The sequence below is a fragment of the Barbus barbus genome, assembly GCF_936440315.1.
Source record: "Barbus barbus genome assembly, chromosome: 31".
Taxonomy (NCBI): Eukaryota; Metazoa; Chordata; class Actinopteri; order Cypriniformes; family Cyprinidae; genus Barbus; species Barbus barbus.
In genome coordinates this window covers 3,194,170-3,482,527 of record NC_136759.1, presented here as the reverse complement: position 1 = coordinate 3,482,527, position 288,358 = coordinate 3,194,170, and the positions used below count along the sequence as shown (strand labels likewise).

The window sequence follows — 288,358 nt, the reverse complement described above, 5'->3', positions numbered from 1 at the left end:
CAACCAGCTTCAGCAGATTTTTGAGTTCTCTCAACTTATTTTTGTAGGAGATTCTCAACTTTTTGTTGTATAAACTTAAAACAACAAGTTGAGAAAACTCAAAAATCTGCTGATGCTGGTTGCCTTTGTAACGCGGAGTCAGTGACGTTATGATCCATGTGCAGCTTTATTAAAACAGAATGCAAATCAAACAAGCAGAGTTCAATCACGAACTTCAAACACAACGTAGGCAGGGCAGAATAAAAGTCAGAGTTCAGGCTGAGGATCAGGGCTGGCGGCAAACACACAGGATAATCGAATAACAATGCAGGTTGAATCAGAATAGGCAGGCAGCAGAGAATCAGAGTCCAGGTCATACACGGGGACTCATACATGGGAAAAACACTCTGAAATGTTTGCATAGCAAGACAAGACTTCGCAATGAGGAAGCTGAGGGAACAGTTTATATAGATCAGAGTCAATGGGAAACACCTGTGAGTGTAATCAGCCACATGTACGGGGTATATGGGAATTGGAGTCAATGAATGTTAATATAACGGAGGGAGCCACAGAGGCTGAATTCGTGACAGCCTTAAAATTTTAAGTTGGCTTTTAAGTGCAGTAGTACATATGTCTGTCAGCTGAGAAGTCATTGTTACTTTAACCTTCTGAACTAAACAACTATTTCTGAATATAAGAAAGTCTGTTAAAATGATGATAGCTGCAGAAGGGAAGTCGTTCCTCAACATCTACTCATCTCAGTTAGACTGTCAAGGTCTATTAAGCAGCTTTTATGATTGTAGGTTCACTGTAGAGCATAAAACTACTAAATCAGCAATTGCAAAATTCATGAAGCGTCGTTCAGAGGGCCTGTAAGTGAAGTCAAACACCTCGCTGCCATCTGCACAAACGGCCACATGTTGGCTCTGGAGCTGGTTTTGAACACAGTAAATCAAGATGATGCAGAAAAATTCAATTCTCACCTCTGCCTCGCAGTGTGTCGAGTGCAGAACTGAGTTTTTTTCCTGGAGTTCAATGAATGTTGTGAGTTTGTGAAGTGTGAGTGAGTGAAGTGACATTCAGCCAAGTATGGTGACCCATACTCGGAATTTGTGCTCTGCATTTAACCCATCCAACGTGCACACACACAGCAGTGAACACACACACACCGTGAACACACACCGTGAACACACACCGTGAACACACACCCGGAGCAGTGGGCAGCCATTTTATGCTGCAGCGCCCGGGGAGCAGTTGGGGGTTCGGTGCCTTGCTCAAGGGCACCTCAGTCGTGGTATTGAGGGTGGAGAGAGCGCTGGACATTCACTTCCCCCACCTACAATCCCTGCCGGCCCCAGACTCGAACCCGCAACCTTTGGATTACAAGTCCGACTCTCTAACCATTGGGCCACGACTTCCCCTTGTTAGACTAGCAGTGACATTAACTCTAAATCTGTTAATTTCTTCTTCCCATCCTGAACTTCACAATCACAATGCAGGTTTTATTGTTTATGTGATAAAATGATGTGATATTGTTATTGTTAAAATGATAAATTGCATTCGCACAGATCTTTGTGTGCTCACAGACGGAGAAATTATTGTGTGTGTGTGTGTGTGTGTGTTTCAGGATCTGCTGTGATGGTGAGGATGAAACTTGAAAATGCCCCCAGAAGAAAATCAGAAACAACATGCCTAGAGTTGTGGGTGGTCTAGTTTATGTTAAGAACAAATGCTGGGATATACTAAATTACGTACTGTAGGGGAGACCGGGGCTAGTTGTCACAAGGGCATTTTTCCTTAAAGTCTAATTAATGCATATTAAAATGCAGAAATGCTGTTTTTTTTTAAGTAGTTATAAATAAATAAAGTTTAAATAAAGTCTTAAAATAGGATAATTTGTGAATATTTTCCTCCCAGAAAGTAGTAAAGCAATATTTGATATAATAATTATACAGTAGTTGTTTAATTTTATTAATGTGTTTTTTAATTTAACTGTTTCAATTTTATATTTCATATTATTTGTATAATTAATAATAATATATAATAATTATTTTATATTAAATATTGCATATTTCAAAATAACACATATGATGGCAAAATTATATCTAACCTAGCCCTAAAATCATCCTTTTCTTATTTATTTCATATTCTTCATATTTCTTTTTTTTTAACTCCCTAATACATGGGAAGTCGTGGCCTAATGGTTAGAGAGTCGGACTCGTAATCCAAAGGTTGCGGGTTCGAGTCTCCGGCTGGCAGGGATTGTAGGTGGGGGGAGTGAATGTCCAGCGCTCTCTCCACCCTCAATACCACGACTGAGGTGCCCTTGAGCAAGGCACCGAACCCCCAACTGCTCCCCGGGCGCTGCAGCATAAAATGGCTGCCCACTGCTCCGGGTGTGTGTTCACGGTGTGTGTGTGCACGTTGGATGGGTTAAATGCAGAGCACGAATTCCGAGTATGGGTCACCATACTTGGCTGAATGTCACTTCACTTCACTCACTTCACATATCTGTCATTTCTCTCATTTTGCTGGCAGCTTCCTCATACAGAATCCCATTCATTCACATTAAGCATCAAATATTAAAAGCTCTATTAATATGTGATGAAATCGAGGACCTGTGTTCTCTTTAATCAGTTCAGTGACACAATAATTACTCATCTGTTTCATCTGTGGGGGTTGTGAAGATTTACTGTTGAATTGTACAGTGTAATGACTTCAACCTTTGCATTAATCCTGTTAATGAGCATTAATTAAGTATCCTAAATATAGCAGGACCCTGACACTTATAGTTGTGATAGAAGGGCACATGAAGATCGTCGCTGTGAATTCTAGAGCAGCTCTTCTGTTATTGTACAGTGTCTGTGCTGTACGTTCACAGTGTCCTCTCTCTCTTTTACTAATAATGATCTATGTTTAGCATATGCAAATGTTATTCTATTTTCCTGGTGATTAGAGCTCAGCATGCTAATGTGAAGCCTTTGGCTTTTCTTACTGCTATCATGTGATGTTTCCGGTCTCAGCTGTTGAAATTATATTTGAGGATGAAGCAAATCTAAAAATAAAAAAAAAACACTGCTACATAATGTTGCTTTGATCCTGCAGTTTAAGAAAATCAGCTTAATTACTTGATGTCAAAAGTGGAGCTCAATATGAATTAATCAAAACATTGTTGCCTGAAACACTTGCACTCTGTCATGAGACACTTGTGTCATTAGCCATTTTTTAAACATTAGATGTTCTTCTCTCATCAGACAATATTTTATCATCAGACCCTCTTCCAGCATTAGATGCTCTCCCAGAACCAGATGTTGGTCAATCGTCAGATGCTCTTTTACCATCAGATGCTCTTCTACTATTAAATGTTCTTACAGCGTCAGATGATCTTGCATCATCAAACATTCTTCTCTCATGAGACACTCTTCAAGAATCAGATGCTCTTGCAACATCAGAAGCTCTTCCAGCAAGAGATGTTCTTGCATCTTCAGACATTCATTTGTCATGAGACACTCTTCCAGAATCAGACGTTCTTTTCTCATCAGGAGCTCTTCTAACATCAGACATCTGACACCCTTCCAGCATCAGAGCCTTTTCAAGCATCAGGCATTTTTCCATCATCAGATGCTTTTCTGTTATCAGGCTTTTCTTCAAGAATCTGACACACTTCCATCATCAGATACTGTTCAAGCATTAGATGCTCTTGTGTCATCAGACGTTTTTTCAAGAATCTGATGCTCTTCCATCATCAGACGCTCTTCTGTTAATCAGACGTTTCTTCAAGAATCTGTTGCTCTTCCATCATCAGATGTTCCCCTTCAGGAACTCTAGCTACGTCGAAGCGCTATGGGAACGCCTTCAGTGTGACCGCGCTCTGAATCACATGTATAATCTGTCCAATGCATGGGCGAGACGTCACAGGCAGGTGACGTAATTGGCCAGGAAGCATAAAAGCACGTTGCTCTCGGAAGGCTCTCTTTGAGGAGTGAGCTTTCACTAGCGTTCCTCGCGGTGCCGGTCTTCTGCCGAGGCGGAACAGCAGCTGCACTCGTGGGAATGGCAGATGGATCAGGTGGAGGGAATGAAGACGAGCGAGCCCCTATCTTCTTCCTTTCCCATCAGATCCAGCGCCCGCTCTCTGGGATCGGAAGCCCGCCTTGCGGTTTCTTCCCCCCAGAGAGAGGGCTCGACGCTCCACCTGTCTTCCTCTGAGGAGGTGGGCGTGATGGACGTCGATGAGCTTTGTAAAGCTGCAGTGTTTGCACAAGCATACTATGAATGACGACATCATTATAGGAGCGTAGAAATGCTAGAATGTAGTTCGCGCTGTCAGGTCTAAAGAAAAGTGGCTGATTGTGCTTCTCCCCACCGTACGATCTCGCGGTTCCACTGCTGAGGCACAGCGGCGAGTGAGATCGCGGGGATCGCAACATGGATCTGGCGGACGAGTTGGAGACGAGGTCACCCTATCTCCACCTGCATTCCCCAGATTTAGCGCTCTCGCTCGGTGCTGGAAGCACACGGTGCGGTTCTTCCCCCTTTGAGTGAGAGCTCGCTGTTGCCGTGTGCATTACGTCATTCTCATTTTTATTATGAATCCTTTCATATCAGACCGTGTTTACTCGTCTGGTTGTCTTTCTGCATTTAATTTTGAGGAATTAAATGAAGTATTTCATCTACCTCTCTTCCTCTGAGGAGGTTGAGGTGGTCAGCAGGGGCTGCTGGGCGGAGCAGCCCCAACCGTGTTCCAGCTCCTCATTTAGGGAGTGTCACTTCTCGTACTCCCCGTAATATTGGAGTCAGAGTGGCGCTCCCAGGCCGAAGGCGGATCCGCGGACTGTCATTCTCGCTGGATAGTCTTCGGCTATAACATCCTGCTGCCCATGGCCCAAGACTTCGGAGGGCCGGCCCCTCTGGGGAAGAGTGGCGTACACCGCGGTACACGGTGCCTGTCTCTCCTCAGTGCCCTCAGGAGATCGGCCTGCCAACCCTGCCACGTATGGTGTTCCAGGGCACAGCAATCTCCAGCGAGCACACATCTCAGTTTCTTCCGCCCGGAAATGTAGCGGAGCTGAGATGCTCGCCACCCCTTCGGGGGTCTCTGGAGCAGCTAGTTTGGCTTTCTCCTGCCGGTGTGTCCTTCCAGGATACCGAGCTAGCCACTCTGGTTACACCAGAGTCCAGTCTCCAGAGACTGGTTCCCTTAGTAGGCACCTGGCGGTGTGGGAGTCCCTGCTAAGCGTGTCTCATTGGGTCTCCTGCCTGAGCAGGCTCTGGTTCTATCAGTCTAGTCTTCCTAGAAATGATGCGGGTCTGAGGATCGTCTTTTCTATAGAGACTTCAGCTGAGGCAGTCCTGATGCTATGGTCCAGGACTCATGAGGGCAGGCCCCTCTGGGGAAGATCAGCGTACACTGTGGTACACGGTGTCTGTCTCTCCTCAGTGCCCTCAGGAGATCGGCCTGCCACGTACGGTGTTCCAGGGCGCAGCCATCTCCAGCGAGCACACATCTCAGTTTTTTACGCCCGGAAACGTAGCGGAGCTGAGATGCTCGCCACCCCTTCGGGGGTCTCTAGAGCAGCTAGTTTGGCTTTCTCCTGCCGGCGTGCCGTTCCAGGATACCGAGCTAGCCTCTCTGGTTACACCAGAGGCCAGTCTCAAGAGACTGGTTCCCTTAGTAGACTATTTGGCTGCGTGGAAACTACTGCCAAATGTGTCTCCATGGGTCCTGCATACTGTAGAGAGAGGCTACAGAATCCAGTTTGGTTCTCCTCCGCCTCAATTCAACGGGGTTAATCCCACTCTGGTGGGCCCCGAGTAGGCTCTGGTAATGGAACGAGAAGTAGAGTACTCTCTTGAGGAAGGAGTTCATCGAGGTGGTCCCTCCTCACGAAAGAGAGTCCGGGTTCTACAGCCGGTACCTCATAGTTCCCAAGAAGGATGGAGGGTTGCGTCCCATTTTAGATCTGCATCAGTTGAACCACTCAGTCAGCAGACTGAAGTTCAAGATGCTCAAACACGTCGTGTCTCAGATCAGGTCCAAGGACTGGTTTGTCACGATCGATCTAAAGGATGCACACTTCCACGCCTCCATCCTTCCCACTCACAGGAAGTCCCTGAGGTTTGCTTTTGGGGCAAAGCTTACCAATATCGGGTTCTTCCCTTTGGCCTTGCACTCTCACCCCGCAGTTTTACATCAACGATTGGTTTATTCTAGCTCATTCGGAGCAACTGGCGATTCGACATCGAGATGTCGTTCTCGCGCACATGAAAGAACTGGGGTTGAGACTGAACACCAAAAAAGTGTGCTTTCTCCAGTACAGAGAACCACTTATCTAGGCGTGGTGTGGGGTTCGACCACGATGCAGGCACGCATGTCCCCTGCTCGGATCGAGTCGATCCTCACAGCAGTCAAGAGAGTGAAAGAAGGCCAGTCACTCACTGTCAAGCAGTTTCAGAGACTGCTGGGTCTGAGGGCAGCTGCGTCCAACATGATACCTTTTGGCCTGCTGTACATGAGACCCCTACAGTGGTGGTTCAAGACCAAGGGGTTCTCCCCGAGGGGAAACCCACTCCGCACTTTCAAGGTCACAAGACGATGCATACGTGCCTTAGACATGTGGAGGACCTTGGTTCTTGTCCCAGGGCCCGGTGCTGGGAGCTCCTTGTCGCTGAGTAACATTAGCGACGGACGCGTCCCTCACAGTTTGGGGAGCGGTCATGAGTGGCCACCCTGCCCGCGGTCTGTGGAGTGGCCGCCATCTGACATGGCATATCAATTGGCTGGAGATGCTGGCCGTGTTTCGAGCACTCAAACACTTCCTCCCAGACCTAAGAGACCACCACGTGTTGGTGCGCACTGACAGCACGTCGGTGGTCTCGTACATAAACTACCAGGGAGGTCTGTGGTCACGACCCTTGTACAAGCTGGCGCAGCAGATCCTTGTGTGGTCCCAGGGCAAACTCCTCTTATTGAGAGCAGTGCACATTCCTGGGCATCTCAATGTGAGAGCAGACATTCTGTTGAGACAGGGGCCGAGGCCCGGGGAATGGATGCTTCACCCCGAGGTTCCACCGCACTTGCTTTTATGCTTCCTGGCCGATTACGTCACCCACCTGTCACGTCTCGCCCATCCATTAGATAGATTACACATGTGATTCAGTGCGCGGTCACGCTGAAGGCGTTCCCATAGCGCTTCGACGCAGCGTTTACATGCGTAACCTGAGACGTTTTCAAGCATTTAATTCCCTTTCGTCATCAGATGTTCAAGCATTAGTTGCTTTTGAGATCTTCTTCAAGCAATAAATGCACTTCTGTCATCAGATGTTCTTCAAGCATTAGACACTCTTGTGTCTTCAGGTGTTTTTTTTCAAGCATCTGACACTTCAAGAATCCAATGCTGTTCCAACATCAGACCCTTTTCACTCTTCAGACTCTTCTGTTGTCAGACATTTCTTCAAGAATGTGATGTTCTTCCATCATCAGACATTTTCAAGCATCTGGCATTCTTCCATCATCAGATGCTCTTCCGTTATCAGACATTCTTCAGACATGTCAGAAGTTGAAAAGCATCAGACATTCTTCAGTTATCAGACATTTTTTCAAATATCTGACACAAAAAAGGACACAAGCGTTAGATGCTTTTGTGTCATTTGTTTTCAAGCATCTGATGATCTCCCAGCATAAGACCATTTTTAAGCAACAGACGTACTTCCGTCATCAGATTCTTATCTGTCTTTAGACAATCTTCCCTCATCTGATGTTTTCAAAAATTGAATGCTCTTCCATCATCAGCTGCTCTGCCATTATCAGATCATTAGACGCTCTTCCATCATCAGGCGTTCTTCAAGCATTAGATGCTCTTCTGTCATCAGATGTTTTTCAAGCATCACCTGCTCTTCTTCATCAGACGTTCATCAAGTATCAGACTCTCTTCAGAATGAGTGTCTCTTTAAGCATCAGACACTTTTCCAGCCTCATGTCTGTAAAGCCATCATCAGATATTGCTCTAATCAAATAGAGTGTTTCAGCATTATGGGTGGGAGAAATGAAGCAACTGTTAAGATCTCTAAGATGGAATCTATGGCTTTCTCAAATCACATCACCTTCTGTGTGTGTGTGTGTGTAGGTGTGTCTCAGAAAGAGACTGTTCATAGATTGCATTATAAATTACATTTTCGAAGGCCTTGTAAAAAATAAGTGCAAAAAGTTAGAGTTTGAGTGTGTGTTTCCTATATCGAGATATCAAGTGAGACTGGCTGTAAAAAACAACACTCAATTCAATGATCTGTGTGGATGCATACAGCTTGTAAGAATTAATGATGGAACATCAGGGTTTTCCCAGAGGCCTTAGAAGAATCAGAGGAAACCACTTCTCATTTAAATTACCTGAAATAAAGCCAGGAGACAATCGCTTGAGACATTAGCTGCATGTTCTCTGTGTTTTGTAAACACTGCAGTCGCTGCCAAATGAAATGATTGAATAGCCAAACAGTGCAGAGAAACAAATACCTGTGTAATGTTTGGATGTGCACAGGCTCAAGGGCCGGTCACACAGATTTTAAGCATGTAAAATTACAACCCGAATTCCAGAAATGTTGGGACGTTTTCTAATTTGAATAAAATTAAAACAAAAAAAAAAACGTTCAAATCACGTAAGCCAATATTTTATTTACAATAGAACATAGAGAACATAACAAATGTTTAAACTGAGAAATTTTACAATTTTATGCACAAAATGAGCTCATTTCAAATTTGATGCCTGCTACAGGTCTCAAAGTAGTTGGCACGGGGGGCATGTTTACCATGGTGCATCATCTCCTCTTCTTTTCAAAACAGTTTGAAGATGTCTGGGCATCGAGGTTATGAGTTTCTGGAGTTTTGGTGTTGGAATTTGGTCCCATTCTTGCCTGATATAGCTTTCCAGCTGCTAAAGTTTCTGGTCATCTTTGACGTATTTTTTGTTTAATGATGTGCCAAATGTTCTCTTTAGGTGAACTTTTTTGACCTATTCAGTACCCGGACTCTTCTACTATGAAGCCATGCTGTTGTAATAGCTGCAGTCTGTGGTTTTGCATTGTCCTGCTGAAATACACAAGGCCTTCCCTGAAATAGATGTCGTCTGGAGGGGAGCATATGTTGCTCTAAAACCTTTATATACCTTTCACCATTCATAGTGCCTTCCAAAACATGCAAGCTGCCCATACCGTATGCACTTATGCACCCCCATACCATCAGACATTCTGGCTTTTAAACTGAACACTGATAACACACTGGAAGGTCTCCCTCCTCACACGGCGTCCATGATTTCCAACAAGAATGTCAAATTTGGACTCGTCTGACCATAGAACACTTTTCCACTTTGAACCAGTCCATTTTAAATGAGCCTTGTTTCACAGGACAAGACGGCGCTTCTGGACCATATTCACATATGGCTTCCTTTTTGCATGATAGAGCTTTAGTTGGCATCTGCAGATGGCACGGCGGATTGTGTTTACCGACACTGGTTTCTGGAAGTATTCCTGGGCCCATTAAGTAATGTCAATGAGAGAATCATGCTGATGAGTGATGCAGTGTCGTCTGAGGGCCCGAAGACCACGGGCATCCAACAAAGGTCTTCGACCTTGTTCCTTACGCAGAGAGGTTTCTCCTTTTCTCTGAATCTTTTAATGATGTTATGCGCTGTAGATGATGAGATTTGCAAAGCCTTTTTAAAGTATTCCACAATCTTTTTACACATTCTTTCACAGATTGGAGAGCCTCTGCCCATCTTTACTTCTGAGAAACTCTGCCTCTCTAAGACATCCCTTTTATAGCTAATCATGTTACAGACCTGATTTCAATTAACTTAATTAGATGCTAGATGTTCTCCCAGCTGAATATTTAAAAAAAAAAAATTCAACCCTTTGTTGTCCCCGTGCCAACTCTTTTGAGACCTGTAGCAGGCATCAAATTGGAAATAAGCTCATTTAGTGGAAAAAAGTGTACAATTTCTCCATTTAAACATTTGTTATGTTCTCGATGTTCTATTGTGAATAAAATATTGGCTCATGTGATTTGAAAGTCTTTTAGTTTTAATTTTATTCAAATTTAAAAACAACCTAACATTTCTGGAATTCGGGTTGTACTTCAGACCCTGCAATATGGACAGAAGGATATGTCATGGTACAGGGTTTCTGTTTTGAATAAGTAATAAAATAGAATAAATTAACAATGTTAAAATATCTAATTCTCTGCAGCTATTTTTTTTGTAATTTATTATTTAATTTAAAAGTTTGTATTCTTCTTAACTTCTTGTAGTGCAAAACCACCAAAATAAGAGGTTGCTGCATGTATAATTTTTAGCCCAAATCCTCTGTTGTTCTTTTCACACCACAGATTTGACAAATATTGTGTGCACATGCTTGTGCATATTAAAAAAACTGTTCAGCTGGAGATTAGCGATTAACACACATACACTAGACTCAAGGAGAGAGAAATAAAAACAAGCTTGCATGAGGTCTCAATCCCATAACTTTCTTACCATAATTTCCTACTGTCTTTATCAACAAAAAGCTGCAAAATCAGGCATTATTCACAGCTTTTGTGCACATAAATTTGACTCAGAAGTATAACAGAAACCATGTTCCTTCCATCCTTCATCACAGACCCCTTTAGCGACGGTAAAATGCTGTTAGTGTATTATATTCTTGTACTCAAAAGCTCAATTTAGGTTACGAGTCCCAATTCAGCAACGTAAAATGTCACAGAGGGTTTTTAAAGCACACAGTAAATGTGTACCGACATGCTCAGTGATGCACGCCGGGCCTGTAGCTTTCATTTGGACAGCGACCCTGATGTCTGAAGGGAGGAATGGGATTTCATCTGGATAAGTTCCATCAAGGAAATTTCCTAGTTAAAGGCTTATTATGTCAACATGTGTAATATTTTGTATTGTTTATACTTGAAAACAGTTCAGAATAGTTACATATTGAAAATCCTTGTTTATGCATGCATTTTAATTTTTTGTATTTTATGTGGTAACAGACAGTCTGTAGACAAAGCTTAAAGGGAGAGTTCACCCAAAAGTGAAAATTCTGTCATTAATTACACACCCTCATGTCATTCCAAACTCGAAAGACCTTCGTTCATCTTCGCAACACAAATTAAGATATTTTTGATGAAATCCGAGAGCTCTCTGACCCTGCATTGACAGAAACACAACTGCAATGTTCCCAGGCTCAGAAACGTAGCAAGGGCATAGGTAAAACAATCTATGTGATAGGGGTTCAACCGTAATTTTACGAAGCTACGATAATACTTTTTGTGCGCAAAGAAAACAAAAATAATGTCCTCCTCATCCCATGTGCTGCCATTGTGGAGACAACATTGGTACAAGATACAAAATGGACTGACAATGGGAACTGGTTAACTAAAAGCTCTTCTAAAGAGAAATGTTTTCAGGCTGGATTTAATAGCAGATGAGTCTATAATGACTGTATGTGTAGTCTGCAATGACTCAGGTTTGAAAAGGCCTCAGGTTTCTCATTGCTGCACATATTTATCAGATGACTCAAGGTCAGTGGCTGAAATGAGACATGGCTGAGTGTTTCCAGAAAGCATTTTGGTAAAATAAAGAATTGTGTTTAGCCTCACCGTGGATTAATTGCTCTATCAGTGCTAGTCTGAATAGTTGCATGTAACTTGCTTATGTAAGAGTGAATTCTCAATCTGTTTGAGAATAGCCTGAAAAGAAATGCTGCATCAGTGTGTGTGTAATATGTGTGCTGTGGTTAGTGCGCACTGGCTTTGGCATGTGAGTGCACTTGCTGAAACAGCTAAATGGATGAATCACTGCGCACGTGGGAATGTTTGTATGTGTGACAGAGGAGAATGGGTGCCGTCAGAATGAGTCCAAACAACTGATAAAAACATCACAATAATCCACACCACTCCAGTCCATCATACCATCTTGTGAAGTGAAAAAACAAGATAAAAGTTTTGGAAAAGTTTTGGAAAAAACAAATCCATCAAGACATTTATTAATACGAGTCCTCTATCCATAATTTACTGCTTTCTCCAGTGAAAAAGTCGTCTCGTCTGAACCAAGTGAGAAATCTGCACAGATCAAGCACCGTTTACAAGCAAAAACAGTTGTAAGCAAATATATGAGTGGATTTTGATTTTGAGAGGACAACAGGGGATGGACTTTTTCACTGGAGGAAGAGTTATTATGGAGGAGTATTTTGGCCAGAAACAACAGTTTGAGGTTAAAATGTCTTAATGATGTATTTGATTTTTACAAACACTCAGATTTTCACTTCTCAAGATGTTAACTGATGGACTGGAGTGGTGTGGATTACCTGTGGTTTGAACATTCTGATGGCACCCATTCACTGCAGTGGATCCATTGGTGGGCAAGTGATGGAATGCTACATTTCTCCAAATCTGCAAAAATATGCTATATATATATATATATATATATATATATATATATATATATATATATATATATATATATATATATATATATATATATATATATATAAACTAAAAGTTGGCTCAATTTTATTTAAAAAATGATATTTTTTATTAATTTTTTTCCTGATGATTTTGAGGTGAAAATTTAAGTTTCATCTAAATATTTGCAATATCCTTTTTTTTTTTTTTTTTACTGACTTTCTGACTGTCTTTCTGCTCCATTTCTCTATGATGGATCACCCTCACCAGCCCTTTGCTGGGTCACTATGGAAACGTCCCAGTTGTGGGGGGAATATCTATGAGCCGGACCCCAATACTGATGCCCAGCTCTTTCTTTCTCCTTTTAATGTGCTTTAATAGCATGCTAAACATTGCAAAAACAGATGCATACATTATATGCAAACCTATTCAATTGCATTCAGTTTTTCAGTTTCTCTCTCAGTGTCTATAATTCAATATTCTCATATGCAGTTCACTCATCTGACATCTCCAAAGCATCTGTTTTGTACCTCCCTTAATGTGCCATTTTAAAAGAAACATGAGTTCTGCGCAGGTTTCGTTCCTGAGCCGGTTTTGCAGCAGAAACCAACACAGCTTCTGCATCCTTTTTATTTTAGCACATTATGACTCAGGCTTTGCCAGGGTGCTATATTGGGGGGATTCGTTCTCCGCAGTTGACAAGCCTGCAGTCATACGAATGGCGGTACGTCAGGAGAGAGAGAGATGCTCTGGTAATGAGGGGAAATGATGGGGTAACCCACTAACCTCCGTGCAACCCGTCACTGCGTGAAACCCGAACACAAAGCCGCTCTGTCTGTCTGTTTAGTATTCTGAGCAAGACCAGAGAGAGCAGCTCAAACTTTGTTTTAGACACAGAGCTGCTCTGTGATGGAATAAGGCCATTTAGAAAGAGACAATAGGAGGAAAAAGAAGGACGAGTGAGTATGGATAGCATGCTCTGAATTTAGAAACATCTAAGTGTCTGTAAAATTATATTTAAAGAGAGAGAGCGAGCAGGCGCCCACTCGCACTCGCTGTTCTGCTATAGATCAGCATTAGATTGAGAGTGTGCCTGTTGGAAAGAAAAATCACTAATGAAATGAGGAAAAACAACCCAGTAATCTCACAGTCTCTTCTCTAGAGTCCCAAATGGGGCTCAGATGTGTCAAGATATCAAAGTCTGCTGTCAGATTGCTCAAAGTTTGCTCTTTTATAGCTCAGGAGAGTTAATGGAGTTGTTTGTGAAATTTCTTAGTAGTACTAAACAATGTTTTATTGTTCACTAAGCTATTAAAAATAATTTTTGGTAATTGAAACAAAGATGATAAACTAAAAAATATATATAATATTACATATTTAAAAATAAAATATAAAATAAAATATTATAAGCATAAATTTAAAAAACACATTACATTTATACTAAAACAAGTGTTCATTTTTGGTAATTGAAATAAAGCTGATTTTATATATATATATATATATATATATATACACATATAGGCCTTTATTTATATATATATATATATATATATATATATATATATATATATATATATATATATATATATATAAAGGCCTATATGTGTATATATATTTGTAAAACATTTTAAAAAGTGTTTAAAAAGTATTGTTCACTAAAACTAACTATTAAAAGTAATTTTCGGTAATTGAGAAAGAAGATAAAATAAAATGTAAATATTAGATAAAAACAAAACTTAAATGTAAAAAGTGTTTTAATGCTCATAAAACTTTAATTATTAAAAAGTAATTTTTGGTCATTGAAACAGAAAAATAGAAATGTTTTATTGTTTACTAAAATGAGTGTTTTATTCTTCTCTAAAACTGTAAGTATTAAAATACTTTTATATAGTGTGCAAATCACTCACGTGAAGATGTGAAGAACAATGTTCAAATGAGATCTTGTAAATATCAAACCCCACCCAAACAGACAACGGTGAGATGAAATAGAGAACAAATTCACAGATTTTCTTGTGATCTCAGTATAAACTCAAACACTTTGTCATCACTTGTTTCTTATCCATATTCATTTGAAAACTCTCAGCTCATTTCATTTGATTTTTTTTTCTTGTTGCATAGAAAAATCTGAGACAAAGTTAATGTTTGCAGTGAAATATAAATACCTTATCTCGAGTCTCTAAAGCTGTGAAAGAGCAACATCTGTGCAGTAAAGTTTCCTCTGGTTTGCAGAACGGTTTTTGAGTATTTGAGCTAATAAAAGCCTTGCATACACAGATGTCCCTCTCTGAGACCTGTGGAGGACATAATCCTCCATCCTGGCAGCATTTATACGCTTATTTCATTGTTATTTGACTCAAAGGATCAATGTCATGTTGCTAAGCTCTTTAAAAAACATCACGTCCATCATCATCATCAGCAGCTTGTTTTCCTTGTCACCATGTTTCACCTTAAGAAAGCAATCATTTTCATTGCCTACGCAGCCTTTCATTCTACCAATGTCTGTTTTTGCATCTCACATTTTTTTTTTTTATAATCACCTACTTGATTTACTCTGCTATAAAAGCGAGCTGTACAGAGCTGCAGCCTGGAGATATTTATGTTGGATTGTGAGCGCTGCGTCAGATTTGTTTTTCTGATGATGACATTTACAGATGCATTTTCATAGTTTCTTCTCTTTTCTTCACTCTTTTCTTTCCAGGTCACCTGGTGGGTTGGTTCCTCTCCGTCTTGCATCACCTCCTTTTTTTCTTCTCCTCCTCTGAACTCCGAAGCGCTTTGAGGAGCAAGGCCATGGCACCGTTTTCCTCTCCCATCCTCCTCCTGTCTCTCGTCCTCTTCCTTTCTCTGCCTCTATCCTGTTCTCCTGAATCCCAGCGGGAAGAACCGTCTCTCCAGCCCTCCATCGCTCCAGAAGCTCCATCAGAACTTTACAGTAACCTGACCGATGACGGCGACGGCACCACTCCGAAAAAACCGTGCTCCGAACCGGTTGAATGCAAACCTGGAATCATCCTACCCGTGTGGAAGCCCATCAATCCCAGTCTGGGAGAGCAGATTGTCCGGGCTGTCCTGTATTTCGCCTCTCTCATGTACATGTTTCTGGGAGTGTCCATCATCGCTGATAGGTTCATGGCATCTATAGAGGTCATCACGTCACAGGTGAGTCTTATCTTGCAGTTATTGGCTAATTTCATTCACAGAATCAGACAAAAGGGTACAAAAACTTTCAGAAAAAAAGTACAAAAGCTGTTGCTGGGGTCAGAAGGTATACTTTGTAACATATTTACCCCTAAAAGGTGCATTTTAGTACTAGGATTGGGTATTGAGGAGCAGTTCTAAATTTCCAATTTACTTTGTGTGCATTTTAATGTGATTTTAAGCCATTCAAGCGTAAGATGATGCGAAAGAGAACACTTTGGCACTCTCATGTGCACAAAGGCTGAATTTAGATCTCTTGAGGGTTATCTTGCACTTGAATGGACAAATACTCTCAATATTATGTCAAATATCCTCATAAACACGGTCGGATTTGTCTTATGTGAATGAAAATGCATGTGTAACAGTACTGTATATTGGATTTGTGTATTAGGTCTTAAAGTGGCAGCAGCCTAATATTCCTGCTGGCATCTGTCTTATAAATGTTAATCAAAGAACAAAAGGAACAGAAAATCACTCTCTGATCTTGACTGAAGAACTTTTTTGAAAATAGGCTCATTTTCCAACTCCCCTAGAGTTAAACAGTTGAGTTTTACCGTTTTTGAATCCATTCAGGCAGTCTCTGGGTCTGGCGGTAGCACTTTTAGTTTAGCTTAGATCATTGAAGCTGATTAGACCGTTAGCATCTCGCTCAAAAATGACCAAAGAGTTTTGATAATTTTCCTATTGAAAGCTTGACACTGAGACGGATGAAAAATGAAAAGTTGCGGTTTTCTAGGCCGATATGACTAGGAACTATACTCTCATTCCGGCGTAATAATCAAGGAACTTTGCTGCCGTACCATGGGTGCAGCAGGCGCAATGATATTACGCAGCACCTGAAAGTAGTACCCAGCTAGGTAACTAGTTATGATATAGCTGGGTACTACTTTCAGGTGCTGCGTAATATCATTGCGCCTGCTGCACCCAAGGTACGGCAGCAAGGTAAGGCATCATCTTTTCCGTCTGTCTTAGTACACGATGTAACTACAGAGGAGTCAAGCTTTAAATAGGAAACTTATCGAAACTCTTTGGTCATTTTTGAGCGAGATGCTAATGGTCTAATCCGATTCAATGATCTATGCTAAGCTAAACTAAAAGTGTTATCGCCAGACCCGGAGATCGGCTAAATTGATTCAAAAACGGTAAAGCTCAACTGTTTAACTCTAGGGGAGTTGTAAAATGAGCCTATTTTCAAAAAAAAGTGGAGTGTTCCTTTAACAAAGGCTTCTAAATGTGTTATTTAATACATTTAAATGAATTATTTAAGTAATTACATTAGACGCTATTTTTATGACATATTTGTATTTAATCATAAAACACAGAATCCCCCCAAAAATAGAATGAAAACACAGAATATAGAGAAAACTAAAATAGATTTCATGGGGTTCTAAATTACTCTGTGGAGTTTAAACAAACAAGTTATGTTTGCATTCATTCTCAAGGTCTAAGACATTTGAAAAGCATTTCCTTCTTCATGAAAATTGTGAGAAATATCAATTTCATAAGACATTCATAAAAATATTGTGGTAATATATTTGTCCATATCAACCTTATCGCCCTTCCTTAAAGAAGCTCATTATTTCCTTGTGAAAGGATACCACCCCAGTTACAGCTTTTGTACCTTTTTTTCTGAGAGTGAAGTTCTCGTCTACAAGCATGGTGGGTTTAAGATTTATGATTAATTTTTCCAAAGGTAAACAGGTTCTTATGCCTCACTTTAGAAGTTGCATGTAGTGCTTCTGCTAATTGACTAGTAGTAAATCATTTGACACAACCTTGGATGTTTTATTGTTGGGTTCATTAACCAAACAATATTGTTGAACATTTTGTGCATAAATGTTTAATTTATCATTTCTTAAAGAAATGGTTAATGTTTTTCTTATTTTTTATGCATTCTCATGTCCTTCCAAACCCAGATGCTGTTTTTTGTTTTTTTCAAAATGAGCTTTTTTTATAGCATCGTCATGCAAAATGAAGAATATTAACCAGTTGAAAGTGAGCATGACTATCAAGAAAGGACAGAAACATTTTCATGTCTTCTCAAACTGGTGTTGAAACTGGCATGGTGGTGGCAATGCCAAGGTCATGGGTTTGAGTCCTTGGGAAATGCTAAAATGCACACAATGAATGCAATGTATAGTAAGTTGATTTGGATAAAAGTGTCTGTCAAAAGCATAAATGTAAATTTGAAATTTAAGTTGGTATTCACTGAAGTTATACATGTTCAAACTAGTGCATTTGGTCATGACATTTGTGAATTTGTTTTAAATTATTCTGAATAATATCCTCATGCAAAGCAATCAAATGAAGACTTAGTATATAAATAGTGCATGAGCCATATGGACAATTTTATTTTATGGTTTATTTTATGTTTTTGGAGCTTGACAGCCCCTCTGGACTGTTTTTTATGACAGTGAAGATTCATGAAAAGTTTTGCAAACTGCATGCTTGTTTGGATCGACATGAGAGTGAGTTAACAATGACAGGATTTTCAGTTTTGGGTGAACTCTTTCTTTAAAAGCGTAACCTTCGCCGGAGCTCAATTTAGCTAATTGCTGTTATTAAAATGAAAACAATCGTGACGGTTTCTGCAGCCTCTGAATGTTTCATGGGATGCAAATGCTTGCAGTGTGCTTGATGTTTTTTTCTTTCTTTCTGCTAAAACGACTGACTCGTCAACACTTGTCAAGGGTAGATCGCCTACTCTTATCACCTCCGCTGACTCATGCGCCATAAACCTGTCGAAAGAGGAAAATTAGCCAAAGCGCTTTTAGAAAGGAGCCTTTTCCTTTAGTTCTTTTATTTTGTCAGTAATTTAAGTTTCTCAGCCAGAAAGTAAATAGCAAAATCTAAATCTCTGTCTATATACCGTATTACAAAGAATTTTAAATGTTGCCAGATGTAGGAAATGCACTAATTTTCACACAGCTAGCATCAACTCCAAAAAACCTTTATAAACAAATCTGAAATACAGTTAAAAATGAGAAATGCTGCATCATCATGGCACAGTCACAAACATTTGCTTTCCAGTTGGTCAGTGTTGCTATTGTTAACAAACTCTGAAATAAAAATAAACCTATATAAAGTATAATAATTATAATGCTTATATCAGAATTAATTTGTGCTTCATCATTGTCGGCCTGTGCTAAATAACCAAGCTAATCATTTATATCACATAATAAACTGTATTACATTGGGTTTTAGGAGTAATATATAATGTCACATTCACATTTATCATTATTTTTCCATCATCACAAACCCAGGGGAAATGTACAAAAACCCTCAAAATGTTGACAGATGAATTAATTCATTTTATTTTTTGATTAAATTATTGTTAGAAATCAAGTAAACATTAACTGAAATAAAATAAAATATGAAAAAGTAGCACTAAAATAATTAAAGCTAAATTAAAAATTAGTACAACTATACATGTATACAATTACACAACAAAATTACTAAACATTAGCTAAAAAATGGAATGGAAAACATAAAAGCATTCAAAATATTAATTAAAGCTGTAATAGTATATAACTGATATTAACATAACATTAATACAAACAAAATAACATAAAAATGTTCTTAAAACAATTTTTTCATCTTAATACACTTGTGATGTTTCAGGTAAAAAATGTCCAGATTATTATTTTTTTTAAATTGCATATATAAATGTCTTGTTATGCCATATAAACTTGGATTCAATCTTTTTGTCAACTTTTTTTTCCGAGTAGGCAAGTTTTTGCATTTCTTTTTGTAACCGAATGATTTTAGGCCTCATTCATCTGAACTTATGTACTTCAAATTTTGAGTGAACAAATTAGCCCATTTGTCTCACTGAGAAACGGAGGTGCACAAGCTCAGATCAATGAGACCTATGACCAATCACTTCCAAAAATAAAAATAAAACCTATGCTAACTGAAAGACATGAGGTTAACCCTTAAAGACCTAGAATATTTTTGGGGCACCTGACACGTCTGTACTTTTCTTTGTTTTTGCAGACCTATTCTAGCAGTCAGCATCAATTGCCATATATCATTATAAACAGAACTTGAAGTTTCAGTCTAGCTAATTTAAAGTCTCAATTTTCCCTTTGTGTTTTCTAAGAATGAATGAATTTCCAGAATTTTAAGAAAAACGCAAGCAATAATTGGGTGTTTTTACTGTGTACTCAAACAGAAACTTTTTTCTTTAAAAAGTTGTATCTGTGTGTTTTACACTTCAAAATAAAATGTTGTCTACATATAACATTCACCAAGCAAGTTATAGTCATTTATTACAATATTGTTATAGGCGCTTTTCAGTGAAAAACAGAAAAACAGGTCTATTTACTTTACTAACAATATAGATGTATCCAAAAAACCTTTAGGGAGTAAAGAAAATGGAAACTGTGTTATATAATAACAAAATGCAGTAAAAAATGAACTTTCTTTTTAATAAATTTTCAATCCGAGTATGAACAACAAACACAAACAGTGCAGCAAGTTGTGAAAAAAAATGTCTTGTGCAACAAAAATACAAGCAGTGCAAATGAGTCACAAACTACACACAAAATGGGTGAGAACTATATAGAGTGCAATAGAAAAATGATCTTTATGAACTATATAAGTATTATTTACATAATAAAAGAGCCAAATGGATCGATCCGCTGGCTGCACTTGATTTTACCGGGACATCGCATCGCTACTTGACACATATCCGATATGTACCGCTTTTTCATCCTTGCTTTTGATTTATTTTATGCCAAAGTGCTCTGTCCTGTGTTTTTCTGGGCTTTTTCAGAGAGTGCTCTCATGCAAATGTGTTATTTTGTGTTTGTTTTCATGCACGCACGACACCCTTTACTTTCACTTTGCGTTTGCTCAAAATCCGACACTCGCATCTCCCGGAAATCCGGTTTAATTCAACCAGTCAGATTACGACTTCGACATTCCTGAAGTGTTTCCAGAAAAGTGTTCCATATGCATCAGACCTTTAGCCAACGTCTGAGGCTGAGACTACTGAATATCCAACTGAGACAAACGCAATATCTCCAAAAAGCGGAGAATCAATCTCTGCTTTACGACACTTTTTAAAGCATTCAGATAAGATTAGCAGTTCAAAAGTTATTAAACATTTAAGAACAATAGTTAATTTTAGCCACGGGCGGCTGTATCGGTTTTTGAGGGTTAAAAAAAAAAAGATTGAATGCGAGATTTGGTGATAATATAGCACAACTAGAGAATTACAAACACAAAATAAGGTAAAGGATTTTTAGCACACCAGTGCTGGCCAACGTAGATCTTTTGTGAGGAGCCAGTGGCTCTCTTTCTCTCTGCGGTGAGTAAATCAGCCTTTTGTCCTTTGCAAAATCAAAGCCAACAGCTTTTGAGTCTACCTCATTAATCAAAGCGTCCCCTAGAAACAAGCCTCATACACCCTTATCAAAACATGAGGACGCGTCTGCTGGGTCGCGGTGAATGCAAGTGTGAAAACGGCACCAGAGACGACCAAAATAGTCGGGAGATGTTAGCAAAGGAAGGACACAAAGAAATGTTGTAGAGAGTGTGTATGGCCTGTCAGCGGCTGCGTTCGCACCACGAGGCCTCGTGCACACAGCTAATATTTGGAAACATCTCTGAACTGTTTATTATGTTAAGAGGTGCACATTTTGAGCATGCCAAAACTTACCGTCCTAAGTGTTTTTGCTGTCTCTATCCATTAAACAAGATCAGAATTGGTGCATATTAACACTGATGATGCACACTGTGCAACTCTGAGTCATAAAGAAAATAAAAGAATCCAGCATCAGTAGTCTGTGTCCTTTCTTGCCTTGAGTCATCTCATATATCTGTGCACAGATCGCTTTAGATGCATCACTGTGAGCAGTAGTCATTATTTCTAATATGCGAGTTGCAAATTATTAAAGGAAAAGCATTTCCAGCTCTGGATCAGAGGCTTCGCCACACACACTTTTGAACCTCCAGGCTGAAAAACTAGACTTGAACTATTCCATCTTAAAAGAAACAGCTGAACCATGACAGTTTGACTGACTCTAGTGGCAATGAAAGTCTTAACAATAAAAACACAATGCCAGAATTACGAGCTCTGACAGCAAACCGGGTCAATTTTCTCCTGAGCTTTGATGCAAAATAACTTCATCAGTTTACGTCAGAAAGATGGCAGCATCATTATTTTATTTCCACACAGTTATTGGCATGCATATTAGTGAAATATGTTGACTTTGGTGCTTTATATGCCAGTGGTAACAGTTCAAAAATGGGAAAAATTTCTTTTTCAGTTTCAATGCCTATAACTAAGGAAGTATAAATGATATCTCAATATCCATTTATGTTCTAATTGTTAACAAACTTTTCTTGTGGTATCTTCTTTCTTAAGGCTCCATATGCTTCAGTTCCTGAGATACAGAGATCTTAATGCGACTTCAGGTGTAAATTGTACATATTTTCAGTGGTCAAAAACCAGATGTAGCTCACTTTGCATACAGTTGTTACAAGAGGAATGTCTGAAGAAAAAAATAATGTTGAAACAAGAAATGTGTCTTCTTTCGCTGTCAAAACAATTGCATAGAACACTGGAATCTGAGTTCCAAAGATATGATTTTTTCAAAATGTGCAAGTCTGTAACTCCATGTATAAATCTATGTACTCTAATATGATTTTACATTCTGGTTCTTAACAAACTTTTCTTTTGGAATATCCAATTTTAAGGGCCTAAAAGGTTCATTCCCGGAATTATTGGGATCTCAATGGGACTCCATGAGTAAATTGTAAAGTTGTGCACATTTTCAGTGGTCAAAAACAAAATATGGATCACTTTGCATATTGCTGATTTATTTATTATTTATTTATTTTAAAAAGGATTGTTTCAAGAACAAATCATTTTAAACTAGAAATGTATCTTGTTTCCCTCTATCAAAACAAAAAGGCGCCAAAAATTTTGTTTTTCCAAAGTTTGCATGCCTGTATCTCCAGAAGTATAAAAATATCTCAGTATCCTTTTAGATTCTAATTATTAACAAGTTTATTTTGAAGGCCCTATATTGTTCAATTCCAGAGATGTGGAAATCTAATTGTGCTCTATGTGCAAATCGTTGAATTTTATGCATTTTCAATGGTCGAAAAACCAAATTTTTCATAGTTGATACTGCATTTAAAGAAGACTGTCTGAAGATCAAATAATGCTGAAACTAGAAATGTCCCTTTATATATTCACATATAAGCCGTATATGTACTTATGTATTTAAAATTCATGAATGCTTCCAATTTCAAATTTGAATGGCAATTCTGAATCCTGTTTGCTACGTTAATTCAAATTCAAATAAGACCTGAATGGTCCTTGACCCTGCTGCTAATACCTGTCAGTCTTTTACTTAACAGTAATGACTAGCTGACTGCATCCTTAATATGTTCCTCTCTGATCCCTCAGGAAAAAGAGGTGACCATCACCATGCCAAGTGGAGAAACGTCAGTGGCCACTGTCAGAATCTGGAACGAAACCGTGTCCAATTTGACCCTGATGGCACTGGGATCATCCGCCCCTGAAATCCTCCTGTCGGTCATTGAGGTGGGTGAGACTTTGCAGTTTTTTTCAGCTGCTCACACACAAAATCTTTCAAACAGCAGAGGCACACACCAAATCTGCAGAACCATACACTAATTCTCGGCCTTTGACTCAGTTTTCAATTTCGTAAAACACTTTTTGTAAAACACAATGCGCAATTCTCTATGTAACACACAGCAATGTACAAAACAGCAAAAACACAATATATAATATAGACAATTATGTGTGTACAGGTCTGATATGTGCAAATTTGAAATGAAAAAAATAAGTAAGTGTGGTGAATAAATAATAGAGTTGTGTGTTCCGCATTTTATTGTCAAGTGTTCATGAGATGGATTGCCTGAGGGAAGAAACTGTTCCTGTGTCTGGTCGTTCTGGTGCTCAGAGCTCTGTAGCGTCGACCAGACGGTAACAGTTCAAAGAGGGAGTGTGCTGGATGTGAGGGGTCCAGAGTGATTTTACCAGCCCTTTTGCTCACTCTGGATGAGTACAGCTCTTGGAGAGTGGGGAGGGTTGTACCAATGATTCGCTCAGCAGTCCGGACTACCCTCCGTAGTCCTTCTTTTATTCTTTATGAAGACCTGGCGCACAACTCCTTCGCTTATCTGAATTGTAGGTGTGAGGGAGAGGGGGGTTGCTGGAGGTAAGAATGGTTGTGTGGAGAAGTGTCCGGGGAGGGTGTGGGGTGATTTTTCAAACCAGCAATAAAACTCGTTCAAGTCGTCCGCCAGGTGTTGATTCTCCAGAGTGCAGGGGGATGGTGTCTTGTAAATGGTTATATATTTCATACCTTTCCACACTGAAGCAGAATCACTGGAAGAGAATTTGTTGGTAAAAGTTTTTGTGGGGTGTTCTGCCAAATGTTCAGCAGGTCATCCCTGGTAAAACTGATCATATTTGAGAAACAAAAAACAGGAAAAACAAACAAAAACAGTACAAACACTGAAGAGCAACGCACAGTAGCTGCCATCTGCAGCGCAATCATAGTTGGTAAAAAATCTAACAGGAATTAATATTATGGCAAAGGTGTTTGCAAATGTTTGCCTTTGAGATGGATTTGTGATATTTTGAATGCAGTTCTTCATTTAGCAAGAGATGTGAGGCACTTTGCATTTTGTGTGTGCAATTTTTGGATTTGTGTGTAAAGTTTTGATAAAAAGAGGCAAAGTTTTAAAAATGTGTGTAAGCAATTGAAAAAAAAATAATTGACAATGTAGTTGGGAAACCCTTTGTAACAATTAACCTCATAACCACTAATTACATTGACAGCAGATGGATAAACCCTCATTAGCTTTGCCTGAGGTTTTACTATTTCATTAGCAGCGTTAGCACTCATAATTTAAGTGGTGCTTTGTGTGATCATTCCGTTTATATTGAAGCATGATCTATCCATAATTTATAGACTTGTGTAATTAAAATATACATTTTGTGGCTTTTAGCTTTGCCTTTTAGCTATGAGAACGTTTTGCAATTTAAAATGTACAGTGATTCATCTTGCTCACTGCTCACAGGGGCACTTTTTTTTTTTAATACAATAAACTTTCTAAGGTGAGAAAGTCCTAATACTACCTGCTTCCAACTGCTTAACACCATAAAACACACACAACAAAATTACAGAAACTTTAAAATTAAAATAAAAAACAGAAAATATCAAAATTAAATCTAATTGAAAATATTAATGAAAACTATAACAAAGAATTTAATCAATTTTTAATATTCAATTAAAAAAATAATAAATTATTTTGTTATGTAATAAATAATATAAAGAATATTGTAGTATTATTTGTTAAAATACTATTTAAGTTTTTCCACTTTAAAAAGTTTAATTCACAAAAAACTTAATTCACTTGCTGTTTGTTATTATAGTTAAGTAAAACTATTTTAAAAAAATAATAATTTTTGTTACTTGAAATAAAATAAAAAATTAACTGAAAAAATTTAGTATAAAAATTATTTTATTTCAGCTGTTTTCTAAAGTTCTCACTTTCATTTTGATGACTAAAACTAAAACTGGAATAAAAATGTTTAAAAAAATGTATATAGACATTAAAAAAAAAATATAAAAAAAATAATAAAAATGAAAATGGAAAATATAAAAATATAAACTAATTTAAAATATTTTAAAAAAGTAAAATAACACTGTTTCTTTGTAATTGTTTGTAATCTAATTTTTTTTAACTGACACAAAATAACACTTATGTGACTTGAACTACACGCTCAGGCATCTTAAACCAGTTTATGCTGCTTTATCAGTCTTAATCTGGTTTTCTACTTTTAGAGGGGTTTTCTCTCTTTTTGTCATTATTTTTTACCAGGGCACTTAATGTTTCAGTAGCCTGTAAAAACAGGACCATAAATTGTGTTTGTTAAACCATTCTGATGAGTTCAACAGCTTCTTGGCCCTTCAAGATGGAGATAGTTAGCATGACGCATGCTGTGTAAGATCTGGCCTGCAGACCGCAGCTCCCGCTAATGAGGGTCCAGATCATGTTTATTAATGAGACATAACTTTCCTGGTTTGTTCCTCATCATCCACCGCGTGTAATCGACACATCCACAGCCTCAGATCTGTGTAAGTCTGCCAGCAGGAGACGTGCACCGCTGCGTCGGCCAACATTTAGCATGTCTAGCTGAGCTTTATTGCCTCACATTTGTCTCTCCACGTGGTTTGTCACTCTGCATCATGAGATCTAATGTGTTAGGACATCCGTCAGGCCACAGCGCTTCACTCAAGGGTTTCACGCACACCGCGGGATTATTGTTGTATGGCTGATGCATCACAATGCATCGTTCATATTGAGATATTGCAGACTTCAGTGAAAGTGAAGCAGTCAGGCAGAATATTCAGTGGAGTTTTGGCGTCAGAAGTGTGAAATCTCATCGCAAGCCCAGCTGGAAGGCAGGCACGGGGTGAATTATCTGTTTGTCGCAGACCGATCCCAAAGGCTTGCCTCTCTGTGCTGGTGTTGATATAGAGAGATATCAGTGATAGAGGCACACGCGTTGATAACCAACACCTGCGTGCTTCTTATTTCATTCTTTCTATTTTATCTTACTCAAGGACGTTTGCTTTGTTTTTAAGGATATTCAGTGAATGTGAGATATCTTGCAGGAGCATTAAATACTATTGAATGCGAACAACTGTAGAAACTAGATTTTCTTTAAAATATACTTTAAAATACGCTATTAAGGCTTCTGGAGTCGTTTTTGTGAGAGAATTTTACTTCCGCATCTGAAACATGCCAAAACCGGAAGTGACGCATCAAAAGGGAGAGCGGTCCATTTAAACCACAGGAAAACAATGGATCGCAGACCGTTCGGACGCTGAGGAAGTTTTAAATGTGTATTTACACTCGTATGATGGACCACAGATAAAATGATGAGCCTGCTATGCAGCCAAGAGAGCAGGACAGGCCAGGATTAGACAGAACAACGGTCAGAGAAGACAGATTGAGTTGATGTGAGGAGAACAGGGCAGGTGTTTGGTGAGAGATCAGTGTTAGCTTACAGATATACACACGCTAGCTAATAGCAATGCTAGTATTGATACTACCAGTAATAGAAACTAATAAGCGTTGATCAGGCGTGTCACACTCGTTGATATCCCACACTAACGTTAGGTGATAGTGGTTTCTTATCACCGATAAACACGTTTTTGATTCATAGGTGCTTGTGTGGGAAATGCGAGGAAAGCATAGACCTCTCCAGGCCAGCAGACACATGTTTTAGGGCACAAATAATTTATTACTCTAAGCTAAATACTTGTATACATGTATAAATACATTGTTAAAGATTTTAATATTAAAACAGTCTGAATAATTTTGATTCTAAATTACAAGTTAACTCTATTTAGGTCATGACTACCTATAAGTAACACTTTTTGATGCCATTGGTATAACACAATCAATAATGACAGCATACAGACAAGTTGTCCGCTGGGCCTATGTGTTGTGTCAGCCATCAGAAGATAGTTTACAGAGGAAGGAGGACTTTATAAAGGTTTTGAATGGCCCCATTTTGTTGACAATCAATAAAAAATAAAATCACAATCAAGCAGATCTGCATTTATGGTTAATTCAATTCAGTTTTATTTATACAGCACTAAATCGCAAATATTATTTCATAGCACTGTTAATACCCAACTCAAAACACAACATTTCAACCGTTAATATATATATATGTAGATGTAACAAACATATACTACCAAAAGAAATACCATCTGACCCATTTAACAATCTTTCAGTCTGGGTATCACACTAATGTGTTGTTAAAGTGTGTTAAATGGTGAAGGCTGTGCTAGATATACACCAACAGCCTCATCATGTTGATCCTCTGACTGGAGGGATCTGGAGAGAGGAGCAGGTGTAGTGGACATGACTGGAGAGATCTGGAGAGAGGAGCAGGTGTAGTGGACATAACAGTGCAGTGTTCTCCTGGAGCCTGTGGTGACCTGCAGTATTTCTCTCTCAGACGGCATATGCTGGGAGAAGCAAACACAAGTTTAGATCACATTCACTGCTGACCATGCTTTTCCACTTGACCTCCATCACATCTGTTAAGTTACACACCACCACGGTGTTTGAAGCAGATGCATTAGTGAAGTCCCATCTCTTCAGCTGCACTAACGCACCGAGGCCCGGAAGATACCGTCCTATTTCTTGTTAGGAAACCTGTGGACTCGATGTCCTGACAGGCTGGAGTTTGTGCAACCTCCACAAACACAATAATTTACCATGACAATGATAAATTGAAATAAAAATAACTACCGAAAACACACTGACTTGCGCGCGCTCAAAGCAGAGTGCGGCACACGACTCCCTTATGTGACGTAATATGACGCGATGTTGAAAAAAAGCTGTTTTTGAGAACTGTCCAGGAAAGCCTCACTTTTTTATCTAAATTTGTGCCCTCGCGTCTTGTAAAACATTTTCAAATCCTGCATTAACGGTTCATGTGATTATATATTCATTTGAAAAAAAAAATGTTTCAGGAGGTAGGGGTTTGCATGGGGTTTCAGAGGGGGCGGGGTGGTTTGAGTTCAGGGCTCTCACAGCCTGGGGGAAAAAGCTGTTGAGCAGTCTGGCGGAGCGGGCTCTGATGCTCCGGTACCGTCTTCCTGATGGTAGGAGCTGGAAGAGACTGTGGGAGGGATGGGTGGAGTCCTTCACGATGCTGTTGGTTTTGCTGGAGCATCGTGTAAGGAAGATGTCCAGGATGGAGGGGAGAGGGGCACCGATGATCTTTGCAGCTGTGTTCACTGTCCGCTGGAGGGTCTTGCGGTCAGCAGCACTGCAGTTCCCGTACCAGACAGTGATGCAGCTGGTCAGCACACTCTCAATGGCGCCTCTGTAGAATGTGGTGAGGATGGGTGGAGGGAGACTTGCTCTTTTCAGCCGGCGGAGAAAGTGTAGGCGCTGTTGTGCCTTTTTGGAGAGTGACATGGTGTTGGTGGTCCAGGTGAGATCTTCTGTGATGTGCACCCCCAGGAATTTAGTGCTGCTGACTCTCTCCACAGTCGAGCTGTCGATGGTCAGTGGGGGGTGGTCAACGGAGTTTCTCCTGAAGTGCATCACAACCTCCTTTGTCTTCTCCACATTGAGGGGCAGATTGTTAGTGCCACACCATTCAGCCAGCTGTGCCACTTGCCACAAACTGTGTTGTGGTGAATCTTCTTAACTTAAAACTAACAAATTAATCTGAGTTCTGTCTACTTAATTTTCTCAAGGCAATGGGTTTCCTTAATTTAATTAAGTAACCACAATTTATTATATTTGTGTAATTACAATTCACTTGAGACTGATTTGTTGTAATCTTATTTTACTGATTTCTTTCACGTTGAAGGCTACTAATACAATTCTCAAAAATGCTAAATTGTTCAAAACAGACTGCACACAAACATCAAAAGCAAGTCAACTCACCCTTATTTATACATAGCACTTCATACACTACAGATGGTGTCAAAGCACCTTTACGTTGTTTAACAGGAAAATAGTGTCAATAATGCAAACAAAATTCAGTTATGCAGTAAACAGCTCTAAAAAGAGGACAAAAGTAAACAGTCAATAGTTCAGTTAAAGTCAGTTCATCGTTGATTCAGTGATGTCATCATCATCAAGCTCAGTTCAGTTCCCTTCAAATAGTGTCTCTGCAATCAAGTCATTAATATTCACAAAAATTAAGTGTCCCCAAATAAACAAGCCAAAGGTGACAGAAATGGAGAAAACGCCTTGGTAGAAAGCAGGCTCAGTCGGGGAGCCAGACGAACCAATATGGTGTTTGTCATTGTGGTCTTTGCTGAGGTTTTGTGCCAATGGCCGTATAGTTGATGAGGCCTTCACTGGGGATCTGTCTTGGGGGCTCATCTAGTTGACATGGTCTCCGCTGATATTCAGGGCTATAGAGTTGTCTCCACCATCTGATCTGGATACAGACTGGATCCGGGTGGCTACGGTGACCTCAGAATAAGAATGAAACAGACTAATATTAGCATAGATGCCATACTTCTTACGATGTAACAAGTACATCAGGTGTTATTGACATTGTTATTGTTAGTGAACACTTTCAGAATGAGACGTGGCCTTTTTGGGACTAATTTAACAGACACTTCATACATTACAATTACACTACCTTTTCTTTACATATTGCAAGACTCTCAAAGTAAATAACTTACCACAATTCAACCACATGAATAAAGAATGCATAATCCACTGGTTTTCGCTGACACTTCTGCTTAAGCATATGAATGAGCCTGAAATGATATGAGAGCCATTAACACAAACTGGTTAACTAGGAATAACCGCAGTCTCATTTAGACATCATTTATACTGCTTGACAAAATGAACACTTAGGCTGCATTAAATTAAAACTCATGCAAATCAACTGTGTTTGTATAAAAATCAAGAAAATAAATTGACAATTGACAAACAATTTAGTTTAGTTGGGTCCATAAAGAACAATATAGTTAAAAGTTTTTGAACAGTAAGGTCTGTGTTTTTTTTTAAGAAGTCTCTTCTGCTCAACAAACATTTCAAAATATTTAAATATTTTTTTATATATATTTAAAAATATGTTACTATATTTGTTGTACTTAGAATCAAATAAATGCAGGCTTGGTGAGCATAAGAGACTTTTAATTCTTTTTTTAAAACTTACTGTTCAAAAGCTTTTATGTTCACCTGTTGGAGCTGAATTGGGGGAACATTTCTAATTCATTTTTATTTCAACTATTAAAATTCTGGTACATTCATTATTCATGCAATAGTCAAGTGTTCACATACCTGAATAATACCTGCATGCATTGCACAATAATGAAAAATACACACATAAGGGCCTCCATACAGAGTCTGATGATGCAACTAGAACTCACTTCATGAACTGCCCTGAAACACAAGTCTGTCAGAAGCGCCAGCAACCCGCCAAAATAAAAGCCTGCTGATTTTAAGTTTGAAAATGATGAAAATGCATATAAAAAAAAGAAGTAAATCTTAGCATTTTATTTTTAAGTTTACTATATAATAATTGTATTTGTATTTAATACTCACTTTTTATTTTACAACATTTTAAATGATGTATTATAGTATTATCTCACTTTATTATTTTGTTTATTGTTATATAAAAAAAAACTAAGTATATAAAGTGCAATAATATTATCTCTATTATTTGAGTTCATTTTCAAAATCAGATAACTAAATTTTTATCAATTTTTAAAAATCGTGTTTTTTTCATTGTGCATTCCAATTAATCTCTTTATTTTATTATTAGGTTAAAAATAACTAAAAAATACAGCTAATTAAAACAATGAAACACAATAAAAACATAAGTTTACATAATGCATGTGTACTGTGTATATTTATTATGTACACAAATATACACACATGCAATACATATTTTGAAAATATTTACATGTAGCTATATATATTTATATTTTTATAAATTGTTATATATAAATATATTTAATATATAAACATATTTTTCTTAAATATATACATGCATGTGTTTGTATTTATATATACAAAATAAATACACAAAGTAGACGCACATATATTATGTAAAAAAAATTTTTTATTTTGAATGCGATTAATCGCTGTTAATCGTATGACAGCACTAATTTATTTAATTTAATTCTTTTTTTTTTTTTTTTTTTATGTGGCACACTATGCGCAGTGTAAGGACCAAACCAAATCTCCATGTTCTCTTATGAGAACCAGGCTGAAAAACGAATGTGCACCTCTGTCTATAACATGTCATGCACAAAGAAATTAATTGAACACAAAGAAATTCAGTTTATTGAACTTAATTGCAATGCTTTAAGTAACAGAAAGTAATAAAAACTCGCTCAAACTGAGTAATGTCAACAGAGCAGAAACAAATAAGTAAGATGAACGTAATTTTACTAAGTTAACAGTGCATTATCGTTTACGGTACTTGTTTTCTTTATATTTATAAAAAATGAACCTCTAGCACTTGTGACCTCTATTCTTTTTCTATTGTTTAGACTTGTTTTCTTTATATTTATTTTAAAAAAATTAACCCTCTAATACTAGCATTCTCTATAATTTTTCTATTCTATCTACTTGTTTTCTTTTTATTAACTTTTAAAAACAAAAACAAAACTAAAAACCCTTGCAACATGTACTGCATTAGACTAACCGAGATTGTCACAGCACTTACAGTACATACAGTATTATTGCTCTTTTGTTGTTTTGATTGCTTCTATTGTCCTCATTTGTAAGACTAAATGTAAATGTAACATCATAGGATATATAGATACTAAAATAACACTGGTTTCAATCAATTGAAAGCTTTTATGTTTGCAATTCGAGCAATTAATCCTTTCTCTTTTCTGTTAATTTAATTTAGTTTTAAACAATTGCCACGTAAAACACTTCACAACAATTTTGCCAGTCACTTGGTTTCTATTTTGTTGTCATGCTGAGTAGCCCTGCCCTCAGTGAAATCTCACTGGTCAAAACGCCATGTTAAGCATCAGATATGTTGTGATTGGTATGTGTATTTCAGGTGTGTGGTCATGGGTTTGAGGCCGGTGAGCTGGGTCCAAGCACCATCGTGGGCAGCGCTGCCTTTAATATGTTTGTGATCATTGGAATCTGTGTGTGGGTGATTCCTGACGGTGAGGTGAGGAAGATCAAACATCTGAGAGTCTTCTTCATCACCGCCTTCTGGAGTATCTTCGCTTACATCTGGCTCTACCTGATCCTGTCCGTCATCTCACCTGGAGTCGTGGAGGTGTGTGTGTGTGTGTGTGTGTGTGTGTGTGCGTGTGTGCGTGCAAATGCTTTTCTGTATGAGAGTGAATCTCACAAAACCTGTTAATATTAGGTCTGGTTCATATTTCACCCCTTAAATGAACATCATTATTGACTTTTTTTCAGTTTTAAACTGTCCACATCTATTTATTTATATGCAAAGTAACATACAGTACATGCATAAAATACAAAAAAAACAACAACAAAAATTACACTCAAAGAAAAAAATATAGATGGATGGATAGATAGATTGTGTGTGTGTATGTATAAATATAAATATATATGGGGATGTGTGTTTGTATTGTGTGCGCGCGTGCATTCGTGTGTGTGTGTGTTTGTGACATATGAGGACTCAAATTTGTATAATGACATGGGTATGACATAGGTATTACAAGGAGAAGGTGATTTATGAGGACATTTCCCCATGTCCCCATATTTCAAAAGGCTTATAAATCATACAGAATAAGTTTTTTTTTTGAGAAAGTAAAAATACACAAAGTTTGCTGTAAGGGGTAGGTTTAGCTGTAGGGTTGGAGTAGGGCGATAGAAAATACTGTTTGTACAGAATTAAAGCCATTACGCCTATGGAATGTCCTCACAATTCACAAAAGCAAACGTGTGTGTGTGTGTGTGTGTGTGTGTGTGTGTGCGCATGTTTATGTGGTTTATGAGGACACAAATGTGTATAATGACATGGGTATGACAGAGGTATTACAATATGAAGGTGGTTTATGAGGACACTGCCTATGTCCCCGTAATTCAAAAGGCTTAAAAAACATACTAAATGGTGTTTTTTGAAAATCTAAAAATGCACAAAGTTTCCTGTGAGGGCTAAGTTTAGGTGTAGGGTTGGTGTAGGGCAATAGCACACACAGTTTGTTCAGTATAAAAACCATTACGCCTATGGAGAGTCCCCATAAACCACAAAAACCAACATGTGTGTGTGTGTGTGTGTGTGTGTGTGAGTGTGAAAGAAAATGAACCCTTTTTTAGAATTGTGACATTATTTTCATGACAGTTAAGATAATCCCAAATCTCATTAGTGAATGACTAAAACATCTCTTTCTCATTACTGAAATGTGAAGAATAATTATATACAGTAATGAGAATCACCATTGAGAACATTGAGAATTACCGGAAAACCAAAGTGACTGTCTGGACACATTATGTTTATGAGAATTTGGCAGGGAAATGTGCATAAATGTAATGAAAATAATGAAAAACAGTATTAACCTCCCTAAAAATTTAATTTTAAAAAACATGGAAAACATTTAATTTTGTTTTAAAATTGATTTTTACAATTATTTAAAATTGAAATGTGACCCAACCATGTTGGGAAATTTGCTCATATTTACGAGTACAATATTTGTGTGACAAACAGTATCTACTTTACCAAGTCACATAAAATGAGTATAAAAGTTGTTTATCTACTGGTACTTCAGACAACAAGGCCATATTGAGTCATTTGTAATGGTGAAGCAAGCTGGTACCATGCTGTTTGTCTCTGTCTGTAAAAGTTTAATGTAGCAAGTGCTTTTTGCTTGTCTTCTTGTTTTTTCTCTTTTTATTTTTTTGACTTGCTGTGGTCTTTTCTTTTCAAAGCACTAATCTGTTTACTTTGTGTTTGCTGTATTGACGTGTGTTGTAGGTATGGGAAGCTCTGGTCACTCTCTGCTATTTCCCCTTTTGTGTGATTCTGGCCTGGATTGCTGACCGGCGCCTCCTTTTCTACAAGTACATGTCCAAGCGCTACCGTGCCGACAAAAGGACAGGGGTTGTTGTGGAGACCGAGGGGGACATGACCCCCAAAGGTATGGAGATGATGATGGACGGTAAGTTTCCACTGAGGGGCGGAGCCATAGGGATCAGCACACAGGAACATAACCAGGATGGAACCAGCAACACAACAGGCACCATGGCAACCCTACCCAACTCCAACAGCACGACCGTTTACATGGACAGTGCCAAGGACCTGGACGAGAGTCGTAAAGAAGTGAGAAAAGACAAACAGAGTTATTTAAACATAAATATACATCAATACTCACACACACAGTCATAAATACAAGGGAGTTCACCTTCGTCCACATGTTTCTCATCCTGGCAAACCGAGACACTGTGCTAAAAAGTATGGAGCCCCTAAAGAGATATGGTGATGGGAGGAAAAATTATTTCAATGCATTTACGTTCTCTCGTAAAGTTTTTGCCTTACCCCAAGAAACTTCACCTATCCCCATAAAGCTGAGAAACTTTGCATTTGCTTGCAATATTTTTCTGATAAAAAAATATGAGATGGGAGGAAAAAATATATTTCAATGCTTTTGCATTCACTTGCAAAAGATTTGTTCTTTCGCAAAATTTTTCAATTCTGAGTTTCTTTGAGGAACGCAATACTTTTTGTGAGACAATGTGAAAAGTTTTGCATTCAAATGCAATTTTTTCTGAGTAATCCAAGAGAATTCAATACTTTTCCAAGAGAACGCAATGCTTCTGTGAGAGAATGCAAAAGCATTGAAATGCAAGTTTTTTCATTTCCAAAAATGAATAGTTCAACCACAAATTAAAATACACACATTTTTTTATTCACACTAATGTCGTTCCAAACCTGTATGACAAAAACAAAAGGTGATGATGAACAGAATTTCCAAATTATTGTTTTCAAAAAGAGTGACCAGCCAAACCAGAAAAGAAAATAGCAAAATTATCCATAAAAGAAGTCCATACAGCTAAAGTGCTATATTCCAAGTCTTCTTAAGTAAATGGAAAGCTTAATGTGGGGAAGTTGTTTGGACAAAAATATTTCCTCACTGTAGTTCTAATGTAATTCACAATTGTTGATGAATCGTGATGTGTGAGAGCCAATGTTGTTTGGTGTCATTGAGCATGCTGACATGCACACCAGTAAACTGATCACTCACAAATATCAGCTTATTAAAATAACCAGGTTTCCCCATTTACATGCGCATCAGTAACCTGCCAACGCAAGTAAGCTGCGTTTACATGACTTTATTAATAAATCAGGTTATTTCCCTTTAGTGACATCAAAATATAATCATTTGCGTATCTGACTAGTCCATATGTTTGTCAGTTGTGATGTTAAATAAAGCTTGCAACATGTTAGCGCAAAACTTACATCTCATATAATAAATGCAGCGTTTTGACTGAACCACTTCTACTCCTGCTGCACGAGATGAGAACACTTTTATCATTTTCATGAAAGAGTTTGTGATGTATTCCTTCTTTCTTTACTTGCAAACGTTTGCTCTGTCTAGATGTGCTTAAATCTGCACTAACGATGCGTTCCTGTCACGTATCACAAATGCTCACTTCATAAGCTGACAGAAAGCAGGTTATTTTGTTTACATGCCACGCGAAATCGGGGTAAGAGGCAAAAAACTACCTGTGTCGACCAGTTTATGCTCACGCTGTTTATGACCTTACCTGTTTATTACCGCATTTACATGACCACGTACATTTTCGGATTAAGCATAATCGGCTTAAGAACGAGCATGTAAACATGCTCATTGATGTCAAATCTGGCATATTGGGTCTTAAGGGATCAAGTTTGAATAATCACAAACTTTTAGATTTGAAAGCTACTTCGATTTTCTGGTTTGGAGCAATGTGAGGGTGAGAAAATGATGACAGAACTTTCATTGCACAGCGCTTTCCTTGACCTTTTAATGTTTCTTGGCAGGTGATCCGTATACTGAAGGACCTGAAGCAGAAATATCCAGATAAGGAGCTGGATCAGCTGGTGGAATTGGCCAACTATTATGCCCTCCTCCATCAGCAGAAAAGCCGCGCCTTTTACCGTGTCCAGGCCACACGCATGATGATTGGGGCTGGTAATGTGCTGAAGAAACATGCAGCAGATCACGCTCGCCGTGCTGTTGTGGTGGGCTGCGAAGAGGCTTCGGAGGAGGATGACCTGGCCGTCTGCAGCCACATCTCCTTCGAGAGCACACACAGCCAATGCATGGAGAACTGCGGCACCGTCATGATACCCGTGGTGTGTCGAGGAGGCCTGGGGGAGAGCACTTTCTACGTTGACTACTGTACGGAAGACGGCACGGCCAATGCCGGCTCAGATTATAAGTACTGCGAAGGAACTCTGGTGTTCAAACCAGGAGAAACCAGGAAAGAAATTAAGGTGAGGAGGCAAGGCAAGGCAAGGCAAGTTTATTTATATAGCACATTTCATACACAGTGGTAATTCAAAGTGCTTTACATAAAAGAAAGTGAAATAGTCATTAAAAATAATAATCACAGCAATAAAAACAGGGAATTAAAAATAATAATAATTAATAATTAAAGCAAGGAATTTTAAAATGATATAGAAATTGATTTAAAATTAATTTAAAACAGTTAAGAATAGAAAATTATTACGTAAAATACAGTGCAGTCGGTTCGGACGTAGCACAGTGCTCAATCAACAAATGCACAGGTAACAGATGAGTTTTGAGTCTGGATTTAAATGTGGCTAATGTTTTAGCACATCTGATCTCTTCTGGAAGCTGGTTCCAACTGTGGGCAGCATAATAGCTAAACGCGGACTCCCCTTGTTTTATGTGAACCCTTGCAGCTGTCTAATGGTCTTGTTGGGAAGGCCGGTGAGGAGACCATTACAATAATCCACCCTGCTGGTGATAAAGGCATTAACAAGTTTCTCCCAGTCTTGACTGGAAACAATCTAATTCTTGCAATGTTTTTGAGATTATAGTATGCTGATTTAGTTGCTGCTTTGACGTGACTACTGAAACTACTGACTACTTTTTAGATGTTTGAACCCTAGAGTCAAGGTATGCATTCACCTTGAGAACTTCATCTTTGTTTCCAAATGCAATGATTTCAGTTTTCTCCTTGTTTAACTGGAGAAAGTTCTGGCACATCCAACTGTTAATTTCATCAATGCATTGGCAGAGGGAGTAAATGGGGCTATAGTCATTTGGAGATAAGGCTAGGTAAATCTGGGTATCATCAGCATAGCTATGATAGGCAATTTCGTTCTTCCTCATTATCTGACTTAGTGGGAGCATATACAGGCTAAACAAGAGCGGTGCAAGAATTGTGCCTTGTGGGACTCCGCATGTCATGGCCGTCCACTTAGACTTATGCTCTCCTATACTCACATAATAACCTCTCCCTTCTAAGTATGACCTGAACCATTTGAGTGCCATCCCAGAAAGCCCGACCCAGTTTTCCAGTCTCTCTAGAAGTATGTTATGATCGACAGTGTCAAACGCAGCACTAAGATTTAATACCTAATCTAATACCAGCACTGAGATTCTTGTCATTTATTATCTTAATGAGTGCTGTCTCTGTGCTGTGATGCGCTCGGAAACCAGATTGTCCAGGTATCCATTTGAGTTTAAGTATTTCTTCAGCTGATCAAAAACTACCTTTTCAATAATCTTACCTATGAAAGGAAGATTTGATATCGGTATATAGTTGCTCAACATGGTGTTATCAAGACTGCACTTTTTCAGAAGGGGCATAACAACTGCAGTTTTAAGGGAGTTTGGAAAAGTCCCAGAAAGAAGTGAGGCATTCACCACTTCTAAGAGAAGCACACTTTTGAAATATGTGGGAAGTGAGTCAAGATAGCAGGTTGACGATTTAAGGTGCTGTACTATTTCTACATATTTCTAGTGCTATCAATTGCTTTAAAGACAGACATAGTCACATCTTTTTGAAATTGCGGTAGAATCTGTGTGATCTCTGCATAACTTGAGGATGTGCCAATCTCCTTTCTGATATTATTGATCTTCTCAGAAAAGAAGGAAGCAAGCTCATTGCATTTGCTGTAGGAGAGCATTTCACTGGGAATCTGACTTGGGGGGTTTGACAGTCTCTCAATAGTCGCAAACAGAATGCGAGTGTTGTTTAAGTTACTGTTTATAACGTTTGAGAAGAAGGTCTGTCTAGCTGTGGCTAGTTCCACATTGAAAGCATGAAGGCTGTCTTTATAGATGCTATAGTGAATTTCGAGTTTCGTCTTCCGCCACATCCGCTCAGCTTTTCTGCATTGTCTTTTCATACTCTGAACTGCTGTTGATTTTCTCCAGAATGATTTTTGTCTGCCAGTCTTCTTGCTGACCTTTATCGGAGGAATAACATCAATAACATTCCTAACTTTTGAGTTAAATGAATCCAGGAGAAGATCAACAGAGTCTGCAGAAATGCTTGGTGTTAGAGATATTGCCTTCATAAATAGCGCACTAGTGTTCTCATTAATGTATCTCTTTCTGGCAGAGACAGATCTAGATTCAGTGGTGACAGAGATCAATATATCAAAGAAAATACAGAAGTGATCAGATAGTGCTACATCCTTAATAACAATGGATTGTAAGAAATTATAGTGTGCCTCGACCCAGCTTCCACTGCAAATGGTGTAAACCATACTCCTTTCCCTACAAAGAGCTTAATTATCTTAGGGGTAGTTCTTTCCGTTTAAATAATATGTAAATAGTATCTCCGGAGTGATAATTCGTCACTTATAGCATGAGAACGGCAGTAGGCCATCAAGAACCATCTGCTGACCAAAAGGGTACAGGAAACAATTGATAGGGATTCTATTTGATCTTATTACCTTAACATTTGGTCGTTCCCACCTGAAAGTCTACCAGAGATGTGGGAACGGAAGGCTATCACTTTCATGGTTATCCGCAATTTACATTTAAAACGAAACTTAATTTACATGTCGAGCGGGAAGAACGTAATGCAGTATAAAATGTTTTAACTTAGGATGTAGGGGGCTCATTCCGACTCCGTTGAACCCAAGGTACTACTTGTACTTTGTCACTGCTATGCTGCAATAAACTTCTTCATCAAGATCTTCAAAGTCCTCTTCACTTTAGACCTCTACTGATGAGTAAATCTAGAGTGTGTCCACGATTGTCTGTGGGTCCATGCACTTGCTGACTCAGGTCAAAAGTGTTTAAAACAGTTATAATTTCTTTTGTAGTTTTGATTTCTGCATTATCTATGTGAATATTAAAATCCCCTGCAATAGCAAAACAGTCAAACTCTGAGGAAATCATGACAAATACTGACCAAATGACACTTGCTTGCATTGATAAACATCTTTAAACAGAGCAGCTACACCTCCACCTCTCCTAACAGTCCTGCAGACACTTATAAAATTAAAGTTAGGAGGGGCTGTTTCAGTGAGGACTGTTGCACTGCAGCTGTCTTCAAGCCCTGTTTCATTTAGAAACATAAAATCCAGGTTGTTTGTGGTTATTAAATCATTGATCAGAAATTATTTCTTTTTTAGTGAGCGAATATTTAAAAATGCTAACTTGATGGAATTACATTTTGTCTCTACAGCAATCTTAGATTGATGCATTATAGGCCGCAGATTAGATGCGTCAGCCGTACGGCTTGAGAAAGCCTTAGACTTTCTATCACGTGATAAAACAGAAATAGAGGAGGCTACAGGCACACTGGGTTCCGACACATATCACTGAGAGCTGTCATCAGTTGTTTTTGGTTCACCTACACCAGATGGAGGAGGGTTTGGGCCCTGGCGTTGTGGCAGGGTTCGGAGAGCTCTCACAGGAGGAGGAGGGAGAGCTGGGCCTGCAGTCTTTGGTGGTTGGGGGGCCCACAATTTTTTAGTTGATATCTGGGGGCTTGCAGCGAAAGAGTGGGAGAGTTTTGTCCCAAGATACACCAGTTCCTCCATTGTCTGTGAGAAGCTTAGAAGTGGAGATGCTGGAGAGAGGGATAATGTTTCCGGTGACTGTGATATGTTGTCCTGGCTTCCCTGGCTTGTTTCCAGAAAGTCATCCTTGGGTGCTGAGTCTTGGAGCTGTTGTAATACGTCACAGTCTGCATGTGATGAGCTCTGTGGGCAGGGCTCAGCCGGGAAGTCAATGAGCAGTGTTTGTTTTGGCTGCGTGGTGTTATCGGTGTCCTTGTGGGATGAGTCAACCACATGATGACTCGAAAGCTGATATGAAGTCCTGTGGTCACTCATATTCTGTCTAGATGTGTGTGTGCCATTCAGGCCGAGTGGATTGGCACATACCACTGAAGGATGACGGAGGGAGAAATAGATATTGTCCTTTAGCACTCTTGCACCAAGTTTGTTTGGGTGAAGGCCATCCAGTCTAAATAGTTGTCTGTGGCCCCAGAAAAGACTGAAGTTGTCGATGAAGTTGACTCCTTTTATACTGCAGGTTCTTTGTAGCCATGTATTCAGCCCAAGCAACCATGAAAACATACAGTATTAGTTCCCCTTGCTGGGAGTGGTCCACTGATGAACGACTGAACTTCAAGTCTTTGAAGAGTTTCAAAGAGTTCACTGAAATCCTTCTTAAGGAGTTCTGACTGCTCTTTCCGAATATCATTCTTCCCCACATGGATGATGACTCGATTTGCAGTCTTGTGCTTCATCAGAATGTTCAGAAGTTCCTTGTTCACATCAGAGACAGTTGCTTGAGGAAAGCAGCATGTAGTTGTAGTCCTGCTACTGATGTTTCTGATAATAGAGTCACCCACTATCAGAGTCTTGGACTCGGCTGCACTCTGAGCTGAATGCCGCTGTCTGCTCGACTTCGAGCGCCTGTTAGTAGCAATGTTAGCTGCTGGCTGATTCGATCTGTGTTTTGTCACATTTGGGGATTCCTCACCCACATTCATTAATGCTTCAAATCTGTTCTCAAGATGTATAGGGGGTGGTAGAATACCAGTGTTTACAAGTCTTGTCATAGCCGTATCTGGGGTAGAGGATGCTATGGCAGCAATACAATACGATACTCGTGACAATCTGATGTCTCGAGTGCCTTTGGGTCTCGCTCCCTGTTTGTGCCATCGATTTGGCTGTCGATCAGTTTCAACATTTTATATAAACTGTTGAGATTCACTAGATTCACAGGACTCCCTGGCTGCATGCTGAGGGGGTCCGTGATGACCATCTGCTGTGTGTTCCGCCTGTTTTGGAAGTCCAGCAAGTAACTTTGTTTCAAGAACCGCAATCCTTTGTAGAAGTTTGTGGCAGTTCATGCAGCAAGTAGATTCCACGAGAGGCATTTTCACTCGTCTGTTTGAATGTGGACAGCTGTGTTTTTCCGTCTCTGGAATGTAAACTGCTGGCAGTGGGAGACAAAGTCTTCTTTTTCCAAAAACTGTGTTGTTTGAGCATTGTGCTGATCTGCTGAAGTTAAAATCTTAGAGAGATCTGAGAAAAGTACAAAAATAAGGAGCAAAGCACAGAGCAATAAGCAAGAACGTCCGAACAGTAGCAAAGCAGGAGTGAAAGGAGAGAAGAAAAAATAGCTTAAAACTAAATCCATCTGACAACCTTACCTACCAGGTGAAACCCTTATACCTTGTTCAAATGGATAATTTATGGTCATTAGTTGGTCCAAGCTTGTCTAGATGGTTAATTAACTTGATTACCTGCCAGTTCATGGGTTGTCCAGTGCTGCTCCTGGAAGGCTAATGTCCTGCAGAGTTTAACTCCAACACACTTCCCTGGAAGTTCCTAGTGAGTGTGAAGACCTTGATTAGCTTGAGGTATGCTTAATTATTGTTGGAGCTAAACTCTGCAGGTGAGTGTACCTCCAGGAACAGGTTCGGACACCCCTGCGCTTGTGGATCTGGTATTGACTGGGATGGTCTCAAGTATCCAAATTTTGCATGAAAGTTGCTTTCTATGTTTGTTTTTAATTACATGTCCACAACATACAGTTTGGTCCAGATGAAACTGATATATTGTAATTAGCTTGTCCAAGCTGGTATAAAATGGTTAATAAGTTGAACTACCTTACTAATGGATCTGTTCTTGAATAGGGGTGTCAAATATCTGAATACTGTGAATAAGCGACACCAATCATTGATCATTAAATCAGTATTTGTGTGAACTTTGAGGTAATATAAGTTGCTTTGTACATGTGTTTCTAAGAACATTTCCACAACATACAGTTTGGTCCAACTGAAAGCAGTAGAGTAGGTGGTTTTACATGGTTTCTACATAATCCAAACTGATCATTTATGGTCATTAGCTGGTTCAAGGTGGTCTAGCTGGTTAAAAAGTTGAACTACCTGCTAGTGGATCTTGACTCAACTGGGATGGTCTCAATTATCCAAAGTTTGCATGAAAGGTGCTTTCTGTGTAAGTTTTCTAGGAATACTTACTATGAATACTGCATTTCCACAGCAAACACTTCGGTCCAACTTAAACCAGTAGATGGGTTTACATTTTCTACCTTTTCCAACTTTATGGACATTATCTGGTCTAAGTTGGTGTAGCTGGTTTGTAAGTTGAACTACATGCCAGTGGACCGGTTTCAACTGGTACGGTCTTAAGCATCCAAACTTTGCATGAAAGTTGCTTTCTTTGTAAGTTTTCTTACAACATGTCCACAACATACAGTTTGGTCCAGCAAAGTTCTTCGACCAAAACGTTTAATCTATAGTAGATTCTTGTACATCCATTAATAGGAATCTATTTGGACAGGCAAGTCCCAAGGTCAGTGCTTTAGTAGCTTAACAACAGCTTCCAAAGACAAAAAACTCTGTCTCTCATGTAGTACACTTCATTTTAGACAAATGTCCACTCCACTGAGATGGACAGGGCGTGAATCCATACAATCTAAAAATAAAGGTGCTTAAAAGGTTCTTCACAGCGATGCCATAGAAGGACCATTTTTGGTTCCACAAAGAACCATTCAGTCATCTCTTTCTTAAATTTTTTTTTTGTGAAACAGAAAGGTTCTTCAGATGTTAAAGGTTCTTTATGGAACCATTTAGACAAAAAAAAAGGTTCTTCTATGGCATCGTGAAGCACCTTTATTTTGAAGAGTATAGCGTGTGCTGTAATGTCTGTCATTGGTTGAGTGGCAATGATTGACAGTCTCTTTGCCAAAAAGACTTAAAGAGGATTCAGAGTGATTGACACATTGATCAGAAAAGTCAGAGCTGCACAAATCCATGCGAGATGAATGTAAAATCCCTGATGTACTTGTCCAAGAACCAGTGCATGTTCTGAGCTTAACTGAAGCAAAACCATTATACTGAAAGTCTGTCTCGCTTTCTAGGTGGGCATCATCGACGATGACATCTTTGAGGAAGATGAACATTTCTTTGTGCGTTTGCTGAACCTGCGTGTCGGTGATGCAGAGGGTATGTTTGAGAGTGACGATGTGGGTCAGGCTCCCAAGGCCCGGATGGTGGAACCGCTGATGGCCACGGTCACCATCCTGGACGACGACCACGCAGGGATCTTCACTTTCACGGACCGCCTGTTGCGAGTGTGCGAGAGCGTGGGAACCATGGAGGTAACGGTGGTCCGGAACTCTGGCGCTCGCGGAACCGTGATCATTCCATACCACACGGAGCCCGGGACAGCCCAAGGGGGAGGGGTCGACTACGAGGACACACACGGAGAGCTGGAATTCACCAACGACCTGACAACGTGAGTGTGAAAAACAGAAGAAAGACAGAAGAAATACCTGTGTGTCTGTGCAAAACTCACTTACATAGTGCAAGGGTGTTCTGAGTTTATGGCATCGCTATGTAGTTGTTAGGGTGTTCTGAGTGTTCACTCAATAGTTACTAAGCAACTGGATACTGAGTGGTTACTAGAGAGTTGCTAGGCAGTTGCTAGGGTGGTCTGAGTGGTTACTAGACAGTAGGTTAGGTTGTTTGGTTACTAATAACTTGTTAGGCAGTTACTTGGGTGGTTACTAAGGTTTCTAAGAAGCTGCTAGTGTGTTCTGGGTCGTTGCTAAGGAGTTGCTAGGCAATTACTAGTGTGTCTTAACTGGTTAGTTGAGAGTTGTTTGGCAGTTATTATGGTGCTTTGGGTTGTTGCTAGGGTGTTCTGAGTGGTTACTAGAGAGTTTCTAGGCAGTTACTGGTGTGTTCTGTGTGGTTACTAAAGTTGCTGGGGTGTTCTGAGTGGTTACTAAAGAGTTGCTAGGGTGTTCAGAGTGGTTACTGAAGAGTTGCTAGGTAGCAGCTAATGTGTTCTGAGTGATTACTAAAGCATTGCTAGGCAGTTACTAGTGAGTTCTGGTTGGTTACTAGAGAGTTTCTAGGCAATTGCTACTGCATTGTAAATGGTTTCTAAAGAATCCTCTAGGTTGTTGGCAGGTAAGTGGTTACAAGAGAGTTTCTACGGCGTTCTGGATTGTTGCTAGGGTGTTCTGAGTGGTTACTAGAGAGTTGTCAGGCAGTTGCTAAAGTGTTCTGGGTTGTTGCTAGGGTGTCCTAAGTTGTTACATGTGAGTTGCTAGGGTATTCTGGGTTGTTGCTAGGGTGTCCTGAGTGGTTACTAGAGAGTTGCTAGGCAGTTTTTGTTACTAAAGAGTTTCTAGGTAATTGCTATTGCATTGTGAGTGGTTACTAAAGAGTTGCTAGGCAGTGGCTAGGGTGTTCTGGATTGCTGCTAAGGTGTTCTGAGTGGTCACTAGAGAGGTTGTAGGTAATTGCTAGGGTGCAGTAAATGGTTTGCTAGAGTGTTCTGAGTGTTTACAATAGAGTAGCTAGGGTGCAATGGGTGGTTGCTAGGGTGTTCTGAGTGGTTACTAGGAAGTTGCTAAGTAATTGCTAGGGTTGCCACCTGTGGCTGGGGTTCCTCCTCCAGTATAAATCGGAGATATTTTTTCACCTGTTTTGTCATCCACCAGCTGAAGATCTAGTGTCTAATCTCCTAGTTAAGTAATAGCTCATCCCTCTCTTTTGAGGTATCACTCATGTTAAGCAGAGCTTGTTCAAATCCCCAGAGTACGAGCGATATTGATAGTGATGCTTGTGTGCTTAGTATGTGTGAGTCAATAAGATCGTTAGCGGATGCAGCGCTTCTGTCTGTCTGGAGTCTTTTCTGTCTTTGCTGGATGAACATGACACAGTCCTACATTATGGATGAGCTCTAAATGTTACGATTTTCCTGTGTTTGTCAGTGCTGGAGGTTAATCCAACACCGCTCGGTAAATTAGCGCCCTTACAAAGCATTGTGGATTTAGTATGTGAGTGTATGAATGTGATTAAATATTGACATGCAACCTTTTGAAGTGATTGAAATGCTGACATTTTCCGTGATTTGTGTGAGCATGTTTTTGTGCCTTTATTTGTGTGTGTGTGTTGTTCATTCATCAGCTCTTATAATGTGATTTCATGTCAGGGTGGAGCGCTGCTGTTCATGACCCCAGAGGACCAGCATTAAGTATTTATAAGGCTGTGTGTGCGTTGGGTATGTTTTGTGTGTGTGTGTGTGTGTGTGTGTGTGTGTGTGTGTGTGTCATTATGCAGCCTTCTGACATTTTCCTATTTAGTCGCAATTTTCTGCCACTTGTCCCAGTAATCGATGTGAGACTTCAAAGCCACCACCTGAATGTCTGATTACTTGTGTCTATTTTTTTGTGTGTGTGTGTGTGTGTGTGTGTGCGTGCGTCTGCAGTCAGACCTTTCAGGTGAGGATCATTGATGATGAAGAGTACGAGAAACATGAGAATTTCTTCATCGTTCTTGAGGAACCTCGCTGGCTGAAGAGAGGAATCTCAGGTGTGTGTACAGTATGTGTGTGTGTTGCACTATAAGGACTATGAGATTAGCTCAATTAGTTTTGGTTTTGGGCATTCATTTGACATTCAGCTTCAAGTGGTTTCCGATACAGTTGGCTCTGCTCCCAGCCCTAATGAGCTGCCTTCCTAGACAGCATTTTTAGGCTTCATAGGTGTGTCCAGGCTTTCCTAATGGAAAGGTGCAAAAGGACACTGCATTATAAGATTTTATAAGATACAACCCGAATTCCGGAAATGTTGGGCCGTTTTTTAAATTTGAATAAAATGAAAACTAAAAGAATTTCAATTCACATGAGCTAATACTTTATTCACAATAGAACATAAATAACATAACAAATGTTTAAACTGAGAACTTTTTACAATTGTATGCACAAAATGAGCTAATTTCAAATTTGCTGCCTGCTACAGGTCTCAAAATAGTTGGGATGGGGGCATGTGTATCATAGTGTGTATCTCCTCTTCTTTTCAAAATAGTTTGAAGACGTCTGGGCATCAAGGTTATGATTTTCTGGAGTTTTGCTGTTGGAATTTGGCCCCATTCTTTCCTGATATAAGTTTCCAGCTGCTGAAGAGTTCGGGGTCGTCTTTGACATATTTTTTGTTTAATTATGCGCCAAATGTTCTCTATAGGTGAAAGATCTGGACTGCAGGCAGGCCAATTCAACACCTGGACTCTTCTACTACGAAGCCATGCTGTTGTAAATGCTGCAGTACGTGGTCTTGCATTGTCCTGCTGAAATACACAAGGCCTTCCCTGAAATAGACGTAATCCGGGGGGGAAGCATATGTTGCTCTAAAACCTTTATATACCTTTCAGCATTCATAGTGCCTTCAAAAACATGCATCATGCTCATACCGTATGCACTTATGCACTCACATACCATCAGAGATGCTGGCTTTTGAACTGAACGCTGATGGCACGCTGGAAGGTCTCCCTCCTCTTTAGCCCGTCCGTGATTTCCAACAAGAATGTCAAATTTGGACTCGTCTGACCATAGAACACTTTTCCACTTTGAAACAGTTAATTTTAAATGAGCCTTGGCCCACAGGACACTACGCTTCTGGACCATGTTCACATATGGCTTCCTTTTTGCATGATAGAGCTTTAGTTGGCATCTGCAGATGGCACGGCAGATTGTGTTTACGACACTGGTTTCTGCAAGTATTCCTGGGCCCATTTAGTAATGTCAATGACAGAATCATACCGATGAGTGATGCAGTATCGTCTGAGGGCCCGAAGACCATGGGCATCCAACAAAGGAATCTTTTGATGATGTTATGCACTGTAGATGATGAGATTTGCAAAGCCTTTGCTATGTGACGTTGAGGAACGTTGTTTTTAAAGTATTCCACAATCTTTTTACTCACTCTTTCACAGATTGGAGAGCCTCTGCCCATCTTTACTTCTGAGAGACTCTGCCTCTCTAAGACATCTCTTTTATGTTACAGACCTAATGTCAATTAACTTAATTAGTTGATAGATGTTCTCCCAGCTGAATCTTTTCAAAATGTCTTGCTTTTTCAACCCTTTGTTGCCCCCGTGCCAATGTTTTTGAGACCTATAGCAGGCATCAAATTTGAAATGAGCTCATTTAGTGGATAAAAGTGTAAAATTTCTCAGTTTATTCATTTATGTTCTCTGTTTTATTGTGAATAAATTTGAAAGTCTTTTAGTTTTCATTTTATTCAAATAAAAAAAAAAAACGTCCCAACATTTCCAGAATTCAGGTTGTATTTTCAGCCAAAATATAAGGCAACATTGCATATATATTACACTTATATACATACTTTTTGTTTTATATGCATTGTATTAGACAATAAATATTAAAATAAATAAATACAAAATAAATAAAATATTAACAGTTTTTTTCTTATATGTATTTATTTAAAAAATAATATTTGTTTTTTAATATTGATCTTATATACTTATATAATACTATAACACTACATATATATATATCTATCTATCTATCTATCTATCTATCTATCTATCTATCTATCTATCTATCTATCTATCTATCTATCTATCTATCTATCTATCTATCTATCTATCTATCTATCTATCTATCTATCTATCTATCTATCTATCTATCTATCTATCTATCTATCTATATATATATCCAAGCAGCTGAGTCCTTACATCTACAAGTATTGGCTAAAAACACATCTCTTCCATCTTTATTTGACCCTCTAACTCTAGCTCTTTCTATTCTAATTCTATTCTTACTACTACTACTATGCTTTTCTAATCTTTTTGTATTCTATCTATTTGTTTTATTTTTATTTATTATACAATTAACAAAAGCAAGAAAAGGCCTGTAACACTAGCTTGCTCTATTCTTTTTCTATTCTATATGTTTTCTTTGTATTTATATAATTTAAAAAACAAACAAACCTTGCTACGTGTACTATGTTAAGCTAACTGAGACTTGTTATAGCACTTGCATATCATTGCTCTTTTGTTGATTTTGATTGCTTCCGTTGTCTTCATTTGTAAGTTAGGGTTAGGGAGAAGAAGAAGAATCACCATCATCAATAACAACAAAAAACATAGGATTTAGAATATTATTTGTTAGCCTAGCAACCCCTTAAAAATAATATGCATACATGCTTAATTTCTGCTAGACTTTATTGCTGACATTGAAATGTGATCTTGACAAACAGTTTTCCAGTCGTTCCTCATTCAGTAAACAGCCGATGTTCCTGTATCACTGTAAAACTGACTTCATTTCCAGCGATATCGTCGACTTGATTACACAGACACTATTTAAACTGAACTGAGCTGGACGATGACATCACTGAATTCAATAATGAAATGCCTTTAACTGAAAACTGTGTGTTTAATCTTGTCATTTTACATTATTGACACACTATTTTCCTATTTTGATATTGTGTGCAGTTGCTTTGACACAATTTGTATTGTTAAATGCGTTATATAATTAAAGGTGACTTGACTAAAACAGCAGCATGAGGGTGTTTCTGAGATTCTGACTTGCCTTAAAGGGTCTTTGCTCTGTTGGAGTCAACTATTTGACAGTAATGGATTCATCTGTTAGCAGCAGTATTGCTTGCATGCCTGATGGGAATAGCGTTATTTGTCTGAGCATTTCAGATCAGTCACTTATGAAATGCTGTTTTTTGTTAGAATGCTGTTTTGGTATTCAGAGAAGCAGCTCGCTAGGGTTTGGAGCAGAGCCACAGTCATGGGATACTGTGTGTGTGTGTGTGTGTGTGTATGTGTGTTTATTAATGGAGTAAACTCATCTCCAGCACTAACTCCATCTCTCTTGTCCCTCCTTACATCACGCAGCCCTGCTGCTGAACCAAGGTAAGGATTCAGATCAACCTCTGATCAACTGACACGTGCCCGCACTAACCCTCATGTTCAGCAGAGAGGAGAGAGGGGCTAAAAGCTTCCCTGAACCCATGAGGGATGTGATTACGCTGTGAAAAGAGGAATCACATGCTGACCGTTGAGAGAGAGTTCAAAGCATTAGACAGAAAGTCCAAAAATATTTCAATGGTGGTTGTCGCAGACAGTCAATCTAAATTTGTACTCTGCTTTACAGAAGTAAAATGGGTTGTAAACTGCATTGTAGTTGGTAGATTCACAGTCTGGCACACATGCATTCAGAACGTCTCTCAGAGCTTGTGTTGTTTTGTTCGTGTGCGTGTTGTGCTGTCATACGTGGCGTCTTATCGATCGGTGGAGCTGTTGTGTTTTTGATTGACAAGTAGGGGGTGTGCCCTCTGTTTCCTGTCTGTTGAATCTCATCTATTCTATCCTGTCTTCTGTCTGTCTCTTTTCTTTTTTCGTCTTTGGCTTTCAGAGGATCCGGAGGGACAGATGAGTGCGGAGGAGGAGGAGGCCAGGAAGATAGCAGAGATGGGGAAACCTGTTCTGGGGGAGCACAGCCGGCTGGAGGTGGTGATCGAGGAGTCCTATGAATTTAAGGTAACAACTGAAAACATTGAAAGTAGTCAGTGCATATTTGTCCTATGAATTTACTGTAAGGATTCACATCTGAACTCATATTATTGTTTTTTAATTTTATTTTATTGAAGAGTCCTATGAATTTACTGTAAGGTATCATTCGAAAACTTATTTTTATTTTGTTTTAAAAATATTTTATTTTATTTTGTTTTACTTAAAAAAAAAAACAAGATGTAATATTTCAGCTATATCTCCCAGCCCTAGTCTTCCTCCATCTGTTCTGTAGACATGACATGAGGCCACACGGTGAAATCATGCATGCTGAACAGATCTTCATGTACAGTAGAGCTCTATATATAGATGATGTGTTATACAGCATGAAAAATGCACATCCACCAGTCATACTGGCCCACAGCTTGAGACTCCCATTAGATTCCCACTATATTCCTGCACATGATGGTTAGATTTTTTTCTACATATGCATACATGTGGATGATTTTCAATTATAACTGTCTATGACTATTTACAAAAAATATCATTTGAAGTTCCTGCTTAATGATTACCCAGGGTGAAATGATGCATTATGATTGTCGGCTCTGTTCATGACAGCAAATGTTGATGGTTGAATAAATTTTCATCTGAAAATTACATTCATATCATTTCTTTTTTTAGAGCGTTATTTATCAGATCGGTGGAGCTAAACGAACAGTTGCCAGGTTCATTAGGTTTGTCATGATAGCAATATTTGATGCCAGCACTTCAGAAGAGAGGATGCAAAGAGATTATTAAAGTGTTTCAGTGGGTTCACATGACACTTGAATGTGGTCCAGATCTGGAAAAAAAGAAAAAACTGTGAACAGGAAAAAAACTGATTCTGATATTATTATTGTTGTTGTTGTTATTGTTATTATTTACACGTGTATTGAATCTGCTATTTTTAATAATGACAAAAATAAATATTATAATAATTTTGTTATTATGCATTTATTGGAAAATTTTATTTTTATTATAATTTTTATGAGCAGGAAAAATCTGATATTCACAGTGCTGAAAATATATATAAAAAAAAGTGTATTTATTTGTTTTTGTTTTGTTTAGTTTTTTTGTCTAATGCAGCGATCATCATAATTGTGCATTATATTAAATTATATTATGAAAATGACATTGATGATAGGGTCCTGAAAACAAGCACAGTCCCAAGCCTTTCACTAGTGATTATCCTGAGCTGTGACATCATAGTAAAATACTGTATAGGTCTATTGTATGATATAGTTACTCCTGATCATACGGGCCACATTTATGTCATGTGAACAACCTCACATTAAAAATCAAAACTGAGCAGAATATCAGAATTGGGTGCTGATGGTGTGAATGTTTGAGTGATCTGTGCTGTGTTTCAGAGCACCGTTGATAAACTGATCAAGAAGACTAACCTGGCGCTGGTGATCGGCACTCACTCCTGGCGAGAGCAGTTCGTGGAGGCCATGACCGTCAGCGCAGGTCCGTCTCACACACCTTTGTGCTCCTCACGAGAGTGTCAGATGTGAAATAGGTCTCTTTTGAAATAGGAATGCACTGTATGAGTCACACCGTATGAATTTCATTCCCTCAGCAATTCTCAGGCTTAATAAAACACATAATGAGGCACTTACATTCTCAATGCTCTTTTAACACTTCGTCTCAGAAGCTTCAGCAATATACAGTCTGAAAGCAAGAGCTCAGCTAAAAAGGAAGTTTCTGGAAGAATCTGTGCACCTTTCCAAACCTTTCTGACTTTATTTTTTCCATGGAATACAAAAAAGAAACAGGGCAGAATTTCCAGCATGCCGTTTTCTATAATGACTAAAACTGTTTGGTAAAAGTACCATAGAAATAGTCCATACCAGGGTGAGTATAGTTAATTAAAACTAACTTTTTACAAGCAAACTAAAATTTAAACTAAAATTATTAAAAAGTTGCTTGCAATAAAATGAATGTTAACTGAAATAAAATAAAAACATTTGCCAAAGCATCATCTTAACTTAAATTGTAATTTAGTTTAACTTGATATACTAAAATAACTAAAACAAAAATTGAAATAAATTAAAAAAATATATATATAAACATGTAAAAACTGCTAACAGTGACAAAAACACACAGTAAAACTATATATATATAAAAGCTGCCAAGGGTTTCTCACTTTAATTTAGTTTAACTCAATCTAAAATAAAGCTTGAAATAAAAATCAATAAAAACTATAGATATATAAAAAACTACTAAAATGACAAAACAATAAAATTTATAAAACTGTGAAATTAAAATGAAAAAGGAAAATGATTCAAAATATTAATAAAAACTATAATAGTATCTCAATGATTCTAAAATATCACTGGTCCGTAACTATATATAAAAAAAATGTAAATAAAGCTTATCGAAGTATGATTTACAAGAAAATAACATTTCAGTCTTTCTCCTTCAAATGTCATGTTGCATGTCAATTCTTTGTAATTATTTGATTTACTTGCCATTTCTGGGTGAAAATTATTTCTACACCTAATTTTTGGATTTATTTGATGTTTTTTTGAATGCATACAGTTTAATTCGAACTTCTAAGAGAATATATCTACATGTATCTGACAAGTTTGTTTGTGTCAGTGATGTGATGCTGCCATCTGGTTGTTAGTTATGGTAATAACTGTGCATGTAGACAGGAGAATAAGGGTTTAAAATGACTACAGCTGGAGCAGCAAGGGCTTATTTGTACCTTTTTTACCCCTAATGGATACATATTCGTACCTTAAGGGTACATATTTCTACTCTAAGGTACTAATATGTACCCATTAGGGGTAAAAAAAACAAAGGTACAAATATGTTCTTTTAAGGGTACTGCTCCAGGGATAAGCTGTTCAATTTGCAGTTTTAAACCCTTATTTTTCTGCGTGTAGAACTGGCCACAGTTTTGTGTAATTTGTTAATTATGTGGCATCCTCAGGCGATGGGGATGAAGATGAAGAGGAGGGTCGAGAGGGGCGTCTCCCATCCTGCTGCGATTATGTCATGCACTTCCTGACGGTGTTCTGGAAGGTTTTGTTCGCGTTTGTTCCACCTACAGAGTACTGGAACGGCTGGGCCTGCTTTGTGGTGTCCATCATTGTAATTGGCCTCCTCACTGCTGTCATCGGAGACCTGGCGTCACACTTCGGCTGCACCGTGGGCCTCCGGGACACCGTCACCGCAGTGGTGTTCGTCGCTCTGGGCACTTCTATCCCGGGTGAGCTTGAGGAGATAATCAAGGGTTTAGACACTTCAGCCAAAAAATGCACTTCAGCTGAAAAATGCACAAAACACACTTTTCACTTGATAAAAAGAACTGTTTATTTATTTACAGTTAAGTTTTTAAATGATAAAAGTGAGTTTGGTGTCAGTAAGATTTATTTATTTATTTTTTATTTTTAATTAAGCCACTTCTGATCACCAAGCATGCATTTATTTGATCTAAAATACAAAAAAAAAGAAGAAAAAAGTGAAATATTATTACAATTTAAAATAACTGGTTTCCATTTGAATATATTTTGAAACATAATTTATTTCTGTGATCAGATCTGTATTTTCAGCATCATTACTCCAGTCTTCAGTGTCACATGATCTTTCAGAAATCATTCTAATATACTGATTTGCTGCTCAAGAAACATTTCTGATTATTATCAATGCTGACAACAGTTGTGCTGATACATATTTTTGTGAAAACCATCATATATATTTTTCCAGGATTTTCAAGATTAAAAATTTCAAAAGAACAGCTTTTATTTGAAATATAAATCTTTTGTAACATTATAAATGTCTTTACTGTTACTTTTGATCAAATTAATGCATACTTGTTGAATAAAAGTACTCATTTGTTTAAAAAAGAATTAAATAACCCTACATTTTTTAACAGTAGCATACTGTATACTAGTTTAAATTACAATTTAGTGAAAGTAAATTAAATGACATATACCTGTACGCAAAACTGCTAAAATTCACATTAAATTCACATTTATTTTGCATCAGAGTGTTATTATTAATAATTATATTGAATGTCAATTTCTAATACTTTTTTGTTTTGTTTTTTATAAATATTTATAAAAAAAATTATGTTATATTAAATTATATTAGATTCTATCCAGAAAATCTTGTAAAAGTTAATGGCTGATTTTGATCATTTGAAAATATGAAATATTGGCCAGTCTATCAGCTTTGTCAATTTAAACGTCTACCACCAATGTCTATATTTTCTCTTGCCCTTTATCTCCCTCTTTCAGACACATTCGCCAGCAAAGTCGCCGCTACTCAGGATCAGTATGCAGATGCCTCTGTGGGAAATGTCACGGGCAGCAACGCCGTCAATGTGTTTCTGGGCATCGGTGTGGCCTGGTCCGTGGCGGCCGTGTATTGGGCCGTCCAGGGCAAGCGCTTTTATGTGGATCCCGGCTCGCTGGCCTTCTCCGTCACCCTCTTCACTGTTTTTGCCTTCATCTGCATGGGGGTGCTGCTGTTCCGGCGCCGGCCATCTATCGGCGGAGAGCTGGGCGGCCCTCGGGTCTCACGCTTGCTCACTACGCTCCTCTTTCTGGGTCTGTGGTTCCTCTACATCCTATTCTCCAGCCTTGAGGCCTACTGCCATATCGAGGGCTTCTGAACGTCCCGTGAAGGAGAAACGGGGAGCAAACACTTGTTACGACACACACTTATATCTACAAACCTGCTTGATAAACTACATACATCAACTGCACACACACTTACAAAACACTTATGAATCGCTGAATGCACTAATGCAAATCATTCAACTTAGATGAGACCTGGAAGAGGATCTGAGGTGAGAGAGAAAAAGATGAGTTTATGAAAAAGGAAGCAAAGTATGTAGCAAAAGAGGGCGAAGATGAGCGCGATGTACTATAAAGAGGGAGCGATGCTGTAAAATAGTCACACTTCTATCTTGTCGTCTCGCAAGCTCAAAGGCAGACCTGACGACTTTTGTTTCGCACTGCAGATGTTATCACGTAACAGGTCTTTTTATGGTTCAAGGGCACAATAAATCCGAGTAAAGATAAAAGGTGTCTTCAGAACTGTAGGGACGGCATTTTAGATGCTAATGGAAATGTACCAGAAATCGGGCTGCTTAACAGATCAGCAGTTTCGCTTGCAATGTGCAGCATTCTGTACTAAAGCAATCATTTATGATTGTTGCTTGTACAACATGACTGCAGAGTTCTTGAGTAAAAAACTGAAAGTTGTGTCACATAGACTTCAAGCATGTAAAATTACATTAGACCCTGCAATGAATATGCACTGCAGGATATGATGTCATGTTCTAGGGCTTCTGATTTTAATACATAATAATGCAGTCTAGTGTGACTGCACCTAACTTCGAAATGGTTTCATAGAAACCCAAGCAAGCCATTTCGCTAATGTTGCCAATTTTTCACCTGCTTGATGTTGGAACTCAAAGTTAATAGTAATGTGAAGGTAATGCTAAATAATGAAATATTTGTTCAAAAATATTGTACATAAGTATGTCAAATGAAGACAATTTATCAGTGAACATGACACACCAAGCAATCCAAGACTTTCAATTGTGCCCTGAAATGACAAAAATCTCTTTTTTTAACATTTTAATGTCATTTATGGTTAATAGTTGTACTAAATGTAAACATCTAGTACAAAATAATTTTAAAAATGTATATTATGTAAAAAATTGAAAATATGAAATATTGGCCGGTTTATCAACCTTGTTGGTACTTAAATCAACCATTGATGTCTATACATTCTCATAGTCTCCCTTTTTCTGACATAACACAATTGTGCCCTACAATAAAAAAAATAAAATAATTTACGATCACAGCAAAATAGTGACAAAAATAGTCTGGCCTAAAGGGATAGTTCACCCAAATAAAATTTGTCATCATTTACTCACCCTCAAGTTCCAAGCTCCAAACCTGTGATATTTTGAAGTACAGTATGTTGGTAGCCATTGACTTTCATAGTATACAATATTATTTTTTCCATAAGATGGAAGTCATTAGCTACCAGCAAATGTTTGTTTCCCAACATTCTTCAAAATATCTTCATTTGTGTTCAATAAAAGAAAGAAATTGATAAGGTTTGAAAATTTATTCACTGGAGGGTGAGTAAATGATGACAGAATTTTCATTTTGGGGTGAAATATCCCTTTAAGGCTAGAAGAAAGCAGCAGTAGCTCATGGACAGAAGATGGAATTAGAAAGTTATCTATTAAAAAAGTTATCAGAGACTCAATATCCCACTAGATTAACCTTCATCCTTCATTTTGACCCGAAATGGCTTTATTTTTTAACAGTTGAGTGTTCACCTGAGTCACACTGAATCCTGATACTTACATTTATATTTGCATGAATACCTATTCTACACCTCAACAGTCCCTCTAATCAATGAACAAAGCATCTTATCACATCACAATGACTGGGATCTACTAAAACATTCCGTCATAATGATTTGAATCTTCAGTTGTTACATTCATTCTGAGCTAAAAGCATCAATGTAAAAATTCCACTGGAAAACACACCGTCATCTCCATATCTCCAACGGTCAAGCATCAAGCCACTGGGATGTACGCAAAACATAGTAGTGTTCAGAGTATGCTAATAAAAGACATCTCCATCGATGCTTGCAGTGTCTGAATGGGTACTGTCAAAGTAACTCTTAATACAAGTTTATTAGAAGAGCTAATGATTTGGGTGTCAACTTTACTACGTTGCAAAAACTGAAGCGTATTCACGTTCATTAAATGCATCCAATGACTTTCCAAGTTCTCATAACGAAACGCTGAAGTCAAAATGTCACTGTACAGTTTCTCTCTGAATTGTGTAAACCTGTCTGGGGCGTCTTGATCTAGAACAATTAAGAGCTGAGCAGTTGGATCTTTATAAACTCATTAGCTGGTTAGTCCACTCCTTATGTGTGGAGCTGAAAGCTGATTGGTACCTGACAGATTCACAATAAAATGTTGTTTACTCGTGGAGCACTCAGGATCGTGTGTATATGTACGTTAAGGGGATTCCAAGTGTTTTTATGTCGTCAGCTCATCTGTCCGGTCCGTAGATGTTTGTGTAAAGCTGTGTGGTGTGTGTACGGTGTTCTCCTGCTATACTTCAGGGCTGGACTTTTGTCTGTGGTCTAGTCAATCGAAATGCATGATGGAGTACATATTGGCAGATCTATAACGGCATGCTTTGACTCTGAAGACATGCATGAATTTGAAGTTTACAGTGTTTGTTTCTAAAAGGGACAACAATGATGGCTGCCTATGTCAGATCTGTTTCATAATATTTTGGTGAGAGATCAGTACTTAAGGTAATTGTTCACCAAAAAATAAAAAATAAATTGTGCTCACCCTCAGGCCATCCAATATGTTTCTTTATCAGATTTGGAGAAATGTAGCATTACATCACTTGCTCAGCAATGGATCCTCTGCAGTGAATGGGTGCCATCATAATGAGAGTCCAAACAGCTGATAAAAACATCACAATAATCCACACCCCTCCAGTCCATCAGTTACGCAATGGTGAAAACCATGGATTTGTTTCTTACAAACTCTCACTGAAGTGGTGTGGATTTTGACGGCACCCATTCGCTGCAGAGGGTTCATTGGTGAGCAAGTGATGTGATGCTACATTACTCCAAATCTGTTCTCGTGAACAAGCAAACTCATCTACATATTAGATGGCCTGAGTAAAAACTCAGCAGATATTCATTTTTGGGTGAACTGTCCCTTTAATTAACTACATTTAATTTATTTATGAGCAGATCAAGATGTCGTCTTTTTAAGAATGTCTTGTGGTAAAAAAAAAAAAATGGCACCATTTGCATTTTCTTATGCTTTGCCTCACATATTTTTCACATTGAGCAATGTTCACGCATTTGTTTACAGTTCAGTAGAGAGAACTATGCTCTCTGACTTTGATGTTGTGCTAATGATGAAGCATGAAATCTCGTTTTATACATGCTCAACATCAGCATCAACTTAAACTGGCTTAAACAGACTGTTAATCATTAGGTAGAAGACGCATCAGTAGAATATTGGGGAAAATGTTTCTTGTCTTAAACAGAGATTTTCATATTTGATATCTGAAACCCTGAAGGACGAGGTCAGTGCTAGATTAGCAGAATTCTAAATCTCTTTTGTTCCCAATTATTGCCTTAAGAGACTTATTGATTATTTAATATTTAACTAATAAGAATTCATAATTGTATCTGTATTGTGTTACATGTTAGTGTGTTTATGTTTGAGTACAACAGAAACCAAACTGATTGAGACAAAGTGTGCAATATGCGAACCTACCCTGAGCGACCGGCATTGCAGTAAACCCTTCAGTGATACTTGGTGCCTGTCCCAACCCCGTCGCTTGCTTCAAGGTTTTCTTTAGTGCATGTAGGCTTTTTCTTCTTAACGCTACAAAGAGAAAGTGCAATAAATCTGACAAATGATAAGAAGAGTCATAGAGATTTTCTGAAAGTTAATGTTTAGTTTTATTATCATCGCTGATCTTATGTTTCTGTGGCATCAAGTCTGGAGAATCTGTAGAAATCACCCATTGCCCTGAATGTCAGATGTTTACTCTTTTTACGACTCTGTTAATGTCGAAAGCTTTGTAAAACTTTTTGGAATAAAACTTTGTGACATTTTCAGTAGGTGATTTTTCTATTTCCAAGTGTACTCAAATTGATAGGAACCTCAGTAGTTATTGATGTAATAGTTTTTGATAACTATTTCCAAGATGTTTAGATATTCTCAGTAGGTGTACTTGGGTTGTAATGTATGTTGTATGATAATTCAGACTCCATTTGCAGTGTTTATTAATGCAGCGAAGTCATCTCTATGCTGCATCCTCACATCTATCTATCTATCTATCTATCTATCTATCTATCTATCTATCTATCTATCTATCTATCTATCTATCTATCTATCTATCTATCTATCTATCTATCTATCTATCTATCTATCTATCTATCTATCTATCTATCTATCTATCTATCTATCTATCTATCATTTGTTTTTCTAATGAATTACAAGTAATATGTCTCTGTAAAACAGTATCTTGTGCACTGGGCCAAAGGCTATTTTTATTTATTAATTTATTTCCATTTAAGGAATTTAACTCATGATAAGAGAGTGAAATACACTGTAGTTGTGACTGTCTCGTCTGTCGACCGCGTGGAGGGCATGTTCATTGAGTAAAAGGCTTTTTACACACGTCTTCATGTGTTCTGGTGATGATGTTGCATTTCTGATGTCCACCAGCGGCTGGACTGTGTTCATTACTGTAAATGTGAAGTTGTACATGTGCCTACAAAATGCATGAAGTACCTGTTTGTACGCATGAGCTGTTATCAGTGTCAAAGTTTACATTTATATCCCATCTTTCGTTTCTTATTTTGCATTTTATTTTACTTGCAGGTATTTATTTTCACCCAATTCATTAGAGATATTACAGAAACATTTTAGAATTGAATTGGAAGTGGGGAAGATAACCTATTGACAAACAGTTTGTTACATCTTAATTTCTGCCTAGAGAAATGTGAAAAAAGTTACTACTTTCCATGTTATGAATCTCTGTCTTGTTGTCCTCACAGTTTTGTATGTTGTCTGTCTTGCTCCCTGCCTCGTTTTTGTGCATTTCTATCTGTGGTCATTCTCTTCTGCCTGTTAAATTACTTTAATAATGACTGAAAATGTCAGTAACGATGTGACATTAATATATAAAATACTGTATTAATTCACTAGAAGGTAATATTTAAGGTTTTTGTTTTTTTGTTAATTTTTGTGGTAATAGCATAAAAAGTCAAGACAAAATGAAAGGCGGAGGAGATTTGTTTTGAAGAAAATGGCATGATGTGTACTGTGTCCCAAGAAGAAAAAAATCATGTAGCTGTTAGAGCTCAAGCAGACCTTATTGAATATAGTTTATTTTAAACATTTCCTGTCCTTGAGTGGTTTTTATTAACACACACACACACACACACTGCATCAAAAAAGTGTTTGATCTCTGTATGTAGAGAATGCTGTAGGCATTGTTCATTTGCACCAATCATGCAAATAGAATCCAGAAAAAAAGTACAGTAAAATGTCAATCTATAGTGATCATAAAAGTCAGAGAGCTGTGTCTTGGTGAAATAGGTCAATTGTTGTAGTTCGATTATCAAGGTATCATTATGTTCAACCCTGACAGTTTACAGTGAGCTTGCCTTATTCATCAAAAATCATAAAAATTGAGAAACTCACTGACGTTCACCATTAAAACTATTATAGGAGGATTTTATCTCCGAAATGGCACCTATTAAAATGAACCACATCTTAACTGGCCTCCTCAGGCTTTTTCAATTTCACTATTCTATTTAAAAGAAAAAGAAAATAAATTTAAGTTTCCTAAGTACTCTACTTTCTTTGTATAAAGCATTAACTTTTACTGCCTTAGTTCTAAAGCCTGTTGCTTTGAATAAAATAGAAAAGGTGCGTGACTGAAATTGAATTTTCTTTGGAGCAAGGGCCCATCTGAGCCCTATAGCCTACACAGGACACTTTCTTTGGCCCTAATCTGTAGCCTTATTCTGAAATTAAGAGTTAAAACTGCAGAGTTGGTAAACACGAACATGCTTTTTGTTCTTCCACATCTAATCCGCAAAATGAACCCACAAAAATCCATACAAATTCTTGTAATTATGCAAGTTTTGGCGCTGCATAAAGGAGGCTTTGGGCGCGCGCTCGAGTGAAGAACTGAAACCGACCGGGAGTGACCCCGAGCCACGGGCCCCGTGACATCACGCATCGGACCCCGACACGAGAGTCCAATCACAGCTCGCGCTCAACACCCACTCGCGCGCGCGCGCGACGCTCCGGGGCCGCGCGCCGCGTGTCAGCGTGTACGGTGTTCAATCAGCGTGACTGCGCAGGTGTTCCGCGTTTAAAAGTACTAATTTCTGTCGTTCGGAACGAACTCCAACCGCCATAAAACGTCAAAGAAGAGGAGGAGGAAGAAGAAGAAGTCGGGTTAGTGTGTGTGGTTTTTTTTGATGACTTTAAAATAAATTCTGTCAGTAGTTTTGGTGACTAAACGGTTGTGGGTCTTTTCTCACAACCTTCAGGCACAGTTAGCTAACTGTTAATTATCTAAAAGACGTTTAAAACGGACCTAAAAATGTTTTGTTGATATAGTTCTTATGTGTAAACCTAATGATAAATAATTATGGTAACGTAACGTTACATATGTTTATGTTAACTGAAATCGAACTGTTGCTATGGTTACATCTCATTTATTTATTTTCGCGCTCATCAAAAGTTGTACTTTTGCAAATTCTTAAGTGTTTGAAAAGTACTTAAAATGGAAAAAATATATAATTTCAGTTTGCTTTGTGGGGTTCCAGATTCATTTAATGAAGTAACTTACAGTATTCGATTCTGATCAAGACAGTTAAAATCTATTAGACCAGGCTTCAATAACATTGTTAATTTTTTTTTTTTTTAAGATTGCTTTTAAAGTTTTACTAAACACAATGATGATCTCTATAATGTCCTTAAAGAGGGAATGTCTTTAAGAGACACTTGAGAGAAGCTGTTTACCTCCCATTCCTTGGTGAGAGTGAGGGAGTCTGGGATACTGCTGTAATAAGGAATCAAATTATGATTAGGAATGGCACACAGAGGCGCTTTTGTGCAGGATGTGTCCTGTTGGACTTCTGGGTGGGAGAGGAAGAGGTCATGAGATCAGGCTGTGGCAGGTATTTAGTGTCTGCAAACACCAAGCTTATTTCATTATTTTGCCTTTGCATTAACAAGCCTATTGAGTTTCTTAAGCTTTACTGCATTCTTTGTGGTTGAGCTTGCATATTTTAGCTTTAAGTGTTTGAATCCATGAAATGGTGTTTGGTCCGATCCGTTTCTTCTCTTGTTCTCGCTCTCATTCTCATGCACGTCCTCCCAGCCTACACAGATGGTTTGCTGACACGCTGACACTTCCAGCTCTAGTTTTAATGAATGAACCATTGCTATAACAACCATGTCAGTCAGTTCTCAGTCGCTCAACTTATGACTGTGTTTTGTGCTCGTGTAATGGCATAAACTAGGGGTTGCATGATGAGTGAATGACATGAAAACGGTCTTGCTCATATTTGAACCCAAAATCTAAAGGCATAAATGAGAATTTTCTGAATATTTTCTCAGGCCATCCGAGACGTAGATGAATTTTTCTTCATCTGAAAAGATTTGGAGAAATGTAACATTCCATCTCTTGTTCACCAATGGATCCTCTGCAGTAAATTGGTGCCGTCAGAATGAGAGTCCAAATAGCTGAAAACATCACAACACAAGTAATCCACACCACTCCAGTAAGCAAAAAGCTGCATGTTTGTAAGAAACAAATCCATCTTTAAGGCATTTTAACTTTAAACCATCACTTCTGGTGAAAATGTCCATAATGCTTCTTCCAATCTTCAGTTGTCCTCTTAAACAGTGCTTGATCTGTGCATATTTCTTTCCTGATTCAGACCAGGTTTTCACTGGAGAAAGTAATATTAGTGGAGTGGTGTGGATTACTTGTGGATTATTGTGACGTTTTTGTCAGACTCTCATTCTGATGGCACTCATTCACTGCATGGTGAGCAAGTGATGTTACATTTCTCCAAATCTGATGAAGAAACAAACTCATATAGGGTAAACGTACCTATTAAGCTCACCAAAATCTACATTGAGACATTTTTGGTGCACAAGATATTGGTTTCAGTACAAAAAGTTATGTTAAAATAAAATATTAATCTCTCACACAAAAATTTTATTTTAAATGACAAAAGAATTTTAATTAAGATATGCATAATTAAATTAAAAAAGTCTGGCTGTGCTTAATGGGTACATTTTTCTACCCTTTAAGCACACCCCTGTTCCCAATAAGCTCACATCATGTTTTATTCAAAATTCTTGTTTATTTTAAAGAAATTTTTTTTAAAGAATAATTGTAAAAATATATATTTTTTTGAAGGTACAAAGTCAGTCACAAAAAAACCCCCAGAATCAAAATCAAGCAACAAGGCATTCAAGTCGATCAGTTATATATTCATAGCTGAAAGTGGACTAGTATGTTATGTGCTTAGACGACACTTCACTAAGTAAATCATTCAAAAATCAAATAAAACAAACCAATAAATCATTTAATGTATGGGGATGAACATAGAAACTAGCCTTATTATGAAACCTCTATTTAAATGGCTAACTTATCTGTAGTTTCTTAAGGCTGGAATGCACTACACGATTTTTGCCACAATTTTCCACAGATTTACAGTCTGGAGAAGCTGATGCTAGTTGCCAAAGATCAGAGCCAGTCTGGATTTGAGTTCACAGAATCCATAGAAAATCGATTAACTTAAAGTGACAACCATCAGTTAATTTTTAAAGTCTGTTTATGAAGTATTTACATAGACGTTCAATGTGGAAGAGCTTAAAGAGAGCACACTGAGCTTAATTGGCGCAGCAACCATTTTTAATAAATTTCATGTAATTTCTTAAAATGACAGGATTTTGCTAAATAAATAGTCTAGGTCATGTATTAAGTTCATACATATTTTAATATGAACAACTATTATTAGCAATATCTATGAAATTATACTTTTCCTTATTGATGTCACACTGAAGCTGTGTGATTTTCATAAAGCCCTTTCAGACATACAGACTTTACCGGAAAATTACTGGTAAATTGCCATAGAGATCGTGTGAACCGGATCTTTTCAAAAATACTGGTAAATTCGTTCCGGCAATTTACTGGTATGAGAAGTTGTATCATTACCAGTAAATTGCCGGAATTCTGCTGTGTGTGAACTACCGGTATGAGCATGTATGAGTTCAGAACACGCTGACGTAAGACGTCTACTCCGGGCCAATCATAACATTCTGACGCAGATGACACATTCACTCCACACTTTCCCATGTATCCGCCCATATCCGTCGCACAGACCTGTGTAGCCATTTGTGTTTAAACATAAGATATTTTTTTTAATTTTTTTTTAATAACATCAGGTAGCACCTCTGCCTTCGGATGCTAGCTACAACACATTTTTTCTCCTGTAGTTTAGTATTTTGGTTTGAATTTGTGTCGGAACAAGCCAGATCTGGATCCGGCACCTCATTTTGGCGTATCCTCCTCCTCACGCGCCAATGAAAGACGTTTGTGCTGACCTAGAGTGTGCATAGCCTATAAAAAATCCTTTATAATGACCGTGCTTGCAGCACATCTACATTTGAAACCAAGAACCTGAGCATGCAAAAGACCCAACATGTGAACTGCTCTGCTCTCATGCATGGATCCAATAGCCTATACACATGCGTTTTCTTTCTCAACTGTTCACATTTACTTAAGAAAAAAACCTGGATACTCGCCAGGATGGCCATTTTTGCGTAATTTTGTGTGTATTTGGTCACTTAAGCTCAACAACAAACTACGAAAACTCAATATGATAATCGCTATAGGCGGCTTTGTATGTGACTGAGCGCTCAGCCTTGAAACAGCCTCTGGAGCGCGCGAGTACCAATTGGCTTAAAAAGACATGCAAATTATACATTTTTGTGACGATGCAACAATGGCCAGATTAAGCAAGTGATAATTTTGTCAACTGTCCTGAGATGCGAGCGAAAGTCTTTGATCGGTGTGCAGCAGCTTGTTGCAGACGAGATGCGCTGATGTGAGGTCCAGCTGAATCACTTGAGCTCTTTTAAAATGACTGATTTAATCTGCTAGTTTGTGTGGATTTATTTACCCATATAACCTACTTGCTATCTTGAATAAATGTTTGCAGGAATTTCCCTCATTATAAAATTGAAAGCTACGGGGATGAGTGAAACTATGTAATATACACACAATCATCAGCTACGAAATTCTGGACATGATTAATTATAACTCTATTACAGAGATTTGTGAAATAAAATTCCATTATTTTTTTTGTATTTTTATTTTATTGTTTTCCCAGGTCTGGAAATGGCTGTTTTCAGAATTTAATAAAAGAAACTGATGCACACTGTTAATCACTTAAGCTGGCTCACCAATGTGATTGGCTGAATGCTCTGTTACCTCTCCCTCCTCTAATCACACGCCGGATCCATCACCCCGCTTTGTTCCGGGACTTCGAAATTTTCAAATTAAGCACTGGTTTGTAGTCGTCTATTACGATGTCTCTGGGACAAAAGCAGCTGCATGAATGCAAAAGTTAGAAACAAAAATGAAACCATCAACAAAAAGACTGACCGCATATACCCCTCCATGTTTACAAATACAAGAGCACCTGTTTGGAGGTTAATGATGTCACAGAATTTCCCAGTATTTTGGAATGGATGCGTAAATGGTGAATTTCCGGAAAAAAAGACGGAATGTCGTTGCCTGTGTGAACGGCGCATTTTTGTATTTACCGGTAAAGTCGCTCCGGTAATTTTACGGCAATTTACTGGTATTACTGTGTGAAAGGGGCTAAAGTAGTGCACCCTTTAAGATCACCTTAAAATTAAATGAAATCTTTAAATTACACCAGTGTAAAACCACAGACCAGCAATAAACTGTCAATTTCTAATATTATGGATCTAAAAGTACAAGCAAATAATGCCTGTGAAGTAATATGTTCGTGTAACACAGAATCTTATACAGCTAGTCAGCTAATTGTGTTCAGTAGCATCTGCGCTATGTGGGTAAAACTATCTTTTGGATCTAATGTAATTATTTCCAGGTTAAGTTCCAGGTTATAATATGCAAAAGTCTGAACATTAATCTCTTAATTTTTCAAAATAAAGGCTTAAACGTCTTAAAAAACACATTTAAGGGGCTACTCTTTTGGTGAAAGTTTTTAGACAGCTTTCAAAATGGCCGCCAGACAGTGTGAACACATGGATGTGCAATGATCTGATTGACTTATTATAGGAGGTATATAGTTAAAGAACCATGTTCATTTCAACAAATCAGTTTTTATTATGCTCATAATGCATCTTTCATTGAAATTCAATGAGTTTAATTCTCATTACAGTAATGCAAAAAAAATATTTAACTAATATTGTGTTCTGTCTGGATTGGGCTTTATTTTCTTTAGGCAAAATAAAACATCTACACCCACTTACTGCAGAAAACACACGCAGCCACAGATGCTCATATAGGACACAAAGACGCACAGTAAAGCAGACACATGCTCAATGTTACTTGCAGACCATGACATAATGGCAACACTCCCTCGGTCTCTTTCTCTCTCTCTCTCTTTCTCTCACTCAACCCCTTCTATCCTATATGAGTGTTGGTGGTGTCAAACAAAGATTCTTTCATTGGAAAGAGGAAGTCAATCTCGCCTTTCTCCACATTCCCCCTAATGAATGGCAGTGATTTCAAATTTATCATAAGTACTGAACGCGTTGTTTCAGACCCACGGCGTTCAGCTTATGTTGTTGTGCAATACTCTTATATGCTGCATTATGTTTCCCTGTTAGTTCAGAGCATTCAGACTTGAGGTTGAATAACTCAAGTCTGGCTTTGTTTCCACTTATAAGACAGCTGTGACTCACTCAGTGCTTGGGAAAAAAAAACGGGTGGGGTGATGTACGACAAAAGAACGAGACGGAGTAAGAGACAGGCTGAAAAGTGGTCCAGGGCGTCAAGATTTTGTCATTTACCTGCCTTCATTTCTTTCCAATCCCACATTATTTTATTTTTTCTGTGTAAAACAAAAGTAGAGTCTTAAGCGGTAAGAAGCTTTTGCTTTCTAAACAAGGAAAGTGGAGAGACAAGTGCCAAAAATGCAAAACAATTTTTTATTTTTTATTGAATGTAAGTGCAAATGAGATTCCAGACTTATCAGTGATTAACAGCTTAAATTATAGTCTATTCTTGCACAGTGTATTGACTATTGTGTTGTGGACATTTATTGTATGGAAATCGGACGCTCAGACATTCATCTCAGGAAAAAAATGAAATAATATTAGCTATGAATGACATGCAGGTAAGTAAATGCTAAGAGTACTTTCATTTTTAAACTTTAAATTCTGGGTAACCGAGCAAAGAGTTAGACAGCAGGGAAGGATCTTGGGTTGTCATGCATTTGCCGACATTGATTGCGTTATTCATGAGTTCCTTGAAAATGTATGAGAGGGATATTTGTGGCTTGAAAAGACGAACTTCCTTGGCCTTACAGACACTGATGAGTGTGAATAATAAATGACATCTGCAGGAATAGCTTCTGCAGGTCTTATTCAGTAGGCGTTGTGTGTGTGTGAATGTATGCGTGATATCTTTGAAATGATTTCTGAATATTTTATCTACTGCTAATTTTCAAACCCTAGTGATGCTTTGACTGTAATGCTCATATTGTTTCTGTGTTCTAGTCTACTGCCTTGACAATGCCTATGATGTCACACACAGTCAACTTTTCAAAATCATATAAGTTATCATCTTGCATCTTTTTTAGGAATTGAGAATGTGTATTGTGATGTGACCTAACCCCCCTTTAAATTTATATTTCTAATGTGATAGTGCTTAGTCTAGTCATGGTCATGACTTTGTTCTAAAAAAGTGCTGTGGATGGTTGGTTGTGTCACAAACAATATGGGCAAAAAATAGCGATGCAATGTTTTGATCCCTTCACTTACTAGACTGATGTTACAATGTCAGATTACAATATAGATGATCCACCTGCCATTTAAACATTTCAATCATATTATTAAAATGAATAGGATTAATTTAGGGACCTGGATGTCTTCAGGACCACGGACAGCTCTAACTTGTGACACAATCCCACATCATCTTCACACTTCCCCAAACACACCACAACACAATATTATGGCTACCAACATCTTGGTAGCTAATTTTTTTGTGATATCAACCTCAAATTTGGAACACTGCTTGTTTTAACTTTGGTTTTTCACCTTAATAAATGGATCATAAGACCATATAATTTAGTACTATAAAAGCATCTATTAAAAACAAGATATTAAATGAAAAACAGGTCCTACTTTATTTTAAGGTCCAGTTCTCAATATTAACTATTAACTGTAACTTTTTCGACAAACTCCTAATTTGCTGCTTGGTAATAGTTTGTAAGGTAGTTGTTAAGTTTAGGTATGAGGTACTGGAGAATTATGGGATCTAAAATATGGTCATGCAGAATAAAGTAATAAAGAATTGGTCCTTAATCTAAAGTGCTACCAAAAACATAAACAAACTAAAATATAGTACATTCCTTTAAAAAAAAAACAAGTGATTTGTGGCAAACTTGGCGACTAACTAAAATTAAATGTTTTATTTTATTTCAGTTTAAGGAATGGAAATGATGTTTTATGGTTTCATTTTCAGTTAATGATAAAAATCCCCACCGGCACTCATAAAAACACATGCACATGCTTAGTTTAATGTCACCTTTCACCTACTTTTGGATTTATTCTGAAATCTTGGCTGAGAATCTGACGTTACACACTGATATTTGTACCACTTTCTAATCCGTCTCTCCTCTCATGGCTCCATGCTTCTTTGTTGAGGTAGACGGGGTCAAAAGGGTCCACATTGTGAAACTTCAATCTAATGATCTTTACTGGAATGTTCTGATGCTGTTTGGTGTTAGTTTGTGTTTAACAGCTTTGAAGATTGACTGCTTGCATTTCTTGTTTAGAAACAAGAGACTTCACTGACCCATCGGAGAGGAAGCTGCAGGACAACCTTGGAGAAAGTGACATTGTCATCCCCTCGCTCTTCGTATGTGTCTTTCTGTTTCACTGAGTCAAAATGAGGCTGAAGCAGGATGTGAGTCCAGTAGTGGTCATCATATTCAGGCTGGTGGTTTGGCTGTACTCTCTCGTCTCTTATCTGCCATACCTGTTGCTGAGGTCATCCGACTCGCAGTCGTTCTCGGAGTGCTCGCGGAGGGTGAAGGCCCGTTCTGTGAGCGGACACCCTTCGGGACCTTACCGGGACGTCGAAGCGCTGAGGATGCTGGCCACATGCCTACAGCCTGGGGTGAGCACACTCGACCAGGTGTTTGAATCGTCCGTATGCCGTTTTCCTCACTTCGACTGCCTGGGAACCAGAGATCTACTGAGTGAGGAAGATGAAACTCAGGAGGTTGGAAGAGTCTTCAAGAAGGTGCGTATCGTCTTTAAGTCCCTGTAACCCCTTCAAAACTCTCACATGTTAAATGAGCAGCACTTTTGTCATTTCTTTTCCCCTGATGTCCATTTATATTGTTAGTTAAAGTTTTACCAAAGTCGTCGTTTAGTTCTCATGAACATGTTTTAGTCATTGAAAACTTGCTTAAACTTGATCAATTTAGATGCAAAAATACCCTTCTAAAATCATTTAGAAACAACTAGAGACAAAATTAAATGTGCACTATGCTACATTTGGGCATATTATAATAAATAAACACGACTGGACAAAAGTTTGGAATAAGTTTTTATTTATTGTTATTTTATGCTCACCAAGGCTGCATTTATTTGATCAAAAGTACAGTAAAAACAGTAATATTCTGAAATATTATTACAATTTAAATGAACTGTTTTTTAGTTGAATATATTTTAAAATATAATTTATTCCTGTGATGCAAAACTGAATTTCCTTCAGTGTCACATGATCCTTCAGAAATCATATATGCTGATGTGCTGTCCAATTAGCAATCTTTTGAAAAACTATAAATGTCTTTACTGTCACTTTTGGTGAATTTAAGGCATCAAATAAATGCAACATTGGTGAGCATAAGAAATTCTTGCAAAAACATGAAAAGATCTCAATTATTCCAAACTTTTGGGTGGTAGTATGTATTTAAATATCAAACAAGTCATAACAAACGCATTCAAATATTGGACAAATTATAAGAAACATATATTGCAATTACAATGAACATATATTTTAAATATTGGACGAATCATAATAAAATTATTGAAACTTGTGCCTAAGGTATAATTGCTAATGCCATAAATGTGTTTTTGAATGACCTGTTTGTGCAGTTTAGTTTTAATAAATGTTCTTAGTGGACTAGTAAGGGAATTTTGTTTTGCATTTTTGTGGGAACTTGTCTACGTAATACATCAAACTCAAAAGGGCAGAGAAAATCCTGTTTTCCATGTCATGACCCTTTAAGTCAGCTGGTCTGTAAAACTGGCCTGCAGCATGTGAATGATCTCAGTTCTGATGGTAATCCTATTGTCCGGTGCTGGAGCAGCTCATATAGTGATAATATTCTGCTGTGACACTGCTGTTACTCAACTAAAGCTGCCAAACATGTGCCGCTGCTGCTGTTGTGCAACATGAGAAGGGCTTGATTATGCATCCCAGACAGCTGCTGGGTGTTTGTTTCTGCTTGCTGTGTTGATTTTGTGCTAACATTAAGAGAGTGCTTTATTCTTACACTATCCTGGTTCCGCTGTGTTTGAATATGCCACAGCAACGTCTGAAACACAAATCTGACTTCTCTGCACAATTTTATTATTATCCTGAAGGTACAATTTTTCAACTTTATTTTATTTATTTAAGAGACTGCTTTTATGACTGTACCTTTAAGATTATTGTATGTAAATGACTGGATGATCGTTGCATGTAAAAACAACAATATCCTTGCAAATTTTCTGAATACTGAACAGTTTTATATATATTAAAACTAATATTAAAATGGTAATATTATCTTCAGTAATAATAATAATGCTTTGCTTAATAAATGAAAAACTATTAAAAAACTTTAATAAATTATTTCTCCATATTAATCTCTCATATCATATAAAAATTATTTTTCTTGCTATTTTGAGAAGAGGAACTATCCAATCTTCAGCAACTTCCCAGATTTTTAATTGTAAAGCTCAGTATAATTGTATCATTTTCACAATTGTATATTTAAAAAAAAAAAAAAAAAACTTGGCTAAAGTTAAATGTGAAAGGTTAAAATGGTTAAATGTAGAAAATTATTCCTGTAAGTTCTCCATGAATTGTGACTATATAATGAACCAATAGGAGGAGCTGTTGGTCTATAAAGTCTCATCCAATGAAAGGGAAAAAAGTTGATAGAAAGCACTGAACAGGTGAGCGATGGTCTCTTTTCCCTGAAGAGCAGCTTAACCGAAAGCAAACCGTTTCACACCCTTTGTGTTTCTCTGTAGGTGATTTTGGGACAGTATCGCTGGATGTCATATGATCAGGTGTTTAAAGAAGTGAGAGCTTTCGGCAGCGGTCTGGCTGCTTTAGGACAGAAACCTCTGAACAACATTGCCATCATCTGCGAGACGAGAGCGGAGTGGATCATAGCAGCGCAGGCCTGTTTCATGTACAACTTCCCATGTGAGTCACGCACGCATACACAAAACATGAGGGTCAGTTAATGACAACATTTTCATTTTTGGGTGAACTATCCCTTTAAAACCTCTTAGGACATCCTAGCAACCAAAATTACACCCTAATATTGCGAAAGCAAGTCGGCGTTTTCTACAGAAAATTTTAATATTTCTAAGCTTCATTCATAAATGAGAGATTTACAGGCCTGTATAAAATGCAGCATGGAGGGGAGAAGATCAGTGACACTCTCGCCCTCATTCTTGTGCAAAACTGCAGCCAGATTTGTTTCATATTTGTGTTTATGACACACGGGGGGCTAATACAGAGGTTTATGTGTGTTATGTATGGAGGTCAGATTGTCCTCATTGCACTTCCGTTATATAAACATGCCCCCCCCCCCACCTCCCCCTCCTCTTTTTTTTGTTTTTTTTGCAATAATCCTCCTCTGAAGTGTCTGATAGCGATGTGAATTTTTTTTTTTTTCTCCCTCAGCTCAGGATTCTCCCTGAACACGCGCACACACACACACACACACATATACTTGGGTGAGTCTCACAAAACCTGTCAAGAACAAGCCTGGGTCACATTTCAATTTCAATTCGATTTTCTCAACTTTTTTTGCACCCTCAGATGTCAGATTTTAAAATCGTTGTATCTCAGCCAAATATTGCCCGATCCTAACAATCCATACATCAATAGGAAGCTTATTTATTCAGCTTTCAGAACATGTATAAATCTAAATTTCAAAAAATTTACACTTATGACTGGTTTTGTGGTCCAGCTTCACATATTACAATTTAAAAAAATAAAACGGACTGTCTATTTACACTAAGTGCCTACCTTGTTGGCAAAGGCCATTTACACTAACTCCACCCACTAATGTATGATTTGGTTATTTGGTAACAATAAAAGAAGACCCTTATTTAGCATCAGTTTCAGTGGCGTAGATGGTGCAGTTCATGCTTTTTGACGCGATCGACCCGAGTTCGAGCCCGCCTTTTGCCGAACTTTTTTTTTCTCCCTTTTCAAATCTCATATCGCATCAGAAAGGCAATTATTTTCAATAAAAAAAAATAAAAAAAAAAGTTGAAAATAAAAGTATCGGGCAGGGTGAGGGTAGGTGTAGGGAGGTCTTTATTGTCCCAATAAGGTGGCATCCATTTAATAATTTGAATTAAAACTATAATTTACACTCAATATGTTATTGCGTACTGTTTTATAATGTACTACACTACTGAGGTGCAGATAATTGCCACTATTTGCAATAAGTAGTATAAATATCAGCTATTTTAACAGTGTAAATGGAATCTATAGCTATTTACACTTAGTGCAAATAGCCGCTGCCAAAAAAAAAGTTTGGTCCATTTTCCTGAATGATACAGCAGATCTTAAATGTGTGTGCTGTTTTTCTGTGTGTGTATTTTATATACACTATATTGCCGAAAGTATTGGGTCTTTATATGCAGACCTTAAGCCAAAAACTCATCACCAAACACCAATGACTTGTACATATGGGTACAGTCATTTTAGACACATCCAAAACTGTTGCAACAGAGATGGAAATGCAATTTTTAAATGCATGAATTGTTTCCATCTTTGTTACCACAGTTTTGTTAGTGCCTTTTTCTGTTCTAAAGAAGGGACTGTCCCAACACTTTTGTCCTTATAGTGTCTATACAAGTCATTGATATGCTATTTATGACTGTGTGTGTGTGTATATGCAGTGTTGCTTGAAAGTTTGTGAACCCAACCCTTTAGAATTTTCTATTTCTGCATAAATATGACCCAAAACATCATCAGATTTTCATATAAGTCCTGAAAGTAGACAAAGAGAACCCAATCAAACAAATGAGAGAAAAATATTTTTTGTCATTTATTTGAGAAAAATGATCCAGTATTACATATCTGTGTGTTGCAAAAGTATGTGAATCTTTGCTTTCAGTATCTGTTGTGAGCCCCTATTGCTGCAGTAACTGAAGGTAAAGTTTCTTAAACTTAAACTCTGTGATGTTGGTGGGTTTCCTCCTATGAACTGCTTGCTTCGAGTCCTTCCACACATTTTTAATGGGATTAAGGTCTGGACTTTGACTTGGCCATTCCAAAACATTAACATTGTTCTTCTTTAACCATTCTTTGGTAGAATGACTTGTGTGCTTGGGGTTGTTGCCATGCTGCATTACCCACGTTCTCTTGAGACTCTGTTCTTAAACATATGTCCTGATGTTTTCCTTTTAGAATTTGCTGGTATAATTCAGAATCCATTGTTCCATCAATGATGGCAGGCTGTCCTGGCCAAGATGCAGCAAAACAGGCCCAAGCCATGATACTACCACCACCATGTTTCACAGATGGGATAAGATTCTTAAGCTGGAACGCAGTGTGTTCTTTTCTCCGAACATAATAGCTTCTCATTTAAACCAATAAGTTCTATTTTGGTTTCATCCATCCATTAAACCTTTCTCCAATAGTCCTCTGGCTTGTCCACATGATCATTAGCAAGCAATTTTCTTTTTGGAGAGCAGTGGCTTTCTTCTTGCAACTCTGCCATGCACACCATGGTTGCTCCGTGTTCTCCTGAAGGTGGGCTCATGAACATTAACATTAGCCAATGTGTGAGAGGCCTTTAGTTGCTTAGAATTTACCCTGGGAACTTTTGCAACCTTGCAGACTGTTACACATTCTGCTTTGGAGTGATCTTTTTTGGTCGACCACTTCTCGGGAAGGTGACAGTGGTCTTGAATTTCCTCCATTTGTGCACAATCTGTCTGACTGTGGATTTGTGGAGTCCAAACTCTTTCGAGATGGTTTTGTAACCTTTTGTAGCCTGATGAGCAACATCAACTCTTTTTCCGAGGTCCTCAGTGATCTCCTTTGTTTGTGACATGATTCACTTCCACAAACATGATCAGACATTGATAGATCCCTGTTCTTTGAATAAAACGGGTCACGTACTGACATTTGATAGTCATTCCACTGACTGAAAACACCTCTGCACAGATGAACTCTAATTTCACCTTTAACTGCTAATCCAAGAGATTCACATACTTTTGCCACTCACAGATATGCAATATTTGATCGTTTTCCTGAATAATTTTTTTTATTTATTTAGACAGAGAATAATTTTGTCTCATTTGTTTGATTGGGTTCTCTTTGTCCACTTTCAGGACTTGTGCAAAAATCTGATTATGTTTTGGGTCATATTTATGCAGAAATATAGAAAATTCTAAAGGGTTCACAAACTTTCCAGCAGCACTGTGTATATATGGATATGTGTGTGTATGTATCTGTAGTAGATTATTATTTATTATAATAGTATAATTTAATAATACTATATGTAAATTATAATAGTAAACAATTTAATTATATAATTTATTAGTATTATAACAAATATAATAGTAAAGTGTAAAAATAAATTCTAATATATAAAATAACATCACAATTCTTTATAAATAAATATGTGTGTATATCTATATGCAATTTTTTTTTTTTTTTTTTTTTTTTTTTTTTTTTTTTTTTTGTTAGTTTGTTTCATATATTTATTTTTTATTTATTTCATTTAATTTTTTTTGGAGACATTTTCATGAGATTTCACCTCCTCATGTCCGTCACATAAATTCACACACACACACACACACACAGACAGACAGACAGACGTCTGTGTCTCTTTGGCTGACTTCTGCACTCTGGTGTTTCTGTCAACATCTGATGCTCACGTACTTGTTGTCATCAGGCCTAAGTGTGTGTGTGTGTGTGTGCTCTCACACATACAGATTTAAGCTTATCACGTGTGTGTGTGTGTGTGTGTGTGTTGATGTTTCCGTGGCAATCTCCTCTCTGTTTATGTCTCACGACTGAAGTGTCGCGCCCTCAGGCAGTGACGCAGACTGATGATGTCAGACCCTGTGTTCTCAGTGCAGCCGTGTGTGTGTGTTTGTATGAGCGAGAAAGTGAAGACAAGGATTGTTTCGTATGTTTTTGTCATATGCAAAACTCTGTGCAGCGAGTATATCTATATGAATGTTTATTAGAGTTGTGTACTGTGTGTGTTTGTATGTGTGTGTTCTGACTTGAGCTTGTTTGCCCTCGTCCTGAACTTTTCACAGCCATGCGTGCTGTTACTACTGATAACTGACACGGTTGCACAACAGCATCCAAGAACATAAAATACAAAAACAAAAGACTGATTGCATCTTTGAATTTATTTATGAATTGTATGTGTCTGTGTTTATTCCTATATATATATATATATATATATATATATATATATATATATATATATATATATATATATATATATATATATATATATTATTTTTTTTTTTTTTTTTTTTTTTTATAAATGCTCTTATTCATGCATTTAACTGATCAAATGTGACAGTAAAAACATTATGCAACACTGTTTTCTACAACGCAAAAATAAGAACTAATTATAATTGAGCACAATTAAAAATTGGCAGTAATTGAGCAGCAAATCAGCATATTGGAATGATTTCTGGGACACTGAAGACAATATTTCATGTGACACCGAAGACTACAGTGATGCTGAAAATTCAGATATTCATCACAGAAATAAATGACATTTTGCAATGTCTTCAAATAGAAACCATTATTTTAAATTTTAATATTCACAATATTGCTGTTTTTACTGTATTTGTTGTAAATTAATATTAAATCAGTTCAATTTGAAAACATAAAAAATTGGGTAACACTTTATAATAACTGCACACTTTGAATCCTTATTTAAGCATTAGTAAATGGTCAATTCATCCTTTATAAAGCATTGTTCCAAATTGAATAGGCATTAGTAAGCAGTTTATAAATACAGCTATAAATGCCTTGTTGTTGATTTATAAGCATATCTATTACAAAGGAGATTTAAAGGCTCCGTTATCTTGTGGGATTTGAAAATTTGACAATTTCTAATTATTGGGGGGGACTTGACCCCCTCAATGTTTATGGTGGTTATGGACCTGGTATATGGGTGTGTATGTATGTGTATATATAATATTAGGGCTGTGTGATTAATCGAAATCGGTCGTAAAATCACGATTTGAGTGCACGATTTCTAAATTGCTTTGTAGCATGATTCTTTCTGTGCCCGACCTCCCGCAGTATGCTATCCGAACCAATCAGAATGCAGCGCGCTTAAATGGAGCGTGAGAACAGAAGAGACTGGGCATACAGACATAACGCCAGGTTCACACATACTCCGTCTGTGGTGCATATGCGGTGTTTTTTTTCCTGCGCGTTCACACTGCACGCAGTTGTGGTCCAGAGGTGCGTCTGCAGCAGTCATGCAGCAAGCGTTTTTGCGCAAAGTCTATTTTTTCTGTGTTGCATGCACTGAATTAAAGTGACAGCACATTGTTCACGGTAAAAATTAACATGGATTGACATGGAAATGTAGTAATTACACCATAAATGCATATAATAAGTGTACAGTTTTAAGTCAGCACATGGCTTTTTGGCTAGATTTAAAACGAGGAAAAGTGCACTTTTAGATAAACAAGGCAATAATAGATGGCACTGGAGGTAGCAAAACAAAGTTATATTTATTGGGTTTAAACGCGAATGTGTATATGAAAGATTGTATTACTGCACTGTGATAAAAGAGAATCATGCTGAAAAAGCATTTTCAGTAACAACGATTGGATTTGAAATCAAAATAATGGATAAATGTTGTGTTTGTGGTAAACAGCATGGATCAGGAGCGGACTGCAAACGCATCCTGTGCGAAAGCAAAATGAGTCTGGGCTGCTTCTGCACCGCTGCAGACAGAGTACGTGTGAACCTGGTGCAACAAATCTATTTCAACACCCGAGGCAGTGCCACAAAGTGCTCCATGACCAATGCATGGCAAAAAAAAATCCCTGGACATAGGATTTTTTTTTTTTTTTTTTTGCCATAGGCCTATGTCTGTTCTAGAGACATTTTGTTATCACTTTACTTAGTGATTATTTTGCCTTATGTCTGTTGTTGAGACATGTTACAGCTTTTTGATAAAGCTCTAATTGGTTTTCTTTTGGAAATGTTTCAAATAAACACTGTATGCATTTATGACTGTAAATCATGTCTGTGTCAACATAGTGATTAAAATCGAAATGGCAAAATTTATCAAAGAAATCGTGAGTTTTTTTTTTTTTTGACCATATCGCACAGCCCTAAAAAAATATATAGACCTTTACAGATGTATGTGTGTTTTACAGTGGTCACTCTTTACTCTACTCTGGGTGGTCCTGCTATTGCTCATGGACTCAATGAAGCTGAAGTTTCTCACATCATCACCAGCAAAGAACTTCTGGAAACCAAACTCAAGGTGATCAAAAACTCAAACCAGACTATACAAAGTGTTTCATGAAGTAATCAAACTCGTTTTAGTCAGATGTAACATAATATTTAAAACATTATATTTAATTTTACTAACAGAAGACCTATCTATCATCTAATATAACTGAAAATATACACCACAGTTTGAAAGTGTTACTTTAGGAATTATTTTATTTTTGAAAAGACTTTTCTGCTTACCAAGGCTACATTTATTTGATCAAAAATCAAAATATTGTGTAATATTTTTACAATTCAAAATAGCTGTTTTATATTGTAATTTATTTCTGTGAATTTTCAGCATCATTACTCCAGTCTTCAGTGTCACATGATCCTTCAGAAGTTATTCTAGCATAATAGACTTCTTTCAAAAACATTAAAAAATCTTAATGTGGCCATCAGTGTTTACATCAGTTACTATATGTATTGCTTGCAAAGGAGAAATTGTGTAACCTTGACCCTTTGAATCCAATGGGCATAGAAAACCATACTAATCAATATCAGTCTACTTTCCATAATCCAACCAAATCTCAATGGATTAACCACTCCACTCCTACTGAATATTATATTGTGCTTTGAAATGCATCCGTTAAATATATGCAATGTTTTTCTGCTTGTATTTTGACAGAATATTTTGCTAGAGGTGCCAAGATTGCGACACATCATCGTTGTGGACGATACATTCAAGAGTGGCTCTGAATGCCCACGAGGCACGAGTGTCCACAGCATGGCGGCTGTGAAGAGGCTGGGGGCCCATCCTGAGAATGGTGTGTGTGTGTTTGAGGTCGCTTCAGGTCATGTGAATGAGAAATCCTCCATCTGTGTCAAATTAAGGCCAGGGTCAAGGGCGTCCCTGACTCTTTCACTCTGCCGTTTACTTCCTCCATTATTGCTCTCTGTGAAACAGGACTGACCCTCAACAGCTGGTAGTAGTAGTCGTTTACACACTGGATAGTGTGTGTGTGTCAGGTCATGTTTTCTCACTCTGCCACAGACTTCACATGACATCCAGCTGATCTTCCTCCTCCAGCTCGACGTGACATTCGCTCTGTTCTGTGTCAGCGTGCTAATGCTAAATCACGTTGTGCCTCAAAACACACAAATGTACACACTCGAATTCCCATGTTCCACATTTATGGTTCTGAAAACTTGGAACGGCTTAAATGGCACTTTGGTTTTCAAATCTAAAACGTTCTGTCCTGCTGCTGACATCCGGCGCCCACTTCCTGTTCTTATCTCATTCATTCATTCACACACACACAATATTTTTACTTTAATAGTCCTATCAATGTACTTCAAACAACTATAAATTAAAGTTTACAACCGATCCTCCCCTCATCTTCAATGTTATGGCTGTTTGGCCAGAGAGTAACATAATTTGCCTTCATTTACTGTTGTTCTAAACCATTATTGCTTTTAACAAAAACTAAAATCTTGTTTTCATTACTTGAAATAAAGCTGAAATAAAAATAAAAAATTGCTTCAAAAATGAAAATTAGAAATGTTGTCATGGCAACAGATTAAAATAAAATAAAAATTTAAAAAAACCTAGTCGAAATACTGTGGTTAAATATATATATATATATTACATTTTTAATGTTAATAAATCTTAAATGTTAATAAAAAAAATTAAATGACACAGCAAAATTACTGAAACTAAATTTTTTATAGAAATATATAATAATATAAGCTAATTCCAAATATTAAAATCATTTATACATTTTTAAAAAATACTAAACTAACTGTTCATCTGTAAGCCATACAAGTTTATGCAGCTCTTCCTGCACTCTAAAGAAAAATAACAAAAGCACCATAAAGGTATCTTTAAAGTAGTTCAGTTTTCATTTAATTTGCTTTCATTGTACTGAAAACATCTCCTTTTTTGTTTTCCACACAAAATTGAAAGTTTTATTTTTGAACGATCTATTCCTTTAGGAAAACAGATCAGACCTTATTTTATTGGGTCATAATATTTCTGTCTTAAATATCTTTAATTTCTATGTAAAACATAAAAATATAAATAACAATTTGTTTTATACATAGATTTTTTATTTTTTTTGTATTACTTCTTTGAAAATAACCATAGAAACTGGCATGGCATTAAAAAAAAAAGCAGACAAATCTGACTGAATATTGTGATGTTGTTGTTGTTTTTTTTCCCTCCCATGGCTGGAAAATTCATACAAATGAATAACATCTTAATGTGTTGTGTGTGTGTGTGTGTGTGTGTGTGTATATATATACATATTTCTAGTCATTTTACTTGAAATCTCTATAAAATACATTTTGGGGTTTAAAAATGAATCACACAAAAGCGGAGTAGATTCTGAATAAAACATGGGAATTACCATTTTTGTCTTCATGTATTTTTACTTTTGCTAAACGTTTTTGAAGATAAACTAAGTAAAGAAGCTCTGTGATGTCACAATGAAACTACGATTTAAAAATTTCACAACTAGATCAAAGCACTGCTCTATGATGTCACAAATAAGCATTCAGGAGATCAAAGCACTGTTCTGTCACAGTGAAGCATTCACTAGATATAATCAGTTCAAATTGAATTGCTCGTGGTTAATACAGTAGTCCCTTAATATTTTATATAATGTAATTTAGTCATTTCTAGTAACTTCCACCTGCTTCTGTCCACAGTGTCGAGGCAGAGACGGCCTCCGTGTGCGTCTGATGTGGCTGTGATCATGTATACCAGCGGCTCCACCGGCGTGCCAAAAGGAGTCATGATCTCTCACAGTAACATTATTGCTGGAATCACCGGCATGGCCGAGAGGATTCCCAACCTCGGGTATGAAACATCCACACATACCGTACATGCTAACATTCTGCCGTCTGTTGTCATTCAATAATGTGTTTGTGGATATCGTATGTTTATCAGTGTTTCCTAGAAAACCAGTCATTCCCAATGGATAACACATACAGAAAGCAAGAATAAACTGTGACCATTATGGGTCTGTGGGGATTTCTTTGCCACGCACTGTATGTTATATATGTCATGTATATTTTATACATGACATTTTGTGTGCTGTTTTTACAATCTTGTGAACTCGGCAAGACAATACAGTGAAAATGCAACTAAAACATAAGAAGCTACTTTCCTATTGTTTAGACATTTTGCTATAAATTATTAACAATTTGGATGTAAATATGCTCTTCCTGTAAATTTAGTTTGCAATTGGTAAGATATTTTAATGTTTTCTTACAATATTTTCTTATTAAAGTGTTTTCTGCTCACCAAGGCTGCATTTATTTGATGAAAAATACAGTAAAAAAAAAAAAAACAGTAATTTTTCTATGTGAATGTGTTAAAATGTAATTTATTCCTGTGATCAAAGCTGTATTTTCAGCATCATTACTCCAGTCTTCAGTGTCACATGATCTTCAGAAATCATTCTAATATGCTGATTTGCTCAAGAATGGTTCTGGTTTTAAATGTAAATCCAGACAGACAGTTGATATGTGTTTTTGCAGTGAGGATGACACATACATTGGCTACCTTCCACTAGCTCACGTGTTGGAGTTGAGCGCTGAGATGGTATGTTTGGCTCACGGCTGCAGAATCGGCTACTCTTCACCACAAACACTAGCAGACCAGGTACACCACACAGTTTTGTTCATATTTACATTCTGTGTACATTCTGGAAATCAAAACATTGGCTGAAACTGTATAATTGTATAGATTGTTGTAGTATGTTTTATAAGGAAATACAATTTCCGTCTTTCTACTTCAAAATTTCATGTTTAATTAAAAGTTACTTACCATTTTCTTGTAATTGTGAGATTTACTAGGAAATTCTGAATGAGATTTTTTTTTTTCTACATCGTTTAAGTCATCGTAGTGATGTTACAATCAAGCAATAATACAGACAAATTATATATTCATGTATTATTTAATTAATATATATTAAGCATATACAATTTTATATATATATATACACACATACGTGCATACGCCACAAATAAATCAATGTATGGGAAACGCTGTTGTCCATGCCCATGTTGATTAGAGTATTAAAAAACTTAGAGTATTAATTTAAGGTACATTTAGAACAAATAAAAATGTGCAATTAAGTTGCGATTAATCATGAGGTAACTCATGACAATCATTCGATTAATCGCGATTAAATATTTTAATCGATTGACAGCCCTAGTATACTGTATATGTATGTATTTATTTAAATATTTTGATAATAAATTATGCCTAAACCACTAAAACATAAACCTAAAATGCAGCTATTAAAACAATTAAAATAATAATATAAAATAATAATTTGGTATAATCAGTTTTAGTTACACATTTCTTGAGTATTTTATATTGTATACATTTATGAAATGTATAATCAGTGTGTCTCTCTGTTTCAATTTTAGTTATAGTTTCTACAATTTTTTTTTTTACTCAGTATGATGTCACAATAAGGCACTGCTTTGTAATTACAACATAATCAATACAATGATGTCACAATCAAGCATTGAATGTCAAATGTTGTCAGTGGAAAATGCTCCAACAACAGCAGTACGTAATGTAAAAATGTGCAGTGCTGTGGGAGTTTCTTATTCTTTGCAACTGTTGTGATGAATTAAAATTTTCTGTTCATTATTTTTACTTTATAGTCCACCAAGATAAAGAAGGGAAGCAAAGGAGACATTAGCGTCCTGCGGCCCACTTTAATGGCAGCAGTACCAGTAAGGCTGAATCTCTCTCTGTTTTTCTCTGGGCTTTTGAGGTTGAATGTCAGCGAATGTGATTTGTCTGGAAAAATTACAGCTGTAAACAGAACGTGAGAAAGCCCGGTGTGGATATCCCTCTGACACACACACACACACACACACAAGTAGTGACTCGCACACTGTAGATACACAATTAATAATGTTTCATTTCTAGATTTTCTTTGCCGGAGGACACTGTAAATGCTCTCACACACACACACACACACACACACATACATTGTCATAGTGTGGTTGCACAAAAGGGTCCCTGTGGAATGACAACAACACAGAACAGCAAACTTCGATAAACACAGTGGCTGAGAGCAGTGGCCGAACATCCGAATCATAAGGGAGCTTTGAAAAAAAAAAAGCGCTTCACCCTCCCATGTCACATGAGATGTGATGAAATGTGAAGTGGAAAAATGTCAGCAGTAACTCAATTAGAAGCAGCGTCCACTTCCCTTGCAAAACAATACACTGCTGATACCAGATGGTAATGCAGCGGTGTTCATGTGCCGTTGTGCTGAATGATTACCATATTCATGGTGCCTCAAGGTTTTTCAGAGACTTTTTTTTTTGGTGTGTGTTTTCTTTTTTTCTCTCTGTGGGAGAAGAGGTCATTGCTCTGTGCCCACGTGAAGTCAAGGGGTCGTTTTTGTGATGTCATTTCCTGTTTTATGCTTTCCTCATGCATGTCAATTGACCTTATGCACGGTTACTTCCTGGTTGTAGATAAGCCAGACCAGTCATTTCCGGTCAAGTGTACTGTGCCGTAAGAGGAGCGCCCTTTGCTCGGTTTCTCTACATAATCCATTCACAATTAGGAGGAAAGTTTTGTTTGTCTAAGATGACCAAACATCCACGTATTCCATTTGAGGAATGACAATGCGAATGTTAAATTTACGCGAGGGGATCCGTTAAATCATTGCAACGGAATGAATCATCTGATGAGCCGATGTCAAAATAAAGCTGTGCATTAAGTGATTCAGACAAAATTCAGACTAACAAAACTATGTCTGATAAACTTAAACGATGTAGCCTAGTTATTCACTTAAATCTAAACATTTCAAAATATTGAATACATTAATTTTTTTATACCAACTTATTTAATTTGTATTTGACTATATAGGTATTTAAATAATTCAGCATTATAGGCTGTGACTTCCTGCACTTGCTATACTTTATACTTCATTGCGACAAAGTTCTACATTTTGTTAAAATATTAATTTTATAATAAATCAAAAAGACGTGAAAAACTAAGTTGAAATGGCAGCTGCAGCCAATGATTGATCTTATAGCCTACTGCCATCTCCTGCTTATAACGGTAATTTCATTTTCATCTTAAGTCTATTTTTCACCGTTTTTGGCATATTTCTTCATGTCGTCTTCATGAATGAAAAGTGGACATTTAGTAATGGGAATTTTACTGCACGGAGTTGAGAAATAAATTCTTTAATTTTAAGATTTTAAATGTGTTCATGGCTATGAAGGCAAGATATTGATTATCGAGAATACCATTACAATGTCCTTTTAAGAGATTAGCCTAACTGCCTAATCCGTTACGATAGTGTTTTTGTCAGCATTTAAATGTACAGTTTTACTTACGTGGGTACTTTCCTTGAGATTACCAGACTCTGCATATACAATTATCTTTAATAAAATGAAACTGTATGTTATTTCTGCAATCATTATTGACGGTGTTGCAATTATTTTGTTTCTCAGTTTATGAGGCAGGAGATGTTTCTGTGAGAGTCTCTACCTATATATATATATAGCACATATAAAATGAGCTTCACCGGAAGATTAAGAGCTGGCTTATTTTTATCCGGAAGGTCTAAATAGTGCTCTGTGCATATGGTCAATTATATGTCAGTGACTTTGATTTGGTGGAGATTTAATTAAATCATTAAAATTGAATCCAGAAAAATTAAAGACATACAGAAAACCACACTTCAATAAAACGGAATTGATTTATCGGTAAGCCCCTCCCATCAAACGCAGACTAGCCAATGGCAGTCGAGTATCAGTTGCATGGGGAGCAGAACTCGGATATCTTTAGGTTTCAGCGCCGTAGAGAAACATTGGAAGATCGGAAGCTCGCATCGGTTTTGTGGGGTTTCAAAAATGGAAAAACGATGTGCCTGGGGTACTTGTAACACTGATTCCAGGTATCCCGAGAGGATGGGCAATATAATTAATTTTCCTACATTTCTTGAATCCAAACAAAACAGAGCAAAATGTCCCCAAGTATTCAACCCCAATACAAATGAAGACAAAAACGTCATACACTTAAGTTACCATTTTCATCTGCTCAAGCAGAACATTAATGTTATCTTGTGCTTTAGCATGGACTCACTAACTTTAACGTTACCTAGTTTTAGCCAGAGATACCATGCTAATGTACACACTTAAATAGTGGACTGTTCTCGTGTCTTGTACAGTGTAGGTCAAAAACACATAGACAAAGGACTACATTTCAGTGCCTCTCCATATTAAACTGCTTAAATGTACATTAATTTATTTGTACCCTGCGACACATGAACAGTGTTGATCCTGCATGTTGGCATCCGCGATCGTGATGACTGACCGTAATGAGACTTCTCCTGCTTGCACTGAGATCTGTAAACCCTCGCTTTGAGTTACCCACCTTATTTTTTTTAATTTTATAAATCCCTCCGTGGAATATTTAATTCCCATTTGGTGGCCTTCTGTGTCCAAAATTGTGCAAAAACATTGTGAGACAAGGTTTTCACACTGCAGCTGTCATTGTAAGACAGTGAGCAACTCCATTTGTTTGTCCGAGGGAGCAACAGTAACTAAGGGGGGCAGGGCTTACCGATAGGTCAATCTGACAAAAAGAATAAAACTAATTTCACAGGGCCTTAATTTTTTCCACTTTGATAGGAATTTGGAGGGGAAATAAATCATATAATCCCATATATCTATTTTTGTGTTTTTATTTAAATATTTTAAGAAAAATTAAGTATGCCAGACTATTAAAATGATAATTTGATTATATATATCACACACATATATACAAGTATCTATGCCTGTGTGTGTGTGTGTGTGTGTGATTTTTAATTCACATTTTTCATTTCTTAAATCTTTTAAGAAATAAAATGTTATGCCACACTACATAACACTGTCAGCATTTTTATGAGATTGGTTCTCCTTGATGTCAGGAAACTAGCGATTTTAATTGAGAAATTTAAACCTGGTTGTCAGTCCATTCCAGTCGTATGTATGAAATGCATTTTTAATGTTTTGAAAAGGCATTCTTTTTTTTTTTTCCAGACAAATTAATTTCATGTCAGAGACAAAAAAAAAAAAACACTCATGCTTCAGTGATGTCATCAGTTATGTCTGGGGCTTTTATATGCACACAATTTGTCACTGTCTCTGTTTGTAGGAGATAATGGATCGGATCTACAAGAATGTGATGCTGAAAGTGGAGGAAATGAGTGTTTTTCAGAGGACTCTCTTTCTGTTGGCCTACAACTATAAGATGGAGCAGCTTGCGATGGGATACAGCACACCACTGTGTGACAAGTGCGTCTCACACACACACACACACACACACACACACACACACACGTTAATACACACGAGAAGCTTCTTTTGCCAATTACAAGCTGCTCATAAGTTAAGTACAGTAAAGCGATTGTTTCAAATTGGAACAGGATTTATATAAGCCTAATATAATGAAAAACATGTACCTTGTATAATTCTTGGAGCAAGGAGTCAAATATTTGAACTGGTTCATTGAAATACCCCAAAAACAACCTGCCAAAATCAATTAGTCTTCTCAATGCTACTCGAAAGAAAGGCTACATTCTAGGAACGGGTCATTTGATTATTATTGAATTATCCCTAAATAGCATTGCTAATTTTAGCTACTCCAAAAGACCGGTTCACAATTCTTCATTCTCCTTCTCTCTCCAGACTAGTCTTCCGGAAGGTTCGGGTGTTGTTAGGTGGCCGTTTGCGAGTGTTATTGTCAGGCGGAGCACCTCTGTCTGCCGCGACCCAGCGGTTCATGAACATCTGCTTCTGCTGTCCTGTAGGTCAAGGCTACGGCCTCACGGAGACCTGCGGCGCTGGGACCATCAGCCAGCGTGAGATCCACAGCCTCATTCAGCATTTCAAACATTATGCACATTTTCATAATCTAAACTAGCATCCAAAAGTTTGGGGTCAGTAAGAAGAAATTAATATTTTTGTCCATCAAAGATGCATTAAACTGATCAAAAATGACATTTATAATCATACAAAAGATTTCTTTTGAATTTTCTATTCATCAAAGAGTCTTTGAAAATGTATCATAATTTCCACAAGAATGGCAGATGTTTCTTGAGCAGCAAATCAGCAAGACTGTAGTGATGATGCTGAAAATTCAGACTTGCATCACATGAATAAATTATATTTTACAATATATTTTCATAGGAAGCAGCTATGTTAAATTGTAATAATATTTTACTGTTTTTACTTCATTTTTAATCAAATAAATGCAGCCTTGATGAGCAGAAGAGGCTTCTTTACAAAACTTTTGAACAATAGTGTATCTAAATGGTAATTATTTGATATAGGCAGGTATCTTTTTTTAACAATGGGAAAGTAGTTTATTTTGTGTTGCTTCATAAAAGTTTATGTTGGAAAAAAAATGTGCATTTTCACTCTATGAACAGTTTGTAAATAGAACGGCTGTTAAAAGCACACAATCATGGATATTAAAATGCATACACGTTAAAAATACACTCCTATACACCATCGCTCATATAAAGCTCACATTTTACAATGCAAGTGAGCAAAACTATAAAACCATAAAACTGGGTGGAAATTGATCGTGCAAACTAAATGAGCTTTTTGGTGCAAAGAAAAATCTGTGGACCTGAGTCCAAGCAAATAATGATATGACCGCTATATATATATATATATATATATATATATAAACAGATTATACATGTTTAAAATAACTGGTAATGAGAAAATTATATTAACAAATGTCCAGCCAAATGAAACTAGGTCACTAACTCAATGTCCTGATCCTCAGTAGCCACATAAGAAACATTAAAATGAACATTTGTGGAGGACAGTTGCCTTGTAAAATGATTGAGGTTTGTGTTCTCAGAGGAATCAGTGGTGGAACAGTCCAAGCAGATGGTGACTCCTGAAATATGACTTCTTTTTTTTTCTTCTTTTTTTAACGAAGAAATACATTTTTTTTTTTTTTTTTTGCAATCAAAATAATTACATACAGTGGTGTGAAAAAGTGTCCTGATTTTTAATTTTTTTGCATGTTTGTCACACTTTAATGTTTCAGATCATCAAACAAATTTAAATATTAATAAAAGATAACACAAGTAAACACAACATGCAGTTTTTAAATGAAGGGGTTTTTTTTATGAGGGGAAAACACAATCCAAACCCACATGGCCCTGTGTGAAAAAGTGAATCCAAAATCCACCTCTGAATGGCTGAAGAAAAACAAAATGAAGACTTTGGAGTGGCCTAGTCAAAGTCCTGACCTGAATCCTATTGAGATGCTGTGCCATGACCTTAAAAAGGCGGTTCATGCTCGAAAACCCTCCAATGTGGCTGAATTACAACAATTCTGCCAAGATGAGTGGGCTAAAATTCCTCCACAGCGCTGTAACAGACTCATTGCAAGTTATCGCAAACACTTGATTGCAGTTGTTGCTGCTAAGGGTGGCCCAACCAGTTATTAGGTTTAGGGGGCAAGCACTTTTTCACACAGGGCCATGTGGATTTGGATTTTGTTTTCCCTTCATAATAAAAAAAACTTCATTCAGAAACTGCATGTTGTGTTTACTTGTTATCTTTGATTCATATTTAAATTTGTTTGATCTGAAACATTAAAGTGTGACAAACATGCAAAAAAATAAAAAAATCAGGAAGGGGGCCAACACTTTTTCACACCGCTGTAACTGTGCCCTTACAGCCAATAGATAGACTTATTGTGTGTGTGTGTGTGTAGTTTGGGATTACAGTACAGGACGAGTTGGCGCTCCGCTGGTTTGCTGTGAAATTCAGCTGAAGGACTGGATAGAGGGTGAGTGTGAAACACACACACATCTGCTCTTATAAAAACACTGTCATGGACGTTTACCTATTCATCAGGCGATATGTCTGGAGGTTTGCTATGCAGAGAGAAAGATCAGCAGAACAAAAGAGAAGGAAGTGGAAAAATACATTAAAAGTCGTTTGCGACCTTGTAAGGAAGACACTTTGAGCAGCTATTTCTGGAGAGATCAGCTTTGTTCTGTACATTATACACAGTAACTAAACATCTATTTGAAAAAGCATTAAATTATTATCCACAGCTCTCAATACAAAGGCCCAAACATTATATAATGGTATTATTATAAAACCATTAGAATGAGAGGCCATGTGTCACAATCTCCAAAGCATCATTGCAAGCAAGTGGAGACTATCTATATAGACCCTTTTTAGGGCCGACGTCACAATTACATCACAGCGGTAACTGGAGGCGAAACAAAGGGAAAACTGGAGGCGGCCAGTTCAAACCAGCAGATTCGGCTACACGGGCAGCTTAAAATATCATCTTGTTGTGATGTTGGGTGCCCAAGTTGATGTAGTAGAGGCTCCAATTTGACATTTTAACGCATACCTGCTGCCACTGGCAGACAAAAAAATGACGACAGCTGTGGTTAAATGAAAGGAAACGAGCAGACTGGACAGAAACGATCGTCAAAAATACTTGCATTTGCAGCACACTTCTTGTCAGAAAAGGTTAAATTAAAGTATTGTCTTTTGTTGTTATGGGTGCTTCTAAATATTTCTTATGCATCTAAGTTACTATGTCATGTATGAAATAATGTCTATGTGTGTAAAACAACAAACCAAGGACTTATATGCTTAATCATTTGTAATTGTATATACATTGTTGTGATTAATTGTGGCTGGAATAATAATGTAGTTGTAAAAATAGTTGCCTGCTGAAATTGAAATATACATCTTCATGACTAGATAGACACGGTGAGAACTATACACGTTAGATGTGAGTCACTTAACCGGAGGGAATCCTGTCAGAGCGACCATCCTTTGAGTAAAAGCGTGTGGTTTTTTGTCTGTTAAAGTTAACCTTTTTAAATTACAATCGCGGTCCCGGACAATGAGTAACCTTATGCATGTAAAATCTGAATTTCTCCAGTTATTGTTAAAAAAACAAGCTAACAAACTTAGCTTGCTAGCGTTAGTAAAGCGGTCAGGGGAATCTTTCTGCCTCCACCTACGCTCCACCCACACAAAAACGTCACAATGCTTACTAACAGAAAAAGGGTCTATACCGTTAACTAATATTTGCTAGCTACTAACCGTTAGCTAAGAGATCCATTAGCAGAACTGCCTTTGTGAAAAATAAATACACTTTAGCATACTTTTGAAAACCTATTACAGAAATAATATACTTTAAAATTCAGTAAGTATAAATACATTCCTTTTCTGTTTTCAGAATCTAAATGATACTTTATATATATATATATATATATAAATTACTGTATACTATATTCTTTCAATACATTCCATTAGATGTCATTCAGATGGTCTCTTTCTTGGCCAGAAGCTGCAATGCTGACCAAATCATATGTCGTTATGTCAAAGGTTTGACTATACAAGACTAAAATAACACTGACTTGCGGCTTAATAACCTCTGAGTTTCCGGAACCCTACTGTTGCGCTTTATACAGTTTAAACCATTTCCCGTCTCTCTTTTTGTGTCATAATGCAATGTGTGTGCATCCAGGTGGATATCGCAGCACAGACCGGCCCTGTCCGCGAGGGGAGATTCTGGTCGGCGGGCCCAACGTAACCATGGGTTACTACAAGAACAAACAGAAGAACATTGAGGACTTCTTCGTGGATAAGAGAGGCCAGCGGTGGTTCTGCACCGGAGACATCGGCGAGTTTCATGGAGACGGCTGTCTGAAGATTATCGGTGAGAGAGATTAGCCAGAACATCGTAAAGACAGCACGTTTTGGCAGGAGCGAGTGAATGGAAGTCCCCTCTCCTTCACGATAAAACGCGTTAGTCCTGTACTTCCTGTAAATGACACATCTCGCTGTCAACGTATTCCCCTAAGAGCAGCGATAAGAACTCTTAAGCAAGCAGGATACACTCCAAAAGGGAGAGAAAGAGAAACTTCCTGTAGCACAAGCTCACGTACGCATCTGATGAAATATGGTTAATATTTGCATATGTGTGTGTATATGTTTGCATGTTAGACCGTAAGAAAGACCTGGTGAAGCTTCAAGCGGGAGAATACGTGTCTCTGGGAAAAGTGGAGGCCGTTTTGAAAAACTGCCCACTTGTTGACAACATCTGTGCCTATGCCAACAGGTGCCGACACAAAGCACAACCTGTACCGCACTAACAAAACACCATCATCATATGTTACAGTATTAACAAATGACATAACAGGTTATTAAAAACCCTTCTATATTTCACACACAATGGCTTCAATGTTATCTAAATCTTGAATGTTATCTATCTTATATTAAAATCGTAAACTTTAAAAAACATTTTAATAAAATATATTGTTTTAAATGTATAATAACAAATCTTAATCTTAAAGATGTTAAACTGCTCAAAAGCATTTTTAAATATAAAAGTATTGTTTTTTTTTTTTAAATGTGTAATTAAAAAATTTACATTTTATAACTATTTTATTAACTCATATTATTTATATAATAGCTTATTATATTATAAAAAATAAATTAGAATAAAACACTTCAAACATTTGAGATGAAAATATGAAGAAGAAAAATTAAATATAATTACCTAATGCATTTATTTCAAACAATTGAAAAGTGAAAATCAATCACTGCTCTTAACTGAATAATTTTAGTGGAATTAATAAGAATCAATGTATATTTAATTAATGCAGCAAAGACTATGTGGTGTTTTATACTGTTCAATTCTTGTCTTATATTGGTTTATTCACATTTCTTATTTCTTATTTTTTTAATAACAAATAAAATGTCATGATTTTATATCGTTATCGTGAAATAAAATACTCGTGAAATAAAAATTTGGTCATATCATCTACCCCTAACACGACACATTTGTAGTCAACTCTGCTGAATACACCCACAAATAACTTTAGTCCCTCCTCTTCCTTTTCCAGTGACGAGTCTTACGTGATTGGCTTTGTGGTGCCCAATCAGAAGCAGCTGCTGGCGCTGGCTGAGAGGAAGCGTGTCAAAGGTTTGTGGGAGGAGCTGTGTAACAACCCCGTCATCGAGGAGGAGGTGCTTAAAGTCGTCACAGAAACGGCACTGACAGGTGAAATACATTTTGGATTACCACACTATCATATTACTCAAACTATTACTGCTGCATCTACAGGGTTTCTGCAGGTCCTAACATATATTAAATCATCCTTCCACAAATGAAGGCCTTAAAAAGGTCTTAAAGCAAAGCACATTCTTAAATTCATAATAAAAAAGTCATAGTATTAAATTTTGCGTGTATGGCAGAAAATGAATAATTTCCTCAGAATTTTTGTATTTTGCAATACAAATATCTAAACACCTTTAATACAAGATGGGCCGAGTACCAAAACTGGGAAGTATGTTCATTTACTGTATATGTACTCAATACTTGGTAGGGGCTCCTTTTGCTTTAATTACTGCCTCAATTTGGCGTGGCATGGAGGTGATCAGTTTGTGGCACTGCTGAGGTGGTATGAAAGCCCAGGCTGCTTTGATAGCGGCCTTCAGGTCATCTGCATCGTTGGGTCTGGTGTCTCGCATCTTCCTCTTGACAATACCCCATAGGTTCTCTATGGATTCCATCTACACCTTTTCCTACCCAAATTCTTCCTTCCTGTCAACTTTGCATTTAATATGCTTTGATACAGCACTCTGTAAACAGCCACACCTTTCAGTAATGACCCTCTGTGACTTACCCTCTTTGCGGAGGGCGTCACTGATCGTCTTCTGGATCATTGCCAAGTCAGCAGTCTTCCCCATTATTGTGGTTTCAAAGAACAAGAGATACCCAGAATTTATACTGTAGGGATGGTCATTAATTGAAACTCAAATGTAAATATTCTAATATTTTCAGATACCGATTTGACTTTCATGAGCTGTAAGCTCTAATCATCAAAATGAAAACAAAAAAAACTTTTGAAATGTTTTACTTTACATGCAATGAATCTAAAATATATGAAAGTTTCACTTTTTGAAATAAGTTACAAGAAAAAATGAACTTTCACGACATTCTAATTTGAGATGCACCTGTACACCGTGTCTACACCGGACGCCGTGCCACAACAGCTAAAGTCTGTCTACACTGGACACGACAAAGCAACCGTTGAAAGTCATTTGAAATTTGTGTCAGTATGTCATAAATAGAACGCGGCAGCAGTTTACTGTCTCTTCGTGTCATGGCACGGCATCCAGTGTAGACAGCATCACTGATTTTGCTTTGTTTCTCAGAACTAATCGTTGCCTGGGTTGCGTACTTGTGTGTGTGGGGCATAGCTATCAAAATAGGGACGAGACCCTTTAGGGGTAGGGGCATGTTTGTTTTGGTGATTTCAAATGTCAACATTGGCTACCAGAAATCACTTACCCCACCTTTAAGATTATTTATTTACTGTACTTATTTTTTTATTAAAAAGTAGTGAAGATTTGAAGTGTTGCTAATACAACTCACTTTCTGCACCCTGGACATTTAGATAACATGTTGACATGCTGTCTTCCCTTTGGTTTATTTTTCTTTACCTGGATTTAAAAAAGTTTTAAAATAAGTCTTAAATTTACATTCATAAAACCTGCAGAATCTTTGTATACTGCAAACCACATACAGGTTTCTCTATTAATGTACCAATAATATCATATTGACCACAATATTTGCAATCATTTAAGCTTGAAATGTTACTTGTATTCCTATGGAAGAAAGTGTATATCGTGCACATTTGTTGTGCTTCCTGTTTTACCGCTCTTGAGTTTAGTTGATTCATTTCCTGCTCCTGTGTATTTAACAGCCCAGTTAGAAAGATTTGAGATCCCACGGAAGATCCGACTGAGCGTTGAGCCCTGGACCCCAGAGACCGGCCTGGTTACAGATGCTTTTAAACTCAAACGAAAGGAGCTTAAAACTCACTACCAGAACGACATTGAGAGGATGTATGGTGCCAAATAGAGCCAAACCCCTGCTGATTCCAGACAAAACCACTGGACAGGCAAGAAAAAGTTGCTATAGTAAGATAAGTAACCTCCAATCAGGATGGAGATTTCCAATGGACGTTACAAACATGAACATAGAGTGATGACAAACACTCATAACCAGCAATACTTAAAGGTGCCAAAAGTGATGTTAGCCTTGCTAACTTCTGCCAGACTAAAGTGCTAAATTAAAGCTGCTAAATCCATTCCAAATACATGCATGCTCTCCAAAACACTGCCATGTCAACAAATCAGAAATGAAATGACTGAAAAGCAAAAAGGTTCAGTGCTGTAAATGTAACATGCATCCAAATAATCCAATAATAATGGCTCAATCAGACTGAAAACCTTCATGCAAACACCTCAATATAGCTGACTGAGCTTGATCCAAATTACATTTTGATCAGATTGAAATGGGTGGGGTAGACCTGAAAAAAATCAGTTCAATCTGAAAAAAAATTAAGATTATCATATTAAAAAATCGCTTGCGCATTTGTGCAATGCAGAGAAAGGTTTTACGGTCATACAAACATGTTTATTCACGTGTGGCATTTAATGAACTGGGGTCTCATTTATAAACTCTGCGTACGCACAAAATGGGCATATAATATGCGTAAGCAATTTTCCACGCACATATCTGGATTTATAAAAAATAAACTTGGTGTAAATATGTACGCGCTGTACAGACATTTTAGACCATGCGTACGAACTCTTTTGGAGTGAAAAGTAATTAAGTAAACTATATTAAACTGTTTTCATTTCGATATGCAATTACAATAAATATTCCACTCTCATTAAGCACTGAAATTACAAAAAGTAATTACCCAGAAGTTAAAATTAAATTTAGACACACATAGTGGATGCATTTGATCACTCTTCATGTGGCATCCTATATAATGACAGCGAGGAATGCTATAGGTGCACAATAATCCATTTTTAAACTAAACTGCAGATCTCATGTTACAAGGAATTTTTTTTTTTTTTGTGAGAACAATGATCATGATGTGCACTTACTTCGATATTATGGCGGACACAGCTGGATACGGGGGTTGAACGGTCAGTCCATTATCCGATTTGAATAGGACCAATGATAATATCTTACTGTACAACCACAGCTGCACGGACGTGTTGATGTCGTGTAAAGGCATCTCCAAAACACTATAAAAAATACCACTGTATTTGAAGGATGCCATTAAAGGATTACTACTATAATACTATATAACCAGTGTAAAAGAATGAGATCAACTATTTTTTTATGATATGCAAATGAGGTTATGCATAGTAAAACTAGGCATTGTAAGCTCCATATATGGTGATTTCTGGGAGGAGTCGGGGTGGGTATGCACAATTTTTCTCTGACTGGGGTTTATAAAGGGATTTTTGCACAGGTTCTGGTATACCCGTAGTTTTATAAATCTGAAAAAATTCACGTGTACGCAAAATCTAGCTTTTGTGTGTACGTACACTTTTAGGATGAAATTTACGGAGAGTTTTATAAATGAGACCCCTGGTCAGTGGAGGAGACTGAATATGTACTAAATAAAAAAAATCAGTTTTCGTTTTAAAAATCAAGGCAAAAACTGCAATTATGCTTGCAGCAGCAGCTCAGGAGAAAGTGCTGTATTGGATTCAAACCAACTGACAAAAGACTACTGCATGTAAACATACTTAATGTGATTTCTCAGGACATTTTATGCATGTTATTCCCAAAAAAAAAGCTTTATCACGGCTATAAATGTTGCTCAGATTCCAAAAGTTAGTTTCACAGTAGGTCAGTCTCACTCTGTCTCGCACTTAAAGGGATAGTTCACCCAAAAATGAAAATTCTGGGTGAGTAAATGATGACAAGAATTTTCATTTTTGGGTGAACTGTCCCTGTTCTTGTTCTTCCCCATACAGTGCATTATGGGATGTTTTTCTAAGCTCACATTCTCATTGAAACCTTCGGTTTCAAACAAATACAACTTGTAGATATCCTAAGGAAACTCTTCCAACATCAGTTTACATCAGCAATTTTCTCTCCAAACACATCTGGAATACTAAAGCCATTATTTGCTTTTTTCAATCTTTCCATAACCTTCATTTAATACTGTCAGAAGGAGACTAATGATCTAGAAAAATCTAATATCTTTAAGCTTAATTTATTGTTGAAATAATTAGCTTTATTTACATATAATTACTTGCTTATTGGAGAGTGTGAAATCCCTAAAGCATTTCTGCTCATTGGATGATTCTAGGACTGGAATGTTCCTATTGGGTGACTGTATATCCTGCTGGACAGGATAATAGATCTAGTATAATTATAATAATATAAGCCATTCAAACAGGTCCATTTAACTTTTTGACATGATTTCACTCATTTCAGGGAGGTTTTCCAATCTTTGTCTATAAAGACAAACTGACATGTTTAAATTGTTTAAGAGCAAGTTGAACTGTTTCTTAAGAACTCTGTGTTTTTGGTCAAATAGGCAAAATTTACTTTCTCCATTGAAGGCCATTCTAAATCTATGGAAGCCATTTCCACCACAGAATGAAAAAAAACAAGATAATATTGCGACTTTCAATTACAGATTTGTGTGATACAAACTCTCAATTCTGACTTTTCTCAGATTTGTGAGACAAACTTGCAATTGCAAGTTATGAGTCCAATTCTGAGGAGAAAAAAGACCATTTTCTTACAATTGTTCCAATTCTCGTGAGTTTATATCACGCAATTCTGAGATAAAAAGTCATTACCGTTTATTTTTTATTCAGTGGTGGAAACAGCCTTCCATTTAAAAAAAAACAGCTATATATTCTGAAATAAACTGAATATAAAATTACAAAAAAAAAAAAAAAAATGAGTGTATTGTATTAGATGTTTTTGGCAGGCTTTTAACAATGGTAAAAAATCTCTGCTGCAGAGCGTGATAATATAGTGATCAGTCACGTGGCATTTATGGCTCAAAAATACTGCTTCAGAACAAAGTGTGCATGAAGTAAAAATAGAGTTGAATATAGATGGAGTTGAATTAGACTTCCTTGATTTATGATGCTTTTTACTCCTAGCTGATCTCTGATCAATAAAAGCGCTCCCTGTTCCTCTCTTTCTTTCCTCTGTTAAATGAACTCACTGCGATCCCTGTGGAAGCGGCAGTCATAAACTCTCTGTTCTCCTTGTTTATTTCTCTCACGCTCTCTCTCCTCTCAACATTATTACTTTGTCCTTTTGGTCCTACGCTGTTTTGTGCCCCTGATAATAGCCTGTTTTGAACTAAAATGAAATCAGACATTCCTATATCAGGCCATAAGTTATTCATTTATTTTGTCATTTGCCTTGAAATTGATCCTGTGAAGTTGAGAGAGTTGAGATAAAGGAATAAAGGGCTTTCCTGTGCAAAACTCAGCTTTGTGGGTTATTCTTACTATGAAGCACACGTCAGGCAACATCTATGTCTTATGAATAAACTCTGTTTTTAAAGATCACTTAAGTAAGTTCTTAATTCTTTTATTTTAAATGCACGTTGCCATTTTTTTTGTTCATGATTTTTTTCTTTTGAAAATCAAAACATTGCATATTCACAACAGTGCATAATATGGTACTCAGTTTTATTTACTCTTTCCATTTTATTGGTCTTTTGTGTAATCCCTTTAACAAACAAAAGCCAGTTTCTCTAAGGACATCATTTTGGTTGGCAAACAGCAGCACAAACATAAGAATTAGTTATGGATTTGAAGAATTATGTGTCACTCTAAAACATTCAGAATGAACTACTGGTTAGAAAGGGTTTTAATTTTAAAGAAAGGCCTCAATCCTTCACTGAGCAATGACTAACTTTAGCTCCATTGTTTAAATACTATAATGAATAAAGTTGAAGTGTGTGATCTTGACCAGAGCATATGTCTGATGCTCCGCTATACCCTTTTATAGAAATACTTCCATAATACAGCTGCGGAGTACAAAAGTCCCTATAGTGAGTGTAAAACATCCACGTAACTGAAGGAGCGTTATACTGCTGATGTTTTCCTCCGATTCACCTTATGATGCGGTTGTTTCTGTAATGTGTTCTCAGACAGGGAACTGCCCCAGAGCTGCTGATTTGATCAGATTTTCATGTGCTTTGCGTCAGTTCTCTGTTACTCGATCCTAATTGACAGGTGTGGTCAGGCATTGGTTTGCACATTCTTGCTCCAGTTTTCCACAGTCATGCCACACCTACCCATCATGCATCACTGCCAGACAGATGAGGATGGCATAGATTCTAACATGCTTTCACTGCTGACGTAAATCAGACCAGGAGACCCTTGAAAACTACGTCAGTGGGGTTGTAAGGTACAGCTTAACTTTTATTCAAACGCATGGCATTAGTCCCTCTGTACATTTGATTTAATAATGTTAGCTTTCGTTTGAAATGTTTCCAGTTTATAATTTTAAGACCGCTTTTGAATAAAATCAAGTTCAGGTTTTGGAGCGACGCGAGGTGAGAGAATTTAAGATTTTCGTTATCGGGTGAGCAATTTTTTAAGATGGCAATGGTGGTTTATTTCTGCATGACTCGTGCAAGCCATTCCTCCAGTTTTTGAAAGGCAAGCTGTCCTGCTGAATAAGAGGCTTCCTAAAGCAAGCCTGTCTGGTTATGTTATGATGGATGAGCACATCTGGCAGCACTGCGCACTTGGACTCCATTAAACGTCATAAGAATGTGGCTGTGAGCTCAAGCGTCTCTGGCCGGGACTCAAGTCCTGTGAGGATCTCGACTCCCTCATCCTCGGTCACAGATCCTCCTGGCGCGTGGCCACGCATGGGATCCGCTATTTAAACCGGACGCAGCTGACAGCCCCGTTACAAGCCAGAGACTGAATAACAGCGAAGCCACGCGCTCCAGGGTGAAACATCCCGGTGAGTAACTAACGTTCATGTAAAGACATAAAACAATATTGTAAACATTTTAATGCTTAAAATGTGTATTTTCAAACATAAATAGGCCAACGTGTTTTTAAATCATGTCTATATTGCAGTGGTGTATTAATGTTAATGAAGTTACTATAAAGCGATTTTTTTTTTTTTACTTTGTTAGTTTAGTCCCTTAGTTTTTTCTAAGATGTTAAACCTGGTTGTGATGCGTCTCCAAAATTAAAGTTTGTTAAAGATTTTATTTTATTTTTTAATTCACCATCTGGGTTGTTTCTGATCAGTTTTAGTCTTAACCTTTTTAACAGCTATTTAATTTTTGAACAGCGGTTTATTTTTTATTTCTTCCTCTCGTTATTATTATTATTATGTCTATAATTCTTTGTTTTTTTATTATTAGGCCTGTTATTTTTTATTATTCTTGAATCGCCTTATTATTATTTTTACTATTATTATAGCTATTTTTTATTATTATTATTATTAGCCTATTGTAATTACTATATTACTACGACTACTTGTAGCCTACATCATTGAAAAGACTATGTTTTAACTCTCTCTCTGTAATTTCACAGATAACCGTTTCGTTCGAAGTAATGGAGTTGGCGCGCAACGCCTCCGCGCTTCCGGCGCAGCAGACCAACCGAATCGCCTTGCCCGGTGGAGGCGACAGTAACGCTTATCTGTACATCATCATCGTGGTGTCTTTCTACGGAGTGTTCCTCACTGGGATCGTGCTCGGTTACCTGCGCACCAAACGGCGCGAGAAGAGGCGCACGAACGCCTTCACGCGGCTTCTGTACGAGGAGGAGCAGCGCGAGTGGGGCGCGAGCCAGAAGAAGCACAGCTTCAGCCTCCCCGCGTTGCGCTCCGCGCCGGTGCCGTTCATGCTAACCACGGGCCACGCGCTGGACGGCGGCAGGGTTCTCGCGCCCCTGGCGTGCGCGCTGTGCTCGGTGGAGCAGAGCAGCGTGAGCTCCCTCAGCTCCGTCGCCGATGTGCGCTTCGCCATTGAAGAGGAGTCGAACAGCGGCAGAGACGAGGATCCGCAGAAAACCGGCTCGGACCACAACAGTGACGGACCTTCCCGGGAAAACCTCAAAGAAGCGCTCTGAGGTTCCCGCTGCAAACCGTTACTATGGCAACCATAGTTCCCGCCGAAAAGCAATAATTATCCCACCACAGTTAATGTTACAGCAAATAAAACTGTTTTAAGTTGGTACTAGCCACCGTTGCAATAAAAAAAATGAAGTTTCTGAAGGCTTCCTGTACTGTTTTAAGAAAATACTGTTAATTTATTGAAGTTTTACTGTTGTAAATAACTAGTAATTTGGCGGGAACTGTGGATCACGTGATGAAAGGGCCTTGAGGGAAATATAAACTCTTATCGCCAGAAACAGATTTTTACACAAGAAGCACATAACTTGTGATATAAATTGGATTTGACGCTTGTGTTGCTAGAAGTGTATTTCCTCGCATACTTGTGTGAAGTATGTTTCAGGCGCGATGTAAACATTGCCATAAACCTGGAAGTCACTTGAACAAAACTTTTTACTTTAAAGGCCTATATTTCATTCACACAGATGTGTAAATGTTTTTGTAAAAAGATCTGTATATATTGATATACATGCATGGATGTGCCTATTTAAACTTTACCTTATTTTATGTGCAAACTAAATAAAATGTTCCTTCAGAATGTGAAGGTTTTGTGGCCGTTTATGATTATTGCCACTTGGGGAGTCAAAGATCACGGGGCTTCTCCAGTGATTTTGTTTTCTTTTTCTTTTCACAATTATGTATTTTTGAAGTTTTTAGACCTATAGGAAACTAGAATAAATGTAAGACCGATTTTGTTGGTAACATCTGAAGATACAAGCTTTCAGAAATGTAATGTTTCAAAGAAAATTATTTTAGATATTTCCACCGGCCCTGAAACAGATGCAATTAAGACATTCGGAAGCCCTTTGCAGATGAGAAGATAATGAGAGGCTCTTGGCGTCACTGTAGGGATAAAGATCTTTCAAGCATCCACTCCTGAAACATTTTTCATTCTGTCATTCCCCTTGAGAATAAGCTAGATGATCATTCATGGACAAAGGGGGTTTTATAAATGTCATGATTTTGTGCTTCCTCACAGATCTTCATAATCATGATTCTCAGTCTTTGTTGTCCTATGACCCGTCTTCCGCCCCAGGGAGTGCAGTGGAAAGTTCTCGCATGTTCTGTCTGAGTGGCTCGTTTCCAATAAACATTTGGACGCAGAATTAGGAAAGTTTTTGAAGTAAAATATTCAGATTTTGACACCGATGTCACCTCAAAAGAGAGATGACCTGTTGGTCTTCCTGCTTTTTAAAGTGATGAGTAAAAAGTGAAACCCAACTGTTGCTGTGGTGAACTTGAAAAACATTTAATTTCTTTCTTTTTTTTCCGAGTTACATAAAACACGATACATAATGAATAAAACTTCCGAACAAAACACTGCATGTGAATAATTTAATGAATCATTTTTGCCCTATCAAAGATCATGAATAATAAACCATGTCAAGAAAATCAGATTTTATCTGAAGACAAAATACTAACACGTGCAGTCACTACAGTAAGTGTTGTATTGTTAACCGACCCGGGAACAGCTCTTTTATGATGCATTTGACTATCATCCATTGGGTTTTCTCTGCATACAATGAAGTAGCAAGAAGGAACTTATCACAGCAAAAGGCATAACAGCTGTAAAAGTGCACTGTGTTCCAAGTCTACTGAAAATTCACATAAGCAGCTTTTAAAACTGAAGTCATGCGAATTAATTGGACAGAAAGATTAACCTGCGAAAAGCAAAGAGTGTTTCTAGCACAAAGCTATCGTCTGATTTCAGAGGACTTGAAAGTGCGCGAATCCCATCATGTTATTGTGCAAACCTGGTTCGTTCAAGGCAACACGAATGTTTAGCCCACGTGTTAACAGTAGCTACAATTAGTACAATCAGATCCCTTTAAAGCGAACCGAAATGAGACCGTCTTCGGAGGTGGTATTATAACATGCTTTTACTCTTTCCATACAAATGACACGCAGGTTACCATTAGAGTTCAATGGAAATTGCGATCATAGTTAGCTAACGATGCTTTTGGGAAACGCACCCCAGAATGGTTATCGAGTCAACACCTGAGTAGTCTCAGCCTCAGACCGTTGACTAAAGGTCTGATGCATATGGCACAATTTTCCAAGTAGGGCTCGCTGCATCCTGCGGTGGACATCCAATCCCGCCCACATCCAAGTGTGACATCATATGGTAGGTTTAGGGGTTGGAGATGGGGTGGGTTTAGGGATCAGGGGGTGGAGATGGTAGGTTTAGGGGTGGAGATGGGGTGGGTTTAGGGATCAGGGGGTGGAGATGGTAGGTTTAGGGGTGGAGATGGGGTGGGTTTAGGGATCAGGGGGTGGAGATGGGTAGGTTTAGGTAAATGTAAGGTGGGAGGAGTTGGATCTGGATCCAACCACGCCCCCTGGACCTTGTGGGCTGGCCTCCAATTTTCTGGAAACACTTCAGGAATGTCGAAGTCGTAATCTGACTGGTTGAATTAAACCAGATTTCCGGGAGACGCGAGTGTTACGTTTATTTTCGGTCCGCCGGGAAACAAAGGTGCCGTGGCGCCAAACCCCCTCATGAAAGAAGAAAGCTGTCGTGTTTACAACTGTGATGACGAATGCTTATCAGGGTCAACTAAACGCTGGATTTTCAAAAGTATGTGAAATACTTCAATTTTGCGGCATAGAATCTTTAAAATACATCCGAGAGTTTCACACACCGGTTTGTTGTTGTGGCGATATTTCCACGCCCCGAAACATGATGCTAAACGAAACGAACTATGATTGGTTGTTTGACATGTCAGTCAAACGGCCTCATGGGCGGGCCTTGGCCAATGAAAGCATACATATATTCCAGCCCTTCTGCCGTCAGTCTGAAGGTTTGGCTACGCCAGACTAACACCTGAGCGACTTAACTGTTATATTTTTTCAATAATTTCAATTTTCAATATATCTGTGTTGAATTGAAGTGAGCTTTGCCCTTATCACGTGATATAAAATTTTTGCAGCTCAACAGAAATATCCAAATGTACTGTCATTGTATAAAATGTAAACATTTTATCCAATATGTTTTTTTTTGTTTGTGAAAAAGCACAAGGAAATCATTTTAACTTGGGGTTTAATTGCTGGGTTATTTCACAGACATGTTTTGGCAGTGAGTGCACTTGTGCTCAAAATAAATTGAAAAAATAAGTAATTTCTCTCTTTCTCTTTGCTCACTGATTTAGTCACGATGACATTTGAGAAAATCCCTAACACAGAAAAACAAATCCATTCTCTTTACCCCTCTTTTCATTTCTCGTTCTCATCTGACCTTTATGACTTTCCATTTAATAGAACATGTATGAGGCTTGCCATGACTTAAATGGCAACCCAACTTGACTGATTCATATTTAAAAATGTTGGGTAACAATCTGAATAGATGTGATTAGGAACATCAAGAGTACCAATAATATTGAACATATTGATATTATGCACACACTGACCCAAAGGAGTCTGAACACACACAAATGTTTCATATCTCTTGGCTCCTAATGAGAGTTTCTATGGTAACAGGTTCCAAAGGGAGTGCTTAATTTACACGTGGCAGTCAGATAAACGGATGGCGGAAGGACATCCATGTGAGGGGCTTGTTGATGTGCGAGTGGGTGGATGGGTGGTCCTGAAAAAGCAGTATAGTTAAGTCCAAAGAAGCACATAAAGTTAAATGTTAATGTAATTTTGCATGAAATGGTACAATGGCGAAGATCAAACTGGCCCAGAATATTTCAAAGAATATGAATAACAGAATCAAACCTTCTGCTGTAAAAGATTACTGCTCAAGCTCCAATTAAAACTACAAAGGGATGCATACCATTGAAGTTCCATAAAGTATTTTTCATTCTATTTTTTTTTTGTAAACCACCCTGTTGCTTAAAAACCCAAAAACCGATATAAAGAACTTTTAAAATGCAAAGAGCAACTCAAGAAACCTAAACAGCCAAAAAAGTTTGTTGATAAGATGTTTCTTTGAATCTACCCAGAGAGAGAGAGAAAAAATAAGATGATTAGTGGCTCTTTCATGGATGTTTCACAGTCGTGAGAACTTAATGGAGTTCTTCATTATGCCTCAGTAGAGGATCAACTTCAGATATGTCTTCTAAAATGCCTAAGGACAGATAAAATTCCTTTCCAGTTTTCTCATCGCTATCTAGTCTATATAACTGATACATTAAAAGTGATGTGTGTAACGTTTGCACCACTAACATCATCAAATTGGTTGGAGAAATAGATTGTCTCATACCAAATTCACTTGTTGGGTGGTCGAGATGATGTCAAGAGGTCAACCTATGAAAGACTTGCGTATAATTGTCTCTGCAGCTCAAATTAAAGGGTATCTAACAGGAAACATGCTCAAGCTTACGTCATTGGTCGACTCGGTTGTTGTCATATTGGCTTGCTTAAACAGATCATGCTTTGAATGCGAGTTTTTCACTAACAATGGCTGTCTTATAGGTAGTCAGAACACAAAATTGATATGAGAGAGTATTTTAACATACAAAATTACACCGCTATGGGCAAGAAACCATGAAGAACCTTTATTTTGATCTGAGTTTGCTATCAGATCTCAGTTTTAGTGCTTCTGTGGTCTGAGCAGACGCTGGTTTGAACTCACTGATTAGCTGAACTTGACATAATAAAACAAAACAAGATAAGCTGTATGATTTCGGGAGGCAAGTAAGAGACCCCCAGCTGATTTTCCCCAAAGCTCTTCATTTCTTGGAGCATGAATACGTGCAGAACCACGACTGCTGGAAAACATAATGCATGAGAGTAAACCAGCAAAACATAAAAGATGATATTATGTTCAAAATAAATAAGTGACTATTTGAAAATCTGAAAACTTGACTCTGTGTGTATATGTACTGTATAAATCCCAACATAACAAGCAACACTTTCACCCTGCAACTAAATCTAATGAACATAAGATGCTTGTTAGAGCTGCTGTCTCTGTGTATTTTGAGAATGCATGTGTGCTTTACAATCTTCGATCCAGCTTTCAACTTTGCGTTGACCTGGTGCCATAAAAAAACAGAACTAGCTTTAAAATCTTGCATGTTGCAGAGCAGATGATTAGATACCGTCTGCTTTAATCTCAGCGGGGAATCACTGCTAACTATCATCTTTTATCACCTCAAGTCAGATCTGAAAGAAAAAGAAATGTAATCAAACTAATTTAAGGTTAATTGGTTGGTGCTTTGCTAAAAACATTTTTTAGTGCTTCTACAAATAAATCCAAATAAGCACAAATAAATTTATTTATGGGTTTGCAAAACAAAATGCGCAAAGAGCTCGTAACACTTTATAATAAGCGATATTTAGAAAAACATCTAAGGGCTTTCTTCTCTATTTTTTTTTCTTAACACCAGAGAGAGTGACGGTTTTGGAAGTCAATGGGGTCCCATTTTTTTTTAAAACCCAAACATTCTTCAAAACATTTTATTTTGTGTTATTTTGGTGAGCTATTGCTTTAAACACTGTATGTGTGTGTACGCTGTAGCATTATAGCCCAATCTATAGTTCGATCTCATTGGTCCAGGTCCATTATAATATGTGTAGTAAACATGAAATATGGTATACTATGCAATATGTATAATAAACATGTTTTAAGGCATGTTCACCAATAAGGCATGCTCAATATGTTTTGAGGCTTTTCAATTTATGCACAGACAGACAAATTACTTGTCACTGGAAACTTGTGCTGAAACGTCACATCGCTGATTAGGACACAGGGTGAAGTTGTCAAGTTCTGAACACTGGAGGCTGCTGTGCGGATCAGGAGCAGTGCTGGAATCATCCTGATGGAGCTGGCAGAGAGATGAGAGACACAGTTTAGAGGTCAGAGGCTTGTAAACAACTCCAAACTTTAGAGTGATTCATGTAGCATCTTTTCTAATTAATTCCAGATTTCCTTTGTGCCAAAAGCTTTCTAAATATATGAGCTAAATTCTGTTAAGCTGGATTTAAATGACAAAGCTTAATTTGTGTGAGTGTGTATGTGGGCATAGATAGTGCCAGAATGGACACGGTTGAAAAGACCAATTGGTGCAATGGTCGATGACTCACCGGTTGGGCGTATTTATAGCATCAAAACACACACACACACACAAAGGAGCTTTTAACCAGAGTATACAGACAAAAAATGTAATCACTCTTTTTCTCTCAGCATATATGAACAAGCACTTACACAAACAATAATAAATGCTGTCAGATAGAAAATTACACATTAAAAGCAGTTATGATGACTCGGTACTCACTCGTTTAAATAAACACTGTAATGTCAAGTGAGAATGAGAATGTCAACCTGCTCATGTTAATCAGATGAGGAATAATTAGTTGCTATCACTGATTGGAATTTGTTACTGAAATGCGTTGCCAAGCATAGAAAAAGCACAGTTGCTATGGATACAGATGTTGACAGCCGGTGTTGCAAAAGGGTGTGGTTGACTGACACCTGTGTCTCCTCACTGATGTTGCCACCCACCTTTGTCACGGTGAACACTGCAAACTGTTCAGAATGTGTGTTAGTTATTGATTTTGAATCACAACAAGGAAGTTTCTCTATGATATGTGGTGCCTGTATAATCGATACACACCTAGTGAGTTATTAAAGCTGTTTGTCTCTGTATGATAGTGTGTGTGTGGTTCCTCAGCTCTTTGCTGTGAACAAAACCCTTGGGGAAATGATCTCTTCAACACCACCCTATTTTAACTTGAAGGAGAAACAAGTCACAACTCGACCCAAATGCAAGTGTCCAAGCATACGAAATGAATAAACAAATGACTTGTTGGACTGAAACAATACAAAATCAAAGTAAACTTGAATGTTATTTGGCTCTGAACAGATTATACGACAGCCAAATATCTCAGACTGTGAACTAAGAAAAAATAATGACAAGGTACAGACTGAGCAATCATACTCTGGTTATGGAAACAAGCAGATATCGACAAAACTGGCGGCCCGAAGATACCAGGATATGACCATACTGAAGCCAAAGAGATGTGCAGACTCTTCCTCACCAGTGCCTAACTATGAGGAAATTAGGAGAAAATCATCAGTTTCAAATTTGAATGAATTCAACCTGACTTCAGAATTTAGACACTTGCAGACAACAAATATGTTTTATGTGGAAAAAAAGAGATTGTATCTTTTTAGCAGCATGGTACATCAATGTCTGTCGCAAAAAGAGAAACGAGTCAACCCATCAGTGATGCGTTCTCAAACAAACATGCCGTTTATCATTTTAGAATGTTACTAGGAAGTTTAGAATTCTGTTTACTTAATTTATCATTCTACATTCTGTTCATTTAATATCTGTTCTAAATTCATAGTAACTATAAGAAATGCCTCCCATGTCAATAAAGTGTACATCTGAATTAGAAACTGAATTGAGTGTTATTATTAGTCTGTTCAAATCAAGCAAACACCAAGTATTAAAGGTTACTTTATTTTAAGGTGTCCTTGTTAGAGTGTAATTACATACAAGTACTGAGTAATATTAATTAACTACGTGTACTTACTACATGGTTAGGATTTGGCTTAGGGTTACATGCATGCAATTATGCATAATTTATTGTTATTAATAATAACAATTACATGTAACAAGGACACAAAAATAAAGTGTTACCATCTATTAGTGCTCCAGAAATAATAAAAAGCAACAGCAATGTATGCAGAATACCTGAATGACCCCATAGAAACATGCTAAACACCATCATGAGCAAAGCACCTGTAAAACACCCTAGCGATATGCTCTCACCCACTCCGAACACTTATGCTCATTGCAACGACCCTAGATGGTTTATTTTTCTATATTAGTGGCAGCAGCAGGAGGCTTTTAAAGAAAATACTATTTCAGGTTTTCTACTTCAGAATTTCATGTTTAATTCAATGTGACCTTGCTGTTCCTTTGTGATTATTTGTACATTTCCTAGCAATTTTTAAGTGAAAGTAAATTCTGCATTCATTTTTTTTTTTCAGAGAACAGCAACCACAACAAAGCATTAAAAACAACAAGAACATTGTACCAACTCTAACAACATCCTAGCAACACCCTGGCAACCATTTACAACACACAGCAACATGACAGAGTTTTGCTCGGTCAAATGTTACTCAATAATCTAATTTGGTCCATAGTCTCTTCACACTTGCACTCTTCCTCTACTACCCTTTGTCTTTACATTTTCTTTTATCCTCATTAAAGCTCATTTCGATTCAGCCACACACACATCTGACCTATGAGTCATTACTGGCAGCACTGCAAAACACTCTTCTCTCCTTCCATCCTCTCTTTCTCTCTCTCTCCGTCACACTGACGTTCTCTCTTGTGTGGGCTCCTCCCAGTGTCCTGAGATTACCTGTCAATCACAGGGTCTTCTGAGGTCAGGAGTGCGTCACCAGCGTCTGCTTCAGTGATGGACGTGTCTGCGTTAAACAGATGTTTTAGTCACAGCTCAGTTTAACGGCTCTTCTTCTCTTTACCCCTTTGTTGAGTGGTTTCGTTTCCATTTCTGATCCCCAAAGGCTTCCCTGAAGCCACACGTGGTCTTCTTACATCTGCCTATCTCTCTCAGAGTCTCGCTTCCTTTCTCTTTTCTTGTCTGCTGAGGTGCGATAAAGAAAAGTGACCTTGTTATGAGAGGCAACAAAGAGAACCTAACTGAAAGATCTCCTACGCATGATGCCTTAATGTTTTCCTCCAGGTTGTACACTTGATGCCATTAACTTGCAAGTGGCTCAAAGCAAAGACGACTTTCAATTCACCTTTTCCTTCAAAAGCAAATTGCATGAATGAATAATAGTTCAAACATACATAAAAAACCATTTACTCACCCTCATGTCATTCCAAATGTGTATGAGTTTCTTTCTTCTGTGGAAAACAAAAGCAGATATTTTGCAGAAGTGTCCTTGCTGCTCTTTTCCATAACAAAAAAAGGATGTTAAACTGTGCTATTTCAAGTCTGCGTTGGTATAAAAACATAAAATGGAACACCACTGCAGCTCTCAAATTGTATTTACATGAATCTACATTCAACTGTGGCAAGTTAAGACACATTGCATTAGATTTGACATCAAGAAACAATAAAGTTAGATTGACATTTATCTTCTTTCGCATTTTTGGTGAACTGTTTGTCCAGCAATAAACAGAAACAGTCAGGCAATAAAACAACAACAACTACAGGAGAATTACAGCCAAATTAAAGGGACTGCATTTTGATACATCAGATTTTTATCCCTTAAAATGCATTAAATTTACTTTTTATTTTCTGTCATGATGTGGCATTTTCCTGATAGCATCTGAACTGATTAAACCTCTTTAATCTCAAACAGGAAACTACTTTGCTTTTAATGACCGCGTAGGAGGCATCATGGGATATGGAGTCCATTTCAACAATGAAACTGATGGAAATGCTGATCAATAATTGAGATGAAGGGGAAGGAGAGAGAAGGAGAGACACACACAGGACTCGTTGGCTCAGATCAGAGCGATGATCTGCTGTTGTGTGTGTGTGTTGCGGAGGGGAAGTAATTAAATTGTAATGCGTGTTGATCTGTTTAGGGTCCCTCAACAGGCTGCTGCACTTTCCTCAAGATACTGAAACCAACAACCTTCACCCACACACAAGACGGCAGAGGGGGAGAGGAAGAGAGAAACAGGCGGAAGTAACAAGAACACAAAATGAACGGTCTCTGGAGTATCAGGTGACTTCTGATACACAATTACGTCTATTGACTTTACATACCTCTCTTGTCTCATAAGTTTATATTACTTGCAGAATAAGATTTTTTTATCAGTTAAAATAAATAAATAAATAAGAAGAAAACTAATAATGCCCATAAAATGTCCAAAAAAAGCTGCATAATGGATACAGTCAAAAAAAAAGTGAAAAGTGACGTGACATGTGGGCAAGTATGGTAACCCATACTCAGAATTTGTGCTCTGCATTTAACCCATCCTAAGTGCACACACACAGCAGTGAGCACACACCCGGAGAGCAGTTGGGGGTTCGGTGTCTTGCTCAGTCGTGGTATTGAGGGTGGAGAGAGCGCTGTACATTCACTTCCCCACCTACAATCCCTGCCGGACATGAGACTCGAACCCACCACCTTTGGGTTACGAGTACAATTCTCTAACCATTAGGCCACAACTGCCACCAACTGGACATCATCAAAAAATAAACAACAATCAGGAGTCCATTTTGCTATGATGACAGTACACTATCACGCTTATTTATTCGCTGAATAAACAAATGTGTATGTCAAAATTATTGTACAATTTTACCTGTATATTACTATAAAGCTTCCGCTAAGAAAAAGTCCATTACGTTGTTTAAAATAATTTATGTAGCAACAAGAAGAACACTACAGAAATTTTACTGTAATACTTACAGTCTCTGAGGTTGCCAAAATCGAATGTTGCCAAGTCCTTGGTTTTCCCGCGGAAAAACTCAAAACTCTAACTCTGTTGACGCTGGTTGTTTTTCATGTCCGTGGGTTGAAGCGACCCCAGTAACGTGGTATTTAGCCCCTGTAATGCAAATTTTACCAGGGGAACGCTGCCAAAAACGTGTAACATATTTTATTCCTCAGAACACGATTTTTACCGGGGGACCCATTCGAAACGCGATTGGGCTAGTTTTGAGTAGCAACTGGACGGGTTTATTTGTGAAAACCTGGCAACACAAGATGGCGCTTGCAATGTTTGTATGAACGAGAGAGCGATAAGAAAACAGCACCATTATTTTTGAGTTACGTTATGAAACGGTCTGATACAAAGCAGCTTGAAGGCAAGCAAGGTTAGCAAAAACAGCGTAGGAGACCAGATGCCATTTTTAATGGATGTCAGTGGAGGAAAGGCATTAACTGCTTTTGTGGGAAAACAGCTTGTCATTTTATGAATCGACCGCCTATCTGGTAACCTTCAATATTTTCCATTAAACATTCGTTTTGGATTAATCTATTAGCGTTTACATCGAAAAAATAAGTGTTGTTACATTGTCAATTTATCGTACTCCTCTTTCCTTTCTGTTATCCGCAAGCGCGCAACTCTCTCTGACAGAAATTCAAAGTCAAGGCTGTAATGTGATTGGTTATCAAAGCACACGTGATCCAAGTTGACGGTTACGCTTTCTTCGCGGCGCTCATCGGCTATATTTATGACCAACCGTAGTCCATACCAGGTTAGAGAAAACATTTTTACATATTAAATTAGCACAGACTCTATCAAATCTAACATTCACAGACATTTATTTCACAATCCATCTCCGTATAGCTCATAATGGCAAACAAGGAGATGGATCCTAATGTAAATATAAATAAATGTCAGCGAAATGACTACAGTGTTGCTACGATTGACCAATCAGAATCGAGTATTTCGGAAAACTTTGTAACAAATGCGCATACACAAATGGGGAAAGGGGGCTGGTGGGGAGGGAGTTATGAATGAAACGCATTTGTCCGTGTTTCACTCAGGTTTCGCTCCGTCTCGAATCGTACGCTTTCAACTCGTTTTTTAAGTCTCCAGCAAGAGTACAACATTCACGTTACATGATTTGACAGATTTTTGCGTCGAAAGGGCGACAGCGCACCGCATTAAGAGAAATGAACATTCATGTTTTCATAACCGCTGGCCAAATTCAAAAACGAAACTAAAATGAAATCATCTTTGAGAGCAAGGGTGCCCCCTTGTGTTTCGGGGGCCCTACGCAGCTTGCGGATTTTGCGTAAGGCCTAGGAAGGATCGGCTCTGCTTACATATAAACCTAGTTTTTAACACAACTTAGAGTACAAACAGGATAATTTGTGAAAATTTAAGTATTGGTGTAAATGCATAATCAGGATAGCAATAAGTAAAAAAGTAAAATACAATTCACATATTTGCAAAACGTTTTGACTGTGAATACCCACAATTTTACCCAAGAGAACCGGTTTGGCATCTCTACTTGCATTCATAGGCTAACAACACTGTTCGCTATGATAGACTGGAAATGTTTTGCATGTGTCTCAGTGTGGGAGGCGCGGTGTGATGCCCAGATACAACTGAGGATTTAGTAAACATGAGGAGAACATTGAGTGCTGGGGGCCATGGGAAAACTGACAGCCAGAAAGGAGTGATGTTTGACAGATAAACAAAGATAATCTCTCTCAAATATACAGAAAAACTAAATCTTACCAGTGTATCGTGTTCTCAATCTCTGCTTGTCACTGTACAAATGATATGAATGATGCCTCACGTTGTTTCATGGGAACACAAACCATAAATACCTGACATTAACTGTAGAGTGAAACATCTTTCATGTTTTGTCAATTTAAATCTGCTTATTTTCCTACCACAAGCATTGCACAGGGAAATAAACACAAGACGTGTCACATTGAGATGTGTCGATGCTGCATATGCACAAGTGTGTGATCTCCTGTGAAGAAACGTTCAGAGAAAACAAATGACAGGATTAAACAACAACAGACAGCGAGTGTGAGTTTGGATCAGTGTGTAGGTGGCTGGGACATGTGGACAAAGCATAAACGTATGGGAACAATCTGAAGTGATGCATTGCTTTTAAAGAAAGTTCTGGATTTAAAAAGTGAAACTCTTGTCAAACACACTATAATTTCAACTCATGCACTTACACTGATTTGTTATCAGTCTTGTGGATACACTTTGAAACAGAGTGTATTTGAATATTTATTGCAGAACAATGCATGTCCATTAAACACAATTGTGTTTGTTTTTGCAAACTGGCAATCAATAGCAATCAACAAGATGCTTCAATCTTTAATGTAGCCTAATTTACATCTCTGGAGATTAATTTTCATTTTTCTGCACACCATCAGAATATCTCAGTTGGCGATAGGGGTGGGCGATATGGCAAAAATATCATATCCCAATTATTATTTTTTTTAATATCACGATTGCATGATTTTAAATCCCGATTCTTTGTCATGTTGGTTTTACTATTTTGTCTGAACAGTACAGCCAAACTAATTTCCCTATTATAAAGACAACGCCTTTCAAGGTAACAAAATATAAAAAAGAACGGTGGATATTTAGGCCAAAGTGGGCAAAGATAAAAAAAATAATTATTTTATCTTTGTTATTAAAAAATAAGTACAAAGAAAGACATTACAAATACACATAATATACAAATAAAACAAACAGTGCTTTATTTTCAGGTACAATATGCATATTATCAGGAGCATTCAAGAAATTGAATGAACAAATATAAAAATAAAACACTACATAGACTGATTCCTATTAAAGCAACTGCATTTTTTTCAGTCAAGAGTAGTGAGTTATTTTTTTCTCTTTGTGTTAACAGTAAAGAATACAAATTCTGTCATCTGTCTGTTGATTCTGTCAAAATGTTTTATATTTATACCATCATTTACTCAAAATTTGTTTTAAACCTGAATGAGTTTCTTTCTTCTGCTGAACTTACATGCTATTTTGAAGAATGTGGAAAACCAAATAGTTCCTGGTCCACAGTGACTTCCATAGTATTTATTTATTTTTTCAATGTGGACCAGCTACTGTTGGTTACCCACTTTCTTCAAAATATCTTCTTTTGTGTCCAGCACAAGAAAGAAATTAAAACAGGTTTGGGACAACATGTGAGTGAGTAAATAGTGACAGAAATTAAATTTTAGAGTGAACTATCCCTTTAATGACAGTCGGCTGCATGTTTAGTACTGCCCCTTTAAATGCACGCATCTAATATACAGGCACTGCAGATGATATAATGTGTGCTGTAGCACGATACCACGATATTTCTTCAAAAGCAGATCGTGGAGACATTTTTATCATCCACGATCAAAAATCGTCATATCGCACACCCCTAGTTGGCGATTTAACCTGTTGTGCTTTGAATTACTTTTTACATCAGCTTTTAATGTATTACGTATAAAGAATTTGCTTTATGGTAATGTGCATGTTGCATTATGTATGTTAGCATGTCAAATTCATACAAGCTAATGTCATGCATTCTTCAAACACTTGAAAACATCTCAAGATAATCAAGGCTTTATGCACTCTGAAACAAGCAGAAAAAATAGCAACTATATAACATTTTGATGGGGCACAATAAAATGTTGTGAGAGTAGCGTTTAACAAAAATGAGTAATTTGTCTTGCAAGACTGTAATATGCACAGGGCTAGACACTGCTGTCTTTTACCATCCTTGAAGCGGCTGAATATAAAGCAACTCCAGCTCGAGGCCGTCTCGTACTGCACACATGCACGTCACACATGCCTCATCCCCCTCTGATCAGTGTGTGTGTGTGTTCTGTTACTCTTCCATCCTCTCTCAATATGATTTGTCTTCTGAAATATTCAATTCATCCGTCACGCTGTATTCAGAATCAGCCGGAGAACAAGCTGTTTTTAGCCCAAAAGCCCACTTACATAACAAAAGAGGTAAATGGAGCACACACACACACACACAGGATGTCTACATGAATTGTTTACTGAATCCGTAATGTGCAGGACACAGATGAAAATAAGGTGCAGTAACAACAATGGTGCACCTGCTCACACACACACACAGGATCGAGCTTTAGGCACATACACTGATGTCAGAGCAATGACGTGAGATGAGAGAAGAAAAACAGAACTGAATAGAACAGAACAGATGAGAAGTGAAGACATGAAATGACAGAAAATAAGAAGTGATGAGAAAAGACAAAAAGAAAGGAGAAGTGATCAAATGATTAAAAGACAAGAAGAGAATAGATGGAATTAGTTGAGAAAAACGAAGACTAAAAGCAATGAGAAGATAAAGACGAAAAGAGAAGATATGAAATGAGAAAAAAAGAGCAGAAGAGAAGATTTGAGAAGATAAATAATCAATTAGAAGAGAGAAAAGAAGACTAGAAGAGAGAAAAGAGATTAGAAGACAAATGAAAAAGATGACAAGAGAAGAGAAGAGAAGAGAAGAGAAGAGAAGAGAAGAGAAGAGAAGAGAAGAGAAGAGAAGAGAAGAGAAGAGAGGCAAAGAATAAAGAGAAACAAATGAAAAGAGGAGGAGAAGAAAGAGGAAAAAAGAAGAGATGAGAATAGAGGAGAAATGAAGAGAGAAGAAAAGAGCCAAGTCAGGATAGGCGAGACTTGATGTGATTAAAAAGATGAGAAGAGAATAAATGCTTGACTGTAGCTGTGGCCCAATCAGCATCATCCCACTGAACTCTGTGTGTGTGTGTGTGTGTGTGTGTGTGTGTGTTGTTCTGAATGAGACTGTGAATGAGTGGGCCACCCACAGCAGCAGAGCAGAGGATTTCTGAATGAACGAGATCTCCCTCCTACCAGCTCCTGGCACACTGCCAAACATATGCTCACTTCACAAAACCAGAGCCCACAGCGGCAAACCCTGTCCCAGACACACTTCCCATCAAAACACTCCTGACTTCCTCTCCGTCAGTCCCTGTCTCACACATCTCTCCCTCCTCTGCTCTGCGGCTTTCCGCTGTGACTCATCGCTCGCCAGACGCTTTACAGATGAAGTCAAATCAACATGACCAGAACCTCACAGCCAGCCAGCCAGCCATAAGAGATGCATGTGTGCACGTGAGAGAGATGCTTTCAGCTTCCCCTACCTCATGTTCAATATGCTTTAAGGATTAAATAGCATTTTTGGCACAACCGCAGCTTCATGATCAAATAAAAGACGAGCTAATGAGATCTCCCAAGAGCATTCTGGGCACGCGGATCAAAAGCAAAGTACCATCGCTCTTCAGTGATCGACTATTATCATATCATCACAATCAGACTCGAGAGCTTCCTCTTTCTTTACGTGATAAGAGAAGGTCATAATGAGTGGGTTTCTTCTTCGCCAGGGGCCTTTTGGCACTGAAACCTCTAATCAGAGGCACTCTTGTGTTTCTTTACAAAAAATAACCATGGCAACCACCAAAATATACTACAAAATTCCAACCCACTAAACTTCAACTAAAATGTAATTGCTGGTTTTAAATTGAAATCAAAGTGAAGCCATAGTTATACAGTGAAGAGTTCATTGCACTTATCATGTTTAATCTAATTGATGGTGATGATGAAAATAGGTGATTTTTTTTTAATGAATGAAAGAATGATGCATTTACATAGCGCGTTATTGTGTATTGCTGTAGACCCAAAGCGCTTTACAATCATATGAGGGGGTGGGGGGGGGGGGGGGTCTCTCCGTTTTATAAAGGATCACCCTTCTTGATGTGCAAAATTAATAATAAGACGAATTCAAGTTCATGCATGCATGCATTTATTTTGAGTTTGTATGCCAAATAAATAACCTTGAATTGCTTGGCATGCGTGCGTGTGTGTGTGTGTGTGCGTGTGCGTGGCCGCTTTTGCGTATGTTGTTTCAGTGACGCACGAATCAGGTGGCGTCTCATATAACGGGCGGAGCTGTCCGCGGTGCTGACGAGAGAGACTCCGCGCTCGTGCTCACGGTGCTGCACAGCCATAAACACACCGACAGCGCGAGAGCGATGCGCAACGCACTCACGACTCCCCGTTAAAACAGACCTAAAGCAAAGGTAAGAAGTTTTTGCCTTTAAACACTCATTTGTGCGTTCTTTACGACGAAATGCATCACTTATATCTGGGTTATGTCTTTAGAAACGCGTATGGAGTGCTTTATATATCAGCAACCTGCTGCGCGCACGAGACGCGCGTTCATAAACAGCAAGATGAAACAAAAAAAAGCACGCGTTTTAAAAGCTGAAAAAAGGATTCATTAAAGCTTCTTATGTAAAAACATTCTCAGTTTCGCGCACAATTATTATTTTAAAGCTCATTTGTGTTTATTTTAAATTCTACAAATCGTTCATTTAGAACACTGCGCACATTTAAAAACAAACCCGACGGAAAATCTCCACGTTAAAGTTCTAAATACTACATTTCCACTTAAAAAACAAGTATAAACCGCTAAGAGATTGAAGTGAGCAAGATGTCGTGCTCCGGGGCTTTCTCCTCCTCTCCGTTTGTCGGCACTTTGCGGTTCAACAGCAGCGCGGATCCTAGCAACGGGGTATGACTCATTTAGTCGCGGCAGCAATTTAGAAACTAATGAGATTTTCAGCGCGGGCTCTCTGAGTGCTCCGCAAACACTCATCAACAGGCTTTCAACAGATGCTAGAAAGAGAGAGAGAGATGCAAACAGAGCTAGACCTGCGATGATCAATTAAGCATTGTAAACAAGACTGCAGTAAGCCATCAAGGGTAGGTCTTTGTAAGAAGATAAAGGAATAGTTTGCCAGGTGATACATATTCTGTCATCATTGAATCACCCTTGTGTGTAACTCCAAACATGTGTGGCTTTCTTTCTTCAGTGGAACACAAAAGAAGGTATTCTGAACAAGGTATTTTTGCACATACATCGAAAGTCAATATGGTCCAAACAACACTGACTTTCATTGTATGGACAAAAACACTGAAACAATCGTACAGGTTTGGAATGAGATGAACTTGACAATGATGACAGAACAATGAATATGCATGAAATTGTTAATGCAAACAAATCTGTGTGTGTGTGCATGTGTTACAAAATGTACGAAAGCTATCGCCTTTGTACCTTGAAATGGTACTAAATTTACATTAAATGGTACATATTAGCACTTAGTTTGAAAGGATACCACTCCAGTGAAAGCTTCCATACCTTTATTTTCACAAAATTATCAATATACATGAAATTGTTGGCGCAAACATATTTGTGTTAAAATGTACAAAAGCTGTCATTGGGGTTGTACCTTATTTACCCCGAAATGGTACATATTAATACCAAAAATCTCCATATTAGTAACCATTTTAAAAGGGTACCACCCCAGTGAAAGCTTTTATACTTAAGTTTCCATGAAAAACTGTCTGACTCACCATTTATCCTCTCTCTCGCTCCCTCTCTCAGGTAAAACATGTTGTCATCATCTAGATGCTGCGCAACAGGGGTGTTTGTCCTCCCCTCGCTACTTCTTCTGCCCCTTTTCCTTTCTATCATTTGTGGAGTTCAAGGGGCCACGCTAAGAGAGCATCGTCCTCCTCCGAGTGCCGAGATGCTCAGAGCCCTACGTTACATCCAAAGCCTCAGCCAGGGAACCGCACCTGATCCTCTTGACGACGAGCGCCAGCAAGACACTTCAGACGACATAGAGAGCGTTCACTCTATGTTGCAACTGGCAGCTCCTGCCCGAATGGATAGAGGCATGGAAGAAAGCAAGGAAAGAGAGAAAGATAAAACTCAAGAGTTGCTGCAAGCAGTGCTTACCACACTACAACAGACCGAGGAACACATGGTGCCCCAGAAAACCTCCCAGAAGGTCATCGCACCATCTCAACCTCGATACGCCATCCACCCCTTCCCCAGACCAAAGCAACAACTAGAAGTGGAAACGTCAGCTGAGAATTACGGGAGGACCTCGTGGACCAATCCGGATAGCCGGAGGCGACACCAAAAGTTCCCACTCATGTTTGAAGATGAGGAGGATCAGGAACAGCCTCTCAAACGGACCAACGAGAATGCAGAAGAACAGTACACACCCCAGAAGCTGGCGACCCTTCAATCTGTGTTTGAGGAACTGAGTGGAATCTCTGCATCTAAGGCCAACAGCAAACGGGAGGATGCTGAGGAAGATGATGATAATGATAACGACTTGTACAGGCAGAGGAAGATGGTCTTGGAGGACATCATGGGAACTGATGAATGGGCACCTCTGGAGGAACAAACAGAGACCGAAGAGGGAGAAAGAGAGAGGCATGGGTTTAATCACAACATTGAGGATGATGAGCAAGAGGAGGATGAAGAGGACGATGATGTCAAGAGATCCAACCAACCCAATTGGTTCCAGACAGGAAAAGAGGAGGAGTCAGAGGACATTGCAAAGCTTCTGGACTACTACCTTCTGCAAATCCTAGAAAAGAAAGAGCAGGAGCAGCAGAACAGACATGAGTCCAGCAAGAGTGAGCAAGAAAGTGACCGAGAGGTAGAGAAAAAAGATGCAGATGAAGACGAAGATGAAGAGGAAGAGGAGGACGACAAGGAGGAGAGGGAAATTAAGCCCGTGCATAGCACATTCCCTGAGTCTTTGTCCCAGATCATCAAAATCTCACAGAAGCTACAAATCCCACCGGAGGAAGTTCTTGAGCTTCTCCAGAACGAGAAGCAGAAGGATTTATTCAGAATCCCAACAAAGTCACGTATGCCGTACGTAGCTGCTCAAAAGACTTTCGCCGCATCACCTCACCGACGGCCGTTCGAGGCATCGGAGGGCAACAGCATCGCCCAGGACATCATGAACATCCTTGAGGTGGTAAACGCAGTGCAACAAAACAACCGACCAGCGCAAGCAAAAACGTCAAGTTATTACGAGAGGGAAACCAGCAGGGATGATTACGACGACACTGCCAGTGAGGAAGATGAACTTGCTAATTACCTGGCGTCGGAAATGTTCGCACATGGACAGAGACGTGCACGTCTGACGCCATTACGTGACGAGGATCAGCCTGTGTACGAACGTGCCGACTACTTCGACAAAAGTGCACCAGAAAAAAGACCTGCGAATCACGAGAACGCAGCGGCGGGATTAGACAACAACACGATGCTGCAAATCCTGCGGTATCTGGATCCGGAGAGCGACGATGCCGACGAAACAGACTCTGAGGGCAAAACAGTCCCTGAAATGTAGATGTGTAGATAACGATTATATTCACTGTTTGAAGTTTGTCATATAATAAAATATTTTGAAACAAATATACCCCCTAATTGCGTTTAGTCAATGTAGTGCTCCAGCTTTTCTCATTTCTTGTTCTGTATAGTGAAAAAAAGAGTATTTTAGTAAACCCAATGAATTTGTTTCTTAGATAGCGAATAGAACAATGTAAAAAGTAGCCGGCTTTACCTCTTCAACATATGAACACACACAGATTTTCTCCCTCTTAACGACGCCAGTTATGTTTTCAGTCAGTCAGTATCTTGTGCGTGTAATGAGGTCATGTGTGACGTGGCAGAGGTAAATAAAGCATTTGTTCACACCATGGTCCTCTGTGCAATGCTTCTCTCACTGCCGAGCAACCTCTGCAAACTTTGCATGATATACATGCAAAGTTTTTTGTTTGTTTTTTGTTGATTGGTTTCGGTTTCATGTGCAACCAGGGTCATAACAACCCTGAAATGCATTTACATTTGTCTCATGAAAATGTGTTTATATAGTTAAATGGATGTATAGAATAAGCTGTATTTGTGCTACTACAATTCATACATTCTCAAAAAAGTCTATACTGTTATTAAAATGCATTTTATTATTTAATAAAAATAAAAAAACATTCCAGATTTGGGTCAGTAGCTGGGCTAGTCCTTCTAACACAACACCTTTTAGATTTTTTAATTTTTTTCTTTCAGTTTCAGTTCAATCTAAGATCTGTCTCACTTACTGATTGTCTGCACAAAATAAAAAATTAAATCAAAATAAAATTTATTGCACAATGGACAGAAACCAGAGGGCTAATTTCACAGTGTATTCAAATATCCCACATGTACACTACAGTTCAAAAGTGTGGGTTTGTTAAGATTTAAAACTTTAGTTTTTAAAAGAAGTCTCTTCAAAAACACAATAAAAATCGTAATATTGTGAAATATTATTACAATTTAAAATAACTTTTCTATATATTTTAAAATGTAATTTATTTCTGTGATGCAAAGCTGAATTTTCTGTGATTCCTCCAGTCTTCAGCGTTACATGACACTTCAGAAATTAAGAACAGCATTTATTTGAAATCTTTTTTATAACACTATGAATCTCTTTACTGTCACTCCTGATCAATTTAATGCATCCTTGATTAATGAAAGCATACATTTCTTTTAAAAATATATATATACTGACTCCATTAATGCACATTCTCAAAAGTAGTTTAAAATGCTTGCTAATGCAAATTGTTGCCATTTCAGTGTTGTGACTTTGTATGGAAGCTCAATTAAATACATTCAGCATATGAAGTTCTTGTTATTGTGTTTTTGAGGAGTGAGGTGATGGCTGTGATGATCTGAACGTTCCTTCAGTATGTGGTTTGTTTATATACTCCTCCATCGTCTGTCAAAAGATAAGGACAAAACCCAATGTGTCTGTGTTACATCTGACCAGTGGAAGAATTAAATACATGCAGTATATTCATGAGGTTATAACTTTCATGAATGCCTCTGTAATAATTTATTTGAAAAACAAACAGTCGAGCAGACAGGATCAGGTTGTGTACATATAGTACACCCACATCTGTGAGAACATATTGAATCACCTTCTCAGTAAGCTTGTGTGTGTGTGTGTGTGTGTTTCACCTCCTGAAGAGAATCTGCCTCCTCCATCGATTTGGCCACAGATGCTTTGGATGTCTCCTGCACCTCTCCACCAATAACAAACTCATCCAGGATAAAGTAAGCCTTCTCAAAGTTAAAAAATAATGTCTAATTCACACACCTGCAACACATGCAAACAGATCTAGATGCCAAAAACATAAAAACATGACTCAAACGATTCAGAAAACACATTAACATGCTCTTGATTACATCAAAGTCTTACCAAGCGGATGAGTAATATTACTCTGAACTATTATGCCACACTTGTTCAAAAGTTCAAAAGTCTCTTCTGCTCACCAAGGCTGCATTTATTTAACTAAAAATACAATAAAAACAGCGAAATTGTAAGATATTATTACAATTTAAAATAAGTGTTTTCTATTTAAATATATTTTAAAATGTAATTTATTCTTGTGATGCAAAGCTGAATTTTCAGCATCATTATTCATTGCTTCATATTTTTGTGGAAACCACGATATATTTTATTATATAATAGAACAGCACAGGATTTATTTGAAATACACATAACATTTAGTTTTGTCCCATTATAAATGCCTTTACTGTCCCTTTTGGTCAATTTAATGCATCCTTGCTAAATAAAAGTATGAATTTCTTTAAAACCGCCAAATAAACTCCAGTTTTTAAACTTACATTGCCAAAGTACTGATCCAGCAGCTCGACATATCTGTGCAGAAGCTCCAGTATGAGCAGCTCATTGTCCCCTTGCTCCAAACCACAACAGAAATACAAACTCACATACCTGCAGGACAGAGGTCAGAGGTCAGTGTCACTGGGTTTCAAGCTGCTCTGAGTCACTAAATGTTTTTACATACAACACACGATACATTTTTCACTGGTTATTTTCAGAAGCTTTTCGTCTTCAAATGAGGAACCATATTTAGTTGAATAGAGCTTTCTAAGGAACCTTTTTAAGAAAAGGAATCATATGAACTTAAAGGACTATCAAACCCTTTTCAAACCTGCTAGCCTGCTACCATGCAAAGTTCCCTTAATCTAGGAGAGCAGACGAACAGAAATGCCACAAGATGCATCAGGTTCAAATACAATTGCTCTGCAGGTCAAAGTTCAACATGCAAATGTTCTAGTAGTATCTTCTGACTATGCCGACTTGCGATACTTTAATGTGCAAAGATCTAAAAAAGGTGCATGCAGACAGACTGTATACGCACCATAATGCTTTAGGGCTTGATGGCTGATCATTAACTTGAGTCAAAGGTCGAGTTAAATTATTCTATGGGAGACAGCATCAGAGTCAGAAAGTTACAGAAAGCATTGCAATGAAGAGGAAAGCACATGCGATAAGGTGGTGACCTCTGACCTCCTGTAGACGATCTTCAGATCCCTCCATTGCAGGAAGTTGCAGGACTTCGGTGGTCAGACCAGCACCATTTGCATGACGTCTCTTATGATTTTCTTCTCGTCACGATCGCTGAGAGCCGTGAAGCATTTCTGCAGCCGGAGTTTCCCCTGACGACTGAACAGCAGCAGGAAACGCATCTACAGCGGAGACACAAATTCATTTGTCCTGAAAATGTCTGACAGCTTCATTAAGCTGCTTTTGGGAATGTGATAAACTATGTGAAGCATTGACCTGAATACAACACAAAACACACACACAGGTAAAATACCATATATATATATATATATATATATACACACACATTATATATAATTTGACTATATCGGCATCAAATAGCAAACGCAAGAGTAAGAACATTTAAAAAATACTTAATAATAATAATTAATAATATTTTATAATAATTGCAATAATTTAACACTATTTTACAATTCATTTAACAACAAATTATCAATATCAAATAAATCTAACACACACATACTGCAGTGTGACATGAACATAATTTTAATTGCTTTATCAATTAAAGTCTTGATGTAAGATTTTTATAACCAAAATCTTGATGCAAATATGTAAGAAAGCAGTTAAAAAAAAAAAAAAAAAAATTTAATAAAAAAAAAAAAAAAAGCTTGAGCATGCCAGGGTCACAGGTTCAATTCTCAGGAAACTCATGTTTTGCAAAAATACTTCAACGCATAGTGAGAGCAGCTGAGAAGATCGTTGGTGTCTCTCTCCCCTCCCTCCAGGACATCTACAGCACCCGTCTCACCCGCAAAGCCCTCCGCCTTGCAGGTGATCCCACCCACCCGACACACAGCTTCAGTCTGCTGCCATCAGGGAGGAGACTGCGGAGTCTCCAGGCGAGGACCAGCAGACTGAAGGACAGCTTCATACATCAGGCTGTCAGGAAGCTGAACTCCCTCCCGTCCTTGCCCCCCCCCCCCCTCCCCTCTTTTACTCCATGCAACACTGAACTCTGACACTACGACCCCCCCAGCTCCCCACATCCCCAGGACCCTTCCACCCCCCCACTTAAAAATCTGTGACCAGCACCTGTCACTTGTGCAGCTTTGGACTGATCACTACCTCATCCAGCATTGACTGCAAACTACCTCTTCGGATAGTCTGATAAAACTATCCGAACAGTCACTTTAACTTGTCACTTTAACAGACTGATAAGCTCTTCTTGCACTACACATATATCTCCACAGTGTTGTTTTTATTTAACTGGTTCTTGCACTCTATCTGCCAGGCGCCTTATGCCACTTTATCTATCTCTTTCTTTATTTTTCTACAATGTCCTCATTTGTATATCTGTATAGTTGTATGTACATATGTTTAAACTGTATTTATCTGTATTTGAACGTCTACTGTCAGTGTGTAATGTTAACTGTATGCACCAAGGGTCTGAGAGTAACGCAATTTCAGTTCTCTGTATGTACTGTACATGTTGAAGAACTGACAGTAAAGCAGACTTGACTTGACATCTGCCACTGCATACAGTGAAAATTATTACTACACTATAACTCATAACCAATAAAAGCCTGTGCTTGTTTAGACTATAAAATGGATGTTTTTTAACCAAGAAAAGAGATTAAAGCAACAAACGCACCTTTGTCTTTTTGACACAAGAGGAAATACAAATGTCCCTCTTATCAGCAATAGAACAGAGTGTGTGTGTGTGTGTGTGTGTGTGTGTGCAGGAAAACACAACAAAGGGTCAAATATAAGGACAAGTACCAGACAAACAGCTCTACAGAAGAGAAAACACAAAAAAACAAAGCTCTATCTGACCTCCGCCTGACACTCGGATTCGTATCTTAATAGTTTTGACCTGTTGGTGATGTTAACGAGAGAAAACTGCAGCAACAATTAACAAGTAGACAGTAGCCTACATGACGAGCAGTAGTTGCACACTCGCGAGCTCACCATCCTGAGTCTCCAGACTCCCTCAGATCCTAAACAAGCCTCTGCGTGATGCTCAGCCGGGACAGTCTCACCTCGCCCCGGTGTTGCGGTGTTTCTGCTCGCGCACAGGTGGGAACCAATCACAGCCGCGCACGGATAGCGGGGGGCGGGGCCGAGATCCGCGCGTGTCTGTATCTGCTTCACACCTGCTGGCTTTACCTGGTCAGGTGTAGCGAGAACATTCTTCCCCTGCAATAAATACTGCAGAGATGTTTTAAAATGCGATTTTATAATTAATCATAATTAAGTGCATCCTGTGATTTATATTCTGCCGTATAATAATTATTACAGGCTACTAACATTTACACAAGCATGTAGCCTACGTTTCTCGTACAAACGTTAGTGATATATCAAATGCCAAATCTCCTCATTTTGAACAACTTTGCCTCAAGAACCAGCTGTCGATCAAATCGCTCTTAAATATTTGAGATTATTAAATAAACAACTTAAGCGGATTTTTTCCTCCATCAACCACGACAAAAACCGGTAAGATCGATAATTATATTTTTTTATGGATTGCTATAACAGGGTCGTTTCGAATAGGTATGAACAAGTTTAAACAAAAGCCACAAATTCCTGAGCGAAACCAATTTCGAACCAATCAGAAATTCACAAAATTGTAACTTGCACCATGATTCTAAACAAGGTATGCAAAATAGGTGGGGCTATATAACCGTTGTTATTAAATAATATATATTTTGATGGTAAATTAGCTTAAATGGTCTTTTTTTTATCATGCAATAGGCCATTATATAGCAAATAATTACTAATAATAATGGGCCTAAAACATGCATTGTTGTACTATTGTTGTGCTATTAAAGTAATTAAATAGACTATCTTATATATTCTGAACTATTATCAAACTGTCATCTAATACAGACACACAAACTAACTGCTTTGAAGCATCAGAGGTCTGACAGTCTTGAGGCGTGTTATGTGTATTATTACCGGTAGAGGGCAGAGAGTGTTGACCATCGGTGAGTGGCGTGGATCTACGTGCACTCATGTGACCCCGGTGCCGGTTAAAAGCACCGGCGAGCATCCGCGGGCACAGCGGGCGACCTGAGCGACAGCGCGGGTGTGAGAATGTCTCTGTACCGGAACTCAGCATGGTTCCTCAAAGGACTCACCGAATTCACCAAGTAAGAGATGCACTGCTTCAGAAATATCACAACACCTTATTACAGCATTAACAAACATAATACTTTAATAATGCACATTCAAATATATCATATAATATCAAATAATATAATATGTTGCATAAAGGCTCATGCAAGATTTAATATTTAAAATCTATAATTGTACAGTTAAGATTTCAGTTATTCTACTAACTGTATCGCTCTTATTTTATATAATTTATTTAATGCATTCTTTTGTATATTTGTTTATATATATATATATGTATATTTGTTTGTCCTCATTAATAGGAGTTTGATGAAATATTATGTGTAATGGGAGCTGAAAAAACATAACAAACGGTTCTTAAATTAAATTTAAATACAAATATTTGGACATGTCCAAGATTTGTCTGCAGGCCTACTTGGATTTTTACTCCCATGTAGAAATATTTAAGTGTGGTGACTAACCGTGATTTAAACAAAGAATTGTTAAATCATAAAGGAAAAATGTATGTTTCTTTTTACTTAAAAACAAGAACATAATCAATTGTTTTCCTTTAAAAAAATATGCATTATAAAAGTGTTGCAAATCATAAACACAGTGACAACATAAATTCTGGTATGGGTCAGATGTGATCCCTCATGCTTTAAAAGTCATTTTCTAACTCCGGCAAAACTAGTATATTCTTTAGACTATATTTTTTTCCGAGCTCAGTGTCAACACACTAAGGCTTGTGGCTTTTTGTTTTCCATGAAATCCAATTTCATATAAATTCTTGGGAGTCTGAAAAACACTCAACCCGTCTCATCTCACGGCTGTTGTTTGTCTTTCAGTGGTTTCTGCATCTCTGTTTTTTCCTCCTAATACATTGTCACCCGGGTCGACCTCTCACGTCCCATAATAGGACACACATCACCCTTAACAGTGCACGCATTTACCGAGAAAAGCTCGATTCCCCCGGCACCTCCTCGCTCCTCTCATCCCTCCGCCTGGCCTGGCACGCGTGGACAAAGCCAGTCTTTGAGATCGGGTCAAGGGCGCGAGCGCCACCGATACCAGGAGCGGTGCTATCAGAGGACACACTGATAGTCCACACTCATTAGCTAAGCGATGACGCAAAGTGGCACATTAGGACAGGGCATCTTGAGCTTCAGGACGTTAAGTGGCGAACCAATACAGAACCTAATTTTGTATCATACAAAAATCAACACGGAAACACATACCCAGCTAACAGGAAATGTTCTCAGAAATTAGGAAAATCATTCATCTAACCTTTCTAAAAGGATGCCACTTGTTACTTTTGAATATTCTCAGAACATCTGGAAACATTTCCATGTTTTCAAAATGCTAAAATGGAATGTTTCCCTTGATAGAATTTTCTCAGAGCCCCAACATTCTGGCAAGGTTCTCTCAAAGTTATAAACAAACGTTCTTCCAGTAACATTAACAGTTAGTTCAGAGTTATCTGGTCTTTAATAATGTTCTTAAAATGTTAGCTCAAAAACATTATCTGTGCATCATTCATGGAATGTTTTTTAGCTGAATGTTCATACAATGTTACTACTTGTTTCAGAACATTCAGAGAACATTCAAAAGTAACATTTCCATGTTTGCGAAATTATAAAATGGTGTTTCCTTGACAAACTGTTCTCAGAACTTCCCTAGTGTTCTGTTAAGGTTCTCTCAAAGTTATAAGCAATCGTTCTTACAGTAACGTTAATAGAAATAATGTTCTCAAAATGTTAGAACAAAAACATTATATCATTCATGGAATGTTTTTTCAGAAACTTTTTAGTTGATTTATTTTTTAAATGTTGCTACTTGTTTCAGAACGTTCAAAATTAACATTAACACAAAAGCGTTACCTGTACATCGTTTATGGATGTTTTTTTCTGAAATGTTTTAGTTGAATGCTCGTCTAACATTTTTTAAGTGTTGCTACTTGTTTCAGAATGTTCAGAGAAATTTCAGAGGTAACATTCAATTAATATTTGCAAAATTATAAAATGGAATATTAACGTTCAAGAAAACGTTACAGGCGTGCCAAGGGGAAAATGTTTTTTATAACATTTAAAAAATGTATGTTTTGAATGCTTAGAGAACATTCAGAAATAATGTTTTCATAACTTAATAGGAACATTAGCAAAAAGTTCTTTGAACATATTTTGTTAGCTGGGTTCTTCCATTGCCAGGTGCTCCATCTTACATTTACATTTATTAATTTAGCTGACGCTTTTATCCAAAGCGACTTACAATTGCTATATATGTCAGAGGTCGCACGCCTCTGGAGCAACTAGGGGTTAAGTGTCTTGCTCAGGGACACATTGGTGTCTCACAGTGGATTCGAACCCGGGTCTCTCACACCAAAGGCATGTGTCTTATCCACTGCGCCATCACCACCCCTTAAAATAGTTTGATGTCAAACAGTTCAAAGCATGCAAAAAGTGAACTAATTAGTTAACTGAACTATCTAGCAGTGTTTTGAGAAGTAACCCTGTGGCATCTCAAGACTAATTAAATGTGTGTCTCAGGGGAGCGTTTCTGTCAGCGTCTAAAAACTTTGTTGAGAAGGACCTGGAGACATCAATGGTGGGCCGATCCTTCATGATCACTGGAGCGAACAGCGGGATCGGGAAAGCCACCGCCATGGCCATTGCCAAGAAAGGTGCGTGCTGGGGAAAATCAGCAGTGGTTGGTAACTGATTATCCTCTGGTGTCTGCATTATTAGAAAATAGAAACTAACCTGGTCTTTCATGGTGTACTTATGTTCATCAAATGTTTCCATATCTTTATGTGAATCTTTATACATTTGCCCTATAAAGTATTTGGACATATTAGTCACAAAACATGTTCAAATGTCATTGCATTAGATAACAAAACCCAGAATCTGCAAACAAATTATGCTAGACCTTCACTTTTCTTCATTGTTGCTTTGCTTGTGCTCTGCATGTATCTAAATTTATGCATTTGATCTCATTTGTGTGCATTTATGCATTTATCTAAAGCAATGACATTCAGACATTTCTAAGTGTTTTTTAAGTCTCCAAACACTTTTTTGGGTCGCTGTGTAACCTCTGTTGACTCTCTTCTTCAAGGTGCTACCATCCACATGGTCTGCAGGAACAAGGACAAAGCAGAAGAAGCCAGAGCAGAGATCGTCAAGGAGTCTGGAAACAAAGTATGAGTTGGGATTGTTGGCCTGCAGTTTAGAAGTTAAAGGAGCTGATTGTAACACAGACGGCTGTAGAAGCTTCCACCGTTGTGCCTATGAGCAAGTCAATGCGTTTAAATAGTACGCCAAATAAAAACAAAAACTCATGGTATTGATATGCAAAAATGGACTTTGGCGTGTATATGAAACGAACGTGCATATAATACGCAGTTTTCGCGTACATATGATACGCATCAACCCCACAACCCTACCCATTGCTTAGCATATACACTCCAAAGTCCATTTTTGCGTCTTAATACCACAAGTTTTCATTTTTATTTGGCGTACCATTTATATACACTTTCATGAGATCGGGTTGTCAGGTCACACCAGGAGGACTGGACCTGTGGTGAAAATGAGAAAGCAGCTGCTTGATGAAGAATAATGTAGTAGTTTGCAAATAAGTTACCGTTTGTACAAAACTCCATTGAATCATTGAAATTACCCATTTATTCATGCACGCTGTCTGGAAACAGATTTACATCTGCATCTGTTTCTAATGCAAGATGGTCTAGTAAAATACCTGACCTTTGGCCTCTGTGTCTGGCTGCAGGAAATCTATGTGCATATTTTGGATCTTACCGAGACCAAGAAGGTGTGGGAATTTGCAGAGTCTTTTAAGAAAAAGTACAAAACCCTCAACGTCCTGGTGAGGCTTTAATATTCCATATACACAGTTTATAATAATAATAATTAATAATAATAATAATAAGACACTGAAGACTGGAGTAATGATGCTGAAAATACAGCTTTGCATCACAGGAATAAATTATATTTAAAAATATATTCAAATAGAAAACATGTACTTTAAATTGTAATAATATTTCACAATTTTACCGTATTTTTGATCAAATAAAAGTAGCCTCGATGAGCATAAAACCTTTTTTCCAAAAACATGAATTATCTTACTGACCCCAGACGTGAATGTTAGTGTAACTGATAATACTTTTGAATGGCATTAGCAGCCAACTGAAGTAATGATCATTTGGTTGTTTGATTGAGACAGATCAATAACGCCGGCTGTATGATGACTAAGAGGGAAGTGAATGGTGAGGGTTTGGAGAAAAGCTTTGCAAGCAACTCTCTGGGTAAGTGAACAAAAAAACAAATAAAACCAGCTCAATATCGCCTCAGGGCTAGAAGTCTTTCCTACTAACTTTATAATAAATAACATCTTTAATGCCTTAGCAGACTGTTTTCACCTGATGTCTCTGTTGTGCTCTTCAGCCGTGTACATCCTCATCAAGAGCCTCATTCCTCTGCTGGAGAAGAGCCCTGACCCCAGAGTGGTGAGTAAACCAGAGACTGACAGCGACAGACCGAGGTCAGACGGGTCACCATCTCTCTCCTCTCTTTCAGATCACAGTATCATCCGGTGGGATGCTGGTGCAGAAACTGCGAACAGGAAACCTGCAGTCTGAGAGGGGCAGATATGACGGCACTATGGTGTACGCACAGAACAAGGTATATAGATATAGAGTCTCGAAAAAATGCTTGTGTCCACATACAGAAAGACTATTTATGATGCTATATGCTAGTGTAATCATTTATGTTATAGAGTTCATTGTTTGATTACTTAAAGTATGGCAGTTCAGTGAATCGTAACTACAGTTCGAACATTTTTAGGATATTCCAGTTTTACGATCAAAGTCTCTTCTGCTCAACAAGGCTGCATTTATTTGGTTACAAATTCAGTAAAAACTGAAAAATTGTGAGATGTATTTCTGAATTAAAATAGCTGTTTTCTATGTGAATCTATTGTAAAATGTAATTTATTTCTGTGATCAAAGCTGTATTTTCAGCATCATTACTCCAGTCTTCAGTGTCACATGATCTTCAGAAATCATTCTGATATGCTGATTTGCTCAAGAAATATTTCTGATTATTATCAATGTTGAAAACAGTCGTGCAGCTTCAAATTTTTGTGGAAGTAGTGATAGATTTTTGTCAGGATTCTTTAATGAATATAATAGAATTTAACTGAAATAGAAATGTTACTTTTGATTAATTTAATGGACCCTTGCTGAATAAAAGTATTAATTTCTGTCACAAAAAAATCCTACTGACACCAAAATTTTGAACAGTAGTATAAAATTACTGTAAAAAATAGACAAGACATGACTGTTTCACTGACTTAGCCGTTTATAATGTTAGTGCCTCTTGTGATATCAGAAATGACTTCTATGTACTTCTTTCTTTGTGTTTCAGAGGCAGCAGGTGGTGATGACGGAGCAGTTTGCTAAAGCTCACCCCAACATCCACTTCTCTGTGATGCACCCCGGATGGGTCGACACGCCGAGTAATTGCAAATGCACAATTTTTTTTAATCATATATTTAAACTGTGCATAAATGCATTTTCAGAAAGCTACATGGAATATTTTTACTTTTAATATTTTAGAGTAAACTGCAAAAAAATGTGATTAAAATTTGTAAAAAAAAACATGCAGTTTCCACCAGAAATATAAATTTAATATAAATATAAACATTTCCAGTGTTCTGTACATTGAATGCATTGGATAAAAGCGTCTGCCAAATGCATAAATGCAAATATTAACATTTATTCAGAGTGATTTGGTTATGTCTGATCTTTATGGATTCATTCTCGACTCTCATTCTTTAGCCATTGCGAATGCGATGCCTGATTTCCACAGCTCTATGAAGGAGCGTTTGCGGACACCGGAGCAAGGGGCCGATACGGTCGTGTGGCTCGCTGTGTCCGAGGTGGCTGTCAAGAATCCCAGCGGGGGTTTTTTTCAGGGTGAGCAAACACACACCCACACAAGCGCACTGGCTGTGCTCCAAAACCTAGTGAGCCGCCTTGCTGTCCACATAGGCAGCAAATGAAATCTCATCAGTGACATAGAAATAGAAAGTAACTGCATGTGCCACAAAAAAGTTGAAGCACACAAGAGCCACAATTGATTGCAACAGAGCCTCATTAACATATTGTTAAAGGAATACTCTAATTTGCATAAAAGTACATGAGGCACAAATATTGCATTTTTAATATTAGATAAAGCAACATTTGAATATTTGTTTTTAGGTATTAAATTGTTAACTTTTTTTGTTAAATATTAAGGCAGCATTACATTTTCGCAAAGACAGCGATCTCAGAATGCATTGCAAAAATTTGGGTGAAACAATTAATCCAAGATTGCTTGGAAATATTCTGATATAAATATACTGCCATTTCTTTTACTACTGAAAAATATGAATACAACATCTGTGTAATTAGAAATTATTATTTTGCACAATATTTGTGCATGTTATGTATCTTAAGAGTATGCTATGGAAGCTTATTTTCGCCATGGAATAAAAATATAAAGGTAATTGTGACTTCTCAATTCAGACTGTTTTTCTCAGGATTTCAAGCTTTTATCTTACAATTGCAATTTGTAAACTCGTATTCTGTGTACATCTCACTATTCTGACCTTTCTTTTTCTCTGAATTCTGAGTTTACATCTTGCAGTTTTACCTTTTTTCTCAGTAGATAGCCTTTACATCTCACAATCCTTTATTTCCCAATTTTTTTTTTTTTTTTCAGACTGAAAAAGACTTTTTCTGACCCAACCCCCTGAGCTGAAAATTCAAAATTGCTAGATTCTGAGAAAAAAAAAGTCAGATTTGTGAGATGGAAAATTTGAATTCTGAAAAAAAGTCAGAATTAAGAGATGTCAACATAGTTCTGTGAAAAAAGTATGAATTGAGAGATGTAAAAATAGAATTAAGTCAGAAATGCAAGACTTGAAATTATGAGTATAGAACTTGCAAATACACAATATTAACATGTATTTTTGAGAAAAAGTCTGAATTGTGAGATAAAAATGAACAATTACCCTTTTTAAATATTTTTATTTCATGGCAAAAATAAGCTTCCATGGTTTCTGCATTAGCATAGCAACATGCAAAAGTCAAATAGGAATCAATTGCAAGTAGATTTTCCTGTGCCATTTGTGTGCCAGTGTAGAGCGCTCCAAATCATTCACTTATTAGGCTCCAGGGGTGGACTGGCCATCTGGCAGACCGGGCATTTTCCCGCTGGGCCGACGTACTTTTTATATTTATATACATTTACATTTATGCATTTAGCAGACACTTACATTGCATTCAAGTTACAGTTTTTACATTTGATCAGCTCTTGCTTTCCCTGGGAATCGAACCCATGACCTTGGCATTGCTAGCGCCATGCTCTACTATTTGAGCTACAGGAAAGTTATATAATATACTATATAATATAGTTAACTTCTATATCTATATCACACAAAGAGTACCATTTTTCTGCAGATATCAGCATGAACACATTTAATAATCATTTCATATAAGTTCATTAAAGCAATAAGTGACTTACATTTTAGACTTGTTGCTTGTTTTTGCTCAATTTTGCCAAAGAAAATAGTTCCAAACAAAGATCACAGCACTGTTTTGCGTCTCTGAGCAATGGACAGTGTACTTATTGAATGAATCCGCTTTTTGAACGAATCGATTGAATAAGTGATTCAGTGATTCACTCATTAACACAGTCAAATGCCCTGTTCCTGAATGAATCAGCCGTTTGAATGAATCGATTGAATAAATGATTCAGTTATTAACACAGTCAAATGCCCTGTTCCTGAATGAATCAGCCGTTTGAATGAATCGATTGAATAAATGATTCAGTTATTAACACAGTCAAATGCCCTGTTCCTGAATGAATCAGTCGTTTGAATGAATCAGTTGAATCTCAATGACTCACTCATTAATGGTCACTTTCTGTCACCAAAGTTTTTGCTGTCACCTACTAGTGGTTTTAATTTCACATTTTTTTTTCATGTTTTAAATTATTTCAAATACCAGTATTCAACGTTTTATGTTAAAAACACAACATTAGGCCTATTTATGCATCTGTAACTGCATGTCCCCTCTGAGATACATAAACTGTGTAAATACATCTAAATGCTATTTTAGATGCAGATTCCAGAAATGTTTTCTTATGTTGGAATGAAAGACACCAAGTGCTGGATGAAGTGCTTCCTATTCTTACCCAAAAGTACAAAATGAAAGAAAGTTTAAACTGAACACAATCTTGCTACTAAAGCTGTATGAATTTTTATATATATATATATATATATATATATATATATATATATATATATATATATTAGCTTCTTTTCCATTTTGCATTTACTTGTACTTTTACTTTCAATACTAAAGTACGTTTAAATATAAATAAATATCATATACTTTAAGACTTTTACTCAAGTAATATTCTAAACGAAGACTTCAACTTCTACCAAAGTCATTTTTTGGTAAGATACCTGTACTTTTACTTGAGTATGGCTTTCAGGTACTTTACACAGTAAATTTCCTGGTGTTAAATCAACATTGCTCGCTGTACATATGGGAACTGGTTGTCATATGTACACCGAGCAGTGTTGATTTAACACTGGGGAATTTACTGTGTATACACCACAGCACACACACACACAAACACACAGGATGCCTTCTTAGGCTTTTAAAGGTTCATCCAAGAAGTTTACAAATTTGACTAAGTTTACAGTTTATTTAATGCTATACTATGGAGAACAGTGATCATCTGATCAACAATTTATCATGTCTCGTCCCTTTCTCCCTCAAACACACAGGCACATTCAAGATGGATGTCATAACTATATAGGCCTATAGTTTTAGGATTCATCAGTGTGGATTATAGTTTTATTATATTAATAAATTACACTTTTTAGAAGTTTTTAATGTGTCAACTCTCACTGTTTCCTACCTATTATTATATGGCTTTAGTGCTTTTATGGAATAGGAGCTGGTGTACATATTCAAGGGCGTGCAAAGATGGGTAGTATTTTGATCGTATGTAGTGGGCCGGTCTGGGCCAAAATGCCAGGGCCGATTTTTTTTGTCCAGTCTAGCCCTGTTAGGCTCCATGTCAGTTAGGATGCTTCCTTAGAAGGCAGCTGCCTTTGTAGGCAGCAGGGAGTGAAGCAGCGCTCAAGGTTTTGGAACAGAGCTGCTGTCTTTCTCTCCATCTTCTCCAATAAGGAATCCATCTGTTTCCATATGAAACAAGTGCGGCTTTCAGGAGACAGAGAATGGATGAAAGACGCTGATGAAAGCAAGAAAAGCATGAGCAGTAGAGAGAAGACGAAGAGAATACAATGAGTGTACAAAGAAAGACTGGACAATGAAAACGAAAGAGAGAAACGGAGCATAGCCAAAGGAGGATGAAAGGAGAAGGAAAGAGCGAGAAAGATCAAGAAAGGGAAAAGAGAGTTGGCGGAGCTCCAGTGCAGCTGTAGAGGGCGGAGCTTCTGTACCAGACACGGCCGGAGTGAACTCAGAACGACCTTTTGGGACTGGGAAAACCAAACAGACCAAATAGCCACTATTCTGACTTTAAGGCAAGACTACTACAGTTTTTTTGTTTTATAAAAAATATTTTGTACATTTTTTTAGGGATAAAATGAAAAACCCCTCTGTAAAAACATTAAGAAAATTGATTAAACTGTAAATTCTGGTGTATGTGAATACTACTAAAGTGGAGGGAAAATGTTATTTTGAGAAAATGGCTTTTAAAAGATGTGCATTGTAGGTGAAATCTACAGATGCAAATAGATAATGTGTAATAAAATAAACAAATGTGCATGTTTGATTATTTCCACTAGTCCACTTAACATATCGCCTGGAAAAAAGAAAAAGGTTTTGCCTGTAGTGTCCTGCCTCAAGGTCTCTTTCTTCTCGCAAAGTAAAATTTTAATAACCTTAATATTATATGTATATATGTACAGTATATGTATGTATATACACTGAACAAATTTATAATCGCAGCACTTTTGTTTTTGCCCCCATTTTTCATGAGCTGAACTCAAAGATCTAAGACTTTTTTTATGTACAAAAAAAGGCCTATTTCACTCAAATATTGTTCACAAATCTGTCTAAATCTGTGTTAGTGAGCACTTCTCCTTTGCCGAGATAATCCGTCCATCTCACAGGTGTGGCATATCAAGATGCTGATTAGACAGCATGATTATTGCACAGGTGCGTCTTAAGCTGGCCACAATAAAAGGCCACTCTAAAATCTATTGTTTCTATAGGCAATAGATGAATTTGGGTGGATTTCATGTGTTAAGCATCCTTTTGTGTTTGTGTTTTACATGCATTAGATCGGCAGATGGTGTCGGCTCATCTTCCCTTGGCCTGGACACGCAGTTCACAGCTGGAAGATCAGAAATTCATGAGCGTCATGGAGGATCTGGCCAAAAGCTTCCAGCCTCACTAAAGAAACTCACATGAAACACAACTGCTTCACAAATAGATGGAGAACACTAATACACAACATATGTTTAACATTTTAGACACATTAGCCTCACTCATAAAGCTGTGTGAATGTACTCACAGTGTCTCACAACAGACTTTTAGCTGTAGATTAAATGTCCTCCAGAACTCTGAAAATTTGAAGGTGTGAACGACTGTTATGCTCAATAAATGCTTAAATATGTTTAAGTCTTTTACCTCAATGACTACTTCCTGTTTCTTCCTGTTGTACTTCCTTGTACATTCAGTTCTCTCCTGTCATTGGTCACTTCAAACGCAGGAATCGCTCTTTTCCGACAGCTCGTTCTGACACCATGTGATCAATCTCAGCCAATCACAGTGCGTCACTGTGTCGGTGACTCCAGCGAATCAGGTCAATCAGGTGGGAACCCGTTCTGACCGGAGTCACCCAGCTGTCAATCACTCACTCACAGCCAATCACCTGGTGCAGCACAGGAAACTGACTGAAAAGGACACTTCCTGCTTTTGGAGGCCTGTGATTGGACATTTCTTTGGTTTGATAGTGTCACCTGATGTTCCAGAGAATGAGGAAGTGATGTGGAGTGTTTTTTTTTTATTTTTATTTTTTTATCTGTATTTGTTCTGATAGTAACATTTGATTACATTTCTATATATATAGACTGGGTTATTAATTATTAATTATGACTGTACTTTGACACTTTAATAAATGTCTTTAAAGGTGTGTTGGTGTATGTCAGGGTGTATGTCAGAAAAAAAAAAATTAGTTACTTGAAAAATTAAAAAACATTAACTGAAATAAAATATAAAAAGCATTTTAAAAAACTATATTCCATGTTTCCAAGAAATCATTTCTAATTTTCACGTAATAAATATAAAGCATGAGCACGACATATAAAAAAATTACAAATTAAGAAAAAGCCAAAAAAATAAATTACTAAAACATTTCAAGCAAAAAATTCGAAATATTAATAAAACTATAACAATAGCTCAATGGCACGCACGCACGCATACACACACAATATACTTATATTAAGATTTGCATTGTTATATTTTTATGTGAATTACTAGACGTTTAGAGTAAAATTGTATTGTGTGCTTTTGCATTTGTTCGCAAAACTTATGTAAGAAATTTTGTATTCTCTCACAAAAACATTAAAATATTAATAATAATGACCAGTTTTCCACTATTAGTTTTGCAATCCCATGCAATACTTATATGCGAGCGAATGCAAAAGCATAGCAATATATTTTTTTCTTCCAATTTTCCATAATCTTTTCCCTTAGAATTCACCATAAGCACTAAAAAAATAAACAAGAACAACTTTAACATGCAATTTAAATGACCAGAAGAACTACAGGCTCTCTCTTGCATGAGATACAGCTTACATCTTTATTGTAATATTTCGTTCAATCTGACTGAAACAGCAGTCATCATTAAGACTTACATCAGTTTTCATATTAGCGGCAGAAGAGTTTTATATGAAAAATACAGATGTTTGAACTCAACTTTGTATACATAGAGAGAATAATACTTCATTACTGAACTACTGAAGTAAAGTAAGTTTTAGAAAAAAGCACATAGAAAAACAAGTCATTTAGAGTTATTTACAGTTTTAGGGTTTGATCATTAGAAGCCTGTTGAACTTTACAATGTTTCCAATGCCCGAGATAAAGAAAACGAGAAAAAAGATTTGTGTGATTTTACATGGTTGTTAAACTGAACCGCGATATCAGGAAAACTGTGTCAGTTTCAGTAAAATAGATGTTAAGACACATAAGAGCATTAACTCGCAACAAAAATGACATTAAATCTTTACAGGATGAATCGTTTTTATAATGCGTTTTTATGGTTAATGAAGGAAAAAGAATGCACAAAACAAAGAAAATAGAACTCCCTCAGTTCCCTGATAAGAAATTACAATCTTCGTAAGAATCTTTCCAATTAAACACAACAGCGACGTCATACAAAACCTACTTTCTGTGACATCATTGCATTCAACAGCTCTTCTTACATTCACATCCTGTTTGATTTTTTACATTAAATGAGGAAAGTCAGCTACAAAATCTTGTGAATGAGAATGAAATTATTTACAAAGCTCAGAATGGGACGTATATCGAAAAGAACAAGCGCTTTTAATGCAAACACTGGCACAGACGCCGCTTGTACCGTCAGATCGTGAACACACACACAGACTGTGCAATTCAGTGCAAGGAACAGAGAACTCGGAAAGACAATGAACGAGGGAGAAGGACTGAGAGAAAGTCCTGATGTGACATGAAAAGAAAGAACTGAAGTAAAACAAACAGCGCTGGTCAGTTATAATGCTTGTAAACAGGTTAGAATTATCTCTTCTCATTGGCCAATGTGACGTTAGTTGTGAGCTGTGCGTCAATTTAAAACATCTAACGGTAGCTTCGCACGCCACAAGCCTTTTTGAAAGAAATAACTATTTAAAGAAAAAGTCCATCCAAAGCGACATTTCCGTCATAATTTATCCACGTGGTTCCGAACCCGTTGAACAACTTCCAAAGCTTCTTAAGTCACATGATAGCTTCGTGTCAGGAACAAACCGCAAAGCTAAAACTCCAGCGCATCTCTCAAATCTCATTTGCATATACCGACTTAGTCAGGTTAGGTGTCATGTTGAATTAAATACAGCTGTGAGGGATAAATTTATGCACTGTATAAAATTCTTAGATCGTAATTTTCACATTAAACGCATGTCACTCACAGCTTCACTTTCATTTCTGTCAAAAATTAAAATTAAAAACGGCACTACCCAGACTAAGTCTATTTGTCAGGTTTGACATCAGCAAAAAATATTGCAAACTGGCATGTTAGATTATGCTAATGAGAAGAAACAATTATATAGCACAATTAATATCACGCAAAGACTATTTTTACTGTTAATTTTTGTCAATTTCGGTTTGTAGAAGTTATTATACGGATTCAGAAGAGTTGTAATATAGCGCACAAGTTGTATGGACAAATTTTATGATGCTTTGTTGGAGCCTCAGGCCTCATTCACTTCCAGTGTATGGAAAGAGCAGCATCAACATTCTGGTAAACATCTCATTTTCTGTTCAGAAGAAAGCGAGTGATTCGAGTTTTGGAAAGACATGAGTAAATGTTGTAAATGCTGGCAATTATTATAGTCTGTTTCAACCAAGGGATATCTTACAAATTCTGACAATTTCATAAACAGAATTGTGCTGAAATTTTTCAGAAAATTGTTTAAATCTCACAATTCTGACTTTTTATCCTCACAATTCAGAATTTATCTCTTTTTTCTTGCAATTCTTAGGAAAAAAAAAATATATGTAATTGTGAGACAAAAGTCGCAATTACTATTTTTATCCAATAAACAGAATTGTGAGATATAAATTTAGAATTTAGAAAAAAGTCAGAATTCCAATGTGTAAATTGGCTATTTTGAGTTTTTAATTTTTAATTTGCGAGAACAAAAATTCAGAATTGTGAGATAAAATGTTACAATTACCATTTTTTATGTTGGGGCAGAAACAGATATAATCTCAGAATCTCATCAATCTCACAATTGCAAGAAAAAAGGAAGAATCGTGAGATAAAAAGATACAATTGCTTTTTTTTTATTTTATCCCGTGGCGAAAACAAGCTTCCATACAATAATTTGTCGCTAAATCACAGAGAACCAATAATTAGTGCTATAAATAGTGTTTTACAACTGAACACTACTTTATCATAAAACGCTCCATGGACCTGAAACTGTCTGTCTCTTAGTTTGAACTCTATCTTCACTTCATTGTTGGGGTTGTAGTGACATTTTTTAGAGGGAAAACGACAAGTTTGTATGGGAATGTTCCGTCGTTACTATGGAACACTAATTTCCATGGTAACATGAGTGCTGGTTACTATGACCAGTAGTAGCATTCAAATTCAAAAAGGGTAAAATGGATAAACAAGAAAAATGGCTGAAAAATAAACAGGATGTGATGAAGGAATAGTTCCTGTGTACTTCTGGATAGAGGGAATACAAAATTTCAGAAACTTTCAGCCTGTGACAAAGCGTCATATATACACACACACACACACACACACAGAAAGAGCGCAAATATTGTGCTTTTAGAATTACCTTGAGTTCATGTTTGCTCAAATCCAGGTCATCATACCTCATAAGAGACATGAACGTCTGATTCATAAAATCAAGGAGCATCCCAACGACACACATATTCACATACACCGTGTTGAAGTGTCCGTTTTGCGCAGACTCCACAGCTGAAGGACGAGAGTTAGACAGGTAGGTGAGCGTTTCCATGATCTCTGTTGGCGGAGTGTGGGCGGTGCCTTCAGAAACAGCCAATCAGCGAGGAGAGAATCCCGCCGCTACACTGCTGCCCACCACCTGCGTCATGTCCCAGATCTACACACAGACCAATCAGCAGGGAGAAGATTTTATTCATCACAATCAGAACAAATGAGAATTCATCATGAATAAATGAATTCATTTTGAGTTTATTAACAAATTTGTTCTGCATATGTTGCATGCTAAAGGTAATATGAATAGCTTAGATTTTCGCTGTTGTCCTCGCTTGTTTCTTCACAATACCTGCAGAACTTCTGATGGTTCGGCTGGCGGCTGGCATAGAACGTGGGCAGGTTTATGCAAATGTTGGGGGCGTAACTATTAGTGATCCTGACTGTAACGTCACAGTCGGTGTTATGTTCTGATTCGCCTATTTTTCAGTGGTCTTTTGCATTCACGAGATTTACATAAGAAGGAGGAAACAATGGTGTTTGGGGGCCACGGTATGTCATTAGGCCACAAGTCGGCCACAAATTTATTAAACTATGTGTTCAATCAAATAATCCAGTCAGGGAGGAGATGTCAAAAATCATGGCTGATATAATTTCTATTTCATTTGTCACAGTAAAAAATGTTAATTGCAGTGAATTGTAGGATATGATGTTCCATGCAGTGTGATCTATTCATATACTGAACAGTGTGACAAATGTAGTAAGTAATCTAAATAATCAATGCATATAGCAATGTACATACAGTGTTAGTGCAGACACTGCATACTACACAAATTCTATGATGATATGCTATTTATAGTCACTAAAATACAAGAACAAAAGAGAACAAGACCTTAACAACTCGATCACTCCCAGAGGTGACCATCAGTCCTCGGCTCGGGTCCATGTCCATGTGAGCGACGCTGTGTTTCCCTTCATGAAACGTAGCCAGTGGAGTCCGACTGCAACACGGAAATGCAAATACACAAGAATAAGAAAAATCATCTGATGTGTTGACACAAAAGAGAAAAAACAAGAGAGAACTCACTCTTCCTCTTTGATTGTGTCGTAGCAGTCGTCACACATGCGCACCTGGAACTCAAAGCCCATGATGGGGTACGTGGAGCGTTTAGAACTACACTTCCCACAGATCGCCTTACCACACTTCCTGCAGTGATGCTGAGGACAGGAAATGACATGAGCATTACATCATGAAGCACTGAGATGCTTCGTTAAAAGTAGGGATGTAACGATTCACTCAACTCACGATTTAACAAAATGAGATTTAAGACAAATTATAAATTAAATGTGCCTTTTTATTATTGCTTGGACAAAATTCTGCACATTTCTTTGCGAAACTGAAATATAATACTATAATAATATACTAGTATAGCACTTGCACGTTGTTGCTCTTTTGTTGGTTTTGATTGCATCTATTGTCCTCATTTCGCTTTGGATAAAAGCGTCTGCTAGAAAAACTAAATGTAAATATTATGTAATTGTAAATAAACTAAAATTAAATTTTAAAACAAAACCCCAAATCAAATAAATAATACAAATAAAATAAATCTCTTCATATAAACAAAATAAGGCTTTGTCTGTGCTCTTTCCATTTAAAATTAGAGGCAACCACTGGATTTTAATCATGATCCAAATAAAGATGAAGCATAAAGTGCCCTCCATAAGTATTGGAACAGTAAAGACAAAATTGCTCTGTTGGCTGTGGAGTCAAGACATTTACAAATATGACTAAAAGATGAATATGAGACAAAACTACAGAATGTCACATTTTATTATTGGGTGATTCAACACACTTTTATAGTTTCATCCCTCTATCTGATGTGAGCATAAGTATTGGAGCAGTTGCCTCACAGGTCTTTCTAAGTGATCAGCTGTGTCCTGTTGCATTAATTCTTCAGATATTAAAAGCAGGGAATGTGTCGTATCAGTTATATCTATTACTTCTGTATTCTGAATCTTGCATTCGAGGATGACCAGGATGAAGATGAGTGAGCTGACTTTGAGAGAAAAACAAGCAATTTGGATGCTAAAAGAGGAAGTCAGTTAGAGCTCTAGCAAAAACAAAGGGTGTGGTGAAATCAAGAGTTTGGAAACCACCAGCAACACCAGCAACAAAAAACGACTTGATCGGCTGAGAAAACAACAGTAGTTGAAGACAGACAAATCATAAAAGCTGTGAAAACGAACCCTAAAAGACGTGTCGGTAAAATCACCAACAACTTCCAGAAAGCTGGGGTGATGCTCTGACAATCTACTGTCCTCAGGAGACTTTGACACAGAATTACAGATGCTACACAGCAAGATGCAAACCTCTGACCAGCACCAAAAATAGAAAGGCCAGATTAGAGTTTGCAAAAAAGCACAAAGGTGAGCCAGAAGACTTTGGGAACTGTGTTTATGGACCGATGAGACAAAGATGAACCTTTATCTAAGTGATGGGAAAGCAAAAATGTGGAGAAAAAGGGAACTGCAATGATCCCAAGCATACAGCCTCATCTGTAAAGCATGGTGGAGGTGGTGTCATGGCATGGGCATGCATGGCTGTCTCTGGAACAGGCCCTCTCAACTTTACTGATGACTTAATGTATGATGACAGTAGCAGAATGAATTTGGAAGGGAACAAAACCAGCTTGCCTACCAATATTCAAGAAAATGCCACCAGATTCATTGGGAAGTGCTTCATATTGCATCAGGACAATGACCCAAAACACCCTGCAAGTTCAGTCAAGGAATTTATAAGAGCAAAGAAATGGAAAGTCTTAGATTGCCCAAGTCAATCTCCAGATTTAAATCTGATTGAACATGAATTTCACCAGCTGGAGAGGAGAGTAAAGGCAGAAACTCCCCAAAACAAGTAACAACTGGAATTGGCTGCATTAAAGGCTGGGAAAAGCATTTCAAAGGATGAGACCAAGAGTCTGGTGATGTCTATGGGTCACAGACTCACTGCTGTGATTGAGCGCAAGGGATCTGCAACTAAATAATAGCTTTTAATCTTTTATATCTGCCTTATGTTCAACTGTCCCAATACTTATGCTCACATCAATGAGTGGGATGAACTCTAAAAGTGCTGTTCTTTTTATTTGGTAAAACATGTATTTTTCATTTTTGGGTGAACTCGTCCTTTAAGACAACTTGGATGTACAGATGCGTAACAGGCTAAAATCATCAAAATGTTTATGAAGACATGATGTCAGAGGGGAGAAACCGATTCGGATTTTTATATTTTTAATCACACTGTTGCACTCAGTACCTGTCGGAGCCCCATGGTCTTAGTGTCCCACATCTGCTTTATATTCCAAAAAAACGGCTGTCCGCATTTCTGACAGGAATCGCTGTCCAGCCACTGCGGAGCCTGAAAGAAAGAGTTACAGAGAGAGAGATAACGTACATCTCCATGACATTTTGAGTATGAGTCGCGTTCCGGTCACCATAGAGATGGATGTGACTTTGATGACTGACGCAGAGGTTGCCATGACGACGGCAAGAAAGTTCGTCACTGCTTCATGATTAGACAATTTGGCCATGAACTCGTTCAATCATATGCTCTAATATTGGAGTGTGTGTGTGTGTGTGTGTGTATGAGAGACAACTTCCTCTTTGACCAGCGAGTCTATCTGAGCTTGTACTACATTAGTATTTACAAAGAATTTTTAATTATTTAGCACCTCTTCTCGTGTTGTCTCCATGTTCCACACTGTTATTCCTCCATCGGCAGAGCAGGACACCAGCTGATGGGTCAACGGCAGATACCGCAGCGCCTGGACCTTCTCACTGAGACAGACAAAGAGAAAATGACTGACTGTCACAGACAACTGACTTCCCATATATGCAAAAGTTTGGGGTCGAAAGATGTTTAATGTTTTTAAATAAAGTCTCTTATGCTCACTAATGATGCATTTATCTGATCAAAAACACAGTAAATAAATCTGATCAAAACAGTAATATTGTGAAATATTATTACACTTTTAAATAGCTGTTTTCTATTTGAATATATTTTAAAATATAATTTATTCCTGTGATCAAAGCTGAATTTTCAGCATCATTACTCCAGTCTTCAGTGTCACATGATCATTCAGAAATCATTCAGATGTTCAGCTCAAGAAACATTTCTGATTATTATCAATGTTGAAAACAGTTGTGATGCTTCATATTTTTGTGGAAAATGAGACATTTTATTTTTTAGAATACTTTGATGAATAGAAAGTTCAAAAGAACAGCATTTATTTTATACAGAAATCTTTTGTAACGTTATAAATGTCTTTACAGTCACTTTTGATCAAATTAATGCATCTTGGCTGAATAGAAGTATTAATTATTAAATGACCCTAAACTTTTACATCACTCTGCATTCTCTTTCATCACACATTATAGAATAATTCAAACTCAAATCAATCCTTCACGTTCAATTATTTACTTATTTGGCAAGCATCTATGAAATAAGAAGATAAACGTACAGTCAAACGGTCATTATTGCAAAATGAAACCCATAACGGTCTTGTATCAAAATCACTTGGACCAGGTGATTTTATTTTGCGATAAGGACCGGTTGAGTGTGTGTTACCTCTTACATCGCTACTTTCGATTGTGTGGGCTAAGACATGTCAGAATCGGTGTATTTTGGAACAACACACATGCTCAACGACCATTAATGAAATCTTCATTAAAATCATTCACTTTCAGAATTTTCTTTAAAGAAAAGAAATGGAACTGAAAATAGAAAAACAGTTCTCCGTCTTGGTTTCTATTCAATTTACAGCCTGGTATCTCATGTGGCAGTGTGTGTGTGTGTGTGTGTTTCTCACTGGTGTCCCTGCAGTAGTAATGTGCGTCCCTGTCTGCCACCAATGTCCCACATGATCACACTGTGATCAGACGCTCCAGAAAACAGCCACCTCTGAACCGGGTCCCAATATAACGCACCAACACTACCTACAGACAGACAGAGACAGGCAGACAGACAGAAGCATGTTAAAGGAAAAGCTCAGTTGCTTTTTTTTTTTTAATAAAACTGTGAAGACAATCACAAATGACACTCAGATATACGTGTACATGTTGAGGAAAAGCAAGCTCTAGTTTAGAGATAAAACTGTCCTCAAAAGTGAGCTAAATCTGACAATAAGGCATTAAGGTATTATAAACATTAACATTATGAATTTCTGTAAAGCTGCTTTAAAACAATCTGTATTGTGAAAAGAGCCATACAAATAAAATTAACTTGACCTTTTGGGACGTCGTCAAAGTTATAAATTATATTTTTGATTTTTATATTTTCATACAGTATTTATTAATTATCTATCTATCCATTATGTATTAATTTGAATATTTTTAGAAATAGCAAAAGATTATGCCAGAATACTAAAACTATTTCAGCTTTTAGATATATATTTCCGACATTCGGTATTCTTTTGTATCATGTTGTTTAATAGAGGGTTTTGTGTGACCCTTTATTGGAAGTGTTAATGGTGAAAGTGATAAGACCTGAGATGCAAACCCCCTCTGAAACCCCTAGACTATAGAGTGGAACGTAACACTATATAAGCATGGTAAACGTGTGTTTTTGTGGCTGTCTTACCTTCATGTCCCTTTAGTGTAGTAATGACAGAACATGTCTGTTCGTCCAGTTTCAGCAGAGTGATCTGACCTGAATAATCTCCCACAAAGGCATGCTGGGTATCGCTATCATATCTACATGTGTAGTCAAGAAATAATAATAAAAACCTTAAGATAGTTTTATAACACTAAATTATTTGCCAGTCCAATTAAATGCATAATGAATCTATTTAATCTGATTTTACAAGATTATTGGTATCAAATGTTTGAAAGACATTCAGGAACTAGAGATTCATGAGCTGAACTGTATGCGAAGACATTAAATTAATCAAAAATGACAGTAAAGACATTTATAATGTTACAAACATACATTCTTTGAACTTTCTATTCATCAAAGAATCCTTAAAAAATAAATGCATCACGGTTTCAATAAATTATGTTCACATAGAAAAAAGTTATTTTAACTTGTAATAATATTTGTATGTGTATTTGTATTGGATGTGTATTTAATCAAATACATGCAGCCTGGGTGAGTCAGGGAAAGTTATTTTCCACAGTAAGGTACTACACTATTGCACTGCTCCAAATAAATTTACATTACATTTAAATAATATAAAAAAGTCATTTGACTGGCATGTTACCTCCAGCACTGCACTCAACCACAATAGAAACCACTGAGATTCACAGAAAGCAATAGAAGCATAAATCAAATGTAAAAATGCTTTCAAATATTTCTCAGAAAGAGAGACTGAAGTGAAGGATACTGTAAACAGGAAGCCCATGCGCCGAAGCTGTGGCGTCCCAGCATAGAGCCGCTCTGAGTGCTCATCCAGCTGATGCTTTTATCATGACCCGTACTGATCACCCACTGACTCTCCAGAGAGAAGATGAGGTCCGACACACGGTTCTGATGAGCTGCACACACACACACACACACGCACACACACACACACACGCTGAAGATCAACGTTCAAAATTATTATTTTTTAAAAGTATATACTGCATACTAGGTTTTCTTTTAAATAGTATGTGAAACTTTATGCAATATGCATGATAAACAGTAGTGCGCTACATTGTCGTCTCACGACTTCATTTGCACCAGGTCATTAATTAAAACTATTTAAAACCATTTTTGTCCATTTAAATGAAGCTGATATAAAATAAAATATAATTATTTGATTTTAAAATAATAATAAAGAAACAGAAATTTGAAATGTAGCCTTGGCAACTAACTGAAATAAATTTAAAGAACTAAAATGACTGAAATTAAAATTAAACTAAAACTGAAATATCAATAAATCAAAACTAAACAGCAATATAAAAATAGTAATAATTTACAATAAGGTCCCATTAGTTAACATCAATTAGAGAATTAAATAATATTAACTAACAATGAGCAATGCAACAGTTACAGTATTTATTAATCCTCATTAATATTAGTTAAGTTCATCGTCAGTTCATGTTAGATCAGGACCATTAAATAACATGAACAGAAATAGCTTTTGATTTTAATAATGTATTAGTAAATGTTCAAATTAACATGAACTAAGATGAACACATTTTTATAAGTATGAAGTATTTAGTTCATGCTAACTAATGTAGACTTACTCCAAAATGCACAAAATAAAACTAAAATTTAAAAGAAATCTAAAAATAAATAGATTTGCACGCATGCTTAATTTTTAAAAATTAATTCAGCATTTTAATTCATTTTCATTCGTTTTAATGAATTTGCGTCAAATGTCCAAACCTTCAGCGGTCCAAATATTTGTATCTTTTTTTGAATTCTTTCTTCTGATTTGCCGCACTGGAAATAGACGACGCAGTCGAGCACATTGCATTGTGGGATACATTGTTACATGAGCGCGCTCTGTTGTTCTGCACATTATGCGGATCATTAAGATCCAGCACACAAACACACCCTTGTGTGATCCGCTTCATGTCCTCAGGCAGAGAGTTTTCTGCGTTGAGATGTTTGTGGGACGATGTCATTATCTGATGACGTCATTGTGTGTGCAAGCAGGGCAACTAATAATATAATGGTATTATACCAGAAAGAAGCAACACCACATGCAATTCACAATACTAACTAATTCATTCACATGAAGCGAACTGCAATATTTTACAGTTATTGGTCAGAATACGGTCTCTCTCTCACACACACACTTTCCTGGCATTGTCCTGTTTTCTCCAGACACATTTTCCAGAGCCGCTCTGACTCATCCACTCGTAATCATCTCGTGTGTGAGTGTGTGTCCAGTGAGAGCTCACATGGGACTCTGAGCCCCAGGGCATGCTGGGAAAGAACAAATGATCCTCAAGTGATCGGGTGGGGCTAGAGTGAGTAAGTAGAGTGTGTGTCTGTTTCTCTCTCAAGGAAACAAACACACACACATTCCCCCGGAAACAGAGAGCACGTGTGTCTTACAACCACGCTTCAGCTCTGCTGAAATCAACCCGTCTTCTAATGGAAATGACGCTACATGCCTGTGGTTTTACCTGGGTATGTTTTGACATGGTTCATTTTGTTGAAGTCTTCTGAGATGAGGAACTCCTGAAAGACAGAAACAAAGAACATTACAGATAAATGACACAGTGGCTCAGTTTATCCACTTACACACACTCATGTAGTCACAAACTAAGATGACTTTCACAAAACGAAACACAAAATGAGACATGGTGTTCACAGTAGTATTTTCTTATACACTGATCAGGCGCTCAAGACACAAAAAGGACAAAAAAAGGACCATATTTCATCCTCTATTGTTCCTACTGTACATACAACACTGTTTAAAAGTTTAGGGTCGGTATTTTTTTCGTCAAGGATGCATTGAATTAATCAAAAGTAACAGTAAAGACATTTATAATGTGATAAAAGAGTTCTATTTCAAATAAATGCTCTTATTTTGAACTTTCTATTCATCTAAGAATCCTACGAAAATGTACAGTATCACGGTTTCCACAAAAATATGAAGCAGCACAACTGTTTTCACCATTGATAATAATCAGAAATGTTTGTTGAGCAGCAAATCAGTATATTATAATGATTTCTGAAGATCATGTGACACTGAAGACTGGAGTAATGATGCTGAAAATACAGCTTTGATCACAGGAATAAATTACATTTTAAAATATATTCAAATAGAAAACTGTAATAATATTTCACAATATTCCAGTTTTCTTATTTATTTTTGATCTAATAAATGCAGCCTAGGTGAACAGAAAAGACTTCTGCAACTATTTAATATATATGAAGAGGCAAGAGACATAGAGACAAAACACTGAAGATTTGGAAGCACTTTGGCCCTCAGGGGGGTGATAAAGTGACACTCACCACAACAGCCCCATTGTCCTGGCCTATGAAGATCCTCCTGCTCTCATGATGATATGACACACAGGAACACGGAGCTGGACACAAACACAAAGACTTGACCTACTTCATCACAGAGTTCTGCTGCAAAGGCGAAGTGTCTATCTGTGCTACTGACGGCACCAAAAACAACATCTGTGTCTGACTAGTGTTGTTACTCTTAACTAAAAATAACACTTTTATTAAATGATTAACATTTAAATTATTAAAAATACATTCATTATTTAAAAAAAATTAAATATGAGAAAAAGATTAAATGAAAATTGGAAATGTTGACTTTTTAGTTTTAAAAACTAAAAATTAATAACTACAACTATTTTTTTCTTTAACTGAAATAACACTAAAATAAAATACTGGATGAAAAACCTGCCTTTGAAAAAATGAAAAAAAATGCCTTTTAGTTTTAAAAACTAATATCTAAAATTAAGTTTTAAAATCTTTCTTTAACGAAAATAAAGTTAATATAAAATAACAAATATTAGATGAAAAACGTAAATAAAAATTTGAAATGTTGCCCACACAACTAACTGAAATAATTAAGTTGAAATTGAATTACTACAATTACAAAAGCTGAAATAAAAATAAATTAAAGCTAAAGAAATTTGTTAAAACACACTAATAAAAATTATAAAAATTATAAAACTTAAACTAAAATTATAACTGAAAATATTAAAACAAAAATTAATAAAAAAAACTAATAAATAGTTTGAGCAATTTTTTTCCAACACTCCTAATTTTCTCAGTTCGAAATTTTTGCACGTAAAAAAATAAACATTGTGTCAATCACATTTGCACATTGCCTCTGAAACTTTCATCCGTCAAAAATGTTTTGGATCAAGTTCGATTTTTTGCGTTTTCGCATCCGTGGCATGCATTTTAATAGGAAAGGATGGGGAATACGAAAAAAACTGAAAAATGTATGCAAAAATTTCGGACTCAGTGTGCAATGGCCTTTACCGATGACACCAGGGAATATATGTGAGATATGAATAGGTGATATGGTTTCTATGGTAACAGAGTTACCATAGCGACCATACCTCTGCATGTGAACACTGTGTAGGAAGAATGAATTATTTTTATTTTGGTTAATTTACTGATGACGTTCACTATGTCATTCACGTCAAACCTGCTCTCGCTATATCTGAGATGAAAAAGTATGTGATTTTTTTTGGGGGGGGTACTCACAGGACACAGTGTGGTAGATGCTGGGCCAGTACTGTCCACTGTCCCGCTTCAGCCAAACTCGAATTGTCCTGAAAAAAAGGAAAAAGAAAAATTGTAATAAAACATACAACATGCAAATCAACCCAAGTATATTTTATATATATATATATATATATATATATATATATATATATATATATATATATATATATATATATATAATTTAAATGTGACATATTGTATGAAATATATGGAATATAAATAATATAATAAAATATATAAACAATATAAAAAATAATGTTATATAAAAAATAAAATAAATAAAATTATAATAAATATAATAGTAAAAAAAACTAACAAATATAACCCTTTGAAGTGTTATGGTCAGGCACAGAAACACATGTCCCCACAGATTTTTTTATTAAAACATAGTAAAATAATATATGAAATATATCATTTTTTAATTAATAACTAATTTAATAATTAAAAAAAATAAAAATAACCCTGTGAAGTGTGCTGGTCATGCACAGAAGCACACGTGTCCACAGAGCAGCTGAAATCTCAATTCCTTCAGTTTCAGTTCCTGCTAAAATCTCAAGCGTATCATATTTTGCAAAGTTTGTGCATCTGCTCTCATGTGCCAAACATGTAGGTAATCAGCAAACCACCACATATGCATCTCCACTAACACAGTCTTGTCTTGTCCAGAGCCGTTAAAAAGGCCTCATCAGTCAGCAGTCTTGCCAAAACCACAATCTTTCAACATTTAGATACCAAACAAATCCTATCCTTAGAAGCAAAGCCTGTTCATTTACACACACTCCAACTATATGAATGATTCTGACAGCACAAATAAGACCTGATCTTTAAACTCTCTCTTTACCAAAACATCTCCTTTAGATCTGCTTCTCAAACTAATTGAATTCTTGCCAATCTTTAAACTGCACTTATTCTCCTGTTTAGCGTTTAAAAAGATGTTTAAATCCTGTCTTAAATGGAAGTTATTCTTTTGAAACACTGAGACTGAGGTCCTTTGCTGGACTTTAAAGCTGGTCTCCCAGCACATGAACAGCCAAAACCCCTCGAAAACCACAAAACCTCCTTAGACTGGTTTAAGAAGCATTCCTAAGTAGTTTTTCCACAGAAACACTATGCAAGCAACAAAGAACTGCTCCAAATATCATCCAAAAAAAAACACGTCCAATTTATGCCACAGTTAAATGAGAATTAGCCATTCAAATAGTGTAAGGAACTGAGTCATTTTACATTTATCTTTGATGATAATTTGGTTAATATCAATTACACAACAATAACTACAATAGTTCATAGCTGTAATAAATAATATATAGTATTTTGGCCTGTAAACTGATCTCACAGTCCAAAATCTGAGACAAAACACCATAGATACTATTATTATTGTTAATGTAAAATACAAATAAATCATCATGAGATCTCATTTAAACTGTGGAAGGTTTGATTTTGAGTTGTGGTCACATTATGGCAGCTGTGACTAATACTAACCACACTTTTACTGTAATAATAATAACTGCATATGGGTTTCTACAGAGAACTATGATTAACATGGTAATTCATAATTCAGATAAGCAATAATAAGTGTGTCAAGTTCAAGTGCTTCCCTTCAAAACACTAAAAGACAAACAGCACCGTGATGTTTTGGACTGGTACTACAGAAACATGGTAATCCTGCAGTACTGTGGTAGGTGTATCACTGTACTGTGCTATTATCGTGGTACCAGAAGAGTATAAACACGCACGGTCCTTAAGAAATAAACAGCCGGATTAATTAATCAAATAAGAGTTGAGTGTTGAGAGAGCGTTAATCGTCATGTGTTCATGTATGCACCTGTCCTCGCTGACCGTGATAACCCCATCCTCCTTCGGGATCAGCACCGCCGCGTTCACGCCGTCGCTGTGGCCCTCGATCTTGTTGAGCAGGACGGGTCTGGAGCTCTGGGGCCTCGAGTGAATCTCCGCCGCCATGATTCCCAGTGTGTTCCTCTCGAGTCAGCTGAGCGCTCAGTTCAACCACAACAGCGTCAGATACCGTAACGCTCCGAGAAAACGCGCACGCACTGCGTAAAGGCCCACGTCTGACCAATCTACTTTAATACTGTGTACAATAAATGTGTATATCGTGTAATATAATATTGTGTATCAGCATATTTTTTTAATATTTTATTGAATGTTGTTAAATTTATTGCATGTGAATATATTTGGCCTAACATTAGTATAAATATAACATACATATAGGCCTATATATAGTATAAATAATAAGTATAGTATAAACCATTCTATATATAAATAATTTTTTATATATTTTTGGATTTATAGGATTTGCCTGTTAAGATCATAAGTAGGCTATTCGTAACAATATGTAGGCCTAACAACATATATTGCATATTTGATTAATATTTTATCAACAATTATTTTTATTATTCTTAGTTAATTCTAAATAATTGATAATTGTACATATAAATAATCTACACACACACACATATATATTTGTGCTGTCAAACATTAATCGCATCCTAAAAAAAAAGATGTTGTTTACATAACATATGAGTATACTGTTTATATTTATGCATATATAAATACACACACATGCATGTATATATTTAAGAAAATATGTTTATATGTTAAATATATTTATATATAATATAAAACATAAGAATATAAATACATACATATATTTTCAAAATATTTACCTTATGTATATATATATATATATATATATATAAATAAACAACAAATGTTTTCTTAAGAGTTAGAAACAAAATGAACCAGTTTAAGTACCTTGTTTAATAAAATAAGACTCAATGCAGGAAAATACATCATTAATGTGACAAATGAACTGACATTTTATTAAGGACAAAAAAAGTTAAAAGTTATCTCAGCATTTAAGTTGCACACATTTTGTGAGAAAGATTTGCTTTAGACAAATTATAAACCATGTATAAAATCTCATAAAATGTTCCTCAAGTATATAAAGATAATAAAGACAAAGTCAAAATGAAGGTAAAAAGACACTTGAGAAATTGAGTGGGTAAAGAACACGCAATCCAAGACAAAAGTTAAATATATTCATCCGTCTCTGTGTGTGTGTGTGTGTCTGTTTCTGTGTGTGTGTGTGTGTGTGTGTGTGTGTGTGTCTGTGTGTGTGTCTGTGTGTGTCTGTGTCTGTGTGTGTCTGTGTCTGTGTGTGTCTGTGTCTGTCTGTATCTGTGTGTGTCTGTGTCTGTGTCTGTGTGTGTCTGTGTCTGTGTGTGTCTGTATCTGTGTGTGTCTGTGTCTGTATCTGTGTGTGTCTGTGTCTGTGTGTGTCTGTGTCTGTGTGTGTCTGTGTGTGTCTGTGTCTGTGTGTGTCTGTGTCTGTCTGTGTCTGTCTGTGTCTGTCTGTGTCTGTGTCTGTGTCTGTGTGTGTGTCTGTGTGTGTGTCTGTGTGTGTCTGTGTGTGTCTGTGTCTGTGTGTGTGTCTGTGTGTGTCTGTGTCTGTGCCTGTGTGTGTCTGTGTCTGTGTGTGTCTGTGTCTGTGTGTGTCTGTGTCTATGTGTGTCTGTATCTGTGTGTTTCTGTGTCTGTGTGTGTCTCTGTCTGTGTGTGTCTGTGCCTGTGTCTGTGTGTGTCTGTGTCTGTGTGTGTGTCTGTGTGTGTCTGTGTCTGTGTGTGTCTATGTGTGTCTGTGTGTGTGTGTGTGTCTGTGTGTGTCTGTGTCTGTGCCTGTATCTGTGTCTGTGTGTGTCTGTGTGCGTGTCTGTGTGTGTCTGTGTCTGTGTCTGTGTCTGTGTCTGTGTCTGTGTGTGTGTTGACAGCTGATTGAATCTCCTCTGATCCCTGGCTCAAGGTTTGTTGATCTGGCCAGCAAACAAAATAGTTCCTGGGAAGAGAGCGAGACCAGATGTGAGATCCATTTCATATCAGGAACATTTTAATATTACAGTTTCATAAACCAATAAAAAGCCTATAGACTGGATGTGTGTGTACCTGTGGGATTGTGTCTGATGAGAAACAGGAACGGTCTGTCCACAGTCACCCACGGAGGAGAAGATCGGGCGTGCAAGATTGCAGCTGAAATGAGAGAGAGAGTACATGCACATTAGGATCATGAGCACAAATGAAGGGTCTTGCTGGACTTCCAATGATTGAGATTTACTAGCAACTTAAAAACAGAGGATTCGTGTGACACAGTAACGTACTGGTGGCGGCAGAGGCTTTGGTTCCATCCTCATTGACCTCTATCTTGGCTTTCTGAAGTGCTTTGGACACATAGACAGACTCTGAACCTGTTACACACACAAACACACAAGTCTTCTTTACTTACAGCATGTAGCTTTAGCACATAGAAGTATACAGAGTGGGCTTCATTCATACAGTAAACACATGTCATTACATCAGTCTGCCACACGAGGGAAACAGAACAACACACTTCAGACTGCCAGAGCCGCAGGTGTGGTTTCTGATGGTATTTCTCATATGCTATGGCCTACATTGCTTGCAAAACCTCTTCCTTCCTCTAGTCTTCATTTATAGTGCATATTTGCTCTCTATACTCTGCTTTACATTTGCCCCTCTCATTATTTTCTAACATTTTCCCACACATAGTCCTTCTTTTGGCAGTCTCTGGTTTTCCAGGCTGATTCGCTCAACATTGTATGGAAGCTCATTTCCACAATATAAGAGAAAAATAATGCTCTGGTAAATCAATTATAATATCAAAGAGTCACAATTATGACATAATCAAACTTATGTTCCACTAAGTCATAATTATAAGCTAAAAATCTAAATAATTAAAAAAGTCATAATTATGATATAGGAAATCGTAATCATGCTAAAAATCAAAATTTACAATAAACTAAGTCCTAGTTATGAGATTTAAAATGACCATAAGTCAAATAACAAGTCAAAATGATGGCATACAAAGTCATAAAATATGTAATATTAAGTCATTATTGTGAGATAAACCTTTTTTTTTACATTAAGTCAAAATGATGACATACTAAAATTATGAGATAAAAAGTATAACAGTTCTGATTTTTCACATTTAAGTCATAATTACGAGATAAAAGGCACAATAAAAAAGCTGTACTTATGAAATACTAAGTCATAAATATGATGAGTCGAATTTACAGCATACTAAGTCATACTTATAAAATGATGACATACTAAAGATAAAGTCATAATTATGAGATAAAACGAATTATGACATAAGAAGTCAAAATGATGAGGTAAATCAATTATGATAACGATAAGACTAAGATACTAATTTAAAATTATTATAATATTACAGTTATTAAAAAGTCATAATTATGACAAATAAAGTAAAAATATTGACACAAGTCAAAATTATGAGATAAAATTTCCTAATTACAAAGTCAAAATTGTCATAATTACATAAAAAATAAAAATTTCTAATGCATAATTTTGACTTCATTTCTCATAATGTCGACTTTATGTCATAATTACGATCTATCAAACCATATTTTTTTTCTTATGTGGCGGACATGGGCTTCCATAACAGGAAACTTCTGCCTTTGCTAAACCAATTCAGCTTTTCTAATAGCCAAAAGTCAAAATTTAAGAATGGGAAGGGCTTTAAATCCTGTAAAAGTGATCATTTACCAAAAAATAAACATTCTGTCATCCTTTACTCATTCTGCTGTCATTCCAAACCCCAATGACTTCCTTCCGTTCTCTATACAATGACATTTCATACTGCACATGTCTGTCAAGCTCCAAAAAGAGCTTTTATGATACTTTTTGATCCTGTTTGGAGCCTGACAGACAGGCTTTGTATGGAAATAATTCTCCTTTTGTGTTCCACTGAATAGATAACAACATGTGGTTGAGTAAATGATGATAGATTTCATTTCTGGGTGAACTGTGATGGTTCTTTATAGTTTAAAGTGAAAAGGCACAGTGATTCACTGCTCGCTGCAATTCAGGTTAAAGTTTGTGGTTTAACAGCATGAATTATGGTAATAAAGCACAGGCTTTGAGGAGAATTATCTCTTTAGAGATCATCTGGAGCTGGGAGCGTCTCTGGATGGTGACCAGAGCACTAACAGTGTCACTCTGACTCATTTTCACACTTTGCTGAGAGACGTGATTCATGCGGCTGAAGTTCACAGTCAACAGCCAGCGATATCATTCAGTCAAACACAAACATATGCACATAAAATGAACTTAGGAAGAAAATGCTGCACATGACTGACAGCCAGTGTTGGGGAAAGTTACTTTTAAAAGTAATGCATTACAGTATTGCGTTACTCCCTAAAAAAGTAACTAATGAAGCACAATTGTTAGTTTATCTAAAGTCATTTTTGCTTATTAGTATGGTTGAACTGAATCATTAAAGGTCAGCAGCAAAGAGATTGGTTAATAAAATGGGATTAGATACATTTGAGTTATTTAACATATTTAATTATTGTAGGTTTGCATCATATTCTGAGTTTGCATTTCACTGTTTTAATCCATTTTGATGAATACTAAATCTGTTTTTTTGCGAGTGGGATGAATTAATGCACATTCACATTTAAAATAGGACTACAGTAACAGCATGTTCACACAGCGCACACACAATGCCTGTGTACTTCCGATTTCTCCCAATATGGGGGCAGGAGATTTGTCAGTCAATAAATGGGAAAACAAAGTAACTTTTTTGAAAAAGTAACTCAGATATTTTCTTGTAAATTAAAAAGTAATGCGTTACTTTACTAGTTACTTGAAAAAAGTAATCTGATTACGTAACTCGCATTACTTGTAATGCGTTACCCCCAACACTGCTGACAGCTGTCACTCACTCAGGTGTCTGAAATCAGCTTTGGTCTGACTGAAGATGTTTTTGATTCCCATCGCTGCGAGAGGACCCTCCAAATCCACCTCTTCCTCGGCTGTGAATCTACTCGGAGAAGAGGAGGAGAGACCATGACTGATGCTTGAGCGGCAAATGATGAATCCATATAAGACTCGCTAGAGATACTACCAGTGTGGTATTGTTAACTAACTGCATTATTGTTAACTGAAACTAAAACTATTAAAAATCCTAAACCATTTTTTTGGTAACTGAAATACAGCCGAAATTAAATCAAATATAAATATTAGATTAAACGTCATAATAAAGAGATTAGCAAGTCAAAATTACATCATACCAAGTCATAATTATAAGATTGTCTCATAACTATAACAAAGTAAAAATTATGAGACGCCAAAGTCATTATGAAATAAAAAATTTCATAAAATGAAAAGTTAATTATGACACACTAAATCATAATTATGAGATACAAAATCACAATTATGACATACCGAGTCATAATTATAAAATTATCTCAATTATCACAAAAAAGTAAAACAATTATGAGATTAATTATGAGAATACAAAAGTTATGACATAAAAAATCCAAATGATGATATTCTAAGTCAGAACAGTTATAATTATAACATACTAAATCATAATTATGAGATAAAGTCACAATTGTCATACTGAGTCATAATTATGAGATACAAGTCATTATTACATAGTCAAAATGATTAATAATTCATAATTATCAGATCGACAAAATTATGACATACTATAACATAATTGAGAAAAAAAGTCACAATTATGACAGTCAAAATGATTACAAATGAAGTCATAATGAAGTCATAATTATACTTAGTCCTAATTATGACAGTCAAAATTATGAGATAAAAATAAATTGACCAAAATTAGATAAAAAGTCATATATGACAAAATGTCTAAGATTTAGCATTTTACAATTTTGACATAATTGACTTGATTTTCAACTAAATTTATAGATATAATATTAGTCAATTAGTATTAGTCAATAGACTAAATATGAATAAATATTATAATAATGAATACATTCTATATTAATTCATTCTATATATTAATTTAAAATAACACTACATCATCCAAAAGACTGATTTAGAGGGGAAAAAGAAAGTGAATATTAAAGGATAACGCTAAGGACAGGAATCTCACTTTGGCATCAGGAGGCGCATCCTCCTCTGGACCAGTAGTTTGGTCCAGCTTTGGACGGTCGCTGTGGAGATGTGCGGCAAGACGGCTGACAGGGGCGTGGCCTCTTCTAATGGCAACGCAATGAACATGCTCATGCTGTTGCCGTGATACGGCAGCTCGATCACTGTATACTTCAAACCTTCTGGAGTGCTTGCTTGACCTGCAGAGAGAATGAAAACAAAAATGTATGCTGCTAGTAAAGAGTCAAATGGCACACATAGCTATTGAATATTAGTTTATGTATATGAATGTTCCTCAAAAACCAATACCCAACACACATGTGTGTGTGGATCATATCCCAGTCACCCCTGTGAACTGTATAAATGCAGTCCTTTTGTATGGTCTATAAAACACTTTATTCTACTCGTAAAATGCTTATATCAAAACTAGTAAAACAGCAGTTTATTGCGTTTTCATGGATTAAATCCTTCTGACGATAGCCAGACACTCTTGGCATTTGCATTAGAATTCAATTAATTCACATTTTACACTATTTTATTCCCATCTGCTGGGTTATGAGGAATTGTAAAGTTAAAATACTCCAGCGTTCCCAGCGATTTAAAAAGTAGCCACGTTTTTATTGCATCGCCGTCTCTGGAAAACAGTTCAATGGCATGAATCACGTGGCGGGAAAATCTTGTATTACTCAACCGTTCTGAATGTGTGCGAGTGTAATATCTGATGCAACCTGCGAGAAATCTCACCTGCGCTAAAGACAGAGAGTTGGGACATCATGGGAACTTTGTATGTCTTCCCGTCTCCTGCAGTAAAGCTTCTGGGTTTGGTGCTCTGGGCTTGGAAACGGGACTTCCAAAGGCCTTTGAAGTAAATGGAATTTACAGCCACCAACCGAGTCATAACCGGATCGAACATATCTGCCTTGACAAGACTGGGAATTTGGCCTAGAAGAAAGAAAAAACAGAGCAGGTTATATACATTAATATTACATATATTTATACAATATTAATATTGTAATTAGTTGCCTTTTCACACAAACAGAAAACTAAATAAGGCAAAAAAAACACACTTTTTCCAACAAATTGTGAATGAAAGGACAACATCAAGAGGTCAAACTAAATATAAATATCAGCTGTCTTGTTTTGTGATCATTTTGTATGAGATTTTGCAAAAAAACTCAAAAAAGTGAATACAGTTTATAACCCTGATTTGAGTGATTCTGTAATAAATATAGAAATAGTTTACCATTTTTCAGTTATTGACAAACTTCCAATAAATTAAAGAAAATTATTCATTTGTTTCCTTATATAACTTTTATATTAAAAATGTTAAAAAATTAAATATATTACAAATGTTTTCATGATTAATAATAAAAAAGCAAATTTACAAATAAGTAAATAAATATATACAAATAAATAAATTATGTTTGTATACAGGAAACAAATGTTGTTTTTAGTTATTGATAAACCTCTAATTTCTACAAATTAAAGAAATATTTTTTATCTGATAATAATGTGGAAAATGATTTTAACAATTAACAATTAAGTTAATAATTAATTCCTAAATAAACAAATAAATATAAAAACAAGCAAATAAGAAAATCAAGTTGTCATTGAAAAACTTCTACTTCCTATAACTTTAAGAAAATATTTTTTCTTATAATTAAAAAAATATTTTTAAGAATTATTAACTTTAAATTATTAATAAATAATTAAAAAATAAAACCCAAATAAATAAAGTTTGTATATTTTAACCAAATGTTGTTGATAAACATCCTATAAATGGAAGAAATTTTTTTTTTCTCCTTATAATAATTTTTTTTTAAAGATTAATAATTAAAAAAATATTTCTTTACCACAAAAACTGATTATCAGTTCAACAGATTTGTGCTTCTAATGGTTTAAAAATAATAATGGTAACCCAGTTTGTAGACTATTCATGGAAAGTGCCTATTACATTATTATACTATTAATATAAATATTCTACAGGTTACATATTTAACAAAAAAACATTAAAGCTCTCAGGGCTAAGAGCTTATTCCGGGATAAATATGACATTTCAAAAGATAATGTGTTGTAAAAATCCTAGCGAGGTAAGTGTATGAGATGCAGGGGTCCGCTGTACCTTTGGTGCTGTTCTTCACCCATTCATTAATGGTTTCTGCAGCCTTCTCTGGGTCGCTGTAGTCAATGGTTTGACTCTCACACATGAAGTTCTCCCTGTTGGCTGTCAGGAAGTCGTCCTTCATGCTGAAGCCCTCGTTGGGGAACAGCCCATTGGCAATAGTCACAATATCAGCGTTGGATTTGGTCGTCAGGGCCTTATGCAACTTACGCAACATCTTATAAGGACCTGAGAGCAGAATCAACATCAGATGCTATTTACAGACTTGAGATTCCTATTTTTTGAGCATTTCAATGCACAAGTACTGCACATAAAACCAGAGCAAACACACACACCTGTCTTCTTGTATTTGAGGCCCGTGAGCAGCTGGCGGCGAGTGTCCCCATGGGCCCCCGGGAGCAGCATGCCCAGGACGGAGGCCACGCCGTGAGGAGACAAGACCACATTCTCCTGCGGTTTGTCCTGGACCACACGCAAAAACACCTGCAGGCCGAGATCAGAGCCTCGCTCTCCGTAAGACGAGGACTGAGAAACGCTCAGAGAACAAACCACCACCAACACACACAGCTGCAACGCCACAAACATCGTGAGGGACACACAGGCAGCTCACCTGAAGAACAGAGAGAGAGAGACGAGGTGCTTTTATTCTTTTTATGAATACAGGTTTCATTATTTGTATGCATTTCATTGCTTATGGATTAAAAACAAAAGTTGTGTGCTGCTTAAACTAAAAGGAAAATGGTGTATTTACTTTCTAATACATACATGCTTTATTGTTAACAATTCAACAGAGCATGTTATTCCAAAGAAAAAATATTTTGTCTTATTTTTAATCAAAAAATAATCATTTAAAATCAAATAAGGTGCTGCACCTCTAAAATTACTTTTACACAAATGTGTCTAGATAGACAGATATTTAACTTTTTTGTATTAAAATGTATATATACAAAAGAGAGATTTTTATAATATTTATGAAATAAATTAAAATACATTTATGTAGTTTTTTTTTTATTTGAACGATTTTTATAATTTATAAAATTTAAAAAAACACATTTCTGTATATTTGTATTATAAAAATGACTATAAAACACTATATACACTACAGTATACATACATTTCATCATGCAAACAATTACTCAATTGACTTTAAACGGGGTAATATTTAAGAAAAAACTATAAGGCCTATAAAATGCACACTTCAAATGACAATCAACACTCATTCTGTCTCTGAGCCTAAGAACAGCATGGTAAAAGCACTTTAATACACTGGCGCCGTGCTTTTATTACACATGGACTTTCATATGTTTGGAAACTGTATGTTACTATTGCAGTTCTGCTAGTGTTGCCTTTAAGGGAGACAGCATAACATATTCAAATCAAATGAAGAACAAAACACATAAATTTGATGATTTTAAGCCCAAAGTCTTTCCTCACCCAAAGAAATCCCTCAATGGGAATCATAGTAAAATGACTCAAGGTATTCCAGGTTCAAACCTGTCCAGACGTCTGACCCGCGGCCCAATCTTACATGATAACTTACAACATTTAATCAAAGCACAACGCAAATATCTGCTTTTCTCTGAGATCTCAATCTAATCAGTATTCTCTAAAGCACAGCGATTTTCTGGGAGACAGACTTTTTTTTTTTTTTTTTTTTGCACAAGCATTTCTTGAGTAAAGAACGGCTCCAAGCCACACACATTTCCACAATCCTCGGGTCTCTTGGATCTGTGCACACACACTCACACACTCCTGAGCTATTCTGTTTCCCGTCACACAGCCCTGCGGCTCAGGAATTTATTTGATTAAGCATAGTGAGTGAGTGAGTGAGTGTGTGTGTGTGTGTGTGTGTGTGTGTGTGTGTATATGTGTGCGTGTGTGTGTGTGTGAGCATGTGTGTCTACTTAACCACATTTTGGGGACAAATTTGTAACCAGAAGTACAAAAACCTGATCAAATCTACCAAAATCTTCCCTTAGAATTTAAATTCTGAAAAAAAAAAAAAAAAGAAGTCTAATTTGCAAGATATAAACTCGGAATTCTGTTGTTTTTTTCCCCCGATGCCAATTTTTCATCTCAAAATTATAAATGATTTTCTCCAAATTCTGAGTTCACACCTTGTAATTCTGTTTTTTTGTTTCAACCATGAAATAAAAATTCAAAAGCAAAATGTAACTTTTTATTCTTTTTATTGTTATTATTTTACATTGTAACTTTTTATTTTATTCCATTATTTTTTATTTATTCTTTTTATTCTCACAATTCTGACATTCTTCTCAGATTTTTGAGTTTGTATTTCACAATTTAGACTGTTCTCAGAACTGTGATGGGAGAAAAAAGTCAGAATTGTTAGATAAACGCAGAAATATGAGAAAAAAGTCTGAATTTAGAGATGAAAAGTTGCAATTACCTTGTTTATTTTTTATTCCATGGTGGAAATGGACTTTGCAGTGTCCACATTTTGATATCCAAGTAAACGTGTGTGTGTGTGTGTTTGTTTTTATATACCGGTGGGGACTTAAACCTGAATACACACAGACTTGTGTCACGTCGGGGACCTAAATTGAGGTCCCCATGGGTAAACAAGCTTATAAATCACACAGAATGAAGTTTTTCGAAAATCTAAAAATGCAAAAAGTCTTCTGTGTGAATGATGAGCACAGTACTGCAGAAAATATCTCCAGTGATTATTTAATGGTGCAATTAAGAAAGGAACAGAAAATGTGAAAAAATTACTCCATAATATCATATCACTCTGCTGACATAATGTGTCAACAGACTGTTGTGATGAATCGTTCACAAGTGCATTTCACAGCTATGAGTATTTAGCATAACTATCATTCCTGACAAATATTATGACCACTTACAGCACATTAAAAACATATTAAGCACACAATCCTTCATAAACCTTCAAAACAGAACAGATTAATCTGATGTTTGACTTGAAACAGTTAAAAAAACATGTTTAAGAATGATTTTCTAGTTACAAAAACGTTATTTATAAACGTTAAAACACCCAGTTTTTTACTTTTTAAAACGTTTGGTTGTGCAAACATTCCATTTGATCATTTTCAAACGTTACAGTAATGCTACTTTTAAATGTTCTCTGAACATTCCGAAACAAGTTGTAACATTTAAAAAACGTTAGTGGAATGTCCAACTAAAATGTTTCAGAAAAACGTTCCATGAAGAATGTTTTTTTTTCTCGAATGTTTTACGAATATTATTCAAACACAAAGATGACTTTGAAGAAACATTCTGTTAAGGTGTATATAACTTTGAATCAACCTTCACTGTACAGGTGCCAGTTGCATAAACTGCTTAGACTAGTCTTAAAAGTCAATCATCTATTTTTTTTCTTCTTCAAGACTGGTCATAACTTTGTAAAGTCAGTTTAAGCTACATAAAGTTAGATTTTTCTAATTTGAATCCTAAAAGAAAGACTGATTACCACTTTTTCAACTCCTAGCAGGTCAAACTAGGTCTTAAGACACATAGAGGCTAAGTTTATCCAGCTGGCCCCTGCAGATCTAACTTGATGTTGGTCTTATGACAGCTGAACTCGTCTGATCTGGGGGCTGTTTCATAAAACAGGTTTACCAAACAAGCCAAGCTTATTCCAGTTAGTCTGACTCATTTTGAACCAAATCAATTGACCATAAATCAGATTAAATGAAATAAACCTGGCTTATTTGGTAAACGGGCCCCTGGTAACTTACACCTCCAATGACAGTTTATGTGTTTTCTGTGAACTGTGTGAGTAATGCATTATCTTCCGATGACCGCAGTAAACTTTTTATAGCAGCTTTCAGCAACTGTGTTTAATTATAGGCTTTAAAACACAGTCTGAACACAAATAGGAGCGGGGGTCTGGAACTGAAAGTCAACCTTCACATCCCTCATATGTTAGTTAGTATCCTGAGATCAATAATAACATCTAGGAAATACAACAGCAGTAACAAACGCCTGATTTAAGCATAAACCAACCTGGACAGTCTATGAGGTGAAAGATAAGCTCCACTAACCTGGACAAGCAGCTCTAATTCTTCAGATACGCAGGTAGAGACGCGTGTCTTCCGCGAGCGTCTGTTCTTCCTCACGCCTCCGTTTATTTCTGTCTGTCCTGACCGCCGGACTCCGCCTCCTCATGAATATGCGAAACCCGCTTTAAATATTAATCAAGTAACCCTGACGTCATTTGGTTGACGTCCTAACCACGCAATACTAACGGCCGCCGAACGTAATTAATATTCATGAGCCATGCCTTCGCTGTAGTAGAATTCAAGGAAAGGGCGCAAAAAAACTTGATTAAATTCTCCTTCATGTAAACATGAAATGACACACACGTGGACGAATATAATGATTTGTGCGGCGGATAATTATATGCTTTCACCAAGCAATAACACACACATTTGGACACACCTGAATACCATGGTAAATAAGTATTGGTTATTTTAGAGGGTTTTGATATAGGTAATCTCATAAATAATACTAAATAGGCTACAGTGCATTGGAGTACCATGCAATTTGAATATGCAATCAGTACAGTAAAAATACTATAGTAATTTATAGTATAGCTAGTGTTTTTGAACCATACTATAGTAAAGTGTATTACAGTCTACTGTATATTATAGTGTTTTCAGCACTTTGTGAAATACAGCATACTGTAGTATTAACAATAGTGAACTGATAAACTGTAATAAATACTGTAGTATACTTTAGTAGTAGTGTAGTGTATTGTAGTATAATATACCTTATAGTTGTTAAAAACGTATTACAGTATTGGGTGAAGTAGCCTAATTTGTTTACATTACAATAGTTGTTATATTACCACTGCAACTAATTACCACAACAAAGTATTTTACTATAGTATGGTTCAAAAACACTATAGCATTTACTATAAATTACTATAGTATTTTTTTATGTGGGTAGTTGCTTTTCTATAAAAACTGTGCTGATGTCTTTGAAAACCACATCCTGGATTATACAAACAAGACATATATATTGCTAAATCAGTCTGTTTGAAGTTATATTATGCAGTTCTTTCATATCACACCGGCTGTATTCAACTTTGATGTCTCTTGAAAAGGAAAGACAACTATGGAAGATTTTTTCATTTTTTTATACTGTTTTGGAAAGAGTAGTTTCAACTTTTTATCTGTTTTCTAGCAATTCTGAAAAGTTAGAATTGTGAGACAAACTCATAGTTGTGAGAAAAAGTCAGAATTGTTAAAAAGTCGCAATTACCTTTTCATTTTTTTTTTTATTCTGTGGTGGGGAAAAAACAGAATTGTGAGATGTAGACTCAAAACTGCAAGAAAATTTTGCATTTCTGATTTTTTTTCCACATAATTCTGAGAAAAGAAGTTAGAATTGCAAGATATAAATTCAGAATTAATATAAACTCAGAATTGCAAGATATAAACAATTCTAAGAAGAAAAGTCAGAATTGTGAGACATAAATGTAGACTTGTTAAATAAAAGGTTTGTTTATTTTTTATATATTTTAAGTTTTTTATTTTTTATTTTGTGGTGCAAAAAAGAAATTGAGAAAATAAAACAGACTTGCATATAGGCCATAATACTAGTTTATAGGCCATAATTCAGAGGGTAAAAAACCCCAAAAAACATTAGAATTGCAAGATATAAATTCAGAATTGCGTGATATCAACTCAAAATTGCTAATTAGCTAAGTCGCAAACACCTTTTTACTTTTTTATTCTGTGGTGGGAAAAAACAGAATTGCAAGAAGTAAACTCAAAATTAGTCAGAATTGAGTTATTTGAATTGAGATTCAGAAAAAACATTAGAACTGCAAGATATGAATTCATAATTGTGTGATTTAAAACCAGAATTATGAGATATAAACTCAGAATTGTGAGAAAAAAGTCTTGTTAAAAAATTGCAAGTTGGAATTTTTTATTTTCCAGCAAAAACACACAGTTGCCCCTCAAACACACACCTAAACACAACATGAAATCAAAGTCATAAATCAATCATAAAGGTTTTCAACATTATACAATTTATTTTATTGAGAAACCTCAATGTTTCCTTCTTTGCATTGCAATAGTACCATTAAACACCATGATTGGCCATTACACACGTCGGTGCAGCCTGATTGGCTGCTGCTCCTGTCAATCACTCGGCCAGCCACTTCTGGAGCAGGATGAAGATCTGGTCCCGTGCTAAAATCAGCTGAGGAAGGTCTTCCGCTCGGGCCGGGTACATGTTTGCACAGTGAGCCGTACCTGAGAGAGATCAGACCAGTGAGAGTCAGCACAACACAGGAATAATTGAAAATGAAGATGGGACAGACCTTTGATGAAGACAGCCGGAAGATCGCTTGTGATGTCCTGGGTCACTCCGAGGGCGTGCCAGGGGTCAATGGAACCATTAGGGAAGACGATACGAGTGGTTCTGATGTCATATCCTCCATATTCCTCATTGGTCTGCTGAATAGCATCGTCCAATGAGGTGCTCAGATTATAAATATCAGCGCACTGCTGCAGGTGATAGCTGAAGTATAAAAGATCAAAATGGAAGAAAGTTCAATGCGCTTGTTTTTATGAAAGCCAAAAAAAAAAAAAAATGCATTTGCAAACTACAAACAAACAAACCTCAGGACGACAGATAGACACAAAAATGACTCTAGAACACACTCACGGTAAGGGAAATCCACTGAAGGCTCTGATAAAAACCAAATTCAGTGCAGGTCTGATACACCCACTGCCGCCCTAAACACACAAACTAAAGTCAGCTTCATTTCCACCTTCATTATGGAATAATGACATATTTAATAAATTAGAAGACGCAGGGTAAATCTTGCAAAGTCTCTCATGATACTGTATTTTATAAAAACAAAATTAATGAATAAAATAAAATAAGTACAGAGCGAATAAATAAAATATTTGATACCCCCCCCCAAAAAAATAAATAAATAAATAAAACAAAACATTAACTATTAAATGCAAATCCGTAAATAAACCAAATTAGCAATTAAATAAAAAAAATAAAATAAAAATGAAATAAATACTAATTAAATATGATATTACATCCCCAAAAATATAAAATTAAATGAAAAATACATAAATAAACCAGAGAAAATTAATAATTAAAATCAAAATATATTTCTAAATAAATTAAAATAAATATAAAACAAAAATAAGTAATATTTATATAAGTAATAATTTCTGCCTACATTTATAATAACTAATAAGCAAATAAAAACAAATAAAATATTTTTTGATATTGCATCCTCAAAAAATAAATGAAAAAAAAAAAAACTAACTAAAAAAAATACGAATCAATAAAATAAAATATCTAAATAAAATAAAATTAGAAAAATATATAAAACAATAACTACATAAATGAAATAAATACAACAATAAAATAAAACTAAAATAAATTCATTAGACTTCATTTTTTGGACAAATATTATAGACAACATTTTGGACATCAAGAAGAAAAAAAAAATCATACATACTCTAATAAACATATAACAAACAAAAGTGATTTTGAATTCAAGATTGTTATAAAAGAAAGTGCCAAATGGATTTATAAAACATGAAAACCCTTCTTTGCATTGCAATAGTACCAAATCAACAAAACACATGAATAAACAAAATAAACTGATTAATTAGGCTTCATTATCTTCATGCTAAATCTAATTTCTTGGACATTTTGAGTTGAAATCACAAAATACTGGTTCTCATTCATGGATGTACATAAAGGAAAACACATAAAGACATAGAAAAGGGACAAATGAGAGACCCAGACTTCCTGTAATATAAAGCAGCAAGCTGGAAAACAAGCGAGGAACATCACATACACATGTAAACACACTCATCAGTGTGACAAACACAGCACACACAAATCAGCATGCATGCACACACACACACACACACACACACGCGAGCGAGCACACCTCCTTCGGCCTCGGGGCCGCTCCAGCTCGTGTTGCTCATGTCCTGGATGTAGCTCTTGTACTGGGTGTTTATGCAGCGCTGAGAGAATGTGCTCTGCATCAGTCGAGCCACAGCGGCGTATCGATCGTACGGCTCGCCTAGCGAAGAGTCCAGCATCACGCTGCACAACACCTTTATTGTGATGTTAGTGCCCACACACACATTTACTTTGCTATAAATGAGGATGTATACACACACATATACATACATATATTTAGAATATAAAGTACATTTTAATGACTTGCCCAAAAATTGTTTCAAAAGAAAGGTTTAAAAAAAAAAATGCATGGAACCGTTTTTTTTGTTTTTGTTTTTTAAGATTGATTAAATTGTTAGGTTTTTTTTTTGCACGGAAATAAATACATTAAATAAATGGTTCATTAATTATATAACTTTAATGTATTATTTAAAATGGTTCACAAGCCTAAACGCATAATGTTTGGTTAATCAATGTGCTTCTACTCTAAATTTTGATTTGGTCATCTTTATTTAATTTAAATGTATTTATCTGTTTAATTTTGGAAAATCTTAAATATATTATGTGATTTGTATCTATTGTTGTGTTTATTTTTATTAATATATTCTTTGTTAATGTTATGATGGATTTTTTTTTTTGCGTTTCACTGTTTTGTTTTGCTGTTGATTTTTGTTTTCTTATTGTTACACTTCAATAAAAACATTAAAAATGAAATCTTGTTGCATTTTCAGAATGAAAAAAAAAATGCATTAAATAATTTCTATCTCACATGAAGAAGAGATTTTTTCATGAAACAGTTTTGTCAGAAACTGTAGTTAGAAAACCCCAACACATTCCGAAAAGGCATTTCAGGACAAAAGTCTCAGAGTCTCTCGTAATCAGGATGTGAGCTGTAATCTATCAGAACCAGAACCAAAACTCCAAGAACATTCAGAGATTGGACTCTGATTACAGACACACCTCTTAATCCAAATTCCACTCAACCACTCAATCACTGCTTGGATCACTCCAGGAAATCTGTGTGTGTGTGTGTGTGAGTGAGAGACAGAGAGAGAGCTTGTGTTCGCAAACCACATCTGCTTTAAAGCAATAGTTCACCTAAAAATGAGAATTTGCTGTAAATTTGCTCAATGTCAGGCCATCCAAGATGGAGATTAATTTGTTTCTTCATCAGATTTGGAGAAATGTAGCATTGCATCAGTGTCTCAGCAATGGATGCTCTGCAGTGAATGGGTGCCGTCAGAATGAGAGTCCAAACAGCTGATAAAAACATCACAATAATCCACACCACTCCAGTTAACATCTGGAGAAGATAAAAGCTGCGTGTTTGTAATCCTTTGGTGAGCAAGTGTTATAATGTTACATTTCTCCAAATCTATTCTGATTAACAAATTTTGAGTTTGAACAAATGTTCATTTTTGGGTGAACTATTTCTTCAAGATTTATTTTCCTAGAACGTTCCAAAAATGTCCCATTATAAATGTCTGTTGTCTCCAGAAGTGTTTTTCCTCTCATTCACTCAGTTCCTCTCTCTCTGTAACTCAATGCTGCCGCTCTAAAAGCTCCTGCTGTTCTGAAGCGCAGCGGTTTATTGGTAATCTGACTCAAGAGGTCCTGACAATATACAGCCTCTTATCTGTCTCTCTCTCACACACACACACACACACTCTCGACAAATTACCAATCTGGTTTTTGACTTGAGCTTTGCTGGCTCTTTGACTTTACTTCTGATCTGATTGACAGAGGCTTCATGAACTGCACCCGTTTCATTCTGATCATGTCATTTCCGTGCTTGTGGTTTCTAACACACACACAGTGACCTCACACACCTCAAACACTCGGTTGTCCTCATTGTACTGCACAACATCCATGAAATTCCCAGCCAAGGACTCCAAAAGGTACGCAGAATCCATCTGGGATTGGATCTGGGGCTTAGAGCACAACCTGAGAGACAAAGAAATGATTTCACGGCTTATGCTGACTATTCATACACAAATGCATCATTTGGACGCCAAATAATTTGCGAAGGAACACACGTTCTTGTCCACTTTAAACACTCGACCACGAGACTCCGCCCACACGCTCTGACATCATCAAATCTGGCATCCCACACGGGTGAGCAGAACAGGGAACAGTTTGTATATTTGGGAAAGCATTAGGTCATTGTGTGGGTGAATCACAGGAAAACACGTTCAGCTCACATTTCAAAGCTTATTTTAGGACCATGAAGCGGTTTTACATTGTGACATTGGCATTTCAGGACAACTAACCACATTTTCCCCAAAATTATCATTATCATAATGCATCCAGATAAACTGTACTTCAATTTAAATCATTTTATTTCAATTATTTGCAGACCATTTTCTACCATAATGTCCAAATAATTTATAAGTCACAATGTTTTTTGTTTTTTTTACTTAATATCAATATAAGTATACTTATAGTTTGATTATATGCTACCATTCAAAAGTCTGGGGTCAGTAACATTTTCTTTTGAAAGAAATTAATACTTTTATTCAGCAAGGGCACGTTAAATTTATCAAAAGTGACATATTTCTATTTCAAATAAATAGCTTTTCAACTTTCTATTCATTTCTGTGCTTATCAACTTTCTATTAACCAAGGAATCCTGACAAAAAACATGGTTTACACAAAAACACATTTATATACATAAAAATATATTTTCACTTTGAAGTGAATATATATCTATAGAGAGAGAGAGAGAGAGAGAGAGAGAGAGAGAGAGAGAGAAATATAAACAGATTTATATTTAATCGGATTTTTTAAATCACATTAGAATGAAGAATTTAAGAATTTTGGGAGGAAAGACACATAATTATAATTAAAAACATGTCACCCTGCAGCCCAAGACAGGTTGCCCACTTGCCCACTGGGTTGAGCCTGGTCAGTACCTGGATGGGAGACCTCCGGTGTAAACGGTTGCTGTTGGAAGAGGTGTTAGTGAGGCCAGCAGGGGGTGCTCACCCTGTGGTCTGTGTGGGTCCTAACACCCCGGTATAGTGACGGGGACACTATACTGTCAAAAAGCCCCTTCTTTTGGATGAGACGTTAAACCGAGGTCCTGACTCTCTGTGGTCATTAAAAATCCCATGGCACTTCTCGTAAAGAGTAGTCCTGGCCAAATTCCCTCCACTGGCCCTTGTCTATCATGGCCTCCTAATAATCCCCATATACTTGATTGGCTCTATGACTCTCTCTCCTCTCCACCTGTAGCTGGTGTGTGGTGAGCGCACTGGCGCCGTTGTACTGTGGCTGCCGTCGCATCATCCAAGTGGATGCTGCACACTGGTGGTGGTTGAGGAGAGTCCCCCCACATGATTGTAAAGCGCTTTGGGTGTACAGCAACACACAATAAAAAGCGCTATATAAATGCATCATTCATTCATTTATTCATTCCCAAAAAATAATACATAATAAAATATTAGGCAAAAGTGCTTTAGTTCTCCTAAAACAGACTTTGTACCGTAAAAATTCTGATTTCTCGCTTATTTGTACCATACAAGTGAATGAAAACAGTATGCAGCTCCTTGTAGTCCATTCCAAACACAGCTAGAGGCATGACAGCAGGAAGTCTGTGGGCCGGAAGGAAGAGAAAGATGAAGGATGTTTTAGATTGAGTATTTTCTTTCTGCGGGTCGTGCTGTGACGACTGACCCTGCTCCATAACTGAGCTACGGAGCACAGACGGCATTCCAGGATCTCAGAATCTCTCACACACACACACACACACACATCAAGTCGAATGGAACAAAGAAGGACACTGAAACCAGGATAGTCACAGTCCAGCGGCTGCAACTGCAACAGAAAGGCCTTTTCAGTCCTTGCAAAACACATGTATTATACATCATCTCATGTTTCTGTGCCATTACAAACCTATACAATCCCCAGTTCAAGTAGATTAAATAAATGCATCCTTGCAAAAGTGAAGTCAACATTAAACAAAAAAAAAAATTACCCTATTTATTGAGATAATCAATCAATTAAAATGACAAATTAAATTGCCACCTGAAAGATGACTGCTTTTCTCTCTCTGATGTAATCAAGGACATGTAATAAATATATATATTAAACGATAATATCATAACCCATTTCCAATCAACTCCAGATTGATGAAATCAAGCTCTGTCAAACAGCTGAATACTCTGTAAGTTAACTGAGTTATGTAATTTTTGCCTGTTAAAAAAAAAAAAAAGGTCTCTTCTGCTGCATTTATTTGATCAAAAAATATAGTAAAAACTGTAATTTTGTGAAATATAATGATTTCAAATAAAATTTCCATGTGAATATATGTAAACTTTATGACTGTGATCAAAGCTGTATTTTCAGCATCATTACTCCAGTCTTCAGTGTCACATGATCCTTCAGAAATTCTAATATGCTGATTTGCTGCTCATTTCTGATTAGTATCAATGTTGAAAACAATTTTGTGCTGCTTCATATTTTTGTGGAAACCGTAAGGCATTTATTTTTTTCAGGATTATCTAATAAATAAAGTTCAAAGGAGCAGCATTTATTTGAAATATAATTATAAATGGCTTTGCTGTCACTTTTGATCAATTTAATGCATCCTTACTGAATAAATGTATTAATTTCTTAAAACCAGTGTTACCAAAGTCCTTTGTGATGTTGTCATAAGTTTTCGGGTCATTGAGTTGTTCTGCCAACGTGTCTGATGCTTTCTTCCCCACTAGAGGACACTCGGAGTTCTCCGCCGCCAGCGATCGACACACAACCTCTAAATATTCTGCAACCACAGAAAAAAAATTCAACACTCATTACACAACAAAATTACACTTATGCATTTAGCAGACACAAAGTGACTTACAATAGAAAAACAAAAGTATTTGTCAAAGAGCCAACAACAATGCAGCAATGAATGGGTGCCGTCAGAATGAGAGTCCAAACAGCTGATAAAAACCCCACAATAATCCACACCACTCCAGTCTATCAGTAAACATCTTGAGAAGTGAAAAGCTAAGAGTGTGTAAAAAACAAGTCCATCATTAAGGAATTTTTAACTTTAAACTGTCACTTTGGCCCAAAATACAAGTCCATAATCCATAATAATGCTTCATCCTGTGAAGAAGTCCATCTACTATTGTTTTTTACATTAAAATCGTATTTGTTTATTACTCTTTTTGCTTATAAAGGGTGTTTGATCTGTGCATATTTTTCTCAGGTCCGGTCAGACCATTTTGTCACTGTAGAAAGCATCAGTATAGGCTCATATTTTAGCCAGAAGCAATATTTTAAAATAAAAAATGTCTAAATGATGGATTTGTTTATTACAAACAAGCATATTTTCACTTCACAAGATGTTAACTGATGGACTGGAGTGGTGTGGATTATAGTGATGTTTTTATCAGCTGTTTGGACTCTTATTCTGACGGCACCCATTCACTGCAGAGGAGCCATTGCTGAGCAAGTGATGTGATGCTTACATTTCTCCAAATCTGATGAAGAAACAAACTCATTTACATCTTGGGTGAACCATTGCTTTAAGGAATCCTTCATGGCACATGTTTTAGGCTGAAGTTTAATGTTAGACGTTGTCTAAAAGTAGTAATGTTGCAAACCAAGACCCTTGTTATCAAAGCCTCAGATGACTGGATAAAATCAGCAGCACAAATATGATGTAACTGTCATAAATGTTGGCTGACAAATGAGAGCAGAAACAGCTGTAAACATAATTATGCACGTCTCACAGAAACCGAGAAGATCCTGCATGGTTTCAGGCAACAGACTGGACAAACAGCACATGCTAAACAATGCCATGAGATGAGAGGACACGATATGAGAAGCTATTGTTCTAGCGCTGCAGTGATCTAAGAGCCCCTCACAATGAAAAGCTCTGTGAAAGTGGTCAGTGCGACATCACTATCCTGAGGAGCGATGCTCCAAGACATCACTGCAGGACAGACCACAGTCACACAGTTCATTCGCCATCATCTAACCACACAGACGGAGAGAGACGGCAAAACACATGTATCTCATGTCTCCACGGCAGAGACAGTTGCTCATCGCCATAATTAACCCTCCATTTATTTTTAATTTTAATGTCTGTACGGGGGCGTTGTTTTAAATATGACCCAACAGACATAATACACACCCTCGGCAGACCGCGGCCACGATGACTGCTGATTAATGTGTGTGTGTAGCTGTAGGTCAGAGAAAGGTCCTGTTTAAAAGTGGTTCGGATGTCATGGTGACATCCAGCTGTTCAGAAACATGGAGGAAAGAGACGGGGGGGTTGAGGAACAGAGGAAGAGCAAACAAGACAAGAAAAGCAGACTGGAAACAAGAAATAAGGAACGACAGAGACAAGAAAAAACAATGTTTATACTATCTCTTTTTTGTAATACATTACCAGTCTGGGGTCAGGAAGAAGAAATGAATGCTTTTATTGGAGGATGCATTAAATTGATCAAAAGTGGCAGTAAAGACATTTATCATTTCTAAAAGATTTCTATTCTGAAATAAATTCAAATAAATTCTGTTGTTTTTTTTTTTAACCGCCTTCTTATTCTAATGTGTTTCTTTGTTGTTGCAACAACCATTTTATGTTTTTATATTGGTACCTTTAAGTAAATGTGATTTTAAATGTTCCTTTTGTGTTCATTTACTAAAGAATAGTTGTAACTACCTCTAGATTATTATAACTAATGATGATTTTGCATTAAATTGACTGTGAAAGCAAATACATTTCTGATATTACAAAAGATTTCTATTTCTAATAAATGCTGTTCTTTTAAAATTTCTATTCATCAAAGAATCCTAAAAAATAAAATTTATCACAGTTTCCACAAAAATATGAATGTTTTCAACATTGCTAATAATCAGAAATGTTTCTTAAGCAGCAAATCAGTATATTAGAATGATTTCTGAAGATGAAGTGAAGTGAAGTGACATACTGCCAAGTGTGGTGACCCATACTCGGAATTCGTGCTGTGCATTTAACCCATCCAACGTGCACACACACAGCAGTGAACACACACACACCGTGAACACACACCATGAACACACACACACACCATGAACACACACCCGGAGCAGTGGGCAGCCATTTATGCTGCAGCGCCCGGGGAGCAGTTGGGGGTTCGGTGCCTTGCTCAAGGGCACCTCAGTCGTGGTATTGAGGGTGGAGAGAGCGCTGGAGGGTGGAGAGTGGGAATTTATAAGTTGTTTTCTTAATTTCTTAAAGCATCTGTATATGACAGATGGTTGGAAAGCTTATTTTGTCATGTTGAATTCAAACAAGATAAACGACTGTAATTCACTGCTTTATCCTCATAATGAATGTGCTACATATGAGACGCACCTGGGAAGTTGACAGTGGTGTGAACGGGTGCGCTGGTCGCTACCGAGGCGTGGACCAGGTGTGGGTACTTCAGACGGAACCAGGCAGCGAGGGATCCTGCGTAGGAGCCTCCAAAGGCAACCCACTTGCTATTGGTCAGGCCCCGCGTCTCTGCGGTAACTGTGCGGAAGTGAGCAAGATCAGCCAATGCCTGACGACTGCTGAAGAAATGCAGATTCTCAATGCTCAGGTCCCTGAAACGCAAAACACAACAATCAATAATCAATAATTGAGCTAATATATAGACAGAGAGATATCCTCTATGTGAGAAGAGCAGAAAGGCAGTGACTGGCTTGTGGTGCCATCTAGTGTTCATAACTCTGAATGACCCTGTTAGGTGCTCTCTTTCTTTCTTTCTTTATTTCTTTCTTTCACCTACTCGGTTGGGTGACTCTTCCCGTAGAATCGGTGCTCCAGTAACAAGCACAAGGCGCCCAGTTTCTGTGCGTAAAGCAGCCAGGTTCCGTACTGCATCCAGGCTGGGTTTGCCGGACCTTCACCCCCGATCATCCACCGGGTCTATAGAAACTATCATTCACAAAATATATCTAAAGAAGGAAAAGGTTGTTGAACCTTTAGTGTCATATAGACTGTGAAAAAATAAAATAAAATAAAAACATATAATGCAAACATATGTGACCCTGGTGCAAAAAACAGTCTTAAGTCGCTGGGGGTATATTTGTAGCAATAGCCAAAAATACATTGTATTGTATACATTGCTAAGAACTTCATTTGGACAACTTTAAAGGCGATTTTCTCAATATTTTTTTTTTTTGCACCCTCAGATTCCAGATTTTCAAATAGTTGTATCTCGGCCTTTATTCAGCTTTCAGATGATGTATAAATCTCAGTTTCGAAAAATTGACACTTAAGACTGATTTTGTGGTCCAGGGTCACATAACTTAAGTAACGACGAATTTTCGAAAATTGAGCTTGAAATGCATGAATTACATTTTAAAACATATTAAGAAACATTAACAAAAAAACAGTTTTAAACTGTAATAATAAATCACAATATTACTGTTTTTAATTTATTTTTGATCAAATAAATGCAGCCTTGGTGCATAAGTGAGCATAAGAGACTGTTCAAAAACATAACAATGAAAATAAATAAGGTATATTGGAAATTATGTATATTACTATTGTATATCAGGGCTATTTTAGCATTGAGATACTTTATAAATTTTTATTGTTTTGTTTGATTTAAGTTTGAGTTTTAGTCATTTTGTTGTGTTTTTTAGTTTATGTTAATTTTATATATATATATATATATAGAGAGAGAGAGAGAGAGAGAGAGAGAGAGTAATGCCATGGTATTTTTCAGAAGTACTCTGGAGTACCATTTAAATGTCATTGTGCACGCATATACCATGTGCAGCAGCAGGTTTCTGTGCAGTGAAGTACCTGTTTCCAGGCTCGAGTCTCTGGATGAACCACTGCGCCTCGGCTCCTGACTCCAGCGGAGCTCCACATCTCCTGGAGCGAGCCGCACACGCCAAAACCACAACTACACCAGCAGAATATTTCTGAAACTCTAAAGCCATTTTGAAGTGGAACTGATCATGTGTTTATAATCATGTGATATCTCATCTCTTCCCTACTACGGTAAAGGCTGAGTTTATGAATATTAAGTAAGCCGCGCAAAAGTTCCTCCTTAACCTTCCAATAGCGAAAGCATGAAATATGAATATTTAAACAAACCTTCGTTATAGTAACCCACTGCACATTCATATATTTCAAAATAAAAGCGACTCTATTGCCTTCACTAAAAGCGTCTTTAAAAAGCGTCTTTAAAGTAAAAAATGTGATTTCCGTGTTAAAGACATATAGGTCATGCAAAGAAAATATAAGCCTTGTCCATCTAAAGAAAAATGACTGCGGTGTGAAGCTGACAGACTACCATAATTACTGTAATATTGTGTTACTTTCAAGTCAATATTATATTTAATTGACTTTCCAAAGAGACAACAGTGCTAGAGAAGCTGAAGCTTGAGTTGGTATTTTATAATTATTTATTATTATTATTGGTAGTAGTAGTAAAATAAAATGTAATATTGTCAAATTATGTTTATGTGTTAAAATATTAGGTCCTTTTAAAAAATATAGTACACATTATTTTTTAGAGGGACATCTCATTTTTTTATTATGAGATGCTGATATGTTAGATAAACTATTATCTAATGTCCCTTATTCATTTTTATAAATGTTCTGTTTAAGCATGAACCAAGTGGTTATTTAATGTGTTTTATGTTAAATCGGTGTTGCATGGGTGGAAAACTCTAATCTATTCCAGTTCATCTATTGAACACAGGAACTGGCTTGTCAGACTTCAACATGTACGTGCAAGACAATGCGCACAACTGCACACATGACCACCACCTGAACCGATTCCAGCATTGTGGTTGTGGGATTCTTCAGAAAGAACAAAAGAAGGAAAGCACCATGCCCAGACGGTGTGCAACCAGCCTGCCTAAAAACCTGTGTTGATCAGCTGGCCCCCATCTTCACACAGATCTTCAACAGATCACTGGAGCTGTGTGAAGTCCCCTCATGAACTGCTGAGCGAACCGGACTGCTGAGCGAATCATTGGTGCAACCCTCCCCACTCTCCAAGAACTACTCATCCAGAGTGAGCAAAAGGGCTGGTAAAATCACTCTGGACCCCTCACACCCAGCACACTCCCTCTTTGAACTGTTACCGTCTGGTCGACGCTACAGAGCTCTGAGCACCAGAACGACCAGACACAGAAACAGTTTCTTCCCTCAGTCAATACATCTCATGAACACTTGACAATAAAACACGGAACACACAACTCTATTATTTATTCATCACACTTGCTTACTTTTTTATTTATAAATTTTTTTTCATTTCAAATTTGCACATATCAGACCTGTACACACATAATTGTCTATATTATATATTGTGTTTTTGCTGTTTTGTACATTGCCTATTTGGATATTATTCTTTTATTATCTGTGTCCTGTTGCTGTCTTTCTGCTGCACTGTGGAGCTTCTGTCACTACTACAATTTCCTTGTATGTGTAAACATACCTGGCCAATAAAGCTCATTCTGATTCTGATTCTGATTATAGAGATCTCTTTTGAGCTTCACTGCATATATATGTCCATAAAAATGTGACCTCACAATGTAATTTGCATAATAAACACATAACATGCTCTGATCAGCAGGTCCCGCTCATCTGGAAGTTCCCTGCTTTCAGTCAAATGGTTTATTTGCACAACAGCTAGCAGTGTGTGTGTGAGGACATGCTGCTGTTTACATTTGACACAGGAATGTTTACTCTGATTGCTGTTTACCATTCTGATCTTCCATTTCTAAAGTGTTATACATTCATGATGCAAATGCATCATGAACAATTAAAACATAGATAGTATGTGATAAATATGAACATATGTGTTCTATGTCTGTATTGGACTTGTGCTTTTAAATATCATTCCAGATGCCATTATCACACTTAATATCTCATGAGAATTTCTCGTCTGATCTCTCAGAAATGTTATAATCACCACCACTGAACAACAAATAGAATGACAATACATCATATAAGGCTTACAAAAAAAAAAAGACAACAATACATAAAACCATACAATAAAAAGACTGTTTGACTGTGACCCACACCCACGTCTCTGTACGGCTCATACTTCTGTATTGCAGCTCTTCTCATGTTACTGTTGCCTAAGCGAGAACTGCTTTTTCTTCCTCATTTGCAAGTCGTTTTGGATAAAAACATTGACTAAGTGATAAAAGGTAAAGATAACCTGACGAAAGCAGTTTTTCTTATTGTAATTATAACACAGCATAGTCTGTGAACCTTTGCTTCTCTTTACTTAAACCCTGCAGTCTAGCTTGTACTTATTTGAACAATGAAACTTGGTATTACGAGCACTTCCTGTGTCTATTTGCCTCTTACATCGCTTGATGTAAACTGTAAGTCGCTTTGGATAAAAGCATCTGCTAAATAAATAAATGTAAATGTGTTATTGATACTTATTGCATCATAAATTAAATCTAAAGTCATACGACTAAAAAACAAAACAAAACAAAAAAACCTAAATCAATTTGAATCACCATTAAATGTTCTGGTCATGCCATAATCAAAAGAACTTAAGAAGCAAACAAGTTTTTGTATTGTAGTATAAAGACTCCGGAAGAAATATTATCCATTTCCCTATAAGACAATACATAAAGTTCAAATGATTGGGGTCAGTAGATTTTTTTAAAATTCAGCAATGCATTGATTTGATCAAAGGTGACAGTACAGACTTTTATAATGTTACAAAAGATTTCTATTTCAAATAAATGCTGTTCTTTTGAACTTTCTATCCACAATAGTAACCAGAAAAATCAAATGTATCACGGTTCCCAACAAAAACATGAAGCAACACAACTGTTTTCAACATTGATAATAATCAGAAATGTTTCTTGATTTCTGAAGGATCACTGAAGACTGGAGTAATGATGCTGAAAATTCAGCTTTACATCACAGGAATAAATTAGATTTTAAAATATATTATAATAGAAAACACTTTATTTAAATTGTAAAAATATTTCACAATATTACTGTTTTTACTATGTCTATAATCAAATTTTATGCAGCCTTGGTGAGGAGAAGAGACTTCCTTCAAAAACATTAAAACATCTTAATGATTCCAAACTCTTGAACGACGGTGTATTTGAATTTGGGCTGAAACATGACCTGGACGTGGCTTCTTGGTTCTCAACAGGCTTTGTGGGATTCATCCTTCAGCTCTATTCTCTAGTCTATTAGCAGATCAAGTTCTTTGCATCAGTCACAATAGACTACAATACAGATCTGAGCTTTTGCATATCAGTCTTTTATGCAGAGCAGTGTGTTTGCTAAAGGACAGGCTGTATGTGGGGTCAAAATGAACCTTTTGCATTAATAGTTGGTGAAATGAGGAAATTTACTGACCATAAATGAAAGGGAATCTCTTAAATTTAGAAACCCTTCTTCCAGTAACATTAAGAGAACGTTCATTCAAAGATATCTGATCTTTAATAACGTTCTCAAAATGTTAGCGCAAAAACATTATTGAACCTTATTCTGATTTTAGTTGCATATCTGTCTAACGTTTTTTAAATGTAACTACTTATTTGTTTCAGAATAGAACATTCAAAAGTAACATTCCAATAATATTTGCAAATGTATAAAATGGGATGTTCCCTTAATGTGTTTTCTCTAACGTTGACATACTATTTATAAACAATGTTTAAATATTGAAATGCTAGCAAAACGTTTTTATGTTAGCTGGAATTGAAGTGTATTTTTCATTAGAAGACAGGCTTGTGTAGCTCATTTCTTAGCGCTTTTGTGCTTCACAGTCGTTTTCCATGTACTATTGTTTGCCTCTGCTTTAGTTTAAAGCATCAACGCAAAGGTCTTTTGAAAGATTATGTTATGGTAAATGCTCCACAGTGGTAAAGGTTGTCGATTATGATGACAGATGTTTTTGTTTTGACAGTGTTTGCTTGTAGCGCGCGGCGGCGGCGCAGGTGAACGCGCAGAGGATGGAGGAAGGAGCTGTTTAAAGGTAAGCTCCTTTAGTTAAGGAAGACCTTCTTTACGCCCACTTTACCACAGACCGACGACTCGTTGACATTTTTAACATCAGGAATAACTTGAATGGTGTATTTGTGCATTCAGGTATAGCCTACTCGTTCCCAAACAGATTCAGAACGACAGAAGTCGAGCCCCGAGGCAGGAGTTTTTGACGCACTCCAGTATGTCCGAAATAAAGAAACAAGCGAGCACAGACTCCGGTTCGAACCCCTGGGAGAGCCTGGGCAGCCCGACGCTGCTGTGGTCTCCCACCTCCGGTCTTCCTCTGCAGGACGGACTTTACACGGACGCGAGGTTCCCGGCGCAGAACATGCCTCTTCAGACCAGTGTGGTTTGGAAACGACCAAAGGTGAGCCAAAGTGCCAGCACAGCACACTCCTCCCGACAGCCATATGATTCCATATAATGCACATATCTGAATATTCTGACTTGTTCTTTCGCAATTTAGTTTATTAAAACGTTGTGGGAATGTTGTTTTTTTAAATGTTTCTAAAACGTTGAAATGTCCAGGTTTCTTGTCATGATTAAAAGTTACAAAAACATTTCTATCAACTTTATTTTCCCCTAAAATATTTAAAGGTTGCAGAAACATTTCTTAGAATGTCCATCAAGTTCAAATAACATCATAAGAAAGTTTTGAAGATGTTGTTCTAAAAACGGTTTCTCCCAACATTATGAAAACGTATCAAATGTTGAAGGGTTAGTTCACCAAAAAATGAAAATTACCCATGATTCACTCAACCACAAGCCATCTTACACTGTAAAAAGTGATAAATTGACTTAACTTTAAAATAATAATAATTCACTTAAAAAGAATAATAAAAATAGTTCACTTAACTTATTATTTTTTTAATTATTACAGAATAATTAACACAGAACAGCGTAAACCATCTAAAATATCTTAAATTGTGTTCTGAAGACGAACAAAGCTTTTACGGGTTTGGAACGACATGGGGGTAAGTGATTAATGACAAAATTTTCATTCTGGGGTGGAGTAACCCTTTAAACATTAGCCAAGTTGTGGGAACGTTGTTGATTCCAGCTGTTTGGGGGTGTGTTGTTGGGTCTCTTATTGCTGTAAGGTTTATATAGGTAGATGTTGTAAAGTAAGTAAGGAGTCATTTAGCAGGCACTTTACAATCACTCACTCTGGAGCTAAGGCTCTTGATCAAAGGAACAGTGCTAATAGTTGCTTTAGGGTAAATACTAAATTAAAGGTCTTCAAATAATAGGATTTCAAATATTTAATGTCTTAAAATTTATGAGTTTGGAATAATTCAGTTTTTTTCCCAAGTCTTCTGCTCGCCTATGTTGCATTTATTTGATCACAAATACAATAAAAACAGTAATACTGTGAAATATTGTTAGAATTTAAAATAACTGTTTTCTATGTGAATACATTGTAAAATGTAATTTATTCCTGTGATGTAAAATGAGATTTTCAGGATCATTACTCCAGTCTTCAGTGTCACATGATCTTCAGAAATCATTCTAATATACTGATTTACTCAAGAAACATTTCTGATTATTATCAATGTTGAAAACAGTTGTGCTGCTTTATATTTTTGTGGAATGTTAATTATTTCAAATGTAAAAGCAAGCTGCATGAAACTGAGAGTTTGCTTCCTATAGTTGGAAATGTCATGCAGGATTCAGGTCTGTTTGAGTGAAGAACTGTCCAGGCTTGTGTCTGCTGAGCAGCTGCCACATACACAAACTGCCCAAAGGAGGAAACCGTTTAGAAACGGAATGTTCCTCAACAGTAATGTTTCTATTGCAGCTCTTCCTTTTGCACTGTTGGTTCCTTCAGAACCTTTTTCAACTGGAATCAGAATAGATTCTTTAAATCAGTGAATATAAATATTAAGTTTTTTTTTTTGGGTAAAATGATGACCTAGTATTCCTAAGTATCATTTGACTCTAAAATGACCTTTCATATTTTCTCCTCTTATTTTCCAGGAGATCTGTCCATTTCCTCAGTTTATTGCAGATGGAGCCACACGTATGGACATCTGCCAGGGAGTTCTGAGTGAGGATTTAATGCTGAACCATTAAAACAATATTTTAAATGTTTCATTTTTAAGAAAGTTTTTGTTTACTTTATGAATAACAATTTTGGTTTTCTGTTGGGTCTCCATTTAATATTAAATGTAGAAAGCCCTGAAGTAAAAGCAGTTAAGAACCAGCAGAGTAAACTTATTTCACCACATACCATTAGAATCATCATTTAAAACCAAATTATACCTGATACATGTTTTAACGGGTTTAATGTGCTTTAACTTTCTCTCTCTCTCTCTTTCAGGTGACTGCTGGTTCTTGTCTGCGGTGGCGTCTCTCTCTCTCTACCCTTCTCTTCTGGATCGTGTCATTCCCTCGGGCCAAGGCTTTCAGCTGGGCTACAACGGCTGCTTCAGTTTTCGGGTTAGTACCGCATGTTACCGTACAAAATGAGGCAGTTGTGATGGTTTTAACGCTGTCTCTCTGTCTGCAGTTTTGGCAGTATGGTGAGTGGATTAAGGTGCGAGTCGATGACCGATTGCTAACACAAAACGGTCAGCTGATCTATCTGCGCTCCTCAAACAAAGATGAATTCTGGAGCGCTCTGCTGGAAAAAGCTTATGCAAAGTTAGTGGAGTATTTATATGCTTAAAAATGCCTGAATATCATTGAATTATATAGAATATGAAAGGAAAAGTTCACCCAAAAATTTACTCGCCCTCAGGACACCCAAGATGTAGTTGAGTTTGTTTCTTCATCAGATTTGGATAAATGTAGCATCGCATCACTTGCTCACCAGTGGATCCTCTGCAGTGAATGGGTGCCGTCAGAATGAGAGTGCAAACAGCCGATAAAAACATCACAATAATCCACAAGTAATCCACACCACTCCACTCCAGTGAAAAAGTTGTCACATCTGAATCAGGAAAGAAATCTGCACAGATCAAGCACCATTTTCAAGCAAAAACAGTCCAAAACAGCTCTAAACAAATATGTGGATGGATTTTTATGTTAGAAACAACAGGGGATGGACTTTTTCCCTGGAGGAAGCATTATTCTGGATTATGGATTTCTATGGATTTTGGCCAGAAGCAACAGTTTAAAGTTAAAAATGCCTTAATGGTGGATTTGTTTCTTACAAACACACAGCTTTGGCCTCACAAGATGTTAACTGATGGACTGGAGTGGTGTGGATTATTGTGATGTTTTATCAGCTGTTTAGACTCTCATTCTGACGGCACCCATTCACTGCAGAGCATCCATTGATGAGCAAGTGATGAAATGATTCATTTCTCCAGAACTGTTCTGATGAAGAAACAAACTCTTTTACATCTTGGTAGGTCTGAGGGTGAGCTCTGCTTGCACATACACTGCTTTTGCGTATTTTCTGTTGTTCAGATTGTCCTCTCCATCTCTTTCTCAGGCTGAAGGGTGGTTACAACGCTCTGAACATGGGTTTCCCTCACGAGGCGATGGCAGATATGACAGGTGGGATTACAGAGGAGTTCATGGTGCCGTCTGATGCTCGAACGCTGGGCTCTTTCCTGTACCCGCTGCTGCACAAAGGAGCTCTGATCAACTGTGCTAACTCAAGGGTACGCTCTCTTCACATGCCTTATTACAAGAGATTGTTTACCAAAAAATAGCAATTCTCTCATCATTTACTCTCCCTCGTGTCATTCCAAACCTGTATGATGACTTCTGTGGAACACAAAAGAAGACGTTTATTAGAATGTTCATGCTGGACTGGGGCTGTCAATCTCTAAATTCTATAGAACTTCAAGCTCCAATAAAGCACTTATGAAGCAGTGCTTTGTTTGTGAAATAGACTGAAATTGAAGTTTTTAAAAATGAAAAATCCCCTCCATGCTGTTTGTGAAAATATACACTACCGTTCAAATGTTTTGGGGTCGGTAAGATTTTTTAATGTTTGTTAAAGAAGTTTCTTTTGCTGCATTTATTTGATCAGTAAAATTAGTAATATTGTGAAATATTATTACAATTTAAAATAACTGTTTTCTATTTGAAAATATTTGAAAATGTAATTTATTCCTGTGATCAAAGTCTTCAGTGTCACATGATCCTTCAGAAATCATGGAAATATTCTGTGCAAAAAACATTTCTTATAATTATCGATGTATATTATTGTGGAAACCAGCTGTGAAATACTGGAAAAAAATTATGCATTTCTTCAACAAAAAAGAACAAACAAACAAAAAGAAATCAATTACTGACCCCAAACGTTTGCACAAAAATATGATTAAACAATAAAAGAACAGAGCATATCTTTTATCTATCCTCTCTGCTGGAATTTGTGTCTGTGATGTCGCCATATAAACGACAGGTTTAGTAAGTTCAGCTTCCTGCTCGAGGGCACTTTAGTTACAGCTCACTGATCAAAACTTGTGGTTCGAACCTGCAACCTTTCATTTAGCAGCCCAGATCATTAACCAGCATTCCATAATGTTAGAAATCAAAATGTTGTAAACATTATTGATATGAGGGTCTCGCATGTGTACGCGTGTTCTTCCCTCTTTGTTGTGTTCTTCTATGTAAAAAGATCTTTCTTGAGTTCCTGGAAGGAGTTTTCTTTTGACAGGTGATGTTTTGTGAAGGTATTCTATTGTCTTGTGTGTTTGTCTTTGTGCAGGGTCCCCTTGAGAAGAGCAATGAGTTTGGGATTTTGTTCAGACATGCCTATTCTGTGACCGGTTTGGAGACGGTGAGGGGGAAATGTTACCTTGGGTGTTTTTCTCTCTCTTTCATCATTCGTCTGTCAAAGCAGCTCTTGATTTATGTTTCATTAGTGTCTTTAATGCTCAGTGTTTCGCCAGAGGGCGCCATCAGCTCAAATAACTACAGAATGGCACACCTCTAGTATTTCTGAGAAAGCTGTATGTCCCAATTCACATACTTCAGTCTGAATCAGTATGCAAGATAAGAAACAGTGCATTCCAAATCATACTATGATAAAAGATCCTCCCAGCTGACAAAAAATATGTTCTGCTAACGTTATGAAAAGGTTATTTCTGAATGTTCTCTGAAACTTTTTTTCCTTGCCTATGTGAAAGATAGAGGAACATTCCATTTGGTGATTTTGCAAACATTATGCGAATGTTACTTTTGAATGTTATCTGAACATTCCGAAACAAGTATCCAGCTAACAGTGCTTTTTAAAAGTTATATAAATGTTAAGACAAAACATTCTTAAAGTAATGTTTATGGAATGTTCTTATAACTTTATTATTATTTGATACACCTTCTCGTGTTATTAGAACAACAATTTCTGAACGTCCTCAATGGTGTTCTAATTGCAACAAGAAAACTGGACATTTTAATGTTCTTACACTAATAAAAATAAACGCTCCAATTATATTTTGGGTGAAAATAAAGTTAGAACTTTGTATGAATTGTTTTTGTAACATTTAAAAACATTATAATCACAAATTAAGGCCATGAGGTCAGAATACACCTCAAACAGCTGGAAGACAAACACAGCAAGTCCTGCAAACATCACTGCTCTTCAGACTGAGCTTGATTCATGTGTGTTTCAGGTCAAGACTTCGGTCAGTCAAGTTGAGCTGGTGCGGATCAGGAACCCATGGGGTAATACTGAGTGGGAGGGGCCTTGGAGTGACAAAAAAGGGTGCGAAACACTGTTATATATATATATATATGAATGTGAATATATATATATATATATATATATATATATATATATATATATATATATGTGTGTGTGTGTGCGCATGTATATGTGTATATATGCAATTCTAATTTGCTGCTCAAGAAACATTTACTATTATTATCAATGGAAACAGTTGTGCTGCTTCATATTTTTGTGGAAACCGTAATCTATTCAGGATTCTTTGACGAATATTAAGTTCACAAGAACAGCATTTATTTGATACAGAAATCTATTGTAACATGTCTTTACTGTCACTTTTGATTAATTTAATGCATCCTTGCTGAACATATATGTATGTATTTAATTATAGATTTGGGAAAGAATCTGTCCTAAGACATCTCAAAAATTCATAAATGATGTAAATATTACACATTAGATGAAATGCTAAACATATAGAAGTCCATGATATTTCTTTGTTTTGATAGCCAAGAAAATGTTTATCCAGGTGTGTATTTTTTGTGTTGTTTAATAATTTGTGTAATGTGTGTGTTTAGGATGGAGTGGAATACGGTGAGCGCTGTAGAGCAGCAGCGTGTGCAGAGAAAACAGCATGATGACGGGGAATTCTGGTGAGCCGGGCTTCTCTCTGATTGGCTGACTCATAATCAGATTGTTCTCTGATTGGTTTAGATTCATCGTCTTCTCTCTCTGCCCATCAGGATGTCTCTGGCAGATTTCTGCCAGAACTTTGACACGATGGAGGTTTGTCACCTGAGCGAAGACACGCTGAGTGAGAGAGGAGTCAAAACACCCTGGAAATGTACTTCGCATCACGGACGCTGGATTCCTCGGCAAGGTACATGAGCATCACTGTTCACACACATACACCAATATTACACCGCTTCAAAAGAAGAACTAGTCAGTGTATTGTACTCACATGTTTGTGTTTGTAGGGCCTCCTCAGTACAATCTGACCCTGCTGGAGGAGGACGATGACCCCAGTGACCCTGAACTAACGTGCTCATTCCTGCTGGCACTCATGCAGAAACACACCCGTCAGAGAGGAATGCTGTTCCCCCTCGCGCTGCACATATACAAGGTTTCACTCACGTGTGTTTCGAGTGTGTATTATTGGACATGCAAGCTGCAATCTGATTGATTGGCTTTGTTTACAAGTTCCCAGACTGCTACAATGAAGCAATATTGTTTTACTTGTTGTTACAATATTGTTTTATCATTGAGATACTATTAAAGTTTTTATTAATAATTTTAAATTAATTTTTGTTTTAATATTTTATGCTTCCATTTTAGTCATTTTGTTGTGTGTTTTTGTCATTAGCTTTTTTTAAAATAATTTTTTATCATAGTTATAGTTACAGTTAAAATAAGTTAAATTTTTTATATTTTATTTCAGTTCACATTTTTTAAGTATATATTATATTTATATATTATACATCATACTGCTTTAAAGGAAGAACTAGTGACTTTAATAGATAGTATATATTATTTATTATATATAATATATTATTTATGAAATAAGTTTAATTTTGTAATATTTTTTTTAAATTTCAGTTTCAGCTTTTTTTTTGATAATTGAAGTAACAGAATTGTTTTGTGGTTTTAGTTTTAGTTATCTATAATAATACCCTGCTTTGAAGGAAGAACTAGTCACTTTATTAAACATCATATATTATTTACTATATATAAATGTACTGTTATTTTATTATATAATATATATTATATATTAAATATTTGTACTGCTTAAAGGAAGCATTGTATTAAGTAAAATATATATATAAAAAACAAGAAAAAGAGAAATCTAGATATTCTGTATGTTAGTATGTTAGTTTCTCTTGACTGTGTCTCTGTCTGATGTCTGTGTGTGTGTGTGTGTGTGTGTGTGTGTGTGTGTGTGTGAGATCAGGCCCGATCCAAGCGTGATTTCCTCTCCTCTCAGGACGTGTTTCAGTTGAGACCGGTGCTCAGCACCGCTAAAGACCTTAGTTACGTCCCACGGCGGGAGCTGGTGATTCGCGGTCGCCTGGCGCCCGGTCATTACATCATCATTCCCAGCACTTCCGAGACCAGTCAGGAGGGAGAATTCCTCCTGAGAGTCCTGACCGAGAAAGCAAACAAAACCACGTGAGTGAAGATTGCCCACATGCAGGAGACTCAAATCTTGTTTGACAGCAATGGGATTAAATATAGAACAAATCTTGGGTGTTTATTCTGAGAAACAGACCCAAGAAATGCAATGCACACAACTCGTATCTCAAACTTTGCTTAGATTTGACAGGATGGAAAGGCTACGATCAAATGTCAGAAATCTCCACCAATTTCCACCAAGAGCAAATGATCTGAGCTGCTGTGCTATTTTAGTATTATTTATGTACTACTACTAAAGTATTTTAATATTAAAGTTATTTTATAATTAATTAATAATATGATATGATTTTCTCTTTTAATTTAAATGCAATCAATATAAAAATTCTTATTATTCAAAGTTATTAGCTTTTATTTATATATTTTCAATTTTCATTTTATTTAAAGTTTTAGAATGTGCTTTTATCTTTTGTATTATCTTTTGTATTAGCTCCATTTTATTCGATTTAAACTTGTGTATTTCAATTAGTTACTAATGCAAGGTTTTTTTAAAGTTTTTTTTTTTTAAGTTTGTGTTTTTTTGTCTAGTATTTAAATGTAATTTTATTTCAACCTCATTTTAATTCAAATAATTTTGAATAGTTTTAGTTAGCAATAACAACACTGCTGAGCTACTATTCACATGAATTCTACACCTCTATGCTTTTACTATATGACTGGTATTTTGTGTCTATTTTTAATTCCCATTATGAGTTTTAGCAGAAACATGAGAGACAAAACTGAGAACTCCAAAAGTTGTCTTTATTATTGGAGGTAAAATCCCAGATAACACAGAACGTTTTTGCAAGGTTCTCTCAAAGTTATAAACAAAGTTTTTCCATTAATATGTTCTCAAGACAATAGCACAAAAACTTTGATAGGCTATATATTATTCATGGGATGTTTTTTACATCCCGTTTGTCACTACTACTTTCGAGTGACATTTCAAAAGTAACATTCTCATAATTTTTAAAAACATAAAATGGAATGTTTCCTCAACATTTTAAAAGCTGGACTGTTTGAACGAAATAATGTTTTCATGACTTGATGGGAACATTAGCAAAACATGCTTTAATTTTTTCTGTATTTGTCTTTGTTTTAACATAGATATTGCTATATATGTGTGTGTTTGTGTGTTTGCAGAGCTGTTGAGAGACCAGGAGTAGATGCAAACTCGAGTACACCGGTAAAATCCAGAAGTCGATCTAGTCTCACTGCTTTGATCATTTATTGTCACTGGGTCCATTTAATTGTTGGTTTTAAATTGATTCTGCTTGTCTGTGTGTGTGTGTGTGTGTGTGTAGCCAATGTCTCCACGTCTCGCAGGTCTGCCGTCTGTAAATGAAGCCAGAGTTCTCTTTGTCAAACACTGTGTCAAGGTAAACTTGCATGTTGAGCTGCACAATACAATGCTATTGAGTTTGTGCATGTAGTTCTAAAGCTAATATGTAGCTCTAATGTCATATGCATGTGAATGTTTGTATGTGTTGTCTATAGGGGCCTTACTGTAGACCTTTGGATCTGTATAACCTGCTGACTGAAGCCATTGCCAAAGGAGGTGAGAGCATGTTTATTCACAAGCTGTTTTTCATCCGTTCACTTCTTTTTTTCTACATTTGCATTTCAATGTTAAATGTGGTTTGCAGGAGAAGTTGTGTTCGCTGTGCCGTTATAATGCAATTCTTTTCATTAGTTCTGCTAGCAGAGTTGAAAACCATGCAGGAAGTGATGTGGTAACCTGTGAGGAAGTGAGGTGTATGATATTGTTTCTGTTTCCTGTTTTCTGCCCGGTCAGTCTTTGCAGGTAGCGAGAAGCAGCTGAGTTTGGAGCACTGCAAGAGCTTCGTGGTGCTCATGGATGTATCCTGCATTGCTTGTGCACTTCTGATATACACTGTCCTAACAAACACACTGGTTAGTGTGCATGGACACAGAACAGAAGTAGATAGACCGCTAAACATTGAACTTAAATTACTTTAAGAATGCATGGCTAGCATGCTTGCAATCTGCTCTTACAATTTATGCTGTATGCAGTATGAATACTTAGCACATAATTATTAAATTGCAGATAAATTGTCCAATATAGATCCTGCATTTCTAGTGTGATGAATCTTCTTGCATTAATATCAGTTCTTGATTGTTAACATCTCATTTCTGGATTATTATTGTATTGCGATGCCATAAGTTTAGACAATTTTTTTGTTTTTGTTTTTTACACAAAAATGTTTGGAATCTTTATGATTTTTAAAATGTTTTTAAAAATGTCTGCTCACCAAGGCTGGATTTACTTAATCAAAAATACAGTAAAAACAGAAAAACTGTTTAAAATAACTTTTCTATTTGAATATATTTTAAAATGTCATTTATTCCTGCGACGCAAAGCTGAATGAAATGTTTCTTGAGCAGTAAATCAGTATATTAGAATGATTTCTGAAGATCATGTGACACTGAAGACTGGAGTAATGATGCTGAAAATTCAGTTTTGATCACAGGAATAAATTATATTTTACAATATATTACAATTGAAAACAGTTATTTTAAACTGTAATAATATTTCACAATATTACTGTTTTTATTTTGATCAAATAAATGCAGACTTGGTGAGCAGAAGACACTTCTTTCAAAAACTTTCAAAAATTCCAAACTTTTGACCGGTAGTGTAACGTGCAATACTTTGTTTCACATTCTATTTCTAAGAATAGTATGGCGTGTGTTATGCGGTATATATGCTAGTATTTCATTCTCATCGTAGCGGATGTCTTATCTCAGTAGGCGTGGGTGGATGTAGGTGGGTGTGGTATTTTATGGTGCGATTCACAAGAATGTATAAGATTGGGTGGAGATTGGAATGTCACCTTAACACGTCCAATCAGAGCCAAGGAATGGGACGACTCGACTTGACAGAGTTCCAGGCATTGTGGGAAAAACTCCAGAAGTGGACGGTGAGGATATTTGGCTGTTCGCAGTATATTAATGCACGCAGGGTGTGTTTGATTACAATGAGGACGAGACTGTAGAAGGTGAGTTTCATGTCACATGACTGATTGGATCATATGGTGCGTTCAAGTCATGTTACAAAGATCATTTACGAGTTGAATTATGAGTGGGAAACATTTAAAACTAAGCCCAAAGTTACCTAGTTGCCCAAAGTTTTTTGAAATGAATTCAATTATTTCTTTCATTTACAATAATTATTAAGGATGTATAAAATATTCAATTTTTTTTTTAAATATACTCAAATATATACATGAATACAATATAAAATAAATAAATGCTAATTAAAATTATATATAATTTTAATTAGAATTACAAGAAAATAGTATTTACCATAAAAAAACAAAAAAAACAATATATATATAAAAATAGATATTTCAAATTTTTATTTTTAATTATTATTATTATTACTTTTATTATTATTATTGTAAATTACCAAATATATTTATTATAAAATATAAAAAATATAAATATATATAAAACCTATATTATTTAATTAAATATAATACATTCAAATATGTTTCATTTTTGTTTTCCATTTAATATTATTTTATAGTAAATGTAATTAAATTCTGTATTTTATATTTATGTGTATATATATATATATATATATATATATATATATATATATGCATGTGTGTGTGTGTGGATATTGTTTTAATTAACAGTACCTTCATAAATAAATAACGTAAAAAAAGCTAAAACACACCTTCTTTACTCATCAATTTGAGGTAACAGATTTAAAAAAATCTTGTAGAAAAGGTGTAACGTGTAACTATTGCTTGAAGGCATGGATTAATACTCATGACTATATCTTAGATCAAATAAAGACTGGATTCTGTGATTATTCAACCGTCTGTCTGTGTTTTTATAGGGCATCTTTATGACATTCGACAAAAACAAGAACCAGGCACTGGATTATCTAGAAATCCCACCCGCTCTGACAGCAGCAGGTGAAACCTATGACACACACTTACTCACACACACACACAAATGCAAGTATGAGCATGAACACACACCCTTTACATGCAAATGAATTCATTGACGCAACACTTATTGAGAATGAACACACACTGTGAAACACTCTCCCACACACACACACACCCAGCTGTCAGGAGAGAAACCTGTTCATTCATCTGCTGTCGTGAGTCTGAACACATTGAGAGGAATGCTGATGATCAGGTTGATCTGAGCTTGTCTGCTCTGGTCTAGGCATTCGGGTGGATGAATTCATAATGCAGCTGATCGGCCTGCGCTACACGGAGCCAGATATGACCGTCAGCTTCCCAGGATTCCTCTTCCTGCTCATGAAACTGGACTGCATGATGCGTAAGAGAGCACACAAATCAAAGTCATATTAAACAGTTACTGCAAAGTGCTACAAATAGAATTTGGACACTAAACCCACACTCAAAGATGTAAAAAAAAAAAAAAAGACAGTTCCAAATGTATATTGCTTTTTTTGCTTCCTGGGACACAAAAGGAGAATTTTTTTTCCAATATTGTAGTCTTTTTCTGGTCTTTAAATAAAAAAATGAGCAGGATATTCCTTAAATAATAAATAAATAAAATAATAAAAAAAGTCATATGGGTTTGGAAAATCATGAGGGTGAACTGCAGGATTATTAGAGTTAATTTAATATAGAGTTAATAACTAAAACCATAAAACAACTTTTGTTAAAATAGAAAAAAAACCTTAAACTAATTTTATTTCAGTTGCCAAGGCAACATTTTACATTTTAATTCAGTTTACAATAATAAAAATAAAAGGTAATAAAAGTTTGAAACTTATTTAAAAATATATTTTTTTTTTTTACTAAAACAACAAAACGAATAAAACTAAAGATAAAGACTGTACATTTTAACTGTACACTGTCAGAAATGTTTTATATATATATATATATATTTATATACAGTGGCGGGAGGAGCATACGACAGACACAGTGGGTGTGGCGTCAGGCCTCGGAGAGGCTTTTATTAAACAAAATAATAAAATAAAGTGTCCAAAGGGGGTAAAACTGTCCACAAATCAACAGGGGGGTCTGGTGTCCTCGTCGTGCTGCGGTGTTCTGGAAGGAAGGGTCCAGGTAAGGGGCGGAGTCCGGCGGTCGCATGCGCTCCCCTCTCGGGACCGGGGCGCGAGGGGCGGTGGCTTCTTCTAGCGGCTTCGTCCTTCTTCGGCCCGCGGCGCTTCCGGGGGATAGTACGGCCCGTCAGCCGTCGTACGGGTGCGGAACTCGACCCCTTCGCCACGCTCCCTTCCTGGACCCACGAGGACACCAGCGTGCATGCACGGGGAAGAGACCGGTCTCTCGAGTAGAGGTGCGCTCGGCATTTGAACAGCGGCGGTGATGAGGCTCTATTCAGATCAGGTGCGCCTCATCACACGCCGCCAGCCCTGGCTGTTTCAGCGCCCCTCCTCTCTCACGCACCCGCTCCCGTCGGGAGACTGGTGAAGGGCGGCGAATACGGGACGGGGTGGTGATGATAATAAGGAGGGAGGCAGCCGACTCGTCACAATATATATATATATATATACATATACACACACACACACACATATATATATAAAAATAATCATTTATATCTGTCTATCTATCTACATATATGTTTTTGTTTTCAGGCAAGTTTCAGGCGTTTGACATGACAGGGATGGGAATGATTTCAGTAAACTGCAGACAGGTAAAAACATGAAACACGTGAGAGCGTTGAGTCCTCTACACACACACACACACACACACACACACATACTCAATATTTCATCCTCTGAACCTCTTTGATGTTCAACCTGGCTGATGCAGCCCTCTTTAGTTCTTCTTAACCATCTCTATGCAACATGACTGGCAGATATTGTGCGAGTCAGAGCTGAATTTATTGTGAAAAATGTGATTCATTTTCTGTGTGCCAAATTCATATTTATGTGTTTTTCTCTTGATTTGTAGTTCCTGCACATGACCATGTACAACTGATTCCAGACCAGCTGCAGAGAAACAGCTCTACATCTGCTTTATGTTCTGTATAAACAGATCGTTCCAGGAGTGTCAATACAGCACTACATTTAAGCTACAATACTAGAAATGATATATTAATAGTTATGATGCAAAACACAGCTACTTTATATATATATCACTGCACAGCACATATAGAGATCAACTATTAACCTTTTTTTTTTACTGCTTTACTGCTTCTAGCGGGCAGATGTCAGTTAATGAATTTGCTTAATAAATATAATATTTTTTAAGAAAATTGTGTAATATCTTTATTAGTATCCATAATAAAGTAAAATTAGATAAATGTTTATTTTATATCATTTTATTTTTATATTTTAATTTTTTATGTATTATAATTTATTTTATAATTATTTGACAACAATTTAGCTTTATAAATGATGAATAAATATTATAAAATAATTTAATAATTACACAAATTACTAAATAATAATACAAATAATAAATATATATTCTGACATAATAAATATATTTTTTAATGTTTATGGTAACATTATTTTTAAATTGGTATTATATACAAATAAAAATAAAATAATTAGATTTTAATATACTTTTATTTTTATATTTTTATTCAAAAATACAATCATGTAATTATTTTTTGAATTATAATTAAATAGTATAAGAAGAATGATACAAATAAATAATAAATATTCTGATAAAAGTAATACAATTATAACAATAACACTTAAATAATTTAGAATTTTATGGAATTTAATTTTTATTCTATAAAATAATTATAATTTTATTATGTAATTATTTTATTAGAATTTACTATTATAAAGTGATAATTAAATATATAGTCATAGAAATAATAAATAACAAATATTCTGATATATATATAAATAACAAATAATAAATTTTTCAGGTCTTGTTGTTTAACTAAACCAAATGTTCCTCATTTAGGTCATATGAATACTTATAGTAATTTTCAAATGTGTTGTTCCTCTTGTCTCTGGAGGCATGTCCTGTTAATATTTATTACAGTGGGAACTTTTGAGAGCGTGCATGAGCAGGAAATATGCTAGATGATGAATTGTGTATAGACCGGATCAGTTCAGGATTCTTACATAAGCTTTGGGTCTGTAAAATGTCCCAGCTATGATTTTTAACATGCGGCTGCTGCTGCTTTGAATTGTAAAACATTAAATGATTCAAATAAGTGACTGATTTGCATTTGAATCTTATGGATAATAGAGGAGATGATATTACAGATAACGCTCAATATCAGTCACTGGGGATGTGTTGGAGGCGATGCTCTTTAATGCTCTGGATTTGGATGTCATGAACAATGTAAACAGCAGCGTATGGCTGATGCGCTCATCTGCCTAATGTTGACCCACCTCATGTCCCCTTTGACAGATGCCATGAAATATTAATGTTAGGATTAAGCAGCTTATAGATGGCAGAGAGCCAGACTAGTTTAACCACGATAAATTCAAGTCATAAACATTCATGCGTTTTCCACCAAACATTGTGTGCTATTAAAACTGTATAGAGCTGAATTCAGATGAAGGTTAGAAAAACAACGCAACCGGCTGGTGAGTGTTTTGTGGAAAGTGTATGAATAATACATCAACTCTTTCTGTTTGTGTGAGTGTGTAAAGTTAGAAGATACAGGTTACACTGATACACTGTACAAGCCAAAAACAAGTGACATTCAGTTGAAATTTTCTATTTACTGTGCTTTTCATTACATTTTCATATAGTAATACATTGTATACACTTAGTATAGATAGATTTGAAGTATAAAAGAAAGAATCTTGGTAATATATAAAAAATACATTTCATTAAATTATAATCTAATATGTTTAGTATATAATATATCTAGCTACATAAATTAATAGTAAATAAGAATAATATTGATTGTATATGTTCATTTGAAACTACTAGTGAAATTTGGTAGTAAATAAAATATATATTGTAAGTATTATTTTAATAGAAAGATTGATAGAAAGAATTTGGTAATATATAAAATATCTTTAATTAAATGATAATCTAATATTGTTTAATATATTATTTGTAAAATATATATCTAAATGAATCGTAAATAAGAATAATAATTATTTTATAAATTTTATACATTATGAGACCACTAGTGAAAAATCTAGTGAAATTTGGTAGTATATAAATATATTTATATAATGTAAGCATTATTTTAATAATACATACATTCATATATCATATACAAATGTAAGTATATATATATATATATATATAAGTAAATAAATATATAATCCATTTATTTATATATAATTTTTATGTAGTTCAAAAAATATAATCAGATATAAATAGATCAAATGCAATGTATTTATACAAATACACAGTGCAGTTCACATTAAAAAATATCCTTTCAAAAAAACTTTCAGATTTTTATTAGATATTATTAATCATCAGATTTTCAGACTTCTGAACGGACCCCATTGTGAATATTTTAATACAAAATTCACAAATTCCCATTTTCAATCTAAAAATACTACCCCCTGACCAGATTGGCCAATGGGTAGAGCTGAGATCGGATATCTTCTGAATAAGTAAACCGATCTTTTAAATATTCATGAGTTTCCCGGGCCTACTACCTCCTCCTCAGTGGGAGCGGCGCGTCTCCTACTCCATTTTTGTCAGACGGGTGGAGGAACGCTCTCTCGTCGGGGACACTGTCAGTCCACGCAGCGGATACTTCATACCGAGCAACAAAGGCTTCGAGAGCGATTACTGCAGTTTTCTGTTGGTTTTCGTCTAGGAAGAGTCTTTACGGTGGTCTCGGGTGTCTGATATGGTAGATTATCACGCCACAAATAATCAAATTCAGTATTCATCGGGCGGACAACAGAGCTACATGGAGCAGGAGAACGACTGGGACCGGGACTTGCTGCTGGATCCGGCCTGGGAGAAACAGCAGAGGAAGGTAAGAGCTTCTGAAAGCCCGGGGGCCGCCGCAGGGGCCTATAGGATGAGATATTTGCGCGTTTAACACGTTTTAGTCGTCGCAGTATCGCTAGTCTGCTTTTATACGCGCTTAGAACAGCCGCGCGCTTCGAATGTTACAATGTTTCGCGGGTTTCGAGCGTTACAGTGTTACAATGTTTCAGCCGCGCGCGCGTGAGTGATACATTGTAACGGCTGAACCTGTTCTACTAAAGCGAGTTTCATTCGCTGCTGCTGCCTTTTTCCCTTTCCCCTCTGTTCTTACTCAAAGCCACATTTAGACTCATAGTTACAGCCAGACATCCAGATTTAAAATGGCAGTAGCTAGATATCACAGCACGGGAGCTTAAAATAAATGCAGAAATGCTGTTTCTGGAGTTTATCGGCTGTTCTGGAGAGGAAAGATAAGCTAAAAAGGAACGCATGAGGCGCGTTCTCGTTTTGAATTCACTCTGTGGTGTTTGTGCAAAATCTGATTGAAAGTGAGTGTTCTAGTGTTTTATGCACATGAATTATGGCAAGAAATATTGAGGAATGCTCAGAGGTTGAATGACGTTTTTGGGTGTGTGTCTTTTGGGGCAAAGACAGGCTTGACTGATTTGCTCTTTTGGTGTGACAGAGTTTTAGAAAGGAAGGTCATAGTTTGATTGGAAAAATAATTAATTATTAAGCCACCAGAGCCCCTTCAGCAAACACACCGCCACACACACAAATAAATCACATATATATAGACACAGTCACCGGCCTTCAGACCCCAGAGGTGTGACGGACCCATAAATGAGGCATTTATTTGAGAAAGTCAAGTGGAGGAGGAGATTGGCTGAACTCTGAGCTCTCCTCTCCCTTTCTATACTTGTTTGGTTACACTTGTGAAGCCAAATATCTAGAACGCAGAGTGGTCTTCCAATATGTACACTATGGATTTCAGCAGCTAAAATGAATTTAAACCGCATTGTTGATGTATGTTACTATATATCATGCATAAAATATCTTTACATCCTGACAGATATCAGTGAATAGATGTCACATCTGTGTCTTTGACAGTCCTAGACTCTAAACAGCACAAAAAGTCAGGAGAGTAGCCAATCAGAAATGCCCACCGCCTTGGTGCTATCTGATTGGCTGACACATTTTTGGAATGCAGGTTTGTGGTTGGGGTTGATCTAATTGGTTATATTTGGTATTGCGTTCTACCATTTTGCTTTTACAAGCACTGCAAGTATGTAGTATGTATACTATGTACAGTATGCATAGTTAATTTACTACTACTGACAGAATGTGCATGGAAGACTCTATCCAACAGTGCAATTTCCATCGCATTTTGACTTGACTTTCAATTTCCAGTGTCTTAAAGTTTTAAAATCTTTAATTCCAAAAGTTATTGGTTAGATTAAGGCTTAATTATTATAAGTGGCCTAATTATAGCAAGGGCCAGGACCAATGCAACTATCACAACCATGTCAAGTGCAAAATTGGTTAACACTTTTGTGTGTGTGTGTGTTAAAGAGTGGTACAAGTACCAGTAAACTGACTACTGCAAACCAAAAAAAAGTAATCTTTTTGCATGATTTGTTTAAATACTCTCCTCCCATAAATGTTGTGTCCAAAAGTGGAACTCCAACAAATGCATACGCAACAGGACCAGCTGCAAAAATACAATAGGCCTAATTTTTCACTGGGAGTCTTTAGTAGATCCTGACAGTAGTTTTTGATGCTAAAAGAGAGTTTGCGATGGCGAAAGCTGTGTGTAATTCTGGCCCAATGTGTGTAATTTCTGTACTACTAGTGGCACTAAACAGAATTGGAGAAATTACTGTTATCAAACAGGTTTCACACTCTGATTATCTGTTATTGACCCCTTTTCTCATTTACGTGGTTCTTAGAAACCAAAGTCATCATGGTTGGTAAATCTATTGTGTTGAACTATATTAAATCATAATCTTTACAAAAGGGGGAGAAATATTGAGAGATTAAGACATTGGTCAGAAGAGAGATGTCAAAATCGCTGCCGTTCCCATTTATTAGACACTTTTTCCTGTATGAACAATGAGTTTATGCAAGCCCCTCACAAGTCTGCATGTTTCTTAGTGAACGTCCCTCCAATCTCGACTCAGCAATGGTTGTTAAATGATGTTTCAGCTCTGGAATTTCTATTGCATGTTTGTGAGGATGAATATTACACACAGACCGAAGTTCACTAGTGATTACCAAACCAACGCATCCTTGTTAAAACCTCACACTGAGTTTCATTACGGTCTCCACGCACCGTTGCTTGTTTCCGCTCGACCGGAATAAGGCGTGTGGAATTATACCAGTCATTCCTTTATCCGTGACAGACGTGATATTACTCCCCAACAAATGCCAAACGCCCTGTGACCGGCTAAGACTTGCCTCTCCGCTCCACCCAAAATGTCTGAAATGTCATTGAAGTGTTTCGTTCTCTATTGAACAGCCTGTTTGGGAGTTGCAAAGCTGGGCAGATATGAATTGAAAGAAGATGCAGTGATTTATCCGGCTTTGTTCTTGTTGTGTAGAAAAGCACACACAAATCCAGTAGTGTTTGATAAAGACGTCTGGTACCCTACAGGACAGTAAAGATACGTGGTTTGGGTGCAGTTTGCTGCAGATGTGTTCTAGATGATAACTTCATATGTACTACATTTGCAATTGGTCAAGAACTTTAAGGAAGTTTCTGGTAGTAATACCATGGCAGTTTATATCACAGATTTTTTTCTTCAATTTATCGTGACTTCTGTATAGTTTCAAACAAGTACCAGTAGCCTTTTCTATTTCTGTATTACCATCAAACACTTCCAGATGTTTATGATGAGCATAGCTGTCAGTTGTATATTATAAACATGTTTTGACTCTAAGTTCAGACAGGGTTATTTAGTTAACTAAAAAGAAAACCAAAGAAAGCTTAAAATAAATGTAAAAAATAAAATACAAAAACAACCTTTCTTATTTTTATTAAGTTCAGATGGACTAAAATAACTAGGGCTGGGTATCGTTCAAAAATGTTCGATACCGATACCTTGAGTTCGATACTGGTTCCTGAACGATACTTTTTTCGATACCAAATTTATGTAATCAGTTTTCACAAGATTACATTATCTCAAAAAACTTTGGTTTTATTTTTTTCAGCTTGTTGACATGTATACAGACTCAAAGACTCATCTCCTGAGCCACTGCACAAAGGAACGAAATATAGCCAACACAATAAATCAGTGCAAATAATTTTAATAAAGCTCAAATAGTTTTCAGTTTACACTAGTGCGTGCTCATTTTAAAACGCATAGCTCAGACAGAATCATCATTTCTATTCATTTATTCTAGGTTGTTCAAGACTTCAAGAAATTTAAAATCTTTATCCACTTTCATAAGTGGGTGTTTTATTTTTTCACCATGTTTTATTGTTATTAAATTCTGTGTAGTATGTCTAATTATTTGAATGCATAAAAACTACTTAGTTTATTCAAATTTATTCTTAAAATAGCCTTATGAAATGTTTTATTTTTCCTCAGAAATTCTGTATCTGGTTTTCAAATGAAGGCATAAAGCATTAATTTTATTTATCTTTTAAATTATTGAAAATCAAACTTTATTTGGTAAGCAAAATTTTACTATTAAAACATGGAAGCAATGTTGTGTGATCATTACTTTAAAAATTTTTTTTTTAATAATTTGAATAGTAGCCTAGTAGTAGCTACTCTGCTGAACAATATTAATATATTTCTGCCGCAGTGTTAAAGTTAAATCGGACAGGTTGCCGTGAATATCTTTACAGTTCTGTGTGATATGACGCTATCACTTCATGATGCTCATGAAGTGACTCTGAGCGGTTCTGGAGATGTTGTTTGTGTGTTTGTCCTCATTTAGATGGCAGACGCTGAAATCACCGCGAGCTTCAGTCTGTGTGTAGTAAACGAAAAACTATTACAATATCTAATTATCATATTGCTTAGCAACAGACTATACTAATAGAAATGTGTATTGTGATTATTATTATTATTATTATTTAAGTAAGTGTAACTGCAAATATAAATAGTCTTTAATTACATTGAGGTTGCCATCAAAATAATAAACCACTCAAGGCGGTGTGTTTTAGTGATTTTTACCACAGTTGAAGACTTAAGTGTATAGGATCTAGACTTGGGTGCATTATTGCTTTATAGCACCGTTAGGGGCAACAAAATAAAAATTCCAGAGGACCAACAATGCAGGCCAAATAAAAACCTGCTTGAGGGTGTTTGGTAGCGAGTTTGGCTCTGCATAAAGGTCTCTCACTCTCTTTGTATTTCATCTTGTCTGTTTAAAGTGTTACAGGACTGAAGCGGTCACAGCAGCAAGTGTAACCGAATCGCATGCTTCTAGTGTGTACATCGACTAGACTGCAGACTGAACTAGACTAGAGCTACTGATCCAGAGGTTGTTCCTCAATAAAACAGTGGGATTCATTCTCAAAAGTTCAACACATTGGCTCTATTCCCAAACCTAGTGAGTTGCTGTGCTGTCTGCTGCCCAAGTAGGCTGTTGTCTTCTCAGGCAGCATTTTAACTGAAAGGTAACCTCAAAAATGCTCCACAAAAAGGTAACCTAATAACACATTTTGAAGCGCTCTACAAAGGTTGCAACTCGTACAAAAAAAAGTGTCTTCCAAATGCACTGTTAAAAAGTTTTGGACTCTTTCAGTCACATCAAAGTTTAATTCAGTGTGTTAATTGTCATTTCTTTGTGATCATTTCTGAAATTTAATAGAAATTTATGAGTGAAATACTACACCAAATATTTTTTAAATCTTGACTTAGTGTTTGGCATTATCTTGTTGTTAAATTAATAAGTATAAAATTGCACAAAACAATATTGGGTAAAATAGTCAATTTGTAGTAAGAGTGAATCTTTTGTTGATTAGTTTTGGTATTGCATTGCAACATTTATGTTGCGTTATTCACCGTCGTAGATTGATTTATTTTTTTTGTGTGCACATTTCAGTGCATTATGGGGTCCAGACGGTGGTCACTTCAAGAAAGTAGTTGTATTCTTTAATGTCATGTGACCCAGTCCTTGCGATTAATTTTGAAGCTGGATGGAAGGAGAGTTTGTTAATGTATAATATATAAATAAAGTTGTCGATTCATTTTTTTCATGCATTTCATGTGACGTTTCATGGATAAGAAATCTGTTTAATACTAAATGCATTCGACCGCTAAATGTGACTGGGGTCTGCAGGGTCCAAAGAAGAGATCACAGTATTTATGTGTGATTATTTGTGGTTGTCGGCTTTATTTGGTGTGCCAGACGGCGTCTTCTGGTATCGCAGTAGCCTTGCCTCAGGGTCGAGCCGCTGTCACGTCCGGTCAGTGACTGTGTGAGTCAAGTGTGTTTAGATGCGTTTGATTGGACTCATTGATTGTGTTTAGTGAGAGTGCAGTTTCTATCTGGACTCAGTGATTGCAGCATGTGTCCTGATGGGCAGCCGTCCACCGCTTCTGAAAAATACATCAAGGATAGAGTTTGAGTTGAGAAATGACGATTGCAATTACAGTCAAAACAGAAATGCATCAATCTAATTTGAAATTAACTATTTGAGTGATGTATTTTTGTAGGCCAATCCTGAAGTTTAATATCTAATGTCTAGAACAAAGTGTGTGGAGTTTTCTAGATAAAAGCGGGTTTTTGGTCACTGAGGTTTTTCCGTGCAACTGTGTAGAAAGAAATGCTTTTTGTTATAACTACATATGCAAATGTTGCATCAGTGAAGCTGACAGCAAAACTACAGCAGTGTTTAGGAGGCTGTTATTTATGCCAGAACTGAATGTGTGAAATGCAGAAATTGTGACGGTCTCAATTGAAAATGTGCAGTTTAACACTGTCTTTCGCTGATATTTCATAGGCATTTAGTGTGACCGTTTCTCTGTCGTGGTTTACTCTCAAGAGCATCACCAAACTTATTTTTGTCCCTATAAGCGTTTCACACAATGTTGTTTTTCAGCTAACGAGATGTGCAGTGCAGAAGTGCGATTGTGTGAGTTCCTGTTAAATTAGGCCTAAGTGCGTGTTTATTAGTTAGAATAATGCTTGTATGGATGTTGAAAACAAAAAAGTGCACGGGTGTCGTGTTTTGTTTTCCTAAGGTGTTTTTCCATGCACTATAGCCTAACTGTGTTTCTGCTACATGCTAGAGTTGGTTTGCAAATGAGTCGATCGCTTGGGAGAACGTCCGGACTTGATGTCAGATCTAATGGATGGCAGATGCAGGTATTGATGTTTGGCACGGAGTGTCTTATGATGATGGTCAAACCTTGAATGCCTCTTTTTCCCAGAACGCAGCTTTGACCACTAAATGACTGAATGAAAAGCTGACCGTGAGTCACAGCATGCTGGGAAAACTGAAGCTGCAGTTACTGTGCACTGATCCAGTTTTGGATTGTTCTTGTGGGTGTTTGGATGTTCAGGTGTGTCCCAGTGAAAACAGCGACTAGGAGTGGACTGAGATAAAGGCCGTCACGCTAAGAGGCATTATGAGGTCACGGTGGTGTTGCGTCACCTGACCTACTTCAGTCACGCCCAGCCGCAGAAACTCTACCAGAGAAATGCCTCAGAACACTTGACTATAATACAAGGGTACTTTTTTAATTTTTTATTTTTGGATCATTACCGGAGCCTCTGTCAAATTGTTGATTGTCTCCATCACATCAGTGATGAAATATGATGTTTAATATTGAGTGTAAACAGCAATGCTATTAAAATAACTAACGATTTCCGGGTACAACATGTACATTTCTGCTTAATTTTGTGATATTAACTGTAATTTTCAAAGAACAGATCTGCTCTTGGAAACCGTATTCATGATGAGTCAGAAAATTATCAGAAAAACATTGCAATTTCTTGTTATTATTGTTATAAATATTACTATTTGACCTCATAGTAATAGTATTTTATGTATATATGTGTGTGTGTGTGTGTATATATGTATTTGATAATTGTTTATTATTTTTAAGTGAGCTTTATTACAATTAATATTTTTAAATTATTGATTGAATTATTATATTACTATATAAATTATATTATTTTATCTCTAAGTGAGCTGTAATTAATATTTTATCCATATTTAAGTTATTCATATGGTAGTACTATTATATTTATATAAATCATGACTTATTTTTCCAAGTGAGCTGATTGATCTTAAAATTATTATTTTAACAATAATCAAAACACTACAGCTCAAAATATATAATTGTAAATAAATTAGAATAAAAAATATATAAATTAAACAAACAAAAAAAACATTAGAAAAATCTAAAGCATTCATTATGTAATTTATTAATCTTAATTGTACGTATATTTTTCTTTGTATTGTTCATTTTATTCTTGGTTTGTTCAAAACAAAACAAAATAAAAAACAGTATGATTTCCAGACATAGAAAAATAGTGGACATTTCTATAGAGGGTGTTATGTTTCTATAGAGTAATATGTTGTTAGCTAACAAGGGAAACAGCGCTGTCTTCGCCCTCGGGGAGCGTGTTTACTTACAAAGCATTGAGACTCAAATTGCAAGACTTTTCTTGTTGCTTTGGACACGTTTGTGGATAATAACTAGTTTTAAAACGATTAATTCCAAGACTTGGTACCTATAAAAAGATTTCAAAACATCATTTTACCAATGATCACAAATAACTGGAGAGGTCATGAGAATGCATTTGTCAGGAAGTGTGGGGAAATAAAGATCAGTCTGCTTCCTGTTTTACATCCTGTGGTGGTCTTTGTGATGTCCATGTGTTGTTGTTGGTGGACTCAGAAAGGCTGTGTCTGTAATGTAGAGTTGTAGTAAACGGCTGGAGTCGTGTCCCGCACAGATCCTTCCCGCTAGTGTCTGCTGAAGAGGAAGCGTCAGGAGCTGATCCAGCCCAAATCTCCCGATGCCAGTCATCCTGCCGGACATCGGAGACATTCTTGCTCTGTCTGTCACTGTGGTGAGATGGACGTCACCGCTGCTGACTCACACTCTCATGCTTCGTGAATTCAGATGTCCTTTGCTCAGTGTGGAGCTGTGTAATCTGTGATGAACTGGGACCTTTGATTTCTCACTTTTTATTGCTTGCCATAAAGTTTGTTGAGGGATTCTTCTAACCCAGTCAAAAATTGGTCAAATTTCAACCAAATGTCAAAAGAAAAGAAAATGAAGCCTATTTTTAGGAGCATTTGATGACTGTAAAGCCCATTTAACCCCAAATTCTCTTTATCGTAATGAAAAGAGATGCATTTACATTAGAGCCATGTTTTCATGACATTCACTCAGTTTTGAATTGTTCTTGTTGATTGCTCTCCAAATTTACACCGTCAAAGACATGTCTGGCTCACATTTCACTCCAAAAAACAATAGTTTTTGCTTAAAGGAGATGAAGATGAGATTGTTTCGTGACTAAATCAGATGTTTTTCATCTCCAATTTCACTTTAATGTAATGCAAAAGAGTAAAATGCATTTACATTTAAATCTTTTTCTTGCATGTATCTTTCGCTGATCAGCAAAAATCCATTTTATTTTATTTCTGACTGCTTGCTTGAAGGAATTTAGGAATGCCTATTTTTAGAACTGTTGTATTTTTTGTTTTAGTTCTCTTTACTATAATGCAATGCTGAGAATTAATTTAATTTATTAAAGGATTCTTTTTTTTTTTAGGACCACTGCGGTTTCCTCATGACTGGGAAGCACATTACTGTAGTTACTGTAATGCAAAACAAGATGCATTTAATCTTGTATGCATATTTCTTACATGCATTCTTGCATGCACTAGCTTTACGGTCAGTAAAAATGCATAAAGTAAACGCCTTATAAATACCCATATGAGGTTAAAAATCGCAGTGGATGTAAAATAGGCTTCATTTTCTTTATGCAGTTTTCTGGGGAGGCTGAAATCTGAACTGTACATGAGATTCACTCAATTTTGAATTGTTTGTAGTTTTATGTTTAGATAAAATGTATGTATTTTGTAGGGATTCAGTGCTGCATTCCTTGTCCTTTTCATCTTATTACTGCATGTTGAAGCTTCTTGCGTCTTTTTTGTTGCTCGCACGCCGTGATAAGACTGGCCAGTACTTTCTCTGTGTGTATAATGTCCTCTGGAGCACTGAAAGCTCTTAAGTGCAGCGGCTTGGGCTCAGACAAAAGACTGACCTCTAAGAGGATTAGAGCCTGCCTTCACCTAGATTCCCATCTGAACTATACGCTTTTTGTATCACAGATGTTTTGATTCTTTGATTCCATCCTTTGTTTGCTTGTGTGGATCCTGAAGGGCTGTTACTGTAAAGTCTTCATCAGACATTCCTGTTCTTTTAAACGATGTTGGGTGAGGGGTACATTTATAGTGCGGTTACCCGTCATAAAAGACACACACGGATGAATACACCAGCAGTAAAGCCTGTTTAACGGGTGGGCTATTGCTCCGAGGGCGTCATAATCTATTGTGATTGTGTCTCACTAGTATCGTAAAACCAGACTATCGCCGCAGATTCTGGTCCAGGGCCTGTCCGCTTATGACAGGAAGAGAGAGACCTGACATGTAAAACGGGCAGCCAGAATTAAATTAGTTTTTATGTGAGCAGGTGAAACGAAAGCGGATGATACTGCAGTAATAGACTAATAAGCAGTAAAGCCATGACAGTCTGCTTTAACAGATGAACAGATAATTTGTGCATCTTAGGGGCATGGTTCTCATGGTAATATTAGGGAATTTTATTTCAAATATTTTGTATTTCTTAGTTATTTCTAGTAATGTTTAAATTTGTTTTTTCATTTAATGTTATTTTAAATATTTGCATTTTTTTGTATTTTTATTATTTTTGATTATTGTTTGTTTTATTATTGCTGCTGTATGTTTTATAGTAATCATTTTATATATTTCACTATGAAATATAAGGTATATTTATGTATGTGTATTTAATATTTTTTGTGCAATCACTATGATTTCAGTTTTTGTTAATTTTATGCTTGTGTAGATATCAGAGACAATTGGGAAAGTCAAATTCGTTATGAAATTTGAAACGATTTGGTAATATTTTTGAGAATATGCTGAAATCACAAATGCATATTAATGTGTATATAGGTCAAAAGTGATGTTTGAAACAATCATACAGTGGTTATTCTAAAGCACAGAGAAGTACTTTGTCAGCCGTTTTGCACAAATATGGCCGTTTAGCTCAGGAAGTCTATAAACGGTGACCTTTGACCCTGCGACGTGGCATATGGATTGGTTTGAGGCTGTATGCTTTCATGCTCCGTGCAGCCCACAGTTTAAAAACTCGAAAACCTGGAAACTTTCCCTTGTTCCTCAACGCTGGAGCAGAACTGATGTGAAACCCACATATATGGCTCGCGTTCTCGCTGCAGATGTGCATTCTTTAAGCCAGCAGTTGCAAAATAAGAGGGAAGCACTTTTCTCATGGGTTTGAGAGTCGCTTTGACCCACGCTGACTCGATACGCTGAAGCCCGGAGCCCCACATGCGTTCAAGGCTCGCTGCTTGTGTCTCTGTCATGCTCTCGTTGGCAGGAGGAAGTTGTGGTTATTGTGGTTTCTGTTTTGTTTCCTTTAATGGTGTGAACTCTGACTATTCATGTATGTGAGGAAACATTTGATCAACTGTCATGGGAAATGTTGTTAGTAATACTATTAATGTGGAATTGATGATTGTGGGTTTTTGCAGGGGTTTCTGTGGATGAAAACATCAGCGATTTATATAACGCTGAAGTTATTTTGGGTCACTTCAGAAGGTTCAGAGGAACTCTTCTTGACTGACCTGACTAGTTTAGCTGGTAAGTTGTACTCGCTATGGTCTGCTTCAGATCAGTGAGCGTGACATGCTTGCTCAAATGCAGAGCGGATGATGTTGCTAAATCCCAGCTGACTTTTGGTAGAGAAACACACAGGAACAAGCATATCTGACGTTCTTTTTCCATTAGAGTCAGAAAGAGCAGGAATTGGCGCGTTTAAACTTAGTAAAAAATGGATTAACAGGGTTTCCCCGGTCATGGGAAGCCAGGAATTTTTTTCAGTTGTAATTTTAGACATTTAAAAAGTCATGGAATTTTTAAATGTAGTTTATTATATGATGTCATGCAGTTTTTGTAGTTTTAAGTTTGTGTGATTGCTTCCACAGAAAAACAGAGCAGAACTTTGGAATCGAGTAATACTTTATTTACTGTAAAATGTAGAATGTCATGGAATTTGGCAAAATTCTGATTAATAAATGAAAAGCAGAGCCATACTTTTAAAATTGAATGGAATGGCGAGATGGACTAAATACAATGTCTTCATGTAATATCACACTTTTCTTCTTTTTTTTTTCTCCATATTTTAATTCCAACAGTAAACTTCTGTTATCCAGCACCTTGTTTGCAAAGGATAATTCAATTAAAATATTATGCATTTGTTTGATTACCACTGTTTTTAACAATAAATGTTTATTAAATCATAAATTTATTTGTGAAAAATAATATTTATTATTATTATATACTTGTTTACTTTACACATTTTTTAAATAAATTTTCAAATTTTTAAAAATGTCTTAAATATGAATTAAAATAACATTATTTCAGCTTCATATCGGCCATCGGCCACCCTGCTTGCCAAGATATCGGCATCGGCTGTCAAAAAAACCAATATCAGTCGAGCACTATCAGAATGAGCTTTTATATGCGTTTATGAAATATTTTGGCTAATTTGATAATGCGCTTTAAGCTCATGATCACCGATTTTTATAAAAAAAAATGTATGTGTATTCTCTATAAAATAACAGCACCACAAATAATAATAATTAATCAAAAATACAAATATTAAATTTAAAATGTAGATAAAAATATTCTTTTCAAAATGACCATTTTAAAATGTCCTAATTTTACTCTATTTACTATAACCACTTGCTTGCATGCATTCTGCAGATTTTCACATTTCTTTAGGTTTGTCCATGTTAGTTCTCAATTGCCTGGACTCTGGAAGTGCAGTTGAATTTATTTATTTTTTTCACTGTAGATCCTGATGTGAATGCTAAGTAGATTTTGGTGGCTGAATAATGCATCCTTTTAGGTTGTACAACTCACCAAGATGCTAGACACACAACAGTGAGCAGCCACAACACAGTTTCCAGCTCTTGATAGCATCGCCAGCGCTGTGGGGCGTTTGAGTCATTTTTGTCTTGCTGCTAAACCCACAGCAGAAGCAGTTAGCGAGAGCCAGCGTGTGTTATCTGGATGTGTGAAAAGCCTTCGGTCGTGTGGAGTAGTGATGTGATTCGCCTGTGATTCTCCAGTCTGTCTCGCCGGTTGAAAAGACATTGGTTTCCTGCTGGGAAATGTCTTTTCTGCTGGGGAGTTGGGTTTCGTGGAAGCGTGCGGTTCTGGAGCAGTTGTGGTCAGATAATCCCAGGCGTTAAAGTGTATGGTTTCTCGACAGACCGCTACAGACCCACCGAGAGCTTGATGATCTGAGCAGAATCATGACATAAATAACACCTCAGTCACAGGTCAGGATGAGCGAGCAGCTCAACTGTGTTACTTCCTGTCATTTTCTCATGAAAGATCTTTCTGACCCCAAACTCAGCAAGGATGCATTAAATTGATCAAAAGTGACAGTAAAGGCATTTATAATGTTACAAAGATTTGTATTTCAAATAAATGCTGTTCTTTTGAAATTTCTATTCATCAAAGAATTCTGAAAAATAAAATGCATTTTGGTTTCCATCAAAATATGAAGCAGCACAACTGATTTCAACATTGATAATAATCAGAAATGTTTCTTGAGTAAATCAGTATATTAGAATGATTTCTGAAGATCATGTGACACTGAAGACTGCAGTAATGATGCTGAAAATACAGCTTTGATCACAGGAATAAATTACATTTTAAAATATATTTACATAGAAAACAGTGATATTAAATTGTAATAATATTTCTCAATATTACTGATTTTGCTGCAAATAAATGCAGCCTTGGTGAGCAGAAAAGACTTTTCAAAAACATTTAAATAATTGTCTCAACCCCCCCCCCCCCCCCCCCCCCAAATATATAGAATTTAAATTGTAAATTTAAACTTTTTTGTTTTATAAATGTTGTCTTGTCGTTGAATAATTTCATGCCGGTTGTTTCTTGTTTTTTAAATTTAATATACATTATTTAAACTTTTACATGTTTATTTATTTGTTGTTGCAAGTTAGTATTTATATTAGCATCTGAAACTACATTCTGTTTGTAGTGACTGTTGACGTTTTGATTTTATGACATCCCTTTTTTTTGTGTGTGATGTAGTGTGCCACCATCACATCTCTTACACACACACACACACACACACACACACACACACACACACACACACACACACACACTCTTACACAACCGATTGAAGTGTAGAAAAACAGATGTGGGCAAAGCCACTTCACTGACAGGAAAGATGGACTCACTCCAGTTTACTTCTGTCACAAAAGCATGTCTTCATTTATAGTGTGTGTGTGTGTGTGTGTGTGTGTGCGCGTGCTTTTGTGACATATGAGGACACAAATTTGTATAATGACATGGGTATGACATAGTTATTACAAGGAGAAGGTGACTTATGAGAACATTCTCAGTGTCCCCATAATTCAAAAGGCTTATAAATCATACAGAATGAGTTTTTTGAGAAAGTAAAAATGCACAAAGTTTCCTGTAAGGGGTAGGTTTAAGTGTAGGGTTGGTGTAGGGCGATAGAAAATACGGTTTGTACAGAATAAAAACAATAGAAGTCTATGGAAAGTCCCCACGATTCACAAAAACAAACCTGTGTGTGAGACCATAACTGATTCAGTACACACTGTTGAGTAATTTATAGCACAGAAAGGCCTTGGCACACCTATTGTGAAATATGATCATGTCACTGTGTGTGTGCGCGATCGTGTGTCTTTATATGGGTAAACACGGTCAGTGTAGATGAATGGACCGTCAATAGTTGTCATCGGTATGTGTGTGTCAAACGGATTTAGGAGTGGGACAGTGACTCAGTTTGCACTGGAATGTCTGGTGTGTGTGTAATAAGTGTTTTAGAGGGACCAAATGTCCCCACAAGTATAGTAATACCAGTAAATTTGGACCTTGTGGGGACATTTTTAGAAACGAGCTTATTAAAGCTTAAATCATACAGAAGGAAGTTTTTTGCAATATACAAATTCCTGTAGTCTTGTGTGAGGGGTAGTTTTAGGGTTTAGGAAATACAGTTTGTACAGTAGAAAACTAGTAACGCTTGAACCCATAATGATAGAAATGCCTGTGTGTCTGTGCACTCCTACTCAAGTGACTTTCTTTGTAGGTCTGCCCAGTGTTATTTTAATATTTTTAACATACTTTATATAATTATTAATATTTTGAAATGAACGTAAATGTTTCTTTTTCCTCCTTTGTTTTAGTGATTTTGTTTTGTTTGTCATTTTATTTACTTTATTAACGTCTGTTTAGTTTTATTGAAATTCAGTTTTAGTCATTTTAGTACTTAAACTGAGTTGAAATGCTGTTGTAGCAACTAGCTAAAATGTAATTTTCAGAAGTTTTTACTTTTTTTTTATATGTAATCGTTATATACTTAATTTACATTTATACATTTATTTTGTTAACTTTTTAAAAATATAAGTGTAGTTTTATTTGACGAGAACAATATTTCACTCAAAGGAAGTGTGTGCGTGTGTGTTTGTGCGTGCGTGCGTGCGTGCACATGCATTTCTACTGAAATGACTGAATGCTCTAACCGTCTCTTTCTGTTGCACATACTTGTCTGTCTTGACCCATATAGACCGATGTACTCACACAGGAAGAGGAAGTTTGTGAACAGCAGTTTCTCCGGTGCCTGTTTTCTATCTGCTTTTTTCTGCTGTCTCATTATAAGCGTCCCGTTGAGAGGGTGGGCTCATATTTCACATTCCTGCACCCGAAGGACAAACAAACATAAATGTGACTGAACATCAACTTTGAAAAACACACTTTCTTTTCTATGAAGCGAGAGCGTTTCTGGGTGCGAGACCGGAAAAGGTGTGGCGACTTTGATCAGGTGTGTGTGGCTTTTGTGTATGTGTTCAGGAGGGGGCGGGGCTTCAGGCAGCCTATTGCGTCACAGAACTGAGCGTGTGTTGCCTTATAAGGGCATGAGAACATTACAGGAGACACAGGAAGAGGCAGTTCAGAGTGACAATACCAGGAGACCAGACTGACCGGACCGACCTGTCTGCCTTCATTCTCTCTCTCTCTCTCTCTCTCTCTCTCTCTCTTTCTCTCACTTTCTCCCCTTGAGCTGTTCTTCATGACACACCACGTTAGCATGCATACATTAAAAAGTGGCCTGATTAGTGGTTTTTGTTTAGGCAAGCGTTCACTATTACCATATTTTCACACAGGGTCAAAATTGCAGTGTTGACTGAAGATGATAAAACAGACAAGTTGCGTCGGTGTATAGTCACATTTTAATATTAGATTTGTGGGACGGCATTCCCATCTGGCTTGTTTTCTAGGCCCACCCAGTGTTATTTTAGTATATTTCATATACTTGTTTAGTCATTTAGTAAATGTTTTGAATGTTTTTGAAGTCACACTGGGTAAAAATTGCATTGTTCAGAGAAAAAAATGCAGATAAGTTACATCAGTGTATAAAATCACATTTTATTTTAATATTACATTTCGATATAATGTAAAATACAGAGTGAGTGTGTATATATAGAGTGAAAACAGAATTGGTGTACAAACAGTTTCGCTTAGAAACTGCTAATAATTTTCACATAGTTCGAAAGTAAAGGTCAAACTTTGAAGTGTAAAGACTGAAACAGTATTCTTATGTAAATGTGCTTTAATACTCTCTATAAGTCAAACTTTTACAAACACTGCAAACAATATAAACTTGTATTTTATTTCCCATCAACCCCCCCAAAATATCCTTCAAATTTAGCGTTTTTCAGAACAGGACTGAAAAATACAAGTGTAACACAAGCATAAATTATAGTGGAATTCTTTATCAACGACATTATTTATTTATTTATTTATTTATTTAAAGTAAAACTGAAACTTGGTGTGGGAGAAACATTATACAAATAAACTGGAGTAATGTAAATTAAACGGCAGTAATGATACTGAAAATTCAGCTTTGCATCACAGAGATAAATCACACTTCAACATATATTCAAATAGAAAACAGTTCATTTAAATTGTAATACTGTTTCACAATATTATTATTTTTTCTTTGAGCAAATAAATGCAACCTTGGTAAGCAGAAGAGACTTCAGAAAAAAAGAAACTTGCGAACCTCAAACTTTAAAATTTTTTAAAAATGAGTTGGTAGTATGCAGTACGCTGATATTCCATTAGACGCACCTGTGTGATTCATCTTTTTTCTGTCATTTTAGACTTTTTGTTTCTATGCGGTGTCTTTAAGCAACTGCATAGCAACTTGGTTAAAAACCACTCGTAAATGCAATGACAGTGTCATAGCAACCCCCTGACAACTTTTACAAGGTCAAATGCCACTCATCATTCTTTTAGAATATAAAGCTCCAGTTAAACCTGATTGATCCAGTGAGATTAGTTGATGTGTAGATGCTGAATGCCCACAGACTCTGACCTGCAGCCGTTGACTCTGCGCTTTGACCCGCAGAACCCTCCAAACACTGGTTTAGTGCATTCCACAGTAAATATTGGCCCAGAGAGGGACAGGGAGAGAGAGTGTTTATGTAAGTGCTGAAGAGACGCATTCCATCCTGGTGTGGGCTGTGAGGAGCTGGGCCTTCTCTCTCTCTCTCTCTCTCTAGTGGGAGTTCAGAGGGCTTCTGTCGCTCGCTCTCCACTGGGGAATGTGAGGAATGAACATCCACAGAGCTTCAAATGTTCCATGTTCCCCAGTGATGGGACGCTAACGTTGGGGAAATCCACGTTTTTGCAAATTAGCGCACTCAGTGGACGTCCCAGAAGTCCCTGCATGTTATTATTTTTTTTTTTTTTGATAGGGCTGCATTATTAGAGCGATCATCAATTTGAAAAGGCTATGATTTAATTAAATAAACATGTGCAGTCTATGTTTCACTGAGTGAAGCATGGCATTGTTCATTTACACGTGAGCAGCTCATGATCCAGTGTTTCAGTTTTCAGTGTTTTGAGTCGCTTGTAACATGCATTTGAATATGCACCTTGTGACAACCATCTTCACAAACTTAGTGCTCCCTGTGATTTTAGGCAAAATAAAAGTTTGATGGTTCAATGCATGAAAATAAAAAATAAATATTACCCATATACGTTACTATTGTAATCTTTACAGTTGTATTGTAAAATGGCATTGTATTTAAAAAAAAATGTTTTGTAGTAATAGCAGTAGTAGTTGCGGCGATGATGATGATAATAATAGTAATTATTATTATTACTACTATTATTATTGTATTATAATTATTAGCCATATTGATAACCACAGAATCTGGAAACCACTTTCCCAAACATTAGCGTTGTAAATTTAAATTTGTACTGTGAATTAAAATGATTTTTTAGTTAAATATTAGCGACTTACATTGCATTCAAGTTACAGTTTTTACATTTGATCAGCTCTCGCTTTCCATGGGAATCGAACCCATGACCTTGGCGTTGCTAGCACCATGCTCTACTATTTGAGCTACAGGAAAGCTTTATTAATTTCACTTTATTTTTAATTTCTTAATTTCATATTTATATAATATAATAACAGCTAAAGTCCGTCCGACCAGAGACACAGTCTCTGCAGTGGCTTCTCCAGTTACTAAACAAGAAATCCGATTCCTCCTGGCAGGAAAGATCTGATCTCCTGTCTGCTGACAGGCCGGGTTGGTCTTGGTTGACCTTTGAGCCGGAGTCAGAGAGAACGCAGGGCGAGTCGCAGTATCACAGTTTATGTGTTTCTGTATTATTCTCAGCCGTGGCCAGGGATGGGCAGTATTTCAAATACATGTATTTAAAATACAAAATTGTATTTTAATACCTTTGGAAAAAATCAAATGTATTTTGTATTTAAATACATTTGTATTTTTATTTTAAATACATTTTGATGTATTTGTGCCCATCTCTGGCCGTGGCCTGATGTGTTTCTGGTCTTTCTTTCCGTTTCTGATCAGTGTGTGGTAGATGAGAAACTACTACATTTAATTTAGCCTGTTTCCGAGCACTCAGAAACCCACTGAGGTGTATTTCAAGCCTGTAATACTGTGCCTGCAGTACTTTGTGACAGAATTACCTGTTGCTATCTTGATCTGATGCACAGTCGCTAGCTAGTAGCTACAGGTGGTTGTGTTTTCTGTGTTTTTGGCTCTGTCGGATGACCCTGTTGGCAGACTGATTTCCTGTGTCCCTGTGAGGTCTCCGTTTAATCCGACCTGACTCACTTTCCTCAGTGAAAGCAGGCTTCAGAGAGTGTCTGATTCACGCTCGTGAGTCAGCGCTAGTAAAGCTCCGGTCCGCCACTAGAGCTAAAACACACAGAACATGAATTGCACTTAAAATTAGCCAAAACTGAGGGAGCCACCGGGCTTAAATGGGAAAGACAGGGCTGCGTTTTGTCAGTCTTTTAGTATTTGTCCTCAAATATGCTCTGATTTGCTGTGGCTGACTCTTGTTGGTTGCCTTATTAGTTACAGATTGACCTTTTGCCAAATTCCTGCTCGTCTGCCACTGCTTCAGGAGGATGTCGCAGGAATTTCAAGCGCGCTTGGTTTGGTGACCTTTTTTGGCACCAGTTTTCATTTCTCCCACAAACTGATTAAGCGGTTGATAAGCAAACCTTGAGCACCACCAGAATCTCCAGAACTGAACCATTGTTTTTCTGTGCGATTCATGTATCTGTGTTTTTTTTATGAATGTTTGTGTGAATGAGAGGTTAAAGGAGTAGCTCACCCAAAAGTGAGCTCACCCTCAGGCTATCCAAGATGTAGATGAGTTTGTTTCTTCATCAAATCTGGAGAAATGTAGTATTCCATCACTTGCTCACCAATGGATCCTCTGTAGTGAATGGGTGCCGTCAGAATGAGTCTATACAGCTGATAAAAACATCACAATAATCCACAATTAATTCCAGTCCAGCAATGAATGACTTGTGAAGCCAAAAGATGCATGTTTGTAAGAAACAAATCTGCTTTTAACTTCAAACCTTCATACGAGTCTTCTATCTATAATATTGCTTTCTCCAGTGAAAACCGTCTGAATTAGGAGAGAAATCGGCACAGATCAAGCACTGTTTATAACAGTCCCAAACAGTTGTTAACAAATATGTGGGTGGGACAACAGAAGATGCACTTTTTCCACTAGAGGAAGTGCTATTATGGATTATGGACTCATATTTTTGCCTGAAGCAATGGTTTAACATTAAAAATGTCTTAACGATGTATTTGTGTCCTACAAACACGCAGTGTTGTCTTAAGATGTTAACTGATGGACTGGAGTGGTGTGGATTATTGTGATGTTTTTATCAGCTGTTTGGCTCTCATTCTGACGGCACCCATTCACTGCATTGGTGAGCAGGTAATGAAATGATACATTTTCCCACATCTGATGAAGAAACAAGCTCATCTACATTTTGGATGACCTGAGGGTGTGTACATTTTCAGCAAAATGTTTAGTCATTTGTGAATCTGGAGAACAAGATGTTCTCAGACTTAATTTCCGAATCCCCTACTTCCTGTCCATCTACACCCAATGACGGTTGTAAATTTCCTTTCCATTCCGTGGGATGTTTTTTTTTTTTTTTTTTGACAGGACCTTTCTTCCGTCTCCTTTTTGGTGAGTTAAAGTGACAGTTCGCCCAAAAATGACATTTCTACGATCATTTATTCACCCTCATGTAAAATTTTCTTAAATGACAGAATGTTGATTTTTGGGTGAACTGTCCCTTTAAGACTGGAGCGATGATGTCACTCTCGGTTATGATTTTTTTATTCCACCCGGAGTGCTTCGCTCTCAATGACTTGCACATTAATCACTGAAACTATTTCGGCATGAAGTTCGATCACTTGTGCAATTTGTCCATCTTGTTCAGTTTCGTTCCTTTTTCTAGCTCAAAGGTTGTTCTGATCGGAGTAATTTATTGTACATGTGTGGGCTGAAGAAATATTTCCTGTGTCACATCCTGTAACCATAAAGCTCAGCACGTATGGCTTTGATCAGGAAGTCTGTGCATGAAGGTGTGAATTCATCTTCAAGTTGTTTTAAACTCTAGAACCCTATTTTGATTATGGAGGGAATGTTAATAATATTGCAACATCAGGAAGGACAAAGACCCACTAGCTGATTGGTTAAGTCTACTAGGGAGTATATTGTGTGTTATAAATGTTATGTAATCTTGCAGACAGCTTGATCTTTCTATCAAAGGTTGACTCTAAATTCATCTTCTTTAAAACATGTTTGAAGCCAGTGTTATTTTAGTATCATTATTTTTAGTATTTGTTGAATTAATATAAATTTAAATCTGTTTTCATTTTAATTTCTAGTTTTAATAATTTAGTAGTTTAATTTTGTTTTAATGTTGGTTTCGTTTTTATTCATATTTAAATTTTAGTTTTATGACAGCTAAATAAAATATTAAATAAAATGGGAAATATTACTATTGTAATTTCACTCACAAATATTTGTAAATATACACAAATAATCGTTTTAATATTTTTAATTAGGTTTTATGTTCTGTTTTCATTTTAATTTGAGTTAGTTTTAGTAATTTCGTTGCTTTTGCACATTTATTGTTTAATGCCCGTTTAGTTTGTATTGATATTTAAATTTTAGTTTTACTAATAAAAATATTAAACAAAATAAATTATATTTTTAATTATATTTTTTAAAAATGTAAAAAAAAATATATATATTTTTACTTAGTTATGTTATTTTCATTAGAATTTTTAGTCATTTTGTTGTGTTTGTCATTTTTAAACCGTTTTTGTTTATGTCTGTTTAGCGGTAATTATTTCAGTTTTTGTTTTAGCAAAGTTAGTGCTTAAGCTGATTGAAAATGAGATTTTGGCTTCACAATTTAACTGAAATACTGTTTTCTTTTTTTTTATATATTTTTTTTTTATTAATAACAACACTGTTTCAGTACTATTATCGCCAGACTCCAGGTGTCATCTTAAAAACTCAAAGCTCAGCAAGGAGTGACTGAACTGTCGTCAACATCTGTCCGATGCATACAAACTAGCAATTTAAAACACACATGCAGACTGATGTCACTTCTCGCTGAGTGTTGTGTTTTTCAGATGACACGTTCAGTAAGTTTCCCTCATGCAGCCCTCATGTGTTGGAGATCAGCTCTCTTTGAACAGCATTAGTTGCTATGAGTCTGTCACGTGACACAGTAAACTGGATCCTCTGCTCAGGTGGAGGCGTTTGCCCTTGAGAATGCATGCAGATGCACCGGAGTCTTGGCATTTTCTCACGTCTCTTCACTTTCGGCCGTGTTCTCACTCTCGCTCTTCAAACAAACACACTTCATTAGTTTGGACAGCCTCTCTCTGTGCGTGGCACGCATGTTTGGCATTCTTAACATCACTCTCCTGCGATATTAGGATGATTTAAATTCCTGTGTGAACTCTTCCTGAGTAAGAAACTCCTGTCCAGCATTCTTCAATCAGCTCTTCTGTCACTTTGTGTTGCCTTCTATTTCACAGATGCAGACACATTTCAATAAAAGCTCATTGCTAGATTGGGTCTCCTGTAGTAAGGATTGAATAATACTCTATACACAAGTACATAAACACAGACGTGTTTCTTTTTTGCCATTTAACCAGATATGTGGTTATTCAGGTTACAAACCGTGTTGATGGCTTAACAAAATAACTGTTTATAGTTTAGTGAAATTGTTCCGCAAGATTCACTTCAGACTTATTTTTTTCTTCGGTTACGAAGTGTGATTGTGGATTTTAATTTTTATATTTTAGCTCCAGTTTTCTTTGCTTGTTTGTAGGTCTGAAAAATATGAGCAAAAGAAAAGCCCAAATATAAGATAAGATAATAATACATTTGTTTATTATTAGTTTTATTTATTATTATTATTATTATTATTATTATTATTATGATGTTACAAATTGATCCAGTTTAGTGTGTTAGGTTACCGGTTTAATTGTATAAATTATGATTTTTAAAAGTTCTTAAATTATGATTTGAAGTTCTGAATAAGATGAGCAAAAGAAATGCCCCAAATGTTGACCGAATATCTGATTTAAAACCACATTTGGAAATGGTGAAGAACAGATGCGGAAAACTGGGATCTGGTGTGGATTTGTGTGTTCACTCGTGTAACGGTATTTGATCTGTCATTTCTGCAGGTGTCTAATGACTAATCTGTCATTCTCAAAGCGTTCCAGGTTTGCAGATCTGGTTGTTGGTGTTTGTGGTTTGAGATCGAACTGTCCCGGGCCGCTGCGAGGGTTAACGTTCCTGCAGTCTGACTGAGAAACCAGAGTCTCACAAAGACAGGAAGAGCTATAAATAAATCAACAAATAAACACGGCATCCACCAGGGCGACTCCTACATGGACGTCCTTCGCTCTCTTCCTGCCCTCCTCTATTCCTCCTGTGCTACTGTCGCTCCGGGTCGAGCGCTCAGATTGGGAAGTTTGTTCGAGCGAATGTGAAGCTCATTGCACCGTTTTGGTTGTTGATATTCTCTGGTCTGTTGCTCAGATTGTCGTTGACGTCAAGTTTAGTGTTTTTTTTTTTGAGATTCGCTGTGCTGTAGCTCTAGATCTCGGGACGTCCCAAGGAGTGCTTTTGCACCTTTTTGACTGCATTTTGTGTCATTTAATAAGGGAGCTGTTCATCTTTTTGATTGTGCAAGGTGGAATTTCACAAGATATTTTTGCTATAATTACAAAGCTACTCATTTTCAAACTACTTTTTTTCATTTACAGAAACTAGGAGTGGCAATATTAAAATAATGATACAAAATTTCTATAATTCTAGAAGTTACATGGCTTTTCTTGTTCATGATTGACCTTTTTTCATTTTTTTACTCCTTAAAAATGTTTAGAAGGTGATGTAACTTGTATAAAGTTATATATCAAATATTTTATTACTTATATTTTATATTTTATTCATTGAGTTTTTTTAAACTGTCATTGCTATACTATTAGATTTTTTGTTAGAATTTTGAATTAGATTGTTTTTCTGTTTTCAGTTAATTTTGTTTAATGTCTATGTAGTATTTATTAATTTTTATTTATTAGTCCAAGCTGAAATAGCTGAAATGTAATATTTTTATTTTTTTAAAGAAATATATTTTATTTCAAGGTTTTTTGTATTTAGTTTTCCATCTCAGGTCTAGAAAATACACTTTAAATTCCCTCATAAATGCAGGTTTTAATGATTAAATAAGTGATAGCTGGTAAGGACATGATTTAAAATATGAAATATGATTGAATCTTGATTTTTAGTTAATTTAGCTTATTTTAAAGCTTGTTTTTTAATTATTTTACATTATTTGAAGTCATTTTGAGGCTGCTTTTAAAGTTTGCTGTGATTTTAACATTTAACATCATTATATTCTCATCTATTTATATATGAGAATATAATAATCCACAAAATGCCAGTGTGCACTCTTCTGACTTAATAATATGCTACGGGCCCCCAAATATGAAGTTTAAAATGCAGCTTTATATTTTCATGTATAAAGAACCAGATCACATTGAAAACGTGTAAAAAAAAAAAAACTATTGTTTGGAAAATACTGTTTCTATTATGTTTATTAAAAAAAAAAATTATTAGATGCATTATTTATTTTAATTGTTTATTTTTATTTATGTATATTTTTACACAATTATTTAAATTATGTATTTTTATTGTAATATTTTTAAAATATTTTAGTTTAAAAATCTTTTATGTATTTTAAATGTATTTATATGCATTTTTACACGATTTAAATTAAAATAAAATTTTATTTGATTTATTTTATCAATCTTTCATTAAAAGATTAAATCAATCTTTATTTATTTTATTCAGTTTATTAGTTTGATCTTACTTGGTATTTATTTTTTACACCTGTATTATTTATATTGTTTAGTTCTGTTTTTTTTTTTTTTTTTTTTTTTTTTTTTTTAAATGCTGTTTTCATCTTAACCTTTCCCTGGACACTGGTTCGTAAACTCTTGTCCTAAAAAAAGCCCTAAAAAACCTCGTGCTGGTGTGATTTAACATTCACTTTCTCCAGATATATAGTTTTTATGCCTATTTATAATTCTATGATGATGTAGTGTTATTAGTGAACATATAAACAGTACAATTCAGTGTCAAATCCATAAGCAAGCTATTGAAAGCAGGCCGGATAGAGCGAGGCACTCATGTTGATTGTGAAATGGCACTGTGTGTATTGAGCTCATTCCTGTGACAGCACCACACCCTCACCTGTCAATCACGCCGCTGCAGGAGTGTGTTCGTGTGGGACGATGAACTTCACCTCGCTTGCGTTCTTGAGCAGGGAGTGGCAGTTCACTGCAACCCGGAAAGTTTTGTCTCTTACATTTCTCAAACTCCACGATGCCACCACTGGTCTCATTACAAATTATTCTGATACTAGAGCCAAGATGTGCAATGTGGCTGTGTGTTTGCCAAGTATTCACAATTATGTACTGTTAATACATGGTGTTTTAATATGAATGTTTTTAAATAACTATTATATCTATTTTACTAGTACATATATATATACATATATATATATATATATATATATATATATATATATATATATATGTATGTGTGTGTGTGTGTGTATATATATGTATGTGTACATATGTGTATATATATATTTATATATGTATATGTTAATGTAAAGCTTATATTTTCATTTTTAATTTTAGTGTAAGATTGCTCTGTGTGTATGTCTGTATAAGCACGCATAAATTATTTATTATTATATATAATGTATAAAATAAAATCTAAACCGTTATTTGTTGATTTTATTGTATTTATCATTTATTTTTTTTAATACTTCTATTTCTATTTATCTCTTATTTTATTTCCGTTTTAGTACTCAAAGTTGTTTTTAGTTCATTGCCAAGGTAATATTTCACATTTTCATTTAATTAAAATGAATAATGATTTATTAGTTATTATATTTAGATTTTATTTACTTAATTTTTTTTTATTTAGATTATTATTTCATATTTAGAGTCAGAATGGGCAGTATGCAAGGCAAGCGTGATGTATCCATGTGTTTGTGAAGTGCTTGCATCAGTGTTGTGTATTTCATTATAACTCTGGCCAAAAGTGGCACATAAATGCATGCATGTGTGGCGTAGCGGCTCTTCCTCTGTAATTCTTCTGACTTGGATGGAATGATGTCACCCACACCCAACTAATCACAGACGTTCCGCAGGGCTTTCCCCACACACACACACACTGAGCCCCTGTGTGAGCAGAGGTATTTCTGGGGTTTGTTGACAGTGTGGATGTGGCCGTCCGGCTCAGGTCCTGACTGGTTTGTGTGTGTGTGTGAAGGCTGAATTGTTTTTGTGGCGGGCCTGTCCCGGGTAGGTGCCTGTCGTACGAGGGTAGGGGGTGCTGAAGGGGCTCATTATCCACTAAACTCAATGGCGTCTTTGTGTTTCAGGCCGCAGGCCTAGAAACCCCTTTCCCAGTGTGATCTGATTCCTGTCTCTCTGTTCTTGCTGCTTCATGTTGAGCTGCTGTGGTCACTCTGGTAATCCAGACTAGTCGGTTAGTGAGGATAACTAATGAGTCAATCGCTTGAGTTTTTCTTAAACTTTTAATATTTTTTTAAAATAATGGAGTTATAAAGGGAGTAAGTGTAGAGCAGTTTTATTGTTATTATTTGTATACTATTATAATATTTATTAATATTTTACTTTTTTTTATATTTTCAGTTTTCATGTCAGGTTTAGTAATGTAATTTTTAAGATTTAGATTTTTTTTTCAATGCTTGCTTTATTTAATATTTGCCTTTATTTTGTTTTAGCTTTCATTTTTGTAATTTTAATATTTTTTTTTTTTAGTTGCCAAGGCAACATTACTAATTTTCAATTAGTGTAAATTAATATTTATATTAAATGAAAATGTTGTTATATTGATTATATATTATATTTTATTAATATGCTATTTTTATTTTAGTTCAGCTTTATTCAGGGTTATTGTTAACTAAGGCAGAAACCATAAAGCAGCAGGCAATTGGTAGAATTTGAGCTCTTCTCATCTTATCATATAGTTGTCATATTTCATCAGCGACGCATGCAATATTTCAGTGTTTGTTGAACTGTTTTGTACAAGAGGTGGTCTTGCATTTATGTTCTAAATGCATCAGATGTTGATTTTCACGCCCGTTTTCTAAGCAAACATCTTGAGCATTCCTGCATGCGGCAGAACACAGCCCGTTTCCTGTTTCCCTGACCTTGCTTCCACTGTTTTTGACATCATTTCCTGTTTGTTCTAGACTTTCACGGCCTGGTGCAACTCTCACCTGCGGAAGGCGGGAACGCAGATTGAAAACATCGAGGAGGATTTCAGAGATGGACTCAAACTCATGCTGCTCCTAGAGGTCATCTCAGGTCAGTGAGCTGCAAACTTCCTTCATTCACCCAGAAGCCTTGACTTCATTTGTGAATTTCCAGAGTTGTGCGCAATGCTGCAGAGGCGCTGAGCTAATGTTTAGCCGAGGGTTTGTGTTTGTGCTGATCCGATGGAAAGCGTGTGAGAACTCCTCATGTTTTTGTGCAGGGGAGAGATTACCTAAACCTGAAAGAGGCAAGATGAGAGTTCACAAGATCAACAACGTCAACAAAGCGCTGGACTTCATCGCCAGCAAAGGAGTCAAACTGGTGTCCATCGGCGCAGAAGGTACAAACTCCGCACATCAGACTGTATATTCACTCTTGTATCTAAAGAGATTTTCCTCCCAGATGAAGATCCTACAGCAGATCTTGTGCATGCTTGAGTGCGTGTGTGTTTGGGAAATTGTGACCTTTTCAATCCTCCTCCGTGTTGACGCAGTGTCTGACTCTGAGAGATTGAGTCCGTGTTTGAGTTATTAAAGTTTGCAATGCATATATTGCTAAGATTTTTTTTTTTTTTAAATCTGTTTGACTCGCAGGCTCTCCGATCCTTATTCTTCTTGTCAACCACATCCCAACTAATAAATATCTAAAAATTAATAATATAACTAAATATTATATCTTTTTCAAACCTGTAAGTTATAATATTTATAAAATTTTGTGAATTTGCTTTTATTATGTTTTCTTTTAATTTTGAAATGTGCTTTGTCATTTTTATTAGTTTTTTAAATATTTCTATTTAGCTTTATTTTTATTTCAGTTTTAGTTTCAGTCATTTTAATGTCAGCTTAAACTTGTCAAGATAATATTTCAATTTGTGTGTGTGTATATATGTATTTATAAAATATTATCAGGATTATTATTAACTAACAAAAACTGTAATTCATCTCCTGGAATAAAATGCTTAATGGTTATTACCTAAAATAAAATTTGAAACCTTTTTTTGTTGATTTAAAAATACTTGAAACAGTCTGTGTATTAAATTAAAATGAAAACTGAAAATATACAAAAAAACATTCTAATACAAAACATCAACAAAAACTCTTAATAGTATATAAATAATAGTAAAATAACACTGATGCATGAATAAATTATATACTTTGTAGTTCAGTTTATATATGTAGTTTATAATAATGATAATAATAGTTATTATTATTTTTATTGTTTTTTTGTTTTTTTAAGCAAGTTTTGTGTATCTGCGTATGTAGAAATCGTGGATGGAAACGCCAAGATGACTCTGGGAATGATTTGGACCATCATCCTCCGCTTCGCCATCCAGGACATCTCAGTGGAGGGTATAATTTAACATGCATATTGTTTGAGAAATTTTAGGAACAGCTCTGCACAGCATAATCAAACATACTTTAGAGAAGGAAAGCAAACAAACTTAATGACTGTTCAGTAATGGCCTGTTTCTGCTGCGTCTCTCTGTAGAAACCTCCGCTAAAGAAGGATTGTTGCTCTGGTGTCAGAGAAAGACGGCTCCTTACAAGAATGTCAACGTACAGAACTTCCATATCAGGTTTGAAACGCATATTAGTGTTGATCTTTGATCTACAAGCTTTATTTGACTGATCCAGGGAGTGTTTTATGCAGTTTTGATTTGTTGGTTCACCCAAAGGTGGGTTTTGCATAAAGCGGTGTTATAAATGTATTTGAATTAACAAATGATCAATGATAAGTTCAAGTTTATTTGTATAGCACTTTTTACGATACAAATCGTTGCAAAGCAGCTCTACAGGAAATTAAGTTTCAAGCAAAAATAAGCAAAAATGATTTGTTCAAGCCAAGCTAAAGAATAATAATAATGTACATTTGATCAGATATAACTGCAGTACAAGATTATAAGATGCATTATGTGAATGCTTGGCTAAAGAGATGTGTCTTTAATCTAGATTTAAACGGATAGTGTGTCTGAACCACGAACGTTATCAGGAAGGCTATTCCAGAGTTTGGGAGCCAAATGTGAAACAGCTCTACCTCCTTTAGTGAACTTTGCTATCCTAGGTACTACCAAAAGTCCAGAGTTTTGCGACCTTAGGGAGCGGGTTGGATTGTAGCGTGGTAGAAGATGAGTTAGGTACGCAAGAGCTAAACCATTTAGGGCCTTATAGGCAAGTAATAGTATTTAGTAAATGATACGGAACTGAATAGGTAGCCAGTGCAGAGACTGTAAAATTGGGGTAATATGATCATATTTCATATCATGATAGCTAAAGATGATGAATAAAAGATGACACTTGAAACTGAAATATCTCAATTACAGTGCCTTTGCAAGCAAAGTTCCTTTACTGTAGTTTGTTACAGTTTAACAGGTTTCCAACAAGGTGACATGAATGCAGAAATAGAAGAAAGTTTTAAGCTGTGGCTTGAGTGGCGCCCTCTTCTGGTTAAAGGAGAGAAATAAAAGTACCTGTTCTCTCTCACACTGTTTTTCTCTTTCTCCACAGCTGGAAGGATGGTCTCGCCTTCAATGCTCTGATCCACAGACACAGGCCAGAGCTCATCGATTATGACAAGCTGAGAAAGGTGAGCATCTCATGAGAGAAAAGTACTAAGTCCTAAAAGTACTAAGCAAATTTATTTAATAAACATGCAAGGGGTTCAACTTTGTGAACGATGGACATTTTGACACTTTCTGAAATCTGTTGAAATCTCACTTTGTGATATTTGAAGTATTAGCGTCCCAAATATTAGTATGCAAAAAGTGACTGGATAGTAAACTATTTGTAATGAGAGGTGTATTGAATCCTAATTTACATACTCTCCATCCTAAATAGTATGGGATATTACACTTCGTGCATCCTAAACCTTACTATACCATTCTGGAACTTTTAGCATACTATTTTTGATGTACTATTTCTAATGAGAGGAAAACTGAATCCCAATTTGCACACTGTCCATACTGAATAGTGTGTGACAGAATTAGTGCATCCCAGATTATAATACGTCAAAAATAGTATGCAAAAATTGCCTGGTTTGTGTACTATTTCTGATGAGAGGAGAATTGAATCCCAATTCACATACTGTCCTTCCTAAATAGTATGCGACATTACAATTGGAGCGTACCATTTCTAATGAGAGGAGAATCCCAATTTGCATACTATCCATAGTAAATAGTATATGACACAATTAGTGCATCTCAAATTATAGTACATCATGATTTGGTATACTATTAGGCAAATTATCCATTCAAAGTAGCATAGTGAAATCAGTAAAATATTTAATAAGCAAACATGCCAAGGGGTGAAGGCCGTTGTAGAAGTTTGAATGAGGTCTATTTTGATTCTTGTGGAAATCTGTGGATGTTTCCTCTGTTTTGCAGGGTCTCTCAGATAATGTAGTGCTGAAGAAAAGCTCAAGTGATTGTTTGATTCATTGTGTGTTAACAGGACGACCCAGTGACCAATCTGAACAACGCTTTTGAAGTGGCAGAGCGATACCTCGACATCCCCAAGATGTTGGATGCAGAGGGTATGAACTGTTCTCTCATTTCCTGTGTGTCTGTGTATGAAGTTAGCTGTGTGCTTTTGGCTGTGATGATGTTTGTGAGTGGGAGAGAGAGTGAATGAGTTGCTCTATTAAAGTGTGTGTTTTGTGCATATCAGCACATGCCCTGTATTTCCAAGAGTTGTTCCTGCTCTCTGACACACAGATAGTGCAAACACCCACACTTGATGTCTTCTACAAACAGTGTGTCACCATGGTAACATCCCTGAGCATTATGTTGTTTCTCCTTCAAGCATGATTTCTCCAGGATCTCTGTTGAACCTGCTGCGCCGGAGTGTGTTTTTAGTGCTATATTTGTGTGTGTGTGTGTGTGTTGTTTTGTAACCCTGAATCAGTTTGCATATTCTCCATCCTCTAGAGTTTGTGTGATCAGAATTGGTGCATCCCAATTCATAGTGCATCAAGAATAGTATATTAAAAGTGACTGGATTGTATACTTTTGCTGATCAGAGTAGGACTGATTCCTGCATACTATCCATCCTAAACTGTATGTGGTACTTGATTGGTGTTTCCTAAATCATAGTATACTATCCAGACATTTTTTGCATGCTATTACTGTTTTATTAGACAGTCTCTAGTGGATTGTCTGAATCTGTATCTGTACTTGCTTTTTGAGCTAATATTATAAATACCATTCATATGATATACTGCTTAAGCATACTATATAGCAGGGAAAGCTATATTCAGGCACGGACAGTTTTAATAGTAATGACTTTAGCTAGACACTAATGCTCACATACAAATTCAAACAGTGCTGAGCGAATGGATCTGTGGCATCAAGATGCAAGTCGGTGATGTAGTGCCTAAAACCTGGCATACTGCCTTACTACATACTCAAAAGTATGTTCTTGGTCATCACCAGTGAATTGAGATTTGGCCATCGTCATTGTGTGTATGTTAACGAGTGTGTGTTTGAGTCCCGTCTTCGTCCCTGTATGTGCATGTGTGTATAACTCTTGTTTCCCTGCAGACATTGTGAACACAGCACGTCCAGATGAGAAAGCCATAATGACCTATGTGTCCAGTTTCTACCATGCCTTTTCTGGAGCCCAGAAGGTACCCCATGACCCCTAACCCTTGATCCCTCATCACCTCCTCTTCAGCATGGCTTTTTCCATCAGTACTGGAATAACCAAAGAGGGGCGCTGGTGTTTTAACCCGTCCTCCCCTGGCCTACGACTCTTTTCTCAACAGCAAATTGGCTCTTTCTCTCACTTTGCGGGTTGCCAGGGTTATAATGCTGGACTCCAAACCCCATTTCCCTTTGAATAGGGAGCCCATGAAATGCATAACCATCCCCTCCTCTTTCGGTGGGGAACCACACAGGCTTTGGGTTGCTTTGCTTCACTGCTGTCTCTTTCTCTCTCTCTTTTTCCGCTGGCTTTGCTATAGATATCGTGGGTACTCTGCGGCCGGATGAGAAGGCTATTATGACCTACGTCTCCTGTTTCTATCACGCCTTCTCAGGTGCTCAGAAGGTGAGAAACCTTTGACCCCTGACTGCTGCCCTTAAAACTCTTAAGGTGCCTTCATACCTGGTTTCTCATCTTGGTTCGTTGTACTTTGCTCCAATCAGAAGTGTTGCAACATCAAAGGACTAACACTAAATGTTCCCTATGGCGCTGTATAGCTTGTATACAATATTTTAGCACAGTTATGTTAATACAGCAATATTAGGTTAGCTATTTTTAAATTCTTGTATTTGCTCTCCTCACAATAATGTACACAAATGTAACCAAGTCAGATGAAAATCATTTTTATTCTGTCTGGGTTTTCCCACTCGGTTGGCTCGCCATATGGCACTGATTTGTTATGGATTAGATATTTCAAACAAACCACCAGATGGATGCCTTGTTTTCATGATCCATTGCTTTATTCCAGTACTCTCATACTTTGAGTCAAATATTGAGTCTTAAATGAGGAAAGAAGAATCTAGTCGTAAGTATGGGAATGTCAGATTTGTAGCCAATTGGTAATCCTATTTATAACCTGCACCAAAAACCAATCCAACTGAACCAGGTGTGAAAGTGACTTGAGAGTTAAGGCCACTGACTAGTTTTGATTCATCACAGCTTTGGGCTTCACTACACCCAAACCATTGCCCTCACCCTTTTCTATATATGCACTTATTTTCTAAAAGGGTTCTGCAGTCATTTAATGTCCTTAATGGGTGTACTGGTCTATCACAACTTTCTTTAAATGCTGCAAATGTGAATTTCATTGTTTGATGTTTCATATTTGCACTCAGTGATGAAGTTTGTAACAGTTGAGGACAGTGTTGCGTATAAATATGAAAATCATAATGCAATTCACAGTATAGCTCACATTTAAAACACTAAGTATGCTGTTTTGATTCTTAGATGTTCTGTGTTATCTATCTACACAAGCACATGTATTATGCTTTCTTATTAATGTTAAGCCCACCTTTACATTGGACAGTAATTTTCTTTAAGGTTTTGGTGCTGCATATGCTAGATATGTGTTTTCCATTTGAAGTGAAGCCACACACTAGTTATTTAAATGTGCTTTAGCAATTTACACAAGTGTTTTGAACACTTTCTGTGTTTCAGCGTTAGTTAATGCTGTAGAGAACCCTGAAGAGATCCTCCAGTGGTGGTATAAAAATTGAGAATGCAGATTTGATTTTACAAATGGCATGTGGAATTTTCGGCTAGACCACACATTTTTGAAACTAACCAATTTTGGTGTTTGCATGAAACATCAATTAGTATAAAAGATAGCTTACAAGTGAAGTATGTAATATTGATGTTTAACTTAATTTTTATTTCATTTGACTAGTTTTTACGCATGTTATTGTGTGTATAGCGCATTAACTTACATCACTTGGAGTTTTGTTTCTTTGTGTGCTCAATACATAATTTGTGTGTGTTTGAATGTAATTTTGAGGCCCTTTTTGCTCGACCCACCAAACCAGAAAAAACAATAAATACTGTATATAAACTAAAGCAGCAATTTGACATTCTAAACACAGATTTGTCATACTTCTTAATAGAAGTGTACCGTGTATACTGTAATATCAACATATGGTATACATTATATATTTGTGTGCTGTTCAATAATTTATTTTTTTAATCTATGGATAGAATTTCATAATTGGAAAGATGTGGGATGTAATGCAATTGTAACATTCCTCTTCTGTGATAGGCTGAGACAGCAGCTAATCGTATTTGCAAGGTGTTGGCGGTCAATCAGGAGAACGAGCACCTGATGGAGGACTATGAAAAACTGGCCAGCGACGTGAGTTTAAGTCATTGTTTATTGTTTGTGTGATTTAAGTAGACATAGTAATGTGTGTTATACTTTTAATGTCTCAGTATGTTAGAGAGGAGAATGTGTTTTCTGTTGATCCTCTCTTCATTTCTTTATTGCATGCTTTTTTCTTACAGCTGTTGGAGTGGATTCGTAGGACAATCCCATGGTTGGAAAACCGTGCTCCAGAGAAAACCATGACAGAAATGCAGCAGAAATTGGAAGATTTCCGCGATTACCGTCGCGTTCACAAGCCACCCAAAGTTCAGGAGAAGTGTCAGTTAGAGATCAACTTTAACACATTGCAGACCAAACTCCGTCTGAGCAACCGACCAGCCTTTATGCCATCTGAGGGACGCATGGTGTCGGTAAGAAACATGTATAGTACATGTACAATTCAATTCATAAGTCTTTTTGCTTTATCACTGTGATGAAACTTATGACTGTTTTGTGCAGAAACGTGTTCATTCTCAACCTCTGTTCTTGAACCATTGGCAAGGCATTTGGCTGACAAGTTCTTGCTTTCCCTCTAGGACATTAATGGTGCATGGCATAAACTGGAAGGGGCTGAGAAAGGCTATGAAGAGTGGCTACTGAATGAGATCCGTCGTTTGGAGAGACTTGACCATCTTGCAGAAAAGTTCCGCCAGAAAGCAGCCATCCATGAAAGCTGGACAGATGGTATGGATCAGAAACTACAGCTGAGCTTACTGATGCTTTTGACAGTTATTTACATTAATTCACCAATCGCTCTCAGTATGCAATGACAGGCTGCTCCTTGATGACATGAGCCTTGTCAGCCAAGCAGAAGTCTTGAGGTTTAGGCATGTGATCTAAAATCTATATAGATCTAAATCAATCATTTTTGTTTGTGTGTAGGTAAGGAGGCCATGCTAACACAGAAGGACTATGAGACCGCATCTCTGTCTGAGATCAAAGCTCTCCTGAAGAAGCATGAGGCATTCGAAAGTGACCTTGCTGCCCACCAGGACAGAGTGGAGCAGATTGCTGCCATTGCACAGGAGCTCAAGTGAGAAAACAACAGAGAGGGCTAATTAATCAAATACAAAATTTAGGCTGTAAGAGAAGGAAGTTGAGAGAGTGTTCAAATTCTTCTGTCTGTATTATAGTGAGCTGGACTATTACGACTCCCCTAGCGTTAATGCACGCTGTCAGAAGATCTGTGAGCAATGGGATGCTCTGGGTTCCCTCACACAGAGTCGCAGAGAATCTCTCGAGGTACGCATGCTTTCTCTGAGAGACACTTTCTAACATATTTATACATGTTATCATGCTGACTGTGTGTGCATCTGGTCTACAGAGAACAGAGAAACAGCTGGAGTCTATTGATGAGCTGTACCTGGAATACGCCAAGAGAGCAGCACCGTTCAACAACTGGATGGAGGGAGCTATGGAGGACCTTCAGGACATGTTCATTGTACATAACATTGAGGAGATCGAGGTACTGCAAAATAATTTGTATTCGTAATCTTTCCATCTCGCTTCACCTTTGAAATGCGGTTCCTTGTTTCGTTGCTAGTACCTCTGGATGGTCAATTTTAGAACCAGGTGAAGGGAATAATAAAATGCTGGATGCAAGAATCCTTTCCCTAACGTCTTTCACCTTCTCTTTCTGTAGGGACTGATAACGGCTCATGACCAGTTCAAATCAACTCTTCCAGAGGCAAATAAAGAGCGGGAATCTATCCAGGCCATCCAGGCTGAAGTTCAGAAAATCGCACAGTACAATGGCATCAAACTGGCTGGAAACAATCCTTACACCTCCATCACCCCTCAGAGCATTGACAAGAAGTGGGAGAAGGTGAGATCTGTTTGTATTGTGAATGAGGCATGGCTTCCTTCGGGTGTGTGGGTGTAGTTTTACAATTGTGATTGCAATCGTTGATGTTATCTTGTGTCAATGTGCAGGTGCAGCAACTGGTTCCACAGCGTGATCAGGCTCTTCAGGAAGAACTTGCACGTCAGCAGTCTAATGACCATCTCAGACGCCAGTTTGCCAACCAGGCCAACATGATTGGACCATGGATCCAAAATAAGATGGAGGTATAGTCGCCTCCATTTGTGTAGCTTGATGATCTTATCATTTCTCGAAGAAGAAAAGTAATGAGTGATGCATTTGTGTCTCCATGGCATGATGTTTGTAGGAGATCGGGCGGATATCAATTGAGATGAATGGAACGCTGGAAGATCAGCTGACCCACCTCCGTCAGTATGAGCAGAGCATCATTGAATACAAACCCAACATCGACCAACTGGAGGGAGACCATCAGCTCATTCAGGAAGCACTTATATTTGACAACAAATACACTGCTTACACTATGGAGGTATGCATACGCAAATACACTAATTTACAATGTTGGCACCATTCAGGAACTCTAGATGTACTGTTTAGGTCAAGTGTGTACAATTTCTACATGCTGTTCCCAGCTAGTGTTAAGTTTGTTTAGCTATTCACATCTGTTTTTGACAGTTTTTCTATTGCCTTTTTCTACTCTACAGCACCTTCGTGTTGGTTGGGAGCAGCTCCTTACTACAATTGCCCGCACCATTAACGAGATCGAGAACCAGATTCTGACTCGTGATGCTAAAGGCATCAGCCAGGAGCAGCTTCACGAGTACCGCACGTCCTTCAATCACTTCGACAAGGTCAGGAACTCATTTGCATGTTTAACTTTGTGTGAAATGGACTTGACTTAAATTAGGTGAAAGAATAAGTATTTGTATGACCATGAAAGTCATTCAAGGTTAGTGTAGTAGAGGAATAGATCGCTCAAACTGTCATTTTTAATGAAAGCATTGGGCGTTTTGCATCATTAATGTCAATCCTAATGTCTTCTTGCTCCAAAATTGAATGTGTGCAAGTTTGAATGAGAATTTAGAGTATAACATCTTTTTTTCCAAATAACATACGTTCATAGTCATACGTTTTGAAAAGACAAGATGGTGATCATTTGAGCGAACTGTTCCTTTAATATGCATAGGGTTTGTGATTTGTGGAACTGTGTTAGCAAAGAGATTTGAGTAGCAGGCCACTAAAAATACACGACATTGCAGAGGATTAAAGTGTCCATATAAAGAAGAATATGGAAAATGATTGATGCATGATAAAAATGGACCTCAGTTTGAAATTTTTGGTTAAGCTTGTTTTAATATTTGTTCCATCTGCTCCATTTTCTCCACTTACTCTGGCACTAATGGGAAGGAAAACGTCTGAAATATACTGTGTGTCAAACACCTCTGACCTGAAATGTGCCACCTGTAGCCAATATGTAAATATTATCTAGTGGAAGTGAAGTAATTGGGGGGGAGGGGGGTTATGTTAGTTATGCTAGAGTGGAGAAATTTAGCCACAGTAAAGGAGAGAAAATGATAAATTGCTTTCATAATATCATGATCTGAGTGTTCTGTCTGATGTCCATAAGAAATCAGGTCACTCACTGTCATAAGTGTGTTTCATTATACTTGTTTGGCCAACAGCCCACGTGTTTGACATCCAAAATGTTTTGTCTCCATCTTTTTTTCTCATGCCACTGCCTCCATCCCACGTGTGCTGTTATGTCATTGTGTATCGGTATCATCAATCCTAATCCGCATGCTCTGATTGGTTCATCCACTGCGGCCCTTTGCGTGATTGGCTTACCACAGGACCACAGTGGTGTCTTACAAGCTGAGGAGTTCAAGGCTTGTTTGATCAGTCTGGGTTACGACGTAGAAAACAACAAGCAGGTATGAGCATGCCCAGAGAAGAAAGGGTTACGATGGATGCCATCTGTCTGTGTGTGCGTGCGCCGCATCACTCCATTCATTCCATCACTCACTAACACCCTCACTCGCCTGTTGTGCTGCTGCTTGAAATGGTGCCCTCTGCGGGTCAGCTAAGGTTTTGCTTTTCATGTTTTATGTTTCTCACTGCTTCCTTTTTCTTTCTTTTTTCACTTGTCCTTGCTATAACTTCCCTCTTTCTCTTTCTTGTCTTCTGTACAAACTCATTCTGATTCCTCTATCAAACTCTGTTTGCGTACAACCTCTTCATCTCCCCAAATTCTCTGCTTTCCACATGCATCCTTCCTGTTTCTTTTCTCATCCTTCCCTCTGCGAACTGTAGAAGCGCACGGGGATAATGGACAGCGACGATTTCCGCGCACTGCTCATTTCCACCGGGAACAGCCTGGTACTGCTACCTCCTTTCTCAATCTACAGCAACAGTTTCTCCTGAACTCCTGCTTTTGCTTGCTGTTAAAAAAAAAATCTGTTTCTTCGGATATCGTTGATTTATCTTTAAAAAGATCTGTAAAAGAAAAAAATGGATTACTGAATAGATGTTAGCCAGCTTTGGTCCTGGAGAGCCACAGTTCTGCAGAGTTTCGCTTTACCCCTAATCAAACACACCTGAACACGCTAATCAAGGCCTGAGGGTTTCTAGAAAGCTATAGAAACAGTTTTTATCAATGTTGAAGCAACACTCTGCAGGACCGTGGCTGTCCACAACCAAAGTTGGCCACCCCGTAATAGACCATAGTCAAGCATCTTAGGTGCAGTAATAATTCAGCTCAAATTAAAATGGAGCTGAGGGATGGATGTGAAGTTAGCATTCAGTGAGTTTACCATTCAGGTGACCATTTAAGTCTTAAAATCTGTATGCCAATTTCTAACAGCCTTGTTTTCATTTGCGTCAAATATGGTGTCTAACATTGATTCTCATGACTCTCCTGGTTTTTCTGGGTTAACCTCTAACCTCTGTTCTTCAGGGTGATGCCGAATTTGCTCGTATTATGGGTATTGTTGACCCCAACAACAGTGGAGCAGTGACCTTCCAGGCCTTCATCGACTTCATGTCAAGGGAAACAACCGACACAGACACCGCAGACCAGGTCATCGCCTCATTTAAGATCCTAGCTGGAGACAAGGTATGAATGTGCACATTTGGATGCCCCTCCAAGAGTGTCTTGTTGTATGAGACTTCAACCCATCCCTTGCCTATTCTCCTTTTCAGAACTTCATCACAGCCGAGGAGTTGAGGCGTGAGCTTCCTCCTGACCAGGCAGAGTACTGCATTGCCCGAATGGCACCGTACACAGGCCCCGATGCGGTGCCGGGTGCTCTTGACTACATGTCCTTCTCCACCGCCCTGTATGGGGAGAGTGACCTCTAAGGGCCAACTCCAGAACTCCGGAGCAGTTCTCTCTCCTGCATCAGTGCTGATCTTCTCACAGACTAGATAGATGAGAGCGCTGGATGGAGCCGCATCTGTCTTTCTCTCAACCATCCAGTCCTTAAATAGATCAGTGCTCCTGAGGAAGAGGAAGATATTTAAGAGTGTTGGAAATGGGACTTCATAGCACACCTGAGGGGGAGGGGGGATAGAGGTTTGGGGAAAGGGGGTTACCATGGCATTGTGGGAAGAGCAAATAACTGTTGATGAAGCTAGCCACGCATTGAGGAATAACCTTTTGATTCCGTGTTAAACATGTCGGTCTTGGAGAGCTTAAGAAAAGACGTAGGATAGAAGGAAAGAGAGAAGTTTAATATTGCAGATTCAGTGTCATGGGAAGAGGGTGTGCGACTTTGGACTGTAGCCACAGCTCAGCTCAAGCAATTTCTCACCAGCAGTAACCTGTAAAGACAGTTGATGTTGAGCTGTTGGGCTCATTAAATTAGATAATAAAATATTAATAATTATTAAATCTACTAGGTTGGTCTGGGATGGAACTAAAGAGAGCTTAAAGAATCAGCTTTGGCTTCAGTCTATGCCTAGACACTTAACCTGCACCCTCTACCCCGGTGGGGAGGGCACAAGCTTTTCAAGTTAACATGCTATTTTTCTTTGTTTTAATTTTGTTGTTTTCTTCCTAGAGTTGGTGGGGTGGGAGTTTGGGGTTGGAATATGTTATTTGGCATATAGCAAGGCTGTATATCGTAGGAAAATGGACAGAATGACTCAAGTGTTTTGATAGGGAATTTGTGATATGCCCTCTTAACCCATTTTGCTGGATCGGTGGAACTCTTTGAAAATCTAACCTCAGCTTTTTCCTCCCTTTTTTGTTTCTTACCTCTCCAGCAATTTTGAGTTAGCGGGATTCTACGCTGTACATACTTAATTTCCAGTACACAGAACTGTCACACTGGGCTTCAGGTCATAAGCAAAGATTATAAAATGAGCAGTTTCACCCCTGCGGAGTACTGTAGGCAGGTTTAGGTAGCTACAGGTCTGTTTTTTGAGGGGTTGAAGAATGAAGCTATAGAAATACCCAGTCGATTTTATATATATAATATATATATTTTTTTTTTTCCCTTCCCCGATCAACCATACAGCGTTCTCTTATTGACTCCCTGACTCAAGTAGACATGTCCCTTAAAGATTTATTAGCTGAAACTAATGTCCTTCTGCCATCCATCTCTTATTGTTTCTCAGATATTACTGAATGTCCATGTGAGAGCTTCAGTGCTGATGTGAGCAGCATAGCCTTGTAGTGACCCTCCACTAGAGCCTATGACTACACAGCTGCTGAATCAACAGTGGAAAAGAGAATTTTATATAGTCAGAAATAATTACAAATGTGCCTGGTAGTTGCAGGTTGCTCTCTCTCCCACTCATTTTTTCCTTTCCTTTTGTTGTGCACTTGTTTTTCTCTTTCTACAGGGGGGGGGCAGGGACCCAATGTACAGCTCTGGAGGTTGAGGGGAAGGAGTGGGAGAGCTGAAGTCTTAATGAACATTACATTGTCTTAATTAAAATTAAATTACTGTCTAACAAATCTATGCAATCATGTATCCAATACCAACCATGCTCTGTAATGAACGGCGGGGGTGACTTGCAATCGGAAGTGTTGAATTGAAGTGAGAACAAATTAAGGGTAGAGGGAGGGAATAGGGTTGGGAAGATGGGCTTCAGAAGATTTGAACAGACTTGGACCAAAAGCCTACTCTTACGTCTGCAAAGTTGAATAAAAGCATTTGGAATTCAGATTTTTTTTTTTCTTTTGTACTCTTTAATATCAAATGTTATCTGCTGTACTGGAAATTTGCAAAAACTGCTTTCTGTCTCGATAAGTGAATTTCACATGCACACATAAAGTTTCCTTATAAAATATTACCACTTTGAATTATTTGTCTGTGTCCCTACTTGCTTGAGGTTTTCAACCAATCATTTGATTTGGTCTCTGGAGCTTTTTTTAAAATTTATTCATAAATGCATTAATGACATTCTGTCTGTAAGTCCTATCAACAACATTGGTGACAAAATATTGATTAGCAATGATTCTTTTATCCTGTAACAGACAGATTTAGTGTATTACTGTAGGCCTATTAGTGTAATATATTTTTTTCTTTCCTCAATAAGTTTTTTTCCCCCCCTTTGGTAATCTGTATTATGCCTCGCACGTTGTGGATGGTGCTTAATTTGAGGGCTAAGAAATAAGAAAGCTTAAATTAGCCAGATACTACACGTGTTATTAAATTGCCATGTGCTATTATATTTAATATAAAAACTTTAAAAAAAATCAGAAACAGCCACTATATTAAACAGTTTAGACAGGTGAGAACTCATAAGAACCAATAGAGTTAACTTGCCATCCTCCGAGCCGTCCTGAGGAGGGGTTCCTGTGTGAAAATGAGAAGTCCGCACAGTCGACTGTGTTCAGCTCCTCAAACGACATTCGTGAATAGGCTATAACAGAAGACATATCGTTTTTAATGTTTAAAGATTATATTTTTTTCGAAATAGGTCGTTATTATCGCCTGTCTGTTGGTTGTCGAAAACGAACGGTTAGGGCGGCTGTTAGTAAACCCGGGCTTTTTTCTGCTGTCTTTAGCCTCTGAATCCTGGCCGTTACAGTGGTGAGGACGCGCGCCTTGTGTTTAAATTCACACGCAGGCGGGAAAAACGTGACGGATCGCAGAGAGGGGGCTGTTGTGGCGGGAATCATGTTGGCGTTGACGTTCACCTGTCGCTTACTACTCCTCATTCTGTTGTCAGATTCAGTAAAGATGAAGGACGAAAATCAGGTAAACTCACGACTGGAGACGAAAATAAATTATTTAATCTTGCATGTATAAAATGTTTAGTTGTGTAGCCTCATATTTTGTAATAACAGATGCAAGAGGATTAGGACAAATCTACTGAACATGTCAGATCTATAGATGAACATATACATGAAAATTAACTAAAGGGAATTACATATGAAATGAGGGACTTATATATATATATATATATATATATTTGTAAAATATTAGTAACTCTACAAAGTCGCAAAGATTGAATATTTAACATGTAACCCAATGAAATAAAAAGATTTCTTAGTATCGCTCTGTGTTATATGTCAAAACGTGCACCTGTTAACCTGCAAAAACAAGGCCATCTGGAAATGTGAAATGCCTGAGCACAAGCCACATAAATCTGATCAGGCTAAAAGAGTTTTTGTCTAAAAGCGACACAGGAATACAGATTTTTTTTCTTTATAATCACCCTGTTTTTAAAGGCCCATATGTTAAAGACAAAAAATATTGGCATTAAATTCAAAATATGCACACCTGTCAGCATAGTGGCACCACATCTCTCATTCATTACTAAACCAACCACCTGAGGCCACTCAGACTGGGTATTTATTTTCATTCACAGTTATAAAATTGTTAGACGTGCCTCATGTATACAGTGCTGCCTTGTTCTCTAACAGAGACATCCTTGACTTTCCATGTTGTTTGTTAATGCACACTTGGCAGGAGCAGGTTTAAGCTCAGCCGTGTTCATGTCACTTCCAATGTTTCATTTGCTGTTGCGCATTGAAATTGGGCTGTGAAGGTGTGGAAAGATTCCATCCTGATGATTTTGGCAAATCAGTATCAGTAACTGTTTAAGGAAATGCATAACCTAGAGTCCAAAGTTAGTTTAATACATTGACTGTTATTGAAATATTAGAATTTATTTTATATTCTTGCTGTTAAGACCTAAACCCTTTTTGTATGTGTATATATAAATTTGTTAAAAATTGGTCTTTCCAACAGCTTTATGCATCCTGACATACAGAAAATAAATAAATAGGGGAAATAATAGACATTAATGCACATGATTAATGACAAAAATGAAAAAAAAACCATTGATTAAATTCTAAATCTGATGGGTCATATAGGGACAGCATGTTATGGAAAATTTGGTCAATATTTTTCTGAGAACTGAAGGTTTTTGTGGTTGCTCAGTAATGATTGTGTGTTGCATGTAGGATGTGCACATATACACACTCATCAGAGATGGAGATGTTTCCACAAACTTCTGAACATGTGCAAGTCATTTAGCAAGCTCCCTCTCTCGGGCCTCATTAAAGGATTCAGTAAACACTGCCACATATGTTTGGGATATTTATGGGTAATGGAACCTCCGCTATTATAATTCTAAACTGTTTGCCTGTTTTTTTTCTCTGATGTAGATGTGAATTTGAACATCAGAACTTGTTTATGTACAATAGAAAAGATATAGAACTGTTTAATACTTTTTAGAATCTGGCATAGAAAGATTGTTACTGTAGTAACTTGAGAATGCATGCTCTGTTCTTTTTACAATATTGGCCAATTCATACCGAGAGCAAACTGGCATCTGACCAAATTTGAGTTTTTCTTCTATAATTAAAGTAGGGCCTACACGAGGATGCCAAATTCAATTGCAGGAGAATATTTTTAGAATATTTAATCTTGGGGCTATTTAATATATAAATATGTACTCTCTTTGCTTGCATTCAATAGGATAATCTGTCCTTTGAGAGAGTGCATTAATATAAATCTTTCATTAGCGTGTCTAAACCGTCCCGCATCACCTTCCCATCATGGGACCTCCAGTGTTTTTCACGACAGTAGTCTGCTGTTCATCAGCCAGACACCATGTTTCCCTTTTTTGAGAGTTTTTACACAGACTAGCCTTTCACATTCAGCCAGATGTGAAGAAACTGACCCCCTCCCGTTCTCTAATTCTAGTTGCTGGTGTTGGACAAGCAGTGGCGTCAGGCGTGTGTGCTGGACTGTGCTAGAGAGCGCCATCAAGCTGTGTGTGGCAGCAACGGCCGAATGTATAAATCTCTGTGCTCTTTCCAGCGTGCGCAGTGCATCAACAGACAGCTGAGGACGGCTGCAGAGACCACATGCACAGGTAAGGTTGATCAAGGAAACAAAGACTTCTCATTTGCTGTCAACAGAGGCTTTTTTTAAAAGTCTGAAGTGTTTGTGTTTGTCAGCAGATGCGTTGAGGTCTAAATGTCAGCTGGCTCGCTCTCAAGCTCTGCGGGCCAGCACTCGTTCTGATTCCTTCGCTGTCTTTATCCCAGAATGCAAAACCGATGGAACTTATACAGAGGTAATGTGATGCTGCAGTCCAACACCTGGCGAGGAACATGTGGGTTAAAATATACTTATACTGTATTTTAGGATTTTTGGTAAATTTAAAAGTTCAAAATAACCACATGTATATAAAATAGATATCTTCTGTGGTATTCTAAATGTTATTACAGTGACATTTGATTAGTTTATAGCATCCTTGCTCTAATTTGCTGTTTTATGTTTGTAAGAATTTGTTCATATATCTATTAAAATTATTCATATATAATATATATATATATAAAGGGTTAATAATATATATATATATATATATATATATATATATATATATATATATATATATATATATATATATATATATATATATATATAATTTGAGTATTAATTTAAGAATTAATTATATATAGAATTAATCAATTAACAAATTTTTCTTTTATGATGTAATGCATTCAGGCGTTACTCTTTCATTTCCTCTTTTAAGGACAAAAAATATGTAAAAACTGTTTTATTCAAAAGAAAGCATACTGACCTAAGATTTTTGAGTAGTAGTATGTATATGTACTGTATGCATCTGTAATTTTCAAATTAATACCTTAATTAATACTTGATGGCATTATTTGATGACTGCAAATACAGACCTAAAATCTGTTTTTGATGTGAAAATGAACAGTTTCTATCAACCATGACTCAATGCTCCAATGAATACAAATGCATTGAACTCTTATGACCTTTGACCTGTAGGTGCAGTGTCACAATCAGACGGGTTACTGCTGGTGCTCCTCTCCTGATGGGATTCCTGTGAGCGGCAGCTCTGTCTTACAGCTGCGGCCCAACTGCACTGGTGAGTCCTGTTCGAGAGCACAATCAACTAGTGATACAATATAAACCGTGGGCCTTATTCAGGATTCTCTAAACCACTGGACTTAGAGCAATAAAATACGGTGAAAACATCTCTAGATCACTAAGAACAGCTTAGCACTGAGAGTTTTGCACGAGCAAGCGGCACTCACACTTTCTTAATTATAAAGCAAATTATAAAGCTAAAAATAATAGTTTCATCACTCAATTATGTCAATCTGTTTTGAAGGTCACATGTCAGATATTGCTCAGGAAACTGACCAGGAATTAGCACAAGCAAGTGAGAACACACACACATACACAAATGTTTCAGTACAATTAAATAAGTGTCCCAGTATCTGCCATGTTTCTCCTCTGGGTTTAGAGCGGGGGGTTCGGTGGCGCTCCACTCCAGATCCTGAGCAGCGCTCTGTTCTGACCACTGCAGGTGAGCATTCAGTGTTCATTACTTTAGTCTTACTTTATACTTATACTTTATATTACTATTCATTTATATGCCATTAATGAAAAATTATTTTAAATCCAGGAGTCACAGTGCCTCCATTGCGGGTGACAATCCTGCTGAACTCTGACCCGAATGGAAACCGTTCTGTCAGGCGACCCACAGGTGAGAAGGAGAGACGATCGAGGCTTCATCTGAGTGTTTTGCAGACTGAATTTGTGTCGTTTTATACTCTCCAGACTCTTTAAAGACCTGTGAACATGAGCGAATGTCTGTGCTCGCTGAAGCAGCCATGCAGGGCTCAGAAGAGCGTTTTGTCCCAGAATGCAGTGCAGATGGGAGGTACAGAGCCGTTCAGTGTCACAGCAGCACAGGATACTGCTGGTGCGTGAGAGTGGACACAGGGCGGCCCGTCCCGGGCACTTCAGCCAGGAGGTGTGTGTGTTCAGAGGAGGTGTGTATTAGTGAGTGTAGAAAACTCTACATGATTCTGTACTGTGTGCAGGAACCAACTGCCAGACTGCAGCGCTCAGGAAACACACACGCTCATCATCAACAACAGCTACACACACACTCCTCTCTCAGGTCAGTATTAGAGAAGTGACATGCAGAATGGGAAGAATGTCAAAGCAACAAATCATGTGGAGGGAAAACATGCATTTACCCTTTTAAATCTAGACATGACCAAGCTGTTTATGCAAGGTGTCATATAGGCCATATGTGGACGTTTAAAAAAAAATAAAGGAGTAAAAAAAAACTTAATTTTAAAGGTAATATCTTACCATTCAGAATTTTTATTTCACAATTTGGACTTTTTCCTTCATGATTTTGAGTTTAAATCTCTCAAATCAGACTTTTTCTTACACTGTCAGTAACTTGGAAGAATTGTGAGATACAAACCCAGAATTTTAAGAAAAACAAGTCTGAATTGAGATGAACTCCGAATTGAGAAAAATTGTGAGACATCCACATTGCAATTCTTGACTTTTTCTTAGAATCTTGAAATTCTGAGTTTCTAACTCAATTCTGAGTTTATATCTAACAATTATGACCTTTTTCTCACAATTCTGAGAAAGTCACCTTTTTTATTCCATGGCAAAAATAAGCTTCCAAACAATACTAGACTCATGGGCATTTATGTTAGGGTGAAGAACCATCAAAATGTCAATATCGCAGCACGAATTTGTCTGTAAAATGTGTATTTTTATCATAAGTACATTAAAAGGATTTTTTATAGAGTAGTATATACCATTTTGAATTAGAATTTTATACAATGTTTTTATTAATACAAAGTTCTGGCATGAAACTCTAGACGGCGCAGGCTGATGACTCAGTATGACATAATGACATCATCATCACATGGCACAGCTTATTGCTTCTCTCCTGAATCGATAGCCAATGACGTTGCTGCTCAACATTCAAATACTTAGCTAATGTTTGTGGTAGCAGTTTGCAGCACACTCCAGAAACCCTCCACCTTCCCCAGCTCCACCTGTATAGATCTGCTATGGGGTAGTGTTGCTTTCGTTTTCCCCACTCGCGGCATTATTTAGAAGACGACAGCAAACATGTTTGGTTGGTATTCAGATCAGTGTCTTCCTGGTCTGGAATGGATGTATTCTTAAGTCTATAAGGTAACAATAATATAATACGATAACCTTGTTTTAAATGGGTTTGGCTAAAAGCTAATTTTGGTTTCGTCTATACTACTAGCGCAGTGGTGGGCCGTCAGGGGAAGCAGGGCCTTCTCTGCTGGCCCTATAAAAAATTAAATTGTGTGAAAAAATTTTTTATTTAGGTATCATTTTCATTTGTGTAATGTCCACTAAATTGCCTATGTTTAGTTGAGGTTGAACTGGAATATCCTTCATAAAAAAAGTCAGAGGCCAGCTCTACAGATAGTGCTACCCTTTTGTTGAAAGACATCACATATGATTTGTTACGAGCATTAGTGACAGAATCATCAGCCAATCAAACTTTGACTTTCAATGACAGCCCACCCTCTGGGTCCAGCTATGTGCCCAGTGCTACCCCCAGCGTTAGACCGCTCCTTTAATCAGGGATTTCCAAGGTACGAACATGAAAGTAAACGAAAAGAAAATGACAGCTGCAGTTCATCAGCGCCTTACTGCTTTGGGCGCGTCGTCATTTTAGAGTGACATGAATGTGCACAGTGACCCGTGTATTGGCGGATTACTTTTACTGACCATGTAGGGAAATTTACTCTGCATTTAACCCACTCCAATCTAGCCTACTATTAAAATAGTTGATCAGCCGTCATTGTTTGTTGAGAGCCTGTGTAATGCATAATATGTGCATTATATTCATATAGCTGCGTTAGCTCTAACAGAGATGTGTAAGATGTGTACATGTTGCTTACTGAAGGCCCTGACTAAAACCCCACGGTATGCCACTGCTACTAGGTACTTATATTACATTGACTGGGTTAAATAGAATTGCATTTCTAAAAAGAGACTAAAATGCAATTTCATGGACTAAAACTAGACGAAAATAGTCATGGATAATTCTGACTAAAATAAGACTAAAATGCTCAGATTTTTAGTTGACTGAAACTTGACTAGACTAAAAAAAGAAAATGAACGTGACTAAAACTAATAAAAACTAAAATGACAGCTTCACACAAAGACTAGACTAAAACTAAAATTAAAACAGGCTGCCAAAAAACAACACTACAATGGGGTGATCATGTATGCTGTATGGGGGTTATTTCATGTATGTTATATTTGCAGCAGCAGTATTTCTTACATGCTCACAGCAGCATGTTGTGGATGTATTGGCAGTAGCAAGTCTTGGTACTTGCTCTGTCGCAGCAGTGTTAGCAGATCTATTCCACCAAGACCCAATACATTAACATTGTCATGTACATTACCATGCAAATCACTCCGAGAGCTGTCATGACCGAAATAGTTTTGTATGTTGAATGTTTATCTGTCATGTGAATATATGTCAATGCATATTAATACAACCTCAAATCTTAGCCTATTTGATTCTCTACAATATAAATCTCTGTTGTCTGTCTGTGTTTGTGTAGGTTGTCCCGGTGTACGAAAGGCAGACTTTCTCAAGAGTTTAATACAAGCATTCCAGCAGGAAGTTGAAAGTGGTGCTTCATATTCTCAGTACAGGTTACACTTCAATTACAGTCATCAGACATCATGATATTGAGTCATCAGAGTAAACGCTCACTCTGTGATACTTTCATAACATTGATCTGCTCCCAGGCGACATTTCAGCATTTATTCGTGAGTGAAGCAACAGATCAAGGTTGAATCACTTATATTTCATTTCGGTTTTGCCTTTTTCAATCAGCATTAAATCCAACATGGATTAGTTCAAGTTCACTGTTGCTTTATTAGTATTTTGTTAACCTTATTACTACCATTTAAAACTTTTTTCAAAATTGAAACAGCAACTAATATTATTTCAACCACATTTCAACGTTAAAGGTCAGTTTCTGACTCAACAAATAAATTCAAATGTTGCAAGTATGAACATTATTTTTGTAATTCAGTTTCCTAGCTGAAATGACACACTTCACATTTAAATCAAGGTTGTTATTGTTAACTAAATCTATTAAGATACATTTTTATTAATTGAATTAAAGCTGTAATAAAATGTAGCATATATATATATATATATATATATATATATATATTGCCCTCCAAAAGTTTGGAAACGCCCTAGAAAAGTGGGGTTTTGGACAATATTGGCATGAATCCTTTTTAATTTGTGATAATTTTGCACTGATAAGGGACAACACAAACTATGAAAACATATTTTATTACATAAACAGTTTATACATAGAAAAAACTTTTTCGATTCATCAAAATATCCACCATTAGCAGCTATTACAGCTCTGCATAATCTGGGCATCCGAGCTGTCAGTTTATTCAAACATTGACTTGATATATTACTCCAAGCCTCCTGAAGGATTGCCCAAAGATGATTCACACTGGTTGGACACTTCTTACGGACATCACGGTCCAGTTCCTCCCATAGTAGCTCAATTGGGTTGAGGTCGTGTGATTGGAGAGGTCATTCCATGACAGACATGATGCCAGCTGACTGTTTCCTCTCCAAATAGGATTTGCACAGCTTGGAAGTGTGCTTGGGGTCATTGTCTTGTTGGAAGGTTTAGGAAGGTTGGGGTGTTTCCAAACTTTTGGAGGGCAGTGTGTATATATATATATATATATATAAGTAAATAAATGTAATTAGAATGTTGCCTGTGCAACTGACTGAATTAAAATAAGTTTAAATTGGAGTAGTAAAAAATTACTAAAATTAAATCTGAAATAAATATACAAATAAGACTAACTTGAAATAATAATAATAATAATAATAAAAATATTTGATGAAAGTGAAGTGACATACTGCCAAGTATGGTGACCCATACTCGGAATTTTGTGCTCTGCATTTAACCCATCCAACGTGCACACACACAGCAGTGAACACACACACACACACACACACCGTGAACACACACCCGGAGCAGTGGGCAGTCATTTATGCTGCAGCGCCCGGGGAGCAGTTGGGGGTTCGGTGCCTTGCTCGAGGGCACCTCAGTCGTGGTATTGAGGGAGGAGAGAGTGCTGGACATTCACTCCCCCCACCTACAATCCCTGCCGGCCCGAGACTCGAACCCGCAACCTTTAGATTACGAGTCCGACTCTCTAACCATTAGGCCATGACGTCCCCTTTGAAAAACAAAGACTTCAAAAATGACTGAAATTAAATAAATGCAAATAAAGCTTAGACATATTTAAAAAAGAAATCACATACTAAAAATGAAAACTGAAAATAAAAGCTAATTAATAATGTTAATAATACTACTAAATAATACTAAAATAACCGTTTAAAAGCGCACAAAAAAATCACAAAATATTGTTTCATTAATTTATGCATGCATGCACTTTGTAATCTTTCTAATGATTTTAAATGCACTTCTACATTAGGTCTAGAAAGTATGTTGATGTAGAACTTCTGTTGTGACTTGTGTTTTGTGTGAAGTGTATGATGCTGTTCTTGTCTCTCAGGACACCTGCGGCCCGTCCTCATGACCCCAGCTCTCCGGCCTCTTTCTCGTCTGTTCAAACTCTCCGTCTGTACTTTACGCTGCTGGACGCAGACGCTAATGGGCTTCTGAGCGAGCGGGAAGCTCGTCCGTTACGTCTTCTGCTCCGCAGAACTGTGCGTCCTCGCCGCTGTGCCAAGAAGTTCATGCAGTTCTGTGACCGGAACACAGACCGCCGCCTAAGCGCTCAAGAACTCACTTCCTGTCTTGGCATTTAAGGCCAGACTCCATAAATAACTGTGCAAGATGAAGTGTCTTTGGAAATGGTTTGAGATGTCAGTTTGACCTTCATCTCCTCACAGCTCTATTGAGTCTTAGACTGCAGCGTTCAATCACTTCACTCTGGGTTTTTGAATCTGTTCAGCTCTCGCCGCCACTCTGACCTTTTCACTTATGCAAGTCCAAACAATGTGTCTTTCAAATAAAGGACTTGTTATTGGTTCTGTAAAAATAACCACGTTTAAGCCTTTCTGGCTGCTGGAGCGGTGGAGTGCGTGACTGTCTATTTGAGTGGTTAAGACAGTGAGTTTGGACCATGGTAAATTAACATCTTTATCATTCAGTGTTCATGACATATAGTAGGATCTGAAAGTCTGAGACCACATTCATAACTTAAATATCTACTTTTTATTTCAATTTGGAATTAACTAGAAAGTTTTAGGACCAAATACTAAGAAATTCTGAAATTCATCTGTGTTTTTAATTCATTTTTCTGCCAAAAAAATATGCAATTCAAAAAGTCTGGGGTCAGTACAGTTTTTTTCTTTCTTTTTTTGTTGAAAGAAATTAATACTTTTGTTCAGCAAGAATGTGTTAAATCGATAAAAAAAATCATAGTAAAGATGCATATTGCTAGAAAAAAAAATTTGAATACATTTTTTACTTTTTATTCATCAAAGAATCCTCAAAAAGTATCACAGGTTCCAAAAAAATATATTAAGCAGCACAAATGTTTCTAACCACTGATAAAAAAATCAGCATATTAGAATGATTTCTGAAAGATCATGTGACACTGAAAACGGAATGATGCTGAAAATTAAGCATTGCATCACAGAAATATATTGTAAAGTATATTAAAATAGAAAAAAATGGCATTTTAAATTGTAATGTTTCACAATAGTACTGTTTTTATTCTTTAAATAAAAATAAATGCAGCCTTGGTGAGCAGAAGAGACTTGAAAAACTTTCAAACAGGATATACTATATGCCAAAGTACCTTGATATAAGTGCCATGGGTTTTTATAAAAGCAAAATAAAGGTGTTTGTCTTGAGTTTAGTGTTTCTTCAAACCTGACGAGCCTTGAGGAGGTCAAAACCACAGTTAATCCTTGAATATGAATGAAAGAATCATAATAATGTGGCTCAGACACCCTTGACAGGTGTAAAGGGCTTTTTTAATGGTTTATTATACTGCTGTCACATTATACCATTTACTCCAGTGTGTTTGCTAAGCTCATTCTATATAGTATGTCTGTGCATGTGTTTACATGTTGGTGTGTGTTTGCTATTCCATATTCAGTTGTTTTTTTTTTTGTATTGTTACTGAATGTGTTTCTCCTGATCTTAACGTTTGACCTGCTTAGTTGGACAGTGAAGTAAAAGCAGCAGCACCGAAGCACATCCCCAGGTGGCAGTGCAACTCTAGTCCAGATCTGAGTGATTCTGCATTGAGTGTTTTTGACTTTTGACTATCCATTTGATGCATGCATGATATAATTTTGAAATTTTGAGATATTGGTTGCTTTGCCATGCTTTGTCATAATCATAAAAACTGATGTTATTTGAAACACCTAAAAATTGGGCTGTTCAGGTTACAGAAACTCCTTATAAATTGGGTCCCTTGATTTGCCATTTTTGGAATTAAGACGAGTATTCTACTTCTTCACCGATTACTACTAAAACCCACTGAAAACAACTTACTCTAATCTAAAAATGCTGAGTAAAATATGGACAAACTCAGCGATAGGGTTGTTTAGACCCAGCGGTTGGGTTAAACATATAACTCAACTGTTGGTTGAAAACAACCCAATCACTGGGTTTGTCCATATTTAAACCCAGCATTTACATACAAACTTGAGAATATAGACAACAGAAATATAAATAAAAGGCAATACCCAACATGCAGTCAAAACTGAAAATTCATTAAAAATCAGAATGCGCAGTGGGATTTACAGCACCTGGGAGGGGGGTATCCTGCAACAAAGACAAGATTCACTATTGTCTGTATTTGTGTCAATTACATCCTCAACTAAACTTGAGCATATTTCATATTTCAACATTACATTTTTAAATTTGCAACAACACAAATTCATTAAGGGAGCAGAAAGATTAAAAATGAAAGCAGCACAATCTAATCTAATCACATGATCATTTTATTGCTACCCTGAAGAGCGGGGGGGATTTAGTGAATTAGGGGTCCATATATGCACACATTTACCTAGATCAACCTCGAGGTTCCATTTTTGTTGTGATGCTTGAGTCCTACAGGTTTTCACAAAACTAAATAAATTCTGAAATACTAAACCTCACAATTGAGCCTTTAAATATTTTTTGAAGAAAAAGGATGAGTCAGAAGTATAAATTATTATGTTACTTTAAAACAGGGTTATGTGGGTGGATTTTCGCATTGGACTGACTCTGAACAAAAATTAGAGACTGGATTATTGAAAATGCACTTTTATGCCTGGGCTGCATTTTGTCTACTCTTTCCAAAGGCCGTCTAATTCTAAACTTTAAAATACGTTTATTCTTCTTCTTTATTTTATTTATAAAGCACTTTTACACAATTTGTCATTGAACAAAGTGCTGTACAAACACAAGCAATCATAACATCATACATCATTAACACCACATAAGATAACAATAAAATAAACCCCTCAGTTTGATAAACCTACAAAAGCAACTACTACACCCCATTAAATGCTAGAGCTAAGAGGTATTCTTTAAGCTTATGTTTAAAAACAGTGAATACGTTCCAATCTAATAGAAAGGGGTAGATCATTCCAGAGTTTTGGAGCTATCGCAACAAAAGCTCGATCTCCGCTTTGTTCTTGGAGTCGTTAAAACCAGCTGGTCAGCTGACCTCAAGGACCGCTTTGGTTCGTATTTCTTAATAAGATTTACCAGATACAATGGCGCCATACCATGCAATGATTTATGAACAAAAATTAAAATTTTAAAATGTATTCTGTAGTCAATTGGTAGCCAATTTAAAGAGCTCAATACTGGGGTAATGTGGTCTCTTTTACGAGTAGGCTACCCGTCAAAAGTCTCGCAGCGGCGTTTTGAACTAATTGTAAGCGATTAATCAGTCCCAGCAAACATTGGTCCGACGGCGACGTCCTGTCCCTGGCCAAAAATAGTCGCGGTAGGACGACAAAATATGCAAAAAATTGTAACAAAAAATATTTCTTAAAAATGCATTCAAATACGTTTGTACATGTTTACAATTCTCTGTGGTTGCATGTAAAGTTGTTACTTTGACTTTTAGCTGCGTGTAGTTCAAAATATACCCTGTTGTGATTCAGTTGTGAAAGGACGTCCAGCAGGTGACGTCTTCTACACGTGCATTTATAGTCCATCGCCAACCTCTTTAAAATCCTTATGAAATATGCAAAAGCCATTGTGCTTACACATTCACATTCACATACTACAGTAATTTATTTAAGTGCCCAAGTAGTTTCTTAAGAGGTTGTTAATAGTCGTCCACTGACGTCCTTTAAACGTTTAGTAAGACCCATACAAACCAGCACGGAAATCTTTATTAAAAAAAAAACTTCAGTTTGTTTTACATCTTGTTTTATGTCAAATTCTATTCACAAAGTGCCCCTGTAGTTAAGTAATTGTGAAATCACTGCATTTACTCATTATTCCACCAGTTTCCCATACATTACAATATGATTTCATTATTTTGTTTATATAATTATTAAATATATATAGGCTATATTCATAAGTTATTCATACGTTATTCATAAAGTCACAATTTAAAGTCTGAGCTGGATGCAAAAACTGCTGCCAAGATGTTGTAACAAATCTCGCGATATGATATCCCTATAGCAGATAATCTCGCGATATGACATTTTGTATACTCAACATTCCAGATCAGTAGGTGGCGGTAATGCATCTTTTTATGCTGGTTTGTAAAACCGCCAAAAACACCAGAAGAAGATGAGTGAGCGATAACGTATTTCTACAACACGAGGAGAGTTTACGAATCATTAAAAATTTACTGGTGGGTAAGTACATTTTGAGGTATTTTATTAATGTATTGTATTTTTACTTGTTTTACTCGGAACAAAAATCCAAAAGCAAGTATAAGCACACTGTCAAGTTAAATTAAGTTTGGCTGAAGTTAGCTAGTATGCTAAAAGGTAATGTTTAATGCTAGGGCCTTTTTTAACCCTAAAAACAAACTCATCTGTGGCAAAATAAAACGTTTATGGAACTTAAAAATTGAAGTAACCACCTTTCGAATATTTTCACAGAATGTTAAAGTGTGTTTGTGTTATGAGATACATAAAAAATTATATATTCAGTATAGTACACACACACACACACGTATATATATATATATATATATATATATATATATATTTCTTTATTATTAGGATAACTTCTTGAGAAAAATGTGGGATTACTTTGCTTAAGCAAACCTCTTGGTGGTAAATTGATTCAGTAAAAACTAAAATTTGCATAAAAGGAAAAAAACAGTAGTTAAATGGATATGTACTTTGATATCAAAGACATGCAGCACATAAGAGCACATTGGTTAATTAAACATGTTTAAAGATTAAAATAAAAAGTGCTACTCAGATGTAGCAATCTGACAGTTTATTTCTGAAAATAAATGAAATGAAAGGCACTGCAATGTTAAAACTGTAGAATCTGAAGAATAGAGCTGAAGAATAATTCACTGAAATCTGTAAATTAATTAGAACATGGCTGACTACAATAAGTGCTTTAAAAGTATTTTGTCATTTTAGATTTGCTAAACATGTCCTCTGACTATCAAATAAAGTGGAGACGCAGTGTGACTGCAAGTCTCATATAAAATTTTGTGCTTTAAGTACTCAAGTGTCCAGATATGTGTAAAATACATGTTAATGTAATGATTTCTCTATCAGGATTCCAAAGGAAAGTGTTTAGCCTGCTGTTTGACCTAAAAGAGGAACTTCAGCAACTTGCTGCCATTCTTGACCCTGGAAAGTCGTCATCATCATTTACGAGACTAGAGTCTGAAAGTGACCTGAAATCCTTTGAAGAGTGCATGAAAGATGACCAAAAGAAGTGGATCTGTGTAAATTTAAAATGTGATGAGGATTTTGGGTATATTTCCAGATATACATAAATGCATATGTACGTGCACACACAGTTAAGTGTTATTTAAATATCATATTACATTTCTTTTGATTGTGGTGTCACTTTTAGGTTCAGCAACTGTCCAGAGTTGGCGGAATGTCAGTCAGAGACTGTGTAAACAAAGTCATGAACAGGTATGTATTTACCTAGCAGTGTTTGTGTGTTTAGCTGTCATATTTCAGAAAAAATTACAATAATAACAGTAGCTACAATAATGACCTCAACCTTTGATAATACTATAATTCTGTCACACATTATATCTACTTATATAATTGCCAGTTTTTGTGTTGAAGTTTTAATGTCTGTGCTAAATCAGGCTGTTCGTAGGACTTTAAACAAGATATAAAAACCATAATGTTAGTGTAAGAAATTAATGAGTCATTACGTGTCACAACTTTGGATAGGGACAGAGCACTTATTACATGATAGACTAGTGGTTGTGAAAGTGTATGTTTTAACACTGCATACACTGCATGCAACTGGCAAGCTGCACAGTACTGCTAATTTGCAATGCATTTTAATATTATGAAGTAAATCCTGAATTGTTTATTTCTCAGAATCATGTCAAATGCCTTAATGGCAAAATTCAACATGAGGGGTGGTGGCCAGCTGGAAAAGAAGGCATTCAAGGCTACACCTTTATATAATATAATACAAGGTAATTTGTGACACACATTGTATGTTCCTTGTGTCTTATTTATTTAAAATACCTATTTTTATCAGAAATGTCCAAACGCATAATAAACATGTTTTTAGTCCCAGTGTACTCATATGTGGACATGTATGAAATCAACATCCTGTGTCATGAATTAAGTCTTCATTTTGAATTTTGAAGTCTTGTTCGACTGCATTGTACAATTAGTTTGATTAACAAAAACACTTTCTAAATGAGTGCTTGTTTAACTTCTTGCTTTTTACATTCATATTCTCTTCCCTCAGATGCTGTGAAGAGGTGGAGCCCAAATGCTACTGACTTGGAAATTTACGTAGCAATGGTGGAACACTTGAAACATGCTCCAGGAAGAGCTGGGGGTGGGGGTTATAAGAAGTAAATGGTGGTAAACCCAATGGCAAAGTTACTGAATCAGTGTTTAACCTGTTTATTGTTATAATTTATAAATAAATATACATACACACACAAAATATGCAATTATGTTGTGGAGCACAAAAATAAAATAGATTTTTTTTGGAAAAGAATGGTGTGTTTATACTTATATCCTGTGTTTTTATGTTGTTTGATTAAAAACTACACATTAATTTAAAAATACTGAAAACACAATTACCGCAGATTTAACTAAATTGCAATACTTGTGTCTTGTTTGAATGTTTAATAACTGGAAGATATTATTCAAAAATGTTAAGTTCATGGTATCTTGTGGTAAAGTAAAATATTTAAGCTCACAAATAATGTGTTATTGGTTGTAAAGTACACGTGGGGAAAACATTTTATAGACGTCCCGGTCGGACTGGACCGCTTTTGGACCTTTTTGGAACCTTAGTCAAGTTCAGCAAATGTGTAAACCTCGAGACATAATGCATTTCACGATGTTAGACAATATGGTATGTGTTTATTTTATATATTAATGTACACACGTAAATTATGCAGCAGTACATATTATAAACATCCAGAAGATGACCTATTTAGACGTCCGTGGACGTCCAGAAAAGACGTGCATTTCACGGCCAGAAGACGTCAAAGACGTCGGTTCAACTTTCATTTCGGAACTATTTTTCAACCATAACGGGACGTGACGAAGGGACGTCTTTTCAACGGTCTTTACACGTCTCAATGTTTGCTGGGGTGTTTTATTTATGCCAATATATAACGCATTGCAATAATCTAGTCTTGTAAATATAAATGCATGAATGAGCTTTTCGAGATCACGAGTGGACAGAAATGATTTCACTTTCGCTATTAATTTCAAATGATAGAAACAAGACTTAAGGACAGAATAAATCTGTCTCTCAAACCTAAGATCACTGTCGAAAAGAACACCTAGATTTCGGACTAATGGCTTACAAAAGGGGGCTAAATCACCCAGATCATCAAAATTATTTGGAACTCCAAACCACACAACTTCAGTTTTCTCTTCATTTAGTTTTAAAAAAATGAAAGATAACCATGACTTAATGTCATGTATACAATTTCGCAACAACTCTATTTGGTTCTTGCAGTTTTTTTTCAGAGGGAGATAAATTTGCATATCATCTGCATAAAAATGAAAAATGAAAAATGAAAAAATTGACCCAAGGGGTAGCAAATACAGGGAAAACTAAATTGGGCCAAGGATGGACCCCTGTGGAACCCCACAAATTAGCTTTAATTAAGCTCAAAGTGTGATGGTTTCTACTGTTCTACTTGTTTTTTTCTTTTCAGCAATATGGATTTGCCAAATCAGGTAAAATAGATCTTTGAAAGTTATAGTAGCATGTAAAAAAAGTTTTAAAAAGTTATGTTATGTAGAATTAGAACTGTTCAGTTTATATTTTTACTTTAGGAGCGAGCACCCCCATTTCTAACTTGGATGTTTTGCAAGATTTCAGGTGCCATTAGCTTCCAGTTATTGTACCTGTAGAAAACAGCCTATGTTGCTAGCTGTTATTTGTTTTCATATTATTTTAATGTATTACTAAAATGATAAACACACTGGTTTGTAGCTCAAATAGTTTTACTGCACATCTTCTAGTTGTCGGCTAATGAATAGGAAGTCTCCAGCATTGAAATAAAACCGCTTACTTCCGCGTTGCATAAAAGGTGGATATACCTTTTTTAAAAATCCTCTCAACCTTTAGTTCTGACGACTTTTGGACGGTTTTAAGTCCTCCAAATGTGCTCCATATTTGAAACCCTTTTCTCATGAAAGCAGTTGGAACAGTGTTTGACTTTCTTTAGTGCAGACAAGTGGTCTCTGTTCAAACGAAGGAAAATGAAACACAAAGGCTAGTGATGGAGAATAGAAGGGATTAGACGAGTGTCGAAGCGGTAATGGATGTGTTGACACGTGTCGGAGCTCGTCCTCAATTACGGACTCTTTATGAGACCTCATGCCGTGTTGTGAGAGGATTTTTGCAGTCTTTTAAAATCCAAAGTCATTTGTGAATGAAAAGGATGAGGTACTATTGACGAGAGAGACATACAATCGCGGTAGCATTGTGAGATCTTACTCCATAAACCCGCTCAAATCTAAAAACTCGCCCACACACACTCATCTCATGCCAATGGTGTGTATTGTCTGGCTAAATCTATCATCTTTTGTCGCGGTTCCTTCATGCTTGACGCTTTAGAGGAGCTGAAATTGGCTGTCAGTATTCCGGTCCTGGACTAGGAGCTCCTAATGGAATAAATTGGTTCCAAGATGTTCAATTTAACAGTGACCCAACACCTCGGAAAGATGATTCATCTGATATGCTAACTAGAGCGTGACCAACAGACAAGAAACGAACTGCTCTCTCTCTCTCTCTCTCTCTCTCTCTCTCTCACACACACACAAGTGTGTATACAAGGTCAGCTACATGATTTTACTAATTTGCTGATTGCTCTTGACTGTGAACGTCTTCAACAAATAGAAACAGTGATACTACTGATAGTTCAGAGCTGCTGTAAACTTGTTTACTGACCTAAACTGATCTCAGACCTGAGCTAATGTCATTCTGATGATCTCAGATAACGCTATAGTCTCTTTCTACTGTACTACAGCTATTTATTGCCTCAGCCTGTGGTTGTGAGGCATCTTCACCATCAAAGATAATATTTTTCTTCTCTATAAATTGGCTCCATGTTTGAAATGAATAAATTCATTATTTTTCTTTCTTTCAGCTCGTTAAAATTGGCCAACAGGTTAAAAAAAAAAATCTAATTACAGCAAAATTGTGAAATAGTATTACAATTTAAAATAACTATTTTCTATGTGAATATATTTAAAAAATATATTTATTTCTGTGATGCAAAGCTGAATTTTCATCATCATTACTCCAGTCTTCAGTGTCACATGATCCTTCAGAAATCATTCTAATATGCAGACTTTCTGCTCAAGAAACATTTATGACTATTATCAGTGTTGAAAACAGTTGTGCTGCTTCATATTTTTGTGGAAACAAATTTTTAGGATTCTTCGATGAATAAAAAGTTCAAAAGAACAGCATTTATTTAAAATATATTTTTTGTAACTCTTTAAACTGTCACTTTTGATCAATACTGAATAAAGGTATTAATTTATTACAAAAATCACACACACACATATACACGTTTAATTATAATATAACTATATTTTAAATATTTTTTAATTAACTAAATTATATGTAATTAAATATTTGCTATATAATAAATTATATATATATATATATATGTATGTATATATACATATATGATAAATTTCAGGTGTCTATTGATATACTGGTTGTATTCTTGGTCTGGATCTGGAGGCCTATTCGATCCAACCCTGCTATAAGATTATAAAAACTAGAAATCATCTCATTAATTTAGAAAATATAATGAGAATCATTACTGTAATCACTACCATCCATAAAGATACAAAACATTAATGTCCATCAGTCCAAACACACAACTGCCAGCAATTCAAATCTATAAATCCAAACACAATACTTGTGCTGCACTGTAAAAAATTTACCGTAAAATTTACAGTAACTTACTGGCAACAATTAGCCAGTAAGTTACTGTGAATACGTTTTACAGTAAAGGTACTGTACTTCCATTTACAGTATTTTATGTATACACTGTGAAATCAAAAACAATTAAATACTGTGATTTTAGTTGTATTTACAGTAACTTACTGGCTAATTGTTGCCAGTAAGTTACTGTGAATACGTTTTACAGTAAAGGTACTGTACTTCCATTTACAGTATTTTATGTATACACTGTGAAATCAAAAACAATTAAATACTGTGATTTTAGTTGTATTTACAGTAACTTACTGGCTAATTGTTGCCAGTAAGTAACTGTGAATACATTTTACAGTAAGGGTACTGTACTTACATTTACAGTATTTTGTGTATTCACTGTAAAATAAAAAACAATTAAACACTGTGATTTTAGTTGTATTTACAGTATTGATTGTTTTACTGTAGAAGAAAAAAAATAAATACTGTGATTTCAATTGCATTTACATACAAAAAACTGTTAAGCACTGTTTTTATGTATTGTATGCAATACAGTACTATAAACAGTAGATAACAGTTAATCACTAGCAAATCACAGTTTCGCACTGTACATTGTAAATACTGTATCACTTTAATATTAGCCATCATTAAAAGAATCACCCATATTCTAAAACATTGCAATCAACTGCAGACAATAAGAAAATTGTTAAGTTATTTATTTAAAAAACATTTGGTGAACAGGAATGACAAAACAGGTACAACATAAAGGGATAATGGACATTGGACAACATGCCATTATACCATCCAAAGTTAACGCACATTCTATGTTTGTAATGCGGCCACAACGCCCAGCGGAGTGTGTTAACTTTGGATAGTCTAATGGCGTGAAGTCTATTATCCCGCTTATTCTACTGTTGCTAAATTAAATTTACGACTGAAGAAAATTTTTACAAAACTAGGCTATTTCATTACAAGTTTTGTAAAGTCACAGAGCAAACTGTTACTAGTTCATTCACTAGTTCCACATGACTGGTTGATATGACGGAACAATAATGCAAATTGATACAATACGGTCAACAAATTGAACTACTTTGAAGCCGTGCAAATAACTGATTATTACCACATTCTAAAGAGCAATAAATAACACTATGGCAATATTGAAATAAAATAAAACATTGAACATTTAAAACAGAAAGGAAAATAAACTTCCCCTGCCACTTGACAAAGATCTATGGCCTCTTGCATGCCCTGACCTTGGAGACCTAGAATCGTAGTTGGAGCCCTGAAATTAAAGAAGAAAACATTAGATCGGCTGAATGGTTTCGAAAACGGTAAAACTCAACTGTTTAACTCTGGGGGAGTTGTAAAATGATCCTATTTCCAAAAAAAGTGGAGTGTTCTTTTAACAAATACAACTTTTTATTTAAATAATGTAGGCTACTAGTAAATGGTGAAATTAACATTTAGAAAGATTAATAAATGTAGTAGAAGTGCAGTTTATTAATAGTTAATGTTAACTAATGTAGTTAACTAGAGTTTAATAAATGGAACCATATTGTAAAGTGTTACCAATTTGTTATACACCGATTCAGACATCTCGTGAGTTCAGTGTTGGACAGATCAGTTGTTTTAACCATTCATTAAATGTAATCGGTTCAAAGGAGTCATTAGTTCGAGAATCGGACGTGTCATTAGCGGACTATGGCACGCGTTTTATTATCCCGGGAGTTTAGGACATTGCACAACATTTTTGTCAACACAGGAAACATTTAATTACTGGATAGTTTTGTTTGTTTATTGAAAGTGTTTTTATTTCAGCTGATGCGGAACAATTTTCAGAGTACATAAGGCAACGTTTTTTTAGCACAATTCACATCCAGCGGTAATTCAGGGAAAAAAAATAAAAATCTATGAATGCTCAACATCAGTGGCGGCTGCTGGTCTTTCAAAGAGGGGAAGCTCATTTTCGGCCTACATCATAAAAATTGTCCAATCAACAAGTCTCTCTCTCTCGTCAGTTAAGATAAACTACATTATGTCTTGTTTGACTTTCTTTGCACTTTGAACTACAAACTTTCCAATGACGTCTGGTTAAAGGGATGCGCTCGACCAGCTCACGCGTTTTCTAAACACAAACACTGTTTACACGCCTGGTATCGGTTGTTGGTATCGGAGTACAAAAATCATTTTTACGAGTACATTGAGCTCAGTATCGACCTGATATCGATACCGGTATCGGTGTATCCTTCATAATTATTATTATTATCAAATTATGATTAATTATATTATATTATACCCACGTATACCTATATTATTAATTATATTATAATTATTATTAAAGCTATTATTAGAACCTCACCTTTATCTAGTCAGTTAGCAAGTAGAACTCCGCGAAGTCCCTGATGAAGGAGATTACATGGGGGTTCATGTATGAAGTCTTCCGCTTCACCACTCGCCCAGTCGTCTTGCTCATCTGCTCCTTGGCTGTGCACTTGTTGGAGTCAGGATTAATCCTGACTAAAAACCTATGAAAATGAGTATAGGAGTTAGGGGATGGGACAATATGTACACATTAATGAATAACTGTAAGTGCAGTGAGCAATGTAGAATCATACATAAAGGACAGCTGACAGAGGCATTTCACATCTCAACAGGAGTTAGCTTGATGGTTAACCACCAGCCACTAAAGGAAGTCAACTCCATGTAGGTAGCAAGTGATGGCGGATCAAAAAGGGATGTAAAGAGGAGAATAGGCAAGGCAAGAGCTGCATTTGGCATGATAGGGCCCAAATGAAGAGCACGTAACATCACACTCAAGACCAAACTACGGCTATTCGACTCAAGCATTAATACCATACTCCTTTAAAGATCTGAGATGTGGAAAACAACAAATAACCTCCTGAACAAGCTACAATTCTTCAACCACTGCCTAAGACATATTCGTAACATCAGATGGCCTGAAAAAAATGAAGAATTAAGAGCTGTGGAGTAGAGCAAAGCAGAGATAGAAGTGGAAATAAAGAAACGAAAAAGGGGATGGATTGGGCACACATTGTGTAAAATGAATAATTCCATGACACAAAGCCCTACAGTGGAACCCACAGGGTAAACATGGTAGAGGGAGACCAAGAAACACCTGGAGGAGGAGTGTCACAGCTGAGATGGAAAGAGCTGGCAAGATCTGGAGAAGCTGGCACAGAACAGAATGAAGTGGAGAGATATTGTCAGTGGGCTATGCTCCTTGGAGTAACAGGCCTAAGTAAGGAAGTAATGAGTAACTGGTTAGCAAATCACAACTGTTTACAGGACATAAACCACTCTCCTTGTTTGTTTTTTCAGGGCAAATCATATTCCCCAGACATCTCCGCATTGGGTCCTCTCAATTTCTCCCAAAAGGTTTTATGTAAAAAGGAAAATAGTGTGTACATGCTCAACAGTCCTCCTAAAGCATTCAAGTTGTAAGGAGGCTTCAACCTACACAATTTAGATACTCAGATACTTTACACAACAGGGTGGGCAATAAAACACTAACAATATGCATCGCGATAGACATGTAATCAATATCAATAAAAAATACGTTCGATAAAACGTTCCATATTTAATTTTTTTCTTCGTCAGAAGAAACCAGAGGTTGCGAAGCAAGTTTGGTTGCATGAACAAAGGCACTCACTCTCTGGTAACCTAGCAACGTAGGGAGTAACATGCTACCAGCCAATCATGTAACAGTTTAGTTGCGCCATATCGTTGTCTCGTGTTGGATTCTTCAGTAACAGAACCGGCGTGGAGTGATAAGTGGAAAGCCTTATTTGATGAGTAGATGACTGACTGCTGCGCCAATTCTGACAGGAACCCACGCATGTTACTGATACCCCTTTTCCACCTAAGCAGTTCCAGGTGCTAGTTCAGAGCCAGTGCTATAGCTGGTTCTTAGTTAGTTCGACTGGCGAACCCTTTAAGAACCGGTTGCTTTTCTACATGCTCAGAGCCAGCTCTTACGTCACTGAATACGTTTCATGTTTCGGTTCACTAGCGCAGCACAACAGGCTTGTTCGATGTACATCAGCGCCACGCAGATCGATCGATCGGCACACAACACACTAAAGCACGGTGAGAGCGACCCAAAAGCATAAAGAGCCGTCTGCTTTCCAGTCGCTCCCGCAGCACCCCGATATGCCTTGCACCGAACTGTCTGCGCAGCGCCGATCTATCTACTCACCCCAAACAAGCCTAAACAAACTATCAGCAATGGCAGACGTTGCGGTGCTATTTGATGTTCATGGCTTTGCGAACCTACATCGGCATCCAAACACGGCGAATCAAACGTGTTAGCGTTTAGCTGCTATTTGAAATATGGCGGCCCAAGTTTCTGTTCGTCTTGTTGGTCACGGTAACCCCGCCCCCAGCCCCTGACGCAAACGGTTCTTCCTTCTAGCCCAGCAATGTTTTGGTGCTACTTACGAACCGCTTTTACTGGTTCGGAGCTGGTTCTTTGGATGTCGAAAAACAAAGAACCGGTTCGAAACTAGGCTCTGGCTCCGAACCAGCACTGGAACTGCTTCGGTGGAAAAGGGGTACGAGAGAACGAGCAGAGAGAGAGAGAGCGCCTCCTCCGTCCGCGCACTCTCACAGTCTTCAAACTGTCTTGCTCTCCCTCCCTTCTTCGTGCATATTAATTAAAATTTATATTACCATCAAAATCAATTGAGAATTGACACGATGATAGGTCGAATACCAAAGTTTCACGTTAAGCATTCAGAGATTTATTTTCCCCTGAATTACTGCTGGGTGTAAATTGTACTAAAATAACGTTGCCTTGTCTTCTCTGAAAAGCGTTCTGCACATTCATCTGACATAAACCACACTTTAAATAAACGAACAAAACCTATCCAGTGATTAAATGTTTTCTGTGTTGACAAATCTTGTGCGATGTCCTAACTACCAGGATAATCACACGTGCTGTGGCCACGTCATGACAGGTGTGCCTTATATTTCCTGCTTTTTTGTCCTTTGCCAATCACACCTATGAATCAGAGGAAGGATTAGTTCACCCCAAAATGAAAAGGTCCTAATAATTTACTCACCCCAATGACATCCAAGATATCCATGTCTTTCTTTCTTCAGTGGAAAATAAGTTTGAGGAAAACATTTCAGGATTTTTTCCTTCATATAATGGACTTCAATGGCAACCAACTCAGTTGGTTGCTATTGTTTCCTCAAAAAACTTAATTTCTTTTCCACTGAAGAAAGAAAGACATGGATATCTTGGATGGCATTGGGGTGAGTAAATTATTAAGAAATTTTCATTTTGAGGTGAACTAATCCGTTAAGTTTAAAATAAAAATTTATCGTTTCTACGATGTATCGCGATGCAGACGAGGACGATTCGGTATCGGTTCAGTAATAGACCATAACCGATTATAATGTACTGACGCTTTCTGACGGCATTTGTCGCGTACGTGCTTTGTCGCGGTAGCATACAATGGCAGAGGGAGGCGAGATGCGAGTGCGAGTAATTAAAGATGCTCCAACTACTTTTAAAGCCTACATCTGGGCACATTTCGGCTTTTATAAACAACCTGGTAAGCACGACCTGCAGAAGACGCGCTGTGTGCGCTCATGTCACGCACAAATAGAATATGCAGGAGGTAATACCACTAACTTGATAAACCACATTAGCCGTTTGCACCGCGAGCTGTTAACGCCTGGCAGAGTCTGACTGCTTTTAGAGATGCACGGATGAGCTCCAACGCCGAATCCGTAGCCAAAAATAAATCATCCACCCGCCCCAATAATTTTCTCTGACTTAAGTATCCCCACCCGATGGTCAAATTACAATTATTCTGTGTTGTTATGCTTGATTATAAATGGATGATCGTCACCTTCAACAGCGGACTCGGCGATAGTTGATGCGCGCATCTTTAATGGTAACATAATACACTGATTAATGAGCGCTGCTTTTTAAATGAACATTTCTTTAAAACAAAATTTATATGACAGATTTTCCTTTTCTTAATGGCATAAACAAGCTTTACTCCCAACTGGAATGTCACTGTTTGAACAGGCGAGCACACACATCACTTTTGAAGAAAATGTTTTAATTGAGAATGCGGTGCATCGCGATGCATTGTGATATCGAATTGAACTGAATCGATGACATGATAATCGTAATCGAACCGAACCGTGAGACAAGTGTCGGTTCACACCCCTAATTTTAAAGGGAGAAGATGATTTTGAACAGCTTTTCAATTGTCAATTTGCTTTAACACTGCAATCAAACTATTTAAGATAAAAAATACCTCTGAACAAACTCCAGTGTTGTGCTGGCTTCCACCTGATACTCTAGGTTGAATACATAGTAACAGGCGAAGAGAGCGGCCAAGGCAGTGGTGAAGTCCGCCATGTGAACACCAGGTGGGATTATGACCCTCCCCTCGATCGACAGCATCCATTTTTTTGCAGTCAGGATTGTCTCTCCTTAGTAAAGACAATAGTCATCACAAAAATTATATTTCATAGCAATACATTCTATAAAAGATTTTCTCCACATAAATTGAGCATACATATCTTCGAAGCAGTGCATGATTAAAGGATTAGTTCACCTCAAAATGAAAATTTCCTAATAATTTACTCACCCCAATGCCATCCAAGATATCCATGTCTTTCTTTCCTCAGTGGAAGAGAAATTACGTTTTTGTAGGAAAACACTTCAATTGTAACCAACGTTTTGAAGTCCAAATAAATGCAGTTTCAAAGGTCTTTGAAGTGCTTCAACGGGCTGTGCAGGATCCCAGCTGAGGATTAGGTTATCTAGTGAAACTATCGGTCATTTTCTAAAAAAATATATAATTGATATACTTTTTAACTATAATTGTTCGGATTGAGCTGGGAACTACGTCAAAGTAACGTATATAAATTATATATTATATATATATAAACTGCATTTATTTGGACTTCAAACTGACTTCATTTCTGTGTAACTTATGCTCAAATGACGAACAAATGCAGTAATTGAAGCTGTGGTGAAATTACAGTGCTTGCACGAGTAGCTAATTCATTTTGATGGCAAGCTAACTGGTTATACTCATAGCTCTAGCTGTAACTTATACATGTGGCTTTCGGCACTGAAGTTTTTTTTTTTTTTGCTCCTAGTAACTTACGTTAGTGATAGTAAATTTACTTACTGATTTTCTGGAAGTCCCGATAAACAGTTGGTGAAGGATCCGCGATTCCAAGATGGAAACTCCGGCAGAGGCCACGGGTGGGAAAAATACATGAACGTTAAAGGCTGTAAAAACGTCTCCGTCGGAGCTCTCACGGAAACGTTTTCGCTCAATTCCTCAGGCAAAAGTTAAATATATCAACACAAAGACTAAAACAAAATAAATACAACCACAAGACAAAGCCGTGTATAAAGAAACTTAAATCTGAGAATTAACGGAGCGTTTCTGTCACTGACGACGAGTCAGAAATTCAAGTGCTGCTTCTTTCGCGCTTTTTTCCCACAGATTCTAAAACAGTTTAGACTGGGTAAACCCCGCCCACTCTGCCGGCGCTTTGATTTCGCCCTGCATCTCAGAAACAGCTCTGCAAACTTGCACGTTTATCTCTCCTGCTTCCGAAGAAAAAAAATATATAACACTGATTTTTGTAAAATAAAAATCCCATGGTGGTATGTATTTATGAGTTAACCAGACAGCCCCAATTTTGGCAAGTAATGCAAATGACATAGCCTATACCCAAAATAAAAGTCATTCTGAATAGACACATAACCTTAGAAAGCTTGAGAGTTTTGGCTCAAGTTCAAAACTCAAAATTAATCAGATGTTATTAATATTGAGATATATAAGATCAAAAATAAAAACAACAAATATTAAGAATATATTTATTAAATGTATAAAATATTAATATTTTAATATTAATATACATAATTATGTGAATATACTATTGCAACTTATAACCAATGGTCATGCTTCATTTCAAATCTGAGGATGACATCTCAAAAAATTATGCGTTTATGAAGCCTATATTGTTAGACCATGTCAGGGGAGACTTTGGAGAAGTTTAAGATAAGGCTTATCAAATATTTTATTGCCCTTTTAACACCCATTTACACCCAAACACCCATTTACAGTCACAAAACAAACAAACAAAAAAATATTATTGGAATCTGAAATAAAAAATAAGAATAAAAAAAAAGAATAAAAAATCTATTGTATGGAATGGAAAGCTCCTGCAGCAGGTGCATCAGAGTACAAGTTACATGACACATTTTAATTTATTAATATTACACTTTTACTTAAAGCTCACCATCGAGTATTTATATCATATTCCGGTAATGAATTCTGAACAACAATAATCTGGGGCCGTCCATGTGAAAGGGGTACAAAGAAAGATATGATAAAAAAAGGAAAATTACAGTAGTTTACTTTACTATTTACAGTACTGTAGTGGCTAAATTGTGATTTTTTACAGTAATGATTTGACTACTGTGATTTCAACTGTAATGCTTGGACTACTGTGATTTTTACGGTCTTACTGTAAACTTTACAATATTATACTGTAAAAATCTTATACAGTAATGTTACTGTGAATCTACAGTAAATAACTGTAGATTTCACAGCCATTTTTTACAGTGTGTCTTCTTTCACCGAACCCTTCAGAGACTGATAAAGTCAAAAAATGAATGTCACGCTTTCTCTTTTCTGTTCTCTCAGTCTTCTTTCTCATCTAATCACACACGTCTGATCTGACCAGATGACTTCTCGCCGGAGAGAGGAATCAGAAGACATTACTGAAGACAGAAACACAGCTGGGCCCAGATCATCACCTCTGCCCGTCCTCCAGCTGGACCAGATGAGATCACATCAGATGGACCGTAGGAGGAAATAAGACACAAAAGGTGAAGACACAAAATTTGCTTTCTTTCTGTCTGTCAGTCTGTCATTCGCTGCTCAGTTTAATCGCTCCTCGTGAGCGTCCAGATGCTCCTGTAGTTGAGGATTTAAACACCATTCCTCTGATTATTTGAATGTAGATTTGGCATTTTATTTCTCTGTCTGCCTGCCATGCTTGCCCTCTCAGTTCATTAACTGTTCATTTACACACTCCTCTTTCATTCTGTCCGCTTCTCCCCAGTCTGCGAATGATTGTTTAACATCTCTGATTCAGTTTTTAATTAAAATAGAGAGATGCGGGCCTGCAGAACACTCAGGAAAGATGTGCTGGGACTTGCTCTGCTTATCAGTCAATCTGCATTATATTGCTTTTTATTAGTTCATCCAAATAAAATGCTAATTTGTGTTATATATGTAACTATTCTAAATTTTTATATAAATATTTAAAACACCAACTTCTGAACAGTACTGTTAAGTAATATTTTATATGTGTGTGTAAATATATAATATTATCTCTATATATAATGTAATATATAGATATATATTAGTGTGTGTGTGTGTGTGTGTACTTCTAGTAAATATTGTGCTGGCTAATCCTTTATAGGATTATCATGATCGTGGACCAGCATGCAAAAACAAATTATTTATAACTTTTATTTCTGCCCTTTCAGTGGAAGATATAAATCTGTAGAAATCTCACAAACCTTGCAAACTTCAAATCCTTTCTCAGGCTTGCCATTTTTGTGTGCAGTCTGTCTGATCCAGAGACTAACGGAAAAGAAATGGCTTGACTGTTTTTATGAGCGTACTAGAAGTGTAGTATAGTATTTATGATTGTGAACACTAATGTGAATTCATCAATTTGTCTGACCAGTTAAATCACGCAGGAATCGCTGATCTCACCGAGAGATAAATGACTGCAATATAGTCATTAAATCACTTTAATAGTCAAACAGACAAGATCCATAAACTCTGTCTGTGTGAGAGCTGCGCAGACGTCAGTTCGGAGCCAGCGGCATATAATAGTGTTCTCCAGGCCACGATGGAAAGATTAAATATCAAACGAGCATCTCAGAGGACCTCAGTCTTTGATAAAATGCCACTAATAAAATAAAGCCTGAAAATGACTGGAGACTCGTTATCAGATGGAGTCCACGGAGCAGGAGGATTTACAGAGAGAGAGGATGAAAGAGAAATCTGAGGAGGTGAAGAGACGTCTACAACATATGGCCTTCACAGATGTCTGGACTGCTAGCGAGTGTTTGATTCTTCATATGACTATACATAATATTTGGCTTTGCCTTTTGTAATATACAGCATATCTATATATTTGAGAACACTAATAGAGTAGAATTTGTAATTTATTTAGAGTATTGATCTAATGACACACAGTGTCAAAAAAAGTGTGTCAAAAATTCACAATTTGACTATAGCTCCATAATCTGATGGATTTCTGAGTGACACATATTCAGAGAGAATTATTGGGTGAGACTTGATTTTATCCGATTTTATGTTCAAAGGTGTCTCTGTATGACAAGTGGATAGAGGTCGGAAAATTAAGAGGGTTTGGAGTTAGATATTTTTCTGGATGTTTTCTGTGGTAGAACATGCACTGATGAACTGGTCTAATGTTCACAACAAGACCAGAAACATGCAGGGAAGTCAATAGTGGTGATCTTGAACATAAATGTGTGCTAAGAGAATCAAAGAGAATCTCGAGATCTACAATATGTGCAAAAAACAGAAATTACTATTCAAAGAACATGGAGTTTCCATGGTTACACATCACACCCCCCAAAACCCAGAGGGGTGCAGGACTGAACTCTGATGGCAAGGATTTCCCCTCCTCTGTTTTTAATTTTTTTTCATCATCACATGACAGTTCTGTAGGGTGAAGGTTTTATTTTTCCACAGATCTCTCTCTCTCTGACACACACACACACACACACACACACACATGTTGGTTTTTGTGGTTTATGGGGACTCTCCATAGGCGTAATGGTTTTTATACTGAACAAACTGTGTGTGCTATTGCCCTACACCAACCCTACACCTAAACTTAGCCCTCACAGGAGACTTTGTGCATTTTTAGATTTTCAAAAAAAACACCATTTAGTATGTTTTTTAAGCCTTTTGAATTACGGGGACATAGGCAGTGTCCTCATAAACCACCTTCATATTGTAACACCTCTGTCATACCCATGTCGTTATACAAATTTGTGTCCTCATAAACCACATAAACATGCACACACACACACACACACACACACACAGAACTTCAATCACATGTTGCATGCTATATATACTGATAGACATCATACAGTATGTGCATAATTATTAGGCAAGTTGATATTCTGATCATGTGTTTTTTTTTTCCAAGCACATTTTACCAATTCCAAACCACATCAATCTTAATAACTACTATTAAATTTGTTTTAATCATTTATAAGTGATTTATAATTGTTCATGAAGGCTGGAAATGAAAAGCTTCTTATATTAAGGTGTGCATTATTATTAGGTATCAGATCAAATGAGCCAAAAAAGAGAGATTTAAAAATGATTAAAATCCCATGAGAAGGATGCAATACTAGAATTTGCAAATTTAAGACATGACCATTGGACATCAAAATGCTCATTGGGTCAGAAGGGCAAGACAAAACAGGTGAAGAAGAAAAGACACATGGGAACTGCAAAAGAACTAAGAATTAAGGTGTTTAACCGTCAGGAACCATTTAGTCTCCAGCGCTTTCATTTTCCAGAACTGACACCTGAGTGTGTCTTGATCAGTCTGTCAGGTTTCAGCAGGAGTGTTTCTATTGATCTCAGTCTCATACCTACACGTGTGTGTGCTTGTGCGTGTGTTTTACTGACATTTGTTTGCTCGTGCTTGATCTATTATGTGACTGACAATAATTGTTTGGGTCAAATCTGAGCTTCATTAGTCTCTTGTCCAGCTCTGTCCTCTCATATTCCTGATGTCTGTACATGCGTGTCATTATTCACAGATGTCACACTCACACAGATGCAGCTTTTCTCATTACTGCACGTGTCAGAGATGCTTAAACTCCAGATGAGTGATTACTGCAGTCTACAGGTGAGTGTGTGTGTGTGTGTCGCTCAAACAATCACACACACATCTGCAGCAATGCATGAGTAACATGATACACACGTGCATTCATGCATTTAAACAAATGTTCTTTAATTCCTGCTGTACATGCATCACACTTATATATGAATTTTGTTGTGAATGATTTATGAGTGAAAGCACTATTATAGTTTGAAGACTGTTGACTGTCACTCTCTCTCGTTTTAATGCACACACACATTTATTTTTAATTAAATGTCAAGCGATGTCAATTTTGATTTGATCTGCTATAATTCACTGGCCTGTTTCTAAAACTGCTCTTTTCTTTCTCCAAATGGAGTATTTACAGATCATCTCCATTCCTACCATCCTTATTAATGCAGTAATGCTCAGTCTTTTTCTCTCATTAGACTCTATTTCACTGATTTCTATCCTTTAATCAAAGCTGAAGTGTGTTATGGTAGAAATCCATTTCCAGACAGCAGTAGACACATTCATCAGGCATTTGTTATTTATTCATTGGACTGAAAAGTTAAGACATTTTGCTTAAACTTAAAAATTGCTAATTATTAATTATAGGTAATCACTGAATTAAACATGCATGTCATGAAATCATGTGGCAGCAATGTATCATATGTTTGAAATATTTAAAGTGTGGTAATGTTTACTGTTTTTTCATCAGATTTTTGTGGAAAAATTGGTTTTTTACAATTTTTAATTTATTTTCTCGCAATTCTGAATTCTTAAGAATTTTTGGAGAAAATGTTTGAATTGTGAGATGTAAATAATGAGCTTTTTCATTTTTTTTTTTTTTTTTTTTAATCCTGTGGTGGAAACAAACTTTCAGTACCCTATTGATAACAGAAAATTGACCTTTTAGTTTATGGATTCGAGAACTTTTTATTGAAATAATACACTTAAAATAAACCATTAATTGTAAACTGTTTTTGGACAATTAATTGCATATTGTTTACAATTAAATGAAAAATGTATTATAGTTCAAATTTATATTAAATGCAATTTTTGCATTTGCTTTTTTTGACCCACATAAGTACATCTCATAATTCTGTTGTCAATGAAATATGATTGACGTGTACTACTGATTGTACTGACAAGCATTTATGCTAAACCGAAATGTACTTTAATGTTCAAAATACACCTTTATAATGAATTTGCCATTTAAAATATATTAACTTTAAATGTAGCATCAAACAGTTTAAATTATAATCAAGTACATTACATGTCAACACAATAAAATAGATGTACTTTTTTAAAGCATGCAAAAGTTTACATAAAACAATTTGTACTTTAAAATGTAAAACAGTCATGAGTGCACTTTAGTCTTTTATTTTAGTATTTTATTATCAAGTACAAAATTAGAATGTAATATTAATATTTACTTTTAAGAATTATTAAAAGTTTATTTAAACAATATTAAAATACACAAGTACCCTACAAGTGCACATTCAACACAATTACGTTTATATTTTTAACTGTGTATTTGTTTTATTATGAGTGAAGAAAATGTCAAAAAAAGTTTGTTATAGTAAGTGAAATAGGACATTGCGTAGTTGGATTTTTTTTTTTTTTTTTACAGTGTGCTCAGTATAATGTAATATACAATATTGTATTCTTTTGTATGTGCATTTTCTTACTGTTGCTTTTTTTTGGACTGCTGCTAACTTTCAGCTAATTACAGAAGAGAAAAGGAAAAAAGACAATAAAAAGAGGGCAAAACCTTTAAGAGAAGAAAAGTGTTCCTTGGTGACAGGAAGACCTTATTCTCCTGCAGACTGTGACGGCCTGTCAGAGCTGAGCAGGTCTGGGACGATGTCAACCATTCCCAGAATTCAGTTCACCTCCTCATTTAAAACATCTCAGAGAGAGAGCGAGAGAGTTGATGAGGGAAGGACTGTAATATGATCGATGGACTAAAACATCTCAGTAATTGAGACTGAAAATGAATCTACTCCTTTCAATTCTGAGAAATTCAACCTGCTATTGAACAAGATACAAGATGAGGAATAGAAAATGAGACAAACATGGAGACCTGAGCTGAATGGCAATTCATATGCCATATATCCAACACAAGATGAGGATTAATGCATCCCAAACATGCAAAAAGCTGCCTGGATTGTGTACTATTTAACAGCAATGAATTTTGAGGTATATATGCATTTGAGGTAAATCATGCTTTCATGCAAAAATAAACAGTATATAAAATGATCTTAAGTATCAAGATGCAAGTTTGTGTCTATTTTTTATGTATTTTTATTATTTATTTTTATTCAGCTTGAAAAGTTATTGTTATACTGCCTTTAAAGTTTGTTTAGTCAACTTGAAATATGAAGTTAATTGGCAGCTTTGATATTTGCGTATCTCAACAATCTAGAGAAGTTATTCAAATGCTCAATTTGAAGTTATTCAATTATTTTTCATGATTTGTACAGTCTCAAAAGTACATGCTTTCAAATCATCACCAGCAAAGTACATAAGTCAAAAATATTAAGCCTAAATTTAAGATTTATGTACTTGAATTGCATACAAATATAAATGTACATCCACAGTCAACTTAATGTGATGCATATTTTTCAGTCATACATACAGTACATGTCAATTTGTTATATTTCTGTAATAGTATACTAATAAACTGTTAACTGTTGCAAATACACAATAACAGGCTTGATACATGTATCATCAGTAAATCTAATTTGTTTCAATCTGATATACTTTAACGCATTATGACTTATTCCACAGCTAGCCATATTTGAACCATGTTCATGTTTTCACAATTGAACAGATTCATGCAGATTTGAATAAATGCATTTTGAAAATATGATTATTTAAATAAAATCAAATAGATGCAAATACTTAATAATATACTATGTCATGATTTTTTATGACTGACAAATATGCACCACATTAAGTTTAGTGGTTTGTTTGTTAAAATGGTGTAATCCAAATAAATAGATATTTTATATGCATTTCAAATTCATGATCTATTTTAACTGTATTTGTAATGCATAGTAGCATGTGAATTTAAGTATGAAAGACAGTAGTAATAAAGTTTTCTGAGAAGAGGGAAATAAATAGAAGAGGCATTTTACAAACATAACCAAATCATAATCATCATTAATTAAGGGCAATAAAACATTCACAAGATCCAGAAGCAGAAGCATGTGTATCATGTCAGCCCACCACATCAGAGCGAGAGTGGGAAAATGACTCTTTGACCTGCTGGTTATGCTCTAGTTTGCATATCAAATGAATTCTCCTCCCTGTGTGTCGGGTCAGAGCTGAGCTGACCTGGAATATCTCACAACCAATTTATTTCATTAGGAGCTGTGAGACCGGGATCACATGGCCTGATCTCTCTCACACACACTCACACACACTCACACACTCACTCACACACACACACACACACACACTCACTCACTCACTCACTCACACACACACACACACACACACACACACACACACACACACAGATCTTCTGTACCTCAGTGTATGACGCAGTCCAAAATTATGGCAAGAAAATCAATGAATAGTGATGTAAACATATGTATCTGCAAACTCACCAAACACCTTTCATTGTGCCAATGCTTTTCAGGAGAATCAACTTACACCAAAAGAAGACTTTAGGCCTAAATTTGACATTTATGTACTTGAACTGCCTATAAAATCTCCACCCTTTGTATTACATAGTTTTAACATAAACTTAGTTAAAGGGTTAGTTCACCCAAAAATGAAAATTCTGCCATTAATTACTCACCCTCATGTCGACCCAAAGCCGTAAGACCTTCGTTCGTCTTCAGAACACAAATTAAGATATTTTTTATGAAATCTGAGAGCTTTCTGAACCTGCATAGACAGAAAGTTTACTACCAAGATCAAGACAGAAACGTCGTTAAAATAGTCCATGTGACATCAGTGGTTCAACCTTAATTTTACGAAGCTACAAGAATACATTTTTTTCATCAATAATGCATCTACTTTCCCAGAAGAGAAGAAATCATTGAATAAAGTCATTATTTTTGTATTCTTCAACTGATGTCACATGGATATTTTACCGATGTCCTTACTATGTTTCTGTGTCTTGATCGTGGTAGGACCCTTATGGATGGCCAGAGAACTCTCGGATTTCATCAAAAATATTGTAATTTGTGTTCTGAAGATGAACGAAGATCTTACAGGTTTGGATTGATATGAAGGTGAGTAGTTATTGACAGAATTTTCATGTTTGGGTGAACTATCCCTTTAATGTGATATTTGTCAGTCATACATCAATAAAACAGGTAAGATTTCTGCACTCAATAAATAATAGCATATAGTTTATTATGAACTATTTGCATTTATTTGATTTTAATCCTATTTTCAAAATGCATGTATTGAGATAGAATCAGCATATATTAAGTATGAACCTGGTTTAAAATGATAAATATATAAACCTGGTTACAGTGTATTTAAAACACATTCAGTTTATTAGTACTATTACAGAAATCTGGCCGATTGATTTATGACTGACTCGCAAATATGCATTACATGAATGAATTAATTACATTAAGTTTATGTTAAAAATCTGTAATTTTATATACAATTCAAATACATACATTTTCAGTTTGGGCCTAAATATTTTTCTCTCTGTATCTTCAACTGGGTGACAAAAATGTACTTTAACAAAAAAACAAACAAAACAAAAAAAGGACATTAAGATTTAACATGCCTAAACAAAAGTACACTCTTTACATTTTAGATTTTGTAGGCTTATGATTTTTTTGTAATAAATTCTTCTCTTATAGTTTTTATCAAACAATAAACGAAGCATTCTTAAGAATGAAATTCTTCTTAACCACTATTTTCTAAGTTATTTGAATTTTGAATATTAAATACTAAATATTTTATATTTATTAAATATTAAAGACAGAGTCAAGCACGTGGAGTGTGTCAGAAAGTGATGCATCTGTATACTGTATCCATTGTAGACAAGATAGCAGCAGTGATTGTAATTTCTATTTGCTTTTGACACGACTCAACACTGGCATTCAGCATGATCCAGTGTCAGCGGTTAGCGGCTGAACGCCAGTGGGCGGGGCCTATGTCAATGTTTGCTCTGGAGGCAGTGTTTATGAAAATGTTTGTGCCTAGCTGACATCACCTTGTCCCTCATCCAAAACAATCCATTTTCTGAGGATTATTACATAAATGCTTTTTTTATTGATTATGACGACATTTTAAGTTATGAAACTTGCAGGATGTATTAAGCATACAAAGGACATCTTCTGTATAAAAAAATCAAGGGAAATTTGGTTTCTCATGTCATGAAGATTTTCGTGAATCCTGCCCATTGTCTGCACTAGCTGATAGCCTTAGATATTGTGTATGCAGGTTTTCATTTTCTTTTTTAACATATGTAGTGTTCAATAACTGTCTCTGGAGTGATGTTTATGAGCTGATGCTGCTCTCAGCAAAGTGTTTGTGTAAAACCAGCATCTCCAGAGGCTTCTGTTGCTCCAGCTAATTGCACAAACTTTTCTTTTAAATAATACAACAAAGCCTAATAACTAACCTCACACACAATCATGCAGCATTTCGCTGAACATGAACGCATTCAAATCCCAACAGCAGCGAGAAATACAAGCGCAGAGGGAACACACACACTTTATTAAAGATTGTTTATTAATCCTTTACCTCTGAACTCTTCTGATGTATACTGGGTAAATAAAGGGGTATTTACAGGACATCTAATAATATATATATTAATATATATATTAAGGCCTTAAATCAATGAAGGAACCGTCAATTGATAAAGTCATGGCATAATTTGTTACATGCATTGCAAAAAATACTTAAGTATTTTTGTCATGTTTTCTAATACAAATATCTAAACATCTTTAAATCAAGATACATTCACTTGAGAAGCAAACTGAACATATGAAGTCTTGTTTTCTGAGAAATTGAACAAAATGAAGTGAAAACAAGAACAATATCTGTCAATGGGAAACAAAACTTGTTTTGCCTTTGAATTAAGTTGATTTTTCTGAGCCCATTGGCAAACATGTGTTCTTCTGATTTTAAAATCTTCAGACATTTGCTCAGGAAAACAAGCACTGTTTGCAGTGTGAAGGAACAGTAAAAGTTATTTCCATATTTCTAGAGAGCTATTTATGCTTTTTTGTGAAATGAATACAAGACATTTACATTTAGACACCATATTAACATATTCCTTAAATTTTCTTTACTTGGTCTTAAAAGGTCTTACATTTACTTTCAGAAAACCTGCAGAAACCCTGTTTTAGAAACATCTGCAACTGCATGTACCAAAAATATTCAAATTCATTAAGATTTTTAAGTCCTGCATACATAATTCATGAACATCTTGACTTAAAAGAAAAAAAAAAAAACATGAAAAATATTGAGTTTTGCTCATAAAATGTTTTTATAAAATGTTTTTAATTTGTTGGTTTTGCTTATTCAGCCCATTTCTGTTAGTCAGTAAACATGTGAATTAACAGCAAAGCAGGTCAGTAAAATTATAATAAAATAAAGAATAGATGGTTAAATACAGCATTGGCCTTTTGGGGTTTTGATTCTGCAGAAACCTGAAGTTCTCGTGAAGTTCTGCAGATGGATTTCTCACCGCTGTCTCTTTCTCTTAAAACATTTTCTGCTCTGCAGTGTTCAATAAGTCTTGTTACCATGGGAACCGAGACACAGCGACAGGGTCGCCTCTCCGGCGCTGACACAGATAAACAGAGACAACAGGAGATGTGAATGAGATGAGAAGAGAAGCCACATGATGGATAGACTTGAAAGAGCCAGGATGAGGTTGAATGGAGAAGCGCTCCTCTGAGACCCTCTGGAGATCTTCTTCAGGACCTGAAACACGTGGCGCAGGTTCCTCTGTGGCTGGACTCCTGCTGCGGCGAGATGGTGTCTGCAACCTCTGACTGCAGCAGATCATTCTCATTCGCTATAATGTGCTTCACTAGACAGTGTGCGGCCTCATCTATATTAATATTCTCCTGGAGAGAGAGAGAGAGAGAGAGTGATAGTACCTCTCCTGTCAGTGTTCACACACCCGTCTCTGGCTGTGACTGCATTAATTAGCTCGTGAATATTCATGATGTACTGTAGCCGAAGGACTGTGAGTAAGCAGAAAGTGTGTGAGCGGTTTTGTCAGCTCTAATGATCTTCACACAAACACACCTGATTCACTACAAATAACGTCTTTAAACCGCCGAGAAGGTCAGACAGTATTTACTGTCTTTCAATAAAATAGCTCATCCAAAAAATTAGAATTCTGTTATCATTTTCTTCCTTGGAGCACAAAAGGAGAAGTCTAACAGCTCATTCACTTTGCATGCACTACCTTTGAAAGGTTGGGGTCAGTAAGAGTTTATTCAGCGAAGTCACATTAAATTGATCAAAAGTGACAGTAAAGACATTAATAATGTTACGTAAGACTTCTGTTTCAAATGATTGCTGTTCTTTTGAACTTACTATTTATCAAAAATCCTGAAAAATAAAATGTATGATGGTTTCCACAAAAATATGAAGCAGCACAACTGTATTCAACATTGATAATAATCAGAAATGTTTCTTGAGCAGCAAATCAGCATATTAGAATGATTTCTGAAGGATCCTGTGACACTGAAGACTGGAGTAATCAGGGTGCGAACTATGGGGGAGCTAGGGGGAGCTCGGCTCCCCTTAATAAGACATGGGCTCCCCTGAAAACGTGATTTGTGAAATTTTGGGGGGGTCTCAAAAAATATTGACAGTGTGTTATTTTGACGTGCAATTTGAGTTTTGTGTAATGTGATCATCGTGGATTATTATGTGTAAAATTGCAAAAATATCATTCATTCATGCATGACGGCGATTTAAACCTAATTCACTTCAATAAAGTTAACTTTACATGTTATTCTTGTCATGAGCATCAAGGTGTGGGGGCGCTGCGGTGCCTAATTCATTCCAGTCATGTTTAGTGCATGTCAACTCAAAGATTCGTAGAAAAAATATAAATGTTTGATTCAACATTGGCCATAGATCTGTGCACGCATTCCTTAAAATCCATTCTGCAGTTAGCATCATAGAGCCACCATGAGCACAAGGCAGTTTAATTAGTTAAGTTTTGATTCACCTGCTGCAAGCCCTGTTAGCTCACCTCCCGCCGCGCCGGGATGACAACCAAGAAGTAAGTCATTGCAATTTTTATCCCCCCCCCCCCCCCCAGTTATAAATTACAAATTACATTTTAAAATAAATACAAATAGAAAATCGATATTTTAAACTGGAATAATATTTCACATTATTGCTGTTTTTACTGTATTTTTGCTCAAATAACTGCAGCCTTGGAGAGCAGAAATTGAACCGACACAAAGCTCGTTTCTGCCATGGACTAAAAAATGTAATTGCAATTTTTTCTCTCACAATTCTGACTTTGTGTCATCTCATAATTGCAAAAAAAATAAAAAATAAATAAATAATAATTCTCACTATTGCGAGATAAAAACTCAGAATTCATTTTTTTTCCCACCACAGAATAAAAAAGAACTTTTCTTCTCAGAATCGAGAGTTAACATCTTAACATTTTGATTTTATATCACTCAATTCAGAGTTTATACCTCAGTTTTTTTTTTTTTTTCTGCAATGGAATAAAAAATTTAACTTTTTATTTCTGAAATCAGGATTTTTTTTCTTGTAATTGCGAGACATCTCTTAATTTTTTTTAAATCAGAATTGAGAGAAAAAAAAGCTGCATTTACATTTTTTTTCAATCACATGACTGAAACAAGCTTACATGAATGATTGTGTGTCAAGTGTAAATGATTCTTTCGACCAATTAAGGTCGAACAACAAGATGGAGACTAGATCATCTACCATGACCTTTCACTTGACCTTTTAACCTCTGTGCACATCACATTGAATATCTGAAGACTCTGCTGGTGATATGAAAACAGTTTTTAAATGATGATTCATGACGTACCTTGGCTGAAGTTTCAAACCATCCCACGAAGCCGTTCTCCTGGCAGAACTGCTCCATTTTGATGCCATTGTTAGTGAGAACATCTCTGCCCTGATCGCACTTGTTGGCGAGTAACACGGCCGCCACGTGTTTGCCATTGGATAAACTCAACTTGGCGTCAAGATCCTCCTTCCACTTTGTCACCGCCTCGAACGTCGATGGCCGAGTGACGTCAAAAACGATGAAGGCTCCCATGGCCTCTCGATAATACACCCGCGTCATGTTCCCAAAACGCTCCTGGCCTGCGGAAGAGATTGAATCAGAACAAACCGCACAAGAGTCTTCTGTAAATACCAGCTATATAGATCATGAACATACACACATTTCACCGTGACTTCATGGTGATCATAGCAGAACACAAAGACAACAATGAGTGGTTTATTTTCAGCTGAAGCCGTGGGTGAATGCGAGAGAATTTCAGTCTTTATGCTTTTTCTTTTTTCTGATCCACGTGATCGTACTTTGAGATTCTTGTACAAATTTTCAAGGGTCCGAACTAAAGACTGGATATCATTAATGAGGGAAAGCACATTCCAACAGCTCATATTGATCAACTCCTCAGAGCTCCAGCCTCACGCCGTTAAACTTAAAGCTCAGTGCTCAGGATTAGTGTCAGAAGTTACTGGAGCAGCGGAGTGAAGCCTGAGAAACTGAAGAGAGCAATGGAAACGACCCAACTGAGAATGTTCTCAGAACTTTCTGCCAATGTTCTCTCAAAGTTATGAATAAACATTTTTCAAGAACTTTTGTGGTCTTTAGTAGCATTCTAAAAATGTTAGCACACAACCATTATTTGTACATAGTTCATGGAATGCTTTTTTTCTTTCTGAAACATTGTAGTTGTACATATCTGAAATGTTGCTACGTGTTTCAGAATGTTCATTGAATATTGAAAAGTAACATTTCATAATGTTTGCAAAATTCTAAAATGGAATGTTATATGAATGTTTGCATAAACAAGAAAAAATGTAAACATTTTAAAAAGTGGACCTTTTGAACTTTTAGAGAACATCCAGAAATAATTTCCGCATAACGTTATCATTCAGGCATGTAAAGAAGGTTGAAATGCTTAAATACCTCTATAATCGAGTAGATCTGTTTCTTTTCTCTTGGGAACGACTAAACAAAGACAAATCACGCTCCTCTCTTATGTCCCTGCTCATTTCATCTCCTATTTACAACGACGTTCCTGTTCTTTTTATTTTTTTATGTGGAAATCTCCCTCACATGAGCGACGAACACATGACCGCGCAGAGCGCGCGAGGAACGTTATTCAAGAGAGACTTGAAAATAAAGAGAATAATTAGATTACGATATATTTCAATATGTTTGGTCCACATAACATTAGAAAGTTATATAAAGCCTTTATTTAAATATATAAAATGTTATAGACTATATGAAATTGCAAAATTCTGGCCTATATGAATGGACTTTTTTGGTCAGTTTTTAGTATAAAAAAGAAAACCAGAATGCAATAAAATTAAATGAATCTATCTATCTATCTATCTATCTATCTATCTATCTATCTATCTATCTATCTATCTATCTATCTATCTATCTATCATTATTTAAGTTATTCACAACTTTGTGACAAGTTAAGAGTAAAGAAAAATAACGTAAAAAATACCAAGCATAGTCAATGTCCAAGACTGTATAGGCTACATATAACTAAATTAATGCATTATAAAATTAATCGTATAATTTAGTTTCTATTATTTATTTAGTAACTTTAAATAAACATAAGGCCCCGAAAAAAATAGTTTTTAATGTACCTGCGATGTCCCAGAGCTGTAGTCTGACGGTCTCCTGGTCGAGGCTGAGGACTTTGAGAGCGAAATCCACGCCGATCGTCGCGCGGTAGTTCGGGGAGAAGTTCTGGTGCACGTAGCGCTTGATGATGCTGGTTTTCCCCACACCTAGATCCCCGATCACCAGGATTTTAAACAAGTGTTCCTTCAGGTGATGGTTCTGCATGGCTGTGTGAGATGGAGCCGATCCGCAGTCAGACTCTGAGGGAGGAAACAAAAACGCCCCGCGGAGAGAAAAGCGCAACTTGTGACTCCTCAGTCGAGCATGAGACCAGAGACGGAGGGGCCTGCTGAAACTGCATCACCACGGTACGTACAGATGTCGAAAAGATCAAAAACTACAGTTCGATTAAACACTAACAACATAGGCTACTAAAGACCACCGCTGTGAACTGTAGTAACGTTAGTAGGTGTGAGGATCAGGCCCTAGATTTCTTCACCAATTACGAAAAAGTGTGAAGACTTAAGTGTAGGTCCTATAATAAGTTTACACTGACTATCCTAGAAACATAGCATGGTAACCATACATTCATAGACTTTTTATACAGAGCTAATTTCTGCATTAATGTTTTTGTATTTATTTTTTTTCCCATTCAGATGTGGACATACCCAAATTAATCTAACTCGATTAGCTCACTTCTGGGTACAAATGTGTTCCCAAAATATGGTTAAGCAGGAACACACAGACTTTTGGACATGGAACCATGATACCACGGTTTTCTTTAAAGCAGAGGCGTCCAAACTCGGACCTGGAGGGCCAGTGTCCTGCAGAGTTTAGCTCCAACCCTGATCAAACACACCTGAACAGGGCTCTACGCTTTTCAAGTTCAAGTTTATTTGTATAGCACTTTTTACGATACAAATCGTTGCAAAGCAGCTCTACAGGAAATTAACTTTCCACAATATATTTATATATTGCAGAACCTTAATATATTTAACTTATGGCAAAATGTGGTAATTCTGTATGTTGTCTGAGCTTTGGCATCCTCTGAGGGGTTGGCATCATCTTTTCTCAGGTGTTCGGTCATCTCAGATCATTTAAGGGTTGGATCCAGACTGAAGCTTCTGTAATTCCTAGTTACCATGGGATGTTACGAATAGAGACATAATTAGCGTAGCTGCTGTTCCATCTAAGCAAAAATTTGTTCAACCCAAGCTAAAGAATAATCATAATGTACATTTGATCAGATATAACTGCAGTACAAGATTATAAGATGCATTATGTGAATGCTTGGCTAAAGAGATGTGTCTTTAATCTAGATTTAAACAGAGAGAGTTTACACTTTTCTTTTTAGGAGCACTTTAATTAAAAAAATTTAGGAGCACCTTCAAATCAATAATCAAAAATTCTGATCAAAAATGTACCTTCCCATTACGAGGTGATATTTGACTCAAAGTGATTTACAGGGAATTTTGTTTTTAATTTTGTAATGGCATTTTCTAACTTTATTAAAAGTATGTCATCTTTTATGTCAAATTCCAAAAAAATATATTTATAAGCTTTTTATAATTTCTAATTAAAACAACAGAATAAAAACAAGTAGAATAAGATACCAATCAAATGAAATCAGTATTTAAGAAATAAATGTGTACTACAGAGGTGGCACAGAAGAAGTGGCTTGTAGGTGTATTTTCAGATGTTTAATGAGGCTCAGAGGTTGCATAAGTGCAATTAAATTCATGTTGAGGTTAATGTTTTAAATATACAATTTTGAATGTAGAAATATTAAATTATTTAAATAACAGTAAAATAATAAATAAAAATAAAAATTTAACTAAAACTGCCAGTAGGTGGCAGCAAGTCACTGATTTTATCACTGAATCATTCATTTAATTGATTTGTTCGAACGACTGATTCATTCAGGAATTAAGTATGTGACTATCTTTATGAATGGGTAATTTAATCATTGACTCGCTAGATTAATTTAAAAACGTGATTCATAAATGAAACCCCATGTTTGAATGGAGACGCGCAGCGGCTTGGGCTGGGACTTTGTTTGAAACTATTTTCGCTGATGAAATAGAGCAAAATAAGGCAATAGTGTTGTAGTCAGACAATACAAGTCACTTAATATTAACTTCTTGTTTAATGAACTGTTGTATTAAATCACTATCATATTTGCAAACTCCCTTAATATTCATTAAAAGCTGTCACTCATCGCAATCTCACAAAACTCCATTATAAATCAACAAAGCTCCTTACACTGCACAATGAATCTCTACACTTTTTTGTTATAATGAGAGAATATGTCTGTGATACATTGTGATACAAATGCGACTGAAATGGTCGCACTGTAGAGCCCTGCTGAACCAGCTAATCAAAGTCTTACTAGTACAGGGGAGGCGGACTCCGGTCCTGGAGAGCCGCAGCCCTGCAGAGTTCAGCTCCAACCCTAATAAAAACTCACCTGCCTGTAGCTTCCTAGTAACCCTTCAGACCTCGATTAGCTTGTTCAGGTGTGTTTGATTAGGGTTGAAGCAAAACTGTGCAGGGCTGAAACTCTCCAGGACCGATGTTCTCCACCCCTGTACTAGGCATACTAGAAACTTCCAGACAGGTGTGCTGAGGCAAGATGGAGCTAAACTCTACAGGACACTGGCCCTTCAGGACCAAGTTTTGACACCCCTGCTTTAAAGAAAACCGTAGTATCATGGTTCCATGATACATGTCCAAAAGTCTGTGTGTACCATGTTTAGACTGTGGCAATTGGTGAATTCTGAACTGACAGAACTAATATGAAATCCAATTCAAATGAACTCATTTATGGAATAAATTTAGACAAATTTGACTTCATGCATTTGTTTCCATTTAGGCTATACAAAAGTCAAGTACACCTGAGTTCAAAAGAACCTTAAAAGCAACTTTATTAAAAATCATGACACATACAGGAGCACAAAAAAGGCAAAAATCTAAGATTGTGATAAAACCATTGCATTAAAATAGTCCTGAGCAGCTTAACTGTTGGCAAAGGACTCAAGTGATTGCTCATTAAACCACAAGTACCGATTTTCCTGAGCGCAATTGCCAACTTGACATTCTCTAAATACAAAGTGACTGTCCAGTTAAAAGAATGGTGTAAAAATTGACCAGGCAGAGTGCAAATGTGACATTCAGAGCTCACATTGATCAATGAAAATCTAAAATCCCTTTTGTTAAAAACACATTAAGCAGATGAGGCACATTGCAGCACCTGAAGGCACCCAACTTTCATTAGCACAGATCCAACAAGGAAGGAAAAAAAATAAACATGAAATGCTGTTTTTGATCATACACACGGTCCATGTGGAAATTAATTGTTAAAGTAGAAGATTATGAATAGATGGAGGCAGCAGGTCAGTTGCAACAAAACACGGCACTGCGAAATCTAGAGACAAGAGCAACGAAAATTTTTAGATCAATTTAAAACCATAACTACCCTCTAGACAGGGTTGGATTTGGGTGACAGCAACAATTGAAAGAGCAGGTGACCCAAGACAGGAACATGACAGGCCGAATCAGGAGTTTTTCCAGGTGAACCATTATTCTTTAAAGGGCTGCCAAAAACAAAAAGAACAGTAAAAGGCACAGAAGATGAATAAATTCCCTAGAGGTCAGCAAGAGAATGTCAAAGCTCTGGAGACAGAGATGATGTCGACTCACATGAACAAGTCCAAGATGGCAACCAAAGAGGAGAACCTTGAAGCCAAAATGAACTTAATTTCAAGCTTCATAATGTATGAGGAATTGGGAAATGAGAGCAAATCAAATCTAAAGAGACTTGTAATTTCACCTTCAAACTGTTTGCTACTAAAAAGGGACCTGAAAGATCAATCTACAAGGTCTCTTAGATCACTTCACCTGTCTGCTGGAGGTCATCATGGGAAAAGACCACTTTACTAAACAAATTTTAAGTTTACAACTTGGCAACAAAGTGTAATAAAAAAAAAAGGACACCACTGTTTTCCCTTTTTCAGAATTGCCATTATCAAAATACTTTTCTAGGCCATGCTTGTTTCAACTGACTAATTCATCTACACTCTAAAGTTTGGCGATTGGTGTAGCTGCTACAGCAATGCTCTCAATGGCGCATTCATCTGTTCCTCGACGGATCCTGAAAAACCCATTCTCACCCCACCCGGCTCCCCAGCTGTTCTTCACGATCCAGTACTTCTCGCCGGTCTTATGGCACTTCCCATACCCCACCAACAGTACGGCGTGATTAGTCAGCTCAAAGGGATTGACGGAGTCACGGAGGCCGGTGTGATGGTAGATGCCCTCCTTGTAGTTCATGAAGTCTGGGTACACCTCCAGGGCCACACCCATGGGACCGTTCCTCACCAGCTCCAGCATCATGGCCGCCTCGCTGCATCCGCCGTAAAACCCACCCACGTAGTGATAATCGGAGGCGTAGTACCTCGTGCATTTCTCAGGTACTTTGCAGGGAGAATCATCCCCGGTGTACGGGAAACAGTCCTCCTCCACAATGCCAAAGTCCTGGATATATTTACCAATCAGGTATGGAAAACCTCCATCACAACCTGTACAGAAGACAAAAAAAACATTTAAAAATCCAAATTATTTATTCAAGTTAATTTCAGAATATTCAGTTAATTGCAAAAATTTATGGGGGAAAAAAAGAGGGGAAGAACCAGGGTTATTATAGTACCTAAAAGTAACAAAAAAATTAAATAAAGATAAATAATAATAATAATAATAATAATAATTCAATGATTGAAATAAATGGTAGCTGAAATAAAAAAATTCAATAAAAATAGTTCAAGGCAACACTTTTCATTTTCTAAAATAACCAAAAGTACCAAAGTACTAAAATAACAAACTGAAATAAAACAACATGGACATAAAAAAAAAAAAAAAAAATTATTTACAATAAAGCAGAAAAGTCTAGATAAAATTGAGAATATTAACAAAAAATATATAGTAACAGTATCTCGATACAAAAATAACATTGGGAATGACAAAATTGTTGTTTATCATCATAATCTACATAATTTATAATATTTTTATAAATATGATTTTATTATAATTTATATAATAAACAACAGTATTATAATCAAATAATGTATAAAAATAAACTCACTTAATATCTTACAGAACAACTTACAACTTAAGAGCAGAAAAATTAATGTATATAAATTATTCATTTTTTTAGTAGCAACAATTTTATAATAACATAACATTTATATAATAATAATAATAATAATAATAATAGCAGCAGCAGCAACAACAATACCCATCATATTAAAAACAATAGCATGAATGTATATATAAAAAACAACATTGGTAGCAACAAGTTTATAATAACTATATAATAAAATTTCACTACCACTACTAATACATTATATTATTAAAAACACTAGCCAATAAAAAACAATCCCTTTAACATACTTTCATTTCTCTTACCCCAATCCATCCTCCCATTAGGTTTTATAAAAGAAAGTTTCACTTAAATGCAATTAAAGTGAGTGATTAAAAAACCCATATTTGACATTTAAAACAATAATGAATAATGTAAACAAGTATACAATTTTTACATCCCTAAAGAAATAAATCTTCTTAATCTTAAAACCTACAGGAATAGGAATAAAAAAGAAGAAGAAAGGAACCCAAAGTCAAACATTTACGCAAAGAATCCATTATGATCTCAATCGGATTGTGTATCCATAATCCTGAGGGTACTGGAAAAGCAAACATTCACGGATTTATAACTGCAAATATGCAGACAGGCCGTCTGAAGTTCAGCACAGATACGGGTCACATTAAACACTGCTTCAGTGCATCAACACGGGCTTTTACCTTGAGAATACTGGGAGCAGGACACCACTTGCTGTGGACTGAACACCGGCTGCTGCGTGTTGTTGGTCTGGATTCGGACTCGAGCTTCCAGCATTCCCATAGTGGAGAAAGAGTAACAGCTGCCGCATTGAGCTTGAGGAAGAAAGAAGAGAGGAAATCATTTAAATATGAAAAATGACAATTTACAACCTCATTTCCTTGTCTTACAGAACTGTCCTTTAATCCTCCTCCTCTGATGTACCTAAAGCATCTGAAGGAGCTCTTAACAAACGTGAGACACTATCAGGCTCTGAAAGGAACGAGCCACCAGCGCTTGAAGAGCCGATCATCTCCTTTCTGACTTGGAAAGATGGAAATGTAAACCCAAGAGCAATATGATTAGGTACAAGTGAAAAACAACAAATTCAAAAAGCATATTGTGGTTAGAAGCTTTATAGGGTCAAAGATGGTCAGACATCTTAAGACAAAGAGAAACAAGAAGGCTTTAAATAGACAAATAATAGTGACAACCCCTGATTATCTTGCTCATGGGACCACAGATCTTAAAGCAAATAAAAAAAAATTTAAAATATCCATTTCCCATAAATATCTTTGCACATTTGCGGTAATTAATAAAGCTGAATTAAAAATATTTTTAAAAATTAAAATAAATGACTTATTTCAGTGTCAAGGCAATAAACTGTCATTTAATTTCAATTACGGGAAATGCTAAAACCGAGGTGAAAATAAAAACAAAACTCCCAACTAAAAATGAAAAAAAGCACACAAGTTACTAAAACTATAAATAAAATATAAAACTAAAAATATAGCAAAAATGGTCTAAAGGAATCTGAAAACAAAAACAAACAAAAAAAACTCTTATAATTTAAATTGTAAATATTAAAAGTTTAAATATTAAATATCCACAGGCTCCTCTCCAGAAGCCTTACTTCACTATTATTATTATTACACACTTGAACAAACACAAATAAATAAAATACTGTTTAAGGTTTGTTGGGGAAATTTCTGTAAACAAACAATAGCCAAACACAGACTAGATAAAAAGCTTGTAATTTTCCGGTAGTGTTTCTAGCATCATTTATCAGGCTGTTCTATCCAGCTTTTTCTTCAACGTGGAAGTAAGCCTATGTGTGAGACTTCCGGTTCATTAGCCGCTATAGGTAAATAACGAGAAGAATAAAGTGCAGTAAACTGCAAAACTGTTTGCACTACAACCCGTTGTGTTCATAATTAAGATTATACATTAAAATAATATGGTAAAACACAACAATTTTCAATATCAAGCAGCAAAACAAACTGTTTTGTACAGCTAAAAATAGCTGAACGCGATGAGACCGGAAGCTAGACCCATAGAATTTACAAGTGGCAACTCCCAAGAAAAAGGTGGATAGTAAAAACAGCTACATCATTCTACACCACACACTTCCTGGATTAGAGTGAAAATCAATCAATAGCAGCATATTGAAGCTATTCTCAGGACGCAACTGCAGTTTCTGATATAAATCACATGCTCAACTCTGAGCAATACAGGACACAGACTGAAGCAACGTTCGATTGCAGCATTTCCTCTTTCTCTCTCTCAACACACACCTTGGTTGCGGACAGGGCTGACATAATTGAGTCCGTTCACGTCTCTCCAGTCCCAGTGTTCTGGAAGACCGGCTGCCATCTTACTGTCTGCAGAAACCGTCACAGGCCTGACACGTCTGAGAGAGAGAGAGAAATCGACATGAAATCACAGCTGACCAGTTATCTTCCAAATGAAATGTTGCTGCTCTTAATATTCAGTACACAATATTCTGCAGAAGAAAAATCACCTATGCAGTTCACTAC

General features: G+C 36.7%; 12 protein-coding genes, 1 long non-coding RNA gene and 2 pseudogenes across 19 annotated transcripts in view; 9 read left to right on the top strand and 6 right to left on the bottom strand.

Annotated features, from left to right (window-relative positions):
* Positions 1-15,205: 15,205 nt before the first annotated feature.
* Positions 15,206-54,560, top strand: LOC306851224 (sodium/calcium exchanger 2-like; the record flags this gene model as incomplete). Of its 2 annotated transcripts, XM_079387388.1 has the most annotated exons (12): positions 15,206-15,574; positions 23,037-23,174; positions 32,190-32,417; positions 34,086-34,430; positions 36,132-36,587; positions 43,483-43,859; positions 45,846-45,949; positions 49,280-49,297; positions 49,800-49,924; positions 51,304-51,403; positions 52,875-53,153; positions 54,184-54,560. In XM_079387388.1, the coding sequence occupies 12 exons, from the start codon at positions 15,206-15,208 to the stop codon at positions 54,558-54,560; spliced, it is 2,916 nt and encodes a 971-aa protein (XP_079243514.1). The 2 variants fall into 2 exon arrangements, with proteins under 2 accessions (XP_079243514.1, XP_079243513.1); XM_079387387.1 differs by lacking the exon at positions 49,280-49,297.
* A 6,227-nt stretch (positions 54,561-60,787) lies between these two features.
* Positions 60,788-95,173, top strand: LOC306851056 (fatty acid CoA ligase Acsl3-like). Its single transcript, XM_079387102.1, has 15 exons — positions 60,788-60,944; positions 68,567-69,036; positions 71,040-71,217; positions 77,418-77,527; positions 78,164-78,302; positions 80,185-80,335; positions 81,019-81,142; positions 82,159-82,230; positions 85,664-85,803; positions 86,197-86,369; positions 88,250-88,324; positions 90,038-90,229; positions 90,517-90,631; positions 91,419-91,576; positions 93,285-95,173. Exons 2-15 carry the CDS (start codon positions 68,680-68,682, stop codon positions 93,440-93,442), a joined length of 2,142 nt encoding a protein of 713 aa, XP_079243228.1. The 5' UTR covers positions 60,788-60,944; positions 68,567-68,679; the 3' UTR covers positions 93,443-95,173.
* Positions 95,174-98,289: 3,116 nt separating this feature from the next.
* LOC306851875 (potassium voltage-gated channel subfamily E member 4-like) lies at positions 98,290-100,053 on the top strand. Its single transcript, XM_079388362.1, has 2 exons — positions 98,290-98,344; positions 98,929-100,053. Exon 2 carries the CDS (start codon positions 98,950-98,952, stop codon positions 99,466-99,468), a length of 519 nt encoding a protein of 172 aa, XP_079244488.1. The 5' UTR covers positions 98,290-98,344; positions 98,929-98,949; the 3' UTR covers positions 99,469-100,053.
* Positions 100,054-115,877: 15,824 nt separating this feature from the next.
* LOC306851878 (secretogranin-2a-like) lies at positions 115,878-119,754 on the top strand. The gene is made up of 2 exons (XM_079388365.1): positions 115,878-115,994; positions 117,362-119,754. The coding sequence occupies exon 2, from the start codon at positions 117,369-117,371 to the stop codon at positions 119,133-119,135; it is 1,767 nt and encodes a 588-aa protein (XP_079244491.1). The 5' UTR covers positions 115,878-115,994; positions 117,362-117,368; the 3' UTR covers positions 119,136-119,754.
* Positions 119,755-120,449: 695 nt separating this feature from the next.
* Positions 120,450-122,314, bottom strand: LOC306851239 (AP-1 complex subunit sigma-3-like; annotated as a pseudogene). Its single transcript has 4 exons — positions 122,136-122,314; positions 121,448-121,556; positions 120,779-120,917; positions 120,450-120,536 (listed from the first exon to the last, which is right to left on the bottom strand). The product of its transcript is annotated as an AP-1 complex subunit sigma-3-like (transcript).
* A 2,861-nt stretch (positions 122,315-125,175) lies between these two features.
* On the top strand, positions 125,176-136,493 carry LOC306851010 (dehydrogenase/reductase SDR family member 12-like). Its single transcript, XM_079387022.1, has 10 exons — positions 125,176-125,281; positions 127,790-127,923; positions 128,355-128,437; positions 129,024-129,119; positions 129,477-129,558; positions 129,698-129,759; positions 129,830-129,934; positions 130,679-130,769; positions 131,092-131,229; positions 135,624-136,493. Exons 1-10 carry the CDS (start codon positions 125,226-125,228, stop codon positions 135,737-135,739), a joined length of 963 nt encoding a protein of 320 aa, XP_079243148.1. The 5' UTR covers positions 125,176-125,225; the 3' UTR covers positions 135,740-136,493.
* A 624-nt stretch (positions 136,494-137,117) lies between these two features.
* Positions 137,118-152,205, bottom strand: LOC306851009 (WD repeat and FYVE domain-containing protein 1-like). Of its 2 annotated transcripts, none has more exons than XM_079387020.1 (12): positions 152,002-152,205; positions 150,159-150,226; positions 148,938-149,011; positions 148,103-148,157; positions 146,368-146,518; positions 145,626-145,738; positions 144,856-144,982; positions 143,719-143,824; positions 143,304-143,405; positions 141,078-141,208; positions 140,883-140,991; positions 137,118-140,156 (listed from the first exon to the last, which is right to left on the bottom strand). In XM_079387020.1, the coding sequence occupies exons 1-12, from the start codon at positions 152,136-152,138 to the stop codon at positions 140,097-140,099; spliced, it is 1,233 nt and encodes a 410-aa protein (XP_079243146.1). In that variant the 5' UTR covers positions 152,139-152,205; the 3' UTR covers positions 137,118-140,096. The 2 variants fall into 2 exon arrangements, with proteins under 2 accessions (XP_079243146.1, XP_079243147.1); XM_079387021.1 differs by having other exon boundaries at positions 152,016-152,176.
* A 1,667-nt stretch (positions 152,206-153,872) lies between these two features.
* On the bottom strand, positions 153,873-164,355 carry LOC306851215 (glia-derived nexin-like). Its single transcript, XM_079387371.1, has 9 exons — positions 164,283-164,355; positions 160,593-160,867; positions 160,258-160,485; positions 158,880-159,077; positions 158,137-158,335; positions 156,956-157,053; positions 154,352-154,438; positions 154,140-154,223; positions 153,873-154,032 (listed from the first exon to the last, which is right to left on the bottom strand). Exons 2-9 carry the CDS (start codon positions 160,840-160,842, stop codon positions 153,995-153,997), a joined length of 1,182 nt encoding a protein of 393 aa, XP_079243497.1. The 5' UTR covers positions 160,843-160,867; positions 164,283-164,355; the 3' UTR covers positions 153,873-153,994.
* Positions 164,356-166,395: 2,040 nt separating this feature from the next.
* LOC306851238 (putative serine protease K12H4.7) lies at positions 166,396-177,120 on the bottom strand (annotated as a pseudogene). Its single transcript has 10 exons — positions 176,938-177,120; positions 175,956-176,095; positions 175,538-175,770; positions 172,829-172,963; positions 171,056-171,110; positions 170,026-170,142; positions 168,182-168,393; positions 166,921-166,991; positions 166,574-166,773; positions 166,396-166,505 (listed from the first exon to the last, which is right to left on the bottom strand). The product of its transcript is annotated as a putative serine protease K12H4.7 (transcript).
* A 3,989-nt stretch (positions 177,121-181,109) lies between these two features.
* LOC306851499 (calpain-9-like) lies at positions 181,110-195,181 on the top strand. Of its 2 annotated transcripts, XM_079387779.1 has the most exons (21): positions 181,110-181,151; positions 181,265-181,529; positions 183,140-183,209; positions 183,483-183,601; positions 183,672-183,805; positions 184,602-184,773; positions 185,829-185,900; positions 186,733-186,824; positions 187,361-187,435; positions 187,526-187,662; positions 187,760-187,905; positions 188,731-188,948; positions 190,092-190,134; positions 190,253-190,327; positions 190,446-190,506; positions 190,744-190,808; positions 191,822-191,890; positions 192,817-192,895; positions 193,155-193,271; positions 194,566-194,624; positions 194,885-195,181. In XM_079387779.1, the coding sequence occupies exons 2-21, from the start codon at positions 181,344-181,346 to the stop codon at positions 194,909-194,911; spliced, it is 2,016 nt and encodes a 671-aa protein (XP_079243905.1). In that variant the 5' UTR covers positions 181,110-181,151; positions 181,265-181,343; the 3' UTR covers positions 194,912-195,181. The 2 variants fall into 2 exon arrangements, with proteins under 2 accessions (XP_079243905.1, XP_079243906.1); XM_079387780.1 differs by lacking the exon at positions 181,110-181,151 and having other exon boundaries at positions 181,190-181,529.
* A 2,366-nt stretch (positions 195,182-197,547) lies between these two features.
* Positions 197,548-237,368, top strand: LOC306851886 (alpha-actinin-4). Of its 2 annotated transcripts, none has more exons than XM_079388373.1 (21): positions 197,548-197,855; positions 224,308-224,422; positions 224,592-224,711; positions 225,634-225,720; positions 225,860-225,947; positions 226,876-226,954; positions 227,818-227,899; positions 228,906-228,991; positions 231,101-231,193; positions 231,343-231,573; positions 231,739-231,886; positions 232,085-232,235; positions 232,336-232,444; positions 232,527-232,667; positions 232,845-233,027; positions 233,135-233,269; positions 233,371-233,550; positions 233,726-233,872; positions 234,872-234,952; positions 235,975-236,133; positions 236,220-237,368. In XM_079388373.1, the coding sequence occupies exons 1-21, from the start codon at positions 197,724-197,726 to the stop codon at positions 236,376-236,378; spliced, it is 2,706 nt and encodes a 901-aa protein (XP_079244499.1). In that variant the 5' UTR covers positions 197,548-197,723; the 3' UTR covers positions 236,379-237,368. The 2 variants fall into 2 exon arrangements, with proteins under 2 accessions (XP_079244499.1, XP_079244498.1); XM_079388372.1 differs by lacking the exon at positions 228,906-228,991 and adding an exon at positions 229,328-229,413 and having other exon boundaries at positions 197,570-197,855.
* A 1,437-nt stretch (positions 237,369-238,805) lies between these two features.
* On the top strand, positions 238,806-249,208 carry LOC306851691 (SPARC-related modular calcium-binding protein 1-like). Its single transcript, XM_079388125.1, has 11 exons — positions 238,806-239,230; positions 241,187-241,358; positions 241,447-241,562; positions 242,285-242,384; positions 242,631-242,681; positions 242,766-242,828; positions 242,928-243,008; positions 243,083-243,278; positions 243,349-243,428; positions 245,896-245,989; positions 247,901-249,208. Exons 1-11 carry the CDS (start codon positions 239,150-239,152, stop codon positions 248,154-248,156), a joined length of 1,290 nt encoding a protein of 429 aa, XP_079244251.1. The 5' UTR covers positions 238,806-239,149; the 3' UTR covers positions 248,157-249,208.
* Positions 249,209-253,157: 3,949 nt separating this feature from the next.
* LOC306851410 lies at positions 253,158-254,288 on the top strand. The gene is made up of 4 exons (XR_013782491.1): positions 253,158-253,234; positions 253,366-253,430; positions 253,854-253,954; positions 254,236-254,288. It is a non-coding gene; the product is annotated as an uncharacterized lncRNA (long non-coding RNA).
* Positions 254,289-276,332: 22,044 nt separating this feature from the next.
* LOC306850887 (ras-related protein Rab-38-like) lies at positions 276,333-280,921 on the bottom strand. Its single transcript, XM_079386831.1, has 3 exons — positions 280,696-280,921; positions 278,885-279,165; positions 276,333-276,917 (listed from the first exon to the last, which is right to left on the bottom strand). The coding sequence occupies exons 1-3, from the start codon at positions 280,895-280,897 to the stop codon at positions 276,765-276,767; spliced, it is 636 nt and encodes a 211-aa protein (XP_079242957.1). The 5' UTR covers positions 280,898-280,921; the 3' UTR covers positions 276,333-276,764.
* Positions 280,922-283,572: 2,651 nt separating this feature from the next.
* The window catches only part of LOC306851271 (dipeptidyl peptidase 1-like), an 8,050-nt gene continuing 3,264 nt past the window's right edge, over positions 283,573-288,358 (bottom strand). The window contains exons 5-7 of the mRNA XM_079387431.1: positions 288,116-288,231; positions 286,526-286,657; positions 283,573-285,249 (exon numbers count right to left, since the gene is read on the bottom strand). Coding sequence (XP_079243557.1) covers positions 284,750-285,249; positions 286,526-286,657; positions 288,116-288,231 — 748 coding nt within the window. The 3' untranslated portion in view covers positions 283,573-284,749. The remainder of the gene's footprint in view (positions 285,250-286,525; positions 286,658-288,115; positions 288,232-288,358) is intronic.

Bases quoted from the DNA above. Each gene is read 5' to 3' on its own strand.
- LOC306851056 (XM_079387102.1), top strand. From the start codon at position 68,680: ATGAGGCTGAAGCAGGATGTGAGTCCAGTAGTGGTCATCATATTCAGG. The intron at 69,037-71,039 runs GTGCGTATCGTC...GTTTCTCTGTAG, and splicing joins TTGGAAGAGTCTTCAAGAAG to GTGATTTTGGGACAGTATCG. The intron at 90,230-90,516 runs GTGAGAGAGATT...TTTGCATGTTAG, and splicing joins CGGCTGTCTGAAGATTATCG to ACCGTAAGAAAGACCTGGTG.
- LOC306851875 (XM_079388362.1), top strand. From the start codon at position 98,950: ATGGAGTTGGCGCGCAACGCCTCCGCGCTTCCGGCGCAGCAGACCAAC.
- LOC306851878 (XM_079388365.1), top strand. From the start codon at position 117,369: ATGTTGTCATCATCTAGATGCTGCGCAACAGGGGTGTTTGTCCTCCCC.
- LOC306851010 (XM_079387022.1), top strand. From the start codon at position 125,226: ATGTCTCTGTACCGGAACTCAGCATGGTTCCTCAAAGGACTCACCGAA. The intron at 125,282-127,789 runs GTAAGAGATGCA...TGTGTGTCTCAG, and splicing joins GGACTCACCGAATTCACCAA to GGGAGCGTTTCTGTCAGCGT. The intron at 128,438-129,023 runs GTATGAGTTGGG...GTCTGGCTGCAG, and splicing joins TCAAGGAGTCTGGAAACAAA to GAAATCTATGTGCATATTTT.
- LOC306851009 (XM_079387020.1), bottom strand. From the start codon at position 152,138: ATGGCGGCGGAGATTCACTCGAGGCCCCAGAGCTCCAGACCCGTCCTG. The intron at 148,158-148,937 runs GTGAGTGTCACT...TCTGTCTTTCAG, and splicing joins AGGACAATGGGGCTGTTGTG to GAGTTCCTCATCTCAGAAGA. The intron at 144,983-145,625 runs GTAAGACAGCCA...GTCTGTCTGTAG, and splicing joins TACACTAAAGGGACATGAAG to GTAGTGTTGGTGCGTTATAT.
- LOC306851215 (XM_079387371.1), bottom strand. From the start codon at position 160,842: ATGTTTGTGGCGTTGCAGCTGTGTGTGTTGGTGGTGGTTTGTTCTCTG. The intron at 160,486-160,592 runs GTGTGTGTGTTT...TTCTGCTCTCAG, and splicing joins CCTCAAATACAAGAAGACAG to GTCCTTATAAGATGTTGCGT. The intron at 154,224-154,351 runs GTACGTTACTGT...CTCTCATTTCAG, and splicing joins CAAAGCCTCTGCCGCCACCA to CTGCAATCTTGCACGCCCGA.
- LOC306851499 (XM_079387779.1), top strand. From the start codon at position 181,344: ATGTCCGAAATAAAGAAACAAGCGAGCACAGACTCCGGTTCGAACCCC. The intron at 190,507-190,743 runs GTGAGAGCATGT...CTGCCCGGTCAG, and splicing joins TGAAGCCATTGCCAAAGGAG to TCTTTGCAGGTAGCGAGAAG. The intron at 192,896-193,154 runs GTGAAACCTATG...GCTCTGGTCTAG, and splicing joins ACCCGCTCTGACAGCAGCAG to GCATTCGGGTGGATGAATTC.
- LOC306851886 (XM_079388373.1), top strand. From the start codon at position 197,724: ATGGTAGATTATCACGCCACAAATAATCAAATTCAGTATTCATCGGGC. The intron at 231,194-231,342 runs GTGAGTTTAAGT...TTTTTCTTACAG, and splicing joins ATGAAAAACTGGCCAGCGAC to CTGTTGGAGTGGATTCGTAG. The intron at 232,668-232,844 runs GTACTGCAAAAT...CTCTTTCTGTAG, and splicing joins ATAACATTGAGGAGATCGAG to GGACTGATAACGGCTCATGA.
- LOC306851691 (XM_079388125.1), top strand. From the start codon at position 239,150: ATGTTGGCGTTGACGTTCACCTGTCGCTTACTACTCCTCATTCTGTTG. The intron at 242,385-242,630 runs GTGAGTCCTGTT...TCTGTTTTGAAG, and splicing joins GCTGCGGCCCAACTGCACTG to GTCACATGTCAGATATTGCT. The intron at 243,429-245,895 runs GTCAGTATTAGA...GTGTTTGTGTAG, and splicing joins CACACACACTCCTCTCTCAG to GTTGTCCCGGTGTACGAAAG.
- LOC306850887 (XM_079386831.1), bottom strand. From the start codon at position 280,897: ATGCAGAACCATCACCTGAAGGAACACTTGTTTAAAATCCTGGTGATC. The intron at 279,166-280,695 runs GTACATTAAAAA...TCTCTTCCGCAG, and splicing joins ACAGCTCTGGGACATCGCAG to GCCAGGAGCGTTTTGGGAAC. The intron at 276,918-278,884 runs GTACGTCATGAA...CTCTCTCTCCAG, and splicing joins GGTTTGAAACTTCAGCCAAG to GAGAATATTAATATAGATGA.